At 40.0% G+C, this 288,358-nt stretch overlaps 2 pseudogenes; one reads left to right on the forward strand and one right to left on the reverse strand.

The window, feature by feature from the left end:
* Window positions 1–2,747: 2,747 nt before the first annotated feature.
* On the reverse strand, window positions 2,748–4,877 carry LOC142424039 (glycine N-acyltransferase pseudogene; annotated as a pseudogene).
* A 91,271-nt stretch (window positions 4,878–96,148) lies between these two features.
* Window positions 96,149–97,671, forward strand: LOC142424735 (sphingolipid delta(4)-desaturase DES1-like; annotated as a pseudogene).
* The last annotated feature ends 190,687 nt before the right edge of the window (window positions 97,672–288,358 follow it).

Raw genomic sequence — 288,358 nt, forward strand, 5'->3', positions numbered from 1 at the left:
TCTAGAACTCAGAGACAGCTGTGGCCCACCTCTTTGTCTGGCTCTGCCAGGAGCACAGTGGTAGCATCTAACCAGGAGCTCAAGGGAATAATTAGGCCTGGAAGGTTTTAGGGAGCCCTACTTGTTGTCCTCCAAGTACATTCCTGGCCATCCACTTCACTCTTTGAATTGCAAAGTGAGGTATCCCATAAATTAACATTTCACTCAGCTAAGCATTTGATATAAAGAAAAAAAGAGGAACTGGTCATTTTCTGCAGAATGGATATGTTGTTACAAGGCATGAATTTTTATCTCATACTAACAGCTATAAGAGAGTATATCCCCACCCAAAAAAACAAACAGACAAAAAACAGAAAAAAGCTCCACTGGACAGAGCTCTCCTAGTATGCATTCCTCCTGCTACTCAAGCATGCAACTCCCTGTGAGTTACTGCACCACCCAGTGGTGTCTCCTGGGAAGGTTCTCTATGGTCAGAGTGAATTTTTTCATAAAAGCAGTTTCACAATGAACCTCGTTTTTTGTTGTTGTTGTTGTTTGTTTGTTTGTTTGTTTGTTTTGAAGAACAGCGTGTGGCTGTGAAATTTTATTTCCTGCCCCAGAAAAACACCACAGAAACTCTTGTGATGTTGAACACAACTTACGGGGACAGTGCTATGGGAAAAGCTCCAGTGTATGAGTGGTTTTCTACTTTCGAAAAAGGTGAAACGTCGATTGAAGAAAAATCTCGTTCTGGACATCCATCAACCTCCTGAATGAACCAAAATGTTACAAAATGTGTGCATTTGTACTAGAAGACTGCCAAACGACCTTGAAGAGATGGGGAAGTTATCTGGATTATTTTGGATCACCTGAACTATTTTAGATCCAGTTTCAATGAATTTTGACGGAATATTTGGGAATGAAAAGTGCCACTGGGAAATTTGTGCCTCGAGTTCTGACTGATTAACAAAAAAGAGCTTGGGCTGAAAAGATGCCTTGCTTTGAAAGAACAGCTCTGAAGCGAGCCAGACTTTTTTCCCAAGGTCAGTACTGGAGCCAAGACATCGTGCTATTCTGAAGACTTCAAACATCAATCAAGCCAGTGGGAGTTGCCATTGTCACCTCACCCCAAAAAAGTTCATCAAGTGTAAATCAAAGATCAAGATGATGCTGATTTGCTTTTTTTGATGTGAGGGGGATAATGCTTTTGGAGTTTGTTCCACCAGGTCAGACTGTTAATCAAACAGATTTTTATTTAGAGGTTCTGAAAAGATTGTGTAAAAGCGTGCTACCAAAAAGGCCTGATTTGTAGCAGATGGGAGACTGGTTTTGACACCATGACAATGCACCTGCTCAAACAGCCATCTCAGTGTGCCAGTTTTTTTTGGAACAAAACAGCATGCCTGTCTTGCCACACACACCTTACTCACCCAAACTCACTCCATGTGACAGCGATTTGACAATGTAGAAGAAGTGAATAAAAAATGACGGAGGTACTGGCAGCCATCCAAACAGATGAATTCAAAAAAGTGTTTCCAAGAATGAAATCACAGATTTGACAAATGGATTTAGTGTAAATGGATTTAGTGAGAGTACTTTAAAGGTGATAATGGGTTTTATTGTAAAAAACATTTTAAATACATAGCTTTCAAAAACAGTTTGGGGGGTACCCTCTTCTATGGAAGAAATAGTATTTTTCAGGGAATAGGAGGGGGTTTCTTGGAATTAGGGTGTCTTTTCTTTTTGGCTCTTATTAGTTTTGATCAGCTGTCTGGCTACAGAGGATGTGTGGTATAATATGGTAATAAAGCAAAAGGCATTCTATGTCACTGGTGACCATGAAGATTCCTGCCCTAATCTGGGAACGCCCCTCATCCTAGAGTTTCCTACGTTGTGGTTTTCGCTACTTTTTCTAATTGGTTTGAGACCCTGGACAGGGATTTCTGGAAAGAGTATTCACCTTAGAATGTCCCTGCTCCGTCCCTAACATTCCTTCTTGATAGGGAGTGGACCCTCAAATTACTTTGGGGTAATGTGCAATGACTTGTCCAGCTGCTTCCTGTTGTAGTGGGGCCTTGTGAGTGAGGCTTCTCCCATCTCCTCTCTGGCCCTGGCTTTAGGAGGTGCTAGACTTCACTACCGACCAGACATGCTGTTGAGTATAAGGAGTACAAGAGCTTGCTTCATCCAAGGGGCCCAGGTCAGTGGGAATTAAAGTATATCCGTCTTGGTCTCTTATCACTAGGATTTGATTTCCTGTGTATAGGATGAAGCAAACCTTCCTAGTAAATTGAATAGTCACGTTCCACACATTTGCAGAGAAACTACAGCTGTAAACAGTTCTAATAGGGAGAAATCCATTTATAGAAGGGAAAGCCTTTTTCATAATAAGCCAGACATCATTTGGAACAAGAGTTTGATTATGTTTATGAAGCCATTTTCCTCATTCATAGATATTTCGGATTATTTATTCAACCTCCCCTGAAGGATTAACCTACATACAAGAAGAAACATTTGCAAGGAAACACGCCTTCCTTTATCTGCCATCGAAAAACCTAAAGCCATACAATGGTGTAGAACTATTTGCACCATTTTTCTTTTCAACTTGCCAACAACAAAACATTTCATTATATGAAGATATTACTGCCACCAAAATGTATCCACTAGTTTAACCTCTTATTACAATGTTCTCCTTCTCTCCCTTTATCGGTCTGCTCTTCCAGTCACGTACTCGGGCCCCTTTACACAGCCTGCTCTCAGGGCCAGAGTCACAGAGGCGCACAGTTCCTCTGGCTCCAGTTGCCGAGCATGGGGACATGCTGCCAACTTTCACTCATTTTCTGTATACAGTTGTTGGACCTATCCATCTGGTTATATGTGGGGAAGCCAAGTTTGTCCAGAGCCTGCATATGGGAATAGAGAACATGGGATAGGATGCTCTGTGCCTGGTACTTGGGTACAGTAGCTCCCATTCTCAGTTCTCCAGTCTGGCCCATCCATATCCAGCTCACATGGGCTCCCTCAGGCCCCAACATGCACATGGTGGGGAAGGTCTGGTCTGGATATAGTGCTCAATGAATCTTTGGCTTCTTTCATGGTCACCAAAATGCCAAAATTTATTCACAAAGGCAGCATGGGTGAGGTCCAGGGATGCGTGTTTACACAGCTCTTCATTAATGGGTTTGGGTCTGCTCATTTCAGGGGGTAAGTTTTTGCCTGCAGCAGAGCGGGAACCAAGGTCTTCGCTGTTTTAGGCTTCATATAAAGAATGCATTGTGTTCTCTTGACCTTAATGGATATCGTGGACACAAGACTTTGTATCACTTCATCCAGACTGGACTGTGAACTTCAAATCTGCAAATGCTGTTTCCAGTTGATGACTTCTGAGGTGCCAAGGAATTCCTGGCAGTTCTTGGGATCCTTAGGATAGATTGGGTAAGTGTTGGCGTAGTGATCAAAGTTACATATCACTTCCTGTTCTTCCAGGTGGACAACCACTGCATTGTAATGTGACCATTTGTCCACTAGCGCCTTTACTTTAAAAGGGCTTCTCTGGCTCATGTGGAATATGGTCCCGTGAACCTTTAAGGACTCAGGAAGATCTTCCTCAGTGACTTCTCGAATGTCTGTAACATCTGTGAGTTCTGCAAGGGGAGTCTGTTGGCAGACACCTTAACCTTCACAGTTGAGCGGCTGCCTGGGACGCTGGAATTTTGGAGTTCAGCCCGAGCCTCCTGTTCCTCTGGAGGTAGGTTTAGCTGTGGGGCAGGTCTTCTGGTTTGACTTGGGAAGGGGCCTGGATATGATCTGACCTCTTCCCAGTCACTTCTCACCAGGACGCTGCCTGAGACGTCTGGTAACTTGTTGAGCTGCGGGTCACTACTTATGTTTTTCTCCTGTTGACGTGGTTATTTCCTCAAGAAGCTTGGTTAAGTTGTGGTGGGTGGGGCTTCTCATGGTAACCAAACCCTCTGCGTGCCACCAGTATTCCAAGTACTGTTCCAACTCCTGTCGTAACTTGTCCTAAGGCCCACTTGAAGTGAGTGTGGGCTGGGTCTGGTCATGAAGCTGGCGGGCCCCTACACTCCTTCATGAGACTTTTGGAGTGTTACTGAAATTACTTGTTAGTTACGTATATATTATACATATATCTTCCTTATTATATGCGTAGTATATAATAAGGAAGAGACAAAACCTGACACTGCATTGGGAATCACTGTTATTCATCTGACGTTTCTCTCTTGTTCTTGAATAGAAGCTTTAGATCCTTGTCACTCAGAGGCTGGGCCAGTCTCAGGGTCTTCTGGATTATTAGTTTGGGTGACAGACTTGATCCTAGACACTTGGACCCAGCTTTCACCTCTCTTCAACTTACTCCTATAGGTCTAGCTGCTAGACAGTAATGCTTGGTGAGGCCCCATCTATAATGGTTTGTATTGGGTATGCAGACCCCTTTCCCTCAGAAGCTTTAAAAAGACCTCTCTTCTTGCGGTTGCTGTGTCTAAATCTAGTTAGGACCAGGGAGGATTTGTTGGACAAAGTCCAGCAATGTTTGTTGAAGGGATGTAATAATTATTTGGACCTGAAAGAGGCCCCTGCACATAAATTCTAGGAAACAAAGCCATGCTCCCTTCGAGGGGCTGCCCTTACTCTCCTGACTGTGACTGGAAGAATTTTGGTTTCTTGGCATAGCTTAGCTAAGGTTCATTTTAAGGTTTGGTTGACTCTTTCTACCTTCCCAGATGCTTGAAGTAGATAAATGGTAGTTGATTCCCAAAGCAGTAGCTAAACCTTGTTGTGAAAGCTGGGCCATTATCACTTTGGATGCTCCCTGGCAGCCCACACTTTGATATGATTTTTCTCAAGGATGCTTTACTCACATCCAATGCCTTGCTCATGCCCAGTTCAATACTCCTACTAGGACTTGGTGCTTCCTTATATATTTCTCACAGTAATATCTACCTGCCAATATTCCCTGGAAATCTTCCCCTTTGCTGAACTTGGACTAAAAGGGTGGAAGTTTAAGTCTCCCTTGGAGTTATTCTGAGAACAGAAGACACAAGCTCTGTTTGACTTGTGTGTTAGTCTGGGTAGACTAGAGAAACAAATCCAAGGACGCTCATGTGTATATAGGAAAGAGCTTTATGTGTAAGAGCAACTGAATATTCAGAAAACATCCCAGCCCGGTCCAGATCAAGTCCATAAATTCCATATTAGTCCATATGTGCTATATATATCTATAGTCTTTTTCAGACTCAAAAAACACATGCAATGATGCCAAGTGCAGGAAGATCATAGGCCAGTGGGTGGGAAGTATTGTGGATCCAGTGACATTGTAAGTATCTCAGTACTGGCAGGGATAACTATGTGACATCTCTGGCTCCAGAGATCTGGCTCCATCAGCCTCTCTCCATGTGTCTTCTCCACAGAAGTGAGCAGAGAGAGAGAGAAAGAGAGAGAGAGAGAGAGACTCCTGCCTCCAAGGAGGAAATACAGGCGCTCCTAGAATTCTCAGGAGAAGGCCATGTCCACACAGAGGCCTCATTGACTATCACCTGATTGACAGCCTAGAACCCATGCCCCTTCACTTTGAATCCTCAATTGACACCAGATTATGTAACTACTACAACCTGTTTGACTATTTTTTTTTGCATGTCTTTGATTAAGGCTGCTGTATCCAATAACAAAATTGAAGAGTCCCTTCCAGTATGGAAAGATGGTTGGAAGCTAGAGCTGAATTTCCAAGCTAGTGCTTTAGAAATGTAAGATTTGCTTTTGTTTTCCTCTTTAAATCTGTTGGGTTCCAGTAGGGTTCAAAGTGTGTACTCCTGCTTTGAGCCCTTTCTTCCTCACTTTGAATATTGGAAGGTTTCTCTTGCTCACTCGCTCTCGCTTTTGCTCCCTTTGAAAAAGATTTTTCTTCTGTGTCAAAGTGTAAGTTTGGTACAAGGGTCATTTCTGAGCTAGGATTTCTACAAAATGAACTTCAACTTGTGCTGCCCTTTTGGCTCCTCATCCAGTATTGTTATTACCATTCGCTACTTCCCCTTTCTTCCTCTCTACCACGCAATGCACACTTCTACAGGCAACATGACTGCTTCCGGTAACCTGTCATATCCTCTCCATGTTGAATGGTGAACCCTCATGCAGAGAGCAAGCCTCTCTCTTTCCAAAGGTTTCCATGTACACGTAACATGAGGGAAATAGAGCTGCTCTCTAACGCTCATGGTAGAGCAGTGAGTCCTGCCTTCTAGGCTGAGGTATAGGGAGGCTGACTGCCACTGTAGGTTGGGAGAGAAAGACTATTGCACACCTGGTACTTTAGTGATGGCCAGTCACCAAATAGCCACGTCAGTGTATTGGGTGCTTCTGCACTCTCGAGAGGGGTGTCCTTCAAATCTTGCTTCTGGAGAAGACTCGAGTTATGGATTTACTACAGCTACGTTCAACGTTTTCTTTCAGGCTTTCCTTTTGAAAGGGCATAAGAGTTGCTGGGTTTAATTTTTTGCATGCCTCTAACTTAGCCTCTGGGTATCCTATCAGCAATCGATAGTATTTTCAAAAGTAGCTGTTTGATAGACAAATGGACCTATGCTTAGCTAGAAGAGGGGCCATCGTATAGAGAGCCCTTACACGTACAGGGCCTGAAAGCGTACATTTCTGAGCTTCCTCTACTAGTATTGCCGCCGCTGCCTCCACCCGAAGACAGCATGGCCATGTGGCTGCCACTGCATCAACAGTCTGGGTTTTACCCCTAATTCTTGAACTGGTGCCCCTACTGCCACTTCCGCCTCTACATCTAATGTGCAATGTTTTGGAAAATCTGGGGTACCGAAACCCACATTTGAGTGTTTTTCAATGCTTGATGGGAGGTTTCCTGACCTCTTCTCTTCCCCACTGGAGAGCTTCATGCTCCTGCCCTTCAGGGGAGATTTGACGATTTTACCACACCATGCTAGTCAGATCCTGCAATGGCCAGGGACTCTGTATGTTGTTTCTTCGTGGCAAGGGCAGAAAGAGAGCATACTGAGGGCATGTGCCAAGGACAGTTGTCACTGATGAACCCTAAGCAGGGAATCCCAGCCAAGCCCAGCTGGGCCTAATTTGAAGCAGGATCCATGTTGGTATACTTCCCGGCAGCCTTCTCCAACCTGCTTCTAAAGGCTGCAGGGTTCTCATTCTTCCTCTGCTTTAACTCACTACATTTAGAGAAATGAACCGGCTTCAGTAGAATGGTTTTTGTACCAGCAATTAAACATATGCTCATATGGTTCTGGCTCCTGCACCCCACCACAGTTTGGTACTGTCACCCTGGGTTCAGGAAAGCAGCCGCTGCAGTTCACAAAGTGGAGAGCAGGTTGCCGGGCATGTAGCTGTCCCCATAGACCTGAGCGATGGTCCAAATGTGACCCTTCTCATCTGGAGTATGGCTATGAGAAAGGATGATTGAAAAGTCTCTCCGAGTTAAAAAAGCTTAGTTAAGTGGTAAAACGATTTCATAAACTGGTTAGGGTTCTGGGAAAAGCCTCCTAGCTTGTCCTTAATAGAGGGGAGGTAACTAAGAGGAAAGGGTACCTGAATTCTCACGGTGCCACCAAGTTGGATTGGTGGTCTCCTGCAATGGCAAGATTGCAGGTGCACAGGTATGTGAGGGAGGAGGTGCCATGGGAGAAGTGATTGATAATGTACTACTAGGCACAAGTACCTGGGGCTTTATGATGTAGTATTATCAACTCCTTCAAGGGGAAGGGGATTCTGATCAGTGCTCTGTCCCAAGAGACTCTTCTGCACACATTTCTTTCACATCTGTAGATCCTTTAACTACATAAGGCTCGGACATAAGGGATCTCAGGCTATTTCCCTCTGTAACATAGGAAGATGGTATTATAATTTAGGCTTCCATTAGCAGGCCACTGTTCCTTATCTCCCATGGATGCATTGTTGCAAGACTACTATTTTTCTTGTGCAGTTTGTGAAAGCCAATGAACATCAAGTCTTTGGTAAGTATCCCAGTGGTGAAATGGGGGGAATTGATTACCCTTGACCCATGGCTCCTTGTTCAACAAATAAAGGAAGGGGAGGAGGGAGAGTGAGCTCTCTTAGCTGGTCATCCCCTGGCTAGGGACTACTAAGTTCAGGGTATCCCCTACCACCACCTTCAGAGCTTTCATTGCTTGCCCTGCATCAGGACACACTGCAAGGACCTATGACATATGTTCCCCTATCAGCAGGGTCAATACAGTGATTCCCTGTCAACATCTCCTCCTTAGATCCTGAATTTCATATCTAGGAGCAAGGGCCAATGATGAATCTGCCAAGACTGGGATGTATTTCCCTACTACTATTTACAAAGCCTTCTAACTGATAAGAGGACTCAAACCATAAAGATTTCAAAGGGGAAGTGGATGTAGAACTTAATGCAGGGAGTCCTGATTCGTGAAAGCAGCCAAGAACCAATGTTATATAATCATTTAGGAAACTAACATGGACAAATACTTTGATTTGCCATCAGTGATCTGTGGGCAAGAGCTAAAGATGTCCTCAAAAGATCTCAAGGTGCTGGGATAAGGTAGAAGGGATCCCCCCCCCCCCAAAGGACCTTGAAGTCCAACAGGACAGGACAGGAAGGCATCACAAATCTGTTGGAAAGAAAGCCAAAGCGGCCCCATATTTGAAGCAGCAGCAAAGAGAAAAGTCCAAGCCCTATGCAGCTGAGGACAAACGTTCATAGGAAACTAAGCCTTTTGTTTGCTGCTATCAAAAGTGAGCAGATTTCCAAAAGTCCCAGACTTCTTCTTCTTCTTCTTTTTTTTTTTGCCAGTTTCTGCACCAAGATGTTGTCCTCTGCCTTCCACTCCCTCTGAAGAACTGAAAGGGCAGTAGCTTGAGCTAGACAATGAGATGTGACACAAAGGCTCTCTTTCCCTCAGCTAAGTATTTACTCAAACAAAACCAGAGTACATTGGAAAGGGGATTGGAGCAGAAGCAGTTAGGTTAAAATGTAACACCTTATTGTTTGATTTCCCTTTTTTTGACATTTCAATTTTAAACAGTTTTATTGGCATCTAATTCACACATCATACAATTCAACAGTTTAATCACATGAATAAGAGTTGTACAATCATCTCCACAATAAATTTTTGAACATTTTCTTCTTTTTTGTTCTCATTGTTATCAGCTCCCCATTTTCCCCAACTTCCCTTCTGACCTATTTAAAATTTGTTCTAATTCTTAGTATGTTCTCCTTTCCTTTGGATTGAGTTTTTTCTTTCTTTTATGTTGTTACTGTTGGTGGTGGTACGTGCGTGTGTTTCTATATAGGAAATCTAGGATGGGTATATAGACACAGCTGGGTGGATAATTTCTTAGGGGTATGGCAGAGGATGTTGGTGGGGAGACGGAGGTTTATCCAAATGGTCCTGTTTCCCCTTTCCTGCAATCTTGAATAATTGACAAATTTAAAAGGAATTTCTCCTATTGAAAAGGGAGTTGTTACATCCTGGGCCCCTTACATCAAACCAAATCTCTACAGATCAGATCCCAAACCTCGTGACATTCCAGTGTTCGGCTAACAGCAGGCTAACTTAGCTTGGCTCTCAGTAACAGTTGTGAGAGTCCTGTCTGAGCTTAAGGAGCCCTATTGACACAGTAAGCTGTGCCCTGTGCTGCTACCCCCAAAGCTATCAGTTTTAGTAGAGCACTCTGCTCTGAAGGGGGAAGACGAGGTTTATGGTCTCATGCCTTTCAGTATATGAAGCTCAAGGCTGATGAACCGATAGGGACAGCAAGTAGAAGGGAGACAATGTCAAGGAGTCCAGGAAGAAAAGGAATGGTTAGAAACTGATTGTGATAGCAATTGTACAATTCTGCCTGACATGATGCGATTATGGAATAATACAATAGATGTATTAACTCCAAATGAGTAATAATAACAAATAAATCCCCCCCCCCCAAAAAAGATTGATAGCATCAGAAACCTGAAAGGGCTGTTTTACTCTGTCCTATAGGTTTACTCTATGCCAGAATTGACTCTATGGTGGTTGGGTTTTTAAAAAAATTTTCACGGAACATGCCAACCGGAGAACATGTTCAACTGTGTACCTGTAGTTACAGCTTATTGTTTTCATTTGACTCTGAATTAGAATGTAAAACTTGAGTCACCTAGATAGGATAGGCTGAGAGTAGAAATTTAACTCCATTTTTAAAGTTTGGAATTCCAGTTAAATTAAAAAATTATGTTTTCTAACAGCAGTTTCTCTACCATTTGTTCTGACCTACCCAAATAAGTACAAGGAAATGTGGTCTCTGTGGCTGGGTACATGGAGGATGCCACCATCAATTGCAAGTATATTTCTTCTTCTACGGTCAGATGGATTCAGGATTTACAGAAAGAATTGTGGCTTGTGGAATTAACGATGCCCCACGTAAGGATAAATTCATAAGCTCACTCTACCTGAAGCTGAATAATTCAACTTAACTCAGTTTCCGTTGCACAAACCTGTTCCTAATCAGTCTACTTGCATGGGAAGCATCACCTGTTTGCTCAAATGCAAACATGTCTCTCACCAGCTCCTGCTGGTTGGGTCTGATAATTCCTAGAAGCCATAAAACTAGCAACTAATTTCCTTCACTGGTTAAGTCAGGATATAAAAGCAACAAGGAAGGGAATTTTGACACGTGTCTTTTATAAAAAGTAAACCACAATCCGATGTCTTCAAAACAAAGATGTAATAAGAGGATTGTTTGAAAGGATCTTGAAGCCAGTCTTATCTAAAGTGTTTCACAGCACATAAAAGTTTTTAATTTAACAAGCTGTTTCTGGAAAATAGTATCCAACTTAAATTTATTTGTAAAAAACAAAACAAAGTTAATTCACTGTCATGGAGTCCATGCTGACTCAAAGCGACCCTGTAGGACACAGCAGAACTGCCCTGTGAGCTTCTGAGACTGTAACTCAGGAGCAGAAAGTTCTTCTCTGTCCTGAAACTTGTTTCCACATCCCTGAAAATCTAACTAAAACTGTGCAAGCACTCACAAATGATGTTTTACAATTCCACCTGAAAATGATATAACTGTGATGAGAATTTTCTGTAAGTAATTCTCAAACTCAATCACTGTATTCCCCAATAGATGCTCATTCCTCACTCCTAATTAGCCATCCGCGTGATCACAACTGAAGATTAACCAATCAAATAACTGATATAATTTCTTTTATTCCTGCACTATGTCTTTGGAATTTTTATTCAAAGACATCAGTTCTCACTTGGCAGGGCTGCATACTGATATATCCTTATTATATTTTATTTTTCCAAGTAAATCTTCCTAATCTAATATTAGAGATTGGATGTTTTTTTCCATTACAATACCAGAAATAGACATGCTTGAGAAAGCAGTTTATGCAGAGTGCCAAAAAGTTCAGCCTTTGTTCTGTGACCATCCTATAATTAACTGAAGATCATGCATACTGGCAATTATATCCACATTACTAATCATAGAACTCTGTGTGTATGTTATCCACTGGGTCCTACTCTCAGCTATCCTACCTTAGATGCCGTTAATGGTCTTTCAGCCTATAATGATTTTGTACATCAGTCCCAGCTGTGCTGGTGTGAGACTGCTTGTTTCCATATTGTCAGGTGGAGCGGCCATCTTCACTCTGAACTTGGATGGTTTCCCAGGCTATATTTTCAATAAATCTCTTAATTTTACTTTTTCAAAGAGTCTCTCTTAACTCTAGGGCAAACTAAAACAATTAGCAATACATTACCATCTTACCAAACACCACACGACTCTCTTGTTTTAAAGGCTGACAACACTTTCTAATTTAAGAGTCAAATAAACCTAACATTTATCCAGTTATTAAACAACTCTGCTGCTTAGGCCTTCGTATTTCCCTGTTGAGAATATTTGGAAACCTGGCATTATGAAAAGGTCTGCTCGGTGTTTTGCTTGAATCAACAGAGCACCAGTAATACAAAGACATCGCTGGAGAGACAGTTTCTCACTGCTCTAAGTCCACAGGCTTTCAGATGAAAGACAGAAACAAGAATCTCAATGTAACACTACCCCTAAAAGTATATGTTCAAGGGGCCAGGAGACTCTCCCATTCTGAACCTAAAATGTTTGGATTTATAGTTGAGAAGATTGGAGTGATGGCTTCAGAGGTTTTATTTGCTCTAATAATGTAAGAATTATGTATGAATGTGAGCATAAACTGCACAGTTATTTGTGATCATTTGTAAATATTGAGTAAATTATAATAGGAACATGCAAATTATACTGATGAATATTTTTCTGCTTAACATATACAGAAAAGGACCCTAGATCAATTAAAGCTATTCAAGAACAGAAATGAGCATCCACGTGGCCATTTGTTGTATTTTTAATGGCTTATGAAATGCTATGCAACTGGAAACAATACCTTCAGTATTTTACATGCCAGCATGGTCACCATTGTGTTAGGCTGCGGACATTAGAGAAACATATCCACAGACACTTATATGTATAATAGAGAGTTTTATATAAAGGATAAGTGCCCATCAAGAAAACATCCCTACCCAGTGCTGCCCAAGCTCACAAGTCCAACATTAACCCATATGTCTGACACCAATCCACAAAGTCCTCCTCCATCTCACAAAACAGATGCAATGATGCCAACTGTAGGAGGAAAGCCAAATCAGTGAGCATGTAAGCACCTCAACGCTGGCAGGGATCTCCACACAGGTGCTCCAGCACCCAGGGCTGCATCGGAGTAGGTCCATGTGGCTTCTCCTTGGGGATGTCTTGCAGGAAGTGAGCCTTAAAAACTAAAGCAGGGAACTGGCTAAGGCAGCTACACCCTGGTCCAACTATCAGAAAACAAGAGACCCGTGAACTAAAAAGGCGAGGCTCACCAAGCCATTTATCTCTCAACCCTTCAATTAACCCCACATCTGTTTATCAGCCAGGTTGGCACAATAAACTTTAACTATATCACCCATGCTGGACAAGTTTCAGTGTTACAACCAGGCTAAGACAACCTATGAAGAAGATCTGGTGATCTACTTCCAAAATGTGACCGATGAAAACCATATGGATCAAGGCTGTATACTTTCTAATATTGCATTGGAAGATTAGTCCTCCTTGGTTTGAAGATATTGAAAATGCACAGTGGTCTCCACCATAATTTCAAAAATACCAACTCTCATGAAAATGGTGTAGAACTCTTAGCATTTTGTTCAGTTTTACATGACGTTACCTCAAGTCAGAGCTGGCTCACTGAAAAACAACAAAGAAAAAAACCCAAGGGCTGTCTCATACTGTAGTTAATTAGCTTCAAGACACTAGAATGACTAATTTTCTGTATTTTCTTGTATCTGTTTCTTCTGTTCAGAATGCCATCCTCTGCTTGTCAAATGATATTAAACTCCAGCTTACTGATAGCCTATTTAGGAGAAGCTTCTCAGAATTCCTCTAGCCACTAAATAAATTATGTCCCCTAAAAGATAAAAATGTGAGTTAAAAGGCCAAACTCTATACTTGGGAATGTGACCCTTTCAAGGTGTAATCAGTGAACAGAAGTGCAGGTTGGAATAGAATAGAATGAGTTCTAATCCCAACTGAGTGTTTTCATTTTGTTTTATTTCACATATATTAAAACATATAGAAAGACAGGAGTAGACATAAGAATGTCCATGTGACATCAGATGCACATCCAAGCTAAGAAATGAAAAGGACTATTTTCAGAAGGCCCCAAGAGCAAGGAGAGAAGCAGAGAGGCATAAAACATGTTCATGTTCAGAATTTTCAGAAAGGGACCCCCTTAAAATATTACAAGTGAGCATCTAAACTACAAATATTGATTTCTACTCATCAGGAATATACAGAATAAGAAAATAATCAAAATAACAGAGAAGAAATGATTATACAATTCTGGTAGTCTACATGAGCTACAATCTTATCTACCCTGAGACCAGAAGAACTAAGTGGTCCCTTGCTACTACTACTGACTCTTCTGAGCAAAGTCACCATCGATGGCTGCAGAGAGAATGAAAGAAACATGGAGCGCAAAGCTTAAATTATGTTTTAAAAAGACCAGAGTAAACGAGCAAATTAATATCAGCATACTCCTTGGATTACCATCCTCATACTTCAAGATTTTAATGAACACTCCCTGAAATCACCCTTTAGCAAAATAAATAAATAAATCGGATGTAAGATTGGTGCTCAATTGAGCAAACATATGTGGCAGGCCCAAAGGTCAGCGATCACTCTACAGTGCAAATGAAAAGGAGGCAGAGAAGGGACAGAGTGGGAATTGGAAAAAACTGGACATAAATAAAGAGAATGTTGACACATTGTGAAATGTTACTCATATCAAGGACCAATTTGTGCAGAAATGTTCTAATGAGAACCTCCTTTATAGTGCAAGCCTTCAGCAAAACAAAGCAAAAATTATTTTTAGAAAAGGAGAAGGAGAAGCAGCTAGAAATAATGCATAAAGTCAATCACCAGCAAGAATTAGGTCACCCTTCACTAATTGATGAAGCAGCCTATGATCTAGTACCAGGGCTACTAAAATAAGAAATCCGAACTGAACTGAAGGCACTGGTGGAAAAAACAAAGGCTCCAGGAATCAACATAATTGAGACGCATCTGCAAACAAAAACAGTGCTGGGCTGTCTCCTTTGTTCAGGTTAAGGGATTTAGAAGAGACCTCACTGGTCAATGACAGGATGAGATCTTTAAGCATGCCCCTTCTGGAGGTAAGTGAGCCAAAGGAATGCAAGCCCAATTGAATAATATCATTGACATCACACAGAGGAAATTTTTGCTGAGCATCAGGGTGGGAGTCAGCTGGTTCACACCAGTTCCACAGAACCTAAACCTAATTTTTTGTTCAGTCCAAAGATTTGTTAAAATGGCACCTATAATGAGGGTTCTCTCCATTCATATCCTCATGGATTCCTTAATTAGGAATGAGTGTTGGATGATGTCAAATGCTTTTTCTATGTTTATCAATATTATCATGTGGTTCTTATACTTTTTCTTATCAACATGGTGTATAATATTGATGAATTTTTGAATGTTAAACCATCCCTGCATCCCTGGAATGAATCCTACCTGATCATGGTGGATGATATGTTTTTGTATTCTATTGGCCAATATTTTGTTAAGGATTTTTGCATCTATATTCATTAGATATATTAATCTGTAGCTTTCCATGACTGTGGGGTCTTTTCCCTGTTTGGGTATCAAAGTTATACTGGCTTTATAGAATGAGTTTAGGAGTTCGCGAACCTTTTCTATGCTCTGAAATACTTTGTGGCGGATCGGTGTCAGCTCTCCTCTCAGTGCTTGGTAGAATTTGCCTGTGAAGCTGTCCCAGGGGCTTTTTTTTTTTTTTTTGGTAGCTTTTGGATAACCCGATCTATTTTTTCTTTCCCTATGGGTTTCTTGAACTCTGTCTGGGATGATCTAGAGCGGGACTGTTTCTCCAAGTATTTATCCATGTCGTCCACATTTTAAAATTCATTAGAATACAGTCCTTCATACTACTTTGTGATTATCCTTTTTAATCTCTTTGGAGTCTGTTGTGATTTCCCATTTCCTCCCTCATCCTGGCTATTGATGTTTGTTCCTTCCTTTCATTGGTTAGGTTCATCAGCAGTCTGTCAATTCTGTGGATCTTTTCATAGAACCAACTTTTTGCTACATTAATCTTTTGCATTGTTCTTTTGTCTTCCCACTGGTTTAACTCTGCACTGATTTTTTAAAAATCATTTTATTGGGGCTCTTACAGCTCCTATAACAATCCATACATCAATTGTAAGCATATTTGTATATATGTTGCCATCATTTTCTAGACATTTATTTTTTTTACATTTTATTAGGGGCTCATACAACTCTTATCACAATTCATACATATACATACATCAATTCTACAAAGTACATCCGCACATTCTTTTCCCTAATAATTTTCAAAGCACTTGCTCTCCACTTAAGCCCTTTGCATCGGTCCTCTTTTTTTCTCCTCCCTCCCCTCCCTCCCTTCCCTCATGAGCCCTTGATAATTTATAGATTGTTATTTTGTCATATCTTGCCCTATCCGGAGTCTCCCTTCCCCCCCTTCTCTGTCGTCCGTCTCCCAGGGAGGAGGTCACATGTGGATCCTTGTAATCGGTTCCCCCTTTCCAACCCACTCACCCTCTACTCTCCCAGTATCGCCCCTCACACCCCTGGTCCTGAAGGTATCATCCACCCTGGATTCCCTGCACTGATTTTTATTATTTCTTTTCTTTTGCTATTGGAGGTGTTCTGTTGACTCTGTTCTAGCTGCTGGAGGTTTTGTGATAATGTATCAGTCATAATCATCTCTTCTTTGTCATATATGAATTGATTGATATTAAGCTAACTCTGGTAATAGCCATGACAGTATCCCATAAATTTTGTTTTGTTGTATGCTCATTCTCATCAGTTTTTAGACACTTCCTAACCTCCTCTCTAATCTGATCCTGTACCCATTCATGTCGCAGAAGATTGTTGTTCATCCTCCAATTGTTTGTCCTTGCTTTACTGGTCATCCTTTTATTATCTCCAGCTTTACTATGTGGTGATTCAAGAAAGACGTCTGAATAATCCCTATCTGTTTGAATTTACTTAGGTTTGACTTGTGTCCCCAGCATATGGTTGATTCTCGACAATGAGCTATGTGAAAACCTCTATAAATATCTATCAAGTCCACTTGCCTGATTGTATTATTTAGCTCTGTAGTCTCCTTGCTGAGCTTCCTTCCCAGTGATCTATCTTGCTCTGATAGCAATGTATTAAAGTCACCTACTATGATTGTTGAATCTGTGATTTCTTTTTTCATCTTTTTAATTGTTTGTTTGACAAAAATTTGCCACTCCATTGTTAGGCAAGTAAATAGTCAATATGTTAACTGGTTCCTAGTATACTGATCCTTTGAGCATTATATTGTGACCCTTCTTGTCTCTTTTTATGGTTTGAACCTTGAGGTCAATTCTGTTGGAGTTTAGGATTGCCACCCCTGCTTTTTTAATGTTGCCATTTTCCTGGTATACTTTCCACCAGTCTTTCATGTGGGAAACAGAAGGATTTCTCCAAAGTTGTCTCCCCCAAATATATGCCAAACTTAGCTGCTTGAGAATGACTATACACTTGGAGGTCATCAGAAGTAGGTCAGGGCATTCTCCATTATCAGCCATCTAGACAAAGCAGACACCATTGTTTATTCCACATGTAGGGCCCATTCCTTTCTGATAAGGATAGTAGTTGTCTGTTTCCTTGTAGGAGACTCCAGAGAGGTCAAACCTGCCTAAGGGTGGCCAAGGACAAGCCACCATCATGAATCTAGAGTCTGCCCTTCTTGGCACATGTATACCTCCAGTTCTTCCTCTTCTTACCATGTGTACAGTCCTAGCTCATCCCCTTCCTGCTATGCCTATGCCCATTGTACATTCCCTCCCTCTAATGTGTATGCCTATTGTACTGCCCCTTCCTGTGACGTGTGGTTACCTGCAATCACACCCCCTTAAGGAGATGCAACCCTGGGTTAGCAATTAACGGGCTCCTCCAACCTCCTGCCCGGTACTCAAGCATCCTGCTGGGACCCTGCACTACTATGCCTCAGCCCACGCTGTGCGCGTGGACTGGCTGGTAAGATCATGGCCATCCATGAGGTGAGCACGCTACCATGAAATGACTGACTCCATTATTTGACTCTCTTCTATCTCTCATGCTCTCCATGACTATATATATATATATTTTTTTCAACCGTACAATTGTGCTTACTGAACCCATGATTAGTGGTGGGGGACTGGCTCCCCCCAACTCATAGCACACTTTCATTCTTAGTTTATTTTTGCCTGTATGCTTAAGATGTGTCTCTTGTAGGCAACATATTATTGGGTTATATTTTCTGAGCCAGTCCTCAAGCCTTTTTCTTTTAATGTATTAATCGAGCTCATTGGATTTCAGACTTATTATCACTATCTGTGGATTCGTGGCTCTCATATCGAGTCTTAGGTTTTGGGTGTTTCCTGTCTCCCTTCATAACAGTGTGCTGTGTTTGTACTTGGGACTACTTTCTTGCCTTCTTTTTCCTCTGAGGCCCTATTATCTTGGTAATTGTCATCATCACATTGGCTTCTGGACAGAGTTGGGATATATGGTGGCCTCCTGCTTATGCTTGGGGGATGTTGATCCTCTGGCCAGTGTGAGTCGGCCAGTATCTTCTGCAGGGTTGGTGTCTTACAGTGTATTTGAGTTTTTCCTTGTCCTGGAAGACCCTTGTCTCCCCATGTATGTTAATGGATAATTTGGCAGGGTAAAGGATTCTTGGGTGGGTGTTGTTTCCTTTCTGCTTTTGTAAGATGTTGCTCCACTCTCTCCTCCTCTTCAAGGTTTCTGCTGATAAGGCTGAGCATATTCTTACCTGAGTTCCCTTGTATGTGACTGTCTTCCTTTCTTTTGCTGCTCTTAAAATTTTCTTTTTTTCCTCAAAGTTAGATATTTTTACTAATATATATCTTGGTGAGTTCTTCTTGGGGTTTAGTCTAGTTAGTGTCCTCTCTGCTTCCTGTATGAGTGTCTGATTCTCATTCATTAAGGTGGGAAAGTTTGATTCCAGAAATTCCTTCATCATCGTAGCTTTTGACTCGTATGTTGTGTCCTTCTCAGGTAGACCAATTATTCAAATATTATTCCTCTTCATAGCATCTGTCATTGGTCTCAGGTCATTTTATTTTTCTATCTTACTGTCTTTCTTGTTTGCTGATTTCTGTTTGGGTGTCTTTTGAGATTGCTGATATTCTCTGCCTCCTCAATTATAATAATAAATTCTGTAACCTTGTGTTTGGCTTCTGATACCTCAATCATTAGTACCTATATTTCCTTTTAGTGCATGGCCTTCATCCCCTCAATTGTGCACTTCATCTCTTCTATCACTGCATCCTTATTCTGCATTGCTTCCCTCAACTTCTGTATTACTCCAAGCAGCCTTCTGAAGGCTTCTTTTTGTGGCAGATCCATGTCGGATTCTTCTATGAGCGTCATTAACTCTGCTACTGTGTTTTGTCTCTCTGTTTTGTTGTTGTTGTTGAGAGTGATGTGGTCTGTTAATGCCTCCTTGATCCCTTTGTGGAGGTAGGCGCCATGTTTCTTGGAGACCATATATATGCTTAATAGGCAGCAAGGGTGGGGGAGGCCTTGCTGCGATGGGACAGGGTGCTGATGGGGGCCTGTGGATCCAGAATATGTGTGGAGAATGTATGCTTTTCAGATCAAGGATGCATCCCCCACTCCATTTCCCCCGCCCCCAGGCCTGGGACTTTTAGGGAAGTGCTGAGCCTGGGCAGAAGCAGTGCTGGCGTTAAGTGAACGGTAGTGGCTTGGGCCTGCACAGGTGGGAGTGGGTAGGAATTGTGCAGGCTCAGGCAGGGTGCAGGTGTGGTGCTGGTGAGAGCAGGTGGGAGTGTTCAGAGCTGCTACTGTAGGGAGAACACAGTAGCCACCCACTTAGTGGTGTGGGCTGGTGCCCGCGGGAGTGGATAAGAATGGCGCAGGCTCAGGCAGGGAGCAGGAGTGGTGCCAGCGGAGTGGTGGGAATGCTCAGTACTGCTCCGACAGGGAGTGTGCTGTAGCGCGCTGGAGTGGCGTAGGCCCGTGCCAGTGGGAGTGGGCGGGAACTGAACAGGCTAGGTTGGGGAGTGGGAATGGTGGTCGTGGGGGCAGGCAGGCTTGCAGGGAGCACACAGGCTGGGGGTGGGTGTGGGTAATTCACAAAAACAGTTCTGCACAGTGGAAGCTGGTGGGCAGGCAGGGGCACCGGTGGAGGGGGCCTCAGGCAACAATGGAGGTGGGACGCCCCCAGTGGCAGGTTACCTAACGTGCTACATCTAGACTGCAGTTAAGTTCCCAGGACCCTGGGTGAATGGAAGGAGAGCCCCGGGTGTGGCAGTGGATCGCTGTCACGTGGAGAGAGGGGAACCACAGGAGAAGCTGCTCTCCAAGTAGAGCGTTGTGAGTGGGAAGCTGCAGAAGGGGTCCCGCCACAGCTGCGTGTGTCTCCAAGCAGCTTTTGTCATGGTCACCAGACCTACAGGTGGTATGGGGCAGTCGGAGACCGTGGCTGTGGCTGTGGTGGCGGCAGCGGTGGCCCAGCTCAGACTGATTAGCTAAGTTGTCCTAAGGATCAGATCTCAGGGACTTCAGCTCAGGACATATGCATGGCAGGGGTGGGTTGTTCTAGGGGGTCCTCTCACTCACCAGAATCCTTTCACTAGTCCTCCTGGACACCACACCCGCCGTGCATGAAAACTCTCAGTATGTGCTGCTTACCTAGACGCCATCATGACCTGTGTTCTTGATCCTCTCTGTTTCTCTCCCTCCTCCACCCTCCCACCCTCAGGAACCCTTCATAAATTATAAATTATTATTATTTTCATGTTTCACACTGCTCACTGTCTCCCTCCACCCACATTTCTGTTGTTTGTCCTCCTTGCCGGAAGTGGGTTATATGTTGATCATTGTGATTGGTTCCCCATTTCTCCGCCTTATCCCCGCACCTTCCCCCTACTCTCATGGTATTGTTACTCCCATTTCTGTTCCTGAGGGCTTTATCTGTCCTGGATTCCAGGTGTCCAGAGCTCTTATCTGTACCACTGTACATGCTCTGGTCTAGCCAGATTTGAAAGGTAGAACTGTGGTCATGATAGTGGGGGGAGGAAACATTAAAGAACTACAGGAATGTTGGGTGTTTCCTCAGAGCTGTGCTGCACTCTAGCTGACTCATTCCTTCCTTGTGATCCTTCTGTGAGGGGATGTCCTATTGTCCACGGATGGGATTTGGGTCTCCACTCAGACCTCCATCATTGTCATCAACATAATTGTTTGTTTGGAGTCTTCTGATGCCTGATACCTGATCCCATAGACATCTCATGATCACACAGACTGGTCGGCTTTGTTGCTTCCCTGTTATATGGCTACTTGTTTAACTTCAAGCTTTTATAGCCCAGATGCTATATCTTTTCATAGTCTGGCACCATAAGCTTTCTTCACCACATTTGCTTGTGCACCAATTTTTTTTTTCAGTGTTTGTCTTGGGAAGGTAAGCATCACAGAATGCCAGATTATTAAAATAAAGTGTTCTTGAATTGAGGGAGTATTTGATTAGCGTTCCAATGTCTGTCTGCAACCTTAACACATAGCACATAAATATATGTCCATAGACCTATGTCCCTATCACTATACATTGCTATATTTACATGCCTATTTTTATACCTTTAAAAGTGTCTTTTGCCTCTTACTTCTGTCAGCTGTTTCCTTTAACTTTCCTTCTGCCCCACTATCATTTTTGACCTTCATTTGGCTCTCAGTAATTCCTCTTGGCTATATTACACTTGATCACCCCCCTTCCCCCACTGGCATTCTACACCCTCCTCACCATCGATTTTAGATTTCTTGTTGTTCCTTTGTTCCTGAGTTTGTTGACTCCTCCCTTTCTTTCCCCCACCTTCTCCTCTCCCATGTATTCCCAGAGCTGTCAGCTCTATTGTTTGCTCTCCTGGGGTTTGCTTATCCTGCCCATTTGATATGGATGGATATGGGGGCAGAGGGTGTGTGTGTGAAGAAAAGAAGGCCTATAAATAGTTCCAGATTTTTCTGCTGACCCTTATGAATGTTTTCCAGTCTGGCCTGCTGAGGTGCTCAGCCCTGCCCACTGATCCTGACGTCTATTTTGGAGATTCCACAGGGACTTTTTGCCTTGCTACTCTTGCTTCTCGGTTGTACTCCCTTCATGTTTCTCCCTGGTGCATGGGTATCAGACGGGGTGCACTTCCTGCACTGTGTCTCCAATGTTGTCCCCTGTAGTGCTGTGGGTCAATGAGGGGGTGTCATGTCTCATGACGGGGATGACTCTATGATTCTCTCAGTTCATTGGCTGCTCTGAGGAGGGATGTCATCCTTGAGGCATGGTGGGCCAGGATGTAGTCTACTCTCTCTTTCTCTTTCCCTCTTAATTTGTTCCCATGTTGTCTGTGCAGACCTACGGATACACTAGAAAATGCTTAATCTGTGTTCTATTAACTACATAAAGACTATGTAGAACATAGATTTTCAAACTCACTTGGCAAACTCTCCCCTTTTCAGAAAAAATATAGTGTCCCTTGGCAATTAAAAACTTTGTATGTTTGACCTTAATTCAAGATAAAGTATAGGAATTTGTTTTTGCACTCCTCTGGATCATCAAAGCCTGTCATATGACCAGTTGGCCTTTTATCTGCTTTTGCATCTATGAGTCAAGGTCTTTCTGCTTCATGTTCCAGCTTCTTCGAATGTGAACTCTGGCAGCTTAACATCTGACCCATGGACTTGAACTAGACTGGACTTACCCACATCTATAACTGTTGGGCCACTTGCTAATATAAATTTATATTTATAATATAATATAATTTATTATAATATATGATATAACATATCGTATGATTATATAATATATTATATAATTATATTAATTATAATTATACTATGATGTAATTATACTATAATATAATTTATAATATAATAAAATTTCCCTCTCTCCATTCCCATTCTCTCTCTCTCTCATATATTTATATATATACACACACACACACACATATGTATATATGAATCATCAGGTCAATTCTGACTGATGGCAACTACATAGGATGTGACAGAACTTCCTCTATGGCTTAGAAAGCATCATCTTTCCACCACTATACATACATACTCATACACATAGATATACATACATACATTTGTATGTATAGGTGATTTTAAATTCTTTTAAACACATGCATAAAGTTGGTATGAGTTAGAACTGATTTGACAGCCTCTACTAACATAAGTATTATGAATGGAATTCTAGAACAGAGAAAACATGATATGATGCTAGAAATGGAAGGAAATCTGAATAAATTGTGCATTGTAATAGGAATACGTCAATAATTTTACATTGGTTTTTAACAAACGTACTATAGTAATAGGAGATATTACTAGCACTGGATATAGGAGAACACTCTATGTCATCTTCACATTTTTTATGTCAATAATTGCTCTTAAAATATAGTGGGGGAAAAAAGAAAAAATATATAGTGAAATCCCAAAGGAGGCTAAGTACTACAAAACAAGGAAAAGGATTAGAAAGTGATTGGGGGTGGAATAGCTCTTTGAATGAGGTTGTAAGTAAGACATCTATGAGTAGGTGATGGGAGAGTGAAAAGGAGAGTGACTGAGGAGGAAACATGAACACCTTAGTACTTGTGAGAAGAGCATGTGAGCAAATAGGATTGCAGGTCTAAAGACCCTGAGAATAAATCCTGTTTTGTGTATTGCAAGAGCAGGAGGCAAAGGTAAGTGTGAGTGAAATGCAGGGAGGTAGTGGAGAATATATCACAAAATATGAAGTTGAATATAAACCTAGATTATGTATACATGAAAAATCAAGACCTTTGGGGGAGTTGATTTTTACTTGGGGTAAGGTTAAAGCGAGGGAGTTCAGTTAGCATAGTGGATCATGCATTGAGATACTAGCTGCAAGTTCAGCAGTTTGAACCCACCACCCACTTTGAGGGAGAAAGATGAAGTTGGATGCTCTTATAAAGATTTACATTTCAGAAACACAAAGGAAGCAGCTCTACTCTGTCTTATACAATGGATATGAGTCAAAATACTCACTTCTAGTAAGTAAGAGAGAACAATACAAAGCAATTTGCCCTATCTCTTATGTGTCTACTATATGGACGAGAGACATGAAGGGGAAGAGTGAAAACAGGAGATTTTGACACCTACTGCAGCGGCACAAGGATTTGGTGTAACAAAACAGGTTTATGGCTATAATTGTAAAGACTGGTGCATTTTCACCCAGTAGCACTAATAGATTATAGTCATAAAAACCCAATGGAATAGTTCTAATCTATAACACATGGGAGCAGATCAGAATTGATTAAATGACAAAAATTTTTTGGAAGTGGGTGAACAAGTAAATGTGGTGAAGAAAGCTGATGGTGCCCGGCTATCAAAAGAGATAGTGACTGGGGTCTTAAAGGCTTGAAGATAAGCAAGTGGCCATCTAGCTCAGAAGCAACAAAGCCCACAAGGAAGAGCACACCAGCCTGTGTGATCAAGTAGTCCCGAAAGGATCAGTTATCAGGCATCAAAGAACAAAAAATCAAATCATTGGCTGCACACCTCCATGATAGGATCGCTGAAGACAAATGGGTGCATAAGCAAATGTGGCGAAGAAAGCTGATGGTGCCCGGCTATCAAAAGAGATAGTGTCTGGGGTCTTAAAGGCTTGAAGGTGAACAAGCAGCCATCTAGATCAGAAGCAACAAAGCCCACATGGAAGAAGCACACTATCCAGTGCAATCATGAGGTGGCAAAGGGACCAGGTAAAAAAAAAAAGATATATATATATATATATATATATATATATATGTGTGTGTGTGTGTGTGTGTGTGTGTATACCATGTTGAATGAAGGGGGAAGAGCAGAGTGGAGACCCAAGGCTCAATGTTGGCCACTGGAGATCCCCTTATAGAGGGGTTTAGGAGAGGAGATGGGTCAGTCAGGGTGCAAGGTAGTACTGATGAAGAACACAGCTTTCCCCCAGATCCTGGATGCTTCCTCCTCCCAACTACCATGACCCGAATTCTACCTTGCAGGACTGGATAGGGCAGAGGTTGTACACTGGTGCATATGGGGGTTGGAGGCACAGGGAATCCAGGGTGGATGATACCTTCAGGACCAAGGGTGTGAGGGGCGATGCTGGGAGAGTGGAGGGTGAGTGGGTTGGAAATGGGGAACTGATTACAAGGATCCACATTTGACCTCCTCCCTGGGAGATGGACGGCAGAGAAGGGGGGGGGGGAGGGAGACTCCGGATAGGGTAAGATATGACAAAATAACAATGTATAAATTACCAAGGGCACATGAGGGAGGGGGGAGCGGGGAGGGAGGGGAAAAAAAAGAGGACCTGATGCAAAGGGCTTAAGTGGAGAGCAAATGCTTTGAGACTGATTGGGGCAGGGAATGTGCAGATGTGCTTTATACAATTGTTGTATGTATATGTGTGGATTGTGATAAAAGTTGTATGAGCCCCTAATAAAATGTAAAAAAAAAGAAAAGGAAAAAAATGATTAGGGCAAAGAATGTACAGATGTGCTTTATACAATTGATGTATGTATATGTATGGATTGTGATAAGAGTTGTATGAGCCCCTAATAAAATGTTTAATAAAAAATTTTTTTTGGAGTTGATATATATTGTTGACTTAGATGGTAAGGATGGTAGTGGTGGGGTTTTTGAGAAATAATTTTTTAGGGGCCTGGATCATGTTGGGGGGCTAACTGCAAATCGATGGTTTGAAACAATCAGTGACTTCACGGGAGAAATATTATTTAGTTAGCTACCTTCAAAATATAGAGTCTCAGAAGCCCAAAGAAGCATTTCTACATAGTCCTATAGTATCACTTTGAGTCAGAATTGACTTAATAGCAGTCAGTTTAAGGTCGGATTTAATTTCTTTTGAAGAAATGTGGTATGATAATATATTAGATAAACTGTAGGGGAGAAGGAAAATAAAGGAAGTCTCTAAAATATTTTAATGTCTACCGATCTGTTATGTATAGCTTCAGAACACGGTCATATGCTTACTGAAACCAAAAAAATGGAAGCAGAACCCTGTCAGAGATAGGGCTGGATGATGGGCCTCTTAGTCTGAGAACACGCAAAATGTGACTGAGGAGGAGCTAATTTCTTTCTTTGTTTCTTTCTTCTAATTTTATTGGGCCACTTACAGCTCCTATCACAATCCATCCATCCATCCATTGTGTCAAGCACATTTGTATATATGTTGTCATCATTTTCAAAACTTTTTCTTTCTACTTGCGCCCTTGATATCAACCCTTTCTCTCACCCTCCTTCCCTCATGAACCCTTGATAAATTATACAATTTTTTGTCATGTTTTAAACAGGCCGCAGTCTCCCTTCACCCACTTTTCTGTTATCTGTCCCCCTGGAAGGGGGTTATATGTAGATCACTGTGATCAGTTCCCCCCTTTTCCTCTAACCTTCCCCTTGCCCTTTTGTTATCACTACTCTCATTTTTGGTTCTGAGGGGTTTAATCTGTCCTGGGTTCCCTGTGTTTGAAGCTGTTAACTGTACCAGTGTACATGATCTGGTCTAGCTGGATTTTTAAGGTAGAACTGGGCTCAGGATAGGGTGGGGAAGCATTAAAGAATTAGAGGACAGTTGTATGTTTCATTGGTGCTATACTGCACCCTGACTACATTGTCTCTTCCTTGTGACCCTTCTGTAAAGGGATGCCCAATTGTCTACTGATGGGATTTTGGTCTCCACTCTGCCCTCCCCCTCATTCACATCAATATGATTTTTTGTTCTGGGTCTTTAATACCTGTCCTGATCCCATCAACACCTCATGATCACACAGACTGGTGTACTTCTTCCATGTGGACTTTGTTGCTTCTCAAATAGATGGCCGTTTGTTTATCTTCAAGCCTTAAAGCCCCAGACGTTATATCTTTTGATAGCCGGGCACCAAAAGCTTTCTTCACCACATTTGCTGTGCATCCATTCTGTCTTCAGTGATAGTTTCAGGGAAGTGAGCATCACGGAATGTCAGGTTATTAGAACTAAGTGTTCTTGCATTGAAGGAATACTTGAGTAGAGGCCCAATGTCCATCTTCTACCTTAATGTGTTAGACAGGGTTCTCTAGAGAGACAAAACCAGATTGCTAGTAATTATATATAAATATATTTATAGAGATAGATATATAAACACAAGAAATGAACCATTAAATTATATACAGATAGATAATACAAGAAATTAACAGTTAAATTATAAATTATCAAGCAGTGAGACACTAGCAGTCCTTTAAGTCTTGAGAATCACCAGTTCCTTTTCTGAAAACTGGGGGAAAGTTTATAGTTGTCAAGGATTTTGTCTTGCTTGGATCCACAATCAATTCTTATAGAAGCAAGAGAGTAAAGAGATCAAAAGACAAGTTGCATTAGGTAAATTTGTTACAGCAGACCTCTATAGAGTATACAAAATGAAGGATGCTACTTTGAGGACTAAGATGTACCCGACCAGAGCCATGGTGTTTTCAATCGCCTCATGGGGGATGCATGTGAAAGCTGGATATTGAATAAGGACAACTAGAGAAGAATCGGTTTATCTGAATCATGGTGTTAAAGAAGTGTATTGAAAGTACCATGTAGTTCTAACAGGACAAACCGATCTTTGTTGTAAAGAACGTTGGTGGAGTGCTCCTTAGAGGCGAGGATGAATGACTTTGTCTTACATGCTTTGTACTTGTCAGGACATAACACCTAACAAAACTAAAACAGTTTGACCGACCTGAGCAATTGTGTAGATGGAGTTTCTATTTAATATGTTGGATGGATTTAAAGGAAAGAATTTGAGAGGTACACTAAGGAATTTTGAACCCGCAAAACTTGAAATGCTTATTAGGCCTCCTATCAGAAGTAGATGACTTCAAAGGAGTTACAAGAACTTAGAATCATCAGTTAATATCAATATTATCCAAATTAAAGACATCAATAGATCCACAGAGAGTGATTATAAGTTAGATATAACTGAATTCTTAGGCCTGTAAATTTTCTTCAATCCAAAATGTAGTGGTCAGAAAGAAGCCACCAATGTACAGTGAGAAAGTGGGTGGAGGGGGAGGAGCATAAAGGGTTGTACTCTTTGAGCCAAATGCGGATTAAAAAAATAGTGATTAACCCCAGCATGAAAATGTCTGCAAGATAAAAGCCGAGAACTGGTCACTGGAATCCCTTTCCTGACAAGGTGGCTCAGGTGAATGAAGGCACATTTAAATTGTGTTCCAAAGAAAGCGTCAAGCAGGTGAAGATTGGCACTGCGAGCAAAACTTTCTGTGACTTTTATTCTAAAAATGGGGGTGGGGGTGGGGGTGGTGACAGGGATATGGGACCTAGGGAATTATTTCCTTTTGGGATGGGCATTTATTAAGCATAGTTTCAAGTTGACGAGAACTATCTAGCAGTGAAAGAAGAGTCAGTGGTATTAGAGGAAATGGGAAATTTAGGGGCAGAGCACCTTAGAAGGAGAGAATAAATGAGATCCAAGCCACAAATGGAGGGATTGTCCTAGACAGGGGTCTAAAAAGTTAATTCACTTTCTTCCAAGAACGATGGAATGTAAGAGTACAGATGGAGGTGGGTTAACAGACTAAGTGGCGTGAGATTAATGATGTTCTCCGACGGCACCCATTTCCTCAGAAAATGAGAAGCAACTGAAAATGAAGCGAGAGAGGTCTTTGATATTGTAAAGCGTGAAAAGGGGTGAGAAATAATTGCTTTCTGAAGTAGGAGAGGGACATTACGGAGAAACATAGTAAATTCAGTTCCTGAGAAGGGCTCAGAGCATCAATTTAAAGTGAGTCTCAATAGCATGCACTATGGATTTCTTCACTTTCCATAATATGTAAGCATGTAGCAGAGAATAACAGTTAAATTTATGTGAGGGTGTGGTTGGTTAATAGAATGACCAAGGAAGAATGGATAAAGATATGGGGACCAACCGTATGCCAGGATAATAATGATTGGCCACAGACTTTGAACTACATGACAAAGAAACTGACAAGCTGAGAGAAGACAGAGAATAAAAGAGAGTGGTAAAGGGACTGGCGGTGCTCCTTTGAGAGCCGGGGAGCCTGAGGCTTCCTGGTTCACAGAGGGAGTTCAACTGAGTGCCTTTGGGCAGGAGACTGGCTTGCATTTTGGTTATTTATTGGTATTAGAGAAAATGCAACACCTTATCATTTGAACTCCCTTTGGACCCATTTTAAACTCATTCTGAATTTTAATATTTTCTGCTTTGTTTTTGAATAAGGATTCCTGTGTCTTGTTGTTTGTTGTTATTGTTTTTGGGGGGTTGGTATATTTTTCTGGATATGAAAGTCAGGATAGGCAAAGCTGTAGAGACAGTAACTGGATTAATGGTTTTGTGGGGGGTATGGCAAGGGTGGTTTGGGAGAAATGGGGAGCTGATAACAAGGAATACAAGAAAGAAGAAAATATTCTAAAATGTATTGTGGTAATGATTATATACAACTCTTCTTAAAAAGAACTACTGAATTATATGACATGTGGACTATGTGCCAATAAAATTATTTTTTAAAATAAAAATCAGCAAAGCAGCTTTGTACTTCTTGTCAGTGCAAGGCAGAGGTAAAATGGCTGAGAGACTGAGGATCACAGAGAGACATGCTTACCTGCATGGCTAAGAAGAGATAATGCTGTGGACAAAATGACTGCATCCATAGTGTTTTCTGATCCTGACTTGTGATCCATTAATTCTCTTAATAAATCCCATAATCACACAAAAAAATGAGTTGGTTAAATAGAAGTTTTCGGGGGGTAGGGTGGAAAGGAGAAACCAATTACAAGGATCTACATATACCCTCCTCCCTGGGGGATGGACAGTTTAAAGGTGGGTGAAGGGAGTGAGTAAGATATGACAAAATAATAATAATCTATAAATTATCAAGGGTTCATGAGGGAGGGGGAGGGAGGAAGGGGAAAACAATGAGGAGCTGATACCATGGGCTCAAGCAGAAAGCAAATGTTTTGAGAATGATGATGGCAACAAATGTACAAATGTGCCTGACACAATGGATGGATGGATGAATTGTGATGAGTTGTATGAGATCCCAATAAAATGATTAAACAAAAAAGAAGAAGCAAATGTCCTAAAATTGATTTTGGAACTAATAGCAATGAGAACAAAGATACAGAAAATGTTCTAAAACTGATTGTGGGGATGACTGTACAACTCTTCCTGATGTGACTGAATTGTTTGTATGACATGTGAATTAAATGCCAATAAAACTGTTGGCGGGAAACCCACATATAAAAAAAAGTAATAGAAGTTTTAGAGGAGTCAGGGTGGAAAAATAAGTGCTGCTACCAACATCACTTGATGATGGATGTAGCTTTTATATGTGTTTTAATTATTGATAAAGGAAGGTCTCCTAAATGTAATAAGAAATCTGAGTGGTTGAAAGAAGTAAAATGGGGTATGCTTGCTTTATATTTGCAAAGAGAAAAAGTGACGGTCATCTACAGAACACAGACTGTGTGTCTGGTCCTATGCCCTGAATTAAGGACATGGAGAAAAAATGATACAAATTCCACCTTTAGGGAATTGATAGACTAGCAGTGTTTAGACATTCAACATTTAAACAATTACAGTTCTGTCTGATAAATTATGATCTATAAAGTGGGTGAAGGGAGATATTGGAGAGGGCAAGATATGACAAAATAATAATTTATAAATTATCAAGGGTTCATGAGGGAGGGGGAAAAGGGGAGGGAGGGGGTAAAATGAGGATCTGATGCTGGGGGCTTAAGTGGAGAACAAATATTTGAGAATGATGAGGGCAGTGAATGTACAGATGTGCTTTACACAGTTGATGTATGTATGGATTATGGTAAGAGTTGTATGAGCCCCTAATAAAACGATTAAAAAGAAGAACTAGAAAAAAAATATGATCTATTTCAGATAAGGTGAGATGGAAACCATAATGACAGAGTTAAACTTTGAACTTAATCTTTCAGGAGACACTATCTGAAAGTTATCTAGGTGAAATTATCTAAGTGTTGAATCAATTAATTAATTAATGTATATTGAATAATGTTCCAGAAGGACTAGTGTGCAGATCTCAGAGGACACTCTGCACTTGAATATTTGAGATAAATACCTGAAAAGTAGTATATCAGGGTACAAAACCTAGGGAGGTTAACTAAATTTTACTAAAAAAAGGTGGCTCCAGATAGGTCATGGAATTCTAATTTTCTAGCTTCTTTTCCATTTTATTTTATTCATTTTTTTTACATTTTATTAGGGGCTCATACAACTCTTATCACAATCCATACATATACATACATCAATTGTATAAAGCACATCCGCACATTCCCTGCCCCAATCAGTCTCAAAGCATTTGCTCTACACTTAAGCCCTTTGCATCAGGTCCTCTTTTTTCCCCCCTCCCTCCCCGCTCCCCCCTCCCTCATGAGCCCTTGATAATTTATAGATTGTTATTTTGTCATATCTTGCCCTATCCGGAGTCTCCCTTCCCCCCCTTCTCTGCCGTCCATCTCCCAGGGAGGAGGTCACATGTGGATCCTTGTAATCAGTTCCCCCTTTCCTACCCACTCACCCTCCACTCTCCCAGCCTCGCCCCTCACACCCCTGGTCCTGAAGGTATCATCCACCTTGGATTCCCTGTGCCTCCAGCTCCCATATGCACCAGTGTACAAACTTTGCCCTATCCAGTCCTGCAAGGTAGAATTCAGATCATGGTAGTTGTGAGGAGGAAGCATCCAGGATCTGGGGGGAAGCTGTGTTCTTCATCGGTACTACCTTGCACCCTGACTGACCCATCTCCTCTCCTAAACCCCTCTATGAGGGGATCTCCAGTGGCCGACAAATGGGCCCTGAGTCTCCACTCTGCACTTCCCCCTTCATTCATGATGTCTTATACCTGGTCCCTTTGGCACCTCGTGATCACACAGGCTGGTGTGCTTCTTCCACGTGGGCTTTGTTGTTTTTGAGCTAGATGGCCGCTTGTTCACCTTCAAGCCTTTAAGACCCCAGATACTATCTCTTTTGATAGCCGGGCACCATCAGCTTTCTTCTCCACATTTGCTTATGCACCCGTTTGTCTTTGGCAATCATATCATGGAGGTGTGCAGCCAATGATATGATTTTTTTGTTCTTTGGTGCCTGATAACTTATCCCTTCAGGACCACGCGATCACACAGGCTGGTGTGTTCTTCCATGTGGGCTTTGTTGCTTCTGAGCTTTTCTAGCTTCTTTTAACAACTCCAGATTTCTTAACGAATCTTCAAATAATGCAATCTTCATTAACCGCTTCTATAAACATATAAACCTAGTATGCCAAAGTTGTGCTTTAGCACTTCTGGATACCAGAAGGTGCCAATTTTAAAGTCTTAACTTATTTTAGTTGTGACTTGCTCCAATAAACACAATAATATTACATGGAATTTGATGGAAACTTTGGGCAGTGATTCCTTATTGAATATGTAGGCTCCAATCTCCTCGGAACCCCATAGTACTTAATAAACATTTATTTAACCAGAATTTGTTGAGCACGTTCTACATGCCAGGAACCAAACCGAGTGCTTTACAGCAGTGTATTCCAGATCTCCTTTTGCAAAACACTAAATATTATTCCCTTTTTTCATATAATTTAAAATATCAAAGTTGACTAAAATCAAGAGCAATTCATCCTTTTTAAAAGAAAATAGCACGTTTTAGCTCATGATGAAAATCAGATGGCAAGAATGAATGTTTGCCTGTTACACATTTTCCTAACTTTGGTTTATTTATGTATTGAACAAATATTTATGGAGCATCAGATATGTACTGAGTATTGATCTAGACCCTTATGATGCATAAATGAATCTAACAGACCAGGGTGATTAGGGGAGGATAGGGGGAGAAAGGGGTAATCACAAGGATCAACCTATAACCTCCTCTCTGGGGGACAAACAATGGAAAAGTGGGTGAGCGGCAATGAAGGACAGTGTAAGATATTGAAATAATACTCTAAAACTTATCAAGGGTTCGTGCAGGAGGGTGGATGGAGGAGAGCAGGGGAAGACATGGGGCTCTGATATCAGTGGCTCAAGTGGGAAGAGAATGCTTTGAAAATGTTGATGGCGGCATATGTGCAAATGTGCTTGACACACTGGAAGAATGTATGGATTGTGATAAGAGATGTAAGAGTCTCACTAAAAGTATTTAATAATAATAATAATAATAATAATAAAAACCCTGTTGTTTTCATAGAGCTTTTGCTCTAGGAGCTTATGAAAAACGACATATACAAACATAATGAGCATATACAATAATCTTACTTGATGACTTTAATTAAAGTATAGCCGAGGTGAAGGGATATAAAAAACATTGAAAAGGTTGAAGGACATTTGGAAAATTAGATATTGGTGAAGTTGCATTTTTAAGTAGGGAGCTGAGGATTGGTTTTATGGGGGAAAGTCAAATTTAAACAAAGGCTTAGAAAGGACCAGGGGGTTGACTAGGAGGATGTCTTGAAGGTTGATCTCACACAGAAAATAGTGTAAAAGCCAGAAGATGGAAGCAACCTTTCTGAGCTTGGGGAATAATTCGAAGAGTCACAAGACAGCTAGTGAATTAATGGAAAGCAAGATTCCAAACAAGTCTGGAATGATGGGGATCTGCCAGAGAAAAAAAGGAGGGATCAGAGAGGTTTAGAGGGGGTAGAGGGGAAATTATTTAAATTCTGATGAATATTATTCTAATGAATTTGACTTTCCTTTTCATTAGAGGAAAATAGAGAGGTACTTTAGTGAATGAGGCAAGCAAAGATCATTTCATGAAATTTGGGGTGCTGATTGGGACCTTCCTCGGTGCAATTAATGGGCACAAAGATGAATGTGAAATAATGTAGAATAAAGCAATCAAGCCTTTCAAACTGTCCCCATGGCAATTACAGTTCCATCTGATAAATGATGATCTTGGGCTGGGTTGAACGACTTTCCTTTTCCTCCCATATCCTCCCCCTGCTGCACTCATGGCAGCCTTGTGTGGTCACCTCATTTCCCCAGAGGCATGCACGCCACACAACACACCCCTCAGCCCTCAGCCAGCACATGAGTCATTGTAGGGGACCAGCCACTGTTGTGTGTCATTGATGGGTAAATTAAAGAAACAAAAGACAAGACTTGCAAGTGCTCACCTCTTCAATGGAATCTGGAGCCAGAGAGTGTTTGAATGTGTTCTCTCACAGGTTTATATAATCCGAGGCTAGCAAGCCCCGGTAAGCACATATGTTACAGGTAGGAACTGTGCTAGGGGCATATGTGTAAAAGGAAGGTACATAGGTAACAAGACGGGCAGGATCTGGGTTTAAGAAGGTGGCTTAAATTCGGTCGTCTCTGAGCTGACTTGACCTTCAGTGTCCCTGAGCCCTTCTGCAGAGGAGAAATCTATGATCCTTATCAGAAGGGAGTGGGCCGTACTGAAGTTGGGGTGGTCTGACTGTTCTGGAGGGCAGACATAGTGGCTGCAGCAATGAGCAGAGGTGTGGGACCAATTATAAATATGATTTTAAAGCAATTGCAAAGGACTGTGTGCTGTTTCGTTCTGCTGGGCATTGGGTCGCTATGGGTCGCAACCCACATAACGGCACCTAACAACAGCACCCACTGTCATAGGTTTGGAAGTCATTGGATTTTGGTTCAACCGCTTGTTTTTGAAGTTGCCTAATAATAGTTCGTTCAAAAACACCAAACTGATTGGACCAAAATTAAACAAAAAGCCAAACTCACTGCCAATTAAGTTGATTCCAACTCATAGCGACCCTACAGGATAGGGTAGAACTGTCCCAAGACTACCATATATTTGCTCAATTTATGTTTTCTGAGATTTTTAAGATGTGTACTAGTTTTGCTGACATAATCCTGTCACAGTCCTGACATAATCCTGTACTAGTTCTGTTGACATATTCCTGACTATTATAGAATGTTGTGCCTTTGTATAATCCTGATTGTTCTCTTAAATGGGTTTCAATCACATGTTTTTTTTAAATATGTGTAAGGGAACGTCCTATGTATTTTAATCTAAAAACTTTTATCATATAAGAATAGCCCACTGTGTCATTATTATTTTAATTATATACTAATGGTTAGTTTAAAATTACAATTATTAAAATTGCCAAAGAGCTGATAATGCCACTAAAGTGGAACAAGGATGTATAACTATGGTACACAAATGGATATATGAATGGATTTTGAGCTTGCACTTAACCATAACCCGAAGAGAAAAATAATCAAGTCATGCAATGAGGTCCTGCTTACTGTTACCCTCATGAAGGGATCGCTGAATATATGAGCGCTAGAGTAGTGAAGAAATCATATGGTGCCAATCAGAAAGCATAGCACCTGAGGTCTTTTAACAGTTTGTCTTAAAGCAAGCAACCATCTAAAGAGGTATCAGCTAAGCCCACATGAAAGAAGTATATTAGCATGCATGATTCAAGGATTGTAAATAATGAAACCTCAGCTCAAAGGAGCTGAGTGTATTAGAGCTTAAGTTCTGTGCACTCATTTTGCAGAAGGATATGGAAGACAGTGAAAGATCCATATTATTATATCTCTATTCAATTATCTTTGACCATTGACCAGGGATGTGTAAATCTTTACACCAGACAAACTGCATCGTGAGTTAATACAGATATAGAGAGATTAAGTCTTAACATATTATTATTTCTTTTCCCTTTTGACTAATTTTTAATCTGTTCTAGTTTTTATTATTTTCTGTTTTCGTTTGGACTGAGGTTGTTCTGTGTTTTGTTTCGCTATTGTTGTTGTTGGGGTTGTATGGTTTTCCTTATATGAGGTCCAGGATAGGCAAATCTATAGAGAGAGTAAGTACATTTTTAATTTCTTAGTGGTATGACATTGGAGGGTAAGGAGAAAGGGGGAGCTAATAACAATGAGTGAAAAAAATGAGAAAAAAAAGTTCTAAAATTGTGGTGAAAAGTCCACAACCCTTTAAATACATTCACCCATTGAATTGTATGGTAATTGAATTGTTGTTGTTAGTTGCTATTCAGTGGGTTCCGACCCAAAGAGACCTTATGCACAACTGAAAGAAACATCGCCAGGTCCTGCACCGTCCACACAATTGTTCCCGTGCTGGAGTCCATTGTTGCAGCCACTGTGGCAATCCATCTCATTGCGGGCCTTCTTCTTTTTGCTGCCCCCCCCCACTTTACTAAGCATGATGTCCTCCTCCAGGGACTGATCTCTCCTGACAGCATGTCCAAACTATGTAAGACAAAGTTGTCTCTAATGTTATCTCTAATGAGCGCTCTGACTGTACTTCTTCCAAGACAGATTAATTTGTCCTTTGAACAGTCCATGGTACTTTCAATATTCTTCTCCAGCATCACAATTCAAATGCATCCATCCATCCTTCTTCGGCCATCCTTATTGAAAAGTCTAAAGATCTTGTGCAGCAGACTTACCTAATGCAACTCATATTTTCATCTCCTGACTGCTGTTTCCATGAGCATTGATTGTGGATTCAAGTGAGAAAAATCCTTGACAAATTCAACTTTTTCTTCACTAATCATGATGTTACCTATTGGTTCATTTGTGAGGCTTTGGTCTTCTTTGCCTTGAGCTGTAATTCAGTTTGAAGGCTATGACCCTTGATCGTCATCAGCAGGTGTTTCAAGTTCTCCTCACATTCAGCAAGCAAGGTTGTGTCTTCTGCATATTGAAGGTTGCTAATAAGCCGTTCACCAATCCTGATGTCACAATTTTCTTTGTATAAACCATCTTTTCTGATGATTTTCTCAGTCTGCAGATTGAACAAGAGTAGTGAGAGGATACAATTAGTGGTGGTATTCAAATAATTTACCAGCTGGTTTGCTGCCCTAACAACCATTTTAAGCAAAAGAAAAAGAAATGTCTAAAATAATTTCAGTATTTCATACAGTTAATACTTAAGCAAGAATAATTTACCTAGCCACCCACCCACCTAAAAGAGATCCCTGATTGCAAGTCCCATTTTAACAGTTTGCCAAACTCAACAATAAATAATGGATCCATTTGAAATACCAATGACACAACTTCCAACACCACAATGATTGACGTATGGACCCCATCCCAGGGGAACGGACAGCAGAAAAGTGGGTGACATGAGACAGCAGTGGGTGTAAGAAATGAAAATAATAATTTATAAATTATCAAGGGGGCATGGGGGATAGAAGGGGAGGGAGGGAGGAAAATGAGGAGCTGATGCCAGGGGCTCTAGTAGAGAGAATATGTCTTGAAAAAGATGACAACAACATAAATATATGTTTAACAAAATGTATATGTGTATGGATTGTGATAAGAGCTGTAAGAACCCCCAATAAAATAAATTTTTTTCAAATACTTTTATCAGAGGCTATTATAGCTCTTATCACAATCCATACATTCATTCAGTGTGTCAAGCATATTTCACATATGCTCCCATCATCATTTTCAAAGCATTCTCTCCCCAATTAAGCCCCTGATACCAGCTCCCCATTTCTTCCCGCTCCTTCCCTGCCCACCCACCCACATGAACCATCGATAAGTTATAGATCATTATTTTCATATCTTACATTATCTTCCATTGTGCTTCACCCACTTTTCCATTATTTGTCCCCTTGGGAGGGGGTTATAGATTGAGCCTTATGATCGATTCCCCTTTTTCCTCCTACTCTCCCCTCCCTCCTGGTATCTCTACTCTCCTTGTTGGTTCTAAGAGGGTTATCTATCCTGGATTCCCTGTACTGTGAGCTCTTAACTGTAGCAGTGTGCATGCTCTGGTCTAATATGATTTGTAAGATATAATTGAGGTCATGATAGTGGGGTGAAGGAAGCACCAAACAATTAGAGGAAAGTTGTGTGTTTCATCAGTGCTATACTGCACCCTGACTAGTTAATCTCTTCCCTATGATCCCTCTGTGAGGGGATTTCCAATTGCCTACATATGGGCTTTGGGTCTCAACTCCATTGCTGCCCATTCCCCCTCCCACCAATTCACATTGGGTATGATTTTGTTCTGGGTTTTAGATGCCTGATACCTGATCCTATTGACCCCTCATGATCACATAAGCTGGTGTGCTGCTTCCATGTGGGCTTTGTTGCATCTCATCTAGATGACTGCTTGTTTACCTTCAAGCCTTTAAGACCCCAGGCACTATATCTTTTGATAGCCAGGCACCATCAGCTTTCTTCACCACATTTGCTTAAGCACCCACTTTGTCTTCAAAGATTGTATCGGGAAGATGAGCATCACAAAATATCGGATTGTTAGAACAAAGTGTTCTTGTGTTGAGAAAGTACTTAAATACTATTTTTTTAAAGAAGAAACTATTTTTTAAAAACTTAATAAATCTGTTCAGATGTTTTTGAAAAAAATCTGTGATTTACATATATGACAACACTACCAAGAAGTCAACCCAGAGATAGAAGTCTACAAAGTAAAATAAAACTTCAAAGCTAAAAAGAGGGAACACGTTCTATTAATTTGTATCAAAGACACTTGCAAAACAAAATAAGGAAATAGAATAAAGAACTTCCAAGCGGGAAAAAAAATTTAGTTGGTTTGGAGAACTGGTGTGAAGGGGCAGGCAATCTACAATAAGATGGTGATTAGTAAAGAATATAAAGAATGTTGAAGGTTGGAGAAGACACCGAGAAGAATGAAAGATTAAAAAACAGCAATGGTAAATACACAGTCTTCTGTATTTAGACAATCTTGTGTATCTGCACAATCTTGTGTTAGCAGCAAAGTATGCTGGCCTCAGTGGGTGTGAGAGGAAGAGTGGACATATACTCACACATACATGCATATGTTTGACAGGAGATATTTATACATAGGTTTTTACCTTCCTTGCAACTATACCTACAGATATAGTGGAGTACACAGGGGGCAAAGCTATGAAAACTTCTTGGACGTAGAGAATGTGTTACTATGTCCAGGGGCTCTGAACTATAGTCTTAAGGGACAAGAAAGTCAATTGGCATAGCAGAGTCCACAGAATCCACATCCTTCTTTGGTAAGTAGCAACTGGGATCTTCAAAACTCATAAATGGCCATCTAAGATGCAACTATGTCTCTCCCTGTTTAGAGGAGCGGGGACTGATAAAAATTAGAGACAGATGGAAACAATAGGCTAATGGATCACCTGAACCTGAGACCATGGTGTCTAGCAAACACTAGCACTTGCCCTGAAAAAGACCATCTGGATCTGTCTTGGATAGAAGGGGGAAATAATGTCGAACAAAGCTCAAAATCATGAAGGAAACCAGACTTGCTGGTTTGAAAGTAATTGGTGTTACCCCTGAGATGATGATCCTTGGTCACCTTCAGGTCTCAAACTGAGCTCACCCTGTGCCTTAATTTTCAGTCAAACAGGTCAGTAAAGGAAACAATTGATGTGTGAATAGTTGAGAATCAGCACTCATTTGGGAATAAGTGGACAACATCTCAAGGGCAAATTCTTAAAAATTAGAAAGGAAGAAGAAATGGAGCTAAGAAATACAGGGAGGAGGTGGGATTGGTGATTTTACCCTGACGGGGATTGCAACGAGGGAGATAAAACAGGATGTCTATGTCTATAGCATTGAACGTAGAACTGGCAATCTCCTCTGCAAGCCTTCACCCAATTGGCAATGACATTATAAAAATATATTTGAACATTTCAAAAATCATTTCAAAGCCCTCTTTTACAGAAAGCCACACTCATTATAAAAGCAAACAAAACTTAAGTGCACAATTTATAGTCAAAACATTTTTTTAAGTTGAGACGGGCTCTAGAAATAAATCCACTTGTTATTCAGTCAGTCCTGTCTCATGGTTACTCTGTCTTGGGTTTCCAAGGATGTAAATATTTGTAGGAGCGAATAGCCTCGTCTTTCTCTGAAGGACTGGCTTGTGGGTTTGAACTGTTGCACTTAGAAGTCCAATGTTTAATCAGCAGTGCCAATAAGACCCTGAGTTTAGATCTACAACACATTGAATACATTTTATATTATCATTGGTAACATAAATTCACACAAACTACAAATGCACTGAAATTGACAATGGCTTTGAAAATATATGCCACAAATTAACCAACCCATTGAGCTTATGGAGCTCCTGCCTTGAAATGTAATACTTAGTTAAATCTGTTGTGGGAGCCCACCTGAAGGATATGTGACCTCTGTAATCAGTTCCTCATGTAAATCACTGTTAACTCTTGCGCTCAATTATCCAACAGAAGCCCATTACATGCCCTTCCTTGTGACCTTAACCAAAGACTAATCAAGTAAAAATTGTATTATTTTTCTTTTCTATGGACTATGTGTGTCTTTCTTAGAAGTCTGTTAGTTGTAGTCATCAGTTCTCGTGTGTGTGTGTGTGTGTGTGTGTGTGTGTGTGTGGTGCGGGGGGTGGAGGCGCACTGGAGCCTCCCTGTATTAAATTGCATCTTTATATCCTTATTTGTTTGTTTGTTTTTTTCCCCTCAAGAATAGTTTCTCTTACTCTCATTTTAAGGACTGAGTGGGGTTTTTCTTTTCATTTGGTTTATGCTACAGCAATTACATTGGTTATTAATTTTATGTTAAATACCAATAAAGAACTCTCAGATAATACATAAGAATGTAAACTGGTTACTATTATGAATTTAAAGGAAGTGTACATTAGATAGATAATTTAGATATGTTTTTTAAATCAACAATGACTTCAAAAATTTAAATAACAAAGGCTTAATAATAGATATTGTACTATATAATTCTAAAGGAAATATTTAATAATTCTTTCAAAGTTATGTAAACTTTTATTTCTTTATTTCTAAATAGGCAATAAATCAAAACCCAGTGCCATTGAGTCATTTCGTATAGCAATCCTACAGCACCGAGTAGAATTGCTCCTTAGGGTTTTGAGACTGTGCGTCTTGGCAGGACAAGACAGTCTCAGTTTTCTCCTGCAAAGCAATTGGTGTGTTGGAATTGCTGGCCTTGCAGTTACCAGCCTAATGCATAACCACTGCTCCTTACATCAGGCATGCAGCATTAAAAACAAAAGTTGAGATTCAAATGATTGACTTTTGGGGGTGATGAATAAAATAGAAACCCCAGGTTTGACATTTCATAATTTCACAGCATATCTTTTTCAGAAGTCTCTGTGTTGGTTACCTAGTGCTTATGTTACTGGGAGGGACTGCCGACTTCAAGTCCCTTCTCCCTTGGTTTGCCACATTATCAGGAAGGAATTCAGGTGAGAGGCAGGGCAAAGAAGCAAGTGATTTATCTAAGGGTTATGCTCAAAATGATGATGCAGGGGGGCATCTCACTAATCTGATCGCCCCGCTGGATGGAAATCTACATTTCTGTGCTGCTGGTGGCAGACTTCTGTTGGCTTGCTTTTCATAACTTCCTTGTACAGATGTTCTGTGGTCTGCCGAAAAGTCAGATGGTGTTGTTGGGTTCAGGCTGCAACCTTGGCTGTGGTCTTCCTGCCCATCTCAGCCCATGGTCTTTATAATTTTACCACTCTGTGCCAGGAATCCCTCTTTGAAAACCATTCATAATGGAAACAAGACTTCTGCCCTTCACTTCCCTCTGTGCTGGAAAATCTTTCCATTGTTCCCCTTTCCTCTTTTGCCTGAGTCTGTCCAGCCTACCTAACATTCTCCTCTCAATGATTTCAGAAACTGATATTGAAATGGCCTTTTTGATGATGAATTGCCATACCATTCCTCCTGATGGTAGGTATCATTCCCGGCATGTGGTTAAAAATGGGAAATTTTTCTGGTTAAAAATGGCCAATACCAGTCCTTTTCAGCTCACTAATGCCTATGTTATTGATCTTTATGCATTCCATTTCATTTTGACAACTTCTAATTTTCCTAGATTCATACTTCATATATTTCAAGTTCCAATTATTAATAGACTTTTACAGTTGTTTCTTCTCATTTTGAGTTATGCCCATTCAGTAAATGGAGATGTTGAGTCCTCTCTCCCACAGGCTTTTACCCATTCACATCAGCATGGCTGACTCTACTTTGAGCAAGCAGCTCCTCCTCAGTCACATTTGAGTGCCTTCCAACCTGAGGTCTTTCTTCTGGCACTAGCTCTGTCAATGGTGTGCTTTTATTCTGAGGTGTTCAATATCTGACAACGTTTTAATGCTATGCATCAGGTTTTCAGCAGCTACTTCCTCCCAGATGAGCAGGTGATTCCTTCTTTTTAGTCTCTTCTTAGTCTAGAAGCTCCATTGAAACCTGTTCACTTTGGGTGACCCTGTTGGCATTTGAAATACCAGCGATGTAACTTTCAGTGTCACAGCAACACACAAGCCATCATACCTACACAACCTGACAGACATTGGTGATCAAGCTGCAGGGGCTGATAAATCTGTGACATGTAGGTCTGATAGCAGGCTGCTGACTGTGGAAAGGGATGAGTTCTAGATTGGCAGGTCAGATGGCAGGCTGCTGACTCACAGGTTGCAATGGTCAATAACTCCCAGGATTCATGGGCTCTCTACAGAACCAAGAGAGTTTTTTGCCAAATAATTTTGGAGCACTTCACATCTCTGAGGAAAATTCTTTTCAATTGATTGACCTCTCATGACACATTCAATCATGAAAGTGATTAACTTAGGCTAGATCTCACCATGATTATTGACTATACCATAACACCAAGCTATTGACACTCATGTTCCAGCCAAGTTGACTCACAAACGTTTTACCATCACACTCACATATCTTTCGTCTCTAAGGAGTTGTCAACTAATTGTCTGAGAGAAACTTCAAAACGGTTTTTGATCCATTATCACTTTGACTATTATACCCACAGAGTTGAAAATGGTGAAATTAGAAATGCTGTGTAGGCATTCTCATTTTGCAACATCTATTGGATTTTATGGTTCTGTTGTCCCAATTAACATAAATCAGTAATGTAAAGTTGTCAAGAAATGTGCCACAGTTTTACTCTAATATGTGTTTAAGTAGTTTATTAATGAATACTAATAGCAGCTTGTTATCATGTTTGATAGACTTTGGTGATGCATTTAGATGTTGAGTTAAATGGCTGTGCACCAAATGCAAGGAGCCCTGGTCGTGCAATGGGTTAACTGTTGGAATCTTAACCAAGAGGTCAATGGCTTGAACCCTCTAGCCTTTCTGAGGAAGGAAGATAGTTTGTTTTTATAAAGATCTGCACACTTGGAAACCCTCTAGATCTGTTCTATTTTGTCCTATTGGATTGACATACATCAGAACTGAGCGAGACTGTTGCTGAGTAGATGTTCTGAATGGTGGTGACTTGGGCATTTGAATGTGCTCGAGGTTTGATGGCCAAACTGTTTGGCTCTTAGAAGCTGAAAGCTGGTGTGAATGGCACGCACATGTTTTTGCTTTTTGTTTTATAAATGATTTTATTAGGGGCTCTTACAGCTCTTATAACAATCCACACATCATTTGTATCAAGCACATTTGTACATATGATGCCAACATCATTTTCAAAACATTTGCTTTCTACTTGAGCCCATAGTATCAGCTCATCCTTTTTCCTTTCCAGCACATGTTTACTACTAATGAATTTGTGAAAGATTCAATTCTGCTTTGCAGCAGTAAATGTTCTCCATGAATGCCAAATTAGAAAACACAATTTATTCAGTTTAGAGCTTTGGTATATCATTTGATTAAATATTCGACTAAGAAACACAAGAGTTCCCCAACCTTCCTTCATGATCAGCATTCCTCCCCACTGTTTTCTAGAGTGTTACAAACTACAGAAGCAACAGCTCCATGAGAATCTGGAATTGTAATTTCTTTTCACAGTGAGCTCTCTAGCTTTCCAGTTGTTTCTCTATCTCAGTGTTTTAAAATCTGGAACCTTGCAAGGAAAAGGAGTATTGGAAAAGGCCCGAGTTCAGCAGAAAACACTCCTTATGAATCCACAGAACAACTTATGATAGAAAATAAAAGGGACTAGAGACTTGGCACACCTTCCTGAGTGGTCAACCTTACTGTAAAGAGAAAGAACATGCGAGCCACAGAGCGTGGCATCTGTGTTGTTAAGGATTGAGGCACCATTTACTAGGACAGAATTCCATGTCTTGAGGCTGTGGGAATGGAGGATCAGAAAGGAGGGTTGGTGTGAATTGAGTTCATAGTGTTAAGTTTCCCCTACATTTCTACTTTTGCACTCAACAGTCCAACAAAAGGTTGGGCAGAGATATGACAGCTGCCTTTGGGGAGGAGAAAACATTCAACACTGATTCCTTTTCCTTGAGGTCACGTCCTGGAGAGCTCTGTAACTCTGTGGAAGAATGACATGGATATGCTTTTACAATCATCCCCCAAATTGATCATAACCTGAGATTAGCTCCAAAGAGAAACTACTCGTTATATTGAACATCGTCTTTCTTGGATTTCTTAACTATGGTTTACTTGTTCACACTTGATTACCAGAGGGTCAAACAATGTGCACACAGACTCACAGTGTCTTTATACAATAGCTATAAAACAACCAACACACCTTATTTAAACAAAGAAATTCCCCTGTGAAGAAACTTAGTAAGTTTCTACAGAGAAATTAATTTTCAAAATAAAATTTCAGAGTTGATATTAGTGGAAATGTCCATCAAATATTTGAATATCTTTGGATAAGTAGAAACTAGGAGCAGAGGTGATGTGGACCCTGGAAACACAACACAGCAGAGGGCCATTCCAAATCCTCACACATTCGGTGCTTGAAGTCCAAATAGAATCATAAAGCAATAGCTACCAAGTTTCCCTGAAAACCTTTTCTCTATGAGAGTAATGAGTTTTTTTTAATTTGTAGTTTAAATATGCTGCAAGTTAACTTATCAATTTAGACAAATTTAGAGGGGTCAAAAGGAAATCTTTGTATGTAAGGACTCTTTGTATATACGTCTAGGGAATTTAATTAAATCTGACTGAACAATCCAACATTGGGGCAATTAACTTAATATTTACAAAAGACTTAATAGGAATTTAGCATATAATAAGAGCCATAATAGCAATTTTATCAGCTTCCCAGAATGTGGCCTGGAAACTTATCTCTAACTAGTTCCAAAGAGCTGATCAATAAAGGAAGATGAACTATGAAGTTCCTCAGCTGTGGGTCCAGAAAGCACAGTCAGCTGCTATGGAAACACCAAGCCAAGCAGCCCTTACCTAAAGAATTTGAAGGCAATGGGTTGTCAGCACCTACTGACAATGATTTCAGAAGGGTACAGTAAATTGAAGCCAATATAGTCACAATAAAGTACTGCATTGGTAGTATGTTCTGTCTTCAGCTTCGGTGCTTAGCTTTGATCATAATAGTTGGGTTTTTTATGTTCTTAGATTTTTTTTTAATTTAAAAGTTTTATTGATATATTGTTCACGTATCATATAATTCAATGGTTAAACGTAACAAAAAGATTTGCGTAATCATCACCACAATCAATCTCAGAATATTTTTTTCTTTCTTGTACTCATTATTAATAGCTCCCCATTTCCTCCCTACTTTCTCAGCCTTAATTCTAATCCAGTTACCATCTTTATAGATTTACCTATCCTGGATTTTATATAAAGGAAAACATACAAGTCAAAAAGATCCAAAAGCAAAATTTGACAACCTGGTCAGAGAGTGAAGCAGCAGAGTGTGTGCTTAGACAAGGACCACGAGAGCAGAGATTCCTGACTTCATTGAGGGTTGGTTGTCAAGTTCATTAAAAAAAAAGAAATATATATTATATATATATAATTCCATAGTTATCATATAATATCATATAATTCCATAGTTAATTCTCCTTTTTAAAAAGTTGTATACACATCATACAAATCCCTTCTAGTGCTCCCTCAACACTACAACTTTCAATATTTGTGTGACAGTTCCCTCCACCCTCCCTCTCATTCCCAATAAACCATTGCATCAATTATTGTCTATCCATCCACCCCTTCAGTGCTTCCTAAAATGGGAAAGCTAACAGGAGTAATAAAAAACGTAAAGAAACAGATAAAAGAAAATAATACCACTAATAAAATAAATTTAAAACAAAAATAAAGAATAAGAATGAAAAAACCACCAGCAATATTAAAATAAGCCAGAGATGAAATTTCTGTCACGGAACAAGTGAGAGACACTTAAACCGACAGCAAATTCAGGCTGTGTCAAGAGGGTTGGCTGACGGCACCTTCCTCATTTTCTTCTTCATCTCTTCTACATCGTGAAATCACTGTCCTTTCCTGTCCCTCTTCATTTGTGGAAACAAAAAGAAGTCATATGGACAGTGGTCAGGTGAGTCAGGTCCCTTGGGTAAGGGAAGAAGGTTTTTTTTTTTTTTTTTTTGGCCCCAAACTGGCACACTGACTTGGCTGCAGGAGCAGGTGCATTGTCGTGGTGGCAAAAGCATTCTGCCCTTTGCCACAAATCAGGCTTTTTATGCTGCACACTGCTTTCCAATCTTTTCAGAACCTCTAAAGAGAAAGCTAGATTAAGAGTCAGACCTGAAAGACTGAGCTCCAACTGCCTTATGAGTCGATCGCCATTTTTGTCCATTCAGGAAGCTGACAGAAGTCCAGAAAGAGGTTTGTCTCTAATTGATGTTTCACCTTTTTTGAAACAAGTAAACCCCGCATACACTTGAGTTTTCCCTATAGCGCTGTCCTTGTAAGCTGTGTTCAACTTCAGAACAATTTCTGCAGCATTTTTCTCTTGCAAAAAACAAAAATTCACAGCTGCATGCCATTCTCTGAAATCGGCCATCACAGAAAACGAGGCTCAAGCAAAACTGCTTTTACGAAAAAATTCACAGTGACCATAGAGAACCTTCCAGATGGTGCTACTGGGTGCACTAACTCAGAGCTAGTTGTTTGAAGCTGCCTAGTGGGAAAAATGCGTGCTATGAAAGCTCCGCCCAGCAGAGCTTTATTCTGTTTTGGGGGGTACCCCCGGTAGTCCAGTTGTGAACCGCAATCCATGAATTGCTGCTTTGTGCAGATTGAATTAATACATCATTGAGCTCTGTATATATGGAACAGGGGTGTTGATGTTAAGAGAAGGGGTACATTTTGTTGTTCTTGGGGTCATCAATTCAGCCCTGACTGATAGCTACTTCTTGTGCAAAAGAATGAAATGTTCCTCACCATCCTTAGAACCGTTGCTGTGTTTGAGCCCATTGTTAGATTCATCTCTCTGGGGTCTTCTACTTTTTCTACTTACCAAGTATGAATTCCGTCACAAGTAATTGGTTTCTGCTGATGACAAGTCTATCATAAGCAGTAAGGTATATGAGGCAGTACTTCTTCCAAGCAATCTGACTGTACTTCTTCCTAGAGAGATTCGTTTGTTCTTGTGGTAATCCCTTGTATACTCAATATTGTTAACCAACACCAGGATTCCAATTCTTCTTCTGTCTTTTTTTTTTTTTTTGGTAGAGTTTTCAGATGAGTATGAGGTAATTGAAAATATCACATCAGGTGAATCTGAATCCTTAACATTACAGTTTTGCTTTTAAAACATATTTTCAGTAGATTTATAATATGTTGTTCAACTTCTTGACCACTGCTTCTACAGGATTTTGTTTGTTATTTCAATCATGGCAATTTTAATTTTTGTTATGCTCAGGTGTACTTCATACTCCAAACAAGACTGTTTCACTTGCATATCTGAGATCATTAAGTATTCTAAAATAAGACCAAGTTCTCTACAATCCTGATGTTTTGTTCTTCAAGATGATTATTGGCTAATAGTTTTGCAAGAGTATTACTCCAAGGTGAATGGGCACAGCCTTTTGCTACAGTATGAGGTTGAATTTTATGGAAGGCTCAGTGTGAAAATATACACTATGCACAGTAGCCAATAAGTGCATGCCAACGGTACTGAGAAACAAACTGCAGTCATTTAGAAAGACATTTTGTTAAAATTAGAGACAGTGATAGAATTCCAGACATATAAGGTAAGATTTGCCAAGTATCTAGTCTCAGTAAGATTCTGAAAACTTTGGAAGTGATAAGTAGATATCTCTGGCGCAAATCAAGGTAGAGAGACTTGGATGGTGTAACGGGTTGTGATGAAACAACCTTTGATTCATGGACATGTCACCCAACCACAGCAGATACTCAGTCTGCTCTATCTGGCAAATTCCAGGACTGACCAACGAGTAGGGCAAGATTTACAGTTCGTCTTAATAAATGCTTTTAGTCTTGTGTTTTCCAAAATGGCTTCTTAAACCATTTCTTTGTGTTAAGTAAATTTAAAATAATGCATATGATATTTTCATCTGGTGGATTTATAAAATGTATGAGCATATTTAAGCTAAAAAATATCCTATAGTAAATTTTTTGAATTCTTTTTGTTTAGACCCATGATTTCTAAATTCACTTAATAATAGAGTCCTTGGAAAGTACTTTGTAACGTCCTTCCTTCTATAATTTACCAGACTTGTTTTAGCATCAGAATCTAGACATTTAATCCTGGCACTTTACAACATCTCCCTGCTTCCCTATCCAATCTCTGCATTCAATCTCCTCTACATGCACACCAAGAATAAAGTATGTTTGCTTTCCAGGGAATGAAATGGCCAGACTCTCTTTCCTCTGCTTGGTCATTATGCATACTATTCTTATAACTGTCCCTCACATCAGTCAGTCTAACTAGTATTTCTCCTTTTCGTTAGGTGTCACTAGTTCTAGAAAATGCCATAACTGTCCTTCTGCCCCAATACACCCCCACCAAGTTTGCATAAGAAATGTCTCCTAGATGCTTCCTTGCACACTTTTGTTGCATAGGTATATTTATTGAGCAGGTATATTGTGCCAAGCACTAAGCACTTGGGGACACCAAGAACAAGCCACAAAAGTTCTGGCCTTACTTAGCATCTATCTCACTAATCCCTGTGTATTAGATTGCTTGTTAACTAAATCCATTTTTACTTTCCTTGTCTATCTCTTAAGTTAAATCTAATTCTGTAAGGAGAATACCCACTCGATTATTTTTAAATGCTTATTCCAACGTCCCAGCATAGGTTTTGATATATATCAGATGTTCAATAAATGCTAGCTCGCGGATGTTAAAAGCAGTTGCTCGATTTGTTATTCATTTGATTTTGTGGCTGTTTACACCAGTTTCCTATATCAAAATTGTCTCAGAGAAATTATGCTTATCAGACCAAATAATTTAAGAAGAAAATGACTTTGTGAGATCCAAGTAATAGAAATAGCTTCTGGGACTTTGCCTCGATTCCCTTGACTATTGGACTGTGTTTAGCAGCTAAGTTCTTTACCACTTGAGACCAATATTAGAGTTAGGAAGTTTCTAACACTGCTGAGCAAAATATGTAGCCTGTGTAAATTCAAGACGATGAATTATATTTTGAGACTGTTTTGAGTATATTCAAATAGCCCCTGCTCCCTAAAATTGTCACTCACCTTGTTCTGGGACAAGTGTAGCAGTGGACAGAGTGTGCATTTTGATCAACTTGAATTAAGTCTTGCCTTCATGCAGACTGAATTGTGTGACTTTGGAAAGCTAATTTAACATTCTTGGGACGAAGTCTCTTCATTTCCAAAGCCGGAATGACTATGCTGACCTCATAGAATTGTGTGACTATTCAAAAAGAGAGGAATATACAATAACTCATCCACTCGCATGCCTAATATATAAGAGAAACTTGGTAAATGTTAGCTCCTTTCCCCCCTAAAAGGGTGACTTCCTTTTTTTAAGAAGGAGTGGAGAAAAGAGATAAGCAAATGCCAAATTTTAGTGAGGCTTTTAATGGAGCCATTTTAGCACACACATTTTAGGTCTCCCTCAGCTCTGCCTTAATTATTCAAAGGGCTGAGCAAGAGTAACTGGAGGTAAATGCATCATTTAAAAAAAATTACCTGCTTAATCTATAGAGGCTCTTTCACTTACTCCAGGCCTGTAATTAAGACTTGTCTGAATAAGTACTAGTATTTTAATTGAGGCATAAGAGAGAGAGATGCAATGCAGGGGAGATGAAGCTTCTAGCTTCTTTCTGGGTGAAATATTGCTCACTTTAAAGAACGGAGGGAGCCTTCAAAAAGTGCTTACAATGGGAAAAATGTTAACGGTTCCTTTTAACTACACAAATAACATCATTGTGCTAATTATTCTAAAATGAGCTCGGAATTCGCTGTGTGGTTACACTTTATGAAATACTTGAGCTCCATTACACCGAGATATAAAATGCCGCAAATTCATTTCTGTTAATTCATGCATAATTGAAACATGGGCTGGTACGGCGCCTTCAGAAAAAATGCACATTTCAGTTTCTTTGTTCTCACTGTGCTTGTAGTTAGAGGTTTACAGGAGCCAAAAAGGGGTAAATGTTTTGAATCATAACTTTTAAGAACTGTTTAAATGTATAATGAAAATGATGCAGAAAATTCTCTGATTGTATAAACACATCACTCAATATAGATTGTAAAATATCTTGTTTACTTTTCATATAAACCTTTCAAACAAAACAGAATTCTACCAATATAGCACGCATTTCATGTAGGAGAGAAATTAGATCAAATTTCACTTAAAAATGGCACTGTGTCATGGGGGAATTTTATTACAATTATTATTTTAAATAATTTCATTGGCATAGTCTTCTATCATACTTTTATCGTTCAATCAGATAAAGATTTTTATAATCATCACTACAATCAATATCATAACATTTTCTTCACATAATCATTGTTGTTAGCTCTCATTTCCCCACATTGTTCCTTGCCCTGTCCCTCATCAATTATCAATCCTGTTACTGTCTCCATCGAGCTACCTATTCTGGATTTCCCATACAGAGAATCATATGAACTACAGACAGGAAGCAAGCTAACGAAACACCAACAGCAACAAGGACTGGAAAAAAAGCACAGAACAATTTTAATAAAAGGAAAGCAGAAAATATTTAAAGCTGAAGCAACTTTAGAATGAGTCAAAAAGGAGATCAAATGACCAAATATTACATTTTAACCTGACTACATCTGCTATCATCACTTTACAATGCTCTCTGATACCAAGTCAATTCACTTCCCTGGACTGTGGTCAGAGAGGCTTCACTGGGGGCTTAATCCATGTGTGGATCCTGCAAATGGATTTGGTGCTTCCACATTCATCAACAGCCTTCTGCAAACCAGAATTTAAGCTCTGATACTGTTCCCTCCTCTGGATTTGGATTTTATTGTTTATAATCCTTGGGTCACACAGTCTGGTGTGCTTCTTCCACATGTACTTAGTTGATGCTACACTTAGATGGCTACTTGTTTGAAGACAAGTTTATAAGAAACCAGATCCTATTATTTCTGGTAGCCTGGCTCCACCTGGGTTCTTCCCCACACTTCGCTATATAACCCATATCTCCACTGATCTCATTATAAAGGTGAGCATGGATCCAGGACATATCATAAGCACTGATTGTTCCTAGATTTAGGCTAGAATTGTGTGATCCCAAAGGTTTTTTATTTTCCTTTTTGACTATCTTTTACTTACTTCAGACACATGACTCTGTTAATATTTTGGTGAAAAGTGAATTAGGGGTTTGGCTCTTTATGTTTTTTTAAATACTATTATTGTTATTATGATTAATATATGTATAATATCATTCTCTAGCTCCATCATGTCATACAGAATGGTACAATTGCCGCCATAATCAGTTTCCAAACATTCTTTTCCTACAAGGACCCCTGGATCAGCTCCCCTTCATGCCTCCTCCACCACTGAGTCCCCCCCACCCCCAAAACCTTATTCTGCTTGCTGTCTCTGTAGTTCATATATAGAATATGTATATATATATATATATATATATATATAGTGCATATATAGAACCTGGGTTTCATATATAGAAAAATCCAAAGACATTATAGCACAACTTCAACCGGGTGACCTCCAACGACATGACACCTCTGAGATACACCCTCATATGGACAAGCCAAAACCAAACAGAACAACACAAGCCAAAGACAGGGACAATTTTGGAATTTTTACATTCTTATGCTAAATCCCATTAAATTAATTCCTTTTTGAAAAATCTTGGTCAAATGTTTGAATTTAACATCCATTTAATTCACAACTCTCTTCCCCCTCATCATGGGCATTGTGATTTGTCTCACTAAGAGGATCTGTGTAACATGATGGATAAGAGCATAATGGACATTACCTAATAGTCATACCTGCCATCTATAGTTTCACTTGCCTTATCCTCTATTTGCTCCCCCTTAGACAGGAATCCAGGAGTGAAACTGCCGGTGTGTTCCAGGCACACGGGGAGGGGCTCAAACGCGGGGAACCGTTGAGTGGGTACGTTCACGAGAATAAGGGTTTCACAATCTCCAATCTTCCAGATACTCTAGGTGGCAGTGTTAATTTTGATACCAAGTACAGAGATTCAAGGACTATAAGTAATGTAGTGTCTTTTCAGCAAGTACAAGAAAGAAGGGTCAGGTTCCAAGACAGATCTTTGCCATCTGGCTTTGCAATCTGGTGCTTTGTGTTTGTGTTAGTATGTTTGTTTCCCCCAGCTAGCCACCCATAGACAGCTCCATCCGCCGGAGCAAGCTCATTGGCCTGGATAGTAAGGAAACTCAAAAAGGCACAGCACATTTTCCGTTAGTTCCAGGTTACAATTCTCTTTTGTATAATTCAAAATAACATGTTATGAAACGATTGTAGTTTTCTGAGTTGTGGTCAGTAGCATTCTCATTAGTTGGTGTTTTCCCCAGTAGAGTAATGTCTCGTGTTTGGAATACTAGTTACTGGAGGATGCAAACTGTTAATTCTTATAGGCTAATGTAAGTAGGAATAGGCTCAATTTAATACAATTGAGACTGACAGAGGCTCTATAGATTAATTAACCAAAGATGACTGAAAACATGCCAAGCTACTGACCATAAAGCTCCCCTACAGAGTGAAAATCCAACTTCATTAACCTTCCTTGCTAAATCCTAATGTGTTGAAAGGCAACATTTATAAAGAAAATGATATAAGCTTTGGTGTCAGAAAAACTTACGGTCCAGTTCTAATATGTCTGCTTTTTTTTTTTTTTGTCAATCTGTGTTACTTTGGACCTATTACTGTATTCTTCTCACCTTCTAAAAAATTTGGAAACAACCTAATTATTAGTTTGGTTAGGATATAGAAAGAATCCAAATGAAGTACATGGGTGAAACACTTTTTTTTTTTTACTCTAAAATGTGTGTGTGAATGTGGGGGTTGTATGCACTGGATTCTTGGTTGAATTGAAAGAATTATCATTACTTGAAATTATAGATTACTTTTAGGTTATTAGATGCCATGAAATCCAATTCTACTCATAGTTATCCAACATACAGCAGTAGAAAACATTGCCTGGTCCTGAGTCATCCCTACAACTGTTATGTTTGAGCCCACCATTGAAGCCCATGATTATGCCAGTGCATCTTATTTCTTTTTCCTAGTCCATTCCTTGAAGCTATGGTAGCTTCGAAAAATAAAACAAAAACAAACAAACACATGGGCTAGGAAGAAGTCTGCTGTCCACTTCTGAGGGATTCGCCGTGGAGAACCTTCTGAGAAGAAGCAGAACATTAACTGTCATAGTGCCAGGAGATGAGCCCTAGGCTGGAAGGCACTCAAGCTCCCACTAAAAAGGATGCATATGATAGTTATTGTGTGGGCAAAGACTAGTGGAAGTTTCATGAACGTACCAAAAGTAGAAACCAATTTGTCTTAGAAGAAGTCTCGTCAGAGTGCTCCTTAAAAGCAAGGAAGGTAAGACTTCATCTTCCATACTTCAGGCGAGTTGTCAGGAGAGACCAGTCCTTCTTGAAGGACATCATGCTTGGAACAGCAGAAGGGCAGTGAAAAGAGGTGACCCCTCAAGTAGATGGATTGACACAGTGGCTGCAACCATGGGCTCAAGCACAGAAGTGATTGTGAGGATGAGACAGGACCAGGCAGTGTTTCATTCTGTTGCATGCAGAGTAACTATGGGTTGAACTGACTCGATGGCACCTAACAACAGTTTGCTTTTACTGTGGAAACGCTAATAAAAACTATTCACTATGGGTGACTCTGCGGGTGTTTGAAATCTTGGTGGCACGACTTCCACAGTCTAGCAACATGGAAGGCACCACAGGAAACAGACAAATGAGAACATTATACATTAGAACCATACAATTGATTGAGATGTTTATTTAGTGGAATCATTCATGAGCTGAAAAATTGTAGATTGCATCATTAGTGGTTGTTAGGGTAGTTTCCGTTTCTGTGCCTGGGGCGGAGTATAAGCTTATGGGAAGGATGTTACATGGCTTTGATTTCCTTGCATGGCTTGAGTTCTAACTGATCCTCAATGACAAACGAAAAATAAATAAAATGGGGAATAGAAGCCAGTAACCTCACTTGATGCTCCCAAGACGCTCTCTTCTGGAAGTCTGACTGCACTGGAGGATTTCTTTAAAACATTCTGTAATTAGAAAAGTAGATATAATTTGCAATGCCCTCAGCATATTATGATTTTATTGCTTTTTAAAATTAAAGAACTCCCAACTTTCAACCAATTAATTGATTTATCAATCACAAAGCAGCGCAGACATGGAAATGTAAGAAATCTCCAGAAACTTCCCCCTCCGTTTTTCAAAGGTTATAAAAAAACAACCCAAAACTGTATGTTACTTTTCTCTACTTCAAACGTATATGACAATACTAATAACAATAATTAATTACATTTATAATGCCTTTCCATAAATGTTCTTTATATTAATACAGAGAGAAGTATGTAAGAAAATGGCTAAATATGTATTTCAAGAGAGTCTTCATGATACTAATGTGGTCACCCAATCTTCAAGTCCTTGAAATCCTCTGTTAGCTACATTAAATAAAGTGGGCATTGTGTGAGAGAGAAACAGAAATGGATTTTGTTGCCTGTGCAGAAGACAAGTACAGACCAAAATAGTGGGGACTTTTCCAGTTGGGCGGTACCTTGTCCTTTTATTTCCTTAGACTTGCAGGATTCTGACTTCATCATGCTCTTCCCTAATCCTCTAGCCCACCAGTGTCAAACTGGTGGACTGCGGGCCACAGGCCGCCCTGAGGGAATCTTTGTGGCCCACGATGCTCTGAAATAAAATGTAATGAAGGAGTTGTGTGTATGGTATTGCCTCGATCTCCCCTAAGCGCTACTTTCTTCATAGCAAATTTTTCTATTTTCATTTTATTTCAGAGCACCGTGAGCCACAAAAAATTACCTCAGGGGCCACACGTGGCCCTCGGGCCGCCAGTTTGACCCCCCAGCTCTAACCTGACTCGGTCTCTAAGAGGAAGTCTACATGTTGAGTCATGGTTTCCCAGGTGTCCTCCAGAGCCACAGCTCCTTTTTCAAATGGGTCTTGGGATGATGGTATGATGATGTGTGCTCTGTAATGATTCTTGGATCTGGGTCAGTTGGAAGACATTGATGTACAGCTCATGCATGCCCGCCGACCCTTAGGTTCAAGCTGAAAGAATCTTGCCTGTGGCTATTCTTTGCAGAAGGGATTTGAAAGGGAATATTGAGAACTAGGAATTGCATATTGAAGAATTAGATGGCAGAAGGGTGGGTAATCGGGCGACACATCAAGCAGGGAGTCAAAGAAAAAGGGCCTACTGAGTCACAGGTCATTTGTTTTGTTAGTAAACAAAGGTTGTTAAATCAGCTCCATCCACAGATGAGTCAACAAAAAGGCCTAGTGTTCTACTTAAAAAAAAAGTCAACCACGGAAAACCCTATGGTGAACATGTCTGGTCTGACATAACAAGAGGTAGAAAGACTATAGGACAGCAAATGGGTTTGGCGTGTACACATGACTATGTTGGGAGATGATAATATCATTCAGTTTTGTTTAATGATACTTTAAGGACCATGCATACATAACAGCTATTTTTATTGGCCACATATCACTCTTTGCAAGTGTGTATTACAAGGAGGCCTGGCAGTGTAGTGCTTCAGTGGTTGGCTGCTAACGGAAAGACTAAAGGTTCTTATCCACCAGCTGCTCCCTGGGAGAACATGTGCAATGCTTCCATAAAGATGAAAGACTCAGAAAGAAGGAGGGGAAGGGGAACATTATCAGTCACAGGAAAATTGTGTTGCTTGATGTAGGGGTTATTTTAGTAAAAGTACTCCATTGACACTCCATTAAAACATATAATTTTACTGAAAGATTAATTGCATTTCATATAATAGAGCCCACTTGGCATCTTAAGAGACAATGTACAAATAGCCTCCTTTGCGGTTGCTTTTTATTTGGGAAAAGGCCACAAAAGGGAAGGTTTCACATAAAAGGAAGAAGTGGAGAGGAAGAGGGAAACTTTGAAAAAGATTTGTTAAATCACCATCATTCATAAAAATGCCATTCCCAATCCACTCCCAGTGCTACGGAATTGATTCAGTGACTCCAGAGGACAGAGTAGGCCTTCCCCCACTCAGGCCATAGCAGACTGCCTCATCGCCTTCCCATGGGGCAGCTGGTGGGTTCAAACCGCTGGTCTTTCATTCAGTGTCCCAGTGCTTAAGCTACTGCATGTGGGAGCAACAGGAATCTCTTATCTACTGAAAACAAATGATGAAGCAGAATTTCAAAGGCACTTTTTGTGAACATATTCATGCAGCTGGGTGGGAGTGAGGTATGTCTTGTGATGGAATATAGATCAAGTCAATTCTACTTGGAATTCCGAAATGTAAAACTGATTCATTTGTTTAAGAAGAGAAGGTTGAAGGAACTCTAATCTGAAGCCTTTGAAATGCAAAACATTGTTTACCCAGCAAGGGGAAGTGAATATGGATCAGACAAATTCACTTGGTGATTCAAGGAGCAACTAAAATAACACATTTCCTAACAATAAGCCATTCTCCGTCTAGGTTAGAAATTCTGATCCTTATCTACTTTGTTACTGAAAACATTTACAAGGAAAAGGCTGAATGGATTTCTTTAGAAAGGGAGAAATGAAAATCTTAATTAAAAGTAGAGTTTTGATGTAAATCTAAAGACGCGCCCTTTAGAGATGCAACTCCTCTATTTTTCTAAGGTTCATAACACCAGGAGAACTCAGACAATTATTTTGATTGCTGTAAATAAGTTCAACATCTGTATAAAGTTGAACTGGTAAAAGTTGTGTCACAAATATACTTACAACAATGAGACATACACTGAAGAGCAGCTGTCGAGGGATCTTGTGTGTGACTGAAAAACCTCTCAGGATTTGGTTTCCTGCTTTGGAGGTTTCAGAAGCTAAGTTCATGGAACATCTCTGCTGATTGGCCTAATACTATATTTTTTGCTTCTATTGTAACTCCTAGGAGCCCTGGTGAGGTGATGATTACATGGTGAGCTGGGATCAGCATGGTTAGCAATTCAAAAACATCAGCAGCTCCACGGAAGAAAGACTAGGATTTCTAGTCTAATGAAGAGTCACGTCTCATGTCAGCAACACACAGGGGATTGCTATGAGTCAGCACTGGCTCGATGACAGTGAATATGGTTTGGACAAAGGCATTAGAAGACCGCAAACAAACAAACAAGCAAACAAGCAAAAATATTGTTGAGTCATCTGTAGACAATGGGACTTCACCTCACAGAAGGATGAGTCAACCAGTGTGCAGTATAGCATTAAGGAAACACACCATATTCCTCTGGGGCCTTGAGGCTTCCTCACCCTCCACTATCATGACTCCAGTCCTGCCTTTCACTGTGGGCTAGGCCATAGCAGGTACACAGGTACAGATAAGAAAGAGATAAGAGCTCACAACATATGGAATCCAGGAACAGAAATGGGAGTATCAAGAACAGGAGGACAGGTGGAAGGAGGGGAAAGGAAGGGAGGAAGGAGGAACTGATTGCAATGATTAACCCATACTCCCCACACCCCTTTGCAATGATTAACACATACTCCCCTCTCTCCCCAAGGGACAAACAACAGAAACCATGGGGGAAAGGAGACAGCGGCAGGTATAAAATATGAAAACAATAATAATTTGTAACTTATTAAGGGGGTCACGAGGGTGGGAAGGGGACAGGGAGTGAAAAAAGAGGAGCTGATCCCAAGGGCTCAAATAGAAAGTAAATGTTTACAAAATAGTGATGGCAACATATGTGCAAATATGCTTGATACAATTGATACATGGATTGTTATAAGAGCTGTAAGAGTCTCCAATAAAATGATCTTTAAAAAAAAGAGCTAAATACAAAGGATCCAATTAACAGCAACTCAAAAGATGACACAGGGCAATTTGGGGCAGTGAGTTTATGTCAAGAGGAGAGAAACAACCCAGAAAAGGAGGGTGTCAATTTGAGAGTGAAGGGGTGGAGTCTGGACTATCAATCAAGATGTAATCAATCAGGCTTCTGCGTGGTCATGGCTTTCTCTTGAGAATTCTGGGAACTCCTGTTTTTCCTCCTTGGAGGCAGGAGACATTTCTCTCTGTTCACTCCTTGGGAGATGCTCTACTGATAAGACACCTGAACTATATGGAGAAGACACACGAGACCCCTGCCAGTGTTGAGATACTTACACCACCACTGGATCCACAAGACTGCCCATCCACTGGCCTTTGATCTTCCTGCATTCAGCATTATTTCATGTGTTTTGTGTGTCTGAAGAGGACTTTATAGATTGGTAGCGGACATATGGGCTAATATCGGACCCATGGACTTGATCTGGACTGGGGTGTGATGTTTTCTCAATATACCATTGTTCTTGTATACACATATGAGTGTCTTTCTTTATACACATATGAGTGCCTATGAATTTGTTTCTCTAGTCAATCCGGACTAACACAGAGGGTAGATTGACTCTAAATCTCAAAGAATCTCAGTGAATTGTACGTGTAAAAGCCTTAGAATTGGTGCCTGTTTTGCTGTGTGTATTCTCAACAATACAACAAAAATATTTTTAAAGTAAAAATATTAGTCTTGAAATCTATGAGATAGTTCTATCCTATAAAGTTGCTATAAGTTGGATTTGATAGCAATGGGTTTTGGTTTAATATATCGTGAATTATTTAAAGATTCTTTTTGACATTCATAGAGAATCTATTTTTTTGCTATGTCCAACTATCTTGCACTAGATGTTGTGGTAAATATGTATATCTGTGTGTATGTTCATGAAAAGTACTGTGAGGTTTTTTGAACTGGGTCTACCAGTAAGTCCAGTAGTTGTACATGTGTACAGATTGCTTTTCAATAATACTTGTTTGCTTTCCCTCCCTGCTGGAGTTCCTTCAAGAGTTACAGCTCCAGAAACCCACATGGGAAGTTCTACCCTGTCTGCTAGGGTTGGTATGAGCCAAATTGACACAATAATAATGATTTTGAGTTAATAACACAATACATGGAAATGCCTGAGATCTCTCACCCTTACAAATTCTGCCATACATTTAAAAAAATGATCATACTGACAAATATAAATCGATTAACATTTCCTTATATTTTCATTCTCCTAATATTAATGAACTTGAGTGCATTTATATTATCCTTACTATCAGAAAATAGATTCCCTATAAAGTTAGCTTTCCTCTAACCCAGCAGTTCTCAACCTGTGGGTCACTGCGACCCTTTTGGGGGTCATATGACTCTTTCAAAGGGGTAGCCTAAGACCATTAGAAAACACATAAGTATTCCACAATTTATAATTACATATTGCTTTGTGATTAATCACTATGCTTTAACTATGCTTAATTATGTTCAATTTGTAACAATGAAAACACATCCTATATAGCAGATGTTTACATTGTGATTCATAACAGTAGCAACATTGCAGTTATGAAGCAGCACCGAAAAGAATTTTATGGTTGGGGGTCACCACAACTTGAGGAACTGTATGAAAGGGTCGCGGCATGAGGAAGGTTAGGAACTACAGCTCTAATCCATGCTTGCACTCTATACTTGACCTTCATGCTTCACTCACCTGACTACACGGAGACCTAATATTTCTGGTCATAGATGGGCATTCTTAGGCAGGCTAAGTAAAAAATTATTGCTACCAAATCACAGAAAATTAAACACACTATAAAATGTGAAGCTATTATTTCCAGATATATCATGCCTTTAAGTCTGTACATTTCTGATAGCAGTTTCCATCTCTAAATTTTCTCTGAAGAAATTTCCACTGATGGTACCAGAATGAGACTCAAGGTTATGAGCCTCTCCTTTCTTGGTTCTTGTCCCACACAGAAGAAATCATTCAGGGGAGACATAGCATTCAGACCACAGTTAGACCAAAGTTTTCAACAGAGTGAGTGGGTTTACTGAGAGGGACTTTGTCATGAACACACAAGGCCCCCAGTTAATCTAATGGTTTAGTAGAGTGAAAAGCTAGTGTCCCTCCCCTTTCTGTCAGTGCACTCCTGCAGCCCAGAGTTCATGCTCTGACCTTGGCATCAGTCTCCAAAACCAGAATCTATTCCCTCATTTGGAAAGTAGTGTGAATATCCTGCACCCCCTACCCCACCCCCTACTGCCTAAGCCCTATCTCGGTCCTTTCTATTGATAAAGAAATGTGTTCAACTGCCCTGCACCTTTTGTGCAGGGGCGAGCTGGTGGAAGGGTGCCTCTGCCTTCCATTGTTACCCTTTTCCCTTTTCATTGTCATTTTTTTCTCTTCCTTTGCCCAATTCTGTCTAATTTACAGGACTCAATGACACAACATCAAAACACAATTTCAAGATCTTCAATGGACTCAAATCATGTTCCTGTTAAATGTTATTTGAATTTGGGGAATGATAAGTTGTCTGAGGGGGCAAGATAGGACTAGGTTGTGTGGAGTTAGGTTTCCCCATGAAATGTTCATAAGACAGTTATTGTCACCCTAGAAAATGAGTGGCCACATCTCTATAACGAAAAAGGGAAAAAAAAATCCTTGGTGCAACTTTCTTGGCCTTTTTCTCACCAGTACAGTTTTCCTTGATTCATAAAATTATTCACAATAATCCTGCATGTCTGTGATAGGTAGGTTTGTTGTGCCAACGTGGCCAATGAACACATATGGGATTAATTGAAGGAAGGAGAGATAAATGGCTTGCTGAACCTCGCCTCTCTTGTCTCTTGCTCTTTGATCATCGGACCAGTGTCAGCTGCCTTAGCTGGTTCTGTGCCTCAATTTTCAAGCTACACTACCTGTGGGACACCTAACCAGTGGACTGTGTCACTGTAATTTGAGGTTCTTCAAGACCTGCTTCGCCACACCATTGGAATTTACATCTCTTGATCTGGGAACTGTCGGAACCTGTCATCTGGCTGACTGTTGGTGACCTGCCTTGCTGTTTGCTTCCTGCGGCTGGATAACTTGAATTGCTCTACAGAGGACTACCTTTGGCCCTCAAGACTTGAAGGACTGCCAGTGTCTCACAACTGTCTCATGGAAGTGAGTTGCACTAAGCCATTTGTACTGCTTTATAGATTAATTAACTGTTTATTTCTTATGTTTTATATGTATGCATATAGTGTCGTGGCTTTGTTTCTCTAGAGAACACTGTCTAACATACTGTCCACCAGCTTCTGAAAAAATATCTATAAATATTACACATTTAGAATCCTAAAAGCAGTTGCCATAACCTTCAGAGATAATTTAATCGGCCTGATTGAAGTCAATATCTTAATTAGACCTTTTTGGAAAAAAATCAAATTAGACATATAAGTGTAGTACTAAGACTTGTCTGCAGTCTTGCTTGGCTCACAATGTAAATACATTTTGTTTAGAATATACCAATGCCTGTGTGAACTACAATCCTAATACCTATCCTTCTTGTTCTACCCTCATATGTATAAATATTATATATAAATATCAATAATATACAGCACATATGCACACCTATACCTATGAACTTCCTAGTACAGACTAGCAAGGTTATAGTGATACAGTCCAGGTTTTTGTACTTTTTGGAAAAAAATAATAATTTAAATTAAACCTAGATTTTTTTTAAATTGGGAAAATCTCATTTTAGAATTTCTCAAAATACCCTAAAATAATGAAGACACCCTAAAATTGGATGTTATGATAGTTGTCCAAATACCACTCTCTGAGGCTATTTTGTTGTTGTTTGTAAGTGCCTTTGAGCAGGTTCTGACCAGTACGGCCCTATGTGCACCAGAACAAAGCACTGCTCAGTCCTGCGCCGTCTTCTGTGTGAGCCCATCAACGCAGCACATCTTGCTGAGGGCTTCTACAGTCATCAAGGTCTCTCTGGACAATATGTCCAAAATAGTGAGATGAAGTCTTGCCATCCTTGCTCCTAAGGAGCATCTGGCTGTACTTCTTCCGAGACAGATTTGTTTGATCTTTTTGGCAGTCCACGGTGTTTTCAATATTCTTAAAGAACACCATAATTCAAATGCATTGATTCTTCTTTAATATTCTTATCAACGTGTAACTTTAACGTGCATATGAGGCTAATGAAAATCCCATGGTTTGGGCCAGTTGATCCTTATTCTCAAAGTGACATCCTGACTTTTCAACACCTCAAAGAGGTCCCGGGCAGCAGATTGACGCAATGTAACACATCGTTTGATCTCTTGACTGATGCTTACATGATCATTGATTGCGTATCCAAGCAAGATGAAATCCTTCACAACTTCGTTCTCCTCTTCATTTATGATGGTATTTCCTATTGGCCCAGTGTGAGGAGGGCTGTTTTCTTTACAATGAGTTCCAGTCCATACTGAAGGCTGCAAGCATTGATCTTCATCAGCAGGCACTTGAAGTCTTCCCCACTCTCAGCAAGCAGTGTTGTGTCATTGCATATTCCAGGTTGTTAATAGGCTTCTACACATCCTGATGCCATATTCCTGTTCTTATAATTCAGCTTCTCTGATGATTTGCTTAGTATACAGATTGGACATATATGGTAAGGGGACTTTCCAGTGGTGAGGGATATGACCCTGACACATGCCTGTCCCGATTTTAAATGATGCGGTATTCCATTGTTCTGTTCCCACAACTGCCTCTTGATCCTTATAAATATTCTGCATGAGCACACTGTAGTGTCCGGGGATTCCTATTCTCTAGGCTGTCTATAGTTTGCTGTATTCCACATAGTCAAATGTCTTAGCATAGTCAATAAAAAAAAGCAAGCATTTTTCTGGTATTCTCTGGTTTGAGTCAAGATCTATCTGACACCAGCCAGGATATCCCTTGCTCCCTGTCCTCTTCTGACTACAGTTTGAACCTCTGGCAGCTCCCAGTCAATAGTCTGCTGTAATTGGTACTGGATGATCTGTAGAAAAAAGTGATTTGTTTGTGATAGTAATGATTTTGATCTATAATTTGAGTATTAGGTCACCTTTCTTTGGAATAGGAACAGGTAAGGATCTCTTTCAGTCAGTTGGCCAAGTAACTGTCTTCCAAATTTCCTAGCATAGAGGAATCAGTGTTTCCATTGCTTCTCCAGCTGTTGAAACATTTTAAATGGTGTTGATTCAATTCCTGGACCCTTGTTTTTGGATAATGCTTTCAGTAGAGATTGGGCTTCTTTCAGCACCATTGGTTCTTGCTCATATGCTATCTCTTGAAATGATTGAATGTCGATTATTTCTTTTTGGTATAGTGCTTTGTATATTCTTTCCATCTTCTTTTGATTATTCCTGCATCATTCAATATATTGTCCCTGAAATATTTCTATCTTATAAGTCGAGGCTTGAATTTTTCTTTAGTCGTTTCTGTTTAAGATATGCTGTGTGTACTTTTCTGGTTTTCTAAATCTAAGTAGGTCTTTGCATATCGCACTATAATACTTTACTTTGTTGAGTTGCTTTTTGAAATTTGAGGCTATCAAAACAGAAAGGGGTTGAAAGTCAATGGTAGCATTTCATTTGATTGACTAAGCATAGGACAGTCCCAGGCTTCCCATCAACAAGAAGGCACCCTGAGTCCTGGGCTGATGGTTTTTTATTTTTGTCTTCTAGGGGGTAAACTGGTATCTGAGTGATGTTCATCATAAGATGATCCAGTATAAGATTAGTTTCTGTGCATCCTCAGTAAGTACAAGGCATCACGAATATGGTGTTTCACTCATTCCTGGCATATTGGTCAAGTTGTGGGATTTTGCATTCAGATTTCAAAAAATTAGGTAGAGGACACATTGGTTATATCTTCACAAGATTAGTTATAACCAGATTTACATCTCCAGTCACTTATTTTTATTTACTGTCTCAATTATCTAATGAAGGAACTGAATATTATGATTCGACTGTGAAGTGCCATCTTGTGTATATCTCGGTGCTAACAAAGAAGGCTTATAAGATAAGAGTTAGGTGTCACTGCTTTAAGAAGGTTTAAATGATCTACGTATAATGCCCTCCCAGGGGGATGGACAACAGAACATTGGGTGAAGGGAGAGAGGAGTTGGTATAGACATGAAAAAATTTTATAAATTATCAAGGGCTCCTGAGGGAGGGAGGTTTGGGGAGGGGGAAAGGAGCTGATACTAAGGGCTCAGGTAGAAAGATAATGTTTTGAAAATGATATGGCAGCATATGTACAAATGTGCTTGACACAATGGGTGTATGCATGGATTGAGATGAGCTGTAAGAGCCCCCAATAAAATGATTAGAAAAATAAAAATAAATAAAAAGAGAATTGAAAGTTAAAAACAAGAAATAAAATTACATGATTAACAATGAATACGCAGTAGAAAAATTTCCGAGGGGAGAAAATGACAACCAGATAGGACTCATCCGTCTGGAGCTCCTGCTGCCAGACCAGAAAATTGGGAGGTAAGGTGAAGGAAACGGGGAGGTGGAGTCCTGAAATTAGAACTAGGGTACCATGGTTTCTCCTGAACCCCTTTTTTTGTGTGAGATTTCCACTCACAAAGCAAACTAAGAACGCTTTAAAGCGCCCTAGTTTTGGCGATCCCGCAGGCACTGACTGTGCCATTGCCAGGAGCAGTGATTTCTGCGGGCAGAATTCCAGACAGGAGGGGAACCCTACTCCGGAGCTCTCCGCGTGGTTGGCTGCCTTGAGCCCCCAGCCAGGGAGTGGTGGCAGGTAGCCATAATTTAGAGTAGAAGAAAAAATATATTATTACCTTAGGAAGATCATGGTGTGGGAGAAAATAGGCGGAAAGTCGGGAGTCCAGGGGCAAATGTAGTTCCAATTGGCTGAGAAGGAAAAAACCCCCCTGATAAGCTGGATCTCCCCTCTGGGGGCCAGCCTGACAGCCCCCAAATCGGAGCACATCACAAGCATAATAAGAAAAAAAAGGGTGAAATATATATTATTGGTTTAAAACTCAAACCCAAGTCTGGTTGCTCAGTTCCAAGGAGCACATAGGCGGAGGCCCTTAACATAAAATAATGAATACAAAGAAGGAGAAAATGAAATTGATTTTTGGTAAAGATTATACAACTCTTCTGGTATGATTGAACGATTGAATTGTATAAGGTGTGGATGAAGTGTGAATACAACTGTCAAAAAACCAACAAACAAGATGAACTCGATGCTAGAAATCACACTGAGAGAAAAATGAAAAGAATCTGCTGGCATCAAGTCAGTGTGACTCAGAGCAATCCTGCTGGGCAGGATGAAACTGCAGAAGTGCACCATAGGATTCCCCAGGCTGTGAATCTTCATGGGATCTGACTACTCTATCTGTCTCCCCTCAAAGCCAACTTTTGGTTTCAAACTACTAACATGTTAGTAGTCTAGTGTTTAATCTCCATACCCCCAGGACTTCTAAACTAGTAAGTACTGAGCTCATGGGGATGACTAGAGGTATTGTTTGAGGCTCGCTATTTTCTTTGTTATATCTCCACATTATTATTTTTCATTTCCATTCACTCATTATACTAGATACAAATACTGTGTGCGTGTGTGTGTGTGTGTGCATGTGTGTGTGTTCTAAGCCTTGATGTAATTCACTGTGCTACAAAATATGTGGCTGACTTCCACCCAACAATTGTAATAGGATTACACCCTACAGCAAACCAGAGAACAAAGAAACAGATTACAAACCAAGCTTTGACTTAATTACAAAGCAACATAAAGGAAGAAATTCATGAAGAATGAAGGTCCATGTTTGCAAACAAGTTGACGCGACCAGTTGGAAAATGAAGGCTTTTTCAACGAAGGTGCCAGTGCCCACTGAGCCGAAGGCACCGGGCACCATAATGGAGGGGTTGCTCAGAGCTGAGCAAACGCAGACACTCAAACTGACAATCACCAAAGATGGAAATCCCCCGCCTTCACCACAATGCTCTCTGGCATGGATGGAAATAACCAATCTTATTCCTCTACTATACTTGTGCTTTCAGGCTGCCCTTGCTCTTTCAGATGCCGAGAACAGAACTGCAAATATTAAAAGGGAAAACAATTGTGGCATTTCAAAAAAGCTAAGACGCGAGAGAGAAATGCTGAACATTTTGCAAAATCGTGTCATTGGTCAGTTTTGCAGTTCTCAGAGTCCAGTGTGATTTGAGTCAATCAAGAGATTGCCTTTCTCTGAAATGTATAGTTCCCCCTTTCCCCATGACACCTCCCTTACTGCTTCGTCTTGTCCTGACCCTGCTTTCCTGGAAATATTTTCTGGAAAACACTGCTCCCTCTTGATTACTTTATAAATTTGTTCTTAAAGGATTTAGGTACACTCTGAAGGACAGTAGCAGGCATCTCAGGGATAAGGCGTACACTAAACGGACTACTACAGATGGTTTGTACAGAAAAGTAATGTTTAGGGAAGTAGATTGAGGTCCCAGTACCGCAGTTTGTAATGTTTGGCTACAGATTTTGGAGTTTATTTAATAGGCCATGGGACTTCACATGAAAAACTGATTCTTTGGTGAGATTAATAAGATTAAACACAGAAGGTACATATAGAGAAAGAAGGAGAAGCTGAGGGCAAACCGACTCTTACAAAAAGAAAATTATAAGGTAAAATTGTATTTTAACTAATATAGAAATGGAAATTAGGGGCAGCCTTCAATCAATCAAATGCTATTGAACCTTATGTTCAAAACTATTAAAAAATAAAACAAAAATTGTAAAGATGTATCAGGTACCTTTTTCCCCATCACACCTCTTTAATACTATTCTTTAACATTCACTTTGGGTACAACATGTCTGAGAAAATCTTCTCTAACTCATCCTACCCAGAGATGGGCACATATTCATTTTGGCAGTCCTGGGGGTTTTCACTGTGAAAGTACTTTTTATTCAGCTGTATTTATCTCTTTAAATGTGTATTACTAACTTTGTACCAGAAGCCATGCAATGTAGGGCTTTATAAAGATGTTCTGACAGTCCTGTCCAGTACATGTTGAACTGCTAACTGCAAGGTCAGTGGTTCAAACCCACCAGCCTCACCAGGGAGAAAGCTGAGGCTAGCTGCTCCTGTATAGATTTTCAGCCTTGGAAACTGGACACTGGGTCCCTGCGAGTTGGAATCAACTCAGTGGTAGGAAGATCAGGTGTATGTGTTTGGGTTTGTCTAACCAGACAAGGCATGAACAGAATTGCAAAAGGACAGGTGATCTTTTTTTTTTTTCTTTCTGGGAAGCGATTGATTTTGTTTATTTATTTTGCATATTACATGTGAAGAGTTAATAGGAATCTCACAGAGGTATAGAGCACAAAAGCATAATGAGGTTAAGAAATGGTTTTGTTTTAATTTGGAGAAAAATAGTAGCTATTATCTCTGAAGAAAGGAAAGGTTATAATTGCCATTAAAAAACATCCCAAATGAAATCCCGTGCCACCAAGACTCATTGAAAGTGCCACTTAGGAAGTGGAATATATTGGGCTTCACAGCTCATGTTGGAGACTGAAGCCAAACTTGGAATTCCAAATAGAATGTTTTATGTCATGTTACCCCCGTGACAGGCATGCTTGCTGCTTAAGACGGATGCTACAGGGACTAGGAGAGGTGAATAGGGAGAGATGATATAAATTCTTATAAATATGTTTCAAAGGAACTTGACTTTCATTTGGATTTGAGAAAAATAGAGAAGAGCTTCAGCGAGTGAGATAAGCCAAGATCATTTCATAGCAAACTGGGCCCGTCATCAGTGCAATGAATGGCTTCACATGTCCATGTGAAATAACATGGAACAATGGAATCAAACGTTTAAGAAAGTTTCCCTTGGTGTTCCTAATGAGTTAAATCGGAGTCTCCCCAAAGATCTACCAATCTAGAACCTCGAATTGTGATCTCTGAAAATAAGATCTTTTTCATTATTATCTAAAGTTTTAGAGCAAAACTATAATGAGTTATTTCAGGCCTTAAATCCAATGACTGGTGTCCTTGTAAGAAAAGATCTGGGAAGAGGACCAACAAAAATATATGGTGTCTATCTCCACAGAGAGAGAACTAGAGGTATACAACCACAAGTCAAGAAATATCCAATTTGAAATGTAAACCCTCACCCCTAGTTCACAATAAAAATCATGTAATTAAAAAAAGAAATAGCCGAGGAGCTGGCAAAAAACAGCAATGAGGAGCGAGGACAAGCTGATTTCTCCTCAGTTTCCAGAAAGCAGCAGTTCGGCTGACACCTTGATTGGGGGCAATGTCCTCCCAAACTGGAAGAGAATGCATTTCTGCTTTTCAAACTACACAGACATGGATGCTCATGAGCTAATTACTGGTGCAATCACTGCTCTGCTGGAAGAGGACCACAAAAGTGGAGAAAGGACCGTGGTTGGGATCCTACACATTTCCAGCCTCAAATGGGCTTCAGGCTTCATTCTGGGGCTTCCAAAACCTGGGTAAGTGGCAGTTGGACTATGATTCATGATCATAAAATCTTGTGTCATAGCCACAAGGTGGCTACCCAATAATACTGTGATCTTAGCTTTAACTTAAGCTAGGTAACAAGCATCTGATTGGCTATTCTTGGTAAGTACTCTGGGACGTTCCCTGGTTTGTTGTGTGAGCATCTTTCTGCATTATAATGAACTTCCAGTCACACTCTTTTTGAGGGAAGGTGTGCTTCCTTGGACTTGCCTCAGCAAAGGCACGTTACTGGTTTAATAATCAAGACACCTTTGCAAAGGAACATAAAGAATTCAAATAAGATCTGACTTATGCCCAGACGTCCAGTGGAGTTAGGGCTCCCATTGTGGATGGCAGTCTTCCACAAACAGTACTTCAGAGTGTGAGGACTAATGCTCTATGTCATCTCAGTTCATTTTGGTGAGGTTGCACATGCCATTTTTCCTGGAAATTCACTCACTCTTCTCCCAGAGCTCATGATTCCCACATTGTGAAATACTCACTTTATCCACAAGGATCAAAGAAAAAATCACTACTAGCATTGAAATTCAGTAAAGTTGGGACATGCTCTGAACTAGAGAGAGAAACCAAGATGCAGCCATCCTTTCCTACTACTTACTTGTGTGTCTTTGGGAAATTTTCTTACCATTAGGGTTTGTTTTCTCATTTGTTAAAAGATAATAAATTGAATATCAAATCAATGATATCTCAAGCTATTTCTAATGTTAAAATATGTATGTTTTCTTCATATTTGGTTAAAACATACCTTGTCAGGGTAATACCATCTGGATGATTTTAGTAAATACATGTCACTGTGGTGGCCAGTTGCCATGGAATTGGTCCCTCATTCATAGCAACCTCAGACACTATCAGATAAACTATTTTAATCCATAGGATCTTATTAGCTGAGTTTTGGAACTAAGTAGCCAGGCCTTTCTTTCTAGCCCACCTTAGTATAGAAGCTCAGCTGTAATTTGAGGCTCACTGACCAAGAATCTAACCTATAGTCTATAATGTAAAAAACAAACAAACAAATAAACAAACCCCAAAACAAATCACCACCATCAAATTGAATCTGACTCGTAGAATTTCCCCTGTGACTTTGCAAGAATGTTAATCTTTAAGGAAATAGGAAGTCTCATCTTCCCCCCACTGTGCAGTAAGTGGTTTCAAACTACTGATCCTGGAATTGCAAACCCAATGTGTAACCTACTATGCCACTCACAGAGGTGGCTCCTGGAGTCACTCACAGAGGTGGAGAATTCTACTACTAAATCACCACTATCTTCTAGTTGACTACCTATTAGTGTGTTTAATCTTCAGAAAAACCAAGCAATTCAGCATCCCCTAGTTCTATAGACCTTGCAAACTCTCGAAGAACTGGGGCGGGAGTTGCTTTCCTTGGGCAAATTAAATCAACTTGAGTCAAAAGACCTTTCATTTCCATTTTAAAGTGAGAAAATGCACTAGCAATCATCTAAAAATATAATTACCGGATGAAATAAATAAGACAGAGATAGAATGTGTGTGTATGTATTTGGGTGTATCTTAAATTACCACTTTTAGAATAAATGAATTTAGGAAGTTACTTATGCAGAATTAATTTCTCTACTAGTAAAGATTTTTCCCTCAGATGTGTTCAAGTTTAGGTGCACATAAATAAAAGCTCATTGTCAATGCCATTACAATTGGTAATCAGAGGACAAGAGCAATTCCAGCCATTCTATGCCACACAATGGGTTTGATTGCCGGGAAAAGGAGACAGCTCCAGCAGCTGTGCATCTATTAGCTGTTTCTTTTATGGAAATGATAGCCAACTTTTTAAATGGAAGCCCTGGATTTGTCAGTTCTCCTTGTACTGTACAGAAAATGGCACAAATGCCTTGGTAGTTAATGCCAAATGACTAGGAGAAAAGTTAATCGATGCCTTTCTTACTGGTGAGGAGTACGCAAGGCTCACTTAGCATCTGTTGGTAGGAGTGTGGACAGGCACTTACCCCACTACCATTGAATCAATTCTGACTCATGGTGACCCCCTTGGTCGGGGTAGAGCTGCCTCTGTGTGTTTCTGAGACATAGGGACTCATGACAGAAGTAGAAAGTCTCAGCTTTCTCCTGAGGCTTTGAGCTGCTGACCTTGTGGGTCCCAGTCTAATGTAGAGCCACCATGCCACCAAGGCTCCTGGACAGGCATGTAGGAGGTCACAATGTGCGATGCTTTGTCAAGCTGTAAGCAAGCAGGTGGCTGCAGAGCAAAACCAGTGCTTCCCTGCATCTCTGCTTTACACGAGCACGGACTCTGGAACAAAATGGCAATGTTAAAGACAGGACAAATTATTGAGCACAAGTCTTTTCCTGTCTCATTTGAAAATTAGCAACCAGACCCATACCATTTCAACTCAGAAATGCAGGGGGCTCCCATGGAATTCTTCTTGCAATGTGTATTTGCACCACAGAGATGGTGGTAAACATTCTTAGGAGATGGGAAATGGATGGGGTGGGTCATGTTAGCATTTCCATAGATCGGCTACAGTAATGCCCACTATTTGCATATTTCTGAGAGATATGAAAGCAGACTCCATGAAATTATTGAAAATATAAGAACACACAGTTTATGTGAAAAATCTCCTTGATTTTTCAAGAGTGAAATCACTGAATATCTTAAAAGTTATTACAAACTTCATGCATCCAGAAAACAGGACCAAAAGACTCACTCATTTATTCTGAAAGTGCTTCCTGAATGCCAGGAGCATGGGTATAGCAGAGAAAATAATCTGTAACGTCCTGCTTTTCCAAACTTAATACTCCAGTAGGTAATCATCATTTTGGCATTGGCAGAATCATAATTTTTGACATGTTACGTGAAGTTACATATCTAAATTTACACACACCAAAAAGACTGTTTTCATACAATTTTCAACCTCACTGCCAACTCATAGAAACCCTATAGGATAGAGTAGAATTACCCCCTTTGGATTTCTGAAACTGTAATTATTTACAGGAATGGAAAGTCTCATCTTTTTCCCTTGGATTGCAGGTGGCTTTGAACTGCTCCTCTAGAGGTTATTAACCCAATGCTTAAACCATTCTATCACAAAGGATCCCTTGGATCCAACAGACTTCTTAAGAGCATTCAAGATAAATTGGCTACTTTTTATGCTGTGAAAACTTACAGAATATCAAACTAGTTGCTGTCTACTCAATTTCAACTACTCAATTTATATAGTACAATTTATGCAAATTATAGTACAATTTACTCAATTTATATAGCCCAGAGTAGAACTGTACTATGTAAAGTTTTCAGTGGCTAATGTGTTTCAAAGTAGAAAGTACAAAGCCCAATTATTCCCCGCCCCACCCAACCTGCCTAAGGCAAAAGGCAAAGTAGAAATCCCAATTTTAAAATAAAAATGCTAAAGGCCATTTGGATCTTTCTAGCATTTTAGTGCGCCATACAAAATGATCACCTTAAAAATTGCTTATTGTAGCTGGTCAAACATTGAATTAATGCACCCTAATGTGGTCGCTGGACTGCCTCTCTTTGGGGAGGTGGGTGATGTTATCTGATAATTACAGTTTCAAAGGCCTTATGTGGCCTATGGGCTGGATGTTCTCCATTTCTCTAAAGGTAACTCTGGGTGGACTCAAGTCCCCAATCTTTGTGTTACCAGCTAAATTCTTAACACTTTGTGCCACCCAGTAACTCAAATGGAGTATTCAACAGCTTGTAAACTTGTGAAGAAGGCTGGGGACACAGGCAGGAATAAAAGAAACAAGACCAACCACCTGCAGCAGACCCGACGTAAAGACAGCGCCTCTATGAGAACTGAGCCACAGATGCTGCCAGTTCTAGTCCCATAGACTGGAAACCTTGACCCATTGTGCCTGGGGTCTCCAACTTATATCCAGAGTACACCAGATCAATCTCACCATCCTTGTTTCCAAGGAGCACTCCGGCTATACTTCCAAAAAAGATGCTGCGACTCCCAGTCCCACTGGAAATCTTGATCCATTGTGCCTGGGATCTCAAAGCCACCGAGTCTGCTGTCCTTGTTTTTCAGGTCACAGCTAAGGGTCCAAGTGCCAGGGCAAAGTGTTCAGCAAAAAATGGTCACAGTAACTCAACATTGATTCCTAGTGAAACACAGCAAACCTTAGTCTCAAAGTCAACACACTCTCAAATAAGTAGCTGGTTCCTGAGACTGGAGAGAAGATTTGTGAGATCAAACCTCTTTCATTTTCATTCTGCCCTCTCAGTTCCTCTCACAAAGCCAATAAGGTTCTAATAGTGGCTAATTACCTTTAAGAATGAAATCATTATTAGATATGGGCATGAGATGCATTCACACATTTTGAAACTCGCTCTCAGGTTGGTGTCAACTTCTGTTGGAAAAAGTGAATTTTTTTTACAGAGGTTTATGAAGTCAATAGAAAGGGCTCAGCTATTGGTCTCTTCCCCAGCAAATGGAGACAGGGAACAACAGGGATTGTGTAAGGGATATCGAAGGGAATGTTCCTAAGGAGCATTTTGACCCTGAATACGTGGTGCTCGTCGTTGGTTCCAGGTGTCATGGGGTTGGTTTGAACTCATAGTGACCCTCTGGGTGAGAGAAGGAAACACCCCCTGGCCTGCACTGTTCTCATAGTTGTGTTATTTTTTAATCTATCATGTGGCCATGTTTAATTCACATTGTTGAGGGTCTTCCTCTACAAAGCATGTTATCTTTAAAAAGGGACTAGTTTCTCCCGATAACATATATGCAAAGCACGCTCGACAAAATCTCACCATCCTTGCTTCCAAGTGGTTCTTTGGGCAGCCCATGGGGCTTCTCATATCTTCTCCAGCACCATAAATCAAATGCATAGACTTTCCTCCTGTCTTCCCTTTTCCATGTCCAAATTTCATAGGTATATGAGGCAATGGGAAATGCCATGGCTTGGGTCAGGGGCACCTTAGTCCTCAAAGTAATATCCTTACTTGTCAACATTTTTAAAAGGTCTTGTGAAAAATATTTGTTCAATGGAAGGCATCATTTGATCTCTTGACTACTGCTTCCATGAGCACTGATTCTATATCTAAGCAAGATGAAATCTTTGACTTCAATCTTTTCTCCATTTATTTGTACAGGTGTAAGGCTTTTTGTTTTCTTTTCTAGTTTTATTGGCATACAATTCACATATCACACAATTCCACAGCACAATTATATTGAGAAGAGTTGTATAATCATTACCACGATCAGCGTTAGAACATTTTCCTCATTCTTCTACTCATCGTTATTAGCTCTCTATTTCCCCCCAACCTCCCCTGACACACCCTCACGGAACCAGTAATCCAATTATTGTCTCTATAGATTACTTATCATAGATTTCATATACCAAAAAAATAAATAAATCTAGCAAGAATAACAAAGATTTTTGCTTTCTGTGCATTGAATTATAATCCATTCTGAAAGTTGCAATCCTTGATCTTCCTCGGCAAGTGCTTCCATCCTTTCTCATTCTCAGTAAGCAAGGCTGTCATTGGCACATCACAGATTGTTAAAAACTTTTCCTCCAATGCTGATACTGCATTCTTCTTTGTGTAATACAGCTTCCCTGGTTATTTGCTCAGCATACAGACAGGCTGAACAAGAATGGTGAAGGATCTAACTCTGACACACACCTTTCTTGATTGAAATCATGCAGTATTCCCTTGTTCTATTTGCATAAGTGCCTATTATTCCATGTACAGCTCCACGCAAGCACCATTGATGGTTCTGACATTCCCATTCTTCTTAAGGCTATAGATAGTTTATCACACTCCATACAGTCAAATATGTTTGCATCGTCACTGAAATACGCATAAGCTGCATTCTTCATTCTGCTTTCAGTCAAGATGCATCTGATAGCAGCAATGATCTGCATCCTCTTCTGAATCTGGCCTGAATTTCTGACAGCACCTATCAATATGCTGTGCAACCATTGTTGGATGATCTTCAGCAAAATTTTACTTTCACGTGAAATTACTGAGCTTGTTCTAAATAAAAGATGCACATTCTGTGGGGTCACCTTTCTTTGGAATGAGTACAATTTGGATCTCTTCCTGTCAGCCAAACAAGGCGCATACAGAATATGAAGCAGAGAAAGCTGTATTTGCTGGTTGTCTGAGCACCAGGGATAACACACATGTTCTGTTCTTGTGTGAGGATAAGAAATACCATCCTGTGCACTCTTTTTGGTAACAATTGAGTAACAATGAGATATGCTGCCCAGGAAAAGTCACCTTGTAATGCAGGTTGGGGGAGACAAGAATGAAGCGGCATTAGTGTGCCATCCTTCAGGAGACGTGGTCTTGGAAGGCTCATTATTCAAAGCAGACATTTAATCAGACGAGTTGGGTGACAAGTTAAAACTCCTGAGGAGAACCAATGTGAGAAGACTCTTCTTCGTACAAGGTGATTTCGTGAGTGCCATCCATCTTGCAAAGCTAAAAAGAGGACAGGATTTGTTAGATATAAAGCTTAGCAGTAGTCTCATATTCATCAAGGCACTTTTCCTTCGTTGCTATAAAAGAAAACAAATAGTTCACAACTCTAATCACCATGAATATGACCTGGAAGAAACTAAAGCACAAACAAAGGCCATAAAGCACAGTTTACATTTCTGAACAACAGAATACTATCATCCTGTTACACAAAGCTATTTCTCCCAATTTTCCAAATATAACACAACATCCATTCTCTGATTCAGACGGGCATTCCCATGGCACTCTCTCCTCTTCCTGGTTCTGTAATTCATTGCATTGGCCACACAGAACTCACAGACAATGCTTATGGGGCTTATTATGGACATTAACAATTCAAGTACAACATAATCAGAAAACACTTGTTCAATCAAAACATGTTATAAAGTGCTTTGGGGGCTGATAATACTTGCCCAAAGGGTGTGCCATTCCACTGTAAGCCACAGCTGCTAGTATGCACTCAGATCCAGCTCTGTAGATCAGCAAACCCAGTTCACCTAATTCAGTGCCCAGGCACACCCCACTCCACACACCAACTTACTACCCAAGAGCACTCGGGTTTACTTGTTCTGTGATTGAGAAGCCGAGAGCTCGGTTTCAGGCTGTGGATTCGACTTCTCCTTCTGCTCTTCTGTCACTTCTCTGGGTCAAAGCTTGCTCCTGGATCAAGGAGGCTCCCTGCACACACAGCTCAGGATACAGACAGTGCACCCCACTCCTTCCTTTTTTTGGGTATATCGACTCATGGCTTCTGAGGTGACTCATTTTATACCCAGCAGGATGGAAATAATTATCAGCTGAATCATATAATACAAAGTTCAGAGGAATAGGAGGAAGGATCATCATGTTTTCCAGCCTGTTGGTTTTGAGTTGATCCTGACTTATGATGAACCTCTGTGTGGTAGAGAGCTCCACAGGATTTTCAATAGATGGTGTTGTCCAAATAGACCACCAGGCCTTTCTTCCAAGACTCACTTGGACAGATTTGAATATTCAACTTTCTAGTTACTGAGAGCTTCAATAGGTAAGCCATTGATGAAGCACCTTCAATGCCAGAAACGGTGAAAGTGAGTTTTGCTTGCTTGCGCATTTATCACAACACAGTTCCTAGTTATGTACTAACACTATGATTATTTTTACTTCACAGAAAACACAGCGAGGTTCAATGAAGTTATGTAAGCTTCACAAGTTAATGCACCTAGTAAATGTCAGAATCAAGATTTGAACCACTGTCTACAAGGACCAGTATGTTCTGTCATTTGATATCCACGACTTTGACACACATACATCTACTAGAGCAAAATTTAAAAAATAATAATAATAATAAAAGAAGTGGGGGGAAAGTGGGAAGATGCCATTATATTTTAATTCATTTTTTCTACACTTTGAAAAAATCCCCTCATATTATACTTAACCCTAAATAATACATTGTTTAATGGTATTTTTAAAGTAATATATTCCATCTATGTAAAAAAAAGAAAGTCACAAAGGTGACTTGAAAGCTAAACCATGAATATGCTTTATTTATTAAAAAGGTTTATGTGGGAAAAAAAAGAAAGAAAATGTTTTCAAACAGACTGAGGTAGCAATTGTACAATACTGTTTTATGTGATTGATGGAATGTTATGATATATGTAAGAGCTCCCAATAAATTATTTTTTTAAAAAAGAAAGAAAAAGAAAAAAAGAAATGGCATTTGTGTGATTATTTACTGGGTACTCTTCAGTATCCTGTGCTTGAAGAGCCTTTACAAACTTGAAAGAGATAGACGAGGGGTAAGTAGGGATTTACACAAACTAGCTATGTAATTGCAGCCATGTTTCCCAATGAGAGGATGTACCTTCCAATTGTCATATTCAGCTGATTTTGATTGCAGACTCTCCTTCGTCAAAGGCGGATTGCTTCCGTCCTTCTTGGGAATTTCCCCCACACTTCTCGTTTGGAAGTGTGCCATATCATCCTGTCAGTGTGTACGTACTCATCGGCCACTTTTGGGTTTCAAAAGATCTGGATGAAAAATGAACAAACAAGACTTGAAGCTTCAGACTTTACTCTTCAGACACCGTCACTTGGGTCCCCTGTCCCAGCCATGGAGTCCAATTCCTGTGTAGACGAAGCAAAAAGTGGAAAAGCGATCTGCATGTCACCACACATGTACAGAGGCAAAACTGGTCCTGCAGGTGGTGCAAAAGCTAGAATATTGGAATTCTCCCTCACCTCAAATACGTATTTCTTTGAAAAAGGATAATACAAGTCTTGTCCCAATGAGGTATAGATTAAAGATGACCCAAATGTTTGACTTTTCTAAAATGTTCTACCACTTAATTATCTCTGACATAAACTGCCTCTCCTCCCATTAGTATATTCCCAAATGTCCCAAACTCAAAACCAACCACTCACTTCTACGGAGTCAATCCCAGCTCACAGCAGCACAACAACTGCCCCTTTTGGTTCCTGCTTCCTTCTATTTTTACCAAGTACACAGCCACCCATTCTTCTGTAGAGAGAATGTGTAAGACAGGGTTCTCTAGAGAAACAAAACCAGAATGCTTATAATTGTATAAATATTTATACAGATAGATAGATATTCAACATAAGAAATAACCAGTTAATTAAATTAGAAAGCAGTACAAATGGCTTAGTGTGACTCACTCCCGTGAGACAGTTGTGAGACACTGGCAGTCCTTCAAGTCTTGAGGGCTGCTGGGTAGTCCTCTGTAGAGCAATTCAGGCTATCCGGGCACAGCCAGCAAACAGCAAGGCAGGTCCCCAACAGTATGCTAGATGACAGAGTCTGACAGTTCCCAGCTCAAGAGATGTAAATTCCAATGGTGTGGTGAAGCAGGTCTTGAAGGAACCCCAAATTACAGTGACACAGTCCATGGGTTAGGTGTCCCACAGGTAGTGTAGCTTGCAAATTGAGGCACATAACAAGCAAGGCAGCCAGCCGCACACTGGTGCGATGATCAAAGAGCGAAAAACAAGAAAGGCAATGCTCACTCAGCCATTTATCTCTCCACCCTTCAATTAATCCCACGTTTCTTTATCAACCAGGCTGGCACAATAAACTAACTACCTCAGAGACTGTTGGATTCAAACCTTGAATCTTGTGGTTAGCAGCTTAGTCCATGGCTCACTATGACTAGGTCCCTCCCTGAGCTCTGGGGTTCTGAAATTTGCCTCACCATCTCACAGAACTCTCAAACTGTTAAGGAAATCTCGCATCAGGGGATGGATGATCCTCCTTATCTCCAGGGCTGTGGAAGCTGGTAAGTCAGTTCAGGTGCAACTCAAGTCCTAAGAGCCAAAAGTCAGAAAAAAATAAGCCAGAAGCAAGATAAACATAGAGCAAAACATCTGAAAGGTAAAACAGATTTTGCTTGTTTAACTAAGCCAAAATACCCACTGGGACTCAGGCCAAGAGGGCAACCTCATTCCAGGGAAGCAGCCATCTGGAGCAATAGTAACTGGTATTAGGTTGGTCTTCCTTACCAACACTTAGCACTAGTTGTCTGCACATGCTCAGTTGGAAAGTAGAAACCACAAAGATAGCATCTTGCCCACTTCCAGAACTTTGATGGAGGTGTGGTGTTTGATTACAGAAGACCAAACCACCAAAGAAAAAAAGGGTGTTGACTTCCGTCATAACCTCATAAACAACAGCAAGCATTTATTAATATTTGGAACCTGAAATCTATCTATCTATCTATCGATCTATCTATCTATATATGAATGTAGGAAAATTGGAAGTCTTCAAAAATGAAATGGAATCTATTAAGATTTACATCCTAGGTGTTTAGTGAGTTAAACTGGACTAAGATTGGCTATATTGAACTAGATAGTCTTTTACACTGGGAGTGACAGATTTTAGGAGACTGGTATTATATTCATTGTCAAAAATTACATTTCAAGATCTATCTTGAAGAACAATGATATCTGATGATAATATCTGTGGTAGTCGCATGATCTGTTATTAATTTGAGAGCATTAAGAGTGAAGGGGTGGAGTCTTGCCTGTCAATCATGTCATAGCCTGATGGCCTCATTTGAAGCCACTAAGGAGATAAATACCTCATGGGAGGCGGGACACACACTCACTCCGTGTGAGGCATTTCTGACAAGAAGCCACATGAAGCTACCCTGGTGCAGTCAGAGTCCTTAGAGCTGGATGAGCCACATGGAGACCCCTGCCAGTGCTGAGATGCTTACAATGTCACTGGATCCACAAGACTTCCCACCTCCTGGCCTGTGATCTTCCGGCATTCCACATCATTGTATGTGTTTTGTGAGTCTGAAGAGGAATTCATAGATGAGTATAGGATATATGGGCTAATTTCAGACCTATGGACTTGATCTGGACTGGGCTGGGATGTTCTCTCAATATTCAACTGCTCTTGTATATAAAGCCATTTCCTATACACATATGAGTGTCTATGAACTTATTTCTCTAGTCTACCTAGACTAACACAGTATCTAGCCACAAAAAAGGAAATCTTGTAAATACAACTATTATTCAAATTTACGCCTCAACCACTAAAGTTAGTGATGCAGAAATGGAAGAATTTTACCAATGTCTTCAGTCTGAAATTGATCAAACATGTTATCAGGATGCAGTGATAATTATTAGAGATTGGATGGAAAAATTGGAAACAAAGGGGAAAGATCAGAAGTTGGAAAATATGACCTTGCTACTGGAAACTAAGTTGGAGGTTGCATGTTAAAATTTTGTAATACTGATAATTTATTAACAGCTAAAACAAGGCCAAGGGCTGAATGTGGTACAGACTATCAATTGCTCCTATATAACTTCAGGTTGAAGCTGAAGAAAATTAACACATACCATGAGAGTCAAAATACAACTTTGAGTACACTCCGCTTGAATTTTAAGAACAGGTTGTCACAATGAACACTAATGACAGAAAACATAAAATCTGTGAGATGACATCAAGAATATCATTCAGAAGCAGATGGACTTTGGGTCTCTACTTAAATATTACCTCGGTACAAGAATGGTTTGTTCTAGTAATGCGGCAATGTCTGATACCGTCCTGACGTGATCACTGAAGAAAAATGGGAGTTTAAACAAATGTGAAGAAAGTTGAGGGAGCCCGTCTATTAAAAGATGCAGTGTCTGGGGTCTTAAAGGCTTGAAGTCAAACAAGCAGTCATCTAGCAGGGAAGCAACAAATCCCACATGGAAGAAGCACACCAGCCTGTATGATCGTGAATTGTCAATGGGTAGTATCAGAAATTCAAAAACAAGCAACCAGATCAATATGAAGAAGTGTGGATGTAGTGGTGACTCAAAATCCTCCTGTAAGACAATTGAACAGTCAGAAGGGCCACATGGAAGGGATGGTAAATCCAGGGTATGGTGTGGCACTGATGGACCACATGACTATTCTCTAGGTTTTTTTTTACATTTATTCCCCTTATTATTATGACTTTTATTGGTTTTAACTCATTAATCATGCTAAATTGTATGTTAATTTGTGTATTAAGATCATTCGGTACATGAAAGTCAAAATAGATGACCCTTCAGAACAGAAATAGCATTAATAGTTACTTGAGGGTAAGGGGAAGGTGGGTGCAAGGGGGGAAGATTGGGGAGCTGGTAGCATTGATGACTGCATAACCGCACTTCATAGGATCAAACAGCAGAATTGTATGTAAGTAGATATATTGGATTGTGTAAGATATGGCAACAACACAGAAACTATTATATTAAAAAAATGGAATAAGTGTTCCTAGGGGTAGGGCGGGGGTGGGAGGGAATAAGGAGGAGCTGATATCAAGGAGTTCAAGAAGAAAGAAAATGTTTTGAAACTGCTTGTGGTAGCAATTTTACAAAACTGCTTGATGTGATTGAACTATGGAATGTTATGCTATCTGTAAGAGCTTCCAGTAAAGTGATTAAAAAAGAAAAGAATATCATTCATGAAGAAAGAAAAAGCTCAATCAAAAGGAAAGAAAGAAAGGTCCAAGTGGATGTCAGAAGAGACTCTGAAATCTGCCCTTAATCGTAGAGTAGCTAAGGGAAATGGAAGACAATGTGACGTCAATGAGTTGAGCAGAAAACTTCAAAGAGAAGCTCCAGAGGCAAAGTAAAATATTATAACTAAGTGTCCAAAGAATGAGGGTTAAAAAAAGAAACAGGAGTAACATGCCCACCATGTTTTAAATCAAAAGATCTAGAGAAAAAAAAATTTTAACCTTGAGCTCCAATATTGAAAGATTCCATGGACAAAATATTGAACGATGCCAAAACCATCCAAAGAAGATGGAAAAAAAATAAATGGAGTGATGGCCCCCCAAAAGAAAGCCCACCATTCAAGCCCCTTGAGGAGAGAGCATGAGCAAGGACCAATGGCACCGAAGGAAAAAGGAATCAAATAAAAGTCAGCCTCCAGGAATTGCTTCAATACCAATGGAAATTTTTCAAGAAGCTAATGAAGAACTAGAAATGCTCTCTTGTCTGTGCCAAGGAATTTGGAAGACATCTACTCAGCCAACTGACTGGAAGTGATCCATTCGTACTCATTCCTGAAGAATGGTGAACCCCAGTCTTCCCAAATTATTGAGCAATATCATTAATAGCACGTACAAGTAAAATTATGTTACAGATGATCCAACAAGAGCACCAGTTCATTTACAGGGACCTGCCAGAGGTTCAGGCCAGGTTCAGGAGGGGACTTGGAACAAAGGATATCATTGCTATTGTTAGATGGATTTTAATTGAAAATAGAAATACCAGAACGATGTTTACTTGGGTCTGCTGACTATTCAGAACCATTTGACTGTGTGGACCATAATAAACGATGGATAACCTTGCGACTCACCACCTGTCTGTCAGTTTGTAGGACTGTGGTGGCGTCTGTGTTGCTGTGATATTGGCAACTATGTTGATGGTAGTTCAAATCCTGCAGGGCCAGCCAATGTGAATAGCTCTCAGCAGAGCTTCCAGGCTAAGAACAGACGGCACAGAACGGATAGCCTGTTCACTTCAGAGGAGCTAGCACCCGAAAAACTTATGAGTAGTTCTCACAACATAGTCACACTGAAGGCCTGATGAATAGAAGCAGAAGATTGTCATAGATGCTGCCAGAAGATGAGAGAAGGCACTCATGTGAGAAGGCACTCAAAATATGACTGAGGAAGGGCAGCCTTCTCCAAGTAGAGGCAATCAAGATGACATGAGTGGAGAAAAGCCTGTGGGAGGAAAGCCTTTTGAACCTTCAATTGGTGATTGGGCATGACTCAAAATGAGCAGAAACAGCTGCACACATCTACTAATAATGGGAACTTGGTATGTACGATGTGTGAATGTAGAAAAATTGGAAGCCCTCAAAAATGAAATGGAACGCATACAGATTGGTATCCTTTGCAGGGCTGAGCTGAAATACGCTGTTACTGGCAATTTTAAATCAGAAACTCATAAGATTTACTATGCTGGAGGATTCTTGTTGGTGTGGGGGTTACATATGGGGCAACTAACCAAAAGATCCGCAGTTTGACCTCATCAGCCACTCCCCGGGAGACAGATGAGGCTGTCTACTCCTGTAAACAGCTACAGCCTCAGAATCCCACAGGGACAGTTATACCCTGTCCTGTAGGGTTACCATGAGTCAGCATTGACCATATGGCAGTGAAAAACAATGGTGGACATGAAACAATCAGCAGGGATGACACTGCATGCATTTTCAAAAAGGATATTTCAAGATCTATCTATATATTTTTGCTTGTAATATTTATTTATTCATTTTATAAGATTGTTATATGTTTGATGACATACCATATTTTATTTTTTTCCCTCTTACTTTTATTGGGGGCTCTTACATCTCTTATCACAATCCATACATTCATCCAGGGTGTCAACAAGCACATTTGCACATATGCTGCCATCATCATTTGCAAAGTGTCCTCTTCCCACGTCAGTCCCTGATATCAGCTCCACATTTCTTCCCTTTCCCTCCCCCACTTACCCTCCCTCACAAGCCCTTGATAAATTATAGATTATTATTTTTATATCTTACATCGTTCTCTATCACCCCTCATCCACTTTTCCATTTTTTGTTCCTCTGGGAAGGGATTATAGGTTGATCCTTGTGACCAATTTCCCCTTTGTACAATGGTGCCTGTGACAAGATAATATCTATAGCCTTTCAAAATATGCAATTAATGGAACTATTATTTAAATTTATGCAACAACCAAAGCATGTGTTGCAGAAATTGAAGAATTGTACAAAAATCGTCATTCTGAATTTTATGAAACATGCAATCAAGATGTATTAAAATTATTGACTATCAAAATTGAAAAGTTGGAAACAGAGGAAGAGTTGTTAGGAAATGGTCTTTTAGATAGAAATTAAACTGGAGATCACATGATCAGTTTTGGCAGACCAACAACTTGTTCATAGCAGATATCTTTTATTCAGGAATACAAACAGTGACCATACATATGGACTTAATCCAGATGGAATGCACAGAAATAATATTGATTACATCTCTGGGAAGAAATGACACAGAAGCTCAATATCAGAAGCTAAACCTAACCTGGGGCTGCTGTGGAATACATCATCAATTGCTCATAAGTAAACTCAGATTGAAGCTGAAGAAAATTTAAACAAGTTTCTTAAAGCCAAAATAAGAGTTTATCCCTCTTGAATTTCTAGAGCATCTCATGAATAGATTTGCTTCATTTAACATGAATGACAGAAAACCAGATGAGCTGTGGGAGGAAATCAAGAAACATTACCCACGAAGAAAGCAAATGGATGCATGCTGGAACGGATCTGGTTTACAACATTTTCTGTATTTGTGTTTTATTTTTGTTTGTTCATATTAGGGTGTACCTCAGCTCCTCTGAGGTACCTCTGAGGTCATTGGGGGTCACCTTATTGGAGTTGTGCTATATGTTATTCAGTGTATGAAGCCCAGGACTGATGAACTTATAGGGACAGCAAGCAGGACACAGTCAACAAAAAGTCAGGAAATCAAGAAAAGATCAAAGTGGATGTCAGAAAAGACTCTGACCCTTGGTCTTAATCCTAGAGTAACTAAGACAAACAGAACAAATGATGAAGCTAAAGAGCTGAACAGAGAATTTCAAAGTGCAGTGGAAGAAGATGCAAAGACCTAGTGTTAAAAATCTAAGAGGAAGAACACATGCAACATGTCTTAGAAAGAAATAAGGAAAAACATTCAAGCATTAAAATGTAATTCTGGAGGATTATATGGTCAAAATATTGTAAGATGCAGGAAGCATCAAAAGAATAGAGAGCCACTGTATGAAAAATAAATAGTTGATCTTCCAGCATTGCAGGTGGTAGCATATGAGCAAGAACCAATGGTAATGAAGGAAAAAAGTTGAAGCTACACTTAAAGCATTAGCTACAAACAAGACTCCAGGATTTGGCTCAATGCCAATAGAGATCTTTCAACAAGCTGATGAAGCGATGGAAGTACTCACTTGTCTGTACCTAGAAATTTGAAAGAAGCTACTTGACCAACTGACTGGAAGAGATCCATATTTGTGCCCATTCCAAAGAAAGGTCATCCAACAGAATGCTCAAATTACAGGACAAGATCATAAATATCACATGTAAGTAAAATTTTGCTGAATATCATCCAAGACTGGTTGAAGCAGTACATTGACATTGAGCTTCCAGTGCAGGGGTCCTCAAACTTTTTAAACAGGGGGCTAGTTCACTGTCCCTCAGACCCATTGGAGGGCCAGACTATAGTTTAAAAAAAACCTATGAACAAATTCCTATGCACACTGCACATATCTTATTTTGAAGTGAAAAAACAGATGGGGCAAAAACACCCAGTGGGCCAGATAAATATCCTCAGCGGGCCGCATGTGGTGCCCGGGCCGTAGTTCAAGGACCCCTGTTCCAGATGTTCAGACCAGATTCAGAAGAAGATGAGGAACAAATGATATCATGGATGATGTCAGGTGGATCTTGGATGCAAGTATAGAATACCAAAAAGAGATTTACTTGCGTTTTATTGACTAAAAAGGCATTCGATTTCGTGGATCATAGTAAAGTACGGATAGCATTGAGTAAATGGGACTTTTAGAATACGTCACTGTGCTCATTCAGAAAGAGCACAAGGATGGAGAGGTAGTGATGGGAACAAAACAGTGAAATGCAGCCTGGTTTAAAATCAGGGAGTGTGTATTTCAGAGTTGTAGTCTCTCACCAACGTGGGCACTGAGCAAATAATCACAGCAACTGGATGGTATGAAGAACATTGTGGCAGCAAAATGGATGGAAGACTTTTTAACAACCTGCAACATGCAGATGACACAACCTTGCTTGCTGAAGGTGGGTGTGTTAGACTGATGACTAGAGAAACAAATGCAGGAATACTCATATGTGTGTGAGAGAGAGCTTTAGATCAAAGAGCAATTTTATATTGGGAGAACATCCCAGCCCAGTCCAGATCAAGTCCATAATTCTGATATTAGCCCATATGTCCAATACAAGTCCATAAATTCTTCTTTAAACTCACACATAATATGCAATGATGGTGAATGCAGGAAGATCACAGGCCAGTGGGTCGAAAGTCTTGTGGATCCAATAACAGTGGAAGCATCTCCAGGTTCTGGCTGCCATCAACATGACTCCATGTGGCTTGTCAAAAGGAATATGTAACAGCAAGAGAGAGTTCCCAGGATCCTCATGAGAAGGCCACTCCCTCAAGGAGGGATCATCAGGCTGTGACCAGCTTGACAGGTCAGACTCCACGCCTTCATTCTTTTATCAAGTTAATAGTTGAGGCAGTTAGTTTATTGTACCAACCTGGCTGATGAACACATGTGGGATTAATTAAAGGGCTGAGAGATAAATATCTTGGCAAGCCTCGCCTTTCTTGTCTCTTCTTCTTTGATCATCTGACCAGTGTGTGGCTGCCTTGCTTGTTCTGTGCCTCAATTTGCAAGCTACACTATCTGTGGGACACCTAACCCATGGAGTGTATCAATATAATTTGAGGTTCCTTCAAGACCTGCTTCACCACACCATTGAAATTTGCACCTCTTGAGCTGGGGACTGTCAGACCCTGTCATTTGGCTGACTGTTGGTGACCTGCCTTGCTGTTTGCTGCCTATGTCCACATAGCCTGAATTGCCCACAGAGGACTGACTACTCCACAGCTCTCAAGGCTTGAAGGACTGCTAGTGTCTTACATCTGTCTCACAGGTGGGAGTGAGTTGCACTGAGCCATTTGCGCTGCCTTATAATTGAATTAACTGTTTATTTCTTATTTTATACATCTATCTATCTGTATAAATATTTATATAATTAATACTGTTCTGGTTGGTTTTTTTCTCTCTAGAGAACCAGTCTAACACAACAGGATATTGCGTAACTACCACATTGAGGAGGACTTAATAGCACGTGATGATGAAGATCAAGGATTGCAGTCTTCAGTATGGATTACAACTCAGGGTAAAAATAAAAACCCAAGCCTCACATCTGGACCAATAGGCAACATCATTGAAGACGTTAAGAATTTTGACTTACTTGGATCTACAATCAATGCTCATAGAAGCAGCAGGCAAGAGATCAAATAATGCATTGCATTAGGTTAATCTTCTGAACAAGACAACTTTTGAATGTTGAAAAGCAAGGACTTAGGCCCCAAGTCAGAGTATTTTCAATAGTCTCATAGGCATGTGAAAGTTGGGCGCGTGAAAAAGAAGACAGAAGAATTGAGATGTTTGAATTATCGTGCTGGTGACAAAAATGGAAAGTTCCATGGACTGCCAACAAACAAACAAACAAAACAAACAAATCTGTCTGGTAAGAAGTATGGCCAGAATTCTCCTTAGAGCCAAAGATACTGAGACTTCCTTTGATGTATTTTGGACATATTGACAAGAGAGACCCGTCCCCAAACAATGACATTGCGCTTGGTAATCCAGAGGAGCAACGGAAATGAGGAAGCCCCTCGATAAGATGCACTGACACAGAGGGTGCAAAAATGGGCTCAAACCCTGGAACAGTCTTGGGGATGACGCAGGATCTGAGGTATTGCGTTCTGTTTTACGTAGGGTCACGATGAGGTGGAACTGACTCAATAGCACCTAAAACAGTGCAGTGTAAAGGGCTTTTGTGGGTATGCAAAAACTAGAAAGAATGGGGGACAAGTGAGTCTCCACCCAGGATGAGCCACAGGAGACAGTGTGTGGGATGTGTCAAAGTCCTGCCTTTGAGTAGGTGGCAGGAGGCAGTGGTGGCTCTAGAGTGAATCAGTAGACATCAAGAAATCCCTAAACACCATTGTCACTACTCCCATTCCCATGGGTTCCTTGGTAGTATGGAACACATGTGGAAGGAGAACCCGCTATATCACCCTCCATGAGCATTGGGTACCCAAAGGCCAGGCAACAGCCAGGTTGAGGACACCAGAGTGTAGTGCAATGTGGGCTTTTGATTCTTTCGTAGCTCATATTTTGCATAACATCTTTGTCTTTCAAACCTAATCATATGGATAAGTGAGAAGTAGCTGTTGAAAATAAGTTTCTTAAACTGATAAAGCATAATTTTTCATAATTTATAGAGCTCTAATTCTTTTAGGCAAAACCCTCTAGGGACATCTATCTTTATCTTGTGTAACCAGAAAGGAACAAAAGAGCAGAATAGAAATCTCAGAAATAAATTCACCCACCTACAGAAAACTGATCTTCGACAAAGGAGCAATAAACACTAAGTGGGGAAGATACACTCACTTCAATTTTTTTTAATAAAAATAAAATGGGACCCATACCTCACCCCATGCTTTAAAAAAAATGAACTCAAGATGGACCTAAATGTAAATCCTTGAGCTATAAAGATCATCAGTGAGAAAGTAGGGGTATATGTAACGGCCCTATTTCATGGCAGAGATAAACTATCAAACATAATGAAGGAGCACAAACAATGGAAGACAAAATAGATGACTTACACCTAGTAAAAATGAGACACGAATGTGCATTAAAAGACTTCATCAAAAGAGTAGGAAGGGAGTCCAGGAACTAGAGAAAGCATGTTCATTAATTACACTTATTAAGAAAAATAGAAGCAGAAGAAAAAATTGTGTTGTGTTTTGTTTTTTCCATTTCTAAGATGTCTAGCACATGCCACCATGTCTGGGTGAAAAGTAAAATCATCAGTGATATATCTGGGTAAGATGTCAAAGACGAGGACAATTGAAAAATAGAGAGATAAACTAGGAAAATGTTAACCTTTTATCTATTTGTTTCATAATATGCCACTCTAAAATTCTTTGCATCTGAAATTAAAATCATGAATATCTAAATAAAATAGCACTTCTAATATGTTTCACTGGAGAAAATGTATTTATGAGAGATGGAACAAAACTTTGCTTTCTATTTAGAGGTGTTTTTCATTTGGTCACTCCTGACTAATAAAATAGGAATATAATGGACTGGATAATCCTGACGTAAATTGGCAAGGCTTACTGCACATCACCAGGTGGATTCCACTTAGAAACTCTATTTTCTTATACAAAGAAATAGGAATGAGCTAGATTTTGCGGCTATTAATTAAAGAATATAGGGGTTGATTTTTAGGAATGTAGTAAATTTTTGAATTTCAGTTTTAGCACAATGTCTGTGAGGACTAAAAGCCAAGAATTGTAACTAGCAGCTGCATGTCAACTTCAGGATGTGTCAGAAAACACAAGTGTCATCAGCTCAGAAATGCATCTCATGGGAAAATGGGAAACTTTCAGACACCAAGAATCCAGGGTAACAGAAAGCCTTTGGTTAACACCACAGGTTTGTACAGGCAGGGTGTTCAATCTAGGTAGATCAATGAGTGCAGAGATGGAAAAATAGTTTCTTGGATAATTCTGGCAGGATATAAGGCCTACAATTTAGGAAGTCAGGGAAAGCTAAAGGGCACTTCCAAATTATGTGAGTGGACAGAATTGGATACTGCCTTAAGGGAAAAAAAATATATGTTCTTTGTGTGACAACTAATGTTAGGTGTAACCATGGCCAGGCTATTATTCTCAGTGGTTTGAAAGATGGATCTTTTATAGCACAGTATAATGTAATCACCTCCATGATGTGATCCCATATGATCATTTAATAAATTGAAAGGGAGTTCCCCTGGGATTGTGGCTTCTCTTCAGAATATAGCTGGATGTTCTGGCATAGCTCTTCCTATCTGCCTTTGTCCCTCCCTCTCTCACCCCGCAGCTATTCTTTATTGCCTGACCCCCGTAGCAGAGACATCAGGCTGCAGCAGATTTTGAGTTTGTCAGCTCCTGCAGTCACATGAATCATTAAGATTATCTGTCTGCTGAGTCATTTTCTTGAAGTACATTTCTCTCTCTCTTTCTCTCTCTCTCTCTCTCACTCTCTCTCTATATATGAATACTATCATGTATACATATATATGAATACTATCATAAAATATGCCAATGAAGGCTTTTTTCCCCTCCCTTCCTTGCCATCCCACCCTCATGAACCCTTAAGAACTTATAAATTATTTTTATTCTCATATTTTACACCATCTGCTGTCTCCCTTTACTGACATTTCTGTTGTTCATCCCCTCGGTGGGGGGCACAGGGGGTTGTATGTACATCAATCATTGCGATCAGCTCCCCTACTCCACCTTCTCCCCTCACCTTCCCCCACCCTCATGGTATTGCTATTCTCATTGTGGGTCCTGAGGGCTTTATCTGTTCTAGATGCCATGTGTCGAGAGCTCTTATCTGTACCAGTGTATGTGCTCTAGTCTAGCCAGATTTGTAAGGTAGAACTGGGGTCATGATAGTGTGGGTGTGGGGGTGGCGGGGAGGGCAACATTAAAGAACTAGAGGAATATTGTCTGTTTCGTTAGTGCTATTCTGCACCATGACTGACCTGCCCTTTCCTTGTGACCTTCTGTGAGGGGATGTTCAATTGTCTACAGAGGGCTTTGGGTCTCCATTCAAACCCCCCCTCACATCAAAATGGTTGTTTTGGCTCTTCTGATGCCTGGTACTTGATCCAGCCAACACCTCATGATCACACAGGTTAGTGTGTTCTTCCATGTGGGATTTGTTGCTTTCTTCTAGATGGCCATTTATTTAACTTCAAGACTTTAAAACCCCAGATTCTATATTTTATAATAGCCAGGCATCATCAGCTTTCGTACCCACATTAACTTATGCACCCATTTTGTCTTCAGCGATCATGTCAGAAAGGTGAGCATCCCAGCATGCCCTATTATTAGAACAAAGTGCTCTTGCATTGGGAGGACTTGATTAAAGGCGCGATGTCTGTCTTCTGCCTTAATATGTAACATTTAAATATACGTACATAGACCTATATCCCAATTGTTATATATTAATATAGTTACCTATGAGCATGCCCATATTTATACCTCTATAAATGTCTTTACCGCTGGTTATTTCCTCTGTTTCTTTTAGTTTCCTCCTCTCCCACTCTCATGTTTGACCTTCATTTGGCTCTCTGTACTTCATCTCGGCTACATTGCACTTGATACCCCCACCCACCCACCACAGTCATTATATGCCTTCCTGACCATCCATCTCAGATCTCTAATTGCTCCCTTTTCCCTGGATTTGGCGACTCCTCCCTTCTTCCCCTACCTCCTCTGTCCCCCTGGCACTGTCAGTCCCATTTTTTCCTCCTCGGGATTTTTTATCTTGCCTATCTTATATAGATAGACATGAAAAAAACAAAAAACAAACCACTATGAATACTTCCGGGTTTGCCTGCTGACCCTTATGGATGTTTTCCAATCAGGTCTGAGGTGGTGCCAAGCTATTATTTCTGAGTCCAAATTCTACTTTCAGAACTACCCAGAGACTTTGTTGCTTTGCTCCCATTGCTGCTCTGCTAAACTCCCTTCTTGTTCTGCCCTTGTGTGAGTGGGTCAAACAGGGCACACTTCCTGCCCTGTGTCTCTGGTGCTGCCCTCCATAGTGTGGTAAGTCAGTAAGGGGATGCTGTGTCTTGTTTTAGCACTGCCCCTACAGTCCTCTCTGTTCATTGGCTGCTGTGAGCAGGAATGCCATCCTGGAAGTTTGGTGGGCCAGGATGCTGTTCTCCCTCCACCCCTGCCTACACCCTTAGTTTGCTCCTGTGTAGTCTGGGAAGAACCACCACTCTCCCCGGGCTGTATCTTCACTGCTATCCTCTGTAGTGCTTTCTTCTGGAGAAGGGCTGTGGGAAACAGAACGATTTCTCCCAAATTGTCTCCCCAAATGTATGCCAAACTTAGCTGCTTGCTACACATGGAAAACAACTATATACTCTGAGGTCACTAAAAGCGGGTCAGAGGTTATTTTCCCTATGAGTTATCATCTAGAGCAATCAGACTATATAGTCTGCCCCACCCTATGTAGGGCCCACTCCCTTCTGATAAGGATAGTAGTGGATTGTTTCCCTGAAGGAGAACCCAGGGAGGTCAAGCCCTCTCAAGGGTGACCAAGATTAGATTACCATATTGAGTCTAGGGTACGCCCTTCTTGTCACATGTGTACCCCTAGTCACTCCCTTCCGATTACTTGTACACCCCTATCTCATCCCCTTCTGTCACACTTATGCCTATTGTGCAGCCCCTTCCTGTGACGTGTGTTGTTACCTGTAATCACACCCCTAAGTATATATGGGCCTTGAGCAAGAAATAAAGGGAGGCTGTTGAGATCATGACCATCCAGGAGGTGAGCATGCTGCTATGAAATGTGTCTGACTTCTTCATTTCACTCGCTCTCCTATTTCTATTATTCTCTATGACTTTATTATATATATATATATATATGTATGTATGTATATATATATATATATATATATATATATATATATTTTAAACTGCACAATTTCACCAATCGAACCCGTGAATAGTTGCAGGGGCTGGCTTACCCCACAAATGGCACCCATTGCGTGGCAGTAGGAAAAGAACTCTTGTGAGTTAAACCCCGTGGAACAATTGTACAGCCTCGCCGGAATGTAGAGTGAATGGAAAATTGTGTGAAATAAGGATCTGGATGGGGGATTGGCAGATAAGTAGTGGAAGTAGTGAATGTGTGTTTTAAAGAGGACAATGGGGCAAGGTAAAAGTAAACCTGAAACTTATGGTACTACACTCAGCCACTTACTGAAAAGACACGGTGTAAAAAAAACAAAGAAAAAGATACAATGTCTCCTAAAAGTAATAAAAAAGCACAATCCATGGTTCCCAGAGGAAGGAAGTTTCCATCTAGAGACCTGGGAGAAAGTCGTTGTAAAGTCAAAGGAAGCACACAAATAGGGGGAGAATACTCCATGGAGACATGGTCTCCCTGGACTCGAGTTGAGATGATTTTAAAACTTTTGCAGGAGGAAGAGAAAGAGGATTATCAGTCTAGTGAGAAGTCTTGTGTCTATTCAAATCTAGAAAAGCCAGCTAAAGTCTCTGTGAATGCCAACCTCATGGCAGCCTCTTTAGCCAAATACAGTGGCCATAAAGGAAAGTGTTTTAGTTATAGAAAGATAGGTCATCTTCAAAGAGAGTATAGAACGCACAGGCCAATCAGCTGGCCACCAAAAGTGAGCTGTGGCCTGCACCAGAGCATGGACCAGGACCACCCAGCTCAGGTGTAAAAGTACCCAGGCTTTGCCCCTGCTGTAGGAAGGGAAGCATTGGGTGAGTTAATGTCACTCAAGATTCACCAGAGGGTTTCCATTAACATAAACTTCCCAGCAGGAAAGTAGAGAAAAGAGCTTGATCTAAGCCCTGCCCAATGGGGCACAGAAGGCAAAGCCTGGCCTAGCAAAGACAATTGTAGAAAGAAATCAGAGCCGGAGACCAGACTTGACCAAATTTGTAAAAGCCCAGCCTCTGTTCTCACTACAGAAAGCTTGACTAACGAAGAAAAGGCTCAAGAGCCCTTCTTGCAGCAACCTGTTGGTCCCCAAAAGCAGGAGTTTCTGCTTGAATGAGTAATACAGTTTTTACCAGGGAGATTTACCTACGTACTCAAGGAATTCAAATTGATACTGGAGTTATTCAAAATTTTGAAGGAAAGCTAAAAGCTGTCAGCAAACCAAAAATGATTAAGAGTGGCACTTGGGACCCACTACCTAAAAGAACTATAGGATGTTTATTAGGAAAGTCCAACCTAAATTCGCAAGGTGTTGCTGGAGCTACTGATCAGGATCATGAAGAAATTAAGGCAGCGATAAAATCTGTTATACCATGTGTTATACAGAAGGAAGATGACTTCTTAAGCCAATTTTTGCTTCCTTGCATTTCTAGACTTAAAATTTATACCTATCGGAAAAGAGTACTTGAGGCCTCTGACCCCTATATATCAAGGGGTGTTTTAGAATGCTGTTGTAACAACAGCGCCCCCACGTGGAATTTCACTCGTCTCTTTCTCTCTCTCTTTTTCTCTATGATATTACAAATGTTTACTTATTATCACTGTACAATTGTGCCTACCGGGCCTGTGATGATTTGTTAGGGGCTGGCTCCCCTAAGAAGGGGTTTGACGTTAGCTGGAATAGGGGCCAGCCTGGAAAAGACTATTTCCAGTCTTGTATTGCCTCAAAAAACTTCTAATCATCTTGGTTGCCTTGTTCTGCTCTGAGATGAAAAGATGGTGCATTTTAAGAGGTTTAAGTTTCAGTTTTATCAACCAATGTGAGGAAAATATTGGAAACATTTATACAAGGGAAATGACATTGATACTCCATTTTCTCTACATTATCACTTATGGAGGGACATGTCAAGTTTTAAATATATATCAAACTGACTCAGTGTTTGCTATATAGTTATTGTTGTATCTGTTATTAAATCAGTCCTAATTCACAGTTGGATGCAATGATACCTCCAAACCAAATCTCTTTGTCACTGAGTTGGTTCGATATAACGACCCTATAGGACAGAGTAGAATTGTTCCTAGAGGTGTCTGAGATTAATTTTTTTTTTGTGATATTTTCTCCCTTGAAGCACATGACTGATTCACATGGTCTGACTTAGCATTTAGCAGCTCAAGTGTCATGCTCATGGTTGCTGATTGGACCATTGTGGTCGATAGGCTTGTCACTGGCTGATTTCCAGAAGGAGACCTCCACGTGTTTCTTCTTAGTCTGTCTCACTCTGATGCCCCCGGGACCCATTCCGCCTCGTAGCGATTTACAAGCATGCACTGGTAGGTGCCTTGACAGGGAATCAAACTTTGGAAGAATTCCACCATTGAATTATGAATGTACTCATGACACCGAATTCTATAAATATGGAATGAATGAATGTCCACCTATAGAATTAATTTTATAACTAATTTTATAGGACCCCTTGTGGTTATGAGGTGGGAGGGGGTGGGCAAGGATGGCAGTTCAATATCACCAGCCACTGTGAAGGTTAACTAAAAATCTTTCTACTCCTATAAAGAGTTACAGTTTCCAAAACCCAAAGGGCACTTCTACCTGGTCCTATAGGGGTGCTATGAGTCAGTGAATTTAATTGTCTGGGAATCTCTCTCTGTCTCTGTTTTTCTCTCTTTTTTCTCTCCTTACCTCTTCCTCCTCTCTTTTTAAAAATTTTTCACAATATTTCCTAGAGACATAGACTGAAAGGGTAAAAGAGATAATGTTCCCAACAAAATAATTAAAAGCCTATTAAGTGATCAACCCTTTGGGCAACCCATCAGACCACTTTTGCTTGTCATGTTATCTACAGCCTTGAAACACGCCTCAGGTTCCTCTTCGCCTTTACGTTCACCGTCCATCCTTCTTTCTCTTTTCCCTTTTCCTTCTCTCTTTTTCTCATATTATACGGCGGACTCATCCTTTGTATTCTCTTAGCTGCTATTCTGGGAGTTTTAACTTCTATTGCAACCTGATTATTGGTTTTTTTTTTTCTTTCTTAAAGAACTTACAAAGTAGACTTCTGATGCAGCTACTATTTTATTATAAATTTAATAATTTTATTGGGAGCTCTTACAGGTATCATAACACTCCCTAGTTCAATCACATCAAGCAGTATTATACAATTGCTACCACGATTTTTAAGAAACATTTTCTTTCTTCTTGAACTCCATGATATCAGCTCCCCTTGCCACCCCTCTTCCCAAACACTCAAGGAATCGTAACTTCTGCTACTGTTTCTGAAGAGTTATTTATCTTGGTTTTCATGTATTGAATGATCATAATTATACACGTGAAAATACACAAGTCTAATATGATTAATGAGGTAAAACAAATAAAAACTACACTAGTAAGTGAAGGAAATATTAAAGAACTAGAGGACATTCATGTGTTTCATTAGTGCTATCCCACACCCTGGCTTTATCATCCCTTCCATGTGACCATTCTGAGAGAGACTGCCCAATTGTCCTATATGGAGGCTTTGGGTCTCTACTACATCTACCATCAATTCACATCAATTTGGTTGCTTATTTTTGAACTTCTGATACCTCTTTCTATCCACACCTCACGATCACACAGGCTGGTATACTTGTTGCTGCCCTGCAAGAGGGTCGCGTGTTTAACTACCAGCCTTTAAGACCCCATGGGCTATGTCTTTTAAAAGCCATGGACCATCAGCTTTCTTCACCACATTTGCTTGTGTACCCACTTTGACTTCAGTGTTCACGTCGAGAAGGATCATACAGTGCCACATTATTAGAACAAAAGGTTCTTATACTGAGCTAAGATTTAAGTAGAGGTCCAAAGTCCATGTGCTTCCTTATTGTATTTATATATATCTACATATGTAAACAAATACACCTATATTTATATATACTTACCTATATACATATCTATCTATATCTGTACATACCTATATCATTTTCCTTTCTTCTTTCCTCTATTTCTTTTTTTCTTTCCTTCTGTTCCACTATCATGTTTGCCCATCATTCGCCTCACAGTAATTCCTTTCAGACACAATTCAATCGATCAAACCTGACCAGAGAAGTTACACCCTCCTTGCCCATAATATCTTGGTAACATTTAGTCTTTTTTTTACTTCAAATGAACCACAGGGATTTTTTTGGTTTGTTGTTATTTTAATCATATTAATACATAATTGCATGGTGTGAATGTTTTATAATACCTAGACCACTGACTTCAGAAGGTAAATGTAGTGCTTGTGCAATACTTTTGTAATTCTATATTTCTACTTCTGTTGTTTATACACTCTCATAAACAATGTTTTTGCTTCTCAGCCACCCCATTGGCTGGCAGCTGACATGAGCCAGAGAGCAGCTGCTGCCTCAGCCTCCCAGGGGACAAAGCCCTAGGAGCGCAGGCCAGGGGCTGGGCCTGTAGACCACCACTATGGGGAGCCCCGTTTCTCCAGGTAACTTCAGGTGTGTCTACAGCAACCATCCATATGCTAATTGACACCAGGAGACCCCGGGGTGAAGTACCCTGAGATACCATCATGAATGAAACCAGACTCCCACCTGATGTGGCTCACAGCCATGATGGTCTTCACTTGACTGCATTTCCCTTAGTCACAGACTTGGACTGGAACTGGGTCATGTCTAGGGCATATGTTTTTAGCAGCTGCATTAACCACTCAGCGACTTTGACAATTCATAAAGTTCCCCACATTAGTGCCTTGGGCAGCTGCAAGGCTTTGTGGAATTGCTGATTTGGGATCTTTGTGAATGGTCCTATTGGCACTCCAGATTCTTCTTTTTTTTTTTTTATTAAGCGACACCCCCAGGACCATCATAGATGCTTTGGTGGCAATGGCATCGCTGTGGACATTCCTACTGATATTTAGGGCACCACTTTCCAAAAAGTTCATATGGAAATGTTCTTTCTTCAACCTCTTTCTCTCTTTTAAAAAAAAGTCATTTTATTGGGGGCTCATATAATTCTTATCACAATCCATCCATACATCAATTGTGTAAAGAACATTTGTACATTTGTACATTTGTTGCCATCATCATTCTCAAAACATTTTCTTCTACTTGAGTCCTTCGTATCAGCTCCTCTTTTTTCCCCTCTCTCCCCACTCCCCACACCCTCATGAACCCTTGATAATTTATAAATTATTATTTTGTCATATCTTACACTGTCTGACATCTCCCTTCACCCACTTTCCTCTTGTCCATCTCCCAGGGAGGAGGTTATATGTAGATCCTTGTAATCACTTCCGCCTTTCTACCCCACCTTTCCTCCACCCTGCCAGTATCGCCACTCTCACCACTGGTCCTGAAGGGATCATCTGTCCTGGATTCCCTGTGTGTCCAGTTCCTATCTGTATCGATGTACATGCTCTGGTCTCGTCAGATTTGTAAGGCAGAATTGGGATCATGATAGCGGGGAGCAGTGGGAGGTGGGGAGAGGAAGGGAGCATTTAGGAATTAGAGGAAAGTTGTATGTTTCATTTTCTTCAAGCTCTTTTTTATGCTTTCCAGCCTCAGTTCACCAACCCCACATCTATTTCTTATCTGCAGAATATTGTTGTGGCATCCCAGATTAGTTTTGAGATTATACTTTAGTATTTTTTGAGAATTAAAAGTCTCTGGTGTATCTGTTGGCAGCATCCTTATTTAGTCTGGACTTGCGCTCAGTTTCTGGAAATTTTAAAGCCAAACATTACATGTTCTCAAGAGGACATGAACTGTTCTCCTATTCTGGGTTTCTGAATTTACTGACCTTCCATGTGGGTTATCACAGTGAGCATCATGATTTTACCAACATTCCTTGCAAAGGCTTTCCCCTGATGAGGAAATTAGCTGCCCCACTATAATTCCTGGATCAAAGTAGTGTCTGATTTAGTGGTGGATGATACGATAAATACCTACTTGAGAATAAATACATGTCAAATAGGACAGGTAGAATAAGACTGGGTGTCATTGCAGCCAAGTAATTCTTCTCTGAAACTCTGAAATACTTGGGGGAAAATGGAACTCTTGAAATATAAATTTCAGGTCTGTAGTGTTTAGAAGTTACACTGGTATAGCTTCAAAACAGGCTCCTGAGGGGCTTCAGAAGCAAACAGGGTTCACTCCATCAAACTGCCCACAGTGTCCCTGTTATTCATCACTCGGATTATCATTGTTCAGGACATTTTCCCCAACTCTGTCAGCTTGTAAGCCTATCATAAAGCTTTTAGAAAGCTATCCCTACCATTCTTTTCTCAATAAGCTTTCACTTTTTGAAAACAACTAACAAAATGAGCTGTTAATCACACACACACACACACACACACACACACACACACACAAAAGTTCTTAATAAGGTCCTAGGTGTGAATCCATTATATATAGGTTAGGAATTTTTCCCTAGTTGAAAGCAAGTGACTACCATGGGGTCTGGGGACAAGAATTAGCAGTATGTGTAGGAAGTCCCTATCTGGAATCACAGAGGTGACTTGCAGGGGGGGAGGAAAAGATGGAGAGCCTGAAGGGTATCAACTGCCTGAGAACTGTTATCTAGGATCTTGCACATGGATATGAGTCGGTGATAGCTGAGTCCTCTGTAGAGCAATTCAGGCTATCCGGCCACAGGCAGCAAACAGAAAGGCAGGTCAACTACAGTCAGCAAGATGACAGGATTGGATAGTCCACAGCTCAAGTGATGTATATTCCAGTAATGTAGCGAAGCAGGTCTTTAAGGAACCTCAAGCTACAGCAACACAGTCCATGGGTTAGGTGTCCCACAGGTAGTCTAGCTTGCAAATTGAGCAGAGAATAAGTTAAGGCAGTTACACACTGGTCCGATGATTAAAGAGGGAGTAAACAAAAGGTGAGGCTCGCCAAGCCATTTATCTCTCCGCCCTTCAATTAATCCCACATGTGTTTATCGGTCAGGTTGGTACAATAAACCTACCTATCACAAGCAGAAAAATCCACTGCCATCAGGTTGGTTCTGAATCATACCTGGAAATCTTCACGGGAGCTGATGGCTGTGGATTTAAACTACAGGCTTTGAGGTTAGCAACTCATTGCTAACCCACAGCACCCTTGGGCAGAATAGACAGACCCCCTGCTGCTCTGGCAGGAACAGAGGGTGAAGGAAACTAAAAAATATATAACAAGTTAGCAGTTCTGAAGTCTGCAGAAAAAAATTAGCAGATATATCAGCAGTTCTGGGAGAAGACAAAAAATGAACTCAATATGCTTATTTGATGTCCAGAGAGAGGAGACTTGAAATCCTGAAACATGAGAATATAAAACTAAGTCCCCAACAGACTGGGTTTTCAGACTAGCTCATCTGCTTACTCATCCCCTGTGCCAAATATATTCCCTTTTCCCAGTATAAAACTGACTTGCTTGGCTGTGAACCAAGGAAGGAGAAGTAACAAATAAGGGAGTAACATCACCACCAATGCTCCTTGAGCACAGGCTGGAACAGAGGAGTGATAAGGCATCAACTGATAGAAAGTAGTTCCTGAGTGTTGTGTATTGGGCTGGGTTGACTAGAGAAACAAATACAGAGGCACTCACATGTGTATAAGACCTGCATATCAAGAAGTAATCACGCATAAAGAAAATATCCCAACTGAAGTCCACAAGTCTGCCACTCATCCGTAAGTCCTTCTTCAGATTCCTGCAGCCACGGGTAATGATACAGAATGCAGGAAGGTCACAAGTCAGTGGGTGAAAAGTCTTGCGGTTTCAATGCCTGTGGAAGCATCACAGGGTTCCTGCAGGTTTCAGTGTGGCGCACAGGCATGAAGGTAAGGGCAGGGGCGAGGGGGAGTGTTCCAGGACCCTTCTGATGAGAAGGTCATGCCCACAAGGAGGCATCATCAGGCTGCGACCTGCTTGACAGGCTAGACTCCACTTTTACATTTTTAAGATGACATGAAATTATGAAATCATGTAACTACCACAGGTAGGAATAAATGGGAATTTTCCTTGTGTTAGAAGGAAATTTTAAGAAGGTAGAGAAACAAGGAAGTTGTTACTGTTGCTGCTGCTGCTGCTGTTAGGTGCCATTGACTTGGTTTCAACAGCAGGAAACATTGTTCTGGCCTCTGCCATTCTCAGAATTGTTGTGGTTGAGCCTATTGTTAAGCAAGATGAAATCCTTAACGACTTCTATCTTTTCTCCAACAAAACAAGATAATCTCAATAATTTGTTTCCTGAATGCTTGGTAAGGTTATTGATTACATAAACAGCCTGCAGAATTTTGCACGGATTTGAAAACCGATCTGAGCGGGCCAGAGAGCAGCATCTGACACTTGTCAAGGTTTGACAAGATAGGCTAGAGTCAAAGTCTACTACAAAGCTTAGGGATACTGTGTCATGAATTAAATCAGCAGGAAGGAAAATAAGTGGAGAATATTTCTGAGCCATGGCCGAGTGAAGGAACATTTATTGCCAACTGGACATGCTATCAAAAGGGACCAATTCCCAGAGAAGGACATCACATTTGGTAAAATAAAGGATCATCAAAAAAAGAGAAAGATATCCAACACGATAGATTGACACGGGCTGGGATGAAACAATGACTGTGGACTGGCACTGGTTTTCTCTGCATTACATACGGTAGCTATGAGCCACCAGCGACTGTATAGTACGTAACCAGGACAGCCAATCCACAGTCATCTTTTGAAGGAAGGAGAGGGCCCTGGTAGCACTGTAATAAAAGTTGCATTTTGATTATGAAATGTTTGCTTTCCTAAAGGCTACATGGTCACTGTGAATTAGAATAGACTATACGGAACAAGAATGGAGAGATGTGTAGGCAGTAAGTATAACAGGGTGTTAGATATATTTTAAAATGCTATATAAGTTTATTAGAAATAGAGTTATTATATCTATAAGGGCTCTGAGTAAAAGGAAAACTGATTTGGCTTCTAGCTGAAGAATTCTAGCTGTTTTCATTTTACGCTATCTTCCTCCCCCACGATTTCTTCTTCATAACAATGCATCATTTTCTAGTTTGCAGACAATATCCTGTGTGTTTTTAAACTTTAGTGGTCATTGGTAAACTAGGGTTGATGGGAAATTCTAAAGGCACACTGGCCCTCACACATATTTGTTTCTACATTCATCAAAGATTATTTTCTCTCGTGATCTTTCCTTCTTGTGGTTCCTTGGGGCAGGGAGCCCCACCTCTTCTCTCAGTGTGGTGTGCGCTATTTTTGCTATGAACCAATAGGCCGCTGGGCAAACACGGGCTCACTTCCAACATGATGACCGCATCTCATAAGTACTTTGCTCCTGCCAGTTTAGGAAAGAGGAGCAGAAACAAGGAAGACCCTTAAGGAGATGAAGTGAATCGGTACAAAAATGACCTCAAATATAAAATCAACACAGAGCAGTACTGGCTCAAATACTAAAATAATCTGAAAGGATGGTTCAAGATGGGGCAATGTTTTATTCTGTTGTATATAGGGTTTCTATGATTCAGAACCGACTTGACAGCACCTAATGACAACATTGATACACATGACATTGAATTCCTGGACGGTGCAAATAACGACTGTTTTCTGGTTAACTAGAGATTTTAGGCTTCAGTCCACTTCTCCAAAAATTAATCAATTAAAACCTCATGGAGTATAATTTTACTCTAATGCACATAAGGGTATGTTGAGACAGAATTGAGTCCTTAACATCTGGCTTTAGATAAGGCATTATTCAAAACCTCACTGTCTTTGAGTGGCTTCTGACTCACCGGAAACCTACAAGATTGGGCATAATTGCCCCTGTGAGATTCTGAGACTGTGACTAGGGGAGTAGAAATCTCCGTCTTTTTCCTGTAGGATATAATTATATCCTACTATAGAAACTTAGATGAGGTTTATAAGTCAGGTCACCAGGTAACACTCAGCTCATGTTGAATTTGAAAGTAAGAATGATTTTCTAAGTGTACATATATCACAAATACTCTATGACAGATGCCAGATCCACTGCTGGCCAGTTTAGTCTGACCCATAAACATGAGTAGAGCAGGGAGTCCAGAGAGGTTCTAGGACGGTAACCCCCTAGACAGCAACCGCTTCGTCTCTCTCTGCTGCAAAATGACTATTGTGGTCAAACAGTCGGAGGCTTTAGCTACTGCACTGCACCACCAATTCTTTGCCTACCATACAAGATTTAAGACAGAAATATCCTGTCTGAAAGTAGAGAAGGTAGTTTCCAACATCTTTTATAAATGATGATGCAGACTAATAAAAGATCCAGTTAAACTTGAATTTAAGATGAATATATATGTGTATATATGTACACAAACACACATATATCTATATACACTCTGAAATACAAGGGAGAATTATGGGGCTTTCTACTCTAGCAAAGATTTACAGTCTCAGAAATCCACAGGGACAGTTCTCCTCTGTCCTATAGGGTTGCTGTGAGTTAGCATGGACTTGGCAGCAGTGAGTTTACTCACTTATATACATGATCTGTGTGTGTGTCCTTTATAAAGACGTGTCTTTAGTAAAGCAGCATACTGTGAAAGTCTCAATAAGATGCTGTAACGTTTCATCGACGTTCACATGCCGTATGGGAAACAACCAAAGTAGAAAAGCTTTACCAGGAGCCCCTTAACAGTTGTGTGACACACCATACTTTCACGTTAAGGCGAAGCTGCAAAGCCTGCAAGGGGCATGTGTGTCTTCGACAAATGGGAAGCTGCCAACATTTGGACACACCTGAAAAGAACAAAACAGCCTTAAAAAGACAGGTGCCAGGAGAGGAAAACAACTCTTACAGGTTGCCGTCTATATTGAACCAGATTTTAAGAATGGAAAGCGTCTCTATGTTGGAATGACGAACATGAAAATCATTCAGAAAAATCTGTTATCTTTCCTTAAGATAGATTGTTTTCTAAAATTAAAAAAAGATAAAAATGTTTCTGGCCCACTGTATTAGAAAAATTACCATAGGAAATATCATTCAGTAAAATTTGATGAAAAACATTTCCCTTCAGCTATAAACACCTACATAAGCCATTGTAAACATGAGAAGATATTGAAATTTCCTGTGGGTTCATAATAAATTCGTTCTGGCTGAATATAAATATGTTTTCTGAAGCTTTATTAAAAAGTAAAAGTTTCATATAAAATATTTTTCAGATCCCTTAACTTTTGTATTTTCATGATGTCTGCTATCTCGAGATATTTTATGATTAAGATTAAAATACTATGTGTGTGCCATAGGATTAATAAGAAAATCAAATTTTCCATATGCAGCTACTATCAGTTAAATGAAATGCTGAAGCTCAGACTACTGACTGTAAATTGGTTTTATGTATAAATATACATAATTTTGATATTTGTTTAATTTTGACATCTAGCTTTTAGTTTGGAATGCAGTGAAACCTGAAGAAAACCTCAATTATTACAACTGCATGTACTGACAATATCATAATAAAAATGGGGAAGGTCAAAATTATTAAAGATTTTATTTTGCTGGAATCTACAATCAGAAATTGAGAATTTAAATAACATATTTCACTTGTCCCATCTTCTTCCCCAGACTTCTTTGTTTTTTTCTATCAGTCTTCTTTAAAGGGTAAAACACCAAGAATATCTTTAAAGTATTGGAAAGATCTTTAAAGTATTGGAAAGCAAAGATATTACCTTGAGGAATAAGGTGCACCAGATCCAAGCAATGCCAATTTTATTTGCTTTGTATGCATATAGATGTAGGACAGTGAATAAGGGAGACTTAAGAATTGATGCATTTGAATTATGGTTTTTGTAAAGAATACTGAAAAATTTCAAACTTCCAGAACAAACAATTCTGTCTTGGAATAAGAACTTACAAAATAATCCTTAGGCCAAGAATACTGAGACTTCATCTCACGTACTTTGAACAATTTCTCAGGACAGACCAATCCCTGGAAAAAAAGGACATAAAGGATAAAGTCAGTGAAAAGCAGAAAAACCTTCTAGGAGATAAATTAGCACAGAGGCTATAGCAATGGGCATAAATAGGACAATTGTCAGGACAGTGCAGGCCTATGCAGTGTTTCGCTCTGTTGTTCATAGGATCCTTCTGAGTTGAATCAGTCTGATAGCCCCTAATAAAAGCTGATGATTCTAGTAGTCCCTCATGTCACAAACGATTGATGCACTTAGTTGATAACTAAAAGGTTGAAGATTACAATCCATATGAAGGCAAATTCAACAAATAGCCTGGTAATCTATTTCCCAAAAGTCAGCCATTGAAAGTATCATGTAGTGCTGCTCTATTCTAACCCACACGAATCACCCTGAGTTTGAGCCAGCCCCAGAGTGACTGCATTTTTGTTGCTACTTTGCTTTTTCAGTGAAAATCACACTTGTTTGGTTGGGTTCTCGGGAAAGCAAAATAAGTGATTCAATGTTTGTGGCTTTGCTGTTGCTGCTAGGTGTTGTCCGGTCATCTCTGACCCACAGCAACAATATGCACAACCACACAAAACATTGCCCAGTTCTGTGCCATCCTCACAATTGTTCCTGGACTTGAGCCCATTGTTGCCATCGCTGTGTCCATCCATCCATCTCATTGACGGCCTTCCTTCTTTTCACTTTACCAAGCACTGTGTCCTTCTCCAGGGACTGATCTCTCCAGGCAACTTATCCAAAGTTTGTCACACCAAACCTTGCCATCCTTACCTCTAAGGAGCACTCTGGCTGCACTTCTTCCAGGAGATTTGTTTGTCCATTTAGCAGTCCATGGTAATTTCTATATTGTTTGCTAATACCACAATTTAAATGCATAGATTCTTCTTTAGTGTCCCTTATTCAATGTTGAACTATCACATGCATTTTGGGCAATTGAAAATATTATAGCTTGGGTCAGGAAGACCAGAGTCCTCATAGTAACTTCCTTGTTATTCAATACTTCAAAGAGGGCTTGTGCAACAGAATTTACCTAATGCAAAACATCTTTTGAACTCTGAAATCACCCTTCCATGAGCATTGATTATGATCCAAGAAAGACAAAATCCTTGACAACTTCAACATTTTCTCAATTTATCATGATGTTATCATTGGTCCGGTTGTGAGGATTTGGGTCTGTTTTACATTCAGGTATAATGCATAGTGAAGATTGCAATCCTTGATCTTCAGCAATCAAAATTGTATTATCTGCATATCGCAGGTTGTTAGAAATCCTTACTCCAAGCTTGATGTCACATTCTTCTTCATATGAGCCAGTTTTTTTCCCAAATAATGCTGATGATTTGCTCAGTATCCAGGTTGAAAAATAGTAGTGAAAGAATACAACCATGACACACACGTTTCTGATTTTAAAACATGTAGTACTACTTTATTCTGTAAGCACAACTCCCTCGTCTACCAAGTACAAGTGCCACATGAACAAAATGAGGCATTCTGGAATTCCCATTCTGTTCAAGGTTATCCAACGTCTGTTACTATCCACACTGTGGAATAACGTGGCATAGTCAATAAAACATAAATAAGCATCTTTCTGGTATGCTCTGATACGCGTCAAGATTCAACTGATAGCAATGAATCCTTTGTTTTACATCCTCTTCTGAATCCAGCCTGGACCTCTGGCAGCTCCCTGTCAATCAATATACTGCTGCAACCATAGTTTTGCATGATTTTCAGTTAATTTTACTTGTATGGGATATTAATAATGCTGTTCTATAACTTGAGTATTCAGTTGGTTCACCTTTCTTGCAATGGGTGCAAACATGGATCTCTGTCAGGCAAGCAGCTGTAGCTGTGGCCAATAGCTGTCTTCCAAATTTCCTGAAATAGATGAGTGAGTGCTTCCAGTGCTTCATTAGATTGTTGTAGCGTTTCAATTGGGATTCCATCAGTTCCTGGAGCCTTGTTTTGGCCAATGCTTTCAGTACAAGCACTATTGGTCCTTCCTCACACACTCCCACATGAAATGGTGAACGGTTGGCCAGTAATTTTGTCACAGGGAATCTGTGTCTTCTTTTCATGTTCTTTTGATACTTCTTGCGTAATTAAATATTTTTCCACTGAATCTTTCAGTATTGCAAATCGAGACTTGAGTTGTTTCTTGAGTCTTTTCAGCTTAAGGTATGCTGAGCATGTACTTCTTTTTGGATTTTCTAAGTCTTTCTACATTCCACAAGGCTATTCTACTTTGTCTTCTAAAGATACGCTTTGGAATGTTCTATTCAGCTCTTTGACTTCATAATTTCATTTGCCTTAGCCACACTACAATTAAGAGCACGTTTCAGAGTTTCTTCTGACACCCACTCTGATCTATTCTCGCTTTCTTGTCTTTTTAGTGAACTTGTCTTTCTTCATGAATGCTGTTCTTGAAATCCTTCCACAGCTGATTAGGTCTTCTGTCATTAGTGTTCAATGCAGCAAATCTGTCCTTGAGATTTGATTCCTGTGGCTTCCATCTGGAGAAGCCCACTTGTACAGTTTCCATTTGCATTCTTGAGAATAAGCATTTGCTGTGAAGAAGTTGTTGTTTTTTTCTATATTTTATCATGCAATCTCCAGCTTCATTTCTATCACCAACTCCATATTTTCCACAATGCTTCCTTACTCTTTGTTTCCATCTTTTGCATTCCAATGTTTACTAATTATCAATGTATCTTGTTTGCATGTTTGATCATTTTCCAACTTAAGACATCCATAGAATTCTTCAATATCTTCACCATTGGCTTTTATAATTGGTACATAAATTGAATAGTAGTTGCATTGATTGGATTTCTTTCATAGCTGATAGGTATAATCTTTTCCCAGAGAGCATTGCACTTCAAGATAGAGCTTTCCATGTACTTTTGGACAATTATTTCACTTATATTCTTCTTGATTGTATCATTCTACCCATGCTAAACCATACAATAGCTGATAGCAGTCTATTTCATCTCATTAATGCCTAGGATATTTATCTTTAAGCATTCCATTTCATGGCTGGTCACATCCAATATCCCTAGATTCATACTTCGCACATTCTAAGTGCCAATATCTATTAGATGCGTACAACTCTTTCTTCACCCTTTGGGGTTCTGTTCTATCAGCAGATGAATACCCTAAAGACTTTACTGCTATAGGATTTATATTATTCTTGTCACCAAGGTTGACTCTATTTTGAGAAAGCAGCTCCTCCTCAATCACATTTTGAGTGCCTTCCGACCGGAAGTCCATTCTCAGGCACTATCTCTGACAATGCCCTGCTTCCTTTCATTAGAACTTCAGGACCTGACAAAGTTTCCATGCTATGCATACATTTTCAGTGGCTATGTCCTCTGTACAGGCAGCCAAGTTCCTTCTTCTCATCTTCTCTTTGTCTGGAAGCTCTGCTGCAATCTGGTGGAAGACAAACTAAAATATTATAATGAAATGAGCAAAATCCTAGAATTAGAAAAACCAAAAAGAAGAACATGCCCATTCACAGAATTCAATGGTGCCAGGTGGCGAGCAGATGCCTGGACTCAGAGCAGCAGGTTCGTTAGGAAAAGGTGTGCGGGTTCCTCTACAGAAGCCTTAGGAAATATGTGTCTGTGGAAATCGGACTGCGGGGAACAGAACTGGGAAGTGTGTGTGCACAAACTCTCAACATGCATGTGTTAAGGATTGTGGGAGACCAGGCCTCTGGGAGGGAAATTTCATGTTTGTGGATTGGACATGTATCCCCCTCACATTCTCCTAAGTAAAAGTCAATCCCTTCAATGCCCCTCCATAATAATGCCAAATTTAAAATGCTGTTTGGAAACACTTGTTTGCTTACTATACTCTGGAAGTTCAACTACTTGAAGGCTATATGCGTGAAGGTTGTCTTCCAACAAAAGCAACCAGACTCTATTGTCTGTCCCACCCTAAGTAGGGCCCACTCCCTTCTGATAAAGACCATAGATTGTTCCCCTAAGAAGATCTTAGACAGCCAAGGTCAAGCCAACTCAGAGACAACCAAGGTTAGGCTGCCATCTTGACTCCAGAGCATGCCCTTTTGTTATGGTCACATGTATGCCTCCTGTACAACCCCTTCCTGTTACATATGTGCTTACCGTGGCTTGCTTCCTGAGAGTAGATAAGTCTGTGAGTCAATAAAGTGCTGTCTCATTCTGGTTCCGGCTATCATGGAAGAAGGTGAGTCCTTGCATAGTATATCTCCTCTGATGTCTCTTAAATGTACCCCTCAATTACACAACCACCCCTTGGACCCATTCGGTTGGGGTGAGGCTGGTCCACCACATCTTGTATAATGTGGAATCATGTGCCAAATTGACCTATATTTAAAGTAGCTAAAATATGGATTTTTTAAAAGATTGAAAATACTATAAAAATACTAAATAAACTAAAGAAAACCAGTTTCTGAGTGGAGTTATCCCAAAGGAATGCCAATTTGTGACTTATAAAGGAGTCTTTCATATTATTTTATCATTCTCCAAAAACTTTTCTGGAGTTCTATTCCAAGAAACTTCATCATTTTTGGAACTGTGACAGCACTATCCACCATGCCAAAAGCGTGCACACACACACACACACGCACACACGCGCGCGCACACACACACTGCCATTGAGTTGATGCCTATTCAGAGGGATCCTATTCACCAGCAACTCATGAAAGCATAATATGAAAGCATTCTATATTCCTAGTTGGATACTCAGTATCAGTAGATACTCTGCCATTAGATCACTAAGTTGAGACATAGGTGTTAGTTCATATGCTATATACAAAACATCCAAATCAAAATTTGTCAGTACTTGTGAAGTCACAGTGAGATAATTAGAGATTTTTTCACTTCCTACTGAGCAGGATAGCTTGACAACAAGCTTTTCTTAGTAGATGGTGTACTAGAAAGAACAGTGTCAAACACCAAAGTAAAAGGAGGTTCCTAGTCTCCCCACACGTCCACCGAGTACTAATGAGCTAACTTTTCCTTATATTCAAAACTAGCAGGAGATAGACTAAAAATAAGTGTTAGAAATTTTCAATTGGAGAGATTTTATTTTACCTCTAAATATAAAGTGAAAAAGTGGGTCAATAAGTACTTACTGAGACTATTTTAGTTCAACTGGAGAAAATGCACTGTATTTTAGAAATAAGGAACACTTGGAAATGTTACTCTCTTTATTTTATATGGAAATGGAAAAGAGTCATTTAATTAGAAATAAACATATTCTTGCTGTGGAAATTTCTCTTTCCTGTTCTCACTCTCTATCATACCCATATGCAATAAGGATTCCAAGCATGACTCCAAATACCTGTTGACTAGGCATTAATCTCTTTATGCTTCCATTCTTTCTTCATTCTGACTAGCATGACATTCCCATGTGTGGATTCAAGTCCTTTGCTGGAGCAAGTATACAAGAAAGGGGTGGATGCACTTTTCAGAATCATATGAGAAATCATGAAAGGATAAGTGTAACTCCTCGGCAGGCTCACTTGGATGATGGGTAGGACCTCTACATTGGATAGTACTGCAGGAGGGAGAGAATTATTTATCCAGGAAGGGAATATACCAATGTGTACATACCATTTCCTGTTCTCAGTGATCAAGAGTTATTTAAAGGGTCCTTGATTCACCCACATAATTATCAGTTGGACTTTCCTGCCACAAAACTCACAGTAAAAACATTTTTTTCAAGAACACAGAAGGTAACTATACACACGGATTTCCACACATGGACTTCCACAGAAATCAAATTGACTACATCTTGGGAAAGAGCCTGGAGAAGTTCAATATTAGCAGCTAAAACCCAGCCTGGGTGTGACTGTGGAAGAGATCATCAATTACTCACATGTAATTTAAGGGAAAAAATTGAAGAAAATCAAAACAAATCCAAGAGAGCCCAAATGCGACCTATAGTATCACACCTGCATCTGGAGAACATCTCAAGAATGGATTTGATTGAGTGAACCCTAATGACAGAAATCCTGCTGAGCAGTGGGATGACATAAAGAACATCATTCATGAGGAAAGAATAGGACATTAAGAAGAGAGGAAAGAAATAAAGGACCAGAGTAGATGTCAGAAGAGACTTTGAAACTTGCTATTCATCTTAAAGTATCGAAAGCCAATGGAAGAGCTGATGAAGTAAAAGAACTGGACAGAAGAAGTGAAAGATCAGCTTGAGAAGATGAAGTAAATTTTATAATGCGATGGGCAAAGACGTAGAAGTAAAAAATAAAAAGGGAAGGACACACAGCAGATCTGAAACCAAAAGAACTCAAGAAAAAATTCAATCTTTGAATTGTAATATTGTAAAATTCTATGGGGAACATACTCAATGGTGTTGGACGCATTAAAAGAAGATGGAAAGAATGTACAGAATCACTGTACCTAAAAAACGAGCTGACATTTCACCCTTTCAGGAGATAGCATATAAGGAAGAAGCAAAGTTGCTCAAGGAAGAAGTTCAACCTGTTCTGAAAGAATTATGCAAAAACCAAGGTTCCAGATATTGATGGGCTACCAAGTGAAATGGTTCAACAAGCTAATGAAGCACTGGAAGCACTTACTCATCTATACCAGGAAATTTGGAAGGCAGTAAATAAGCCAACTGAGTTGAAGAGATTCATATTTGTACCCATTCCAAAGGAAGGTGATCCAACAGAATGATTAAATTGTAGAACAATATCATTGCTATCACATGCAAGTAAAATATTGCTGAAGATTATTCAACAGTAATTGTAGCACTGTATTGACAGAGAGCTGCCAGAGGTTCATTACCTATTCAGAAGAGGATGTAGAACAAGGACTATCATTGCTGATGTCAGAGGAATCTTGGCTCAAAGCAGATGATACCAGAAAGATTAACTTCTGTTTATTGTCTGTGCCAAAGCATTAGACTGTGTTAATCATAACAACTATGGATAACTTTGAACACCATTGTGCCCATGCAGGATATGTACATATCTACATGGATCAAGAGGCAGTTGTGCAAACAGAACAAGGGAATTCTGTATGGTTTAAAATCAGGAAATGTGTGCAATAGGGTTGCATACACTCACCACATTTATTCAATCCGTATGCTGAGAAAATAATCTGAAGAGCTGAGTTATATGAAGAAGAATGTGTTATTAGGGTTGGAGGAAGGTTTTCTAATGATCTGCAATATGCATATGCTACAACTTTGCTTGCTGAAAGTGAGGAGGACTTGAGACACTTGCTGATGAAGATCGAAGAGTGCAGCCTTCAGGAAGGATTGTGACTCTAAAGAAGACCAAAATCCTCGCAACTGGACCCAGAGGTAACAACAAGATAAAGGAGAAAGTGTTGAAGTTGTCAAGGATTTTGTCTTTCTTGGATCCACAACTCATGCTCATGGAAGCAGCAGTCAAGAGATCAAAAGATGCGTTGCATTCAGCAAATCGTGCTGCACAAGACCTCTTTTGAGTGTTGAAAGGCAAGGATGTGGACTAAGTTATGTCTGACCCAAGCCACTGCATTTTCAATTGCTTCATGTTGTTGTTAGGTACCATCAAGTCAGCTCTGACCCACAGTGACCCTATGCACAACAGAACAAAAAAACTGCACAGCCGTGGACCATTCTCACAATTGTTCCTGTTCCTGAGCCCATTGATGCAGCCAGTGTCAATCCATCTTGTTGAGGACCTTCCTCTTTCATGCTGCCCCTCCACTTTACCAAACATGATGTCATTCTACAGGAACTGGCTTCTCCTGACAATATGGCCAAAATATGTAGGACAAAAAGTCCTGTCATTTTTGCCTCTAAGGAGCACTCTCACCTTGCTTCCTCCAATGCCAATTGCTTTGTCCTTTGAGCAGTCCATGGTACTTTCAATATTCTTCTCCAGCACCACAATACGAATGCACCAATTCTTCTTTGCTCTTCCTTATTCAACCTCCAGCTTTCATGCGCATATGATGCAATAGAGAATACCATGACTTGGGCCAGGCACACATTAGCCCTCTTAGTAACATCCTTGCTTTTCAATAATTAAAAGAGGTCTTGTGCAGCAGATTTGCCTAATGCAATTTGTCTTTTGATCTCCTGATTGCTGATCTCAAGAGCATTGGTTGTGAACCCTACTAAGACAAAATCCTTAACAACTCTGACATGATCGCCACGATTATTCATCATGTTACCTTTCAGGTCCAGTGGTGAGGATTTTGGTCCTCTTTACATGGAATTGTAATATATACTGAAACCTACAATACTTGATCTTCATCAAGTGCTTCAGTTCCTCCTCACTTTCTGTAAGCAAGGTGTGTCATTTGCACACCGCAGGTTGTTAATGAATATTCTTCCAATCCTGATCCCACTTTTTCTTCATAAAATGCAGCTTCTCTGATGATTGGCTCAACGGATAGACTCAACAAATATGGTAAGAGGATAAAACGATGGCACACACTTTTTCTGATTTTAAACCATGCAGTGTTCTATTTTTCCTGTTTGCACAACGGCTTCTTGGTCCATGTACAAGTTCTAAATGAACACAGTACAATGCTTCAGAATTCCTATTTTTCTCAAATATACCCACAGTGTATTATGCTCCCCACAGTCGAATGTCTTTGCATAGTCAATGAAATGCCAGTAAACATCTTTCTAGTATTCTCTGCTTTGTGCCAAGACCCATCTCGCATCAGAAATACGATACCTTTTCCACATCCTCTTCTGACCTGAACTTCTGGCAGTTTTGCCATGTGCTCCTTTGACCGTTGTTGAATGATCGTAAGTAAAATTTTACTTGTGTGTGCTATATCAATGATATCATTCTCAAGTTTGAATATTCTGTTGGGTTATCTTCCCTTGGAATGTGTACACATATGGATTTCTTCCAGTCAGCTGGCCAGGTAGTTTTTCACATGTCCATTTGAAAGTTGGCCATTGAGCAAGGGAGACAGATAGAATTGATGTACTTGAATTGTGGTGCTGAAGAAGAATATTGAAGTACCGTAGACTGCTAAATCTAACAAATTTGTCTTGGAAGAAGTATGGCCAGAATGCTCCTAAGAGGCAAGGAAGGTGAGACTTATATTTTCAGGAGAGATAAATCTCTGTAGAAGGACATACTATATGGTAAAAATGTACAGGCAGCAAAAAGAGGAAGGTCCACAAGGAGGTGGATGGACACTGTGCTGCAACATTGGAGTCAAGCCTAGGAACGATTGTGAGGATGGCCCAGGACTGTACAATCTTTCTTTCTGTTGAGCATTGGGTTGCTATAGGTCAGAACTGACTCAATAGCATCTAGCAACAACAACAGGGCAACATTACAAAGCCGTTCTTCCTTCAAGTTCAAAACTGGTATGAGGATCTAGAACAGCAGTTCTTAACTTGTGGGTTGTGACCATTTTGAGGGTCAAGCGACCCTTGCACAGGGGTTGCCTAAGACCATCGGAAAACACATATTTCCCATGGTCTTAGGAACGGAGACACTGCTCCTCTATCCGTCTCCAGGCAGGTCTGCCCACAGGCAGATATGCCCACATACAAGTACTTGGAGTTAGGACATCATTGCACCACCCACATCACATGCACCCCATACAAATACAGGTGTATTTGACAGGGTTGGTACTATATTGTACTTATGCTGATCAGTCACACATGTGTAGAAAGCAGTTATTGTATAGAAAGCAGCTGCTGTGTTGAAAGCAGTTACTTTGTTAAAAGCAGCTACTGTGTTGAAAGCAGCAGTATTGGAGGTAAAATGACACTTCATGAATTATAATTACTGGGTAAATGTAAAATCATGTATTGTAAAATCATCAACTACTGAAAAAAAATATCCCATGGGAACTTAATCTAGATGCTGACCAGTCTTTTTATATTCAGCTGTGTTTATGTTCAATTTGTAACAATGAAAATACATCCTGCATATCAGATACTTATATGACATTTCATTACAGTAGCAAAATTACAGTTATGACATAGCAATGAAATGATTTTATGGATGGGGGTCACCACAACATGAGGAACTATATTAAAGGGTCGTGGCATTCGGAAGATTGACAAGCACTGATCTAGATTCTCTGAGCATGCTACAATTGAGCAGAGTCAGAACTATTTACCCATAAAGATCAGTTATTCACCATCATGATCACAGGTGATACAAAGCAAATAGATGAATTTCTCTGTTGCAGGTGAGCCAAGGAGAAGTATTAGAGGGAAAACAAACCAAAAAACAAAAAGAAAAACCCCCAAAAGACATCAAGGAACCATTTTTAGAACTAAAAATATAAGAATTTTTAATAAAGTTTATGCTTAACATCAAGTTCCTCACATGAGGCCCATCACAGAAAATTATCGGTCTTAAATAAGCAATAATATTTATGTTTACTAGAAGAAATGTCTTTGCTCAAGGGCTACATACCTTTTCTCATGATAATTTTTATGACTTCAATGAATTCTAATGATCTTTTCTTTGCCAAATTCTTTTAAAATGCATTTTACTGTTCATTTGATTTCATTACTATTGTGTTGACCCAGAAATCCTGTTGCTTTCTGCAACTATACCTTAAAATTCAAAGAAAATAATTTTGAAAGAAGAATGTAGAATTCTTGTCCAGGTCTGTCTGATAGAAATACAGAAGCAGCAACTGTGAAGCCACATGTGACATTGTCAGTGTTTAGTAGCTACTTTAAGAATATGAAGTGCCTGGGTAGTAAGTGGTTAAAGACTCTACTATGAACGTGAAGGTCCATAGATCAAATCTATTTAAAGCATCTGGTAAGACAGACTGATTCCCAAAGGCCATAGACTTGAAAACTTTTTGAAATGTAGTTCTATACTGTAATGAAAACACCCGAGTTGGAATTGATTTTGTAAAAAATAGTTTGCTTACAATTATAAATGTAAAATTAATCATTAAAGAAAAAAGTGAAACCTTCATTAGGCAGCACGTGGTAACCCTGATTAGAGATTCCAAGGCTTTAAGGAGCAACCACCCTCATCTTGTTGCTGGTGGGTTTAAACTGCCAACCACGCAATCAGCAGTCCGATGCTCTTGAAAGCAGAATAAGAGGTAACTTAATATATTTTAAAAATGTATTTGTTTTTCAAAAACATCAATTCAATATCATTTCAATAGGGAAAATCCAGACCAAAATTTTCATACCAAAAGAAACAGACTTTGATGTTTACCAGGGGTGGGAAAGAATGGAAGGGAAGGGGAGTCAGCTAAAGCAGGGCTTCCCAAAGCAGGCAACATTCTCACCAATGGGCCCCTGGAAAGATCCAGCGGGGCCGCATAAGTAACACGGACAGTTTACGTTGGATTACAGTGATATTTAAAAAGATTTTAATTGCCAGGGTAATTTATTTTTTGCTTGTTTTTCTGAATAGGGGATTGTAGGACAAATAAGTTTGGGGACCCACAGGCTAGAGGGTAGACAGATGTTAACTTGGGTAATAGGGAAGAAAGTGTTTTCCATGAGAAATTTTTTTAAAGCAGGGTGGGGGGTGAGGGTGGGCTGGGCAAGCTTTTGGGAGACAATAAATTATTTAAACTCTTGAACACAAAATTGGTACCCTAAAATGTAAACCCCCATATAAGTCATAGCAAATTCCATTTTAAAAAGGTAGAATTAAGATAGCTTTAACGGATGTTGCTACAAAACATATTTCTTGAAGTATGCAAAACTAAGATAATTCTGACCTTGTAAGACTCTTCTTACAATGAACTTAGGTAATAAAATAAAATACTATTTTTCAATTAGCAGATATTTTATATAATTTTTACATACAGTCTCATTACATAGATTTTATCCCCCAAATTAAAAAAAAATCCATTTTAAAAAGTAGAATAAAGTATTTCCTATGTCCTCTTTTATCCTTGTGAGTAGCACCCATTATAAATGGTGAGTACGGTCCTGGGGGCATAGTGGGTTCTGTGTTAGTTTAGCAATTTGAAAATTTCAGCTATCGCAGGGGAGAAAAATGAAGCTTTTTGCTCCCTTAAAGATCTAAGCAGGAGTCCTCAGACTTTTTAAACAGGGGGCCAGTTCACTGTCCCTCAGACTTGTTGAAGGGCCGGACTATAGCTTAAAAAGAAACATGAACAAATTCCTATGCACACTGCACATACCTTATTTTGAAGTAAAAAAACAAATGGGGTAAAAACACCCGGCGGGTTGGATAAATGTCCTCGGCGGGCCACATGTGGTCCACAGGCTGCAGTTTGAGGGTGCCTGATTATCTCCAACCCACAAGAGCAGTTGCACCCTAATCGATAAGGTTGCTAGAACCAGAATCGACTCTATGGCAGTGAACTTGGAGTTTGACTTGAGCATTGCTATTATGCAAATAGCATGAGACATAAGTTTAGAAATGTAGTAGGCCAAATTTACCAGCATAACTTGCTGTGGCAAAGCAGGTGAATGGGAAAGGAGAGAGGGTTGATCACTAAAGCTAGTACGCTTCCAAAAGCTGGTCTTCTTTCAACCCTCAAAAGGCCCTCTCATCCCCTGGTGACTCTTACCACTTGTCATTCCAAACACCAACTTTTTAAATTTCTATATTTGCCTGATATTAACCATTGCCAGAGAGGAGATTACTTGCACCACCCCCAAGAAGAAACATGTACTATGAAGGCATACACGTGAAGTTAAGATGTTAATATTATTCAGCAAACAACTTAGAATTTATTGAAGGAACCATGGTACTGTCATAGTTAAATGCCTATCTGCTAACTGCAAGTTTGACCACTGGAGCTCAACAGCCTCTCTGTGGAAGAAAGATGTGGCTGTTTGCTTACATAAATATTTAGAGCTTTGAAAACCTTGTGGAGCATTTCCACTGTCTCCTTCAGGGCCTCCTGAGTCGGAATTGATGCAGCCATTTGCATATTTCTGGTTATGAAAGATGCAGAGAAACCCTGATTAAGGGATCAAGGACCATAGTTAAGGGCTCAGCTGCTAAAGCAAAGTTTGACATTTGAAAACCACCCAGAGGCACTTCGGACAAAAGCTATTGTTTCTACAGTGCCAAGGCATTGAAACTCTCTGCTTCCTTTCTACTCCGCACACTGGGGTCCTTCAGGGTGGTTTGAGCTTTAACCCCAGGTTTATCATAGTCTAACTGCTTGTGTAAGTCAGAGTTTCTCCTTCAAAATAATGGGAAGAGAAAAGATAACTTCTTCTACAAGAAGAATTATGAAGATGAAAATAAGATAATGTACATGTAAATCTGAGATGTGTCCTTTAGGTATAGTCGACAGATCCCAAACTAAGGACAATATGTAAGTTCTGATTCAAAACATACACTGAGTGCTATTATTTATAATTTATAGAACAGCATGTAGTGGTTGACTGTTAAAACATTTTCCTTAGTCAACACAAATAGCAGGTATGAACCAATATATGTCATGGCTTTTTTTTTTTACATATTATGAGACTCGAGATTGATAAAAGGCATTCACTACACACAGCAGATCAGTACTGATAACCTATAGAGACTTTGGGAGCCAGACAGAATCTAGATAGCTGTATTGGGGGTGGGGGTGGGAAGGGGTGCATGGCAGGGAGGAGATAAAAGCTTTAGAGTATCATTCAGATCAAGTAGGAAATTCATCTCTTTGGTTGCACTGGACTAATTCTTGTACAAATAATTACTCAAATCCTCATAGCAAATTTATTTTAATAAAAACCTTAATGACAGTTCAATATTCTTCTGAAATGAGCAGCTTTCTTGACAAGCAACAGCCTGCAGTTAACGCAGCACTCATGTGAAGCTAAATAGTTAAGGCTACTCAGACATCTGGCCCAAATAAAACAGCTGGAAAAGCACAGCTATTAACCTTTTGTTTGTAGTAAGAGGATTTCCTACAGATGCTAAAATGTTATTTTAGGCTCTGAAATGTGTCATAATAGCTCAGACAACGTTCATAATTGCAAATGGTTGCACCGTGTCTTTCTTTGCTCATCATTTTGGAGGAAAACCCTGAACAGCTTTCATATTGTATGTCTGTCACTTGTGTGCTGTTGCTAAATGCCACCAAGTTGTCAGCTCCAAGGCATAGCTACCAAGGTGAATCAGAATGAAATCTTGCTGGGCCACGGACAAATTCAGGCTCTCCAGATTCAGTGTGTCTCTAGTTGAGAGAACTGAAGAATAAAAGTCAGTCCTCAATTGCAATATTAAAGGTTCAATGGGATATATATATATTTCCAATGGGTAAAATATTGAATGACACAGTAAACATAAAAAGAAGACAGAACTAATACACAGTCACTGTACCAAAAGGAATTGGCCAATAGTCAATCATTTCAAGAGGTGTAATCAAGAGCCATCAATATGGAAGATAGGAGTCCACATCTGCACTGAGTGTAATAGTGAACACTATGACTCCAGGAACTGATGAAATACCAAGTGAAATGTAGCAAGACATTTGGAAGACCTGGCTAGACGACTAGAAGAGATACACATTCCTGCTCATTACGAAAATGGTGATCCAAAAGAATTCATACATTATCGAAAGTATTACTATTATCATATTCAACTAAAATATTACTGATGATAATTTTTAAAATGTTTGCAGTTGTACAGCAACAGAAAACTGTCAGAAATTAAAGTAAATTTTAAAGGAAGTCATGAAATCAGGGCAGATAGCAGGTAGAACTTGGTTAAAAGCAGAGAATGCCAGAAAGGTGTTTACTTGTGTTCTACCAGCTATCCAAAGATATTTGATTGTGTAGATTATAACAAACTATGGGTAACATTGAGAAGAATGGGAATTACAAAACTCTTAATTTTGCTCATGTCAAATCAGGAAAGAGATGTGTGGCTGGGGCATGTGGCAATGACCCACCCAAGGGGAGGGGATTGTTTGGGTCTCCACAGGGAAAGAGGGACCAGACTTCAATCCAGTGTTCCGTGATGGGAATGCAGCATGCAGGCATGCAGAGGGGGGCCAGTGGAGGGGGCTGTGGGTTCGGCCCCTATACCAGCTACTTGGGCAACTGACCCTCCCCCAGAAGAATTTCCTATAGAGGACAGCACTGAAGCTGCAGCTAGGGGAGAGGGACAATGGCTGATCAGAACACACGGGAGCAAATGAATGGGAAAGAAGAGAGAGTGGAGCACATCCTGGCCCACCAGGCAAGGAGGATGATATCCCCACTCTGAAAAGCCAATGCACAGAGTGGACCATATGGCTAATTCCACTGTGAGACATGACATCCCTCGCTAAGTGATGACCCCACAGGGGACAACACCGGAGACTCAGTGTCAGGATTGGCCTGGACTGAAGCTGCGACATTGAAGCAAAACACTAAGGGAGAAGCAGAGAAGGGAGCTCCCGAGGGAATGCAAAGGATAGACTCTGGGGCCAGAGTGTGGCACCCCATCGGACTTGACTGGAGGAAATGGCTAGAGGTCAAAAATCAGACCTTGATCTATTTCCAGGGTTTTCTTTCTTTTTAAAATTAAAAAAAAAGTTTTTCTTAAAAAAATTAATTTATTCTTTTATGGGTCATTAGTTTTCTTTTTTATTGTCATCACTGTGATCTTATCCATTACCAGTCTTTCTATGCCTTGTTTTTTGCTGCATATTATTATCTCTGCAAATCTATCTAGATCATATAAGCTGGATGAGCAGTCTGGAGGAGAAAACTGCAGGACCGATGGTTCCAGGAGACATAGGAGAGGGGAAAGCAGGGGTAAGGAGGTGGTGTTGACCAATCCAGGGGCAGGGGAGCAACAAATAATTCAAAATTGGTGGCAAGGAGGGTGTGAGAGGCCTGGCAGGGATTCAGCCAGGGAAATGTAACTGAGAGAAATTACTGAAACCCAAATGCAGGCTGAGCATGATGGTGGGACAAGAGGAAAGTAAAAGGAAATAGAGGAAAGAACTAGGAGACAAAGGGTATTTATAGAGGTCTAAATACAGGCATGTACATATGTAAATATAGTTATATAGGAGGGTGGAGAAATAGATCTACATACATACATTTATAGGTTTAGTATCAAGGCAGCAGATGTACCTCCACTCAATTACTTCCTTAATGTAAGAAAACACGTTGTTCTATTAAATTGGCATTCCATGTTGTGCATCTTCCCAACATGATCGCTGAAGACAAATGTGTGCATAAGCCAATGTGATAAAGAAAGCTGCCTGGCTATCAAAAGATATAGCACCTGGGGTCTTAAAAGCTTGAAGATAAACAAGCGGCCATCTAGATCAGAAGCAACAAAGCCCACATGGAAGAAGCACAACAACCTGTGTGACCAGGAGGTGTTGAAGGGATCAGGTATCAATCATCAAAGAACCAGAACAAAAAATCAAATCGTTGTAAATGAGGGTGAGTGCAGAGTAGAGACCCAAAGCCAAACTGTAGGCAACTGGACACCTTCTTACAGAAGGGTTGTGGGGAAGAGATGAGCAAGTCAGGTGTGCAGGGTAGCAACGATGAAACACACAACTTTCCTCTAGTTCTTAAATTCTTCCTCCCCCCACTATCATGATCCCAATTCTATCTTACAAATCTGGGTAGACCAGAAGATGTACATTGGTACAGATAAGAATTGGAAACACAAGGAATCTAGGACAGATGATCCCTTCAGGACCAGTGGTGAGAGTGGTAATACCTGGAGGGTGGACGCAAGGTGGGCTAAAATTGGGGAACCAATTACAAGGATTTACATATAACCTCCTCCCTGGGAGATGGACAACAGAAAAGTGGGTGAAGGGAGATGTCGGACAGTGTAAGATATGACAAAATAATAATTTATAAATTATGAAGTGTTCATGAGGGAGGTGGAGCTGGGAGGGAGGGGAAAAATGAGGAGTTGATATTAAGGGCTCAAGTAGTAAGCAGATGTTTTGAGAATGATGATGGCAACAAATGTACAAATATGTTGGCACAATTGATGTATGTATGTATTGTGATAAGAATGGTATGAGCCCCCGATACAATGATTTAATAAAAAAAGAGGCAGTTTTTCAATAAAACAGCAGGATACTGAGTAGTTTTAAATTAAATATGTATGATAGGGCTGTATCATTTCACCGTATTCATTCAATGTATATATGCTGACAAAATCATCTTAGGAAGTGGACTACATGAAGAAAATTGTGGCATCAGAATTAGAGAGAGGGTCAATAACAATGTGTTATATGTACATAATAGTACTTTGATTTCTGAAAACCAAAAGGACTGGAAGCTCTTCTTGGTGAGGATCAAAGACCTTTGATATGGACTACAACTCGGTGTAAAGAAATAAAAATTTCAGCACTGATCCAATAGGCAGCAGCATGGAAAATGTGGAAATATTTCAAGTTGTAGGTATGGGCATGTCTTGAATAGTTTCTACCTGTGGTTGTTGCATAATTTCATGTGAACTTGATAAGTAAATGTCTGTGAATTTGTTTCTTTAGTCAACATGCCAAACACACTACCTATTGAATTATCTCAAAATATTGTTTGTTCAGTATGTCTAGTAAGGTTTGGGGTGGAAGATATAAGCAAGCAAGAAAATAATTGTCTTATTTCTCAGGCAGATACAATCTAGGATCTTAGTCAACCAAAGCTCATTGTCCTTGAGTCAATTACAGCATATAGTTGGAATAGTGAAGGTAAAAATCTAGCTTCAACCATAATATCTATCACTTACCAAGCAGTAGACTTTAGGTAAGTAACTTTTCTACACTCACCTCTAAAACAAAAATAGGAGAGGATGGCAACCATCTAGCAAACACTGATGGAGCCCTTCTTCCCCGAAAATCCAGAACTCAGGAAAACAGTCGGAACTTTTCTATCTCCTAGCCCACCCCAAGCCCCTCCCCCAACCCCCCAGGAAAAACCAACACATATTTGGTGAGCTCAGCTCCCTTTCTTCTTATCATGAAACTTGTCTTAGCTAGTCCACCTATTCATCCTGCATCTCTGACCCTCAAGAACACACTCTCCAACACCCTTTGCTAATATAAACACAAATTTGAATAGGAACAGAAGGGAAATCCCTCAACATAATAAAGGCCATATATGAAAACCATCACCCAATGTCACACTCAAGGAGGAAAAATGGAAACATTGCAGATGATGTGATTTTATATGGACACAACCCTAATGTCTTCACTAAAAGACTGTTGGAAACAAGGGATTTAGTAAAGTAGCAGATTACAAGATTAACAAGCAGAAATCAACTGGATTTCTATATTTCAGTGAGGAGACATGCTAAAAAGATACCAACAAAACAATATCATTCAGAATAGCCATACAAAAGATTAAATACCTAGGAATAAACCTAACCAACAAAACAAATGACCCGTAGGAAGAAAACTACAGAACACTATTAGAAAACAAAACAAAACAAAAAAACCAAGAGAGACCTACACAAATGGAAGAATATCCTGTGTCATTGGCAGGAAGATGTAATATTATGAAAATGTCAATACTACCTAAAGGAATCTGCAAATACACCACAATCACAGCCCAAATCCCAACATCATTCGTTAAAGAAGTGTAAAAACTAATGACCAACTTCACATGGAGACAGAAGAGACCCAAGAGAAGCAAAGAACATCTCAAAAGGAAGTATATATATATATATATATATTTTAATTTTAACAATTTATTAGGGGCTCATACAATTCTTATCACAGTTCATACATATACATACATCAATTGTATAAAGCACATCTGTACAGTCTTTGCCGTAATCATTTTTTTCTCTTTTCTTTTTTTACATTTTATTAGAGACTCATACAACTCTTATCACCATCCATACATATACATACATCAATTGTATAAAGCACATCCATACATTCCCTGTCCCAATCATTCTCAAGGCATTTGCTCTCCACTTAAGCCCCTTGCATCAGGTCCTCTTTTTTTTTCCCCTCCCTCCCCTTTCCCCCCTCCCTCATGTGCCCTTGGTAATTTATACATCGTTATTTTGTCATATCTTGCCCTATCCAGAGTCTCCCTTCCCCCCTTCTCTGCTGTCCCTCTCCCAGGGAAGGGGTCACATATGAATCCTTGTACTCAGTTCCCCCTTTCCAACCCACTCACCCTCCACTCTCCCAGCATCGTGCCTCACATCCTTGGTCCTGAAGGTATCATCCACCCTGGATTCCCTGTACCTCCAGCCCTCATATGTACCAGTGTACAACCTCTGTCCTATCCAGCCCTGCAAGGTAGAATTCGGATCATGGTAGCATCCAGGATCTGGGGGAAAGCTGTGTTCTTCATCGGTACTACCTTGCACCCTAATTAACCCATCTCCTCTCCTAAACGCCTCTATGAGGGGATCTCCATTGGCCGACACTTGGGCCTTGGGTCTCCACTCTGCACTTCCCCCTTCATTTAATATGGTATATATATATACATATACATATACACATATATACACATACATACACACACTTATATCTTTTTTTTTTTTTGCATGATGCCTTATACCTGGTCCCTTGGCACCTCGTGATCGCACTGTCTGGTGTGCTTCTTCCATGTGCGCTTTTTTGCTTCTGAGCTTGATGGCCGCTTGTTCACCTTCAAGTCTTTAAAACCCCAGACACTATCTCTTTTGATAGCCGGGCACCATCAGCTTTCTTCACCACATTTGCTTATGCACCCATTTGTCTTCAGTGATCCTATCATGGAGGTGTGCAGTCAATGATATGATTTTTTGTTCTTTGATGCCTGGTAACTGATCCCTTTGGGACCACTCAATCACACAGGCTGGTGTGTTCTTCTTTGTGGACTTTGTTGCTTCTGAGCTAGATGGCCGCTTGTTTATCTTCAAGCCTTTAAGACCCCAGTCACTATCTCTTTTGATAGCCGGGCACCATCAGCTTTCTTCACCACATTTACTTGTTCACACACTTTGGCTCTAGCCGTTGTGTCGGGAGAGTGAGCATCATAGAGTTCCAATTTAATAAAAGAAGGTATTCATGCATTGAGGGAGTGTTTGAGTAGAGGCCCAAGGTCCTTCCGCCACCTTAATACTTGACCTATAAATATAGACACATAGATCTATTTCCCCATCCTCCTATATATATTTGCATGTACATGTCTTTGTCTAGACCTCCATGAATGCCCTTTGACTCCTAGCTCTTTCCTCCATCTCCCTTGACTTTCCTCCTGCCCTACCACCATGATTCGTCACCACCTGGGCTAGAGTATACCTCTTCTCTAAGCAACCTTACCCTTGATCATTTCCCACCATGCCTGCCACTCCCCCTTCTCTACCATTTGGGGTCCCATGTTTTTCCCTTGTCCCTGTGTTTGTTAACACCAAAAAGGAAGTATATTTTGATGAGTCTACAACTGTGAGATCAAACACATGATGAAGGCAGGCCACTGTTCCCAGGGCATGTGTTCTTCTAATCCCGTCGCCCTAACAAATGAGGTAGAAAGCTTGCCTCGCATCTGTGAGTCATCTTCTACCCCCTCTAAGTGTACATCTAAAAACACTTGGACAGCGGCGACCTCCTCTCAGCTGGGGCTAATTTTTAGATGTGGGAAAAGGAAGAATACTCAGGTGCTGCCACAGCAAACTATGCTAAAGTCGCCCTAATGCAACAGACACTCCCAGCAAAGGGACAAGGAAATCATCCTGAAAATTCAAGTCATGATGTGGGGAGGAGGGCATATACGTCTCAAAGAAGGCAAATGCATCTCTGTTGATAGGAAAACAGAGGAAATAGCTCTCATAGGGGGGAAAAGTGCTTAACAATGCTTATGTGGAACTCAAGGAGAATATATACCTGGTACTAGGATCCTAATTAGATACCTTTGAACTAGTTTCAGTGCAAGCCTTTATGACCCAGTCCTTGTGCTATATAGATTATTGGGACTTTAGACTCCGCCCTTCTGAGGCTCACAACATCCTTCATAGGCCAAACTAGAAGGAGTCAATGTGGAAACCCCATCTAACTGAACTTGGCTTTACCTAAAACTCACCTGTAGCCACTGGACTTAAGGCTGAAACTTCCTAGTGAGAGAGGAAGCAGATAACTACTAGATCAAGGGCATGGAAATGGCAGACATTAGATGTTTGAATATCTTTCCTTGATGGTACCCCAATAATTGGTAGCCCAGAACTACCATATTTTTACTATTTTAGTGTCCTCCTTGCTTCATTATGGTATGCATTAACCTAGTAGACATGGTTCTATATTGTGAGTGGATATTATTGGATGATTTGAGCATTACTGGACACTATTTACAAAAGTCACTTATGAACTCAGTCTGTATATGTCAATGATTCATGTACTGTGGCTCATACCTTGTCTATACTCATATAATTTCATTTTCTCAACAATTTTAATTTCCATACCACGGGCTAAATTAATGGCACTATCAATGTATGGTGGTTACAAATTGGGATATTAACTGCAAGATCAGTAGTTCAAAACCACCAGTCATCTATTCAGGGGAAGGATGAAGCTTTCCAGTTGTGAAGATTTGCAGACTCAGAGATTCACAGGGGTAGTTCTGCCCTCCCTTATAGGGTTGCTATTAGTCAGCATGGACTTGATGGCAGTGAAAGTGATGCTCCATGGGGATGATTGATAATGTTATCAAACTTACAATGACAGTAATGTCCCTAAGACGAACCAGAGACATAAATGAACCATAGATGCTTGGAATTAATTCTAGCCAAAATGTAAGAACAATTAGTTCTTAGAACGTGGCATTTCTTGATACTCACCCTCATGAAGTCATGGCTGAAGTTGTCGATGCTATCTCAAAGTGTGGTAGAGAAACTAGATGGTGCCTGACTAGCAGAAGGAACAGCATCTAAGGCCTTAAAGGCTTGTTTCCACACAAGCAGCCATCTAAGTCAGATGTCACTTAAGTCCACATGAAGAAGCATATCAGCCTGTATGATCCAAGGATTGTAAATAATATAATCCAAGATGAAAGAAGGGAATGACAGCAGAGCTTAAAATGTGGATATCTGGTTTGCAGAAGGCTATGGATGACAGTGAATGCCCCCAAATCTATTTATAAGGTGCACACAGGGATTCAGCCTCTGGTGACTCTGTCTGGTCATAGTTGAGGGATGTGAATAGCCTGTTTTAAGACAGAGAGCATTGCAAAGTCTGTTATGGAGATATAATTAGGTTCAAATGCAAGATCTTATCATTTGATTTACCTTTTGACTCACTTTAAAGCTGTTTCCACTAAAAAAAAACAACAGAAAAAGAAGGGTAAATACAGGTGGATTAAGCCTCTGCTGAATTCCCTGTGACCATAGACTAGGGAGATGGATACACTTGCTTATATGGAGAATACATTGGAAAGTGAATGGTTGTACAGGCAGTTTGATTAATATTTAGTACTATATTATTTGATCTCCCTTATGATCCATTTAAACTTGTTCTAGTCTGTAATATTTTCTGCTTTCTTTTTGATTGAGTTTTTTATCTGTTTTACATCATTATTATTGTTCATTTTTTCATAATGTTTTTCTGCATATGAAATCCAGGATGGGTAAATCTATAAATCCAGTACTGAATGCATGGTTCCTTGAAGGCGTGGCAGAGAGAGTTGGTGGGAAACGGGGAGTCAAAAACAGCGAGTACAAGAATAAAGAAAATATTCTTAAACTGATTGTGGTGATGATTGTGGAAATCTTCTTGATGTAATCAAACTATTAAATTATATGATATATGAGTTCTATGCCAATAAAACTGTTAAAAGACAGAAAAGTAACAATATGGAAATCTTTTAAATAACATTTCTACTGTTTTTATTCAGGGGTAATATTTTTCATTAATATTTTTCAACTCTTTCTTATAACATAATCTAGTTTTGTATACTTATTTTTATTGCTCTTATTTAAATATTAAATATATGAAATAATTAACTACCTTTTGGTTAAAAAAATAAGAGGAACAACAGCAACAACAAAGTAGGAGGTCTGGCACTACCCGACCCCCAAACCCATTATGAGACACAGTAGTCACAACAGCCTGGTACTGTTGGCATAATGATAGATGTATAGTCCAATGGAACTAGATAGAAAATGCAGAAATAAAAGCATCCACCTACAGACAATTGATTTTTGCCAAGGACCAATAAACATTTGAGGGAGATAGACCAGCAATCCCGCATCAAGCTGCATCTGAAATGAGGCGTGCGGATAAAAGGAAAACAAAGATACATGTACAAAGTATGGGATTGGGAGGACAGTAGTCGATGGACTGAAGCACCCGAGTTTATTCTACACACTCCTTATATCCATGCAGAAACAACCCGGGGTTAATTATCTCATTGTTAAGCAAGCACATTTGATATACAGAGCAACTCTGTCTTCTGCCAAGCCAGACATCCTTGAGAAAATTAAACAACCTGCTTTTCCCAGACCTTGCTTGCTTTCTTGTCCTTGACAGTCTGTTCAAAGCATAAAGTCACAGAAGAAATCAGCAAACACTTAGGTCATGAGACTTCTCAGCCGTTTCAAGGCTGAGTCTTAATGGCCTTCAACGAACATTAAATGGGAAAGAGGCCCCCACTTTAACAAATGGTGCTGGAAAATTGGAATTTCTATCTGTAGACCTATAGCTTACCCTATACACCCAATGAACTCAAGATGGATTAGAGGCCTAAAAGTAAACTTTAGAACTATCAGGATCATCAGTGAGAAAATTGGGAGAAATTTAAAGGCCTTATTGCAGGCAATACATGGACTTCCAGATACAACACAGGAAACAAGCACATGCAGTGGAAGACAAAATAGATGACTGGGACCTATTAAAAAGAAAGCACGTGCATGCATCAAAATAATTGATCAAAGAGTGAAACTAGATCCCATAGATTAAGAAAACATCTTTAACAATGATATAATGGACAAAAGACTATAGAAGTCTGCAATACCTCAATAAGAAACAAGTAACTAATCCATGTACAAGATGGCTAAAGGACCTCAGTAGACAATTCACATAGGATGGCACAAATGGCTAACACACGCGGAAAAAAATGCTTTTGTTTACTAGCCATCCTAAAGCTTCAAATTAAAGCAATGATGAGATAACATCTTATACCCACAACCCAACGAAAAAGGGAGAGAACAGCAAATGCTGAAGAAAGTGCAAAAGGATTCAAATCCTATACAATTCTGGTGGGTTTGTAAATACATACAACCATTGTGGAAAATGATACCTAAAACATCAACCTACAGAAATTCCACAGGACCCTGCAATACTTTTGCTGGGCATACACCACAAAGAAATAATAAAAAGAAAACGTATGTATGGATTGTGATCAGAGTTGTATGAGTCCCCAATAAAATTTTAGAAACAGCCCAATTACCCATCTGTTGAATGGATTAAAAAACAAAACAAAAATAACACAACCTGGTGCATACACAAAATGACTCCGTATCTTTAAAAAACAATAGAGCCATGGAATGCCTCCTGACATAGAGGGACCTGGAAACCATTATGCTAACTGAAGTTAGTCAATCACAAAGGCAAATACCGTATGAGTTCACTATTATACGGAAAAACACCAAAAGGAAGGCAGACTTCTGCTCCCACAGCACGCACCTTGCTAACTCCGTCTGCCAAGCAGCACCGTAGACAGATTAGCTAGCCCATGAAGCACACAGGGTGCCTTCTATATGTATGTCTTTAAAAAACAAAACAGGAGAGGTGCTATTGTATTGGGGGAGTATGCATGAGGAGGCCCAATGTCCATCTGCTACCCTACTACTGAACCTATAAATATATGCACATAGGTCTATTTCCCCCATAATCATATATTTACATATGTACATGTCTGTATTTAGGCTTCTCTGTATGCACTTTGCCTCCTACTCCTTTCCTCTATTTCCTTTTGCTTTCCTCCCGTCCCACTACCATGTTCAGCCTTCATTCTGGTTTCAGTAATTCCTCTCAGTTACCTTGACCTTGGTCACTCCCTACCAGTCCTCCCCTCCCCTCCCTCCTCTGGTTTTGAACCACTTACTGTTCCCTTGTCCCTGTGTTGGGTGACACCTCCTCCCTTCCCCTACCTCCCACGCTCTCGTGTCCCTCCAGGACCATCGGTCCCGTTGTTTTCTTCTCTCATTGTTTGTCCAGCCTATCTTGTCTAGGTGGACCTGAAGATATTGTAATATGTGCATACAAATTCATATGATTTTGATCGCGCCCAAGTGGCGCATATGAACATGGCTTCGACAGCAGCAACACCGACACGCTGATAAGCAGAAAAGTCACTAACATACAAAATTTACAAGGTAAAAAAAAAGACAAAACAAAAAGATAGCAAAGAATAAAAGAAAAATTGCTAGTAATTCAAGGTCACTTGGGTGCCATGCCAGTGGATGAGGCATTCTGTAAGTCCATGAATGGTAGTTTTGGCAGAAGCATGGCGTGCAGGGAAGGCAAATCCATATTCAGAGTCGGTGTCTATTCCAGCAAGAACAAAACGCTGTCCCCTCCATGATAGAAGTGGTCCTATGTAATCAACCTGCCACCAAGTTGCTGGTTGATCTCCCTGAGGAATTGTCCCATAGCTTGGACTTAATGTTGGTTTCTGTTGCTGGCAAATGGGACACTCAGCAGTGGCAGTGGCCAAGTCAGCCTTGGTGAGTGGAAGTCCACGTTGCTGTGCCCATGCATAACCTCCATCCCTGCTGCCATGTCCAGTTTGTTCATGTGCCCATTGGGCGATAACAGGGGTGGCAGAGGAAAGATGAGGACCAGTCTCCACAGCACGTGTCATCTTATCCACTTGATTATTAAGGTCCTCCTCTTCAGAGGTAATCCTTTGGTGAGCATTCACGTGAGATACAATTACCTTTACTTTCTTGGCCCATTCAGAGGGGAAGGGAATTACAGGTCAGATGCTGCCATACAATATTGTGCTAAGGTTCCCCAAATCAACAGACACTCCTACCAGAGTAAGAAGAGAGTCTGACTGGAAATTAAGGAAAGATGGGAGGAAGGGGATCATGTGCGTCTTAGAGAAGACAAGTAGATTTCTATTGGTAGGAAAACTGGGAGAACCAAACTTCCAACAGGGAAAAAATGCTTAACAGTACTTATATCTATCCCAAGGGTAGAGTATGCCTGGTATTATGCTCATAATTAGACATTTTTGACCCAGTTTCTCTCCAAGCCCTAGTGATCCAGTCCATGAATTATAGACCACTGGGATGTTAGACTTTGTTTTTTTTTCTAGACGTACAACAGTCTGGCCACACTAGCAGACCTCAAGGTAGAAAGCTCACTCTGTGAACTGGGTTCTACCCCAAACTCATCTATCGCCTTTGGACTTCAGGCAGAAACTACACTGTGAGAAGAAACAAATGATTGCTTTACAAAGGGTATAAAACTGGCTGTCATCAGCTTACCATCTACTTACCTGTGTTAGTCTGGGTACTTTAGAGCAACAAGTCCACAGAAACTCATATGTATAAGAGAGAAGTTTATATAAAATGTAAGTGCACATCCAGAAAACATCCCAAATCAGTGCTGCCCAAGCTCCCAAGTCCTCCTCCATCTTATAAAACAATCTCACAAAACACACAATGATGCCAACTGCAGGAGGAAAGCCGAGGCAGTGAATGTGTGAGCATTCCAGCACCCAGGGCTGCATCGGGTTTCTCCATGTGGTTTCTCCTCAGGGATGTCTTGCAGGAAGTGAGCATTATCAGCTGAAGCAGGGAACTGGCTCAGGCCCCTGCACCCTGGTCCGACCATCACAAAGCAAGAGACCCGAGAACTAGAAAGGTGAGGCGAACCGAGCCATTTGTCCCTTTGCCCTTCAATTAAACCCACATGTGTTTATTGGCCAGGTTGGCACAATAAACTAACTACCTCAACTACCTTTCTTGCTTTAGTAAAGTTTGTATTAATCTGGTAGGTCTAATACTACCACTATCAGTGAAAATTATTGAAAGTTTTGCTTTATTGCAAACCCTCATTGTGTAATGTCTAGTCACTTAAGAATTTAATTTGTATGAGTCAATAATACATATATTGTGGTGCATAGCTAGCCTAAACTTGCATAATCTTTTCTCAACTGTGTTTTAAATTCTTTGCCATTGGCTAAATTAATGGCACCATCAATGGTGTCATTATGCGCCAGGGAGATGATTGATAATATTCTCTAACATAAGATGAAACAGAGATGTACATAAACCATAGAGGCATGAATGAATTTGGGGCTTGCATTTAATTCTAGATCCAATCTAGGAAAAAACAGGTCCTGCTAGATACCCTCATGAAGAGAACACTGAAGATATAGTGCTACTGCAAAATGTGGTGAAGAAGCTAGATTGTGTCTGGTTATCAGAAAGAGTAGCACGTGGGTCTCAAACACTTGTCTCCAAACAAACAGCCATTAAGTGAGAAATCAACTAAGTCCACATGGAAGAATACACTAGCCCGTGTGATCCAAGCACTGTCAAGAATATTGTATAAGTCAAAAGGAGGGAATGGTATCTGATTTTAAATTGTGAGCGCCTGGTTACAGAAAGCAATGGTTGACAGTGGAAGCCCAAAATCCATTTGTAAAATCCACACATAGATTAAGCCTCTAGTGAGTTTCCTCTGATCATAGTTGAGGGATGTGAACAGCCTTGTTATCAAACAGAGACAGTCGGTTATAGGAGATACAGCCAAATTGAAATGTGACACCTGATTCGATTCATTTTTGACTCATTTAAAAGTTATATCAGTTTAAATTTTTTTAAAGTGAAGGAGAAACATATGCAGACTAAGCCCCTGGAGGATCCTCTCCAAACACAGACTAGGGATTTGAATAGCTTACTATCATGGAGAGTGATCTGGAAAGCGGATGTTGGCAGATGTAGTTATTTTAAAACCTAACGCCTTATCATTGATCTCTCTTTTGACTCACTTTAAAAGTTGCTATAGTTTTTAATATTTTCTATTTTCTTTTCAACTGGAGTTTTTCTTTCTTTATTTTTATTGATTTTGGCTTTCTTTGACTAATTTTTGTTTGGGGTATATGAAATTCAGGATGGGTGAATCAATAGAGACAATAAGTGGATTAATGGTTTCTTGGGGGTATAGCAGGGGAGATTGGGGGGATATGATGAGCTAATAATAAGGAATACAAAAAAGAAGAAAATATTCAAAAATTGATTGTGGCAATGATTGTACAACTCCTTTTGATAAGATTGATCTGCAGAACTATTAAATTGTGTAATATAGATTATGTCCCAATCAAACTGTTTATAATGTTTGAGATAGTTAAGATTTATTGTACCAGGCTGGCCAGTAAACACACATGGGATTAATTGAAGGGCCAAGAGATAAATGGCTTGGTGAGGATCACCTTTCGAGTTCTCGGGTCTCTTGCTCTTTGATGGTCAGACCAGGGTGCAGCTGCCTCAGCTGGCAAGGCTCACTTCCTGCAAGACATCCCCGAGAAGAGACCACACGTACCTACCCTGATGCAGCCCTGGGTGCTGGAGCACTCGTATGGAGAGCCCTGCCAGAGCTGAGATGCTTCCACATTCACTGACTCGGCTTTCCTCCTGCAGTCGGCATCATTGCGTGTGTGTTGTGAGATGGAGGAGGACTTTGTAGATCGGTAGCGGACGTATGGGCTCATGTGGGACTTATGGGTTTGCACAGCACTGGGTTGGGATGCTTTCTTAATGTACACTTACCCTTTATATAAAACTTTGTCTTATATACATATGAGTTTCTGTGGATTTGTTTCTCTAGTCTACTCAGACTAACACAACATTTTTTATTAAAGTAAACAAATAAGAAAATCAAAATAGGGTCCCTACATTATGTGTAGATATAGTGTGTTTTTGTGGGTTTCAAATATTTTTCTTCGTCAGTCTATGGGCTGGTGTGGAATGGAAGGAGATATGGTTTGGCTTACATATGTCAAATTAAATCAAAGTATTTCCCTGTTGGATAGGTATGTCTATATTAATATAACTGTATTGGAAAGAAATTGTAGGAATCCAGGTGAGGGGTACCAGAGAAATCAGTGATGTTTAGGGGAAAGAATGCAGGGTTTGAATGCATCCAACTTGATGTGAATCTAAGTTAATGTTTCACTTTTGGGGAGTTCTTCTCATTTTCTAATTTCTGATCTGTATCACGGTCCTAATCATTTGACTTCCCATGGCGTTTGAGTCTGTGGCACTCAGAGAACATGATGTTTTCAGAAATCATAGCCTTTAATATGCAGAAGTTTATTCTATTCTCCATTTCCTGGTGTTCAATTACTGAGTAGAAGCTGATTTTCCCATGCAACATCATACAATCCCATGCACAGCTTTGAACTCAGTTCTGGGTACTGTATAAAGCCAGGAATGCATCCAGTTTAAAACTTGTACCTCCACCATTGGCTTACAGGGAAAATCTGAGGAAAAGAAAAAAGAAAAAGAAAAAAAGAAAAAAAACTGGGCCTGTCCCAGGGCTATCACATCCCTGTCTCATCCTTTTCTGGATCTTGCTCAGTCATTTTTGGGAAAGGGATGCAGTGTAATGAGGTAGTCGTATAATATGCACAGACATCAGGTATGTGGGGCAGGTGATGCTTCCCCTTATTTTACCCTAATAGACGAAGCCTTCGCAATGTGCCTATGCCCAGGAAGGTGGTGGGCAATGGTTACTCAGAGCTGTATTGAAATTTACCCAGCATACTTCTCACTAAAATCCGCCATTAGAGGTTACATGCATCCTTCCAGTGGATACCCCCATCAAGATCCCACACCGCAACATCATGTGTTCAGATGGAGCTATGAAGCCCATTTAAGTCCTCTTGCATGTCTTTGGAACTTTGGATATCTGGGATCAGGAGGGCTGTAAATGTTCCTGTCCTTTTTAAAAAATTAGCGTCATCCTTTCTAGAGCTGCTCTTGAATACCTTCCCATTTCAGAAACAGGCAATTGCTGTTGTTGACCTTCTTATGAAACCCAGGTCTAGTGCCCCAAAACTCTATCGCTGTGCAGTGCCTGGAGGAAGCATTAGAATCACTCTGCAAATTTGTAACTCTGAGCATCCATCTGAGCAATGACATTCCAGCCTCTCTTTCTTGCAGGTACTCCACCACCACAGGTGAGTTGCTGGAAATCCACTGCTAACTTGCCCTGGGTTCAAGGGTGTGGTGGGGCACTGAATCACAGAACAAGGAGAGATCCATTTCTTTTGTTCAGTGAATATTTACTTTCTAAAAGACTGGAGACGTTAAATAATTTATCCTTACCTTTTCTACTTTAAATTTCCTCAGTCATCCATTATATATTCTGGCTTGACAAGCTATCCTGCGGTAAGTGACTGCTCTAGAAACGGTTCTGTCCCCCTCCTGTAGGCTCAGGATTGATGAAGGTGACCTCATTTGTCGGTGACTGTTGCTTAAATACTGGCCTTAACTGCCCATTACAAAGCATCTGGAAGTATTTCACTCCACATCTTACTACTGAAGCGATTATTGTTAAGAGTCAGAATAGGTGCTCCTTGGTTCACACTAAACTGTTAGCCACCGATTTTTCTCCTTCATGGCCTTCATATGAGGTATATGCTCTCGATGGTGGCATAGTGGGTCATAAATAGTACCGCTACAACTTCCTCCCGCATAGATTTTCAATAGAAACTCTTTTACAATCACTTTATGGTTTTAAAAATAGCTCCCATACCTTCCTCAAGATCTTATTTCAGAAAGAGTTATTGGGTTTCCTGGTACCGAGAAAAATTAATTCCGCTAACAAAGTAGGGACTGCTTCCCGGGTGTGCTTGCCCTGGGTTCATTTGGGGGGAAGCCAGGCAAGGCACTGCCACAGGGCTGTGCTGGGACCTGCAGCTACTGCTTTCCTCTTCCCACGAGGCCACCTCCCATAGTTTCCAGTCAAGTAGGTTTGCTGAGTACCCTCCAGGAAAATCCAGAGCCAACACAATTCTGGGTTTAGTGGAAGACCTGTATTTGTACTCGCTGCCAGATGGCTTACTATGTAATACCATCTTGGCATGCTCTGCTTTCTAACCATCGGTTTTATTTCTTGGTGTTGTTGAAATTATACACAGCAGAATGTTCACCAATTCAACTATTTTTACATGTACAGTTCAGTGACATTGATTATGTTCTTCAAGTTGTAAAACTGTTTATTCTTACCCTTATTTCTCTCATTAGCATAAACCTCGCCCTCTAAATTTCTTGTCTAACATTTCAAGTTATGGTTGCTAACTTGACACCATATAGATAGATTTTAAAAGAGCGCAATGTAAAATGCAGACAGTCTTTACTAAGCTAAACAATTATTTGGCTTCCAAATACATGTCAGGAAGTATGTGTTGGTTTGAACTTTAAGGTTATCCCAGTTCATACTAGTTTTGTGGTTCTCAGTCAGCCTGTGGGTTGTGACCCCTTTGGGGGTTGAACGAACCTTTCATACGCATCCCCTAAGACCATCGGAAAAAAACTACTCTATCCGTCAATAGAAATAGATATTTCACAATATAGAATTACATATTGTTTTGTGATTAATCACTATGCTTTAATTATGTTCAATTTGTAACAGTGAAAATACATCTTGCATATCAGTTATTTACATGACAATTCATAACAGTAGCAAAATGACAGTTATGAAGTAGCAACAAAAGTAATGTTATGGTTGGGGGGTCACCACAGCATGTGGAACTGTATTAAAGGGTCATGGTATTAGGAAGGTTGAGAACTACTGTCCTAGCCTGACTTAAACACAAGGTGTTGGTTATTTCTTAATTAGCGCCTTGAAGGTCTTACAGTAAGTCCTTTCGATAGGCCTGTGGTAGGTCAACTCACTTGTAGTCCTCTGAGACCAAATGGAACATAAGGTGGCCTTGGACAGGATCATTAATTTTACATAGTTTTCTTTAACCTAACGTTTTATTAAATACATACAGAGGTTGTCACAGTAGGCTCCTCTTTGATTATTTTTATTATTCATATACAGTAAATCCTCTCCATTTTTTCCCAGGCTCAGCACACAAAAAAAACTCCACTTGGGTAGGAGACTCAGGACAAGTGAAACTGAGTGAACACTTTTGGGCTGAGGCAGAGAAGGTGTGTTTGCGTGGCTGCAAGGCCCGCATGGAGCTTTGAGGTCAAAGCATCTCTTCAGTCAAGTCTCCTGCCATCTCAGTTGCTAAATGGCCAGTCTTTCTCTAATTCTTCTGCTCCTGCCCAGGTCCCCAACTCCTCACTACTTTTCTGAAATCTCTTTCTCTTGATTTATTAATTTGCCTGATAGAGTCTTTCCCTTCTGCCCCAGATTCTGTTTCTATTTTGCTTCCCACTCCTCAGTTTATTAATTTTTGAGAACAGCAATGTCTTTATTTGAGGATGAAGATTTTTGTTTTCAGCAAAGAGGGTATCATTTGGTTCACCTCCTTTCAAAGCAGTGCATTAAACCAGGGCTTCAAATCAGCTCAATCATTGATGATGCAATGAAATTGGAATAGGTAGGACATTGGATTATGGAGGTATACTAAATGATAACCACAAACAGAAAAAACTGTACATCAAATCCCTGAAGTGGGAAACAATTCTTTCTTGTCAGCAGGAACCTAATGCAGGAGATGGGATTCATACCAAGGTTGGGGCGGGAAGCAAACAGTCAAAATGGCCTGGGCCACACTCCTCTTTGAGTAGGGCCGTGATTTCCCTGCCTTTGCTCGCTGGAATGGCCTCGACTGCTCTCCTGAAAGAAGACTGTTATTCTTTCTTGATATAATGATCTTTCTTATGCATATTGGAGTATTGCTGGTTTTATTTCTCTAGAAAACTGAGCCCAACCCACAGCACTACATAATTTTTCATACCACTTTGTAGATACTTTGAGCACATGAATTGTGTTACTTTCAACATTTACTTAATGTATTGCTCTTGATTTTATGATATGATTTGAATTCCTGGTTTGGGACCTAATAACACTATCAGGATTTCAATTTGTTACACGATACAAACAAGACTTAAATTATCAAATAAAATTTAAGGAGCACACTTATTAAGTATTAAAGATGACAAAGACAAGACAAGGATACATCATCTGCATGAGAGACTACTAGCACATGGACATATTGCACCTGTGTTTAAGAGAACCAAGACTTAAAGAAGACATAGTAAGGCAAAGGAACTAACATAAAATATGCCTGGCAGCAGATCAGTACATCACAGTAATAAGTGGAATTACAGAAGTGGGAATGGGATCATGATTGGGACACATATATTATGCTAGACAAGAGAGCCTATAAAATTAGTGCAGTGCCTTCTGACCAAGGCAGTGTGACTCATGATTATGGGACCCCCAAGTATGGCAATTTCCATTGAGGAAAGGGGTGCCAGGGAAGCCCCAAGGGAGAGTGCCCCTCCCTGGTTTGCCCACCCTTTCTAATACACTGTTCACTGACTAATGCTAAAACGTCATTCAATGAAGGTTCAATTCATAAGGGGACTCTGCAAAAAGGATTTGGCGCTTTAATTGTTATATAGGTTGTTGTTGTTGTTGTAATGTACTCTCAAGTCAATTCTGACTCATAGCAACACCGGGTGCAACAGAATGAAATACCTCCTGGCCCTGTGCCATCCTCACAATTGTCCTTATGTCTGATCCCATAGACACAGCCACTATCATCTATAGCCCTCGGAAAATCAAGTGTTCAGAATTGAAGCTCTAACACAATCACCTCCACTGATCATGAATTTTATTATTATTGACAGTCATTTGATCACACTAGCTGGATTGCGTCTTTCATTCAGATTTAGCTGACACCTCACTGAAATGGCTGCTTGTGTTAATGTAAGTCTTTAAGATCCCAGATACTTTTTTCTTTCTTTCTGACCGTCAGGGACCATCTTTTTCTATAGTGCCCATATCTTCAGTGACCAGCGTATGAAAACAAGTATTGAGCAGGGGCATATCCTAAGAACTAGCTGTTCTCAGATTGGGGCTTACAATTAAGTGCAAGGAAAAATCCATCCATACATCTAAGGTTTGCATGTATCTGTAGTCCACTTCATAGACAGCATATCAGTTTCTTCATAAGTAGCCTCTGTGAGACACATAGTGATTCCAATAGTATTATTGGTCTAGCCCATGGTATAGAATTTAAAATACAAATGAGTCATGGAAGGGGCTCTAGTGGCATAGAGGGCTATGAGTTAGGCTGCTAAACAAAAGATCAGGGGCTCGAAAACACCAATCCCTCCTTGGGTGGAAATGAGGCTTTCTGCCTCTGTAACGAGTTAAAGTCTGAGAAACTCAAAGGGTCAGTTCCAGCTTGTCCTTGAGAAGTGCTATGAGTCAGCATCGATTCTACGGGCATGACGGAGTGCGAGGGAGAGAAGGAAAATATATGTTGGGAAGCATTTTGCTTGAGGAAGCAAGGAGAGATACAAGGCAACAATGTCAATAACACTCATGCACTAGGGTGACTCTTTGGAAGAACTGAGATATGTCACTGTAAATGAAGAAAATGTGACATTAGCAAATATCTGGTAGTCTAAAAGGGCCAATTATTGGGAACCTTCAAAGCAATAAACATTTAAACATCATCCAATGACTTTATCTCACATTATAGCATCCCAGCTTTAAGTTCAACATAGAACTTCAGTGTCTTTAATCAGCAATCAGTGTGTTTTGGAAGAAGCTCAGTTCACGTAGTGGGGTTTCCAAACTGAGTCCTTTTGATGTGACCAAAGAAGAATGCTGCGCAAGGACATTTAAAATCCAGGCATCCTGGAGCATATGACCTGGATTGCCAAAGGCTGAAAAGAAATCTGGCTAAAAATGCATGATTAACAACATAATACAGGGTGGATTCTCCCACTGGGGGATCTATAAATGTTTTCCCTAAGGACAGGCTGTCCTTCCCTATGTTACCCGCCAACAGAGTGAAATTACCTTGTCAGAAAGAGATATATACTTCTCTTCCATGGTCATGAGTTTCCATTCAAGTTCACTGAACTCCATTTTAGAAGTGTCTATTAAATTAGGGTGGATGTGGGGCAATACTATATAGCAGTCCTCCCCCATGCCTTCCAAACGAAAATCCCACCCTAGCTGAGCTGCGGCCTCCTCTGAAGAACTGGTGTTTAAGACGGGCAAAGAAAGGAGTAATGAATAGATGCTTAACACTACAACATTGCTTGAAGAGCAGTTGAAATGATTACTGACCTGCCATATACCCAAATAATTACTCTGGTGATCTTGTTTCAGAATCCGTTCCTCTAAATAGGCTAAATTCCTCAGGAAAGCATAGTGTTTAGAGTGCAATGATCTACTGGTTTAGCCTAGGCCATTGTTCAAATTAAAAACGGCTTTTAAGCACCAGCTGTTGTTTGTTTTATTTTAAGCTTCACAATTTAAAAAAGAATATCCAGGGGAAAATCATTTGTGTGAGTTATCCCAAGTACCATGAAACTCATAGATAGTACAGAACTATTAACAGGAATATTAGGCCAAATATTTGAAAATAACTTCTATAGCTAAGACCTAAACATCCCCATTTCAAGAGCAACAAATGCTATGAGATATTTGTCTATATCTAAATAATATCATGAGCAGCTATATTCTATATATCAACATATTTGTATATGAATAAGAACAAGAATACGAAACTAAAATGTTCATCTATTAAGACACCTTTCTGAATCTTAGCAGGAAATCTTATTGTTATTCTATATACAACCCATTCCTCAAATCCCATTAGTTTCTCTAGTAATGACTTTTATGAATTTGTTCAATTTGTTAATAGAAGCTTTTAATATGAGTAATGATATTTAAAGCACTTGGGAAAATGAGAATAGTAGTTATTAAGACACAGAGTATACCCTTATGATGAGTCCAGCGATACTCTGTTGGAGGGTAAGCTGGAAAAGGCATCCTGACATTGGTTAAAATGCTCAACATTGAGTACTACATAGATCCCCATTGGGAGAATAAACCCAGCATCATGTTCCTAACTGGACACTTTTGACCTAGTTTTATTCATCCTTTGGTGTTCTATTTGGTGTACTCTAGACAAGCAGGATTTTAGACTGTCGTTTCCAGGTGCACATCCTTTGTAGGTCACACCAGAAAACTATGTTAGGTAGCCTGGGAGGGGATTGTTCCACTCCATGCCCAGGGTCCCCCTTACAGGATGTTGGAAGCAGCTCAAGGCTAGAAGGAAGGCATGCTCCAAATTCAGGCTCTGAGCCAGGAAGGGGCGGTAACCTAGGTGGATGGTACACCTGGATTGGCCCCATCTAGGCCAGGTGGGCTTAATTTTACTGTTGACCATGCCTCACAATGGGGAGGGTGTCATGAAAAGTCAGACACTTTGAGACCACCGCTTTCTCTCCCGGGGGCTCCTGCACAGTTCAGGGAGGCTGGGCTGCTGTCCGGGGCAGCTGTGCCACCGTTTCCTTTTTTCCAGCTGCTCCTGGGCTGGGCTGCGGGGTTTTTCTGGTCTCAGATTTCCACATGTGGGTGTGAAGTGTCCCGAGGTTGCCTGTGTAAAGCCTGAAATTTCTTCTATCCATTATAAAACCCACTTGGATCACAAATTCTTTCTCCTGCGAAGCCAGGGACTGAGGTATTTCTCACCCAAGAAATTTAACAAATCCCTTTACAACTCTCACTAAGCCAGTGGTTCTTAACCTTCCTAATGCTGCAACCCTTTAATACAGTCCTCATGTTGTGGTGACCCGCAGCCATACAATTATTTTCTTGCTACTTCATAACTGTAAGTTTGCTACTGTTATGAATGCTAATGTAAATATCTGATATGCAGGCTATGTTAGGTGACCCCTGTGAAACCCACAGGTTGAAAACCATTGCACTAAGCGAACATACCTCCTTCAACAAACCTGTACTATATTAAAGGAACTGAAATACTCCCCTGGCTTAATTTAAGGTGAAATGCCCTCGTGTTGGAAGAAGCAGATAATTACTAATCCCAAGGCTATAGATGTAGCCATCATTGGACGTTGGTTCAAAGTAAAGGGTACTCAATAAATTGTCATTCAAAACTTCTATACATTTGCTATTTTCATACTTTGTTTGCCTTTTTATGACATGCCTTTGTCCAGTAGGCATAATTTTGACTTTGTGAAGGAGTGTTATTGAATGTTTTGCCTATGTCCACCTCTCATTCTTTGTGTAGTGTCTAGTCACCTGTATTGTTAATCTCTACAAATCAACAATCTATATACTCAGATCTAAAACTAAAACATACATGAATAGTTTTCTTTAGAATGTTTTAACTTCTTTACTATTGGCTAAATAAATGATCAAATGATAATATCAATAGAAGTAATATAGTCCATGGAGATGATTCATAATGTTCTCCAATTTGTCATACCCAGTGAGGTAGTTACATAATCTGGTGTCAATTTGGGACTTGAGAGGATTAAGAGTTTCGGGGTGGAGTCTAGCCTGCCAATCAGGATATAGCCAAGGAGGTCTCTGAGTGGGCATGGCCCTCTCCTGAGGATTATTGGCAACTCCTGTCTTACTCCCTGGCAGTGAGAGACACACACTCTCTCTAGGCTCACTCCCTTAGAGATTCTCAGCTGACAAGACACATGGAACTATGCTGGTGTCCCAAGGTGGAGAAGCTGCTTGGAGACTTCTGTCAGTACTGAGATGCTTACACTGCCACTGGATCCACAAGAATTCCCACCCACTGGCTTGTGATCTTCCTGCATTTGGCATCATTGCACATGTTTTGTGAGTCCGAAGAGGACTTTAGAGATTGGTATCAGACATAGGGGCTAATATCGGACTTATGGGCTTGATCTGTACTGGGTTAGGATGCTTTCTCAATATTCATTTACTCTTATATATAAAGTTCTTTTTTATATACATATGTGCCTATGAATTTGTTTTTCTAGTCTACCCAGACTAACATACCCAGCATAGTAAACCATAATTGTCTGATTTAAAGTGGCCAACGGTCCATTTCAGCTCACTAATGCCTAGGTTTAATCCATCTTTACATGTTCCATTTCATTTTTATTACAATTTTGCCGAGATTCGGGCTGTGTGCCTTCCAAGTCTAATTTATTAATAGGTGTTGCAGCTATTTTGTCTAGTTTTGAGTTGTGTCCCATTAGCAAATGTAGGTCCCCAAAGCTTTACTCCATCGACGTCGCTGTTGGTCAACTCTACCTTGAGGGTGGGTTCCTCTTCAGTCATGATTTTAGTGCTTTCCTGCCGGGGGGACTCATCTTCTGGAACTGCAGCTCACAATGTACTGCTGCTTCTGCTGTTCATGAGGCTTTCAGTGTCTGACAATATTCCACTGCTATTCAGAAGGTTTACCGTGGCAAATTCCTCAGAAGTGGACAGCCCATTCCTTCTCTGTATTCTGTCCTTAGTCTGAAAGTGCTGATGAAACCTAGTCACCTTGAGTGATAGGATTGGTAATTTGAAATACCAGTGACAAAGCTTCTAGCCGCGCTGCAACACACACACCATTGCAGTAGGGCAAGCTGACAGATAAGTTGTGGATTCAAGAGAGTAATTATACCCAAGAAAGTGAGTATATTTATTTCCCAAATGTGCTTGCCCATGACCCTTATTGGAATAGGTTTACCTCGAAAACTTTAGAACCCGTTTTTTAAAATTACTCTATTTAACACAGGTATGACCTCCAGAGGTGTTTGTCCTCTCTAGATTGAAATCTGTCCGACTTCCTGGTACTTCAAAAGGATCCCCACCTCCTTCTAGAGAGGCAAGGTGCCAACGGAAGACTGTCTCAAACATTTGAGGAGAGGAAAATACAGGAGAGTTGTAATTAGGCATCCAATCAAGGAAATTTGCTTTAACCTGATACATAATGAAAGGATAGAATAATCCTCTATAAAATATAATGTATAACCATTTTTCACTCCTCATAAACATGAGTTTCCCTAGGGTAAAGTCCACACACGAGGGATGCATGTTAGATTCTCTGGAAAATGTTTCAGACGAGCACTCATTCGGCCTCTGGTTAACATTCTTCGTGTGGTCTGTTAGGACCAACAGTAGAAAGAAATCACCACTCAGCTCAATGCTGGTCATGTTCATTTTTAGCTTTAAGCTTCACAGTTTTTTTTTGTTCTATTTGTCAGACATTCAAAGAGAGAAAAAAACGCAAAAATAGAGGCAAGAATCAATTACCATCTTAATGTAGGATGCATAATGGAACACCATTTTAAAATTTTTTTTCTGAAATACAGCTTGTTTGTTGCTGTCATTTCGGTTTCCATGGGTTTTGAGAGGTCTTCCTATGTGCCCTGGACATTGCATTTCTTCTCTGGTATTTTCTAGCCCGTGCTTCTAATACACGGTTTTAACAGCTGCAGCTCTGCAAAGTCTCATTGCATCAAATATTAATTTTCATTATGGGAGACCATTTTGGATGGTCCTTTATTAGATTCCTAAGGCCCCAGTCACAAGTTGGTGACTTAACACAACTCCAATGTATTTTCTGACTGCTTTGGAGGTCAGAATACTTATAGTCAAGGTGTGGTCTATTGAAAGCTTTGGGAGGAAATCAGTTTCCTTGCATTTTCTAGATATTAAAAGAGACAGCCCTCATGGGAGCCTGACCTCTTACTCCTTCTTCAAAGCCAGACCTGTAGCCCTCCAATATCTGCAAGCGTCTCTGCCCTCGGTTTCCATTATCCTTTCTTCTTTCTTTTTTTTCCCCCAGCCCTCTTATGCCCTCCTGCTCTTCTTTTATTCTCTCTTTTAAGGACCTTTGAAATTACACAAATCTTGTCCAGAGTAATCTCTCCACTTCAATACCTTTTATTCAATTGCATCTGAAAAATCCCCTTTGTCGTGTAAGTTAACAAATTCAAAACTCCCAGAGTTTAAGACACGGGCATCTTTAAAAGAGTATTATGCAACCAACCATAGCAACTCTAACTTTGAAACTGGGGTTTGCATTAGAGTTTAAATTATACAGCATTTGGTTTGTGGAAGGGTGGCCTGTAGCAGAGGTCCAAATTCAAGATGCAAAATTTTGATTCTGGACTTCAGTTCAGATGTCATTTTAGTGCTTTTTGTGTTTGTTTTTTGAGGTAGGTGTAGTGTATCATCACCCTGGCGATATGTATAGAAATGTCTCTATCTATTCCATATTAAAGGCGAAGAAGCTCTTTCAAATAGAGATGCTGGACTTGAGCCTGTGAGTTACTCACAGGCAAAGGCAGCAACCTCGGTTCTTCAGGTTTGACGGATTCAGTTCTTTCAGAAACAATTCTTCTACCAACAGCCAGACACAAACGTTATTCTATGGAAAATTTTTAATTGTAACAAGAAAAATAAAAGAGGTAAAATTTGATTGGAATCCATCAATGCTACACCTGTCTAAAAACATATTAAAAGCACAGATTATTTTGTTTTTCTCTTCTGCTTCATGGTTAGAAATTTTTAAAATTTAGCTTTATTATAAAAATGGTCAGGAAGGAGAAACTCCTTTTTCTTACATGTTCCAGTTCTGAGGACACTTTTAGACCACACTTTCTAATTTGCGTGTGTCTGTTCCTGTGTTTCTGTGTGCACATTACTTTTTCTGTAAACACACTAGTTCTTTTAGCTGTTTCTAGGATTTGCCTGGCTACTTGTGAAATCTAGTCGTATGAATAATATGTGCATAGATAGAATATTGAAGATGGATTTTGGACTGACTCAAGGTATAGGATGAGAACAGAACTCTGTGTGCAGGCTGTGGTTTCCTGCAGAAAAAAAATCCTTTGGGCATTTATTTCTCTTGATCAGATGTCGAAGAAAGCACACTGATAGTTAAGCTGGGAGTTTAAGGTGGTGGCCATAGAAGGCCTCTGAAACACAGTTTTTGTATTCCACTGGATACCATCTGTCTGTCTTCACCAAGAAAATTATACCATCGATCAGAACTTCTGTTCATCACTGTCTTAGGTTGGGTAGACTAGAGAAACAAATTCATAGAGTCACTCATATGTGTATAAGAAAGATCTTTATATACAAGAGCAATTGATTACTGAGAAAACATCCCAGCCCAGTCCAGATCAAGTCCATAAGTCTGGTAGTAGCCATATGTTCAATACCAATCTATAAAGTCCTTTTCAGATTCACGAAACACATGCAATGACACCAAATGGAGGAAGATCACAGGCCAGTTGGTGGGAAGTCTTGTTGATCCAGTGACATTGTAAGCATCTGAGCCCTGGCAGGGGTCTCCACAAGGCTTCTCCAGCTCAGGACACTAGCATTTTGTCAGCTGCAATGACTCCAAGGGAGTGAGCGAGTGTCCAGCCTCCAGTGAGCTATTTCTATCTCCTTAGCATCTCCAAATGAGGTCATCAACTTGTGACCCGATTGACAGATAAACTCCTGAGGGTTGTGACCCCTGTGGGGGGGGGGGGGGTCGAATGACCCTTTCACAGGGGTTGGCTGATTCATAACAGAAGCAAAATTACAGGTCTGAAGTAACAATGAAAATAATTTTATGGTTGGGGGTCACCACAACATGAGGAACCGTGTTACAGAGTCGCAGCATGAGGAAGGTTGAGAGCCACTAATAAGCCCTTGTTTTTCCTTTATTACGTGTGAGGCATCAGTGAAAGATAAAACTATGAGTGAGAGGCAGACAGAATTATTACTATCCTTTGTAAAGCTGATGACCTCATTTGTCTATCCATGATGACAGCCACTAAAGTGTGCCTGGTGTCTGGAGGACTCTTACAGTGTATTATGTGGTCTCTGGTCTAATTTCGTGTATTCCTTCTTCTATCTCCCCTGTATTATCTACCTGTGTCCAACAAGGAGTGAGGGGTACTATGTAGATTGATTTGTTGGACCAATAACAATCAAGCTCAAAGCTGTCGGCATCTGGGGTGCTCTGGACCCAGAGTTTAAGCACTGATGCTGTGCTCCTATCCTGCTCAGTGACTGATACATTTTATAAAGGTGGTTTTCATTTAACTGTCACTAGTGATTATAAATGTTTTTACAGATGACCCGCCCTAACATGAGTGTTGGGCTGAGGTTTACTTCACATTCTCATTTTGCAACATGCAATTGCTGCAGCTTCAAATCTTGTTACAACTTCTTGGCACCACTTGCTTAAATCTTCAGGAACGTTTGGGTAAAATATCACAAAACATCTATTTCCCCTGGAAGGCAAGTTCAGATACTTTTTTGGGCAACTGTCTGCCACAAAAGTATTCATTTAACTAGGCTTCAAATGAGATTACAAGGTACTACTAGAAGTAGCCCAGTTAACTTAAAAGGAGATCCATAAATTAACTTAATTACATGAAGTAAAAGCATGAAGTTTGAAGTGAGAAGTAGAACCAAACAAAAATTAAAACAGTGTTTTCTTGTGTGTGGTATATTTAACACTACATTAAATTACCAGCACTTGCTATGGATTTTGACAGTTCAACAGAAGCATTCTTAATCTAAACATGTAGATCCTTAAGAGGTGGAAGATAATTAGACAGGTGAGGTAGCTAGTTTATTGTGCCAACCTGGTTGATAAACACATGTGGGGTTAATTGAAGGGCAGCGAGATAAATGGCTCGGTGAGCCTCACCTTTCTAGTTCTCGGGCCACTTACTTTCTGATGGTTGGACCAGGGTGCAGCTGCCTGAGCAGGTCCCTGCTTCAGCTGGCAACGCTCACTTCCTGCAAGACATCCCCAAGGAGAAGCCACATGGACCGACCCCATTCAGCCCTGGGTGCTGGAACAGCCATGTGGAGACCCCTGCCAGCGCTGAGTTGCTTACACCTTCACTGACTCGGCTTTCCTCCTGCAGTCAGCAACATTGCGTGTGTTTTGTGAGATGGAGGAGGACTTTGGGGATTGGTTTCAGACATATGGGTTAATGTTGGACTTGTGGGTTTGGGCAGCACTGGGTTGGGATGTTTTCTTGATGCGCACTTAACCTTCATATAAAACTCTCTCTTATGCACGAGTTTCTGTGGATTTGTTTCTCTACAGTACCTAGACTAACACAACAGGTAATCAACATAATTTCAGATGGAAAGATATAAAATATAGCATATGTGGGGATAGTTTAATTGTAGTTGAAGGTGAGTCACCCATCAGAAGGGAGGCTGATTAATGGTCAAATAAGGAAGGTACATAATTTCTAGGTCCAATCTACTAGCTGATGTGTTTGGATATTAAGTCAGGTACTTGGTCTTCTTTAGGTATCCAAGATTTTATGCCTGGTAATTTTACAGCATTTAGACCTTTTTTTTTTTCTTTGCACTTGTCCACTGAGGCAAATGTGACCTGTAAGAACAAGGCACAAAATGATAAATATTATCACATGTGACAAATATATGATAGACCTAAACTGACAGTCAAGATGTTTGGTTTCTGGGATGGTTTGCCATCACTGAACAAATTCACACGGCAGAAGCAGTTTTGTAAATTTAAGTAACTTTTATGAAGGAAAGGGAAGTTTCAGGTATTACAATCTCAGATAGCACACACTATCCCTGGAAAGCATGTCGGCCCTATGGCAGGGGCGTGGGAAAGTCCGTGACTGAAAATGGCCCCATCAGGGAAATCTCGGGAGGGATTGACACTGGATGGACAGGCATAGGCTGCAAGCTTACTTTAAACACAGGGAGTACGCCATAGCATGTATTAACTTAAAGGCCACTGCGAATTTACGGTAAGGTTCTCCGCAGGGTACTTATCTGTCTCAGGGTGCCCTTGAAACACCATCTTAAGGCCATCTACTTGTTTACATAAGTACTTATCCTGCTCCATTTGATTGGCACCTGAGGGAGTTGGTCCTAGTGGGTGCCACAGTTTCACCTGTGAAAAGTGGCTCCATGCACTCTGTCCTGGAACTTTAACAATAGTGGGGCTAGAGAGAGTTAATAGGAAGGGACCTTTCCCAGATCATCTGGAGCTGGGAATTAGGGGACCCGTCCTTCCAGGTTTTCATAAGAACTTGGTCTCCAGGAAGGCCCAAGGGGCAGTTGTTTTAAGTGTCGGTGAATTCTCTCTACTTGACCTGGGGATTGCTGTCTCCGGGCACAGGGAAGCTGATAAGCTATTCTGAAATGTCAAGCTACTGCTTGGAGTCTGAGGAAGGAGGTCAGGAGAGAGTAGGCAGCACCAAACAAGAAAAAGAATGTACTGGCTTACCTGCCAACATCCACGCACAGCCAAGCTTCCAAGCCAGTGACAGCAATCCCTTGCTGCTGGGCTGCCTGCCTGGGCGTCTCAGTCCAGTTAGCAGTGGCACACTCATCAGGAGATCACTCTCCTCTTGGGTGTCCCCCATTGGCAGAGAGCCGTCAGTGGCCAGTTTGTTTGCTGCGATCACATGTCCCCCGTGGAGGCCTATTTCACTTAGGGCCATCCTTTGCCCAGTGTCCCTAATGATGATACACATGGAACTTTGAACCCTGTGCAGGGGTCTTTAGAGCCAGGGAGACACTACATTTGCATCGATTAGTTATGGGGGCCTTGCATGCCCAGCGTCTTTCCTTCTCCCGGGCCTCTTCTCCCTGTCAGTATTGTAAAAAAATTGCATGGACACTAGTTAAACATCTGGAAGTTACTTTGCTTCCTTTAATACTCGTACTTTCATATAGTCTATCATATTCTGTCCTAGAATTAACTTTACATCCTTCCAAGCCAAGTCATACGACAGTGAGGTGCAGAAAGGTATCTATGTACTGTTTTGGATTGTCTGAGTAACTACCTAGGTTGCTCTTAATCTGCTTGAGTTCAATTAGGGTGAAAAGCTTGTGGACCATCTGAGGAACAGATTCTCCAGCTGCCTCTACCAAGGGAGTTTTGATGGGGCCCTCTACCTTCTCAGGCTCTATAGGTTCAGTGACAGAGGGCTGTGTAGTTGGGCTAGAGGCTGAGGCCCTCAGCCCCAGGCACTAGGCCCTTTATAGGGTCTTTGGGGCATTGAGAACAAAGGTTTTTACTGTTTCTCAAGAGGAAAGGTGCCCAAATATAAGGTATTTCATCCTACGTACCTATCCCCTTGCAGAAAAGTGCTAAGTGAATCAAAATAAGGAGATAGTGTGTGCCATTTCTCAAGGAGGATTTTCCATCACCTAGAATGTACTGGGTCAGATGGAATCGCAGAAGAAATCTAGTTTTTGCTTCCTTAGCATTTGTGGGTCAACTCTAGGCCAAGTAGACAAGCTGCAGTACAACGGTGCTCCCCTGTGAAAAGACTCCTGGCTTCCTATTTAGAAAACACACAGCAAATGGTCAGTGTCCAGCATCCCAAAGTCTTTAATTAGAGGTTTGAGTCCTCTGGTATCTGAAAGCTTCAGACAGATTTCTCCATCATTGGTGGGGTCTAGATTCAGCCTTAATCATTGGCCAGGCCTGACACATTTTTGAGACAGCAAACCAGGCATTATAAGGCCACCACTTGGTGACCTCAGTACCTATCTAAGGCAGAGTGGAGACCCAAAGCCCATTTGTCGGCCACTGGAGATCCCCTCACAGAGGGGTCTAGGGGAGGAGATGAGTCAGTCAGGGTACGACATAGCACCGATGAAGAATACAGCTTTCCTCCAGTTCCTAAATGCTTTCTCCTCCCCCCGCCCCCGCCCGACTCCAACTACCATGACCCGAATTCTACCTTGCAAGTCTGGATAATAGAGCAGAGGTTGTACACTGGTGCATATAGGAGCTGGAGGCACAGGGAATCCAGGGTGGATGATCCCTTAAGGACCAGGGGTGTGAGGGGCGATACTAGGAGAGTAGAGGGTGAGTGGGTTGGAAAGGGGGAACGGATTACAAGGATCTACATGTGACTTCCTCCCTGGGGGATGGACAACAGAAAAGGAGGTGAAGGGAGATGCCAGATAGGGCAAGATATTACAAAATAATAATTTATAAATTATCAAGGGCTCATGAGGGAGTGGGTAGTGGGGAGGGAGGGGAAAAAAGAGGACCTGATGCAAAGTGCTTAAGTGGAGAGCAAATGCTTTGAAAATGATTAGGGCAAAGAATGTACAGATGTGCTTTATATAATTGATGTATGTATATGTATGGATTGTGATAAGAGTTGTATGAGCCCCTAATTAAAAAAAAAAACTCTAGAAAATTGGGATCCTTGACTGGGTATTCATTAACCAACAGTCTTGTACTAGGGATATAAAGTGTGGAGGCAGGAGGCACAGCTGTGCTTAAAAAAACCTAAGTGGTATTAGAAATGACCAGATTAACAGTTATTTAGTGACTTTACTTCCAAATGGCTTTTGCTAAAGCTTGACAAAACAAAACAAAACAGACAGGAAAACAAAGACCAAACACCCATAACAAACAGAGCTAAACTCAAGAGAACTAGGCATTTCTTTGTACCTGGTTTATCTGTAAACTGGAGGAAGAGTGCTTGGAGGAACCAGGAAAGGACCCGAGGATGCACGGGAAATGGAGGGGGAAAGAGACAAACTGGGAGTATGGGAGGGACCGCTGGGAATCAGAACCACGGTAACCGGAAGTCCAGCCGCCAGAAACATGGTTGGACCAGTGGGTGGAGCAAGAGATGCCATCTTGGGACGCCATCATGGCAAGGAGTCAGCAGAGGATTACATGTTCATCTCTTCTGAAAAGTGGCGGGAAAGTCAGGGGAGAGAAGTGGGGTGTCCTGCGGAGAGAGCAACTGATCAAACAGCTCAGGTGAGCAGCAGTTTGGGAGTTACCTGGAAAGCAGGTAACGGAGTGAGGTGTGCCAGCAAAGCAAGGGCAGGAGGAAGGGGGCTTCTGGGGAACAGAGTGCAGGGCCTGCAGTCAGCAGTCTTCTGGTGGCATCACGGGAAGGGAGGCACAGAGAGCACCACATGGAAGCAGGACTCACATAGGAGAGTAGAGAGGCAGACACCCTGGAGGGGGTTATGGTGGGGTAGAGGGGTTCAGCAGCCATCTTGTCAAGAGCATATAGTTTCCAACATTTACATGTGACCCCGGGCAAGCTGAGCTGAAAATCAGCTCCCACTGGCAGCAGATCCTAAGGTCAAGGTTGAATCACAAAGTCTGCTGCAGAGTCTGAGAGAAGGACCCATCACCTTCCTATGAAGGACGGTGGGATTAGAGTGCCAGCCTTGTAGTTTAAGTCAGATGCTTAGAAAGTTCGACTCAGTGGCCAGAGCCTCTCAGCTTCGAGCCAGTTGGTGAGAGTGGACGTCCACAAGGAAGGGTGCGTGGAAAGAGTGAGGCAGCGAGGCAGAGATTCCTGCCAGACTTCAGGGACAGAAAGTTTTGTCCGAGCCCGGTTAGCTCGAATGCGGAGTCCAGGGGTTTCGCCCTAGTCACGTGCACCATCTATGATACGTTTCTGGTATACCTCGGTTCTTGCTTCGCAACACTGAGAGAATTCATGTAGCAGAAGCATTTTCATAAATCCAATTGATTTTTAGGAGGGAAAGGCCTTTCCGGACTTACAGTCTCAAAAAAGACCTCTATTTCTGGAAAGCATACAAGGTCACGCAGACTGCGTGGGAGCTCAGGACTGAAGATGGGCACTTCCGGAGAGCACAGAAAACGTGGGGAAAGAATACGGGAACAGGAGACGGGCGACATCACGCATTCCGAACCAAGAGCAGGAAGTCCCCTGAGGCCAAGAGACGGAGTGGGCTTGCAAGCTGGCCTGCACATGGGGGAGACTCCCACCCTCCGCCGTAGAGCACCCAGGAACAAGAGAGAGAGAAGGGGGCCCGGGCTTGATTTTTCCCCTCTGCCTGGGGAGGCGTGTTTGAGGAGATTGGCTGAATTTAGGCGCACCTGGGTGATGTCATGTGGCTGGTGTCTAGTGCCCAGGTGCACCTTCCTAGGTGGCTTGGGTCTGAGCATGCCCAGCTCTGGATTTTCCCATAGTTGTCTATAATTAGTGTTCCTGATTTCTTTCCACCCACTTTATTGTGGCCCTGTCAGACAATTTCCGATAGGGCGGCCATTCGCTCTACCTCTAATCTAGCCACTGTCATGGCCAGCAGTGCATCTTGAGATGCAAATAGGCTTGCTCTGAGATCCACTGACTTCTAGTGTTATTAAAAATCCTTAAAAGTAAAAGATTTTCATTGTTTTAAACTGCTTTCACGGTAACCCTTTAAGCATTAAAAAAATGAACAGACTATGTAGGAGATGACTTTGAGGTCTTGATCATAAAATTGTTATAAACCAGTTTGATTCATAATCATGCACGTGTTATCAAATCAAAGTTAAGCTTTTAAGTAAACAAATCCATATGCACTTCATCTAATTATCATCCAGAAGTACTGAAATACCCTGATGTTTATTAATTAACCAACTGAATTTAGCATCTGTATTTTCCTGCTTACTCTTAACTACGTTTGTGTTGTTTTTTCCCTGGTCGAGGTGACTGATTTTAAAATCATTAATGGCGGGGCCGTAGATCCACAGCGTAACAGCTGCATACTTGGATTGATGTATCCTAAGGCACACGTGCTAACCTGCTGACTCGCCTTCTGTATTTTTCCATTGCTTAAGCTTGCTATTTCTGCATTGGTTTTCCTACCCGGAGCCACCAGATTCAAAATTTTGGCAGGCTGCTGCTGCCCACATCCATAAAAGGTCCCGGCAAGAAGTTCCTTGACTGGTTCATCCTCCAAAGTCAGCTAGTTCAGTTGGATTGGAGGTGAAAAGTTACCCTGCCTACTCCCGGTTTGTTGCTTTACAAGCCGAAGTTTGAGTAGCGCTTGGGCTCGGGAGATAGGGAGCGCTAGCTGACTCGGATATAGCTTTTTATTTGATCCTTTTTGGTATGGTCCTGATTAATCTCAAAACTCAGATATAACAGTACAACTTATATTTTACCAGCATTTTGTTTGAGAAGGTCTTTTACCAATTAAAATAAATAGGGCACTCTTTGTTTATTTTCAGATAAGGAGGAATCTGATTTCCATAGTGGAGACTGAGCAAGTTTTCCATGTATGATATCTTGGGTAGTTAAAGTCCAATTTATTATTATTATTATTATAAATTAAGCAAATTGCTTTCAATGCCTGTTTTCCCTACACTTAAGAATCCAGTCAATTGATCCATTTTACACACTCCAATGTTCTCTATTTCACTTCAGCTTCACAACATTTTTAATATAGGACAAAATAATAGAGAAAATTCAGAACTCTTATGAGAATACGGATTATACAATATTAGGTCATACACTAAAAGCCAGTCATGCACACCAAAGTAGATTCATCCTAACCAGACAGACCTTACAGAGGCTGGTTAGGGGAACTTTTAGTCAGATCCTCCCACCCCCCAACCCCACCCACCAACACCACCCCCCACCCACCCCCCAACCAAGCAGAAAGCAGCGAGAGACACGCACACAGAGAATTCCCTAAGCATTTCACTCACCTGAGGAAGCAGGCTGGACTCGCAGAGAATGAGTGTGCGTTGGGTCCGTTCTCATCTCCTTCCCTGGTTAAGACTCAGTCAGATTCACAGTGATGACGAACAGTGCTGGTCCGACAGCAGCCCCACTCTGCCTGTGGCTCAGCTCACCATGAATGTGACCTGAGTGTCAGGTGCTTGCCTTCCCAAATAACCATTTACTCTGAGGGGGACAGAATGGAGTTTTCACAAAGAGACATTTCATTAAGCATCTCTCAGGGGAGAGAAAGAGAAATCACGACACCATCCTGCATGCCTGGCTCTTCGGTATTTCTCCCTGCCATTTTAGTTCTTAGTGTAATTTCACAGTGCTTGTTGACCACTCAGCCAGCAGTATGGTCATGCATATATCAGTCTGGGGTAAGTCCAAGGATCCACAATTTTCCCTCCCGACGAAAGTGGTTAAAAGTGTATTGATCGGTTTGCCGAAAGTACTCACACAGAGAACTAGGTAACTGACCTAGGCATTTAGACTCAGTTATCTACTCCAAGTTAAAAGTTGGTGTCCGGTATGCTTTGGAAAGTAGATGGCTATAGATGCACTCGGGTAAAAAAAAATTAGTCCCCTATCACCTATCGTTCCATCTTCCTTATGCTCCATTTACATGTATTCTAGTTTTAATATTTTCTGCTTTCTTTTCAATTGAGGTTTTTATCGGTTTTGTTTGTTTTTCTGTATATGAAATCCAAGTTAGGTAAATGTAGAGCCAGTACCTGGATTAATGGTTTCTTGGGGGTGTGGTGGGGGTTGGGGGAACTGGGGTGCTAATACTAATGAGTACAAGAGGAAAGAAAATGTTTTCAAACCTGTTGTAGTGATGATTGTACAAGTCTTCTTGATGTGATTGGCTGGTTGAATTGTGTGATATGTGAATTATATGCCAATAAAATTGTTGGGAAAGAAAAGAGAAAACCCAGTCGGTTCCCGGTGCCTTTGACTGTGGGTCTTCTGATTCCGAATCATACCTTGACCACCAAGAAGGAGGCAACCCTGACCCTGGAACCATGTGTACTCTGGATCTGTACTGATGCCTGCTCCCCGCTCAGTTATTTCCTCTATTCCGTAGTCCCGCCTGTCAATAGTGATGCATTGACCTGGCAATTCTCTCTTCAGTCTTCTGCTGAGTTTTGCTGTTTTCTATCGTGACAATGAAACTCTGGTTGTGAATGGTAGACTCCACTGGGCTTTGTAGTGTGTGTGTGCTGCCAGTTTCAGTCATTGGGACAATTTTTTAATTTTAGTCCTCTAAAAGGATCTATGCAGAACATGTTTGAATCTGGGAGCATTTTTCGAACTAGTTTTATTTGTTTCCTTATTACTATTGATGTTCTTGAAGAAATTCTTACTACATTAGTGGCTAACTAACACTCCAGCATCTGGACCATAAAGTCATATGCAATTAAATGTTTTAGAAATTTATCAGCCATGAAATTAGAAGCCTTGGGTGCCATTTTAGAAAATTTTCCAAAAGGTGGCTTGAAAATTAAGGCTAAACTGAGTTGTATTAAAACAATCAATAGTAAAGGGTGGGCCATTTTTAATGCTCCCCAGGATATCCTCTATTGATTTTAGAAACCGATTCTCCCTCAATTTCAATCTTCTTTAATGCATAATAAAGCACAGTCACCTTTTTAAATTGCAAAATGAGGCATATTTTCATTTATCTTAATTGGATCCTTTTGGGGGTTCAAAAAGTAAAAGTTCCCAGGCACCAGCCAGGGGAGGCACAAAGAAGGACACGTTCCGGTAACCGAGAAGGGATTTCACAGCTTTGCTCATGGCTATCCCTGAAGGATATCTGATAAAAGGGATTAATGGTATTTGAGAGAAGAGAAAGATAACTTAGAAAAAGAAATGGCTCTAAAGACAGTCTTCTCATATTGTAAGAGAAATCTTCACACGTGTCCAGATTTCATTGAAAAGAATTAATATTCCTAGAAAATGCTAACAGAAAAATCAGATATATGCGTCTACCCTTTCCTCACTGGTCTCGCAGCCATGTCAGGGGGAAAGCTTTGCTTTAACCTGCTTAACTAGATTCTCACAGAATTCTAGGTATTAATTTTAGAAATGGATTACCCCTTAATTTGAACATTCCCCAAAGACCGAAAGATACAAAGCACAGTCACGCTGACTTTTAAATTGCAAAATGAGTGTGTTTTCATTTCTCTTAATTGGATCCTTTTTGGGTTCAACCATTAACCTGGGAGACAGATGTATGTCTGCGAGATCAGAGTGAGAAAGCTGATGGGAAAAGGTCAACATTATGCACATACACAGGACACGTGGGTCGCAGACTAGCTTTCCTGCCCAAACATGAGACAAGGCGGAAACACTGTGCTCCTTGGAGGATGGATGATGGCGAGGCACTAATAGGGAACTCAATAGTTGTAGCCTTATTTTTTCCTCCTAGATATTTGAAACCCTACAGTTCAGCACAGACACCTGCAAGGTGAAGACCAGGAGTTGGAAATAGAGAGGCGAGTCACAGAATTGCAATACCTTATTTCAGAATGCAGTGCATACTTGATTTTGAATCTAGAAAATACCATTACATTGAGGACAACATGAATGCTATTTCAGTTTCTATCCCTTTACCTATAAAGAACAGAGATAACATGAGAAATAAGTGAAACTGTGCATGCAAATCCTTGATTAGAAGAAAGGGCTCTCTCTTCGTTTCCTGCTCAACTGCTTGCGAGGCCATTTCTCTGTCTTTGGGGGGATTTTATTTTCATATATTCCCTCTCATTTGCTCTCAGTGGAATATCTTACTTATTAATAAAATGATATTTATGGAAAGTTCCACGTTTAAATAGGAATTAAATAGAAATAAGCTTAACCAGTGCCTCCTCTGCTTTGATCCTGGGTCAAGGAGGCTGGTGACCGGCCGGTAAGTTTCTTCCTTTCCTACTTCCTTTACGAGGGCATCTTGAGGAATAATGAATCGTGGCAGTTTTGCCTGTCCTCACAAGCTGAGCATCTCTCACGAGGTGCGGGCTACCTTTAATTATTTGGTTGCATACTTATTGACTTCAAAGTTCAAAAACACCGTATGTCTCCCTACCCTAATAGGAAGTTGATGCAAACTGCTCTCTCCCCCAGACTTTAGATACCTCTGTGTGTTCTTCTAGTCGCACTTGTTGTGGCTTATAACTTATGTGCCCAGTGCCCTTTTAAATATAATTATTTACAACAGATGAGACTAAATATACAATGACTGTATGTTCAGTGGTTCTTTCCAGGCACAGTGAAACTCCCCTCATGAAGTCACATTACCCCGGGTCATATTCTATTACCAAACATTAGTGTCTCAAAGGAGGAAGGCGGGGCTGCCCCTGTGCTCCACAGGAGAGACCTCTGTGCCTGCCCCTGTGACATTTCCCCCCAGGGGAGCTGGACATCTCTGCCGCTGGTGTAGTTTGTAAAGGGCCAGAGATAAGCCATGGGATAAGCCACGCCCCCTCACGCACATGCTGCAAGTTAAGCCAGAGTTTATTTAAGCACAGGAGGACTTCAAAATAAATGAAGCATGTCCCCCTGAAGAGGTGAGAAGGGCACCTCCAAGAGCGGAGACCGAAAGAGGTCCCCTTCAGCAAGGTGAGAGAGGAGGAAGATTTTTGTCCAGGCAAACACTTCTTGTTTTTAAAGGGCACATTGAAAGTGGAGGGGGGACTTTGGTGCTCCCAATGGTTAGGCCCTTTCTAATTAGGTACTAAGTTCGTTCTTGGGCCTCTTACAGATTTCTTTCTAACTTATCTCAGGTGACAATTATGTGCGAGGATGTCTCAAATCTCATCTTGGGCTATAAAACTGGGTGAAATGTTTCAGGATGCCCACCAGGCTGACCTCAGAGTTGAGACATTTCCCAGGCTCATTATCTCTAGCCCTACTGTTCATTTTCCTAGCAGGAGGAATGCTCAAAGAGAATATTCATTTATAGCAAGCAGAGAGTCCATTCCCTTGGCAGGCAGGAGCCCCTGTTCTGTCGCTGTCAGAAGGCATCCTTCCTTTCTCAGAGAAACACAAGTGCCCAAGGCATCAATTAAAAATATTTTAATGAATACTCCCTCTGATAATACATTCAGAATTCAACCACGTGTCATCGTCATCCTCGCTGACACAGACCCTTGACTTGAGAAACATTCTCTTTCAGGAAGTGTCCCAGTGCCATTCTCACTGGTCTTTGAGTTCCCTACCAGGCGCTTCCCTCTCCCTTCTCAATGTAGTAGTCTGTTTTAGTGTGCAAAAGAGGCCTCAAATCTCAAATAGAATTTAAAGGGAATATTGATTAGATCTTAAACAGGAAAAGACAAAGACATCATCCAGATGAGGAGGACAATTAGTACAAGGTCATAATATCTTACAAGGGTTGACAGAGAACTAGAGATTTGAGTATGACATGGGAGGGCAAAGGAAATTTGCACAAAGGTATCATAGGCAGCAGATGAAGACATTACAGTTGCAAGCAGGATCAGAATGGGACTGTGATTGGGACGCACACATTATGCAACACAGAGCACCTTGTGAGACTGGCCCAGGTCAGTCAGGATGCGACTTGTGTCCACTTGATCTTAGTGCCACAGAGTTTCATCAGAGGCTGAGTCCAGGCAAGGCCCTAAAACCACCTTGGGGTGTGTTGGAAATCCACTTTTTAAGGTAGTCAGCATGAGAGCAAAGCTTTTCATATTAATAGTTAATGGTCAGAAGGAATTCAATGGATAATTAATTTATATGGAAATGCACAGATGTATCAAGAGTTTCCACTGTAAACCATAGCCTCTCACAAACTCAGGCCTCAGAAATTTAAGCTGTGATATTGTCAAACAAACTTTATCAGGCTTGACAGTCTTTTATTCCAGATTCTATCATTATTTCTAGTCTTCCAGAATAACAGCCTGAGTTCTTATTGACAATAATACCCAAGTTAATCGAGCCCCTTACCCCAGCTACAAGTCCTTCTTTGACATTTCTGCTCATTATATTTGAATCTAGTTACCTCCTTTTGATCCCCCCAAACACACAGTACCTGGTTTTCAGAAACTATAGATGATGATGAAAGTCCAAAATCCATTTACAGAGTTGTATTAGAGCTCAAATTCTGGCCTTCCATTTTGCAAGAGGCTCTGGATGGCAATGACAGCCCCAAATCCATTTGCAGGTCCCCACATAGATTAAACCTTCACTGAATTCCTTCTAACCCATAACCAAGGATGTAGATAATCTTGCCCTCACTCCTGTCCAGCCAGCACAGGGAGGGGAAGTTTCTCTGAGGGGCTTGCTTGTTTGTGTCCAGATGGAGACCACCTTACTGGGGGCAGTATTGGGAGTCACGTAGTGTACCCTGACTTCTTTGGTCAGAAAGCCTCAAACCAATACATGTCCCAATCACGGTCCTATTCCTGCTTCTATTGTCCCACCTACAAATGTGAGATATTGATCTGTCACCCATCATGAAATTATGACTATTGTTTTTATCCCATGCCTTGTCTAAGTAGCACCCAGTCTCTGAATCCTTGGAGGGCACTTTGGCCTCATTCTACTGCCCTCCTCCACCCGGATGATGTGCCTGTGTGCTGCGCTGTCTTTGTTTCTTTTAAAATTTAATTACTCTCCTCCTTAACTTATATCTGACTTCAGGGTCTCATTTGTGCCCTAAAACAGAGTCTTCACATGGATTAAGGCCCACAGGTTGAGAACAGGTTGAGATTACAATAATCGGATAGTATAATCATGAGTTATGCCAACCGCTTTGTTTGACATTCCGTGGACCACTCTTGTGAGCTCTTCTTTCTAACATATGTGCGTGTCTCAATCATAGTCCTGTTCCCACTTACATGTATGAATCTGCTGCCAATCATGCTTCCATGAGTGTTTCTAGCCCTGTTGGTATAGTGTTCACATGTGGCTTGTGATCCCGAGGGTCCAGCAGTTATGCAGGAGAAATAAGGGGATTTCTACTCCTGTAAACAGGCATAGTTTCAGAAACCCATGGTGGGGGCGGGGGTGGGGAGGTGTCACCACGTGTCAGCATCAACTCCGTGTCAGTGCATTTGGCTTTTGTTTTGGAGTGAGTGAATATGACCCTTCCAACTGTAATTCCCTATGTAATGTATTATCATTCTGGACTCCATGGCTGTGGCTATGACCTCATTTTGAGTGGCGTTTTCTGTTGAAGGATTAAGGTGGGGGTAAGTACTGACCTTAATATAGAGTCTGAACCAATTCCCACCTTGGTTTCCCTGGGGGGCATCTTCCTAGAGAGTATGACTTAAGACATCTTCCTTCCTTTTACTTAAGGGTTTGGTCTGCTGAAAGATAAAAAATACACCTCCAGGAGAATGTATCCTCGATGTAGCAGAGCCTTCTGGGACACAGACAGAAGGAACATCCAAGATCTCAGAAGTGCCAGAGGCTGCCAAGACCCAGAGACTGTATCCTACAGACTCAGAGGAGCAGTGCCAAGATCACCAGGTGCTCTCTCTTCATCTGTACTGAGCCTACAGAGCTGCCAGACCGAGTGACAGGTGGGCTGGCTCCCTGACACAAGCAGATAGAAGCCAGGAGACCATGTGGGTGAGAGGCTGAGGACCAGAGAAGACTTAGTTGCTGGCTGAGGAGAGGTGCTGCTGCAGACCAGTGACTGCCTCCTTACTGTTTACCGATCCTGACTTGTGGTAGCCTGTTAACTGCCCTAGTCAACTCCCTGAATTGTGAGTGTTGTCCAAATTCTGCTGGGCCCAATGAATGAACCCAGCAGAGAAGTAGAGAGCTGTTGGAAAGAAAAGTTGGTGTGAGAAGAGGGTAAAGAAGGCATGAGTGTGAAGAAAACATGTCTGACTCTTTCCTCGAGGCAATTGCAAAGTCAGAGGTGGCCAGATAGGGTATTCCTTGCTCTCCCAAATTTAAGTTCTTTGCCCTCCCATGTTTAAGTTCCTGAACTTCAGCAGACACTTGGGCCCCATAATGACCTCATGCTAATGGTCTCTTGTACAAAGTGTCTTTGTATTTGCCTTGTCCTCTTGTGTTTGTTCTCTTTCTGATTTATCAAATGTTATATTTTGATTCTGTTTGAGATTCTGTGTCTCTTTTATACTCTACAACAACTGTAAACTAGATTGGAAACAAACACAAAAAAGCACTTGCATCAGTTTTTTCCATTTCAAAAATTTATTTTTATTTAGTTCTTTCCATTTTTTATTGATTATCTAGACATAATTAATTTTATTAATTTTTATAGAAATATTAACTGTTCCCAGTTCCAAAGAAAGTCCACATATGCAGAAACATCTATTTGCTTTGGTGCTATTTTATATCAAGCAAATCCATTTTCAGAAGATATCTTACCTCAAAGTAAAATATATAAAATAGGCAAAGAAGAGTTATTCTGGTTAAAGCTGTTATTATAATAAGAACTAAAATATATTATACACATTCTTCAATCATTTACCTTCATAACAACCTAATTAATGCTCCTATTGTTTCCCTATTGTATAAATACAAACTTGAGGCACAGAGAGGTTAGCATTCTTTCCCAGTTTCACAAAACCTACGAAGCCTCCATTGATCCTGGAAGGCTTGGACAGCATGATGATGTCCTAGGTACCTACAGATCACAAAGAATCACAGGATTTCATTTTGATAAGCATCCATTTATAGGCTAGGGAGCCACTGTAGTGTAGGGGAACACACAGTTGGTGGTTTGAAGCCCACAGTTGCAACAATGGAGAAAGATGAGGCTTTCTGGTGCTGTAAAGTTTACAGCGTAGAAAATGAGCAGAGGTAGTCCTCTTCTGTCCAAAAGGGTCAGCATCACTCCAGGTAGTGAGTTTGGAGTTAAGTTTTCATAAACTTAAGCTGTGAAGGCACAGCTTGTGAATGAGGCCTGAAAGGGCCTTAGTGATTTAGCCCAAACTAAGATCCTGATGTTGTCACCTGTTCTGGGGAAAATTTACCACAATGTTAAAGAACCGAAGAAAAGTGATTTCATTTGCCATGTGCAGGAAACATATCAGAGAGGTGGGGAGCGCATAGATCTGCTATCCGAAAATGCCTGAGTATGGAGAATTTTACAAAACCAACAATATACACAAAAATTAAAACATGTGATAAGAAAATTCATTTGATAAAATCCCACATCCATTCCTGATAAAAACATTCACTGATGATGAGAAATAGGAATTTTATAGATCTTCAATTATTAAAAAAGGTAGAGGATTTCTTTGCAAATATTTAAAATGCATGCAATATTAAGTGCTTTCAGACGTGCCTATCTGTTGTTACTGCTTAAGGCAAACCTGTGCTTTCTAGTTTAATATAATGATCTCTCATCACTATTGATATTTAATATATATTTCTTGACTGAGTAATATAGATATATTATAGACTAATAGAGATGTAATATAGACTAATATTGCTATAAGGATAAGTCAAAAATATTGTAACAAAATCACAGAAACCTTTATTAAGCAAAAATATCAAGATGTGAAGCCACTGTTTCGCAACAGTCTCCGTTTAGATCTATGCACTTCCATCTCCTTGGCTTTCCCCCGAAGCATCCCGTACTCTGATTTACACCTATCAGAATGGCAGCTTTGATATCCTCAAGGGACTCGGCTCGCGCTCCTCTTAAGTGATCTTTGCGTTGAGGAACAAAAAGAAAAGTAAAGGGAGATCAGGGCCAGAAGGTGGATGATAGAAGTTTTGTAGCAAATGTCTCAGACGACAGCCCTTGTTACATTCAAAGAATGAACGGGTACACGGTCATGATGACAAAGACAAAAAAGGGTTTTGGTGCCGCTTTCTTGACCTTTTCCCACCAATGCAATTTTCACTTTTTCTTAAAATGCCTTTCTCAAAAGCCCCTCTGATCAACCCGTATACTTCTTTGGAATCCCAATGTACTGTCACCATAACCTTCTAAGCTGATGCATTTTTCTTTAATTTAACTGGCCCAGTAGATAAATAGCCTGACTCTCTACCAAGCATCATGTTCTTTTCCAAAGCACGTGGCAGGAGGGCTCACCATTCTCATTTCAAAGGAGCATTCCGGCAGGGTCTGGAAGTCTGTGTTCTTCTGCAACAACATAATTAAAATGCACCAATTATTCTGCAGTCCTTCGTAGTCATTGTCTGGCTTTCAAATACATATGAGGCAATTGGAAATACTGTGTTAGGTCAGACACCTGTTGGTCCTTAAGGTGACATCTTTGCTCTTTAACCCTTTAGAGAGGTCTCAGAAGCAGGCTGGCTCCACGCATTGTGTCATTTGATTTCCTCACTGCTGCTTCCATGAGAAGCAGGAAAGGGGATTACTTCTTGCAGCCATCCCCTGATCACAGAAAGATGTTTCAGCACGTTTTGTTTGGAGTAAGCATGTATATGTATAAACTAGAGCTCTAATAACAATGTTTCTTAAATTGCTTTGTACAAACGTTGGATGATTTGTATGGCAAATGAAAAATATTACGGATTAAAATTTATGTAAAAGAGAATTGTATTAGCCCCAAACAAAGCAAAAATCAATTGAACTAGGGAACTGTTAGTGTACACTGGGTAAAACATCTCACAGAGCTACTCAATCAGTCATGGATTATCTAATTCCCAGTTTCAGAAGTAAGTAAATTTAAGAAAGAGTCTGACTGGTTATTCATTTATATACCAATGTTAAAAGTGGGATAACAAAAGAAAGATATGTGTAATGATTATTTTCTAATTTTTGTTGACTAGTGTTTCAGTTATCTAGTGCTACTATAAGAGAAATAACAAAAGTGGATGCCTTTAGGAAAAATACATTTACTTTCTCACACTTTATTAAGAGAGAAGTTCAAGTTCAGAACTGTAGCCCTAGGGGAAGTTTTTCTCTGTTGGCCTGGAGGAAAACTATTCTCTCTTTTATCACATCCTTTGTCTGGAGCAAGAGGGTTGGCAAACTGCGGCTCTCGCAGTAGGTGCACATGGCTCTGGTGGAAAATTGGAAATGAAACTTAAACTGTCAAAAGTTTCATTTCAGATAATGGTGATTTCATTTGTTCAACAAAATATATTTAAGGCTCTCAAATAATTTGCAATTTTTGTAAGGGACATGATTGGCTCTTGTCTCAAAAGTTGCAAACCCCTGGTCTAGAGTACTTTCAGCAGAGGGACTTCAGGGTTAGAAAACATGTTGTGTGTGTGTGTGTGTGTGTGTGTGTGTGTGTGTGTGTGTGTGAGAGAGAGAGAGAGAGAGACAGAGAGAGAGAGAGAAATCTGTGGGTATGATACACAGACAGCTCTCCCTCTGCTTGTTTTTTTTTCTTTTATCTCTAATAAGATAAAAGGTGATGCAGGTCACACTCTAGAGCAGTGGTTCTCAACCTTCCTAATGCTGTGACCCTTTAATACAGTTCCTGATGTTGTGGTGACCCCCCAATCATAACATTATTTTCATTCCAGCTTCATAATTGTATTTTGCAGCTGTCAGAAATCCAGCAACCACTGTGAAAGGGTTCTTCGACCTCCAAAGGGGTCGCAGCCCACAGGTTGAGAAGGCTGCTCTATAGGACCTTCCTTATATCAAAGCATTACTCTCACCTGGGAAAGAGAGTTGCATCCTTGCCATTAGTTGGCTGAAAACTCCAGATTACATCCTGAGAAATGGCTGTTACAGGTGGTCACAGGCTGGTTCTAATCCTTGGTTCTTAGCCTGCTTGGGAAAAAGAATATGGCCAAGAAATTCAGCGTACAGCAGAGCATGGGGCAGTTTTATTGAACGTGAACACACAGAGGTCCAGCAAAGCATAGGAAAGTTCTGGCATACTTGACACATGCTCAAGAGGGCAAGTCTGGACAGGGTTGAGGGCCACTACGTGGGTTTCCCATTTATGGTCCTTCTTCTTGCCTTAAACCCCTCAATGGGTGGGGAGTCATCTTCTTTGGGCTTGTCTTCCTGCTCAGTTTCTCAGTCCCAGTATTGAATTCCTTTTTCTCAATCCGCTCTGGCTCTAACTATCTAACATGATTACATCATCTCATTAGTAATAGCCTAATTATAAAATACAGATTATATAAAACCAAAATGACACATACATAGGCAGCTACAGGACTATAAATATGGAGGCTTCCTAAAGGGCCTTGGGAGCAAACTTCAACCTCTGTTCTTGGGTAGGGTACAAAGAACTCACCCTCTTGGATACTAGATAACAAGAAAGAACTGCCTTTCCCCATTGTAATCAGTAACACGCTCAGTGTTCTGCCTTTACAAGTTTTGTATATAAAATGGATTCAGGCCTTAGACCCCATCCTAGCTTCTTTACTCTGGTTAGGCACTTCTTACAAGTTTCAGAGCCTCCATATCTCATGGCAAATAGCTAGCCATGTGACCTTTTCTAAAAGTGTAAATTTGTCATACTATTTCAAGTTTACTTACCATCTTTTGTGTAGTACTTTACATTGTGATTCTCCAGAGTCAGTGTCAATGAAGATAGAAATGGACACCAGGAAGGAACACAAACAAGGCCAGATTTGGATGTTGACTTATATTGTTCTTTTCCAACCAATCTTTGAGAGTAAAAATATTGTGAGGAAGTATTGTGTTCACATATTTTCATTCTTTTGATTTTTCTTAAAAAAGCTGTTTAAAACTAGAACAATTTCTTCTAATTGTTCTGATTTAGAATTGCAACACCAAAATGGAATATGATTAAATGCTTTACTTATAAATTATATCATTAGTTGTCTGTCAAAATATGTCATGACATAACTTCAAAACCACGGATAAGTATCTGAAGATATTTGTAAGAAGAAACAGATGTAATCATTTTCACATTATTACCTGAAAAATAGTAAAAAATAAAATTTACTTTGCAATGAATCATACAAGGGGGCTGCTAAAGGTTTGTGGGAAAATGAAAATAAAAACAGAAATGAAACGTTTCCATGAAGTATTTGAATCACTCACATATTTAACACATATAACATCATTCACATGAGGGAGTAAACTAAATAAATTTTGAGAAAACAGTCCAATACATAATATGCATAGATCTGTGGATAGTCCTCAATGTTAAAATTAAAACCTACTGAGAGGAGCACACAATCCCATGGAACTTTGAGAGAAGAGGCCATTTATTTAACCCGTGTCCTTGTGGTGTTAAGTGCAGCTGTCATTCTCCATGCTGTCATTCTCCAGGGATCGGTCTCTTCTGACAACATGCCCAAAGTATCTCATACAAAACTCTCACTATTTCAACCTCTAATGTGTTGTGTTACTCTGGGTAGACTAGAGAATCAGATTCATAGACACTCATAGGTATATAGGGAAATGCTTATATACAAGACCAATTGAATATTGAGAAAACATCCCAGCCCAGTCCAAATCAAATCCCTAACTCTGATATTAGCCATTTGTCTGATATCAATCTGTAAAGTCCTCTTCAGAGTCATGAAACACATGTAATAATGCAGGAAGATCACAGGCCAGTGGGTGGGAAGTCTTGTGGATCCAGTGCATTATAAGCATCTCAGCACTGGCAGGAGTCCCCCACATGGTTTCTCCAGCTCCCAGGACTCTGGCTGCATCAGGGTAGCTTCATGTGACTTCTTGTTAGAAATGTCTCACAGGGAGTGAGCAGGTCCCACCGCCAGAGAGCTATTTATCTCCTTAGTGCCTCCAAGTGAGGTCATCAAGCTGCCACCTGATCCACAGGCTAAACTCCACAACTTCACTCATTAGTCTAAACTGACAACAGATTATGTAACTATCACATAAGTGTTCCAAGGAAGATAGATTTGTTTGTTCTTTTGCTGTTTTCAATATTCTTTGCAAAGACCTTAACTCTCATGCACCAATTCTTTGAAAATCTTTATTAATTGTCCAATTCACATGCATGTAAACCAGTTGGGAAAACTATGGCTTCTGTAGGTGTACTTAAGTCCTCAAAGTGACATCATTCATTTCTAACATTTTAGAGGTGTTTTGCCATAGATCAGCACAAAGCAATAAATGAATTGATTTCTTTATTAATTCTTTGATTGTGAATTGTCAATCCAAGGAAAATGAAAGCCTTAATAACTTAACTTTTCCCCCTTTTATCATGATTTCTAAGGACAGCCCAAGAAGACAAAGCCAAATATAATAATGGAATCTGAAAAGACCTAGAATGACAAAAACTAAAAGGGAAGAAAATACCATATCTTAAATTAAAGGACTCAAGAAAAAAATTCAAATTAAAAAAATTCAATTGTGATCTTGAAAGATTCTAGGGACAAAATATTGAATGATGCAGGAAGCATCCAAATAAGATGGAAAAATATTCTGAAGCACTCTACCAAAAAGAACTATTCAACATTCCACCATTTCAAGAGGTAGCATATGAACAAGAACTGACGGTGTTGAAGGAAAAAAGTTCCCAGTTTCCCTAAAAGCATTAAGCAAAACAAAGCTCCAGGATTGATGGAATTCCAATTGAAATGTTTAAACACACTGGAAGCACTCACTCATCTATGCCAGGAAATTTGGAAGACGGCTTCATGACCAACTAACTGCAAGAGGTCTAGATTTGCACCCACTCTAAAAAAAAAAGGTGACCCAACAGAATGCTCAAACTATAGAACAGTATCACCGTTCTCACATGCAAGTTATATTTTGCTGATGATCATCCAACAATGGTTGCAGCAGTACATTGACAGGGATCTGCCAGAGGTTCGGCCAGATTCAGAATTGAACCTAGACCAAGGGATATCATTGCTGATCTCAGCTACACCTTGACTGAAAACAGAAAATTCCATAAAGCTGCTAACTTGTGTTTCTTTAACTATGAAAAGCCTTTTAATTGCATAGACCATAACAAACTATGGATATCCTTGAAAAGACTAGGAATTCCGGAACACTTTGGTGTGTTCATGTGGCACTTGTACATGGATCAAGAGGCCATTGTGTGAATGGCTCAAAGGAATATTACATGGTTTAAGATCAGGAAATGTGTACAACAGTGTTGTGTCCTTGTACCAGGCTTATTAAATCTATATGCAGAGCAAATAATCAGGAAACTTGGATTATATTCATCATTAGGATTGAAAGAATGCTGATTAACAACCTACAATAGGAAAATGACACAACCTTCCTTTCTAAAAGTGAGGAGGACTTGAAGTACTTGTTAATGAAATTCAAGAATTGAAGCCTTCAGTATAGATTGCAACTCAATACAAAGAAGACCAAAGTCCTTACTAATGGATTAATAGGTAACATCAGGTTAAATGGAGAAAAGGTTGAAGTTGTCAAGGATTTTGTCTTGTTTGGATCCATAATTAATGCTCATGGAAGCAGTGGTCAAGAGATAAAATGTTGAGTTGTGTTATGTAAATCTGTTGCACACGACCTCTTTAGAGTATTGAAAAGCAAAAATGTTACCTTGAGGACTAAGATGTTACTGACCCAAGCTGTGGCATTTTTAATCGCCTCATATGCATGAGAAAGTTGGACATTGAATAAGGAAGACCAAAGAAGAATTGATGCATATGAACTGTGGTGTTCAACTGTAGATAATATTAAAAGTGGAGAATGGTCTTCTAAAAGGACAAACCAATTTTCTTGAAAGAAGGACCACCGGAGTGCTCTTTAGCAGCAGGCACAGAGAGACACAGTCTTAAATACCTTGGACATGTTGTCAGCAGAGACCAGTTCCCGGAGAAGGGCCTATTTGTTAAATAGAGAGGCATCAGAATTGAGAAAATTAGGAAGGCCTTCAACGAGATTGATTGACTCCCTGGGTGCATTAATGGGCTCAAACACAGGAATTTGTGAGGATTACAAAAGACCAGGTAGTGTTTCACTTTGTTGTAAGGTCACTATGGGTTAACTGACTCGATGGCACCTAACAACTACAACAACACCTTGACATTGTTTATTGGTTCCATTATGAGGCTTTTGCTGTCTTTACTTTGATGTGTAATCCACATTCAAAGTGCTGGTCTTCATAAGTGTTTCAAGTCTTCTTCAAGCCAGGTTGCAGGCCATTTATAAGATATCCTGCCATTCTGATGCCATCCCTTTCATATTGTCAATCTTCCCTGACTATTTGATCAGCATGCAGATTGAATAAGTATGAAAATGATACAACTTTGGTCAAGAAATTTTCTAATCACTGTGTCAAAATGAATTAGTCTATGTTTGAAGTCATTCACCAACCTGCTAAACCCTGGGCAGCATTGTAAATCCTACAGCTTTCCCAAGGACCCTGCCCTTAGGATATTAGATGTTAACACAATATGTTAGAATATATAAAACTCATATGTTGCCCATAATTAATTCATTCTTTCCTTTCTCATAATCTACCTCTTTGAAATCTTTCCCTCCCTGAAAATAATCACAGACCAGCAAGGGAATAGAAGTTATTGCTGGACCTAGCCCATGGAACACACACTTCTTGTAAGGATAGCCACCACTTTCATGTCACCTTGGAATCAAAGCACTTTGGTAAAGGAACTGAAAGTCGCTGAAAACCTGTCACCAGATCAATTTGGAAAGCATTGGAAATTGAGAGGTTCTATAAAAATATATCTTGTCCAGAATCATAGCGTCTCCCTGTTGCATATTCATGACCATTTCTGTGAAATCAATTATACATTCCTAGCCTCAGTTAGCTTCCTAGTATACATACATAAAGCCACAAAGCCCTCTTTTTATGAAACTTGCCTTGGTGCCTCTAGTCCTAACACCCTCATTGCTTGATCAACAAAAATAACTTTTTTTCTTTCACTTTCATTCAGTCTCTATCTCTGTTTCTCATATGAACAAAGACAATGATATTTTAAGAAGGCCAAACTGCAATGAACACATTGGCCAAAAGCAAGGCTCCAGAAATTTCCAGAATACTATTTGAAATGTTTCCACAAATTGATACAGCTCTAGAGGCACTCATTCATCTATGTTAAGAAATTTGAAAGACAATTGTCTAGTCAACCAACCAGAAGTGATCCATATTTATGCTCATTCAAGATAAAGTGACCCTAGAATTACCAAATAGTAACATTAGTATAATATAATCATTAAATTTTGCTGAAGGTAATTAAAAAAAAACAGTTGTAGCAGTTCATTGAAAAGTAGCAGCCATCAGTTTAAACTACATTCAGAAGAGTGTGTCGAACATGAGACATCAATGCTGATATCAAATCAATCTCAGCTAAAAGCAGAGAATACAAGAAAGATGTTTGCCTGTGTTTTATTAGCGATGCAAAGGTGTTCAACTGTGTGGATTAGAGTAATCCTGGACAACATTGTCAATAAGAATCCCAGAGCACTTCGTTTTGCTTCTCTGGAACCTACAGATAGACCAGTAGACAATCATTCAAACAGAACAAGGGAATATTGAGCCATTTAGCACCAGGAAGTCTTCCTTTCTAGTACCAAATAAATGCTGCTATGTAATAGACACTCCATTCAATTAAAAATTATGGATCAAATATTATACTAAAAAATGTTCTAAGCACTGGGAATAAATCAACAGAATGAGTAGATAAATGCTTCACTTTCTGACTTATAATCTGGTAGATAGATAGGTGACATCAAGTTGCATCCCACTCATAGCGACCATGTGTTTGGTAAACAAAAGGTTTCACTGCCCTGTATCATACTCAGGTATGCCTGAGCCCATGATTTCAGTTATTGTTACCAGAGGGTCCAATCCAGTTACCATGCCACTATTTCATCTATCTCCCATATATACACATACATATATATGAAAGAAATTTATACCAAGAAAGTAATCCAGCCCAATTCAACTCAAGTCCATAGGTCCAATGCTAGTCAGAACTTTCTTCAGACTCGCACAGCTTCCCCTGGATGAAGCAGGTGGTGAAGTGGGAAGCTGGAAATTCCCAAACTAGTGGGTGCAGAGCCAGCCATGTATTTCTACTTCTGAAAGAACAAGGCAGAACTCCATAGGTCCCATGTTCCACAGGCCACATGGGCTTCCAATCCTGGTGCTACTATCAGGATAGTAGGAAGGCAAAGAGGGAGAAAAGCTCCCAGGATGTCTCTTATAAAAACGCCACACTCCCAGAAGACGCATCATCAGGCTGTGCCATGATTGATAGGCCACATGCCACCCTTATCCCCACACAGGTACTATCAAATTAAGAAATTTCTAATCACCACACTCACCAGACATGCTGTTCTCCTGTACTGATGCATCCAACGCAGATACATCAGATACTGCTCTATTTTGATCTATGAGATTTTCTTAGGACAATTTTCAAAGTAGATTGTTAGACCTTTCTGCTTACTCTTTCCTATTCAGGAAGTCCCTTGGAAACCTGTCTAGTAAGATTTATCACTATAGCTTCCAATGTCATAGTCACATGAAAGCCACCATAGTAAACAAACTGACAAGCAAATGGTGGTGCATTATGGTAGAGAGACAGAAGTCTTTAAAACTTCAAATGTCATATATATGTTGTGGTTAGTGGCCACTGAGCCAGCTCCAACTCAGAGTGACCTGATGTACAACAGCATGAAACACTCCCTGGCCCTGAGGCATCCTCACAATTATTGTTACGTTGGAGCCCATTGTGGCAGTACCGATCCATCTCATTAAGGCCCTTGCTCTCTTTCCTTGTCCTACTAATTTACCAAGCATAGTGTCCCTTTCCAGGGACTTATCTCTCCTGAAAAATCCAAAATACATGAAGTAAAGTCTCGCCATCCTTGTCTCCAAGGAGCATTCTGGCTGTCCTTCCACGGCAGGGTTGTTTGTCCTTTGAGCAGTCCATGGTACTTTCAATATTCGTCATCAGCACCATGATTCTAAAGCATTGATCATTCTTTCTGTCTTTATTCAATGTCCAACTTTCAGATACATGTGAGGTGACTGAAATCTACCATGAATATACCATGGTTGTGTAAGCCCTCAAAGTTACCTCCTGGCTTTCAAAATTTAAAAGATGTCTGTGCAGCAGATTTACCCAGTGGAATGCCTCATTTGAACTTTTGTCTGCTGCTTCCATGAGTATGGATTTCGAATCCAAGCAACAGAAAACCCTTGACAACTTCACTCTCTTGCTCTCTGTATATCGTGTGTGTGTGTGTGTTTCCATTCAGATAATGATAAGATGGTGCAGTAGAAAAGCAGTAAGGTATTGTCATGTGTGTGTACAAGGGGGTACCCCCTCCAATAATTTTTTTCAAGTCTATGTACTTAATTTTTTTTATTTTTTACAAAACAACCTTATCACCTTCAAAGTACTCTCCATTAATGCATTTGTCGAATCTGGGATTCCACTCTTGGAAACATTTTTCAAACTCATCTGTTTGGATGGCTGATAACACCTCCTCATTTTTTTCACTCTTCTATGGTGAAAAATCGCTGCCCTTTTATGTCCTCTTCATTTTTAGAAGCAAAAAGAAGTAACATGGAGAGAGGTCAGGTGAGTAAGGTACACTTGGCAAGAGAGGCATGTTGTTTTCTGTCAAACTCTGGTGCACTGAGATGGCTGTGTGAGCAGGTGCATTGTCATGGTGGCAAAACCAAACCTGCGGCTGCCACAAATTAGGCCTTTTTTGTTGCACACTGTTATTCAATCTTTTCAGAACCTCTAAATATAAAAATTGATTAATAGTCTGACCTGGGGGAACGGCCTTCAAATGCATGATGAGTGGACACTTTCGTCCATTCGGTAAGTTGACATCGGAAACAAAGGTTGTCATTAATCAATATTTCATCTTTTTGAAATGAGAAAACAACTCATACACTTGAGTTTTTCCCATAGAAATGTCCTTGTTAGCTGTGTTCAACATCACAACACTTTCTGCAGTGTTTTTCCTGAGCAGGAAACAAAATTTCACAGCTACATGCTGTTCTCTGAAATCGATAATCACAAAATATGAGGTTTAAGTGTAGATGCTTTTTTATTTCTCTGTAAAGCTTGTTGTGTGCTATTTCCTTGCTTCTAATTTTTATTCTTTAAAAAAATCATTTTATTGGGGTCTCATATGTTTATCACAATCCATACATACATAAATTGTGTAAAGCACATTTGTACGTTCGTTGCCCTCATCATTCTCAAAACTTTTGCTCTCCACCAAAGCCCTGAAATCGGGTCCTCATTTTCCCCCTCCCTCCCCATTCTCCCCTCCCTTGTGAACCCTTGATAATTTATAAATTATTATTATTTTGTCGTGTCTTACACTGTCCAACGTCTCCCTTCACCCACTTTTCTGTTGTCTGTTCCCCAGGGAGAAGGTTATATGTAGATACTTGTAATCGGTTCCCTCTTTCCACCCTACCCTCTCTCCATCCTCTTGGTATTGCTACTCTCGGCACTGGTCCTGAAAGGATCATCTGTCCTGGATTCCCTATGCTTCCACTTTCTATCTGTACCAGTGTACATCCACTGGTCTAGCCAGATTTGTAAGGTAGAATTGGGATCATGATAGTTGGGCAGCAGGTGAGGAATCATTTAGGAACTAGAGGAAAGTTGTATGTTTCATCGTTGCTACATCACACCCTGGCTAGCTCTTCTCCTCCTCGCAACCCTTCCATCAGGGGATGTCCAGTTGCCTACAGATTGGTCTTGGGTCCCCTATCTGCTCTTCCCCTCATTCACAATGATTTGATTTTTTTGATGCCTGATAACTGATCCCGTCAGCACCTTGTGATCACACAGGCTGGTGTGCTTCTTCCATGTGGGCTTTGTTGCTTCTGAACTAGATGGCCGCTTGTTTACCTTCAAGCCGTTAAGACCCCAGACATGATATCTTTTGATAGCCGTGCACCATCAGCTTTCTTCACCACATTTGCTTATGCACCTATTTGTCTTCAGTGATCGTGTAGGGAAGGTGAGCATCATGGAATGCCAGTATAATAGAACAAAGTATTCTTGCGTTGAGGGAGTACTTGAGTGGAGGCTGAATGTCCATCTACTACCTTAATACTAAACCTATAAATATATGCACATAGATCTATTTCTCCATCCTCATATATAAACATATTTACATATGTACAAGGCTTTATTTAGACCTCTATAAATGCCCTTTGCCTCTAGCTCTTTCCGCTTTTTCCTTTTCCTTTTCTTTTTTCCCACTATCATGCTCAGCCTTCATTTGGATTTCAGTAATTCCTTTCAGTTACATTACCCTTGATCACGCTCTACCAGGCCTGAAGCCGCTTTTACAAAAAAAAAAAATTACTATGACCAAAGAGAGCCTTTCCATGTGACACCACTGGGTGCGCTAACTCAGAGTGATTTGCTTGATGTTCACCTAGTGGGGAAAATGCATACTATGATAGCTCCCCTCTGACCAGCTCAATTCCCTTTTTGGGGGGTTCCACCCTCGTATTTATGTTAGAGGTGCTTGGACCTTTTGTTTAGGCTTGTGAGGGGATTTTATGTTTAAAGTGAATTTTAGGAAGATTTTGTATGAGAATATTAAGTGCCAAGAGATTAGCACATACAAGCCAAGAATTGTGCTCGGAGAGTTTTCAGATGAGAGACGTGAGAATATCAGGGGAGCAGAAATACAGTGGGAGTGAGAGGGTATAGGGCCTTGTAGACCATGCTACAGAATGTGAATGTTTCTTACAGTGAAAAGATGCATCAAGTGAGGGTAGTAAGAATAGCAATGGCATGAGAGCAATTAAGTCTGAAAGGCAAGAGATTAAGAGTAGATTTTAGAGTCATGTGTGTAGGGGTGGGGTGGGGGAGTGATGTTAATGTCTGAGGATCTACTGAAGTGTCTCTCGTGGTAATCCAGAGAGAGAGAGAGAGAGAGAGAGAGAGAGAGAGAGAGAGAGAGAGAGAGAGAGAGAGAGAGAGAGAGGATAGCATGGAAAAATCTCAGTTTCAAACTGTTTTATAGAGTGAAATATGTGTTTATTTTGACTATGGGCTGTGAGCAATGATTTTTAGGAGTACTGGGAAACATAAAGTTGCCATTAGAAATAATTTGGAATGGGGAAAATCTCAGTAGTTGGGTATAAGACTGGTCAAGTTTGAAATGACTACTAGCAGCCGAATGGAGGCGATGTGCTTTAGTTAATTCCACCCATGAGCACCAAGCAAAGAAGAGAAGAAACAAAGGGGAGAAATGAGAGGAAACAGAAAGGTGATACCAAAAGGCTAAAATGTTAAATATAACTGAAAGAGTCAAGGCATCTTTTCTCAGTGAATATTTTTAGTTCTGTGGGCTAATTAGAAATGTAAGTATGAAATTAGCAGGAGTGAAAAGTGTGTGCATTTCCTCTGCAGTGACATCTGTTTCTTAATTTTTTTTCAGGGCTATTTTGGTAGTTCCACTGTATTCTCCTTATTTGGCATGTAGCTGGGATTCTTTATTTGGCTGACATGATTTATGCTCTTATGATTTTTTTAATTAATGTATTCTATGTGTATTTGAGTAAAATTATATTTGAATTAAAATATGTTAAACATAATCAATGTTATTTAATAACTATGTACCTGCAATTCTTTTTAAACAGATAGTGATCAAAATACTCTACAACTATTAAATATACATATGGACCAATCAGATTGGATGGTGAAGAGGATGACTCATCTGGATTATGGGACTAGAGGATCTTGGGTAAGAAATAAGGGGCCAGGGATAGGCAAGGTTGACCAAAGGGGACAAGAGATAATTGCTAGACATTATGGTCACATTTTAAGACTGTCTGGTATTACTGTGTGATAAGTATTTGGCTGCTAATTGTGAGGTCTGAGGCTCAAATCCATCAACAACTCACTGGGCTATCTGTTCCTGCAAAGATTTACAGAGTCTTGGTGTCATTGTGGGTTACATATCGGGCTACTAACCACAAGGTCATCAGTTCAAAACCACCAGCCGCTCTGTGGAAGAAAGTTTAGGCTTTCTAGATCTGTAAAGAGTTCCAGCCTCGGAAGCCTACAGAGGTAGTTCTAACTTGTTCTGTAGGGTTGCTTTGAGTTAGAATCAACTCAATTGTGGGGATAGTGGGGGGCAGTCAGAAATGACTCAATAGCAGTGCGATGTTAATGGCTCAGTGGTTAAAACACTTAGCTGCTATATTAAATTTTGGAGGATTTGTAGTGAACTGAGAGACTAAATGAGAGTGTAATGCAGCTAAGTCCTCTATGCTCCTAATTATAGGCCTGAAAAGCCAACTCTGTTGGTGGAAGACCCCCCCCATGGTTATGTGACATAAATAATTTCTGATATACATTTTCATGACTGAACACAGTCCTTCCAATAACCCCTCCCCCCCAAATAAGCTAACATAAAAGATGTCTCATACTTGCATATACATAATGGTGCCAGCTGGCACCCCAATGTGGAACCTCAAGGAAAGAATTACATAAAGGGGAGAATCCAAATCCCTGCACAACAAATGACTTTTCAATCCCACTGAGGATAAGTGAGAATTGGGAAATTATTTTGAATCAAGAATTCGGTTGAGGGATTAAGAAACACAGAACAGGGTAATGGGGCAAAGTAAGAGGAAGTCTGAAGGTTGCAGTATAATGTTCACAGATATGTTAAAACACCAGGGAATAGCAATAAGGAAGAGAAAAAAATGAAAGAATTGCTACAAGTAGTGAAAAAGTCCAATCTGTGGTTCCTCGGGGAAGGAATTTTAGATCTAGGGACATGGGGACAGGTCATTACAAGTGTAAAGAAAGCGCACAAAGAAGGGGAGAATATCCCCGATAAAACCTGGTCCCTGTGGATAAGAATTAAGACAGTTTTAGAACCTTTTCAAACCCAGGAAGAGAAGGAACTAGAATATCAGGTTCAGTGGAGTGAGAAGTGTGTTACACAGGGTTCTCTAGAGAAACAAATCCGGGAAACTTATGAATAGATGATAGATAGACAGACACAAAGAATATAACAGCTAATTAGTCCACACAGCAGCACAGAGGGCTCAGTTCAACTCACTTCTGCACAACAGTTAATATTCTGAAAGTCTTTCAACTCACAGAGCTGCTGGGTCCAAGGTCAAGGAAGCAGACAGCTGAGTCTTCCCTAGGCAAAGCAGGCAGTCTGGCCACAGGCAGCAAACAGCAGGAGTAGAGAAGCAGGCCGAGATGGGATATCAAACTCCAGGAATGCAAGATGACAGGTTCTAGCAGCCTTAAGCTCAAGCGGTGTATACACCAGCAGTGTAGCGAAGCAGGTCTCCAAGGAACCTCAAGCTCTAGCAACATGATCCATGAGTTGGCTGTCCTACAGATAATGTAGCCCACAAGTTGAGGCAGAGAACTAGCTAAGCAGCCCATTGCTGGTCTGATCACCAGAGAGCAAGAGAGAGGGGAGGGGCTTGCCAAGCCATCTATCTCTTTGCCTTCTAATCAAAGGGCGACCTTATTAATCCCATATTAATCCCACATATTCTTATTGGCCAGGTTGGCAAAATAAACCTACCTATCACAAGAAGCATTGTGCGAACAGTCCAGGTTTAAAAAGCAGACTAAGAGTCCTTTGAATGACTGATAAAGTGTTAGAAGAAAGAAACTCAAAGAAGGTTTTCTTTCTTTCTTTTTTATTAAATATTTTTATTGGGGGCTCTTACATCTCTTATCACAATCCATACATTCAATCACTGGGTCAAGCACATTTGTACATAGGTTGCCATAATCATTTTCAAAGCATTTTCTTTCTACTTGAACCCTTGATATCAGCTCCTCATTTTGCCCCTCCCTCCCCAACCTCCTTCGGTCACGGACTCTTGATAAGTTGTAGATTATTAATTTCATATCTTACATCATCCTCAGTTTCCCTTCACCCACTTTTCTGTTATTCATGCCCCTGGGAAGAGGTTATATATAAATCCTTGTGATTGATTCTTCTTTATCCCCCCACCTTCCCCCAATCCTCCTGGTATCTCTGTTCTCCTTGTCGGCCCCGAGGATTCCCTATGTCATGGGCTCTTATCTGTAGCAGTGTACATGCTCTGGTCTAATCTGATTTGTAAGGTAGAACTGAAGTCATGCTAGTGTAGGAGAGAAGCATTGAAGAACTAGAGGAAAGTTATATGTTTCATTGGTGCTATACTGAACCCTGACTGGCTTGTCTCTTCCTTCAGACCCTTCTGTAAGGGAAAGTGCAGTTGTCTGAAGATGGGGTTTAGGTCTCCACTCCATGCCCCTACACCCCCAGCACCCCACCACCATTCACTTTGGTGTGATTTTGTTCTGGGTCTTAGATGCCTGATCCCTGATCCCATCAACACTTTGTGATCACATAAGGGAAGCCAGTCTGATCACACAGAAGAGTAGTTTCAACACAAAGACAAACCTCCTTGCAAAGCCGCATTGCCCCCAAGCAAGTATCCCACCTGGGAACCAAGAGTCAATAAAGCTTTTAGAAGAAGCTGGAGATAAGAATCAGGCTACAGAACAGAGCTGAACAACACCTGTACTTTCAAGGATAGAGAAGGGAGTTTCAGAACAAGGGGATCTGGAGACCAGAGTTGAATTCCTTGTCTGAGTGGTAGAACCCCCCCCCCCCCCCGCTCCCCCATGCTAAAAACACACAGGAGAAGAGGAATGCCAGTAAAATGCTTTCCCTTTCAACGTATTAAAAGAGATCAAAGAAACAGTTAAAAACTAAGGAGTAGAATCTAATTTTGTAACTGGCATGATCAGGTCCATGAAGGCCGCTGAATGTTTCCTGCCTGCTGATTAGAAATCATTAGTTAAAGCTTGTCTTTCTCCATCGGATTACTTACAACACAGAACTTGGTGGAGTGAAGGCTCTGAAGCACAGGGTCACAGGAATATAGAAAGGGGCATACCTATAGGGGTGAAGCAGTTATTAGGGAATGGGGATGTTATTACCAGGGAAACCCAATTGCAAATTACTGAGCAAGGACTTTCACAGATATGTGATATTTGCTTGCAAGCTTGGGAACAGATAGTGTTTTCTGCAGAAAAGGGGCCCAGTGACACTGCAATAAAGCAGTATAATGATAAGCCCTATGTAGAATTTGCATCTCATCTACAGGAAGCAGTCCATAAAAGCATGATCCGTAAAGAAGCGGTGGAAAACCTGCTGCAAACTTTAGCTTATGATAATGCCAGACATGATGGTAAAGCTGCGATCGATGTGAACAGGGAGCAGGGCACAGACTTCAAGTGCATGACGATTTGCAGAGGGATCGGGTCTGAAGGTATAAGGCAGATCTTCTGGCTGCTGCTATGGCAAGTGATGCCAAGCCAAAGGGAAACTGTTTTAACTGCAGGAAGGCTGACATTTCCAGAGAGAGTGCTGACAAGGCTGCTCATGGAGCTCAACAGCTCAGAATGGCCCAGGGCTGCCAAGTTGTCAATAACCTGAACTCTGACCCTACTGTGAAAAGGGGAACCACTGAGCAAGCAAGTGTCCTTCCCAGCAAAGGGGTTGCACTAGGGAATGCTGCCCTGCTCTGAAATGAGAAGTGGGGTGTGTTTCGAGCTCCGCCCAAACAAACCCAGAGAGTGCACATCCAGTCCAACTGGACGGACAATCTTATCCATTGGCCTCATCACTTGGTCCTGCCACCAGGAGAAATGCAGCAGTAGATCTAACCAGCCAAGAAGCTGAACTGGTCCCCGGAGGGGACCCCCAGACACTGTTGAGACTGGCGTCTGGGGACACCAACCAGAAGGAACAGGGGGGGTGTTGTTAGAAAAATATAACCTAAATTCTCCAGGTGTTCAAATTGTTACTGGAGTTATTAATCAAGATTATGAAGGAGAACTCAGCACTGAAATCAAATCCAATATCTCTTGGGTAAAAAAAGGTGGAGATAACCTAGGCCAGCTACCTTTATTCCATTATACTTCTATGGACAAAACATACATTTTTCAGGAGGGAGTATCCCATGGATCAGACTTGCCCAGATCGTAGAGTATTTTGGAATGCTATCATGGATCAACAAAAATGCCTCTATAAGGAATTAATAATGAAGGAAAAAGTCTTTAAGACCTTTAAAATAAAGAGCTGCCATCACTAGTTGTTAATAATTGCTCAAGGCAAGGGCGCTAGCTGCTTCTTGTTTCCATGTGGGGGAAATAAAACAGTTAGTCAACCAAAAGTATGGCAAAGTGAAAAAATCCTACAGTGTATAACGTCTAGAGAGTGGGACAGTTTAATTAAGCCTGTAGTCACACTTAACCCTATAAGCTTATGGGAAAGAGATTGGTTACATAAATTTATTCAGAAAAAGAAACTAAAGTGCTCAAACCTCTCAATTCTTGGACTTATCCTGTGTGTATCATTGTCAAGGTTGAACAATGCCATTTTGTGTCAGCTTTTTATGGACTAACGCAACAAGTACTGAGTTTGGTCATTTCTCAGAGAGTTGAGCTTTTGGATTTGTACAATAATGTAAACTCTCTAAGCACTGCAACTGGTTTTTACAACAAACAAACTAATTATTCACAGCATTTTAAAATCTTAAATACTAAAACAGAATGGGGAGACACAGGGGGAGACTACACATGACAAATTTCATTCCGTTTTATTACCCCCCCCCCCAATTTTTCCCTCTAACAAACATTTTTAAAATATCTAGAGAAAAAGGAGACTTTTCCACCCATTTTGGTCCTTGCAGCTGCTTGCTATTTCTGCAGAAAGTTTTGGCATGTGGAAGAATGTCAGACTGCCTATGTAGCTCTTTATAATTTAATACACAACACAAAAGGGGGTATTGTGATAAACTGAGGACTTGAAAGAGGATAGAAAGTAATTAGCCTTATTTCTATGCTCACAACCACGGGCATAGAAAAGTACCCCTATTTTGAGAAAGATATCCATAGTTCTGAGACAAAAATTGTTAGGTAGTTTAGGTTAGAGACTGGGGCATCCATTATGCATAACCAGAGGTCCGAGTTACTGGCCCATGAAGGAGTGGTACACTGCGCATGCTTAGAGGTTCAGGTTTCTGGCCAAGAAGGGGAGGTACACCTGGGTGGGTGCTGCACCTGGATTGGCCCACTTAGGTCAGGTGAATTCAATTCAGCGAATGGGGTCAACCAGAGTCATCCACCATGCCTCCCCATGGAATAATTGAAAAAGGCAGGAGCCCAGAGCGAACCACGTGACTTTCCAAGCAGCTTCTAGGGAGGCTGCATGGGGTGAGGGGCCCTGCGGGTGCTTGTGTAAAGCTGAAACTTCTTTTAACTCTCATAAAACTCACTTGGATCACAAACCAGGTTTTGGTGTGAATTCTTTCTTGCCTGGAGCCAAGGACCAAGGTATATCTCTATCCTGAGAGAGCTAACAAAATGTTTTCAAGTGCACATACTCCAAGCTAACTAATGTGTAATAGCCCTCCACGAAGGAGCAGTTAGGAGCTACAATAGAGGAATCATTGCTGTGTCTGGCTCCTTCACTATTCCTGAGGGTTATCAAGAGGCAAGAGGAATCAGGTTCTATAGCCAACCCACCGCAAAATGTAGAAAAATCTGTTTTGACATCTCGTGCCGATACTGATCAGTGATTACTATACAAGGGGAGGCCTCAAGGGGTTCGAGGTCAACTAGCACTAGGTCACGAGGCTGCCTCACCTCCTTTCTTGTTTATTAAGCTATTATAACATAATAAACTTATGATATAACCCGTTGATCATGTATATGTTAGCTATATGATATGCATGCTTATTCACATCCAGAAAGAAATATCAACATCTGCATATTACAAGTTGTTAAGGCATCTTCTTTGACTCCTATGCTGCAGTTTTCATTAGTTTCTTGGCATCTTTGCTCAGCATACCAATTGAGTATGCATGTGAAAGAACCAGGAGGCTGATACACACCTCGTCTGATTTTAAATCACACAAGATATTATTCCCTTTTCTGTTTAAAGAACTTTTTATTTCTGTATTGTTTCCATGTGAGTGCAATTATGAAGTATTAGGGATACTAATTCTTCCCCCCCAACAGTTTTGACACATAATTTATATATATTACAATGCAATAGTTCAATCATTCAATCATATCAAGGAGAATCGTACGATCATTACCACACCCCCACCCCCACCCCACTGGCCATCGTTAAATCGCCTTTACAGTGAGTTGTGCAATCACAATCCATTCTTGTGCTCGCTCCCTTTCCTGCCGTCATCATTTATTCCTGAAATCTGCCTTCCCTCCCTCTGACCCACCCTCTACTCCTGCATCTTTATCAACCCATGTTTCAGTTATCATCACTATGTATCCACACCTTGACAAACTGGGAAACCCACCAGAAACAATAAAAGACAAAATTGAAATAAGGTGGTAAGAATACAATGATAATATAAAACAAAAATAAAATAATGAGTCAGAGAGAAAAGACCCCCATCAAAAAAGCCGGAGAAGACATTTCTGTCATGGGACAAGTAAAAGATATTTGCACCCAGAACAAGTTCAGGTAAGGTCTATAGGGAGGTGGACTGGCCCAAGTATCAAGTTCAATCCAGCATAATCAAGATTACAACGGTCCCTGCATGAAAGTAAGGCTGGTCAGGACTCTTGCCTATGGCTAGTATGTATCTGCCAGCAACCCAGTCTGATCTTGCACTCTGCAGATGGGTTTTGGAATCCCACTTTCCTCCAAAGCCTTCTACAATGTAAAAACAGATAAAAACCTCAATTAAAATAAAAGGAAAAAAAATTAAAAACTAGAATTTCAGTGGGCTTTAAGGGCCATCAAATGATAGGGTACTCAATTTTCACCTAGCTGTTTCTGCAACAATCCACTTTCCAATGCTTTCTGCATATTAGCAAGCCTATTCACATCCCTGGTCCATGATTAGAGAGAATTTAGCAGGGACTTAATCTAGATATATTTCCCCTTCAGTATAAAAAAAAAAAAGAAAGAAAAGATGAAACAGCTTTTAAATGGGTCAAAAGAGATCCAATGATGAGCTATTTCATTTCAGCCTAACTATCTCTGCCTTAATACTTTGAGATATTTCCTCTCTGATAACAGGACTATTCATATCCCTCAACTACAATAGAAGGAGGTCTACTGGAGGCCTAATCCATGTGTGGACCCTGAAAATGGATTTGGGGCTCCCACTGTCCTCTTTAGGCTTTAAGAAATAATCTTATATCAAGAATGCTGTCCAACCCAGCCCAGCCCAGCCCAACTCAAGTCTGACGCAAGCCCGACTCACATAGCTTGAAGTCATTGATGCAAAAAGGGAAACTGGGATGCAGGAGTATCACAGACCAGTGGGTGCATTAAATACAGACTCACATGGGTACAAAGTTGGTGCAAACATGGCAGGGTGCCAACAGATCTCCAGGTTGGACCACCCAACTGGGGCCACCCCTGGAGGCAGGCAGAGCCCCAGAAAGCAGGAAGGCAAGGGGCAGAGAGAGAGAGGGAGAAATTCCAAATGACTCCCTTATATAATGGTCACTCCTAGGAGGCACTATTACGGTGCAAATGGATCGATAGGTTAGAATCCATATCAATCATTCTGTGTTGTTTTGCTTGCACCCAGGAAGGGCGTGTGGGTCTGTCACTACTGGTTACCCGGGGGTGACAACGAGTTCAGACAAGCACTTCTTCAGCCAGAAAGGACAGGCATCTTGAGACTTGCCCACCGCTCCTACAGTGCCCCTGTTTGGCCCATGCAGAATGATGGTGGATTATGGAATTAAGTGACTCCTCCACTGCTTGCAAGGGTGTCTTTGATCTTACACAGAATGGATAAACTACCTCTCACCCTGGGAGGGTGTCACTCTGTTGTGGATTTAGCCCGTGGTTTTCTCTCTATTGCCCTCACTCTGGAGAGCCAAGAACAATCTCCTTTCCTTGGAAAAGCCATCAATGCACTTCCATTTTGTTGCCCCCAAGGATATGTCCACAGCCTTATTTTATGCGATGGGCTAGTGGCACAAGACCTGGTCTCCTGGTCCTGACCTGATTCAATAGCACTGTTCCTTTATATTGATGGCGATAACTTCTGATTCTCTTGCTGGTTTAGAAGCAGTCAGAACCTCCGACGGGACTTATGAGAATTAGGATAGGCTATCAACAAAAGCAGATTTCAAGGCCCTGGATTATTGGTCTAATTCTTGGGAGTTGTCTGGTTGAGTAAGAGAGTCATTCCTGATGCTGTGATAGAGAAAATGCAGGCCTATCTGCACCCTGCAATGACTAGGCAATTGTAAACTTTCGTTAGGCTGCTGGGGTACTGGAGGATTTTCATACTTCATTTGGCTCCATTATTGCACCCCTTATTCTAGCTGTGCTGGAAAGGAGCCCCTTGGGATTTGGGGGGACGATCGCTGTGGAGTTTGCCTTTAATCAGGTTAAACGATCCTTAGCTCAAACAGAGGCTTTGTAGGTAGTGGCCTGCAGCAGCCTTTGCAGCTGGATGTGCTGCTCACTGCTGATGTGTTCAGATGGGGGCTTTGGCAAGCCATAGGGCGGAGGATGGTTCCCATAGTTTTCAGAGGCCAATTGTGGACATGAGTTGAAGTTAGATACTCACCGATAGAAAAACAGCTAGCTGCAGTATGTGTCACTTTACAGGCATGTGAATCAATCACACAAAGCAGAGAGGGACAGGTATGGACAACATACCATAGCAGGGTGTGTGTGGACGTGGATGACTGGCCCCCAAACTGAGGTGGCCCAAACACCCACACTCACAAAATGTGGAGTGTATCTGTAACAAAGAGCAGAACTGAGCACTAGCCTGGTGGCCCAGGAGCTGCATCAGGTGTGAGGACTATTAACCTTTAGCATCAGACCAAATGGGGATCCTTCTGGGGTCCATCTAGAGAGGGGTGGCTGCCTCTGCCTTTGGACGCCTGGTACACTGATGGATCGTGTCAAGGAAATCCCAGTCCTTGGACTGCATTAGCTGCTCAGTTACATACAGGGGCCCCATTCTATGGGCACATATGTAACCATGTTATCACCCTCTGTAGTGTGTTGCCACAATGTCTCTTTTTTTTCTGTTGATGCTTCATATAAAGCCAGTTTGGGAAGCCCCTAGAGAGTCAGCCTCCTGAATAAAATATGTCTAATCTACTGTCCACTGTCAGTGTGTTCTTTCAACTACTGGCTTCTAGAGCTCTGCCAGCCCTGGACCCGGAGTTGCAGTGTAACAATTTATTATTTAGTGATCATTTCCGATGTGTAGAATATCTTTGTATTGCCAATGGTGAAAGTAAGTGTTCAGTTGCGAACTGAAAGGTTAGAGGTCTGAGTCCCCCCAGGAGCAATTCAGAAGAAAGACTAACCATTGAATGCCCTATGGACCATACACTTCTACCCTCACGCACGGGTCACCTGGTGCGAGAGTAGACTCGCTGGCTATTGGTGTAGCTCTGTAGAAGCTAAGCACTAAGACCTCAGTAAGAAACAAGTACTTGGTGGATGGTCCCCCATGGGGGTAAAAAAAAAAAAAAAGAAACAAGTAGTTAAGATTTTATCATCCTCACTTTGTTCGCATCTCTGTTAGAATCTGTTTTCTTTTCCTAGATTTTTACCTGTTGCAGCTCTTCTGTAGTTATAATCTCTTGTTATCTGTTCACTCGTGCCTCGGGGGTGTAATAAGCTATGTAATAACTCAAGGTTGGCAGTTTGAAACTGACAGTTACTTTGTGGGCGAAAGAGCTGTCTACTACCATGAAGAGCTCCAGTCTTGGAAACTCACAGGGGCAGTTCTACCCTGTCTTAACGAGTCACGGTAAGTTGGCATCCACTCGATGGAAGAGCGTTTGTTTTTTGGTTTATGCCTTTTTACCTGGACTTCTAGATTAAGCCCTGCTGGAACTTAAAAAAAATTCCATTGTAAATTAAGTAGGAAGTTAAATTTCATAACACCCATTTTATATTCAACAGTTTAATCTGCTTATCAAACTCCTGAATAATTTACCCTTCCCCTGCTCCCTGATTACCATTTCACCCAAGTAACACCTGTTAACAGTCTAGTCCACAGTCTCCCTTCCCTTCCTTCTCCTCCTTGGCAAACTCCAACGTCTGTTCCTTTTGCCTTTTTTCTTTTAACAGCTGCCTCATACAATGTTTTCCTTTTGTTATTGGATAATTTCATTCATAACGATTTCATGGATCAATCATGCCAGGAAGTGCTGTGTGCTGTCATCATGGTATTTTATTGACGCATAACATTCCATTGTTTCTAAGAACCAGTGTCTGTATCCATTCTTGTACTGATAGGAATTTAAGTTGCTTCAATCTCTTTGCTCTTGTGAACAGTGCTGTGATGAACATGGTTGTGCATAGGCCTATTTGTGTTATGACTCTTAACCTCTTGAGGATATATACCTAGGAGCAGTATTGCTAAATCAGATAGAATTTCTATTCCCAGGTGTGTTAGGTCAGGTTGTCTTGAGGAGAAAATCCATTGAGACTCATATACATATAAAAATAGTTTTCTATCAAGAAGTACTTATATATTAAGGAGCCAGCCCCGTCCAACTCAAGCCAATAAATCCAATGCTATTCCCTTTTCAGACTCATACATGCCAATGACGCAGAATGGTGCAGTGGAAAGCAGCCGATGTCAGGTCACTGACAGATCTCAGGGTCAGGTACACCACATGGGGTCACCCCTGGAGGCAGACACAGAGTCCCAGTGAAGAAGAAGGCAAAGTGGCAAAGAGAACATTTTCTATGTTCACCTTGCACCTTTACAAAAGGTTTATGACATCAAGAAGGTGGCGTCATCAGGCTGAGAGATTGGCAGGACTGAGTCAGGACTGAGTAGTTTGACATAATCCCTAACTACCACACCAGCCGTTTAAGTTAATATTATATCACTTTCCAAAGTGGATGCATATAAGAACAGCAGTGTATAACAATTTCTCTGCCCTGTCTTTGGATGTCGTTGTCAGTGTCGGTGGTATGGCATCTTTGCTTTCATTTTCTTCTCCAGGATGGCTAGTGATCTTGAGCATTTCTTCATGGCCCTTTGGGTGTAATCTTGGGTGAATTGTCTGTTCATGTCCTTTTCCTAATTTTTAGTTGGGTTATTCATCTCTTTCTTATTGAGATGTTCCAGTTTTCTAAAGATTTTAAAAATTAACACCTTGTCCATTGTGTCATTATCAATTTTTTTCACACCATGGGTTCTCTTTTGATCAACAATTTTAATGCATGGAAATGTCTTATTTGTAGGTCCCAGTCCATAATTCTGTCATCTAATATGGTTGCTTCCCTTGTTATATTTGTGGGTCCACATCCTACAATAAAGGCCTTAAGTGTGTCCCTGTTTTCTTATTGGTTATCTTTATAATTCTGGAATTTACATTTAGGTTTTTGTGTTAGTTTGGGTACATTAAAGGAACAAATCCACAGAAACTCATATGTATAAGAGAGAGTTTTATATAAAGGGTAAGTGCTCATCAAGAAAACATCCCAACCCAGTGCTGCCCAAGCCCACAAGTCCAACATTAACCCATATGTCTGACACCAACCCACAAAGTCCTCCTCCATCTCACAAAATATACGCAATGATGCTGACTGCAGGAGGAAAGCCGAATCAGTGAGTGTGTAAGCATCTCAGTGCTGGCAGGGGTCTCTACACAGCTGCTCTAGCACCCAGGGCTGCACTGGGGTAGGTCCATGTGGCTTCTCCTCAGGGATGTCTTGCAGGAAGTGAGCCTAGCCAGCTGAAGCAGGGCACTGTCAAAGGCAGCTGCACCCTGGTCCAACCATCAGAAATCAACAGACCCAAGAACCAGAAAGATGAGTCTCATGGAACCATTTATCCCTCTGCCCTTCAGTTAACCCCACCTGTGTTTATCGGCCAGGTTGGCACAATAAACTTTAACTATCTCAGTCTTTGATGCATCGTTAGTTCAGTTTTGTACATGGGTGAGGTATGGGTACTGCTTCATTCTTCTAATAATAGAGATAATTATTCCAATACTATTTATTGAAGACATGGCCTCTGTCTCATTTAATGATTTTTGGAATGTTCTTGAAAATCAATTCTTTGTAGGTACTTAGATTTATTTCTAGATTCAGTATTTTGTTCCTTTGGTCTATGTATCTATCTTTGTACTAATATGAGGCTATTTTAACTTTCATATCTGTGTATGTTTGTAAAACAGGAAGTGAGAGACCTCTAACTTTGTTCTTCTTTTTGAGAAGTTTTTATTACCTTTAGTCCCCTCCTTCTCCATGTGAAGTTAATAACTAGTTTTCCATTTCTTTAAAGAACTAAGTTGTCGTCTATATTGGAACTATGTTGCACTTATATATTGCTTTGGCTAGTATTTCCATTTTCAAAATGTTAAGCCTTCCTATCTATGAACATGGCGAGTGTAGTGGTTACAAGGCCAACTGAAATCTACATGATCGGCAGTTCAAAATCACCAGCAGTTCCAAGGGAGAAATGTTGAGCAATCTACTGCTGTAAACAGTTATACTCTCAGAAACACACAGGGGGTTGCTATAAGCCAGCATTGACTCTGTGGAAGTGGTTTTCATTTGGAACCATAAACATGGGCTATTCTTCCATTTATGCCAGGCTGATTGGGCTCTCACCTTAAGGATCATCTCCACCAACTTCTGACTGACACAATTAAGATCTTCCCAGGCCTCAACTCTTCGGCAGCAACAGAATTCCTAGTCTTCACAGTGAGATCCAACAGGTAGCTCGGGCAGGTGTGAGCACTTTGGATCTACTGCAGCTGTCAAAGACTAACTGTTAGTATGAGCAATCTGTACTTTCTCCTAGTGAAGGACATAGTCATATCATATAGTGCCTGCAGATGACCACTTACCTTTATGGCATCAATAATACTAATGCAATTATTAAAAGTGAAAGAAACTGGAATAATCTAACACTTTATATTAACCTCTAAGAGTGTCTGCTAGATGAGAACTAATTTAACAATATGATAAAAAGACTATCAACAAGAATAAATTTATTGTTGCATGACAGTTACATGATCTCCTGTCAACTTGCAAAGGGGTGAAGTCTAGCCTGTCAAACAGGTTGCAGCTTAATGACCTCATTTTGAGGCACAAAGGAGATAAATTGCTCACTGTAAGCCAGAAGCACTCACTCTCTGCGGCACATTCCTGCATTGACAGGACACATGGAGCTATGCTGATGGCAGCCAGAGCCTTGGAGCTGGAGGTGCTATCCTGATGGCAGCTAGAGTCTTGGAGCTGGAGGAGCCATGTGGAGATCCACACCAGCACTAAGATGCTCCCACTGCCACTGGATACACAAGACTTTCCACCCACTGGCCTTTGATCTTCCTGCACTCGGTGTCATTGCATGTACAGACTGGTATCAGACATATGGGCTACTGTCAAACTTAGGGATTTTATTGGCCTGGGATGGGATGTTTTCTTACTATACAATTTCTCTTTTATATAAAGTTCTCTATTACACATATATGAGTGTCTCTGGATTTGTTTCTTTAGTCCACCTGGACTAACATGTTGTTATCTCTGAATTACTTTTAAAATGAACATTTAAGTTAAATTTTATGCAATTTCAAGTCCTCATATGGCTAATATCAATAATTACCCTTTCTAGCCCGATGTTCTTGAAAACTACTTAATGCACTCAGTTTTTGAAGATTACCAACATTTGGAGCCAAATAAATAAATAAAATATATTTTCCTTGAAACCAATTAAAAAGAAGCATGGACACAATTGTATATTTTGAAACCAGTTTTTCTTAGTACGGTTTCAAATCTTAAGAAAATAAAATAACATTTATGAATGTTATATTTCTATTACACAGAGAAAACTGTGAGGTGGATGCTTTAGTTGTAATTTTATCTTTTAGCTCCTTAAGATTTCTGTGCAATAGTGTGTTTATTTAAAGTTCTTTTATGTTGAGGATAACCCTTTTAAACTCTATTCAAACACCTTTAAAAATGTTATTTTAAACCTCATAAATGTTCACATTATTTTCTTTTATCCCTTTAATGAATTTTTCCTGGCTCAAAAGGTGTCACTTTTTCAAAAGCTTCCCTTTAACTACATGGACAAACCTCAGGCCACAAAGGGCAGGAGTCATGTTCTTTTCTGAGTCCCGTAAAGAAAAAAATTGGCGATATTAAATAATTATATATGTTTAAATTCATCTAAGAATTTATGAAAGACAGGTTCCTATAATCACTCAGATTATTTAAAAGAATAACATATTTTCTTCCTTATTTGTTTCTTTTATTAATCTCTTGGTAAACAGTTTTGTCTTCTAAAATTTCCATGTAACTTCTTTCTGTCTTACTTTCCATAGGTTTCCAACACTGATATTAAAACCAGGCAAAGACCCCATTAATACCCAAAACTACAGACCGATATCCCACATGCACATAGATGCAATAATTCATAACAACAAAATTTTGGCCAATAAAATCCAATAACATATAAAAAATACACCATGATCAAGTGGATTTATACCAGAAACACAAGGATGGTTCAACATTAGAAAACAATCAATCTAATCCACCAGATAAACAAGACAAAGAATAAGAACCATATAGTCATATCCATGAATATAGAAAAGGCATTTGACAATATTGAATATCTATTTCTGATAAAAAATTCAACAAAATAGGAATAGAAAGGAAACTTCTCAATATAATAAAAGTCATATATGAAAAAATCAAAGGCCAATATCATGCTTCAGGGAAAACATCTACCCTGAGATATGGAACTAGACAAAGATGCTGCCTATCAGCACTATCATTCAATATTATATTTGAAGTATTGGCCAGAATCATTACAGAAGAAAACAAATAAATCAAGGGAATATAATTGGGCAAAGAAGAAGTGAAAATCTTACTATTTTCTGATGACATGACTTAATATATTAAAATAATCTAAAGACTATTGCGTTAGTTAGAGTTTATTGTGCCAACCTGGCCGATAAACACAGATGGGGTTAATTGAAGGGTGAAAGATAAATGTCTCAGTGACCCTCACCTCTCCAGTTCTAGTCTCTTGCTTTGTGATGGTTGGACCAGGGTGCACCTGCCTTAGCCAGTTCCCTGCTTCAGCTGTCAAGGCTCACTTTTTGCAGGACATCCCTGAGGAGAAACCTCATGGACCTACCCCAATGCAGCCCTGGGTGCTGGAGCAGCCGTGTGGAGACCCAGCGCTGAGATGTTTACATGCCCACTAATTAGGCTTTTCCCCCTGCAGGCGGCATCGTTGTGTGTGTTTTATGAGATGGAGGAGGACTTTGTGGATTGGTGTCAGACATATGGGTTAATGTTTTTTGATGTGCACTTAACCTTTATATAAAACTGTCTCTTATACATGAGTTTTTGTGGTTTTGTTTCTCTAAAATGCCCAGACTAATACGACTATACAAAAAGATTGTTGGAAACAAGTGAGGGATTTGATTACACAAGATTATGAGCTGAACACAAGATTATAAGCCGAAATCCATAAGATTCCTATGTCCCAGTGAAGAAAGCTCTAAAAGGATTAGAAAAAATACCTTTTACAATAGCTGCACAAAGATGAGCTACTTGGTGTGTTAGTCCAAGTAGACTAGAGAAACAAATCCCGAGACACTCATAAGTGTATAAGAAAGAATTTTATATCAAAGAGGAATTGTATATTAAGAAAACATCCCAGCCCATTCGAGATCAAGTCCATAATTCTAATATTAGCCCATATGTCTGAGACCAGTCTATAAATTCCTTTTTAGACTCATACAACACATGCAATGATGCCAAATGCAAGAAGATCACAGGCCAGAGGGTAGAAATTCTTATGGATCCAGTGGTGGTGAAGCATCTCTGTGCTGGCATGGGTTTCTATGTGGCTCGTCCAGCTCCAAGGCTCTGGTTCCAGCAGTGTAGCCCCATATGTCTTATCAGCAGGAAGATGAAGCAGAGCGAGAGTGCATCTGGTCTCTAGTGAGCTATTTATCTCTATTGTGCCTCCAAATGAGCTCACTAATCTGAGATCTGATTGACAGGCTAGACTTCACCTCTTCCTCGAGTTGACTGTAGATTATGTAACTGCCACACTTAGGAATAAACCTAGCCAATGAAACAAAAGACCTGTACTAAGAAAAGTACAGAACATTATTATAAGAAATCAAAAGAGACTAACAGAGATGCAATGCAATTCTAATCCAAATGGCAAGTTTATTCTTAAGAAAAATGGAAAAACTTATTATCAAGTTCATATGGAGAAAGAAGGTACCTAGGATAAGGAAAGCAGTCCTTTAAAAAGTGAACAAATTAGGAAGCGTACTACTATATTTCCATATCACAGGACTCAAAGCAGCCTAGCAGATGGTAGCTATAGAGTACAATGAAAAAGCATAGAAAAACCCAGAACAATAATCCATCTAACTAAATGCATCTGATCTCCACAAAGAGCCACTGCATAGTAAAGGGGAAATAGCTTCTTTAACAAATGATGCTGGATTTGGATCTTCAATTGCAGGAGAATGAAACAGGACCCATACCTCATATGAAAACAAAACAAAACAGTTGAAGATGGATCAGACACTTAAATATAAACCCCAGAGCTATCAGGATAATTAATGAGAAAATAAGGACAAATTTAAGTGCCTATTGCAGGGCATGCACCTACTACCAAATAGAATAAAGGAATCACATACAGTGGAAGATGAAATAGATGATTGGGACCTACTAAAAATAAGACATTTAGCACATCAAAAGAGTAAATCAAAAGAATAAAAAGAGACTCCACAGATTGGGGGAAAAAATCTTTACAATGACAAAGCAGACAAGGGACTAATTTCTAAAATCTATAAAATTCTTAAACAGCACAATAGAGCATGTGGCGAGATTGAAACCCATACATGGGCTTGTAAACCATTGTGGAAAGCAATGCAGCACTGCATAAAACAACTTGGAACAGAAATCCCACACGACCCTGCAATACCTCTGCTGGGTATATACCCTAAAGAAGTAAGAGACACGACACAAATAGCCACACACTTCCCTGTGTTCCTCGCAGCACAGTTCACAAAAGCAAGAAACAAAAAACAGCCTCAAATCATATCCGTAGGAGAACAGTACACACACACAATGAAATACTATGTTTCCTTTAAAACCAATGATGAAACCACAAAGCACCTCATTACATGAATAGACCTGGGAACCATTCATTATGCTGAGTGAAGTTAGCCAATCACAAAAGGAAAAAAATAGAAGACAAAGGCAATCATATGTTCTCAGGTCATATAATCTAATTCAGTCTCCCAAATAAGGAGGTAGGGTGCCTATTTTCATAATATTAATTGTACCTCTTATGCTTGTTCACCTCCCTTATTTGTACATCTTAAAATCTTCTTCAGTAGAGGCAGCCTCACCTCAGCCGGGGTCCATTTCTCATGTTGTGGGGAGCGGGAAAAGACCAATCATTTCCTGCCACATAACATTGTTCCACGGTCACTCCACCAAACCAATAGACACTCCTGCAAGGGCGCTCACTAGACCTTAATGGAAATTCCAATCAAGAGGCAGTGGCATGGAACATGTCTGTCTCAGAGAAGGCGATCTCATTTCTGTTGGTGGGAAAACAGAGAAGGGAAACCTGCCATTCTAAAATATGTTTCATATTCGTTTTTTAATCCCCGTGAGAGAACATGTCAAGTACTATGTTCCTAATCAGACACTTGGCGTGGAGCTTCTACCCAGCCCTTTTGACCCAGGCCGCATGCTATAAAAAAAACAGGTGCACAACATAGATCATATTTAGAACCCCTAAATATAACTGGACTTTAGCTTAAACATATCTGTAGCAGATGAAAGGAACTGAAATAACCTTGGATTTAAGACGGAAACACCACTGTGAGAAGAGCAGGTGGTGACTATCTCAGGGCTATGGATTTGGAAGTCCTTGGTTCAACTCTCTTGTTTTGAATGTGCCTACTAAATGGCAGTACAATATATATATATATATATATATATATATATATATATATATATATATATATATATATATATATATATATATATATATTCATACTCTTTGCTTTTTAACATGACTTATTCCAGCAGGCAAAGTTGTTCCTTAGTGAATGAACTTTATTAAGAGTTTTCCCCTCCAACTTTCAATCCGTGGGTAAATAGTGTGCAGACACTTAAGTTTTCAGTACTTACATAGCCATAATCCAGGAATTTCAGCCTAAAAAGTAGTCCTCTATATGTATATTTTATTCTTTTTTAATAGTATTTTAAATTATATACTATTAGCTAAATTAATGATATTTTCAGTATAATTACTGTATACTACATGGGGATTGTTTATTATATCCCCAAATAATAATAATGTCTCTAAGGGTACATATATAAATCATAGATACATGTATGGATTTTGAATTGTCCCTTAATTTTAGACTGAATCTAAGAACAATGGGTTCTTATAACATGGTCCTACTCAATAGTTGTCCTCATCAGGTCAATCAATATATATGTGCTATAGCAAAGTGTGATGAAGAAACGAGATGGTGCCCCGCTATCAGAAATAATAGAAGCACAGTCTAAAAGGTTTGTCTTGAAACAAGCAGGCATCTAAGTGAGATGTCAGTTCAGTCTACATGTAAGAAGCACACCAGCCTGTGTGACCCACATATTGCAAAAATTAAAATTCAAGATTGGTGCAGGGAACTGTATTAGAGCGTCAATTCTGAGCACTTGGTTTGCAGAAGGCTATGGGTAACAACGACAGCCTGAAATCCATTTGTAAGGTTCCAAAGAATCCCCTCTGATCAGTACACAGAGAGATGAATAGCCTCGGCCTCTAACAGAGTGTATGGGAAGTGGATTATTGCAGATGTAGTTAGACTACAATTTAGCACCTTATCACGTTTTTGCTTTCTTTGACTCATTGTAAAATTGTTCCAACGACAACTCACTGACGTCAAGACCAAGCCAACTCATGGCAACCTTATAGACCCGGATAAAACTATGAGTTTCTGAGAGCAACCTGGTGGTATAGTGGTTACATTTTGGGTTGTTGTCTACTTGGTGGACAGTTTGAAACCAGCAGTTTCTCGGGACAGACTGGGTTTTCCACTCATGTAAACCATTAAAGTCTTGGGAACCCAGAGATTCACTATGAATCAGCATTAACGCAACAGTGATGAGTTTTAACTCTTCATGGGAGTGGAAAATGCTGTCTTTCTCTGACGAAGCTGCTGGTGATTTTGAAATGCTGATTGTAGCCCAATGTGTAATCACTGTGCCACCAGGGCTCCTGGCTTACATTTTTCTGCCTTCTTTTAAATTGAGGTTTTTTTCTGTTTTATTCTGCTATTGTTGTTGAGTGTTTTGGTTTGTTCATTTATTTTTTTTATTTTATATGTTTTTCCTTTATATGAAATTCAGGGGATCTAAATCAATAGGGACAATAACTTAATAGTTTCTAGGAGTTGAGGCAGAGTAGTTTGGGGGAGATGAGAGCTAAGAATGAGTACAAAAAATTTAAAAAAATGTTTGAAACTTGTTTTTGCTGACAATTGCACTCTTTTTAATATGTTTAAAACATTGTATTTTATTGTATGTGAATCATATATCAATTACTCTTTAAAAACATTTTTAAATTATGTAAGAAATACCCAAAGATATTTGTTAAAAAATGCTCAACACTCATCAATTTAAGAGGTAGCACTGAGCATATGAAAGGAGACATGGTGACATCGTGATTACACATTTGGCTGAAAACACCATCCTCTTTGCAGGAGAAAGACAGAAATTTCTACTCTGGTAATGAATTACAGTCTCAGAAACTCATAAGATCTGTTCTCCCCTGTCTTATAGAGTCATTATGGGTCAGAATAGATTGATAGCGCTGAGGGCCTTTTTTTGTTTTCTGTTTTTTGAGTTGTATTTATATGAGCCCAAACCAGTGGGAATGAAAGGAGATGTTCCAGATGAACTGGAGGCATTAGAGAAAAAGAAGACGCATCTCTGACAGAAAAGCAACTGAAAGGTTTCAACAACCTGACGCGGCACTGGAAGTAGTCCTGAATCCATGGCAATGAATTTGAAACACCTGACCAACCAACAGGAAGGGAGACATGTTCACGCCATTCTAAAGAAAAGTGACCCAAAAGAGACATTAATATCACATGTAAGTAAATTTTTGTTTAAGATAATTTTAAAAACAAATGCATCAGTCTGGCTACAGAAAGCTGTTAGCAGTTCACGACAGTTCCTTGTAGATGGACTGATGCATTCATGTGGTGTATGGATATCATTTCTGATGGCAGGTATAATTTGGATAAAGGCAGAGAACACCAAAAAGAAACCTGCTATTGTTTTATTGGCTATGAAAAGATGTTTTATTGTGTGGATCAAAACTAGCTATGTATAACATTGCAAAGAGTCGGAGTTCCAGATCACTTGATCGTGCTCTTATGAAATTGGTAATGAGACAGAGGAAGCCTTTCAGCAGAACAATGAGATATTGCATAGTTTAAAATCAGGAAAGATTTGTTTCAGGGTTGTATCCTTTCACCATACTTTTAAAATATGTGGTAAGCAAATAATCCAAAATGCTAGACTATATGAAGAAGAGTGATTTATCAGAATTGGAAGAATGCTCATTATTACTTGCTCTATGTAAATACCTCTCTTTCTCTTTTAATTTGTCTCACTGAGTTGGCTTGCGTATTGCTGTGATGTCACCCATATTTCAAATACAGGCAGGATTACTCCAGGAAACTGGTTTTAGGGGAGAATCCAGGCTAAGAAAAGATTAGAAAGGATGTATAGACTGTCTATTTCAGAGGTTTTAGCCACTGAAAAGTTAAGGAACAGTAGTGTGCTAGGCTGGATTGTCTAGAAAAACAAATCCAGTGATACGCATATGTATATGAAAGAGCTACCTATCAAGAGTACTTATATATCAAGCGGACATCCCAGCCCAGTCCAAGTCAAGTCCAAAAGTTCGATGCTAGTCCAGAAGTCCCCTTTCTCACTCCTGAAGCCACAGGCAGTGATGCAGAAGAGTCAACCAGGGAGCACAAGGTCAGAGGCCAGTGAGTGCAGGGCTGAGTGGATCCAAAGGTTAGCAGAAGCATGGCAGAGCTCTGACCAACCTTGGGGTTGGGTTGCCCACCTGAGGTGAACCCTGAAAGGAGACACAGAGTCCCAGGGATGTGCCAGTAGGGAGGAGGACAAAGTGGCAGAGAGAGAGAGAGAGACAGAGAGAGAGATCATCTCTGCACACTTTACTTTTACCCCCAAGACTTATGCCATCAAGGAGCATCATTAATTGATACCTTACACTGCACCCCTCAGCAGGCCAGTCTAGTTGATAGATGGTGATCCCACCCAACACTCAAGTCGGGACACTTTGTCAGACATAGTGATGGAAGAAGAGCTCCTCAGATTTGAAGATATTCAAAATATGACTGGGTCAGAGGTTGCCTCATAAGAATTGCAAAATAGTTTCTCAAATAACTAAACAACATACAGAATTAGGACGTCAAAGACCTGCTGTTTATACCCACATAACCACTGCTGACACTTCTCTGGATCCGCCTCTATGTTCCTAACCGCCAGGAAACTCATTTTGTGAACTTTCTTTGCGCCCTAAGGAATCTACTTAAGATATAAAGTCTGAATGTCCAAAATCCAGTCTGGAAAGGTTTTTTAAGAGCCATCACATGGAATTGGAGTTAGTATCAGAGAAAATGCAAAGAACTGCATTATTCCTTTAAAAACACACATTGCCATTGAGTTGGTGCCAGCTCTTAGGACCCTATAGGAATGGCTCGAACTGCTTCTGTGAGATGGTGACACTCCGCTGTTTCTGGGCATCAAGCCCTCTTTCTCTCTCAGAGCGACTGGTGGTTTTGAAGCGCAGGCCCTGCAGACTACAGTTCAATGCGTAACCACTGTGCAACCAACCTTCTTCCAGTTATTAAAAATAACAGGGGGAAAACCAACCAGAATCCCCTGCATGGCAAAGCTGGCTAGGTACTAGACAAAATATTGGAAATGTGAATATATCCAAAGGTGATTCCGAAGAAAATCTTGAGTTTGTGTTTGAAAGGTCGCAGCCTTGAAAATCCTGTGAAGCAGTTTTGCTGTGCACTTAAATGGTCTCTGTGAATCAGAACTGATGCAGGACATCTACAAACTGCACCCTCCTCCATGAAAGGCCATACAATTATGCTCATGTGATGATTATAACATGCCAGTCACTGGTCTAAACGGATTTTTTTAAAACTCATTGCCATTTTATGAAGCATGTTTCAAAAATATGGAAACAGAGACTGAAATTTAGTAATTTTGTCAACTACCATCAGCTGTGTTTTCTCCCATTTCAGACTAAAGGATTCTGTCTGTGGAGTTGACTGTCAAAACCACTTCTTGTAACTGCTTGTCATGTGATGATTGACATCATAGGGTGCATTTATTCCTTCACTCATCAGGCAAAGATATACGGACCTCCCACTCAGGGTTGTATCTGTACTGATTTCTAAGGATTGCAGGCACGTAAGTGACCCCTTCTTTATTTATAGTATTCATAGTCTAATGAGTAATACATATGCATCAACAATCGCATGCTAAAGAAGGATATGATGGATCACAAAAGGCTGCGCAGTGACATTGATGACTAATTCCATGCCTGCAACATGACAGACAGTATGAGAGATCAACAAAGTTAAGGCATTATTTGTCTTTCAAAAGTTACCAACGTGTAGTAGAAGGTGCATAAGGTTTACAGTAGGTGGAATCAATCGGCTTATGAAACTCAATTTTGAATATTGGCAATTTCATTTGTTTAATCCTAATATTCATTCTAAAGATGGTCTTCAAATATTACTCAATTTTTATCAGCATAATTTCTATCTCATTTAGTTTCAATTTTATTGTCTGAAAGAAAAGACAATTATGTTATTTTCAGCTTAGCAGTTCGATGGACTAGGCCAATCTGAGAAAGCAAAATTTTAAATGAAAGCTCCAAATGGTGAAATATGTATACAATATCACTCTGAACACACACACACACACACACACACAACTTAATGCCATTGAGTCAATGCCAACTCATAGTGATCATTTAGGACAGGGTAGAAGTGTCTCTATGAGGTTCCAAGACTACAACTTTTAACAGCAAAGAAAGCCCCATCTTTCTCCAATGGGGAGGCTGGTGGTTTCAAACAGCTGACCTTGTGGATTGCAGTCCTACTTGTAACAACTTTGCCACTACAGCTTCTACAGGGCAGAGTAACACGTTCTTTAGGGTTTATGAAACTGTGAATCTTTATGGGAGCACATAGTCCCTTCTTCCTCCTGAATTACTATTAAAGAAGTATAAATAAGGCATAATTCTATGTGGCATTCTCTGCTAGAGAATAATTTGAAAGAATTGGCTAGTTAAAGATGAACACAGAAGCATTGTTGCATTTACTTCTCCACTCTCAATATTTATTTCTTTTTAAATTGTCAGAGTTAGCGTTTATTTTTAATAATCAATTATTACTTAGGGACTTCAATTTCCATGAGCATCTTATATGTTATGTATAGACAAGCACTTTGAAACCTGATAAGACAGAGATTCCAATCAGGCAAGAGGTGGCAGGACTCTCTTAAGAGTGCAGTACAGAAATTGCATTAGTTCAGCACATGGATAGAGAACAAAGTTAATAGTGCTTATGGGATGGGGAGTGGTGAGAGGAGCCTTGAGTGCCAGCGCATTTTCATTTGAACAGAAATGCAGACCCACCCAGAACTGCTGTGTGATGAGAAACTTGAACAGGGACTGGCTTTTTGAAGTGCAATGAATTAAAGCAGTTGCCACTAGAGGAGCATAAATGGGAAAGGCCTCTGCCCTTTTGCAAACACTCCTTCCAGGGCTGAAAATTAAAGAGGACCTGTGGCAGCTTGGTAGGCTTGAGAGGTGACCACCTGGATTCACTTGTTGAGTGGAAGTGGGAAAACTAAGCAATGAAGAGAAAGGTTGAGCTTGGCCGTGATCACGAGAGAGGAGAGATGAGGAAAGGGTAGCTGATCTGAGGGTAAAATTGAGTTGTGCAGAACGTAAGTGTATAGTATGACCTAGCCCGCAGGAGCTAAAGTTGAGGAGAATATGTGAAGGAGCCCTTGATCTGCAGTGCAATGATGTGCGAACTCCCAAGCTTACTACTAGTGCCCATTGGTCTAGCTTGGGATGAGTAGGACTGAGTTGACCATCACCCAAGTGAATGAACCAAGGAGATGTTGACCCTGTGAGTTTGTGTTCATTGCTGCAGTCCTGAAGGATGGCCTACTCTATACTTGACTTTGCTGATGGATGCAGATATTCATATTCCCAATGTGACGATTCTTCACATTGAAGAGCAAACTTGTCTCCTCAGGGCAATCAATGGACTGATAGGAATAGGTGATTTAGAACTTGGAGATCTGTGATGCTTATATTTTATGTTAAATTGCACTTGCGAAAGTAGGGTAATACCCATCCTATGAATTATGTCACAGCCTGTTGATGCTTTCGTTGGGGTGTGGCCTTTTTAATGAAACAATGATAACTTTTCTTCCTCTTATCCCTCTTCATCGTCTTGCTTACATGGATTGTATGTCCAATTCTGGTGTTGGTACCCCGTTTGGCTGACATATAGTACATCACTATGTACCTGTGAACTTTGGATCCATGTAAATCTGCACATACCAGTCTGTGACCTACAACCTTCTTGCTTTGACTTCTTGCTTCACCTACTGACAGCTGTATGATTCTGAAGAGGGATGCATCTAATATCGGACCCAAGGATTTGAACTGGGCTATGCTGGATGGTATTCTTGATACAAAAGTCTTTCTAACACATACATGAATAAGACTAGTTTTGTTTCTCTAGAAAACACAGTAAACATGGGAAGACAAAGGCATGGGGTGGCTGGCTTATGAAATTTCATGGTGTTTTAGTCTCATATAAGTGCAATAGGGACGGATTCCCACAGAATAATTTTCTCTTTTCCTAATGCGTCTGTGAATAGAGGGTGGTAGAAGATGATGATTAGACTACAGGACTTAAATATAGGTGATTATTCACAGAATTGAAATTGTTAGGCATCAAATAGTTTTGTTTATTCACTTATAAAATATGAGATGTAAATGGTACTGGTGAATTTTCAATTGTATGCATGTTACTTCTTTTCTGTTAGGCACAAGTATGATTTTATTATTGTCTTTTTTTTTGCAGATTATATGGTTAAAGAGTTGTGTACAAATTCCCACGTGACAAGGGGTGCACTGTAATAGTTAGGCTTTGTGACAACTTTGGTATACCTGTGGCATGGTATGGATGGAGCCTAACTTCTCAATCAGGATGTTTACTTGAGGGTGTGGCCTATATATAAGAGATAATGTGTAGAAATGGCCTCTCTCTTGCCCCTCTCCTTCTTCCTGCTTGATTGATACTGTGTCTAGCATATGGGGTCAGCAGCCCACATGGCCTGTCAACTTGGGGGTTGTTGATGGCCTGCCATATTTCTGTTGCCCTTTGATCCACATGACACTGCATCCACTGCACTGTGATCTCTCTGATTCCTGCTTCATTAGCCACAGCTGCCTGAGTCTGTAAGTGCCTCCAGCTAGCAGCTTACCCATGAACTTGAGTTGGCGTGGGCTAGGCCACTTCCTTGATATAAACTTATTTGTTGAGATAAATTTCTTTCTTACACATAGCCAGTTTTACTTCTTTAAAACTATCTAGCCTAACATAGGAATATTTAATGTCTATCATGTTGGACCAGTCTTGCATTAATCTTTCTGGAAGAAATTTTCTTTTCACGCTCCCACCAGCAAATGACAGGAATTTTAATGTTTCCACGTACTCCTCAACATTTGTCATTTACTAATTTTCTTTATGTATCAATCTGAGTGGTTGTGAATTGGCATTTCATTGTGGTTTGGAGCTGTAGTTCCCTAATGACTAATGACTTTGAACATTTTTTCAAGTGCTTATTTACTATTTGCATTTTCTTCTTCAGAAATGCCTACTCATTAGGCCTTTTGCTTATTTTTTTGAGCTGAATATTTTTTTTAGAGAGGGAAAACACAGTGTTTTATTGAGAGGTAGAGATTTGCAAGTCAGGAGATGGCATCACCCAGAGTGTGCTGTAGCAGTTCCAAAAGAATGGACATTTTTATCAGGTGGGTGAAGCAAAGGGCTATATTCTTACACGTATGAGGGGGTCACAAAACACAAAGTTACAAGGGGTTTGTTGAACTAAAATTCTTGACGTTATCATTTTTTTAATTAAAAGATCATTTTATTGCAGACTCTTACAATGCTTACTATAATCCATACATCAATTGTATCAGGCATATTTGTACATATATTGCCATTGTTCTTTTTTAGACATTTACTTTCTTTTGAGCCTTTGTTATCATCTCCTCTTCTTTTTCCTCCCTAATCCCACTACGTTCCTGGCCCCTTGATTATAAACTATTAACATTTTCATATCTCACATTGACCGCTGTCTCCCTTCCCCCATAGTTTCTATTGTTCTTTCCCCAGAGGGGTGCATGTGCTTATATGTCAACCATTATGATCAGTTCTCCCTTCCTCTCCTCCTCTCTCCCCTTACCTCTACCCTTCTGGTATCACTATTCCCATTCCTGTCTTGGATTCCATGTGTTGTGAGATTTTATCTATTATCTATACTTGTATACATGCTCCGGTCCAGTCCAGAGTGAGAAGCAGCACTGGGGCCATGATAGTGCGGAATGAGGAAGCCTCAAAGTACCAGAAGAATATTGTGTGTTCCATTGGAGCTTTACTGCAGCTGGGTTGACTCATCCCTTCCCTGTGACCTCTCGGTAGGGGGATGTTCCATTGTCTACAGATGGGCTTTGGGTCTGTGCTCTGCCCCCTGCCCCCTTGTTCTTAACAATATGTTTTTGTTTGCTTGATTGTTATGGATCTTCTGATGCCTGTTACCTGGTTCCAATGACACCTCATGATCACACAGGCTGGTGTGCTTCTTCCATGTGAGCTTGTTGTTTCAATGCTGGATGGCTGCATTTCAAGCCTTTAAGACCCTCCCTAGATGCTATATGTTTTAATAGCTGGGCACCATCTGCTTTCTTCAACACATTTGGTTATGCACCCATTTTGTCTTCAGTGATTATGCCAAGAGTGAGGTGGGGTGGGGGTAAATGTCAGTTTATTAGAACAAAATGTTCTTGTTTTGAGGGAGGGTATGAGCTAAGGCCTAAAGTCTGTCCACAACCTCAGTGTATTGCCATATAAATATATGTACATAGGCCAATAGCTCTATTTGTTATGGATTAATGTATTTACGCATGAACATACCTATGCTTAAACCTCGATCCATAGCTTTGCTTCCTAGATCCTTCCTCTGTTTCCTTTTGCCTTCCTCCTTCTACACCATCATGCTCCCCCTACTTCCACCTCTTAATAATTCCTCTCAGCTAGGTTGTTGTTGCTCCAACACCTACAGGATCTCTATATCCTCCTTGTTGTTGGTTTTAGTTCCCTAGTTGTTCCCCTGTCTATACGTTGTTTGCTCACCACACCTTTCTCCCCCAAGACCCCATCTCCTTCACACACACACACACCCAAGATCCTCTGGGACCATCAGCTCTGTTGTTTTCTACCCAAGCTTACTTCCCATGCCTGTCTTATACACATATTCAAACCAACAATGACATAGACCAAACAATAAGAAAACAGAAGATTAAAAATAGAACTGGAAGAAAAACAGAAGAAAACATGCATAATTCCAGATCTGTCCTCTGACCTTTATGACTATTCCCCACTTGGTCCTAGGGGAATTCCAGGAGCTGTCCATCCAGCCTGAAGTCTATTTTGGGGACTCTTTAGGGGTCTTTGTGAGTTTGTTTTGTTCTAGGTGCTGATCTGTTATTGCTCCCTTCTTGGTTTGCCCTGCTGTGAGGGGTTCAGATGACACTACCTCCCCATTCTGTGTCCCCATTATTGTCCTCCGTTGAATTACACACCAGTAAGGGGACAACATGTCATAAACTGTTGTGAGCTCTACAGTCCTCTCTGTGCCTTAGCAGCTCTGTGCAGGGACATCGTCCTCTGGGCTTGGTTGCCAACATGGGGTCTAGGTTGACTGTCCCTTTCTCTTTTTCCTTCTTGGTTTGCTTCCATGTGGGCATGACATGTTGGCCCCCTTTCCCAACCTGAAAGTTTAGTGTTGTTCTCTGTAGTACGTACTTCTAGGGAGGGGCTCAGTTTGGCTCTGGTTGGGGCTGGCCCTGTAGCCCAATCTTTTCATGCATTCCTCCAAGTGGTTATGTTGCCCTCATGGTTTGATGTGCCATGGTGGGTGCTTCTGCATGTATTCTTCCAATTCTGTGGAGACATAACCAATACTGTCCCCTTGGGTTGGTTAGTGCCCTGCTCCCCCTGCCATCACCTCCGTTTCTCCCCAACTTTCCTCCCTCCCTCCGCCTCCCCACCTTTCTCATTATTTAAGTTGGATTCTTATGTACCTTCTTGGACTTTATCTGACCTCAACCCAACTGCCAGTACCTCAACTCATATATTGTCAGGTAAGTGACTTTTCTTCTATACTTACTGTGCTGATTATACGTACTTCAGGGGACTCCTATTGTACTTGTCCTTTTGTGACTTTCTGACCACATTTACCCCAATTTCCTCTAGCTCTTCCCAAGAAATAATGTGTTTCATGTAATCATGGGTGCTTTTTAGCATAGTACTTCATTGTGTGTTTGTGCCAGAGTTTACTAATCTACTCTCTATGGATGGAACTTTAGGTTGTTTCCAACTCTTTGTGATTGCAAATTGTGATGCAATAAACATTGGAGAGAAGACAACTGGCCATGTTTTATTTCTTACGTCGTCTGGGCCTATGTCCAGTAGAGGGATTATTGGGCCATAAGGTAGATTAACTTCCATTTTCTTTACATATCTTCAGATCACGTTCCACAGGGGCTGTATACATATCTACATGACAACCAACAGTGGAGGAGAGTTCCTATCTCACCACATCCCCTCTAATATTTGCTGTTTTCTGATTTTCTGATCTGGGCTCATCTCAATGGTATTAGATTATATCTCGTGATTGTTTTAATTTATATTTCTCTGATGGCTAATGATCAGGAGTGTTTTCTCATATGTTTATTGGCCATACAGGTTTCCTCCCAAGTGAAACTTCCTTTCAGTTCTTTTTCCAACTTCCTTAGGGGTTAACTGTTTTCCTCTTTTTACATGCCACGAGGGTATTGTAGAGTTTAGTAATAAACCCATTGTCTGTCGTGTCATTGCTAGAAATCCTCCTCCAGTCTGTGTGTTACCTTGTTACCCCCTTGGTGAAGTCTTTTGAAACACAGAGGTGTTTTATTTTCAGTAAATCCCAATTGTTGATTTCAGGTTCACTTGTAGGTGCACCTTTTCCTATTGCAGTTAGCCTATGTATTTACTGGGCCAACGTTTTAGGTTTGTCCTGATTCCTTCATTGGTTGATGGTCCTGATAGTTTTGGGTTTCACTTCTAGGTCTGTGATTCTCCTTGAGTTTGTTCTTGTGCATGGTATGAGGTTAACACCTTGTTTCATTTTTCTCCATGTGGACTTCCATTTTTTCCAGTACTATTTGTTAAAGAGGGCATCTGCCTCCCACGTGATGCTTTTGGGGCCCTTATCAAAGATCAGTTGTCTATGTGCTGATGGTTTTATTTATGGGTTTTCTGTTCTTTTCCATTGATCTGAGTATCTTTCCTTATGTCACTTCCAAGATGTTTTGACCACTGTGGTTGTGTAATAGGTGTTAAAATCAGGTAAAACATGGCCTCCAACTTTGTCCTTCTTCGTGAGAGGTTCTCTGCTAATTCTGGGCTTCTTCCCTCTTCATAGGAAACTGGTGGTCATATTTTCTAGTTCTTTGAAGAAGGTTGTTGGTATTTGTATCTGAATAGCATTAAACTTAGAAAGTGCCTTGGATAAGACTGACTTCTTTACTATGTTGAGTCTTCTATTCCATGAGCATGTGATATATTTCCATTTTTGGAGGTTGCTTTTGGTTTTGTTGTTGAGTTATTTCAATTTCTTATATAATCTAGATATGAAACTCCTATGCAATATATGATTCCTGAAAGCATTCTCTCATTGCAGATTTTCTCTCTATTTTATTGTGGTTTTGTCATTGATGTTTGATTAATTTAAATAAGTCCAATTTATCCATTTTTTAACAGGAATAGAAAAGGTGAGAAAATAGAATTTGTTCTATTTAGATTTTGTTCTAAAATTTCTTCACCATGGTTTTTAAAGTGAAGTTCAAAGAGAATATGTGAATTTCAAATGTAATTTCGGTGTGATTTAATGAGTATAAGAATTGAATTGATGACTATTTATGAAACTACTAAAGGAAATAGTACAGAGATTTTTTTAAAAGCTGAATATTTTTATTTGGGTTCTATCCTTATTTCACATCAGAAAGTATAGGCAGTTGTCATCAAAGCACACATATTATTACTTTTTAATAAAATATGCATGAAATACATTTTCTCGGGGGTTTAGTGAATTTTAATCAAGGTCAAAATCTCATTTTAAAATGATTATTTAAGATTATTAAAATGATTCCTTACTTTCCTCATGATATGAATATTAATTACCTACTCTCCTGTATCCAAAGGCATTTCTGGTCCTTTCTGAAATGGATTTGTTTGAAACTCTTCGGGATTAGAAGGATTGAATCTCTATTTGTGGTCTATGGTACATTGTCACAAATATTAGATGAGTCCTTTTAAGCAGCTCTCTTCTCAAGGAGCAAGTCAGATAGCATGCTCTGTATAAGATAACCTAAAGTACAGTCTATGACATCAAAATACATAAGTATTAGGGATCATCTATAGAAGAAAAGGGAAATGGTGATGAATTAAAAATATTCATGAATTGAAATTAAAAAAGAGAGAGAGAAATTAAAGAAGGAAAAGATAAACAATACTTGGGGTATATATCTACTAATCCTGTGTGTCTGCTTTGGACCCTGCTATAAACCGTGCAACTTAATAAATCTTTATAGAGAAAACTTTGTATTTTATTTAACATATGATTCTATTAAATTACCTTTAAGACTTCTTATGTATGTTCTGATAGTGATTTTGCAGTTGAATTTTTAAGGCAAACACCTCTTAGTATTATAGAAGCATATGCTATCTACAGAATAGATTATATATGGGGTTGGGGTGATTAAAATAATAGATTCAGAGTGGTTAAAAACAATTTTCCACTGAGAAATTTTGAAATTGTATAATGGATGCATAACATTTATAAAATGCTTTCTATCTCCAGTGACTTCCACATGTTTGTTTGAAAGCTCCACAGTTTAATGCATATAGTGCTTAGCAGGTCAGGCAGGAGAAGAAATAGAAAAGAGACATATAATACAGTAGTAAATAGTGAAGTCCATTAAAAGTGAAGACTTTAAGTACCAGTTTCCACACAACTGAAAATGAGGTTTGTTGTTTCAAAGATTGTGTGGATCGAAAGTATATGATGATTACTGAACATGCCAACACACTCAAAACCTTTGAACTCAAAATAGAGAAAACAAAATCCAAAATCTCACTAGAGCCAAAGTCCAAAAGAGCTGTTTCCTTTGAAGCTTGTGAAACAGTGTTCTTTTTGTTGTAAATGGAACTGTTGAAGCTTGAAGTTCATGGAAAAAGAGAGACCTATGTGCAGTTGTTAAGAGGTGAAATCAGAGCAATACCATCAACAATGGGATGAATGCATGAGGAGCAAGGAACTCGGAGACGAAGGCAAGTTTTCATGCTGGTAACTAATTCCAAAATCCCTAGGAATTCCTAAAGCTTGGAATTGCCTATGTGGTATAAGTAGATACTTAAAGCCACCACACAGCTTGGACATATGGCCCTAATTAGCCTGCAACAAGACGGCTTCCTCTCTTGGGAATTAATGATTAATTGTACAGCAAAACTTTGCAACTGTGAAATTGAGTGCCATTCTGGAAATGTTGATTATCTGCATGGCTAATAAAATGCAGTACATGTAGATGGGTCCTAAGAGTTCACTCCCAGATGGAGAACTTCAATGTATAGTTTCTTGGGGAATAATAGAATACACTTTTGTGAGGTGCTATTTTGGGAAACCTTTTTTTTAAAAAAACTATTTATTGATCCTATTTGTTACTCACTAAAAACATTTTTCTTCTGTTCCATGAGATGGAGTAACTCAGTATTTTGGAAGTCACTGAATATATATATGTATATTTACTGCTGGAACACAGAGTGTTGCTGATATGTGAAGTGAATATATAGAATGCACAACTTGAGGTGATGAGGAAACATGGCCAACATATAACAAACAAAGGAAGATCTCCTCAGTAAGTACCAGAGGGGAAGTAGATATTCTCTACTTCCTTTCATAATGAAAATCATCTTAAAAGTTAAGAGGACCAAAACAAAGAAAAAGAAAAGTTATGATGAGTTAGTTTGTTGTACCAACCTGGCCAATAAACACATGTGGGGTTAATTGAAGGTAGTGAGATAAATGGCTCGACGAGCCTTGCCTTCTATTTCTTGAGTCTCTTGCTTTGTCATGGTCAGATGAGGGGGCAGCTGCCTTAGCCAGTTCCCTGCTTCCACTGGCAAGGCTCACTTCCTGCAAGACATCCCTGAGGAGAAGTCACATGGACCTACCCCAATGCAGCCCTGGGTGCGGGAGCAGCCGGTGGAGACCCATGCCAGTGCTGAGATGCTTATACATTCACTGATTTGACTTTCCTCCAGTAGTTGGTGTCATAATGTGTGTTTTGGGAGATGTAGGAGGGCTTTGTGGATTGGTGTCAGGCATACAGGCTAATGTTGGACTTGTGGGTTTTGGCAGCACTGGGTTGGGATGTTCTCTTGATGTGTACTTACACTTTATATAAAACTCTCTCTTATACATATGTTTCTGTGAATTTGTTTCTCTAAATTACCCAGGCTAACACATAATAAAATGATTAAAAATAATAAAATAAGACACACACACACACGAAAAGAAGACCAAAGTTCTTAAAACGGGAAAGCAACAATGCTGACCGACCCACTCTTTAGCACTGACCAGTGAAACACGCTTCTTCTGGGTACCCCAGTCATCACAAGCACAACGACACTTTTACCAGTGCCCATGACAACAGAGATTGCTAAAAGTATTACCCTGCTGCCCTCTGGGGACTCTGTATGGATGACAGATCACATGGGTAGCCATTCTCAGTACCCAAACTATACTTTCCACCGTTTTAATGTATTATGATTTTTCCCTTACTCCGTCTTTAAAAATTTATGTCGTCTTATATTTCCTCCTCTTTCCTGCTTTTTTCTGGGGTGGCCTCCCACCAACATGTGCCCCATGCCCACACAGGCCACCTGTTTCTTTGGAATCACACTGGCAGAGAAACCGAAATTCCCACCCACAAATAGGTTTTATTTTCACTTGATTTAATTTGATTTTTGTACTTTGTCCTATTATATTTTCTTTCTTTTTTGGGTTTCCTCCCACTTCCTCTTCCAGGGCCACTTCATCCGCTTGACAATATGTGTTTCTCCTATGCAAAAACAAGCAGGTCTTAGGTTCTGGCACACCCACTCAAGCAAGGGTCCCTCTGTCCCCCAAATGGAGGCACAGAACCATCCAAGGTCATGCTGCCATAGCAACAGAATGCCACCACACATCCAAGCCCTACTGGAGTCTCCTCTTCTGTTTCCTGCACTTCCTTCCATTACCCTTTTCTGCTTTCTCTTTTTCCATTTGAAATATATTTCCACAAAGCCTATTAATTCAGATTACCTCTCTTAAAGCATATTTCCCATTATTTTTTACAAATCTGTGAGACTATCCAGATAGGTACTTATTATTACTATCATAATTTTAATATTATTTTTTCTCTAGTGCCCCAACCCCACTTTCTGTTCTCTCTTCACTTTTTCCTATTTCACAACTGTTTGATTTCTGGCTCTTATTAGACTTCTCCAATGTCGCTATACAGAGACAACCACCGTACATGACCTGGTAGGTCACACACCACTAATACACTACACCAGGATGCTGAGGAAACAACAGTGAACCAGAGTAAAACTGAAAATAAAGAGGGAAATCCCCCCACAAACAACCAATAATCACCTAAACTCGGCGGAAGACACTCAAAATGTGTCCCTGGAACTAGTAATAGTCATACAGAATAATGATATTTAGGTTCCTTCAAGAGATGTGGGGAACAACAGAAGAAAATTAAAAACTAAAATAATTAAACTAAATGAATCCCAGAAAATGAAAGAGATAAAAGATTTAGGCAACCTAGTAAAGTGTCTGAAGAATAGAATGGAAGAAAAGGAAAATCAAGTCAGTCAGCCTAAAGACAATCACTCTGGTTACATCGACAAGAAAACAATTAAAAAATTAAAAAGTGAATGACTCAGAAGAAGTCTGAGAATGATGTGGAACAGCATTCAAGTGAAACTATGTCTCTTCAGAATCCAAGAGCAAAAAGAAACCAAAGAAAATATAAGATAAATTAATACCAGAAAACATAGAAGAAAATTTTCTAACATTTCAGAAGGGGAGAAAATAATATTCAAGGAGATGAGATAACCATAAATTAGAGAGACACCCCCCAAAAAATCTCAGTCTAAGTGTACATTTTTTAAAATGTAGAGAGTCTTGAGGATAATTAGAGAAGAATGGACAATCACTCACAAAAATAAATAGATAAGGACACATCGGACTTCTTAGCAGAAACCACACAGGCACAAAGACAATCGATCAACATATATAATATTCTGAAATATAAAACTGTCCACCAGAAATCCTATATTCGGAAAAATTATCCCTTTAATATGAAAACAAAATAAAGGTATTTCCAGACACATAAGAACTAAAGAAATTTGTAATAAAAAGACAGGAATTAAAAAAAAACAAAATTAATTTGATCACTATAAGCAGAGAAACAAAAACAACAGAAAATTTGGGGAGCATCACAAAGTTCAACACCACCTAGGGACCAAAGCAATAAAAGCAGCACTCAAAATAATCAAGAAATGGCGACACTAATAAAATCACACACCCAAGAGGGCCAGTGTTGGGAAACAGTTTTCTCATAAATATTTGTCCTCTTGGTCCATCCTTGTTATGAGGTACTTTGTGCTTAGTCATTGCTTTCTCGTGTGTACCCATCTTTTTGTCCATTCTCCTACTGCTGGGCATTTAGGTTGTTTCCAGCTTTTTACTGTTGTGAACTGTGCTTTGAGGAACATGGGCATGACTATGTTCGTGTTATGGCTTTTACTTTTTTGGAGTATGTGCCCAGCAGAGATGTTGCTCAATCACATGAGATTTCTAATCCCAGTTAGTCCCATATTATTTTCTACAATGGTTGGACATGTGGCAAGGTAGCTTGTAAAAAATGTAGTACCTATCAATTGAGGTAGAACAAATGAGGAATATTCATGTTGTAAATTCATACATTTGGAAGACTATGCACTGCACTTATGCATTCTCTTTTATATATTAATTTAAAATGTTTTAATGTTAATATTAATTTTTATTTTTCTATGGAAAAAGAAGTTCCAGCCTTCTCATAGCTTTCCAAACAAATAAGGATATATGAGCAAATAGTACTAAGTTGAAAGATTAATGCTTAGAGATCACAATGGAATTTTGTCAAATGGATTTCTGGAAACTGAGGCCCCTATGTTAGAATGGACTCAAAATGCAGTGATGGTGCCATCCCTTCGAACATGCCATGCTCATTCAGATGGGAAAGGACAGGCCAATGGTTTGTTCTGTTGTACATGGAATCACAATGGTCAGAACTGACTGGAAATCAATTAAAAACAACAACACAATAGTATTATGTAACAAGATTATATCACGCAATTATCTTAGACACAAATAAACACACCTATATGGAAACATGTTTATATGCATACACACCCACAAAGGAGATCTGCTTCTGCAGGGGGTAAGTATTCAGTTACTAACCAAAATGTCAATGGCTCCAGACTTAACTGCCATTTTTTTTTAAGACAAGTAACTCTGAAAAAGACACATTTGCTATATAAGTTTACATAGAAGCTATTGGCATATTCACAGGACTGGAGAACTTCAACGCTAGTCTTCTTCACAGATCTGCATAGTTGAAAACAAAGATACTCTGGGGGATGGACAATGGAAGGGTGGGTGAAGGGAGACATTGGACAGTGTAAGACATGGGAAAATAATACTTTATAAATTATTAAGAGTTCATGAAGGAGTGGGGGGAGTGGGGAGGAATGGGAAAAATGAGGAGCTGATACCAAGGGGTCAAGTATAAAGCAAAATGTTTTTAGAATGATGATGGCAACAAACGTACAAATATGCTTGACACAATGGATGGATCTGTGGATTATGATAAGCATTCTACAAGCCCCCAATAAAATGATTTTAAATCAAAACAAAGATAGTTGAGGAAAAGCTGGCTAACATCCGAAAAAGTGTTCAATAAAGCTCTGTGTGAAGCATAACATTGGGGCAGCTCTAAAAAATAATTGGAAAATGTGCTGCAATTTTTATTTCAGTCATATTTCAAAGGTATTACTAGATCAATGTGCATTATGTGTGATATAAAACAACAAAAATCAGCGCATGACACAGAAAGAAAGAAATATTGAGAAAACAGATTCTCAATCCAAAGATTTATCTGTGCTCCAAACTGAGGTTAAAACCATTATGCTGACAGTTTCACTGCCAATGCTCTTGTAAGGTTCATGAACAACAGAACTAAACACTTCCCAGTCCCGAGCCTTGCTCACGATTGTTATATCTGAGGCCATTGTTGCAGACCTGGTGACAAACCACATTGTCAAGAGCATTCCTCTTTGTGGCTGCTCCTCCGCTTTACCAAACATGAGATCCCTTTCCAGGAGCCACTGTCTCCTGATAACATCTTCCAACAAACCACGCAGACAAAAACTCACCCTTCTTGCTTCTAGGGAGCATTCTGGTAGTATGTCCTCCAAGAGAGACCTGATTGGTGTTGGCAGTCAAAGGCATTTTTAACATTCCTTACCCAAACCAAAAGGCATTGTTTATTCTCTTTATACAATGTAGAACTTTCACATGCATATGAGCTGTTTAAAAATACCATGGCTTCTTGCATCAACACACTTTAGTCCTCAAAGTGAGATCTTTCTTTTTAAGAATTTAAGGAGGTCTATGGAGCTGATTTACCGAGGCACAGAGTCATTCCATCTCACAACGTCTGCTTCTTTGAGAATTGACTGTGGATCCACGCAAGGTGAAATCTTGACAATTCCAATCTTTTCTCTGTTTAGCATGATATTACCTCATGGTCCAATTATGAGGCTTTGGGGCTTATTTTCATTGAGTTGTAATCCACCCTGAAGGCTGTAATCCTTTATTTTTATCAGTAATTCCAACTTGCTTTCGGCAAACAAGGTTATTGTCTGCATATCGAGAGTTATTAATAAATCCTCTTTTAATCCCGGTGCTATGTTCGTCATACATTCTAATTTCTCTGATTATTTGCTCAGCCTACAGATTTAATATGTATAGTGACAGGATACTACCTCGATGCACCCCTTTCCTGATTTTAAAGCAGACAATATTCCCTCGTTCTGTGCACACAGTTGGCTCGTGGGCTGCAGGTGAGAACAGTGAAGTGTCCTGCAATTCTCATTCTTCTCAAGGCTGTCCATATTAGGTTATAACCCACACAGTCAAATGCCTTTGTATAATTAATAAAACACAAGTAAATATTTTTCTGGTATTCCTGCTAGGAGTCAAGATCCATCTGATATCAGGAATGATATCCCTTTTTTCATGTCTGCTTCGGGAATCCAGTTCAAAATTTTGACAGCTCCCTGTCAATACACAGCTGCAGCAACATTTAATTTGCAATGCTACATTAGTGATATTATTTGTTAATTTCCAAATGCTGTCAGGTCATCTGTTTGGGGATTTATACCCATAAATCAGGAAGCTATTGTTTAAACTTCTTAGATTAGATGAGTGTTAGCAGTATTTCTTCAGCCTGTTAAAATATTTTAATTGGTATTGTGTTAATTCCTGAAGCCTCGTTTTGAGCTAATTTATTGCAGCTTGGACTTCCTCCTTCAGGAACATTGGTTCTTAATCATGTGCTATGCTATCTCTTGAAATGGTTTAATATCAACTAGTGGATTTTTTGATGTAGTAATTTTGTATTCCTTCCATCTTCTTTTGATGTTTCCTGCATTATTTGATCTTTTACCCAGAGAAATGCTTAATATTACAACTTGAAGCTTGATTTTGTTCTTCAAATATTTCAGTTTGATATCCTTCCTGTTTTATAACTCCAGGTCTTTGCACATTTCATTATAATGCTTTGTCTTCTTGACATGCTCTGAAATTTTCTGTTCATCTCTTTGATTGTTATTATTTCTTCTATTTTCTTTAGTTACTCTATGATTAACAGCAAGTTTGAGAGTCATTTCTTAGATCCACTTTGAACTTTTCTTTCTTGCCTTTTCTTTTCTTTTCTTTTCTTTAAAATCTTTTTATTGGGGCTCATAAGGCTCTTATCACAATCTGTACCTACATCAATTGAGCAAAGCACCCTTATACATTCGTTGCACTCGTCACTCTCATAATTCACCTTCTACTTGGGTTCCTGGAATCAGCTCAGTTTCCCTTTTTTCCCCCATCCCCCTCCCTCCCCGATCCCACCCCTGGTCCCTTGATAGTTTATAAATAATTATTATATCTTATCTTACACTCCCCGGCGTCTCCCCTCACCCGCCTCCCCATTGCCCATCTCCCAGAGAGGAGGTTACACATAGATCTCCGAGATCAGTTCTCCCTTTCTACACGCCCTTCCCTCCTGGTGTCGCCACTCCCACCGCTGGTGTTGAGGGGTTCGTCTGTCCTAGATTCCCTGTGCCTCCAGATCCCCACTGCACCGCTGTACATCCTCTGGTATAACCAGGTCCGCAAGGCAAGGTAGAATTGGGGTCATGATGATTGGGAGGGGAGGAAGCGTTCAGGAACTAGAGGAAGGTTTTGAGTTTCATTGTTGCTACACTGAACCCTGAGTGGCCCATCTCCTCCTCACTACCCCTCTGGAAGGGGTGTCCAGCTGTCTACAGGTGGGCATTGGGTCTCCATCATGCACTCCCCCTCTTTCACGGTGATGTGATTCTCACCACCACCCCACCTTTGTTGTTGGAGACCTGGTCTCCTCTGTCCTTCATGGTCAACTATGTTGGTGTGCTGCTTCCGTGTGGGCTCGGTTGGTTCTGGGCTAGATGGCCGCTTGTTTGCTTTCAAGCCTTTAAGTCCCCAGACGCTATATCTCTCAGTAGCCGGGCACCATCCGCCTTCTTCACCACACTTGCTTATGCACACTTTTGTCTTCAGCCATTATGTGAGGAAGGTGATCACACAATGATTGTTTTTGTTCCTTTGTATCTGCTACATGGTCCATTCAACACCTTGTATTCGCTTAGGCCATGTGCTTCTTCTCTGTGGGCTTTGTTGCTTCTGAGCTAGATGGCCGCTTATTTGCCTTCAAGCCTTTAAAACCCCAGATGCTATATCTTTTTGATAGCCGGGCACCATCAGCTTTCTTCACCACATTTGCTTACACACACGTCTGTCTTCAGTGATCATGTCGGGAAGATGGGTATCCTGCAAAGGCTGTTTAGCAGGGCGAGGTGCTATTGTATTGGGGGATTATGCATGAGGAGGCCCAATGTCCATCTGCTACCCTACTTCTGAACCTATAAATATATGCATATAAATCTATTGCCCCCATAATCATAAATATATTTACATATGTACATGTCTGTATTTAGGCTTCTCTGTATGCACTTTGCCTCCTACTCCTTTCCTCTATTTCCTTTCGCTTTCCTCCCGACCCATTACCATGTTTAGTCTTCATTCTGGATTCAGTAATTCCTCTCAGTTACCTTGCTCTTGGTCACTCCCTTCCAGTCCTCCCCTTCCCTCCCTCCTCTGGTTTTGAACCACTCGCTGTTCCCTTGTCCCTGTGTTGGGCGACACCTCCTCCCTTCCCCTACCTCTCACGCTCTCATGTCCCTCCAGGACCGTTAGTCCTGTTGTTTTCTTCTCTCATTATTTGTCCAGCCTATCTTGTCTAGGTGGACCTGCTGACATAGTAATATGTGCATACAAATGGATATGACTTTGACTGCGCTCAAGTGGCCCATAAGAACATGGCTTTGACAGAAGCAACATCGACACGCTGATAAGCAGAAAAGCCACTAACATACAAAATTTACAAGGTTAAAAAACAAAACAAATTTAAAAAAGACTAAACAAAAAGATAGCAAATATTAAAAGAAAAATTGCTAGTAGTTCAAGGTCAGTTCGTTGGCCTTTAGGAGTGTTTTCTAGGTGTAGCTTGTGAGGCGCCACATCCTGGCCCGGAAGACCATCCTTTATACTCCCTCGGGATCCCTTTGCTCTGCTTCTTCCACTGCTCCATTGCACGTCCCCAGTGTTTGCCTCAGTGTGGCGGGGTCAGCTCAGTCGCCCATCCCCCATTGTGTCTCAGGTGCTGTCCCGTGTAGGGCCATGTGTTGGTGCAGGATGTCGCATCTCGTAGTGTGGTCAGCTGAATGGTCCTCCCTGTATGATGGGCCCTTCTAGCTGGTCTATCGACTTTGGGCTTGGTGGACCCAGGTGTACTCCACTACGTCCTTTCTCCTTCTTTTGTTTCAGCTTCCTTCTGGATGTGGTGTCCTGCCTTTTCAATGACATTTTCCTTTCTTCCTGCATCATGTTCTTGTTGCCATTCCGCAGCTTGTCAGATCTTCTATCATTAGTGCTCAACGAGTCAAATCTATTCTTGAGACATTTTCCACTTCAGATGGTATAATCTTCAAGGTCATATTTTGGCTTTCATGGACCTGTCTTTATTTTCTTCAACATGAACACATAGGAGCAACTGATGGTGTGTCCCGCCTGCACCTGGTATTGTTTAACTGCTGATATTAAGCTTCTCCTTTGTCTCTTCCCTTTGATGTAGCCAATTTTATTTGTGGGTATTTTATATGGCGAAAATCCACTTGGATAGTTTGAAAAATGTTTTCACAATGAAGTAGTAGTAGGTCTTGCAAAATTGTATCATACAATTTCTAACTTCCTTCCGGTCACCAAGGCCATACTTTTCAATTCCTGTTCCTCTTTGTTTCCACTCACCAATAATTATCAATTAATCTTAATTGCATGTTTTATCAAGGTCAGACTGAAGACCCTGTAAAATTCTTAAATTTCTGCATAGCTTAGCTTTAGTGGTTGGTGTATACATTTGAATAATAGTTGAATTGACTGGATATTTTTCTGCATGAAGATACATATTAACAGCATTGTATTTAAAGATAGATCTTGCAATGTCCTTTGGATGATGAATGTGATCCTGTTCCTCTTGTATTTGCCATTCCAATCATAATATTAACACTGTATATACTCGTGTATAAGCTGAGGTTTTCAGCACATTTTTAATGCAGTTTTTTGTGGTAAAATTAGGTGCCACAGCTGATATTCAGGTCGGCTTATACTCAAGTATATATGATACATAATTCAAAATGACCAATACTAGTCCATTTGAGCTCACTAATGCCTTGTACACTGTTCTTTATGGAATCCATTTCATTTTGATAACTTCTGATTTTCCTAGTATTATACTGCCTGCGTTCTGCATTCTAATCATTAAAGGATGTTTACAGCTGGTTCTTTTCATTTTGTGTCATGCTTTATCAGCAAATGAACATTCCCAAAGTTTTATTCCATTCACGTCATTCGAGTCAACTCCAATTCGAATATATTACTCTTCCTCACTCAGACTTGGAGTACTTCTGACGAGAGGCTCACCTTCTGGCACCGTATCTGACAGTGGCAATTGCTAATCATGAGGCTTTCGTGTCTGAAATGCCCTGCTGCTCCTCAGTGGTTTTCAGTGGCTAACTCCCCAGCAGAAGGCAGCCTATCCCTTCTTTGGCTGGGGGCTCTGTGGAAACCTGTTCACTTTGGGCGAAACACCAGTGGCAGAGCCTCCAGCATCATAGCAACCTGAAAGCAACTCATTATGACAAGTTAATCAACAGGTGGTGGTTATCATCAATAGAAGGTATGAATGTGTGCACACACCTACATGCATAGAACGGAAAGAGAATTGTCTTGCAGTGTGTAATATTAAGTTCAAAAGCCACTGCTATGAAATTGATTATAACTTACAGAAACTCTATAGGACAGGGAAAATCGCTCCATAAGGATTGTGAGGCTGTATATCTTTAAGGAAGCAGTGCGACTCATCTTCCTCTTACAGGGAAGTTGGTGGGTTCGGATTATGGGCATTTGGGTCTTCGGCCCTATGCTTAACTCACTAACCCAGGATATCACCAGGATTCCTATTTACTGTATGATATTGTTTGTGGGTGCTGAGAAGTCACATTGACGTTTGTTAGACTCTCACAGTTGTTTGTATGTTTGAGTCCATTGTGTCACTGTGTCAAAACATCTTGTCGATGCTCTTCTTCGTCATTTACCCTCTATTTTGACAAGTAGGGTATCCTACTCCAGTAGCAGCTCTCCTGACACCATGTTCCAGATTCATGACATGGAGTGGCGCCATTATTTCCTCTAAGGAGCATTCTGGCTCTACTTCTTCCAAGGCACAATCATTGGTTCTTTTGGTAGTCTTTCAATATTCTTTTCCAACACCATTTATCCAATGGCCTAAGGTTTTTTCAGTCTTCTGAATTCAATGCCCAACATTCACATGCATGTGAGGCAATTGAAGAGACCATGGCTTGTGTTAGGCACATCATAGTCCTCAATGTAACATCCATGCTTTGTAAAAGAGGTCTGGTAAAGCAGATTTCCCCAGGGCAATGCACCTCCTGTCTGCTGCTTTTGTGAGCATTGCTTGTGGATGTCAATAAAGTGAAATCCTGACAGCTTCAATCTTTTCTCCATTTATCATGATGTCACCTGTTTGTCCAGTTGTGAGGATTTGGGTTTCTTTATATTGAATTGTAAACCATACTAAAGGCTGCAATGCTTGATTTCCATCAAACCGCTCAAGTTAGCCTCACTTTCAAAAAGAAAGATTGTGTTATTTACATATCAAAAGTTCTTAATATCTTCATCTAAACCATATATTACATTTTTCTTCATATATCCAGCATCTCTGACTGATCAGCATACCAGTTTGAATGATTTTGTGAGAGGATACAACACTGATGCACCCCTTCCCTGATTTTAAATCATGCAATGTCCTGTTGTTCTAATGTGTCAACAGATGACAAATTAATTACACTGTCACTCAATGCAAATAGTGCATTTTTCCTTAATAAATTTTATATTTTTAAAGTACCTTTAGCTGATTGACAGAGAGGAAATTTCATTTAGTGAAATCTGTTTCATTTTTTGTCCAAACTAGTACCGTATATACTCGTATATAAGCCAGGCTTTGTCAGCACATTGTTAATGCAGTTTTTGTGGTAAAATTAGGTGTTTGAGTATATATGGTAATTCAACGAATCCTTCAGATAATGCTTCATTTTAGAGGCACTTGTATCATTCCCTTAGAGTCTGCCTTTTCCCTACATGCTGTGCTCATCTGGCATTTTATGGATACAGTGGAAATGGCCCCACTGTTTGCCATTTTGATGGTGCCACCTGCTGACATATTGCATAAAGCAGTCGTGGCCCTCTCTGTCTAAGCTCAGCCACAGCCAGTCTCTTCTTTTTGCAAAGATCCTCTTAGATCTTGCTTCCTTCGCGTAGACCTCATACTTTTGTTTCCTTAGATGGTAAGCCTCTCCCTGAAGTCTGAATGTTATTGCCTTTGCTATAGCAGTCCATGATGTAGCATTGAAATTAATTCCTATATTTTTGCTGTTATTTTTCTTTAGTTGCTGTAACATCAATTTCAATGTCTGTTGACTCTTTCTGTGTAGACTACATCTGCTCCATAAGATCTTCATGGCTATGCTCTGACATTTCAGAGAATGATTAACAAGACTGTTTTCCATGGAATCTCTGGATGAATTGGAAATTCCAAACTTTTTTCCAACAAGTCGTACTATCTCAATGCCATCTAATTAATTCTAACTGACACGGATCCTATAAGACAGTAGAGAACTACTGCGGTGAGTTTCTGAGAATGTGTATATATACTGGGGCTTTCTACTCCCCAAAAAGGAGTTGCACTCTCGCAAACTCTCAGGAGAAGTTCTGTCCTATCCTATAGCTTCACTATGAGTTGGTGTAGACTGAGAGAGAGAGAGAGAGAGAGAGAGAGAGAGAGAGAGAGAGAGAGAGAGAGAGAGACTTCGATCAAGAGAATGACTCACACAGTTGTAAGAGCTGGCGATTTCAAGTCCTAAAAGGTTTCAAATCCATGGGTCAGATGTTAGGCTGAAGGTTTTTCATAACTCAACACTCGAGCTGATGAATTTAAAATCAGCGGAAAGACCTCAGGCCATTGGATTCAGAGGCAAATGAATTCAATGAAAGCTACACAGGCTTGTGGATGTGAAGGAAAGTAAATCTAAGGTCAGCAAGGAAGATGGCAGGTGGTTGATGACTCCCAAGTTGGCTCACATTCAAACAACTAGATGTTGATTATCCAGATGCACCAATCTTTAAGTCTTGAACCTAAACTACCTCGTGAAACCTTCATTCAATGAAACAGCCATTTAGTCTAATTAATATGCTTGCCTCCAACATAGTACTTTTATAAAGGCTTATGTGTGCAAACTCACAACACAGATTAGCACAGATGAGGACTTTAAAGGACAGAGAACCTAAGATAGCAGTTATGAAGTAATAAAGGCATTGATAGTGAGAATAATGAACCAATGTGAATTGTGTGACCAATGTAACTGAACTATTCACATAGAGATTGTGAATGGATGTATGATTGTATAAATTGCCACCAAATATAAATAAAAAATTTTCAAGGGACAAAAAGCAAACAGCTTTTCTTTTCTATCGCACCCACTTATATTGGGAGTAGGCAAGACCCCAAGAAAAATGTCTTTCAGGTGCTTGCATCATCACTGTGATTTGGTCTCGCGTGCCACTTATAATCTTCTTACCACTGACTGGCTGCAATTATATTGAGTTAGGTCAGGTCATAGAGTTCCTGGCTCAGGCACGTTGACACAAAATTCAGCTTTCACAATCACTAACAACCTTATGAGGAACAGAAAAACATTGTTACATAGAATATGTGAGTCTGTGTCCTTCTGTTGGAAGGCACCCAAAATATGATTGGCAATGGGTTGCCTCCTCCAAGTAGAATAGGCCTTAATGATGTAGATGGAATAACCATTCCAGGACCTCCATTTGCTGATGAAATAGCTCCAAAACTGAGATAAATAGCTGAAAAATTTTAATAATTCAAATATGGGTTTTAACAGTATAATCTAGAAAAATTGGAAATTGTCAAAAACAAAATGGAAGGCATACAAATCAATATTCTAGGCATTAGTGAGCTGAAATGAACTGGCATTGACTATTTTGGTGTAAGCAATGACAAAATGAAGTGGGATGGCATCAAACTCATCTATAATCTGAATTATTCAGGATCTATCTTGAAATACAATGTCATCTTGATAAGATAATACGATAATATCTATATGCCATTAGAATACCACTAGAACCATTTATTTTATAAAATTCAGAATCTTACCAACCTTTTCAGTCTACAATTGATAAGACATGCCATCAAGATTCATTGATAATTCTCAGTGATTGCAATGTAAAGTTGTAAACAAGGAGGAAGGACCCATATTTTAAAAACATGGTCTTTGTGATGGAAGCAAAGCTGGAGATCACATGATAAAACGTAGCTAAACCAATGACTTCTTCATTGAAAATATCTTTTTTCAATAGTGTAGAAAGAGCTGACTATGGCACATAGGCTTTACTAGATGAAAGCTACAGAACCAAATTGATTACATCTGTGAAAAGGAACAGTGGAGAAACTCAATATCATCAAGGCCAACTGAAGAGCAGTTGATCGATTTCTCATATGCAAGTTGAGAATGAAAATGAAAAATATTAAAACAATTTATGACAATCAAAATACATCCTTGAATATATCCCACCTAAATTTATGGAACAGCCCTCAAAGAAATTTGACATATTGAACACTAATTGTAAAAGACCCCGCAAGTTGTGGGATTACATTCAGAACAGCATGTACGATAAAGTTAAATGGTTATTAAAAACACAAAGAAAAAAAGAAAAGATCAAAGTGGAAGATGTCAGATAAGACTCTGAAACTTCTCTTTAACAAATAATAGCTAAAGTATATGAAAAATCTGATGAAGTAAAGGGGCTAAACAGAAAATCTCAAAGGGGAGGTTGAGAAGACAAAGGAAAGGATTATTAAGGAATATGCCAAAGCGTGGGCTTACACAACCAAAATAAAGAACATGATCAGCATACCCCAAGCTTAGAGGGATAAAGAGAAAATTCAAGCCTTGAGTTGCAATATTGGAGAATTGTATGAGCAAAATATTGAAGGACTCAGGACATATCAAAAGACAATAGATTACTTTTCTGAGGCTGCTGCTTAGGTTCTGAAAGCCATCTCAGGAATCAGGAGCTCTCCTGCCCCCTTACCCCACTATTTCCATCAATAAAGACTTTGAGTCACAACAACAATAATAATAGTAATAAAATAATAATACAATATAATAATAAATGATCTAATATTAGAATAGGGTTCCTTGGGGGTAGGGTGGAGTTGGGAGGGGATAAAGGGAAGCAGATATCAAAGAGTTCAAGAAGAAAGAAAATGTTTGGAAAATTATGGTGAAAACAATTGTACAATTTTGTTTGATCTAATTAAATTATAGATTTTATAATATCTGTAAGAGCTCCTAATTAAAAGATTTTTAAAATGATAATAGATTGGATGAACAGAGTCATTGTACCAAAAGTAATTGGTCAACATTCAACCACATCAAAAGTTAGTGTATAACTTTGTTCTAATAACCTGGCATTGTGTGATGCTCACCTTCCTAACATGATCGCTGAAGACAAAATGGGTGCACGAGCAAATATGACAAAAGCTGATGGTGCCTGGCTATTAAAAGATATAGTGTTTTGGATCTTAAAGGCTTGAAGATAAACAAGCAGTCATCCAGCTGGGAAGCAACAAAGTCCACATGGAAGAAGCACACCAGCCAGTGTGATCTTGAGGTGTCGACAGGATCAGGTATCAGGCATCAGAAGACCCAAAACAATCTCATTGATGTGGATGAGGGGGTTGGAGTGGAGACCCAAGCCCATCTGTAGACAATTGGACATTCCCTCACATAATGGTCACAAGGAAGGACAAGTCACCCAGAGTGCACTATAGCACCGATGAAACACATGACATTCCTCTAGTTCTTTAATGCTGCCCCCATCACTCCCCCACTATTATGACTCCACTTCTACCTTACAAATCTGGCTTGACCAGAGCATGTACACTGGTACAGATAAGAGTTCTGAACACACAGAACCCAGGAGAGATAAACCCCCTAGGAACAGTAATAGTAGTGATACGATGAGTACAGGGAAAGTGGTGGGGGGAGGGGGAACCAATCATATTGACCGATGTATAACCCCTCCCCAGGGTGATGAACAACATACATATGAGCGAAGGGAAACAGTGGATGGTGTAAGAGATGAAGATAATAACAATTTTATAAATTTATCAAGGGTCCATGAGACTGGGAGCGTCAGGGAGGGAGGGAAAAAAGAGGAGCTAATACCAAGGACTCAAATAGAAAGAAAATATTTTGAAAAGGTTGATGGCAACATATGTACAAGTGTGCTTGATATACTTGTATAGGTATCTATGTATTGTTATAAGAGTTGTAAGATCCCCAATAAAATGATTTATTCAAATTTTTAAAATTTAGTGTAAGATCAAATACTATGGTATTGAAGAAAGAAGTACAACTACACTGAAGCAATTAACAAAAAATTTAAAAGAAAAAAAAGGACTCTAGGAATCAATGAAATGCCAATTGCAATGCTTCAATAAGCGGAGGGAGCCCTGGATGTAATCACTAATCTACACCAACAGGAAGATTTTTATATTTGTGCCCATTTTAAAGAAAGTGATTGAAGAAGATGTGAAAATTATATAAAACAGTGTTATTAATGCAAGATAAATTTTGATGTAGGTTATTTTTTATTAAATAAATCTTTTTATTGGGGCTCATACAACTCTTATCACAATCCATACATACATCAATTGAGTAAAGCACCCTTATACATTCGTTGTCCTCGTCATTCTCAAAATTCGCCTTCCACTTGGGTTCCTGGAATCAGCTCATTTTCCTTTTTTTCCCTCCCCCTCTCCCTCCCTCCCCACTCCCCCTGATCCCTTACTACTTTATAAATAATTATTTTATCTTATCTTACACTGCCCGGCATCTCCTATCATCCACCTTCCCAGCAGCCACACATAGATGTAGAACTGACAGAAATCTAAGCAGGATTCCAAAGAGGATGTAGAATAAGGGATATTATTGTGGACATCAGCTAAATCCTTGCTGAAGGCAGAGAATACGAGAAAGATATTTCTTTGTGTATTTCTTGACTATGGACAGGCATTCAACTACATGGATCACAGCAAGCTACAGACAACATTGTAAATAATGAGACTTCCAGGTCACTTAATTGTGCTCAGGTAGAAGCCATGCATGGACAAAGAGGCTGCTGTATGAATAGAGCAAGGGACTACGGCCTAGTTTAAAGCATGTAAGCAGAAAATACTGTGAGACGCTGGACTCTATAAAGAAGCACATACGAGAACCAGGATTGGAGAAAGGCTCATTTAAAACCTTCAAAGATGGTGAGATTTTATCTATTTTGGACATGTTGTCAGACATCATGCATGGTTTGTGTTCGTGAAAACATGGAAGGCCCTCAGTTGGATTGAGCAACAGAGAGGCTGCAACGATGGGCTCAAAAGTGATTGTGAGCCTGGGACTGGCAGGGCTTTACTGTGCTGCACATGGAGTTGCTTTGAGTCACATCCAATTCCAGGGCACCCATCAACAATCACAAAAACATATTCACGTATTTCAGAAGAGGCTTTCTGAATAACATTTAAAATTAAACAAAGACTGAAATAAAAAACTCCACTATCATAGAATAGCTTAACAATAATTTTATTGTTACTTAATTTTTCCATAGACACATACTTTTATTGATATAATCAGAAAAAGGGTATTTTATAGTTTTCATTGTTCTTAACTACTAAGCCAAAGTTATCATATTATTATATAATCTTTATAATATTTTAATTGCTTCATATACAGAAACAAAATCATTCGTCTTTCTGATATTGTAATTTTTATTCCTTGATTTTGACACTGCAAATTATATTATTTTTATTGGCATATATTTATTTGAAAATACTTCACATATTAAGAAGATATGTGTAATCATCACCACAATCAATTTCAGAACACTTTCTTCTCATACTCATTGTTAGCCCACATTTCCCCACATCCTCCCCTGCCATACTCTTAAGTAATTATTAACCCAGTTACTACTGCTATAGATTGACCTGTTGTGGATTTCATATACAGAAAACCATACAAACCGCAAGCAGGAAGCAAGCAAAAAACAGCAACAAGATGGCTAGTGAAAACATAGGTAAACATCAATTAAAAAAAGCAAAAAACATTAAAAATTGAAACCACTTTAAAATAGGTACAGAGGGAAATCAAACAATAAGGTGTTATATTTTAACCTACATACATCTGCCATCAGCGCTGGCAGGGGTCCCCACACAGCTGCTCCAGCACCCAGGGCTGCATTGGGGTGGGTCCATGTGGCTTCTCCTCAGGGATGCCTTGGAGGAAGTGAGCCTTGCCAGCTGAATCAGGAACTGGCTAAAGCAGCTGCACCTGGTCCAACCATCACAAAGCAAGAGACCTTAGAACTTGAAAGGCAAGACTCACTGAGCCATTTATCCCTCTGCCCATCAATTAACCCTACCTGTGTTTATCGGCCAGGTTGGCACAATCAACTAACTACCTCACAAGGCTATTCACATCCCTGGACAATTTCAGAGGGGATTCACCAGAGGCTGAACCCCTGCAAATGAGGAACCTGTGGGACCGTGTGAATGGATTGTGGGCTCCTATTGCTAACCATAGCCTTCTGCAAACCAGGTGTTCACAGTTTCGTCTCTGATGTTATTCCCTTCTTTGAATTTGAATTTTACTCTTTACAATCCTTGCATCACACCGGCTGGTGCTCTTCAATATGGACTTAGTTGACATCTCATTCAGATGGCTGCTTATTTGCAGACAAGGTTTTAAGATCCCACATGCTATTCTTTCTGATAGCCTGCCATCATCTGGTTCCTTCACTATATTTTCAAATTATTTTGATAAGGCTCAACAAAGCAGCTTTGAGTCTGTCACATGCATACACGCTTGCATATACACCCATGCATAAACATTTTCTCTTCTAAATATTTCCTGTGCACACACGCATTGCTGTTGAAAGGTTTATGGAACGCGTGACTATGTACCGATACCTCTGCGTCCCTAATATTCTTTCTATATACATGCTGCCTAATTCTCTGAATACTTCTCATATTCCAATGCATACTTCCGATGTACACCAAAGTTGCAATAGCAATGAGTACTAATGCCAAACTTCACCACTGTGTGTAGACAATAGCTGAACCTTTCCCTCTTTAGTAGTCCTGTCTCTGCATGCGCAATCTTTCCAGCCTCTCTGATTACGCAGGGGTGAGAATGAAGGGTCCTGGGAGAAGGGGTGGGACTGAGCTAAATTACCACCTCTAATTCTGTGGAAGCCACCATTTTGAGCTGTAGAAAGAAATTGATGCAGTTACCACAAGGGGTTATAGAATCACATGCCTCCTCACTTCTGAGATCCAGTTCATGACACTCTCAATTGGATGCAAAAATTCTGGGATTTGCCTGCAAGGCCTCCGACACCTGCTCATTAGGAAGAAGAGATGACCAGCCAGGCAGCTGGACCACGCCTGCAGCTGGCATAATTAGCACTCCTAGGTAAGGGCTGTCATTTTGCTAAAGACAATTCATCTCCTCCTAAATGTCAGGAGTGGGGAGATTACAGGGACCTTTAGGCAACAAGCTAAGGAAGGTATTTATCTCATGTAGTTATATAGAAAATAGTGGTAATTTCTTATAAATTGGGCAGGAATATCAAGACGGATTATTTTTTCAATAGAGGTGAGCTAAAACCTTTAGGATAATACAAAGGCATGCCATTCCCACAACATTTTACTTAAAATGATCCTGGAAAGATTCTAAGAAGAGTTTCAAATAGAAAAAAATACTTGTTCTAAGAAATAGCATCTAATATTAATAATATAAAATAACACTTTGTTATCCTTAAATAGAGTGAGCTCCTACGCATAGTGGCAACCCTATGCATGGCAGAACCAAACGCTGGTCCTGCCACGTCCTCACCACACTAGCGACATCTGGTCTGTGATTCAAACCCAATAGCCCCTCACAGTCTCAAAACTCTAAGGAGCCGCTAGCAACGAGAATCAAAGTGATGGCTGTAACTTTGCTTTTTCTTGTTTGATTTACAGATTGTTGAGTAGAGGTCATGATACCTATCCATACTTGAGAATATAAAAGAGGCAGCTGATGTCGTGGTCTGGAGGGATGTGGACACCTTCAAACAAAATCATCAATGAGAATTGCAACTGAGGTGTGAAGTAGTTACAGTCTGTGGCTCAGTACGAAGAAGTCAAGGAACTCGAAAATGGATAATAACAAAGAAAATTTGGAAGGTGAGACAGGGATTTTCTGAAGGTGAGGCTTCTGCATTATTTTATCATGAGTCTGACTGAGCTCAAGTGGTCCACTGAAAGTGGCCAGAAGGAATGGCAATGTGTACAGACCAATGCCAATGTGAACCAGTGATCGTCAATATTGTGTGACAATGATATGCGGCTTCTCTTCAAAAAATCCTAATTGGAGGGTTATTTTGTACAGTTGTTTTAGTAACAAAATGAATGCTTCAGGGATACATTTACAAAGAGTTTAATTTCAAAAATAGAATAAAGGTTTGCTCTGAAAAACAGGTTTCAATTGTCTATGACATAGCCCGGTGACTGTTGTCTTCCATGGGCACAGAAGAGTTTGTATCTCTGGAAGTTCTGATTGCAACTCCGTCATCTACAACTTGGGCAGGATATGGAATATTTCTAATCTAAAGTAGCCCAGACGTTGATAGTCACAGCATACACAGAGGCACTTCCGAAGACAGGCAGGCCTGGCGATCTGTTTCTGAACGAGCACAGCTTTGAAAACACGGTGGTAGCATTCTCCGCAGACCCGGATGTGCCATGAGTCATAAACAATCTGGCAGGAAAGGGTATTTGTTTTCTCTTTTATTTTTATTTTTTATTTTCCTTCTTTACCAAGCATGGGGGTGAGATGAATGACTAGTCTGCACTCCTGGATGGAAGAGATGTGCAAAGGCAATGTGGTCCTTATATAATTGTCCATTTAAGTCTTAGGCGTGTAGGGATAGAGTCTAGCCTGTCGATCAGGTCATAGCCAACGAGGCTTCTGTGTGGGCAGAGCCTTCTACTAAGGACTCTAGGAATTCCGGAATTTTCCTCCTTGGAGGTGGGAGACTCTCTGCTCACACCCGGGAGACATAGCAACTGACAAGACACATGGACCCACCCTGATGCAGTCCTGGGTGCTGGAGAAACCATGCAGAGACCGCTGCCACTGCTGAGATGTTTCCAATGCCACTGGATCCAAAGACTTTCGACCCACTGGCCTGTGATGTTCTACATTCGGCACCATTGCATTTGTTTTGTGAGTCTGAAGAGGTATAGATCTCTGTTGGACATATTGGCTAATATCAGATTTATGGACTTGACCTGGACTGTACTGGGATGTTTTCTCAATGTTAAATTGCTCTTGTATATAAATCTCTTTCTTATACACATATGTGTGACCATGAATTTGTTTCTCTAGTCTGCCCAGACTAACGCAGGCAATGATAGGAATGATATGGTTAATACTTTATGAAAAGTAATAGGTGTCCAGCTTTACGGGGTATGAATGAACAAGTTCTAACTTTGCATTGTGAAGTCGGAGTATAGATGACTGAGCTGAGCTCCTATGTCCTGTGGTCTAGACAGTCAAGGGCAAGGAATGGACTGGAAACATGGCTTGTAGTTTACTCTCATTCCAGTCTCCTTATTACCAGCAGCTTCTTTATATCCTAGGAGACTTAGTACAGTGGGATGCACTGACCAAGGGGGGGGGGGGGTTCCTGAATGGCACACAGTTAAGCATTTGACTAAAACCAGAAGGGCTGGCAGTTCAAACCCACCCAATAGGCATCTCAGAATGCAGGATTGGCGATTGTTTTCTGAAGGATCACAGCCTTGGAAACGCCAGGGAGCAGATCTACTGTGCCTATGGATCTCCATGTGTAGAAATGGATTCAATAGCAACTCAGTACAACCATCCCAACCAGGGGCATCAGCATGGTTGGCTAATCTTGACAAGGGGTGAACATGGAAGGTGGACCGGTTTCTTACCCTGCTCAACCTCGGCTAAAAATTCAGTTTAGAGTAGATTGAGATTTGCTTGCATGGAAAATGCTTTCTAAATGCTGCATCTTAAGTATTCCAGATAAATCAATATTATATTGAAATAAAATAAAAGTATATTGAAGAGTCTTTGAGTACTATAAATGTTTTCGTGTATTTAGAAACCATTTATGGCATTTATAAGTTTATTTTGGTTGAAAAACGAGTTCAATAATTAAAGAGACACATGACTCATTTATTTTGTTACAGTCCCAGAGGAGAGTATTTCAGATACATTCTCTGCCGTGCAGCAAGAAAATACACTCTTCTTGCTTCGTCTGCGATGTGATTTATTTGTTCATATCATGAATCTTAAACCATATAGGTTTGTTCAAAACCCGTCCAAGAACAAAAATGGAACTTCAGATTTCTTTCATCTTACAAATAGATTTTTCAAAGCAAAAAAAAAGCAAAACTAATAAAGATCTGATAATGAGCTACTCAAACCCTGATGCTCAGAGGATAACAGTAGTTTGTTTTGGGGGCAATAGAATTTTCCTGCAATTTCTTATCATTCCTATTAAGTTTACTTTTCACTTTTCTATTTGCCATTTTATAATGTAAATTTGTGCTATAAATGGACTTTATTCAAAGGGAAAATTGGCTTTTATTTTTATTATTCTGAAGATTATTGATAGTGCTGTTTCTCTACCACCAAATGCACACTTTTTGTTATATTTTATAAAAGCTATAGTTATAATACATTTAAACATCAATAATTATTTCAAGATAAGGATAAGTTGCATTTAATATTACCGAATGGTGAATGAGTATCACATAAGTGAAATTTAATCATCTAAACAGTGTAAAAAGTGATAATAGCAGTGGGCAGCATTTTCTATGTAGGGCTGGGAAGGATTTGGTCTAGGAATCATAAGATCTGGGGAAGTCAGCGAGCCCATATCTTGTATCTTCCCCTGTATGGAACTCATCTTATTCAGCTACTACATTAATTTTCATGTTCTATTCACAAGAACTGTGTTAGTCTGGGTTGTCTAGAGGAACAAATGTAGTGACACTCATATATGTATAAGAAAGAGCTTGATATAAGAAGTAATTATATACAAGAAAGTGCCCCCAGCTCAGTACAACTCAAGTCCAATACTAGTCCATAAATCTCTCTTCAGGCTCATGCAGCGCCTGCAGTGATGCAGACTGCAGGAAGATCGCAGGCTGGCGGGTGCAGAGCAGTGTGGATCCCAAGTCAGTGGAAGCATGGCAGCTCTCAGGGTCAATGGCCAAAAGAGGTGGGTGTTCCCAGGGCCCTCCTTATGAGAAGGCCACAGTCCCAAAGAGACAGCATCAGACTGTGACCTGATTGACAGGTGGGATTCCAACCCGACACTTTCACATGTCTTCGAGTTAATGTAAAATTATCTAACTACCACAAGAACCCCACTGTTTCTGGAATTTCCTCAGGGTACCCCATAGGCAGAGAACTCTACAGGTGAAAATTCAGTCTGACTGCAAAATATGTAACTCTATTTTGCACTGTCTCAAATCTATTTTCTGTACCTCATATTTTAAACAAATGGTCCTGAGATTTATGAAGTTTGAAAAACAAAGTGATAGAATTTTTTTAAAAGATGTTTAATGTCATGGGGCAATAGTATCTGGCAATGTTGAATATTTTGGAGGGTGTTCTATGAATATAACATTAATTCTCAATCAAAATCCAGTTTCATTACCATATAACAGAAGATTTTTTGAGGATTTATTTTAGTTTTGTCTTTTTGCTTTTCTTAATTTCTTACTGGGAGGAAAGACTCCAGTCCATGACTATTGATTAATTCTATTCATCAGCAGCCCCGCCTTTTTCATGTCCTTTCAGCTTTCCTCCAGCTGTCTTCTGAGAGTATGGTCGATACCCATTGTCTTCCATAGGTGCCTGAGCGCAGACTCCTGAAGCAATGAAACAAGAACCGAACAACTGTTTTTGAGTCCTTATGATTCCATTGGGTCACATGGGCTAAACTGGCATTTCAGGAATATTTGGAAAGAAAAATAATTTTACATGTATAAAATGTGTCCTTGAAAACCAAAGACACATTAGAACTTACAATTCAATATATATTTTGATTGTATTTTCAAATTCACACAGAGAGAGCAAATGTGACTAGCTACCTACTATATGGGACACAAAGAGTTCAAAACTGTATTAAAATAAATTCAAAGAGCCTCTGAATTTCTAAATTCATAAATCTCATAAAAATCAAAGCACCTGTATTTGACAAAGTATAAGGTAGAAATTTCAAATATACTTTATAATTTAAACTCAAACCACACAAACATAAAATATAATAGTAATTTAAAATAATTTAGTGCCCTAAATTTAAAGACCAATAATAACTATGATGTGAGAAGTTAAACATTAACTAGAAATCACCACAAATTGACTTTACAAGGTTACATAAAATGGGAAAACTATCAGGACTGTATTAACTGTCTTAGTTAATTAATTTGTTTCCACGCCCTTTATTTTTGTCATTATTCTCTTCAGTGCGCTCTACTTTACCAAACATGATGTCATTTTCCAGGAACTTGTTTATTCTGATCACATGTCCGAAGCACATGAGATGACATTCTCTCCATCCTCGCCTCTAAGGAGCATTGTGGTTGTACTTTTTCCAAGACAGATGTGGTTCTTCTTTTGTCAGGCTGTGGCACTTTCAATATCCATCACCAGCACCATAGTTCAAATGCATCAGCTCATACCACTGAGAACCCTGGCCCATTCCAGTTGACTGAAAATCTATCGTAGTTACCCTCAAGTCAATTCTGGTTCTACCACAATATTCATTTACTGAGCAACAGAGAGGCATTGAGATGTTTTACCCTCTCGTATATTCACACTGAAGTAGATTAACTCATTGCTATTGAGTAGATTCTGACACATAGTGAACCTGTGGGGTAGAGTAGAATTGCTCCAGCTGGTTTCCAATACTGTAAATATTTATGGGCGCTTAAAATTTTATTTTTCTCCTACACAGCAGCAGGTGGATTTGAACTACTGACTTTGCAATTAGCAGCCTAATACTTAACCCATTATGTCTTCAGGACTCTGATGAAGTATATAGCACATATTGTGTAATAAAATGATGTAGTTTAGTTTTTGCAAAAGAGATAGTAGATTTAGAGGGTTGTTGTATAGTTACGGGGTTATAACAAATATAAAAGAATGTTTTTTAATAATGAAGTCTGCTTGTCATAATGAGGAAAATGATATAAAAAATATTGAACGAACTAAAATTTTCCTGACTTTTTCATTTCCAAAGGGATTTAAAGTCATTTGATTGTGATGAAGAAGAGCAGTGTAGGAGAAGTCTCTAATAAGTAGGTGAAGGGCCAATGTCATCTCAGTTCATCCTGATGTGACTCCTTCTATTGAACATCACTAAAAAAAATGATACTGAAAGAGAGAAAAGAGGAAGACATGCCCCAGTCTGTATGATTACACTACAGGATTTAGATAATTTAACTTGTTACAAAGTTATTTATATTGCAGCATAATGCCAGAATAAATATATAAGAATCAAGTAGTTTGAAGGTGGTGATCTTTAAGAAATTTTATTCTTTGAAAAACAGACATATTTCTGGTTTGGTTTTGTTATGATTTTTCATTTTAGTGCAAGTATACATAGATGAAGTACAAGCAATTCTACTTGTTTACTTCAGTGACATTTCTGTGACCCCCTAGGAGTTGTCAGGGACCTGTCATCTGACCATGGATTCATTCTACTCTACAGCCATCTGTCTTCTTGCTAATCTTGGGTTCATCAGCCCCCAGCTATGCAATTCAGGAGAAGCCTTCACCTTACCTTCTGACCCATAGACTTGGCACCTACCCAGCCTGAGATTTGCCTGCTTCTACCATTGTGTGGACCATTTTCTTAATATAAAGTTATATATACACACACACACACACACACACACAATGGGCTTTGTTTCTCTAGAGAATTCATCTTAAGACAGTAACTCACAACAGCAGCATTTTGGCTCCGCATATTCTCCCAGATATCAGCAAGCTTCTCTTTTTGCACCTGTTTCTAAAATTATTTACCTTGTTCTTTTATTCTGACATTTTCCCAAAATAGACTTCCTGGCTACACATTTGAGACTGTGTGGGTGGCTACAGGTATAAATGAAATAAATATATACACTATGATCCCTCCAGGGAAATATGTAGCACATAAAAACCAAACCACGTGAAAAGCTTTAATTCCTATCTAAGATGAATGTATAGGTATTGATGGAGAACGTACCTAAATGTGGATCTTATGAATGCGGTGTAAATCGTTACAAGAATAACGTTTGCACTGGGTTCCTTTCGAGGCAGCTATAGGTGAAGAAGCACTCTGGTGCGACAGGGGTGACGATGGTTACAGTTAAACAGGTGGTTCGTCCAAACCCACCAGCCTTCCCACAAAAGAAAAATGTTGCTGTCTGCTTAACGAAAGATTACAGCCTTGGGAACATTTGGGAGAAATTTTACTCTTAACTATAGTGTCAGTATGAGTTGCAAGCCTCACATTACCTATCCAATTCTTGTTCCCAACAGTCCTTTAGCTGTCGTTCCAAACGAGACCATTCTCTGCGCCCTGGATGACTGCTTGCAAGCTTCTAAGACAGCAGGCATTATGCAACAAACTAGGAAGAGACCAGAGCACTAAGCATGTTAGCAACCGGAGGATTAGAATACCTCATGAAACACTTTAATGTACAAATCAGAGCTAGGACCTTTGGCTGTACCTAGGCAATTGTATAAAACTCCTCTACTCTGCTTATTGTTTTTGTTGTAACTATATCTTGTACACAGCTTTTGATAATTTAACTTTTTACTTGTGTACAACTTACTGACAGCAATGACAATAATTGACTATGCAATTATACCCGTAAAAAATTCCATCACTACTAACCTCCATCTCCCCCTTCCTCTCATTCTTGGCAACCTCTCATAAAGTGGGGTCTATTTGCCTGTCTTTCCTTTTCATTTAAGTGAGGTCATATAGTATGTGTCTTTTTATGATGGACTTATTTCATTTAGGATACTATTATCAGCTTCCGCATGTGTCAATACTGGCTGAGTCGTATTTCATTGGGTGGATGTACCATATGCAATTTCATCTGTTGTTTCTGCCTTTTGAATCTTGTAAAGAGTGCTTCTATTAACACGAGTGTACAAGTCTCCTTTTCTATATCTGCTTTCAAGTCCTTTGAGCATCCACCTAACTCTTTTCCACATTACGCATCCCCACCAGCAATAGCTAAGGGTCTCACTTACTCCATATGCTCACCAACATTTGTTATATTGTTTCACTTAAAAAACAAACAAATTAAAAAAACTTACAATACTATTAAGAGTGTAATGGTGACACTGTGGTTTTATTTGCATCTCTTGATGACCAATGATGTTGAGTATCTTTTCATGCATTTGGTGACCATTTGAATGTCCCTTAATAAAATATCTATTACTTTGTTCATTTTATGATTGAGTTGTTTGTCTTTTTTTCTAAGTGGTTTGGGTTTAAAAATATTTTGTTTATTAGATTTATTTTCAACCTGTTTTCTTTATGTGTTATTATCTCCCAACTGGTTTTCACTACATCCATCATTTTTGGCTATCTTTTAAAAGTCTAATGCTTTAACTTTCACCTAAGTTAGCATTTGTCTACCTGTAATCAATAACTTCCATTCCCTTCTTCTACCACCTAAGTAACAATCAAATAATGTTTCTTTTAGGGTGAATGCCTTTTCTTGAGTTTTAGCAATACAATGCAACAATACAATTATTTGTCATTTTGTGATTGACTAATTTCACTCAAATTAATGTCCACAAGTTTCACCCATGTTAAATATATGCTTTTTGTTAAATATATGGTTTCTGAAGATATTCTCCTATTTGGTAGCTTATCTTTTCATCAAATTATCATTTGATGTGAAGTTTTATAGTCAGGGTTTTATGTGATGTGATAGTGAGGTTGACATCAACTTGTTCCATTCAGTAGCAGGACCACCCCATCATCATAACTAAATGATTCCCCATTGGGGGTGTGGTATGTCTCATACAGGTTTAAGTAGATGCTCTGAGACATGTTCACTCTCTTTTCTTGTTGATGTGGGCTCTACATCAATCACTGCTCACTGCTCTCTGCCACTTTCCCTGCCAGAGGTCTGCCATAGCTACCGTGTGAGCTGCTGTATGAACCACAGCCAAATTACTGTCGCCACAGCTGCCACCACCACCTGGCCTTGTCCGTCTGCTTCCTACACCTTCCTAGGCTCTCTGTCCTAGCGAACGAGTGAGTTGGGAAGAGCCTGCAGCCCAGCATCTCATCCATGGCTGTGAGCTGTACAGTGTTAGCCTCTCAGCAGTTTGGTGAGCCAAGTTCTTGATATACATTTCCTTCTCAATATAAATGCCTCTCTTTATATATGTATATAAGTGTCTTGGTTTTGCTTCTCTAGAGAACCCAGCCTAACACACTAGTACTGTGCATAGCTCTAGTGACACACGCTTGTTTTAAATGAGTTTTTAAAATAGGTTACTAAGTCTGAGTAGGTTAAAGGTTACAGGAACTCAAGCTGCCTCTGTCTCCTCTAGTATGGATACGTATGCCATTAATAGTAAAGAAGCCACTGTTAATCTATGGCATGAGGAGGCCATATTAATATCCGAAAAATCACCACCAATAAATGAAGTGTAGTGAGAAGTGAGGCTCTGGGTGATTGTGTGCTGGGTATTTTTCACCAAATTTGTCCTGACGAGAAGTACAGACAGACTGGTGTCCTGGTGCTCTTTGCAACAGACAAAGTAAGACACAACAGTGATGTGCTTGGAGCTTTGGAAGCACACCTTAAGTGTCATGTAAAACACATGAAAGCCTCCATTTGTGCCATGGATGAAAACCCCCTCTCTTCCAGCACCCGGGCTGAACTGCTTGCTGAAAAACAAAACCAGGGTCTTATCATATGCAATTTCAATGCCAGTGGAATTCACAATTTAGGATTTTGATTGATATTGAAGTGAGGGTATTGACTGGAAAGAAAGGGGCCCCTGAAACTTGGGATAGGAAAATATGGGCTAAGAGTTGGGAAGATGGAGACATTCAACCACCAGATTCCATTGAGCACCTCAGCTGATAGCACCATTCCTTTCACCTGAGAAAATTAGTCCACTATCAGTAAAACCACCCACATTTGAAGGGATTAATCCACCTGTGCCTTCTGAGAACACATGTGAGACTGTGCCTGGAGCATTGCCAGAGTCTGGTGTCTTACCAGATATTGATTAAAGAACCCAGGAGGCAATAGGGTTATGATCCAATTAAGTGGGATCTCAAAATCAATTCATATAGCCATGGTCTAAATGAGGGGGTACCACCCCCAAAATGGAATATTTTCTTGAAAGCTATGTATTTAAATTTTTACATAACAACCTTATCATCTTCAAAGCACTCTCCATTATACTTAATGCGCTTATCAAATCTGCTATTCCATTCTTGGAAACATTTTTCAAACTCATCTGTGTTGATCACTGATAGCACTTCCCTCATTTTTTTCTGAACCTCTTCTGGTTGTCAAATCGCTGTCCTTTCATGTCCCTCTGCATTCACAGAAACAAAAATAAGTCACATGGAGTGAGGTCAGGTGAATATGGTACATGGAACAAGAGAGACAAGTTGGCTTAGTTTTCGTTTTGTTTTTGCCCCAAAGTGGCACACCGCGATGGCTGAGTGAGCAGGTGCATTGCCATGGTGTCAAACCAGTCCCCTGACAGCCACAAATCAGACCTATTTTGTCTCGTACTGTTTATCCTGTCTTTTCAGAACCAATAAGAAAGCTTGATTAACAGTCTGAGCAGATGGAATGAACTCTAAATGCACTATCCACCTCACATAAAAAAACAAAAATAAATGAGCATCAATTTTTTGGATATCCCCTTTTATGTATACATACATATATATTTCAAAAAGCTCATGGAAAATTCATAATTATTTAATTCCATTTTCACATAAATTTCTTGAAGACCCCTTAGTGTCAGTGTGTGTGTATCATTCCCTACCTCAGAATGTTCTTTTAGCACTTGCAGTTTTTAACATGTTTGTCCATATATTGCCTCATTTAATCCAATACACTAGACTTTAAGAGAAGTCTTTAAAAAAAGGTAAGTAATAAATATCAGAAAGAATATGGACTTAGTAATTTTATTCAGACAAGCATTTTCTTGTATTAAGTTATATACTCCTTTGTCCTCTGTCCTTAGGAAGTTTGACCTCACTGGTAGTGGGTAGGGAAACTAGATTATCCACAAATTGGTGTTACGGGAGCATAGAAAGCGGGGAAAGAGTTGGAGTTAAGTAATTAAATGGGATTTGGGAGTAGATAACTTGGGTTCAAATCCTCAGCCTAACATCTAAAAACTATATGGACCCTCAACATTTGTTGTCCCTTTTATGTGCTTGAATTTATTCACCTGAAAAAAAAGCATAGCTATGAAATTATTTGTAAGGTTGCTGTATGAATTAAGCATGTGAACATGGCTAAAGTTCTTAGCATACAGTTATTATTTTAATATTATTTTGGAAAAAAATTAACTGATACCTTTCTACTATTTGCATTGACATCTTAAGATGGTATTTATTGTCTGTATTCAAGCCATTTGTATCTGTGGTCTCTTTATTAACTCAGGGGAGGAATGCATCCACCACTTCGGAAGCCTATTACAAGGCTATTTTAGGCATCTTATGATATTCAAAAAGGGAAGTAGAAATGGGGCCTATGGGAAATTGGGGTTTATAGCAGAGTGCAGTGGAGCATGTCCTTTGAAATCCTCATCTAATTTTTAAAGAAACAACTAAAAAATCAGCACTATTGAAATGTTTATGGGTTGATCACTGATCCCTTCAAAATGAAGTGTTATAGCATACAAATATCAAACATGTGGGCTAGTGGAGAGGTTATTTAAAGTCAAAAAGACATAGCAATATTGCAGAAGTGCTTACCAATTTATAATGCGTTTAGGTCATTGTCAAAACTGATTCACCTCTACTCTGAAGATCTTTACATTTCACAGTATGGAATAGCTCCCTTTTCTCTGTTTCCTTTATATATTTATAGGCATGTAATATATATAAAATGATATTTCATATTGTGTACATGGGGATTATATAGATATAATCTCTCTCTATATATAGATGGATTTCTGATGGTACGGTTGGATAAGCATTGGATTGCTAACCAGAAAGTCAGGGGTTCAACCCTACTAATCTCTCTGCAGGAGGAAGATGAAACCACCTACTCCCCCAAAGATTTGCAAATGTTGGAAATGTACAGAGGGTCACTATGAGCCCAAATCTACTTAATGGTAGTCTGGTTGGTTTGGTACACACACACTCACACACACACATTTTAAGACAAAATTATTCAATCATATGGAGCCATGTGTAAAATGGTCATTGCATCCTGATTCAAGGGGTTTAAGTGTGCAAGGACAGTTTTTCATTGAAAAATAAAATTAAGTTAATATTCAATTATAATTTCAATTAATATTGAATGAGTATAATTTTCACTAGCTAGCACAAGTTTAAATAATCTAAAATTAGGCTACATTGACACTTTTACTGCTTTAAAAATAATTTCAAATATTTGAGGATTAGCCACAATCATTTATGTAGCGGATGCTTGTGTAGCTTTACCTTTTGTGTTGGAGGCAGCTGAACAGTTTTTGTAGTCTGGGGCAGGCTCCACTGACTTTCTGAAGCCCAGAGTCAGGAATCACAAAGTCTTGCTACTTTTGTTGACAGAAGCCAATCATTATCCCAACCTTGATTCAAGGTGTGCGTAAATAGAGCAGCATCAATGGAAGGATAAAATAATTCTGGTAGCTTTGGAAATTTCCACATGAAATTTTGTCAGTAAGCACATAGCTATTCCAGAAAATACACTGTATAAAAAATACAATTTATTTTCTTATATTCATATATCTTTCTTTATTTGTATAAGAAAATGCAAATATATTTGGAATTTGAAAAACTACCGAAGGAATTTCCTCTTCTGGGAGCAAGGAATCTAATTAATTTCCCCATTTCCTTCCAGACAACAGGAAAATCTACAAATACTTTGAAACTGAAAACATATGTCTACATCTCTATGAGACTTAGAGAAGGTCACAAGGGAAATAGAAATTACATAAATCTCAATATATGTGAAAATGGTACTTTTCATATGTTGCGGGACATAATTAAAGCAATGTCTACAGGGGGATTTATTGCATTAAATACATTCATTAGAAAAGGCAAAACACATCTTCAGTAAACAATTTTACCTCCTAATTTAAGAAGGTTAAAAGATCAAAATAATCAAAATGCAAACATAAGGAAGAAAAGAATTAATGTATGAGTAGAAGTTAATAACACTGAAAACAAAACAACCATACATATACTAGAGGAAATAAATTAAATAAAAAATTCTCTTTGCTTCTTAAAATGGATAAATAATTAGCAAGCCTGGGGAAAAAGAGAGAAATGATTAAATTACTAATCCCAGGAGTGAAACAAAGACTATCACTACAAATTTGTTGTTGTCGGCTGTTGAGTTGGGTCCAACCCAAGCAAGCCCATAGACAACAGAACAAAGCACTGCCCAGTCCTGGCCCATTCTCCCCATTGTTGCTGTGCTTGAGCCCGCGGTTTCAGTCACTGTGCCGGAGCAGCTGTGTGGAGACCCCTGCCAGCACTGAGATGTTCACACATTCACTGACTCAGCTTACCTCCTGCAGTCGGTGTCATTGAGTGTGTTTTGTGAGATGGAGAAGGACTTTTTGGATTGGTGTGAGACATATGGGCTAATGTTGGACTTGTGGGCTTGGGCACCACTGGGTTGGAATGCTTTCTTAATGTGCACTTACCTTTTATATAAAAATCTCTCTTATACATATGAGATGTTGTGGATTTGTTTCTCTCAATGTACCCAGACTAACATAGTATGTAAGACAAAATCTGTCGATCATTGCCTCTAAGGAGCACCTGATCCTACTTCTTCCAAGACAGATTTGTTTGTTCTATGGGCAGTCCATGGTACTTTCAATATTCCTCACCAGTACAATTCAAATGCTTTGATTCTTCTTTGATCTCCCTTGTTTGATGCCTAAATTTCACATGCATATGAGTACAACAAGCTGACAGAAAAGTGTATTATCCAGGCGGATGTTAAAAGGGCGTTATATAATTTCTCCAAATATAAATTTGTGGACTGAGATAAGAGACCAATTTCTCCCAAAACATAAATTACCACAATCCAGCCAATATGGTCAATCATTTGAATTTAAGTGTAACAAAGCAGTAGAAGTTTTTGCAGTTTATTAGAGAAAAATAAATGAGTGAATGAATGACTAAAATACATACAGTTAACAAAGGAAGAAAGAAAACTCACATATGACGTTTGTCTACATAGACAATCCGAAAGAATTTACAAACATACACAACCAGACTAGCGAGTTCAGTAAGGTTTAAGATACACGGCAAGTATAAATCAATACATCTATATATTATCAATGAACATATAAAAACTAAAATTTAGGGGGGGAAAAGAGGACTTGATGCAAAATGCTTTGGAAATGATGAGGGCAAAGCATGTACAGATGTGATTTATACAACTGGTCTATGTATGGATTGTGATAAGAGTTGTATGAGTTCCTAATAAAATGTTTTTTAAAAGCTAAAATTTAAGCTATATAACCTTTTACAGTTGCTCAAAAATAAGTAGAATTTGCATGCTTAAAACTGCAGAACTGGTGGTGGGAGTGATACTATATTTATGTACTGGAATATTCTTCTTCGAAAAAGATGTCAAGTCTCACTATTTTTAGGTGTGTCTATTTGTTTCTGATTCTGATTGACCTGATATGTAACAGAGCGAACCATTGCCCAGTCCTGAGCTGTCCTCCCAATTGTTGTCATGTTAGAACAGAGTGTTAGAATCACTATGACAGATTGTCTCATCAAAGGTATCTTATTCTCTCTGATCCTCTAGTTTGACAAGCATGCTATCCTTCTCCAGAGATTGGTCTCTTCTGATGGTATGTGCAAAGTAAGAGAGTCAGCCTTGCCTTTTCGAAGGAACCAAGGAGCATTCTGACTGCACTTATCCCGTGACAGTTTTGTTTCTCTCTCTGACAGTCCATGGTTTATTCAGTATTCTTCATAAACACCATATTCAAAAGCATAAACTCTTCTCTGGTCTTACTTATCCAACATGTGAAAATGGCTTGAGTTGGACACACCTTTGTTCTCACAATTTATCTTTGGTTTTTAACATTTGCCTATTTTGATTTATCATCGAGTTTCTTGATTGGTGCTTGTGTGGGCACTGGTTCGTGTAAATAAAATACTTAACAAATTCATCATTTTCATAGTTTACCATAAAGTTTCTTTTTGATCTAATTGTGAGGATTTCTGTTTTCTTCATATTTGGTTGCAATCCATATGATTGCAATCCATATGAACGCACTAACTACTTCCAGTGCATTCCCTTTCCACAAGCAAGAATGTGTCATCTGCATGTTATAGAATATTAGTGAGTCTTCCTCCAAACCTGAAACTGTATTTTTCTCCATATAATATAGCTTTTCTAAGTATTTTCTCAGCATACAGATTTTATAAGTATTCTGAACATATAACCTTAATGAATATGCTTTCTTATTTTAAACTGAGCAATATCTGAATATCCTGTTTGAAATCTTAGTCTATGACCAGGTTGGTAATGACCACAATTAAGTGTTCTAGGATTAATGTTCTTTACAACATACAGGTTTATTCAATTTCTATCAAAATTCCAGCAATAAAATAGTAGTTATAGACTATGTCATTCTAAAGTTATATAGACAATAGCTACAGAAATTTTGGAAAGGAAAAATGTGGGAGGAATTGTGTATCCAATACCAAGACATTTCCTAGGCTCAGAAACCATATAGAGTGGTATCATGCTAAGGAGCCCTGGTGACATACAGTTTATGGGATGTGCTGCCATTTGCAAGTGTGGAAGTTCAAAACCACCAGCAACGCTGAGAGAGAAAGATGGGGCTTTCTACGTCCATAAAGAGTTACAGTCTAGGAGCCTTACAGGGACAGCTATATTCTGCCCTATAGGGTCATGATAAGTTGACATTGGCTCAATGTCAGTGAGAGTGAGAGTATCAAAAAGTAATTCTGCAAAATCATAGAATCCTTTATTAAATTAAAAAATCAAAATGTGGAGCTATTATTATGAGGCATGTCCTCCATGCACGTCAATAGTAAGGGACACTAGTTATTCAATAGGTAATTGCTGGAATGCTAACCAAAATATCAGCGGCTTATAGTCATTAATTGCTCACGATGAGGCTCCCCACTCTGTAAATGTGGGTAGCATTGGGGATTTAATAGCATAGTACTGCTCTGTCCTGTGAGTTGGAATTGACTAGATGGCATTGGACTTGGCCTGTTTTATTAATTCTGAACACTTCTGAAAGCCATTTTTCCACCTCTCCAACCCTTATCAGAAGACTTATGCACTTTATATGTATATATACCATGACAAAACAGAACATACCGTGTTCCTTTTAAATGAACTTTGAGCTTGGAGAACCAAAAACAAATGTCTTTTGGGGAGAGATCAAGGCTACAGTGTGGGTGAATGAGATTTCCCAAGGAAATTCTGATAGACCAGTCCCTGCTACCCCTGTGTTGGGGGGAAATTACCAAGGATCTCTTTCCCAATCTTTTTCTCACCAGTGCGGTTTTCAGTTTTCTTAAAACATTTTCATAATAAGCCTCTGTAATTGCCTTAAATCCTTCCAAAAATCAATTAAAATGACCCCTTTGGAATTCCAAAATACCCTTGCCATAACTTCTGCAGCTCATCTTTCTGCTGGAATTAAACAAACCCAGAAAACTCCCTTGGAAGTTACTGTTTTTATTGGATTTGTTTATAGAAATGAGACTGGCGATCAATGATAAAAGTTTTGCAAAATCAATGACTTCATCACTAATGCCCTTTTGTTTTCTTCTCCCAGAAACATAAAAGGAAACTGCATGTGGGCTTCTCCAGATTGAAAACACAGAAGTTAAATTGATGACATCTGTGGGAAGAAATGATGGAGTAACTCAATATTAGCAAATAAAACGAGGCCAGCGGCCAATTGTGCAATAGACTATCAATCACTCATATGTAAATTCGGGTTGAAGCTGAAGAAAATGAAAACAAGTACACGAGAACCAAAATACTACCTTGAGTCTAACCCCCTAAATCTCAAGAATATCTAAGAACAGATTTGACACCTTGCACACTAATGACCGAAGACCTGATGAGCTGTGGGAGCAACATTCATGATGAAAGGCAACGGTCATGAAAAAGACACGAAGGGGGAAAAAAGTAGATGTCAGCAGGGACTCTGAAATTAGCTCTTAATCTTAGAGTATCTAAAGCAAATTATATAAATGATGAAGTAAAAGAACTGAATGGAAAAATTCAAAGCAAACTTCAAGAAGATAAAGTAAAATAGTATAAGGCAATGTGCAAAGCATAATGTTAGCAAACCCAAAAGGAAACCTCTTTCTTCTTTATGGACTGTTCTTCGTGAGGAAACTCTGTGGAAAACTGTTCACTTTGGGTAGCTCACTTGTATTTGAAGTAGCAGTGACATAGCTTCCAGTATCACAGCATACAAACCACCACAATCCAAAAAAACTGAAAGAAAAGTGATGGATCCTGATTCAAAACAGAGAGTACCAAAAAGATGTACTTATATTTTATATACTATTCCAAGGAATTCAGCTGTGTGGATCATAATAGACTATGCACAACATTGAGAAGAATGGGGACTCCATAGCCCTTCGTTGTGATTGTTCAGAATTGTGCACGGATCAAGAAGCAGTTGGGCAAGTATAAGGGAAAGCCGCATAGTTTAACATTATGAAAGGTATATCTTCTCACTATACTTAATCTGTATACTGGGTTATATGAGGAAGAATGCAGCCTCAGAATTGGAGGAAGGCTTATTAACAACTGCAATATGCACATGACACAACCTTGCTTACTTGCTGAAATCGAGGAGGACTTGAGGCACTTGCTTATCAAAATCCAGGATTGCAGCCTTCAGTATGGATTGTGAGTCAATGGAAGGAAGACCGAAACTGTCACAACTGCACTCATATGTGACAGCATGATAAATGGAGAAGAGATTGAAATTGTCAAGGGTTTTGTCTTGCTTGGATATACAATCAAAGCTTATGAAGCAGCAGACAAGAGATCAAAAGCTCCGTTGCATTCGGTAAATCTGATGCACAAGACCTCTTCAGGGTGTTGAAAACAAGGATGTTGCTTTGAGGACCAAGGTGTGCCTGACTCAAGCAATGATATTTTCAATTGTCTGATATGCAGATGAAAGTTGTATATTGAATAAAGACGATAGAAGAAGAATCGTCGCATTTGAATTGTGGTCCTGGCAAAGATATTGAAAGTACTATGGACTGCTATTAAATTCAAACAAAACAAAACAAAAAACCTATCTGACTCAAGGCAAGGAGGATGAGACTTTGACTTACATATTTTGGACATGTTGTCAGGAGAAGCTCGTCCCTGGTAAAGATCATTATGCTTGGTAAAGTAGAGGGGTAGTCAAAAGGAGAAGGGCGTTCAAGTGATGGATTGACACAGTGGCTTCAACAATGGGTTCTAGCATAGCCGTATTTGTGAGGATGGTGTGGGCCTGAGCAATGCTTTGTTCTGTTGTGCAAATGGTCACTATGGATCAGAACCGACTAGATGGCACCTTGCAACAATTGCAATGGAAATACCACTGAATGATCTTCGGAAAAATTGTTCAAGTAACTCAGTGGAGTAAGATCAGTCTTTCTGAAAAAGAGAATGGGAGCCATGACATAGTCATAAAGAAAAGAGAATAGCAAAAACTAATTCTTACAAGTCATTCGATATTATTTTGAAGTTTAGAATAGAGCTACCACGCCCCCACCCCAAAATAAACGGACTTTTTGACAAAGCTATGTACCTATATACTCAAATATAAACCGACGCGAATATTAGCAGAGGCACATAATTTTACCACAAAAATTGCATTAAATATCTGGAGGAAAAACAATGGGACCGACAGTTCCGGGGGGACTTGGGGTGCGGGGGTAGAGGGGGTAAGGAAGCGGTGTTAACAAACCCAGGGACAAGGGAAAAACATGGGACCCCAAATGGTAGAGAAGGGGGAGTGGCAGGCCTGGTGGGAAACGATCAAGGGTAAGGTTGCTTAGAGAAGAGGTATGCTCTAGCCCAGGTGGCGACGAAGCATGGTAGTAGGGCAGGAGGAAAGTCAAGGGAGATGGAGGAAAGAGCTAGGAGTCAAAGGGCATTCTTGGAGGTCTAGATAAATACATGTACATGCAAATATATATAGGAGGATGGGGAAATAGATCTATGTGTCTATATTTATAGGTCAAGTATTAAGGTGGCGGAAGGACCTTGGGCCTCTACTCAAACACTCCCTCAATGCATGAATACCTTCTTTTATTAAATTGGAACTCTATGATGCTCACTCTCCCGACACAACGGCTGGAGCCAAAGTGGGTGAACAAGTAAATGTGGTGAAGAAAGCTGATGGTGCCCGGCTATCAAAAGAGATAGTGACTGGGGTCTTAAAGGCTTGAAGAGAAACAAGCGGCCATCTAGCTCAGAAGCAACAAAGTCCACATGGAAGAACACACCAGCCTGTGTGATCGAGTGGTCCCAAAGGGATCAGTTACCAGGCATCAAAGAACAAAAAATCATATCATTGACTGCACACCTCCATGATAGGATCGCTGAAGACAAATGGGTGCATAAGCAAATGTGGTGAAGAAAGCTGATGGTGCCCGGCTATCAAAAGAGATAGTGTCTGGGGTTTTAAAGGCTTGAAGGTGAACAAGCGGCCATCAAGCTCAGAAGCAAAAAAGCCCACATGGAAGAAGCACACCGGCCAGTGCGATCACAAGGCGCCAAGGGACCAGGTATAAGGCATCATGCAAAAAAAAAAACAAAAAATGATATAAGTGTGTGTATGTATGTGTATATATGTGTATATGTATATGTATATATATACCATATTAAATGAAGGGGGAAGTGCAGAGGGGAGACCCAAGGCCCAAGTGTCGGCCAATGGAGATCCCCTCATAGAGGGGTTTAGGCGAGGAGATGGGTTAATTAGGGTGTGAGGTAGTACCGATGAAGAACACAGCTTTCCCCCAGATCCTGGATGCTTCCTCCCCCCAACTACCATGATCCGAATTCTACCTTGCAGGGCTGGATAGGACAGAGGCTGTACACTGGTACATATGAAGGCTAGAGGTACAGGGAATCCAGGGTGGATGATACCTTCAGGACCAAGGGTGTGAGGGATGATGCTGGGAGAGTGGAGGGTGAGTGGGTTGGAAAGGGGGAACCGATTACAGGGATCCACATGTGACCTCTTCCCTGGGAGAGGGACAGCAGAGAAGGGGGGAAGGGAGACTCCGGATAGGACAAGATATGACAAAATAACGATGTATAAATTACCAAGGGCACATGAGGGAGGGGGGAAAGGGGAGGGAGGGGGAAAAAAAAGAGGACCTGATGCAAGGGGCTTAAGTGGAGAGCAAATGCCTTGAGAATGATTGGGGCAGGGAATGTATGGATGTGCTTTATACAATTGATGTATGTATATGTATGGATGGTGATAAGAGTTGTATGAGTCCCTAATAAAATGTAAAAAAAGAAAAGAGGAGAAAAAAATGATTAGGGCAAAGACTGTACAGATGTGCTTTATACAATTGATGTATGTATTAGTATGAACTGTGATAAGAATTGTGTGAGCCCCAATACATTGTTTAAAAATTTTTAAAAAAATTTTGAAAGCAAAAAAAAAATTGCATTAAAATGTGCTGAAATTTTTGGCTTATACACACGTATATACAGGATTAACTTTTTTTTTAAACAAAACACCTGTGTCCCCTTCAAAGTACTCTTCATTATACTTAATACATTTGTCAAATCTGTGGTTCCATTCTTGGAAACATTTTCCAAACTTATCTGTTTGGAAGTCTGATCATACCTCCTTCGTTTTTTTCTTCATTTATTTTAGGTCATTGAGTCACCATCCTTTCATACCCCTCTTCATTTGTGGAACCAAAAGAAGTTGCCCAGAGTGAAGCCAGGTGAGCATGGTGCATGGGGCAAGAAAGGCACACTGCTTTTTTTGCCCAAAACTGGCACACTGAGATGGCTGCATGAGCAAGTGCATTGTGATAGTGGCAAAGCAGCCCCCTGCCTGCCACAAATCAGGCATTTTTGTCACACACTGTTAGGCAATCTTTTCAGAACCTCTAAGTACAAGAAACCTTGATTAGCAGTCTGACTTGGTGGAATGAACTCCAAATACACTAAGACAACATTTTTGTCTGTTCAGGAAGTTGATGGATGTCCAGAACAAGGTTTGTTATCAATTGAAATTTCACCTGTTTTGAAATGAGAAAACCACTTGTATACTTGAGTTTTTTCTTTAACGCTGTCCTTGTAATCTGTATTCAGCATCGCAACATTTTTTTGGCATTTTTCCCAAACAGAAAACAAAATTTCACAGCCTCATGCTATTCTCTTAAATAGGCCATCACAAAAAATGAAGTTCATGCAAAACTGCTTTTATGAAAAAATTCATTGTGACCAAAGAGAACCTTCCCAGGTGATGCCATTGGGTGTACTAACTCAGAGCAAGTTGCTTGATGCTCGCCTAACCAGAAAAAATGGGTAATTTTTTGTATCCCCACATATATTTAAAGTAGAAATCTATTAAAAGAATTAGGATAGAAATCAGAGAATATTTTTAAGTTAAGGCTAGACAAAATTCTTATGTTTTACACTAAAAGCAAAATCTATCAAAGGAAATGTTGAGTATTTGCTTTTGGTTAGTTGGTTAAGACTCATGATGACATTAAGCATAAAAGAACGAACACTGTGTGATTTTTGGCATGCCTAAGTGCATCAAACATCAGTTAACAATTGATATTAAATGTTGATTATTCTAGCAATTACAATCTGATCATTTAACCCTAATTAAAATCTCAAGGAGGAAAAGATAATCTGCAAATCAGGATATCTATTGACCACATAGCGGGCAAGGGACCTGTTGTTATGTGCTGTTGATCAATTCCAACAGATGGTGACACTGCACAAAAGAGCCCAACTCTCCGTGTGTGTGTGTGTGTGTGTGTGTGTGTGTCCTATGCTGTACTTGTTTATGAGAGCAGATTGCCAGTTCTTTGAGCCCACAGAGCAACTGATGTGTTTGAACGACTGACCTATCAGTTTGCAGCTTAATTTTGAACCATTGCATAACAAGGATTCCTTGACAAAGGGCTAGTGTTTAGAATACACTAGGGGGAATAAAAAAAAGTTGTGAAAGTGGAATTAAATAATAAAGGAGATTTCTTGCCAGATTTTTGAAAACTCCTGCATAATAAACTCTCAAACAGAAAAGTGTAACACAGACAACCCACTGAGAGGAAGGCCAAAATGCATTTGGAAGCATTTCATCATGATAATGGAAACCCAGAATCTACTTGCAGGGTTCTTAAGTGGATTGATTACATCCCAGTGGATGCCCACTGCCCACACACTAGCAATGTGAACAGTCCAACTATCAGACAAAGAACATTGCAAAGTAGTTCTTAGCAACTGTACTTAAGAGTGGAATGGGATGCCTTCCTGTTAGATCTCCCTTTGGATTCATTTCAACTTATCCTTAATTTTTAATATTCTGCTTTTACTTAGATGGAGCTCTTTCACTGTTTTCCCTGATCATTGTTGTTGGCTCCCTTTCCCCCCTATTCTTTGTCCTTGTTGCATGTGTTTTTCTAGATAATGAAGCCAGGATTTATGAAGACAGCAACTGAAATAACAATTCCCTAGGAGCACACAAGGGGAGGGTGTTGGAAATGGGAACTCAGCACCAATGGGTACAAGAAGGAGGAAAATATTCCACTTGATTGTGGTGGTGATTGCACAGCTCTTCTTAATATTATTGAACTATTGTATTGTGTGATGTGTTAATTATAGCTCTATATAACTATATTTTTCAAGAGGCTATTAAATGTGCACATGAAATATGTTTAGTGACATTAGCTATTAAGGAAATGGAAGCTAAGCTATGGAGGAAATGGAAATTTAAATCACAATGACAGGACTACACACCTATCTTAATTTCTAAAATTAAAAAAGAATGATGATAACTTTCTTTTGTCTGGCCAAGATGCACTAAAATTGGATCAATCGTGTGTTACTGATGTAATATGGTGGTGCCAATTTAAAAACCAACTTGGCAGTTTCTGAAAAAGATAACTATGCCCTGCCATGCAGTGTTAAAGTGTTGAAGAGCATGGATGCTCTTTCAAGGACTAAAGTGTACCTGACCCAACCATTATCAATTGCCTCATATGTGGCTGTGAATGTTGGCTATCGAATAAGAAAGGCCAAAGACACACAAACACATTTGAATTATGGTGCTGATGAAGAACATGGAAGTTACCAGGGCCAGCCAAAAGAGCAGACAAATCTGCCGCAGAAGAATGTCTCTTAGCAAGGATGGGGAGGCTTTGTCTCACATACTTTGGATAAGATATTAAAACTACTCTGGATTACCGGGGAACAACATTTCTATCTTGGAGAGAGTGTAAACACAATGTTCTTTGGAAGGGAGGATGTCCAATGTTATCAGGAGAGACCAAGCCCTGTGAAAGGACATCATCTATTAAAGTGAGTACATGAATTCCCCAGTCACACGTAAAGCTAACAAATGTGGGCCAGAGCTCTCTGCCAGTTGGACCTTCAGAGTTCCTCTAGGTGGACGGGAGTGGCCTGGAGGACACCACTGGGTTGTGAAAGGAAAGAGAGGGAGAGAACAAGAAAAAGAGAGAAAGAAGAAAACAAAGACTGGAGCAACAATGCCAAGCAAACTAACACCCATTCACATACACACAAATAAAAAGCACAGAAAAAAAGTGAAAACAGTAAAACAAAAGAAAACATCAAGGAAGTTAAGGGGAAATGGCGACCCGATAGGCCTCACCCATCCGGAGCTCCTGCTGCCAGACCAGAAAATTGGGAGGTAAGGCAAAGGAAACAGGCAAGTAGAGTCCTGAAATTAGAACTAGGGTACCAGGGTCTCCTAAACCCCTTTATGCATGTGATTTCCACTCACATAGCAAACCAAAAACGTTCTAGCTTTGGCAAGTCTGTGGGCGCTGGTGGCAGCGATTTCTGCAGGTGGATGCCCAAGAGGGGACAGAATCCCAGACACGAGGGGAACCCCACGCCGGAGCTGTCTGCACAGTTGGCTGCCTTGAGCTCACAGCCTGGGAAGTGGTGGTGGCGGGTAGCCATAATTTAAATGAGAAGAAAAGGTAGATTTTTATCTCAGGTAGATCGCAGTGTGGGAGAAAATAGGTGGAAAGTCGGGAGTCCAGAGAGTGAATTTAGTTCCAATTGGCCAAGAAGGAAACAACCTCCCTGATAAGCTGGACCTCCCGCTCTGGGGGTCATCCTGACAGCCCCATATTGGAGCACATCACAAGCATAATAAAAAAGGGTGAAATATATATTATTGATTTAAAACTCAAACCCAACTCTGGTTGCTCAGCTCCAAGGGGCACATAAGCTGAGGGGGTTTGGGGGGGGGGGTTAACATAAATCAGCATACGAAGAAACCTAGCTAAAGAATTCCAGAACTCAACTACAGGGCCTGGCAGCGTTTTGCATAACAAAGACCCACTGTAGCAAGGGTCAGTTTTAAACAGCACTGAGCTATAGCCATGAGACTATGGGAGACAATTTTATTTCATTTCACCCAACTGGCCAGGGGAATAAAAAAATAAGATCCTCTGATCTAGTAAGCACTGGCAAACTAGATAGGACAATAAGCCCAGCTTCCCTCTCAGTGATTCTACACAGAGCTGTGGAGGCGCTGTCCTGGGGCCCTAGAAGGGGCTGTGGGAACACTCTAGCCCCCGCCCCTGCTGCAGTGCTACATACACCACAAAGCAGCTACACCAGTGAACGCCAGCACTCAACTGATGCCTGGCCACAGGTGCAATCTTGTCTTTGAAGTAATCCAACACAGCATCTGTGGAACATGACATCAAATGGGTACACCACCCCGCTACCTTGAGGAAGAGTTGGAACTCCTCCAGCCTCATGGACAGGTGATCAAGTCTCAGTTATCTCCTTACCTATTACTATATTTCTTCTCACTCTATTCACTAGCCCTTCTATCTTTCCCAACACAGTCAATCTCAACAAACTCGGGTTTGTGTTGTTTTTTTTAATCTCTTTTTCTTCTTTTTCTCTCTTTCTACTCTTCTCTCACACTCTCTCTTAGCATATGGTACTACTGGCTTCCAGGTCACTACTCTCCGCTTAGGGCAAATAAACCCAAATGGCAGGAGGAGCTCCAGCCTGCCTTTTGTGGTGGGAATGTTGGTCACCACACAAGGCAGCTGGGACAAACATCTACACTGCGCTGCACTGCACAGGAAACCTCCATCAGACATCTAAGTCGATCTCATCAACTAGGGCAATTCTGCCCAGCACCACCGGGTCCCAGCATTAAAAGGGCACACCAACCTGTCATTGTGCAGCAGGGTCGAAACACCTCTGGGCCCACACTCATGCAACCAGGGATCACCTATACCTTTATTCTTTATTCCCCCCCTCACACTCCTCCCTCTTTACCATCACAGTCAATATTAGTGAACACAATTGGGTTTTCCCCCCCTTCTTTCTTTTTATTCTCTGTTTCTTTCTATGTTCTCTTCGCTTCTCTCTCTATGTCTATGATTCTCTTATCTCCCTCTCATTCCTTTTCCATACCACTGCTGGTTCCCAGACTCCTACACTCTGCCTAGGGCAGCCCTGTCCTCCCAGTGGGCAGCCTGACCTCTAAGACAGTGCTGCACACAGGACGAGTCAGTGCTACACACAGCACAGGGTCAGCTATTTCTTTAACTATTTTTAAAATCCCTTCTCCTTCCTTTTCTCTTCTCTTTCTCTTTCTTTGTGTTCTTCATTCGCGTTTTCTTCTTTTCTCCCATTCTTCTCATTTTCTCTATTTCCTAACATAGCCTCAGCAGATTTAGTTCTCTTTCTTAGTTGCTTTCTTTTCTTTCTTTCTTTCTTTCTTTCTTTTCTTTCTTTCTTTCTTTCTTTCTTTCTTTCTTTCTTTCTTTCTTTCTTTGTTTTACTGTTTACACTTTTGTTTACTCTGTGCATTTTAGTTGTGTGTGTATGAGTGGGTGTCAGTTTGATTGGCATTACAGCTCTGGTCTGTGTCTTCCTTTCTTTCTTTTCCCCCTCCTTTCACTCTCTTTCCTGTCACCAGCCACTAGCAGACTCCAGGCTGCTCCCCTCTGCCTAGGGCACTCTGAAGGCCCAATGGGGGGAGCTCCCACCCACATTTATTGGCTTGGAAAGCAGCTGCAGAATCCACGCTGGTCCTCTTCCACACACCAAGTAGCAGCAGTTCTCCCCTACAAAAAGTGGGGACATCCCCAGCCTAAATCCTGAGGCCCTACAAGTGACTGGGGGAAATGCCTGACCACCACTGGTGGGGCTCTACGCTACTGCAGGAACATTCATCCAACCTCCAAGGTGACCTCTCTGTCTACGGGAATTACCCTGCCAGCTACAGAACTCTACACCAAGGAGGGTATACCCACATGCCCTCCTCAGCAGTACAGCTGCAGAGAAAAACACCACAGGCCAGCCAAGGTGTTACAAGAACTGTGAAACTGACTTAGAGATCAGCCAGAGAAGTGACACCATCATGGGCCCACAACAACCCGACCAGTGTCACATGAGAGGAATATCCAACACATAGTCCAAGTAATGGAATACTGAACGGTAAGGATAAGAGTCTAACCACACGAAGATATAGCGAGAGCCTGACCCTCAGTACAGCTACTGGCAGGTAGTTCATAGAAGTACTCATAAGAATCCCCCAAGAGAGAGCCCAGGGCTTTTCGACTCAGGAAGATGGCTCCATGCTCCTCAAAAACAACACATAAAAAGCAAGCAATTTCTAACAGCTTCAATGAAAAAGCAGGAGAAGCAGAAGACAATGTCCGAAGAAGTCATGAACCTAATGATGGAGATAGAAGAAACAGATATTGACCGACCACAAAAAGAAATTTTCAAAATGCTGCTTGAAGTCATAAAGAATATGAAGGAAGCAATTTAGAAAAAAGATGAAATGATAGAGGAGCTAAAGGCAACACACCAAAGGGAAATGCAAGAGTTAAGGGATGAAATAATAAAATCCAGTGCAAATTGACAAACCTTTCCAATAGGCTTGAGGAGGCAGAGAATCACACCAGTGACCCTGAGGATAACAAAGTAGACCTCAGCAAATGGGAAAAGCAGTTAAATAAGACAATCAAAGAAGCTGAAGAAAACTTGAGAGCCATGTCTGATGCTATGAAATGAAACAATATTAGAATAATTCGACTACTGGAACAAGACAAAACAAAGAAGTCAACAGTGAAAATAGCAAGGGAATTCTTAAAGGGAAACTTCCCCAGCATAATAAATTAAAATCAGGTAACCACTAAAGAGGCTGAAAGAACACCAGCCAGCCTGAATCCCAAGAAGTCACCAACACACATAATTGTCAAACTCTCCAACTATGAGGAAAAGGAGAAAATCATACAAGCATCTATGGAAAAGCAAACAGTCACTTATAAAGGTACTTCAATAAGAGTATATTCAGATCTATCAGCAGAAACGATGAAGAAGAGGAGGGAATGGAGGAACATATTCTAAAAATTGAAGGAAAACAATGCAAACCCAAGAATCCTTTACCCAGCCAAATTATATATTAAGATAGATGGAGACGTAAGAGTATTCCCAGAGAGGTACAACCATAAAGAATACATGAAAAGAAACCCAGCCATATAAAAGATCCTTGCTGATCCAGTATAGATAGAAGTACAACACACAATGAGGGTAAACAAGAGACCATCACATTGAACAAATCCACCCATAAGACATCAAAGAGGAAACAGCCCCCAGGATAGCATCAGCTCAATAGTGGAAAGAAAGCAAGCATAAACCACTCACAGAAAAAAAGCGGAGAAGATAGGTAGATAGAAAAATATCCATCACAAAATGTACAATATGACATCACAGCGTCCACAAGTAGGTATAAAAGCACTGAATATAAATGGCCTGAACTCAGGCATTAAAAGGCAGAGGCTAACAGACTAACTCAGAAAACATAACCCTTCGATCTGCTGCCTCCAGGAGACTCATATCAAACTTACAGACAAAAGCAGTTTGAGAATTAAAGGCTGGAGAAAAATATACCAAGCAAACTGTAATGCAAAAAAAGCAGGGGTAGCTAGCTTAATATCTGACCAAATTGACCTCAAGATGCAGGCCATAACAAGAGATCAAGAGGAGCACTCTATAATGTTTAAGGGAATAATAGACCAAGAACCAGTGAGAATAATAAACATATATGCACCTAATGAGAGACCTGTAAATCAAACACTCCAAAAGATGACAAAAGAGATCACAGGCTCAACAATTTTAGTTGGTGACTTTAATACACCACTATCTGATAAAGACAGATTATTGGGAAAGAAACTCAAGGAGGTTATAGATCTAAATAGTACAATTGGACAACTTGACTTGATAGATTTTTCAGAGCTTTCCACCCACATGCAAAAAATTCACATTCATTTAATCTCACATGGTCCATATTGGAAAATAAATCTCATGCTGGGACAGAAGTCGAACTTGAGTAAATTCAAGCACATAGAGGTCATACAGACATCTCTCTCCATTCATTGCCCCATAAAGCTCAAAATTAACAGAAGGACAGTGAAGAAAACAAGGACAAACAATTGGAGGATGAACAATTTCCTATTGCAAAGGGAGTGGGTATTGATCCAGATGAGAGATGAAATCAGGAAGTTTCTAGAAACCAATGAGAATGAAAATACAACGTACCAAGTCCTGTGGGATACAGCAAAGGTATTTATCAGAGGAAGGCTGATAGCAATAAATGCACACATTAAAAAAGAAGAGACTCATGGATGATATGCTGACATAAAACTTACACTAATTAGAGCAGAGTCAACAGAACAACCCTACTAATAGCAAGAGGATAGATATAATAAAAATCAGAGCCAAGATTCAGGAGAGGGAAAACAAACAAAAAAAAAACTATGGAAAAAATGAATGCCCTATCAAGTTGGTTCTTTGAAAGAATTAAAAGAATTGATAGACCTCTGGAAAACCTAAACAAAGAAAGGAAGGAACAAACAACATTTGCAAGGATGAGCGATGAAACAGGGGACATTACATTGGACCCTAATGAAATCAAAAGGACACAGTACTATGAAGGTCTATATTGTAATGAATTCAACAATTTGGAAGACATGGACAAATATTTGGAAACACAATACCTCCATAGATTATCCCAGATGGATGTCAACAACCTCAACAGACCCATAACAAAGGAAGAAATAGACAAGGTAATCAAAGGATTACCAACGAAAAATCTCCTGGGCCAGATGGCTTCACAAGAAAATTCTACCAGGCATTCAGGGATGAACTGATACCAAACCTATATAAATTCTTCCAGAACATAGAAAAAGATGGAAACCCCCCAAATTCTTTCTATGAAGCTAGTATAATTTTGATACCTAAAACGGGCAAAGATGCCACAAGAATAAAGAACTATAGGCCAATATCCCTAATGAACATTGATGCAAATATCCTTATCAAAATACTGGCCAATAGAATACAAAAGCATATTAAAAAATAATTCACCACGATGAAGTGGGATTCATAGCAGGGATGCAGGGATGGTTCAACATACGAAAGATCATCAGCATTATTCACTGCATTGGCAGGAAAAAAAGATAAGAACCACATGATAATATCAATAGACATGGAAAAAGCATTCGACAACATCTAACACACATTCCTGTTTAAGACACTTAAGAAGATAAAAATAGAAGGAAAATTCATCAATTTTATACAAGCCATGTATGAAAAACTAACAGCTAATGTGGTAGTTAACGGAGAAAAGACAAAACCAATTCCACTGAAAAAGGGGACCAGACAAGGATGGATGCCCCTTGTCTCCACTCCTACTAATGATCATACTGGAGGTCCTAGCTAACAAGATAAGACAAAGGAAATATATTAAAGGTATTCAGCTGGGGAAGGAAGAGGCAAAATTATCGTTATTCACAGATTATATGATTCTATATATTGAAGATTCCTTAAACTCCACAAGCAGAGTGTTGGAGGCAATAGAGGAATATGGCAGAGTGGCAGGATACAAAATCAACAAACAGGAGTCTATTGGACTGCTGTACACATCAGACAAGACCACAGAAGAGACGATTATACCCTGTATAATTGCCAAGCACAAATTGAAATACCTGACTAAAAAAAATGAAAGATGAGTATGAAGAAAATTATAAAACACTACTTCAAGAAATCAAGAGCAACTCAACAAATGGAAGAATATCCCATGCTCATGGATTGGCACACTGAATATAGTAAAGATGTCATTTCTGCTCAAAGCACTATATAAGTTCAATGCTATCCCGATACAAATAAAACCATCCTTCTTTAAAGAATTGGAAAAAGAGAATATCAACTTCATATAGAGATGGAAGAAACCCAGAATTAGCAGAGAACTCAAGAAGGACAAATGGGAGGGATTGCTCTACCTGATTTTAGCATGTACTATACAGGCACAGTAGTCAAAACAGTGTGGTGCTGGCATAATGACAGATATTCAGACCAATGGAAAAGAGCTGAAGACCCAGAAACAAAAATATCAGCATATAGGCAACTGATCTTTGATAGGGGCTCAAAAGATATTAAATTGGAAGCAGATGCTATCTTCATGAAATGGTGCTGGAGAAAATGGATATATAACTGCAGAAAAATGAAATGAGACCCTTACCTCACTCCATGCACAAGAATAAACTCAAGGTGGATCACAAACGTTGAGATAAAACCCAAACCATTAGGACCATCAGTGAAGGAATTGGGACAAACATGAGAACCTTGGCACAGGGAATACATAGGTTATCAGAATTAGGGAAAGATACAAATGCAAAGGAGTCACAAATAGACAAGTGGGATATACTGAAGACAAGACACCTGTGTACATTGAAAGACCTCACCAAGAGAATAATAAGAGAGTCCACAGACAGGGAAAACATCTTTAGTAATGACACATCTGACAAAGACCTTATTACTAAAATCTACAATACTTTGTAAGCTTACAATAACAGAAAAACTAATTGCCCACTGGGGAGGTGGGCAAAGGACCTGAACAGAAGTTTCACAGAATCTGAAATCCAAATGGCCAATAAACATATGAGAAAATGTTCCCGATCATTAGCCATAACAGAAATGCATATCAAAACAACTATGAGATACCACCTAACACCCTCAAAATAGCTCAATTCAAAAAACCAGAAAGCAACAAGTGTTGGAGGGGCTGTGGTGAGATAGGAACTCCCATCCACTGCTGGTGGACCTGTAGGTATGTACAGCCACAATGGAAATCAATTTGGCAATTTCTCAAACAGATGGAAATTGAGTTACCATATGACCCTACTATCCCCCTACTGGGCATATACCCAGAAGAGTCAAGAAACAAACCACAGCCAGACATCTGTGCTCCAATGTTCATTGCGGCACAGTTCACAATTGCAAGGAGTTAGAAACAACCCAAATTTCCATCAACAGACAAATGGATTAAAAAACTGGTGGACATACATACAATGGAGTACTATGCATCACTAAAAAGCAGTGATGAACACATGAAGCATATCACCACATGGGAAGAATGGAGGAAATTGTGCTAAGTGAAGTAAGCCAAGCACAAAAGGACAAGTGTAACATGAGTCTGCTGAGGTAAGTTAGTTATATATATATGTCAGAACAGAAAGGTAAGTGGGAAAAAGGGCACAGGGAAAAAGCTACTGTACACAAACACTCCAGGGGTGAGGTACAGGTAGCATGGCAGGGGCCAGAGCAAATCCAGGGATACCTATGGTAGTCAACTAAAAAAGGGGGTGGAGGGAGGAAAGGGGAAAGAAGAAAAAAGTGTGATGGGGGAATAGGGCACTGACCCACCTAAGTGGAAGGTATCGTTTGTGTCTCCACAGGGAAAGAGGGACCAGATATAAAGCCAGTGCCAGATGAATGCAGCATGCTGGCAAGGAGTGAGGAGCCAGTGGAGGGGCCTGAGAGCTCGATCCGCATACCAGCTACACGGACAACTGCCAGAAAAAATTTACTTGAGAAGATGGCACTGAAGCTGCAGCTAGGGGAGAGGGGCATGTCTGATCAGAGCAAATGGGAGCAAATGAAGGGGGAGCAATAGAGAGTGGTGCACATCCTGGCCTATCAGGCCTGGAGGATGATATCCCTGCTCTGAACAGCCAATGCACTGGTGGACAATATGGATGATCCCATTATGAGACACACCATCCCTTGATGGCCCAGGGTCCTAAGGGGGACAACACTGAAGACTCAGTGTTGGGACTGGCCCAGACTGACCCTGTGACACCGAGGCAAACCACTAAAAGCGTGCGGCAGAGCAACCATGGGAGCAGAGCAGGGAGTCCCTAAAGGAGTACAAAGGACAGACTCTGGGACCAAAGCAAGGTACCTCATTGGACCTAACTGAAGGACATGCCTAGAGATCAAAAGTCAGACCTTGATCTATTTACAGGTTTTTCTTTCTTTAAATTTTTTTTCTTTTAATTAATTTATTCTTCTATGGGTAATTGGTTTCCTTTTTTGTTATCATTGCTGTGTTCTCACTCATCGCCTATCTTGCTTTGGCTTGTTTTTCAGTGCATATTATTATCTCTACAGATCTATCTAGATAAGATAGACTGGATGAATAGTCTGGAGGAGAAACAATGGGACCAATGATTCCGGGGAGACACGGGAGAAGGGGAGGAGGGAGTAAGGGGGTGGTCCTGACCAACCCAGGGACAAGGGAACAACAAGTGATCCAAAATCAGTGGCAAGGAGGGTGTGAGGGGCCTGGTAGGGATTCAGCAAAGGCAAGGTAACCGAGAGAAATTACTGAAACCCATATGAAAGCTGAGCATGATAGTGGGACAAGAGGAAAGTAAAAGGAAATAGAGGAAAGAACTAGGTGACAAAGGGTTTTTCTAGAGGTCTAAAGACTGGAAAGTACATATGTAAATATATTTATGTAAGAGTATGGGGAAACAGATCTATGTGCGTATATTTATATTAAGGTATTAAGGCAGCAGAGGGACATTGGGCCTCCACTCAAGCACTTACTCAATGCAAGGACATGTTGTTCTATTAAATTGGCATTCCAGGATGCACACCTTCCCTACATGATTGCTGAAGATAAATACATGCATAAGCAAATGTGGTGAAGAAGCTGAAGGTGCCCGTATATCGAAAGATATAGCGTCTAGGGTCTTAAAGGCTTGAAGATAAAGAAGCAGCCATCCAACTGAGAATAAAAGCCCACATGGAAGAAGCACACCAGCCTGTCTGACCACGAGGTGCAGAAGGGATCATTTATTAGATATGAAAGAACTAAAAATCATATCAGTGGGTGCCCACCAGGTATGACTTCAAAGAACTAAAAATCATATTAGTTTTTGCCCACCTTCCTGATAAGATCGCTGAAGACAAACGTGTGCATAAGCAAATGTGGTGAGAAAGCTGATCATGCCCGGCTATCAAAAGATGTAGTGTCTGGGGTCTTCGAGGCTCGAAAATAAACAAGTGGCCATCTAGTTCAGAAGCAACAAAGCCCACATGGAAGACACAAACCAGCCTGTGTGATCACGATCTGTTGAAAGAATCAGGTATCAAGCATCAATGAACAAAAAATCATATCATTGTAAATGTGGGTGAGTGCAGAATGGAGACTCAAATCCCATCGGTAGCCAACCAGACACCCCCTTACTGAAGGGTCGTGGGGAGATGAACCACTCAGGGTGCAGGGTAGCAATGATCAAACATATAACTTTCCTCTAGTTCTTAAGTGCTTCCTCCCCCACACTATCATGATCCCAATTCTACCTTAAAAATCTGGCTAGACCAGATGATGTACATTGGTACAGATAGCAACTTGAAAAACAGGGAATCCAGGACAGATGACTCTTTCAGGACCAGTGGTGAGAGTGGTGATGCCTGGAGGGTGGAGGGAATGTGGGATAGAAAGGGAGAATTGATTACAAGAATCGACGAATAGCCCCCTCCCTGGGGGAGGGACAGCAGAGAAGAAGGTGGGGGGAGATATTGGACAGTGTCACATATGACAAAATAATAATACTTCATGAATTATGAAGGGTTTTTGAGGCAGGGGGGTGTGGGGAGGGAGGGAAAAATGAGCCGCCGATATTAAGGGCTCAAGAAGAAGGCAAATGTTTTGAGAATGATGGTGGCAAGAAATGTACATATGTGCTTGACACAATGGATGTATGTATGTATTGTGATAAGGATTGTTTGAGCACCCAATAAAATGATTTTTAAAAAAAGAAAACATCAAAAAAGAGAACTGAATCTGCTGAGATTGTGGAAGGAAAGAGAGATGAGACAGAGGAAGAGGAAAAAAGAAGACAAAGCGAATGAAGAACCAAAAGAAAGAAAAAAAGAAAGTGAATGAGAGAAAATTAAAAAATAAAGAGATATGTGAACCCCATGCATGCCATGTGTAACACTGTCTCATGCTGTGTGCATCACTGTCTTAGGGGTCAGGCTGTATGTAGTTCCTCCCACTAGGTGGACAGAGTTGGCCTAGAGAGAGGGTAGGGGTCTGGAAACTAGCAGTGGCAGGTGGAAAGAAAGAGAGGGAGGGGAGAGAATCATAAAAAAGGCAGAGAGAGAGGAGAAGAGAAAAAAGAAAGAGAGAAGAAAGAAAGGATAAGAGAAGATAATGAAGGGGGAAAAACTCAATGGTACTCACTAAGATTGGCTGTCATGGTAAAGAGGAAAGAAATAGAGAAGCAGGAAATAAAGAATTAAGCCATAGCTGATCCCTGATTGCCTGAATGTGGGGCCAGATGGGTTTAAATAAAAAATCCTATCACTGGGTGCCCACCTTCCAGATATGATCACTGAAGACAAATGTGTGCATAGCAAATGTGGTGAAGAAAGCTGATGGTTCCCGGCTATCAAAGGATATAGCGTCTGGGATCTTAAAGGCTTGAAGATAAACAAGTGGCCATATAGCTCAGAAGAACAAAGCCTACATGGAAGAAGCACAACAGCCTGTGTGACCACGAGGTGTCGGAAGGATCAGGTATCAGGCATCAAAGAACAAAAAAAAAAATCATATCATTGTAAATGAGGACGAGTGCAGAGTGGAGACCCAAAGCCCATCTGTATGCAACTGGACACCCTCTTCCAAAAGGGTCGTGGGGAGGAGATAACCCAGTCGGGTGGTGGGTAGCAAGAATGAAACATACAACTTTCTTCTAGTTTTAAATGTTTCCTCCCCCACTATCATGATCCCCATTCTACCTTACAAATCTGGGTAGCCCAGAGGATGTACATTGGTACTGATAGGAACTGAAAACACAGGGAATCCAGGACAGATGATCCCTGCAGAACCAGTGGTGAGAGTGGTGATACCTGGAGAGTGGGGGAAGGGTGGGGTAGAAAGGGGGAACCAATTACAAGGATCTAAATATAACCTCCTCCCTGGGGGATGGACAGCACAAAAGTAGGTGAAGGCAGACGTTGGATAGTGTAAGATATGACAAAATAATAATAATTTATAAATTTTCAAGGGTTTGTGAGGGAGGGGGGTGCCAGGAGGGAGGTGAGAAAATGAGGAGCTGATATCAAGGGCTTAAGTGGAGAGCAAATTTTTTGAGAATGATGATGGCAACAAATGTACAAATGTGCTGGACACAATGTATGGATTGTGATAAGAATTGAACTAGCTCCCAATAAAATGATTTTTTTTAAAAGTAAGGGCAGTGAAAACAAGGAAGACCCTTGCCAAGATGGATCGAGACCATGGCTGCAATAAGGGGCTATAAGACAATAATAATTGTGAGGATGACCCAGGACTGATCGGTGTTTTGTTTGTAATGATATAGAGTTTCTGTGAGTTGAAATGGACTACACAGCACCTAAAAGCCATTACAACCATGCAGACTAGCAAGTATCCTTTCTGGATATTTATCCTAAAGGAAGAAAACTTGTGCCTACAGGAAAGCCTGTAAACACATGAACATACACTTCCAAAACAGGAGAGCAATTCGGCTGTCTTCAATGAGTGGTCATATAAACAAGGCTATGCACTTACCCAAGTCCCTTAGTAGCACAAATAGGCTGGATTGAGTGCAAACCAGCAATGTTATGGAAAAAAAGCCTGACAATCTGCTTTTATAAAATCAGAGCCAAGAAAATACTATGGCAGAGTTCTGATTTAATACATGGAAGGTGAAATTGACTTGACAGCAAGTCTCTTTTAATTAAAAAACTCTTTATTATTGAATAATATTCAGTGATAACAATAATAATCCATTGATACCTTCAATAGTTTGGATGAATTTGTTGAGAATTATGCATAGTAAGAATCAGCAAACCCCCCAAAATAATATATTATATAACTGATGACATGCATGTAACATTTTTAGGATTGAAGATCAAATGAGTGAGTGATTGTTTAAGTTGACTGTGGAGGAGAGGGTCATGGGATGGTATTGAGGATGCTGGAATTGAGCCACATGAATTATCCCTGGGTTGATGGAGTTACTTTGTAACTTGAATATATCAATGTCATTATCTTGGTTGTGATATTGTACTATAGAGCTGGATTCATGTTCCTATTGAGGGAACCTGGTAAAAAACTACAGATCATTTCTCTCTATTATTTCTTATAATTGCATGATAATCTATAATTATCTCAAAATTATCATAAATCTTCCGTGAAAACATGTCTGACGCACTCACTCACTGTCTCACTCACTCACTCACTCACTCACTCACTCACTCACTCACTCACTCACTCACTCACTCACTGTCTCGCCCACTTACTGTCTCACCCACTCACTGTCCCACCCACTGTCTTACTCACTGTCTCACTCACTAAAGAAAAGAAAAAAAGAAAAACAAGAAAAAAAAAGAAAACATATCTGACAAAGAATTTAGACTCAGAATACATAAACACTTCTGTGTTAGTCTGGGTAGACAGGAGAAATGAATTCATAGATACTCATATGTGTACATCGCAGCCCAGTCCAGATCAAGTCCATCAGACACATAGCAGCCCATATGTCCAATGCCAAATTCCTCTTCAGACTCATGGGCACATGCAATAATGCCGAGTGCAGGAAGATTACAGGCCAGTGGGTGGAAAGTCTTGTGGATCCAGTGGTGGTGAAAGCATCTCAGTGCTGGGGTGGGTCTCTGTGTGGCTCCTCCAGCTTCTGGGCTCTAGTTCCATCAGCATAGCTCCATGTGGTTTGTAAGCAAGAAGACAAAGCAGAGAAAAAGTGTCTCCCGCCTCCAGGCATGGAAACAAGAGTTCCCAGAATCCTCAGGAGAAGGCCATGCCTGCACAGAGGCCTCATTAGCCATGGTCTGATTGACAGCCTCGACTCCACCCCTTTGCAAGTTGACAGTGGATTATATAACTGCCACAACTTCCAACATATCACTAAGAAAATTAGAGACTATACCATTAATATGAAGTAAAGATTATGCAAAAACTTGGCTGAAAAGAGCAAAAAATGATTCCAAATGAATCCTCTTCAGGAAATTGAAATTCCTAAGAGCACAATTCTATCTTAGATTCCAGCTCACAGGAAAACTAAACTGAAAATGTCATAAAATGCTAAGTATCCATTAGGATGTAAAGCAATCACCAAAATTCAAACCAATTGTCATCCAGTCAATTCTTTCTTATAATGACTGGCCCTATAGGGCAGAGTAGAACTGTTCTTGGGTTTCGGAGAGTGTTAATCATTACAGGAGCAAGTATCTTCATCTTTATTCTATGGAGTAGATTCAGACAGCTGACTTTGCAGCCTTTACCTAATTTGCGCATACTAGGCCACCAGAGCTCCTTAAAAATGGCACAAACTCACTGTTACTGATCGATTCTGACTTATAGGGACCCTGTCCATAAGATTTTCTAGATTGTAAAGTTTTACATGAGCACACAGCTTCATTTTTCTCCCATGGAGTGGTTGATGGGTTTTAACTTTAGATCTTGAATAGATCCGCCTAATGCCTATTCATATCATAGGGCTGTTTGTTATTGAGCTGTATAATATCCCCAACAGGAAACTACCATATTTCCATCAGTAGCAAATGAAACAAAGCAACTGGAATAAAAATCCAAAATTCACTGCCATTGAGTTGATTCCAATTCAATAGCAAAGCCCGTACATAAATTATGACAAATTCACACCACTGAACACTTTGAGTTGGCAGGATCTATATTTACAAAAAAAACCTTTTAGATATACTACACAAACATAATGTAGATGAGACATGCAGGTAGAACAGCAACATCAAACAAGGAATATGCTATGTGTTTCCATTTTTAAAACCTTCAAAGCTTATTTTAATATCATATGGCGCTATTAGGCAGAGTACTCTTTCACGTCAATTGCCTCTTTTGCTTAATCGAACCACACTCTGTTCTATTCTCAGTAACACAAACAACACACACTGGTATTTACATTTTGAAAATTGATTTTAATAATTAAAAGAAATTTGTGAAATGATTAAAAGAAGTACTTCACACATAGTATGTGCTGTGTAAATTTTATTTACTTATGTGACAAAACGTGCCTCTCTGATAAATCATTAACCTCACCTCCTGCTAATTTTGACTCAGCCTACTTTGCAGAGTTTGATTGAACAGCATTTCAAACTTAATATTAAAAATGGACAACTACCCATGAAGAAGAACAAGGTGTCAAAATTGGAGGAAGTCTTATTAACAAGCTGAGGATATGCTAAGAACAAATTTGCTTGCTAAAAGTGAGGATTTGAAGTGTTGCTGAAGAAAACCGAGGACTAAAGAGGGAGAACTTGAGAATGAGTTCCAATTTAATATAGAGAAAATTAAAAATCTCCTACCTGAATAAATAGCAACATGATGACAAATGGATAAAATAGTGACGTTGCCAAGGATTTTATTTTACTTGGACCATAATCAATAATAATGGATGCAGCAGGCAAGAGATCAAGTGACATATCGCATCAGGCAAATCTGCTGCAGCACAAGGTCTGTGAAGCTTTGGTGAGCAAGGATGTCACTTTGAGGACTCAGGTGCCCTTGACTCACCGCATGTATTTCAATTGCTCCCTATGCACATGACAAAGGATAGACAATGGATAATGAAGACCAAAGGAGAATTAAAATGACGGCGTTGGAGAAGAATATCGCAACTACAATGGACTGCCAGAAAAGCAACAAATCTCTCTTAGAAGAAGTACAGCTGGATGCTTGCAAGAGGAAAGGATGGTGAGACGTCATCACACAATTTGGAAATGCTATCAGGAGAGACCAGTCCTTGGAAAAGGATATCTTGTTTGGTAAAGTAGAGGGTCAACAACAACAAAACTCAAATCAAAACAAAAGGAAGACCCTAAACAAAGTGCACTGGCCCAGTTGCGGAAACAATAGGCTCAAAAATAATTCTGCTGATGATAGCCAAAGGCAGGCAGTGTTTCAATCCATGGTGCGTGGGGTCACTGCGAGCAGGAATTGACTAGATGACATCTAACAAGAGCAGCCGCCCTCATCGCCCAGCTTATTAGATCTACTGTGTGTGATGGCTTGCCAGTTGCTGTAATAAAGGAAGCTCTGTCACAGGCATTTAAATACCAATAGGGCTTCCCAGGGTGGACAGGCTTCAGCAGAATTTTAAACTAAGTCTGGGTAGAAAGACTTGGAGGTGTTCTTAGAAAAATCAGCCAAGAAAATTCTGAATCCCTTTAGCAAATTATCCTTGGAAGATGAGCCCCGTAGGATGAAAAGCACTCGAAACACAGTCTTCAACCATAGATTTGAACACACTAACAATTGTGAAGATGTCACAAGACCAAGCAAGATTTTGTTTTATTGCACACAGGGTCATCATCAATGGCTGCTGACTTAACAGTAGCAATAACAATAATGATAACTATGTATACGTATATATGCGAATAAAATGTGTAACATTTGAAAAGTTATGAATATTAAAAGGCCTGCCATTCTCAACCTCTTATTTTTATTTCATTTTGATGCTTTGATATAGCTTTCCTTGCACTTGTACATAAAATAATTTCATATTCATAAAATATTTCATATTGCACATATACAAAATGCATTGCTTTATAATATTAACTAATATGCTTGTTAATTATAAATAATTGGAAGCTTTATTTTATAAAAGGGAATAATTAAATTACCTATTTATATATTTATTTCTACACTTATTTATAGTATGCCATATAAATTATTTTATAACATGCAATACAATAATAATTTAGAAATATTCATTGCACAATATGTTATGTGTTATGTGCTAAAGCTAACAGTCAAAGAAAAAATTAAACATTCCTTCAGCAATTCAAGTGATGAATTCCACAACTGCAGTATAGACAGAAAATAATGATTGTGTACAGATAAGCCCACATTGAACAATGAAGCAAAGGGAAATGCTTTCTAAAAGATGTCTTATTTAAGTGGACTTTTGGGTAGTTTACTACAATTCCTTGAAGAATTACTTGTAACTGCAAATCTGTGTTAAAAGTAACAGAAATGGAATGAGGAGAATTCTATAGAGAAGAGATAATAAGCAGCCAAGTGCCAGATGTTACTACAGTTTACAGTGTCTGGGGATTATTTTCTTATCTTCAGGGTAAGGAGCTGTATGCTTCTCAAAGGACTTTAGGTCCGTAACTTTGGCAAAAATGACAATTTCACAATCTTCTAAGATATAGAGTGGGAAAGTACCTGAACTAAGGTATTGGCAATGAAAATGTGGAGAAGAAAAATAAAATGTATTTTAAGATTCCTAAGACTATAGAATTTGTCTGTTTGTTGCATTGTGGGAGAAGAAATAATATATGACATTTAGATTTTAGTCCGATATATGTTTTTGGCATCATTCTATTTAGGGCCATGTACAGATGTCAAGGAATAAGGAATATCATTGCAGATGTCAAATGGATCTTGGCTCAAATCAGAGACTACCAGAAAGTTTCATTGACTAGGCAAAGGCATTTGACTGTGCAGACAATAATAAACTGTGTATAACCTTGAGAAGAATGGGAATTCCAGAACTCATTATAATGCTTGTGAAGAACTTGTACATGGATCAAGAGGCAGCTGTATAAACAGAAAAAGGGAACACTGCATGGTTTAGAACCAGGAAAGGTGTGCATCAGGGTTGGATGCTCTCTCCATACCAGGGTTGTATGGTCTCTCCATACCAGGGTTGGATGGTCTCTCCGTACCAGGGTTGGATGGTCTCTCCATACCATGGTTGTATGGTCTCTCCATACCACTTCAATATGTATGCTGAACAAATCACTAGAGAAACTGGATTATGTGAAGAACAATGTGGCGTCAGAGTTGGAGGAAGTCTTAATGACCTACAGAATATCGCTGACACAACCGAATTTTCTAAAATTAAGGAGGAATTGAAACACTAAATGATAAAGATCAAAGATTGTAGCCTTAAGTATGGATTAATACTCAATGTAAGGAAAACCAAAATCCTCACAGCTGGACGTAACCAATAGGTAACATCATGACAAATGGAGAAAAGGTTGAAATTGTCAAGGATTTTCTTACGTGGGTCCACAATCAATACACATGAAAGCAGCAGTCAAGAGATGAAAAGATGTGTTGCATTAGGCAAATCTGCTGCACAAGACCTCTTGAGAGTATTGAAGAGCAAGACCATTACTTTGAGGATTAAGGTGTAGCTGACTCAAACCACGGTATTCGCTGCGTCATATGCATGCGGAAGGTACACGTTGAAGAAGGCAAATCGTGGAAGAATGGATGCACGTGGATTGTGGTGCTGATGAAGAATATCGAAAGTACCGTGGACTGCTAGAGGGACGAACAGATCTGTGTTAGATAAAGTAAGGCCAGAGTGCTTCAGAGAGGAAAGGATGGCAAGACTTTTTCTTACATCTTTTGGACAGATTGCAGGAAGGATCAGTCCCTAGAGAAGGACATCGTGTTTGATAAAGTGAAGGGGTCGTGCAAAAAGAGGACGGCCTTTCATGAGCTGGATTGACACAGTGACTTCACTGGAATAATTGTAAGGATTATTCCTCACACATGAAACACATGAAAAAGCAAACCCCCAAATAAGGCCCAAGGAAGTGGAGTTTTCAAGAGAAAAAGGAGGCAACCAAAGAGAATGAAAAGCATTATTTAGAGCATACAAAAATGTAATATGCCAATTAGAAAAAGAAATATCAGAGTACAGTGTGAAAGATAACAGAAATATGGGGTAAAATGAGAATTCAAGAGCAAGTATGAGAAGGTAAAGTAGAAGCGATTGATGTTCTTGATTAGATCAAATTCACTGAGCATTGGGAAATATTGAAGATCGCACAATCAGTATAATTTGAGAAATATTCCAATCAAATATTCCAATCAATATAAATTGGAAATATTGAAGATCGCACAATCAGTATAATTGGAGAGAGGGAGAGCAAGCTTCATAATGTTAAATCTATATGTATCGGTGTAATTTTTTTGAAAAAAGTGCCTTTTGTACTTTTCCTGGAAGTTTGTGAAAATATTTTTTGATTGGGAAACTATTTTTGTTTACTTGGAAACTGAAGAATGCTTGATGTTGGTTGAGAGTAGCTCCCAAGGCCATTTTGGAAATGCTCAAAGGCATCTGGATTTTAAATTCTGAACTGAGACCAAGAGGCTTCTTAGTGATAGAAAGTGCAGGCTGAGCCCCCATGAAATTCCACCCTTCGGTTGCCAAGGTCATATGAAAAAGCAAACATTCGACTTTTGTGTACTTTGGAAGAAGTGATTTCTTGTAGTATTATAGACACCTCATTTCCATTCCAACTGGGAAGTTCAGAAAAACGTGTCTTATGCCAATTGAATTAAATTTTAATTTCTCTTCATATAATTTTTATTTTGGATAAGCTTTTATTTTTATAATTCCCTTTTCAATATTGAAGGATTTATGGGAAGGCTGGGTTAATGACAATGAAGATTTATGTACCACATATTTTATTTTAAAAGCAATATAAAAGTGTCACTCACCATTTTATATTAAATTAGAAGATAAAAATACCAAATTCTGAACATCCGAAAATGTCCAGGTACTTCTCATGAACATATAGTGGACAGTTTTCTTTTAATATAAATAGCATTCTGTTCTCTATATGGAATAAATAATGATAGTGGTGCTAAGTCATCTTTAACATTGCACTCAACATGTTTTCATGAGGAAAATATGAATAATTATGCTATTATACTGAATTAAAACATTAGAATTTAAAAGTGATTTCTGATGTTTATGTTGTTTAAATTTTGCCTCTCAATTTTAACAAAACAAACACCCGTTTTTTCACAGATGAGAGGTTTACTATTACCACAAAGATGATTCCTTAATTTTATAAAGGAAAAAGTGAGCCTGAGAGTCCAAGTTCCAAAGGGCATATGAATAATTAAAAACTTAAAATTCAAAGTTCTACTTCCTGATCAAAGGTTCATTCATCCATGAAGCACTCCCTTGGGCATTTATTTTAATCATCTTTTTACCAGAATAATGTCTTTCTTCTCCTAATTTACTGCTGGGAGAAATTAGGGGTAGAGACAAGGTAAGTAAGACAGAAAGAGAATTAAGTAATTTTCTAATTTGATAATCAGCCTCTTCATAGTAAAGAGATGATTAAATTAAGAATCCTGCTAATCTGCTCACAAAGGCTTTACTTTATTTTCATTACCTGGACCGTGGCTGTTGTTGATAGGTGCCATTGAGTTAATTCCAAAAGCGACCTTATGTACAATGGAAGGAAACACCAACCAGGCCTGGCATATCCTCATAATTGTTCTTGTGTTTTGAGTCCTTAGCTGCCAGCAGGAGGGATTTTCTTTTCTTTTTTTTTTTAACAGCTGCTTTCCTATACCAAACACACTGCCCTTCTTTAAGGACTGGTAGGTTTCTCCTGATAACATGCCCAAAGTACGGGACATAAGTCTCCCAATCCTTGCCTCTAAGGACCATTTGATGGTACTTCTTCCAAGAGAGACCTGTTTGTCTATGATACTTTTGATGTTCTTTACCATTGTCATAGTTCAAATGTATAGCTTTCTCTTTGATCTTCCTTATTCAATGTCCAACTTTCACAGGCATATGAGGCGACTGAAAATACAATGGCTTGCATCAGGTGTACCTTAATCCTCAAAGTAACATCATTGCTTTTTAACACTTAGAGAGGGCTTGTGAAGCAGATTGACCTAATTCAATGCTTCATTGGATCTCTTGACTGTTAGTTCCATGAGCATTGATAGTGCATACACATAAGATAAAAATCCTTGCCAACTTCAATCTTTTCCCCTGTTTATCATGATGTTAATTATTGGTCTTGTGAAAATTTGGGTTTTCTTTACAGAGTTGTAATCCATACTGAAACTGTAAACCTTGATCTTCATTAACAAATTCTTCATATTTGTATTTGTTATATAACAGAAACCCTGATATTTTAGAAGGATGTGAGTGGAGCCTTAATAATATGCCAAATTAAATGAAAAGACAGTTGAAATGCACACAGTTGTTTCGACGATCCCTAAGTGAATTTCAGAAGTAGGTTATGATGGTGAAAGAAATTGAAATGATGAAAGTGCATATTAGCGGCCTCATTCCTATAAGTCAAGGGTCAGCTGTGAATATCCTGCCCTTAGTATCTAGAGGGAATATCCTAAATGTCCATTTCATTCCATGGCATTGTTCATAGTTGCCACAGAATGTGTCTTTGACAACTCCATTCAAAAGAAAGCACTCTTCAGTCCTGCACTGTCCCCAGGGATAGTGCTTTTATTGACTGATTACCAGAAGTGGATCGCAAAACATTTTTTCCTAGTTCATCTTAGTAGTGAAACTCTGTTGAAACCTGCTTAGCATAATAGCAACACACAAGACTTTGGAAACCTACAAGTGATTGCTTGGTATGAGGTGTGCCAGCTAGTCCTTCTTCATAAAAGATGAAAATTCTACCCCTCAATACCTCCTTCTTCTGGTGTAGGTACTTCTAAAACAGATCAATCCAAAACATCCAAAAATATGAAAAGAATACATAGAGTCATTGGACCATCAGGAATGAGTCGACATACCACCATTTTAAGAAGTAGAATATGAGCAAGAAGGTCAAGCTACACTGAAATAATTGGCCAAAAACAAGGCTCTAGGAATTTATAAAATATCAATTGATGTGTTTCAACAAGGTGAAGAATCACTGGAAGCACACATTCATCTACACCAAGATTTTGGGAAGATAGCCACTCAGCCTGTTGACTGCAAGAGACCTATGGTTGTGCCCATTTCAATGAACGGTGACCAAATGGAATGCTCAAACTATAGAACAATGTCATATGCAGGTAAAATTTCCTGAACATCATCCTACACTGGTGCAGCAGTACATTGACAGGTAGCTGCCAGAGGTTCAGGCTGTATTCACAAGAGGATGTGGGAAAAGGGATGTCATTGCTGATGCCAGATGGCTCTTGGGTTAAAGCACACAGTATCAAAAAGATGTTTACTTGTGTTTTATTGACTATGTCTTAAATTTGACTACACATTTGACTGTGTAGATCATAAAAAACTATGACTAACTTTAAGAAGAATGGGATTTCCAGAACATGTTTTTGTGCTGATGCACAACTTGTACGTGGATTAAGAGGCTGTTGTGCCTCTTAACCAGGGAATAGTACAGGGTATAAAATCAGGAAAACTGTGCTTCATGGTTGTATCCTCTTACCATAAAACCAACTAAAGAACTGGCTTATATGAAGAATGTAGTATTGGAGGAAAGCTTATTAATAACTGAGTTAGTTAGTTTATTGTGCCAACCTGGCCAATAAACACATGTGGGATTAATTGAAGGGAGGGGGGATAAATGGCTCATTGAGCCTCACCTTTCTAGTTCTCGGGTCTCTTGCTTTGAGATGGTTGGACCAGGGTGCAGCTATCTTAGCAGTTCCCTGCTTCAGCTTCCAAGGCTGATTTCCTGCAAGACATCCCCAAGGAGAGGCCACATGGACCTACCCTGATGCAACCCTAGGTGCTGGAGGAGCCATGTGGAGGCCCCTGCCAGAGCTGAGATGCTTATACATTCACTGACTCAGCTTTCCTCCTGCAGTCAGCATCATTGCCTCTGTTTTGTGAGATGGAGGAGGACTTTGTGGATTGGTGTTGGGCATATGGGTTAATGTTAGAGTTGTGGGCTTGGGCAGTATTGGGTTGGGATGTTTTCTTGATGCACACTTAATCTTTACATAAAACTCTCTCTTATACATGAGTTTCTGTGGATTTGTTTCTTTAAAGTACCAAGGCTAATACAACAACTTGCAATATACATGTAAGAAAGTGGGGAGGACTTTAATCACTTGTTGATGAAGATCAAGGGTTGCAGTCTTCAACATGGGTTACAACTCAATGTGAAGAAGACCAAAATCCTCACAAGTGGGCCGATGGGTAACATCAAGATAAATGTAGAAAAAATTGAAATTATTAAGGATTATGTCTTGCTTAAATCCACAATCAATGTTAATGGAAACAGCAGTCTAGAGATCAAAAGGCATGTTGCACTTGGGAAAGCTTCTGCACAAGACATCTTTAGAGTACTGAAAAGCAAGGATGCTTCTTTGAGGACTAAGTTGCACCTGACCTAAGCCATGGTGTTTTCAATTGCTTTATATACAGGTAAAAGTTAAATAAGGAATACTGATGAAGAATCTATGCATGTGAATTGTGGGGGTGGTGAAGAACAGTGAAAGTACCATGGCCTGCTGAAAGGACAAGCTGACCTGTATTGGAAGAAGTAAGACCCAAGTGCTGCTTAGAGGAAAGGATGGTAAGACTTCATCTTAAATACATTGGGAATGTTTCCAGGAGACATCAGTCCCCGGGGAAGGACATCGTGCTTAAGAGAGTGGAAAGGCAGCAAACAGAGGGAGACCCTCATGGAGATGGACTGAAACAGTCTCTGCAAAATGGGCTCAAGCACAGGAACAATTGTGATGACGATGCAGGACTGACGGGGCAGGGTTTCATTTGGTTTGCATATGAGTCTGTTGGAATTGACTCGATGGCACTTAACAACAACAACAACAACAACAACAACATAATTATTTTTGCTCACATCTGTGTACATCATTTCTGGAATATTTGCCTTATAATTGCTGTTTCTGCTTTAAAATATTATTATCTTGTAACTCGAACCAAAACCAAGCTCCCTGCCTTAGAGTCAATTCTAACACATAGAAATGCTATAGGACAAAGTAGAACCACTCTTATTGGCTTCCAGGACTGCCGATCTTTACAGGAACTAAAGCCCCATCTTTCTCCTGCAGAACTGGCCACCGTCATCCAACTGGTCACCCATGACATCACCAGGGCTCCATATCTTGTCACTGATGGCTTCCAAAATAAGTTCACCATTTTATGTGTGTTACTCTCTGGAGAGCCCCTGTGGTATAGTGCTTATGAGTTGGGCTGCAATCCACATGGCTGGCAGTTCAAAACCACTAGCAGATCTGAGGGAGGAAGACTGGGTTTTTCTATTCCCCTGAACAGGCACAGTGTTGGAAACCCACAGGGGGTGCTCATGAGTCACTATTGATTTGATGGCAGTGAGTGGTGAATGAGTGCTCTCCTGCACCATGCTGCCACAGTTGTTCACTCAATGCCAGCTAACACAGCAAACACAGCCTGAAGATCTTTCTGGACAGCAGACTTCTCAGAAGCCTTTGAATCATGGAGGAATTTATATTACTCTAATACAAATATATGTCACCATTTCACCTTGAATACCAGATAATGGGATTGCTAAGGTTCTCCACAAGTTTTCCACGTTGTTCCTTTCTCAATGTCTTCTCTAACTTTGCTTTCGACTTCTAGTCTATAGTTTCGTACCTTTGCTAAAGCAGAACAACTCAGCTATTTCATCCCTACCTTGGCTTTTTTCTTGTCAATATATCAACCATCTACTTTAGCATTAAGTTAATTCTGTAAGGAAAAAGAATCTCTAACACTAATAGGAATTTTGATGATTACTATAAAATAGTTATATATTATCACTGAAATTACTACTATAGGACTGTTAAACATTGGTTACCATAAATAATTTTTACTCCATTAAATGTACCTTCATTGTCCTCCGAAGTCACTTGAAAAGAGGTTAAAATATGAATGGTAATGATTTAATTTGAAATTTGGTTTATTAAAGATTTAAAGAAAGAGTTTTCTCTCATAACATCTTCTTGAAACCCAGATACGTGGGACTTGAGATCCATAAACCTTCTTACACTCGACTCATTGTGACCTGACAGGCAGGGCAGAATGGTCTCTGCAGGTTTCTGAAACTGAAAATTTAATTTTTCCCAGTATGGAAATCTTCGTGCTTCTCTGCAGAGGAGCTCGTGTTTTCAAACTGCGGACCGTGCAGTTCATGGCCCGACACACAATCCCTGTCACCAGGGCTGCTATAAAACATCTGGAGGGAAAATAATGAGTGAATGAAAACAAAAAAATCTAGCAGCATGTTAATTATCTAGTGATGTAATAAACAGTAATATGACAGTGTATGGCTTTGACAACCAGGACCTTCTTTTTACCCAATTTTGGAGAAATTCTGAATTCAGAATCCCAGCTTTAGCGGAAGGTTTTCTCTTCCTGTTGGCTTTGAAGAAAGCCTGGAACAGACTCAATGACACCTGGCAACAAGAACTCCCAGCTCTTTACGTCTTTCCCCTAAGTCTGTGGGACACAATGTTAATGACTTAGAGCAGCGCCATCCAACAGGGCAGCGTGTCTATTTTTTTCATTTCTTTCTTTATTGCCCCCTAATTTATTCCTCTATTTCTTCTTCCTTTTAAAACCATTTTGGGGGGTTCTTACAGCTCTTATAACAACCCATACATCAGTTGTATCAAGCACATTGGTACATTTGTTGCCATTATTATCAACACATTTTCTTTCTACTTGATCCTTGATATCAGCTCCTCTTTTTCCCTTCCTTGCCCACACTCCCACCCTTGTGGACCCTTGATAAATTATTATTATTTTCATATCTTTCGCTGTCTGCTGTCACTCTGCACTCACATTTCTGTTCGTAACCTTGGGTGGAAGGTATAAGCCAATCATTGCAATTCGTGCCTCCTTTGTCCCCCTTCTCTCCCCATCTTCCTCCTACCCTCATGGTATCACTACCCCCATTACTCTTCCTGAGAAGTGTATCAGTCCTGGACTTTCGTGTGTTGAGACTTATTATCAACACCAGTGCACCTGCTCCGGTATAGCTAGATTTGTGAGGTAGAGCTGGGGTTGTGATAGCGGTGGGAGGAAGCCTTAATGAACTAAAGGAATGTTGCCTGTTTTGTTGGTACTATCCTGCACCCTGGTTGACTTGTCCCTTCCTTGTGACCCTTCTATGAGGGGATGTCCAATTGTCTATAGGTGGGCTTTGGGTCTCCATTCTGGCCCCCTCATTTGCATGGATATGATTATTTGGTTTGGGTCTTCTGATGCCTGGCACTTGATCCTGTTGACACTTTGTGATCATACAGGTTGGTGTGATTCTTCCATGTGGCTTGGTTGCTTCCCTGCTAGATGGTTACTTGTTTAACTTCAAGTCTTTGAGACCCTAGAGGCTATATCTTTTAGTAGCCAGGCAACATCAGCTCTCTTCACCACATTTGCTTATGCATCCAGTTTATCTTCAGAGATTGTGTCAGGAAGGTGAGCATCAAAGAATGCCAAATTATTAGAACAAAGAGTTCTTGCATAGAGACAGGGCTTGAGTTAGATGCCCTGAATCCATCTGCTTCCTTAATACTTAACATATATGTACACAGACCTATATTCTATTGTTATATAAAAATGTATTTACATATGTACATGCATATATATATATATATATATATATATATATATATATATAAATGTCCTTTGTCTCCTAGTTCTTTCCTCTGTTTCCATTTATTTTCCTCCTGTCCCACTATCATGTTCAACCTTCATTCGACTCTCAGTAACTGCTCTGAGCTACATTGCATTCAATAAAACCCCACCAGGCATTCTACGCCCTCCTCACCATCAATTTTAAATCTCTTGCTGTTCCTCTGTCATTAGGCTTGTTGGGTCCCCACTCCCTTTTCCCCTTCTCCTTCTCCCCCTCCTCCTCTCCCATGTCTCCTGGAACTGTTGGTCCTGTTGTTTTCTCCTTGAGATTATAAACTACTCTGCCTATATTATATAGCTAGACATACCCCCTTCTCCTCAAACAACAATGACAAACACCCTATAAGTAGTCCAGGTCTGCCTGCTGACCCTCATGAAAGTTTTCTGATTGGGTCTGATGAGGTGCAGCTCTGTCCCCCAAGTCAGAAGTCTTTTTGTGATTCCATGGGAACTTCATTGCTATGCTCCCCTTGCTACTCCGTTGTCCTGTCTTCATGTTTTACCCTGGTGTGGGGGGGTCCGACTGGGCACATTCCCGCACTGGATCTCCAGTGCTGTCTCCACAGTGCTGTGGATCAATGAGGGCCATCTTGCCTTGAGGTGGGGCCAGCCATAAGGTCCTCTATGTGCATTGACTGCTCTAAGCAGAATGTCTTCCTCCAGGCTTGCTGGGCCAGGTATGGTTCACTCTCTCTTTCCCTCTTAGTTTGCTCCTGTGTGGTCTGGGCAGACCCTCCACTCACTGGGTGATATGTTTCACGCTATCCTCTGTAGTGCATTATACTGGGGAGGGGGTTAACATAGCTGGGCTTGGGGCCAGCCCACAGGTCTATCTGTTAGTTCACTGCTCCTTGCTGGTGTGTTGGCCTCAAGGCTTAGAGCACCAGGATGAGGTCTGGTCTTCACTCCCTTTCCTGTGGAGACATAAACAATACCCTCCCTGTGTGTGAGTTATTGCCCTGTTTCCCCACTACCCTAGTCTTTTTTTTAATCTCTTCCTTTTTAGTTGGCTGCCATATGAAGCCCTGGGTTGGGTCTGACACCTGCCAGAGTGCCTGAATGGAATGCGATGTACAATAGCTTCTAATGGCATGAAATCTCCAATTTTGTAAGCTACTTCATTCCATTAATGGAGTGCTAACTCTGTGTATATATACATTTTTTTTCTATTGAGTGAGCTATGGTCACATTTTTTTTTAGCTCTTATCCTTAGTAACCAAAAAGAAACAGCACCTTTCATTTGTTTGGGGTCATCACATCTCCTTAAACAGGTTAATTTCTCCTAGCTCAGTATGAAGCACCATTTTCTTTCTTTTCCCCCCGATGTGCATCCTATTATCTTTTATTATTATTATTATTAATCATTTTATTGGGGCGGCTCTTACAAATCTTATAACAATCCATCATTTAATTGTGTTAAGCACACTTGTACAAGTGTTGCCATTAAGATTTCCAAGACATTTTCTTTCTACTTGAGCCTTGGGTATCAACTCCTCTTTTTCTCCTCCCTCACCCCCGTCCCACTCTCATGTTCTTGTGAGTTCTTGGTCAATTATACATTATTATTGTTATTTCATGTCTCACTCTTTTCATTGTCTCCTTTCACCCACATTTCTCTTATCCATCCCCCAGGCCTAGATATCCAACCTGTGGTGGGTGTCCCCTTTCTCCCCCTACACACCTGCCCACCCCCTGCCCTCATGATATCCTAGCCCCACCACGTGTGTGAAGAGCTCTTATCTGTAATAATGTATGCACTCTGGTCTAGCTGGATTTGTAAGGTAGAACTGGGTCTTGGTAGTGATGGGAAAGAAGCATTCAGGAACCAGAGGAAAGATGTGTGTTTCATTGGTGCGATACTGCACCTTGATGAATTGTCCCTTCTGTGGGGAGATGTCTAATTGTCTACAGATGGGCTTTGAGTCTCCACTCCAGCCCTCCCCACCACCACCCTGCCCCAATTCACATTGATGCACTCATTTGTGTTGGATCTTTTGATACCTGATAACTGATCACATCTACGTTTCATGATCACACAGGCTGGTGCGATTCTCCCATGTCGGCTTATTTGCTTCCTTGCTAGATGGCTGCTTGTTTAACTTCAAGCTTTTAAAACCAGAGATATTCTCTCTTTTGATAGCTGAGCACCATTCGCTTTATTCACCACATTTGATTATGCACCCATTTTGTCTTCAGTGATTGTGTCAGAAAGGTGAGTATCAAAGAGTGTCAGGTAATGAGAACAAAGTGTTCTTGTGTTTAGGGAGGCCTTGAGTAGAGGCCCAAAGTCCATCTGCTCTCTTAATACTTGACATATAAATATATGTACATTGGCTTCTATCCCTCTCATTAGAAATTAATATATTTACATATATACATGCCTATAGTTACACCTCTATAGATAACCTTTGCCTCCTACTTCTTTCCTCTACTTCCTTTCACCTTCTTCCTGTCTCACTATCATACTCACCCTCAATTTGACTCTCAGGAATTCCTCCTTGATACATTGCCTTTGACCAAATCCCACCAGGCAACACACACCCCTCCTTGTCATCAATTTTAGATCTATTTTTGTTCCCTTATCCCTGAGTTTGTTGGCTCCCCACTTCACCTCTTCACCCCCTTCTCTCCCATGCCCACCCCCACCCCCCACCAGGACTGCTGTTCCCTTTTTCTCCGTGGGATTGTTTTTTTCTGCCTATATTATGTACGTAGATATAGGGTGAGAGGGGAATAAAAGATAGATAATTGCAGGTCTGTCTACTGACCCTTATGTATGTTTTCCAATTGGGTCCAATGAGGTGCCAGCCCTGTTCCCCAAGTCTATTTTCAGAATTCCTTAGGGACTTGATTACTTTGGTCTCCTTGAATCCCTGTTACATTCCCTTCGCATTTTACCCTGCTGTGTGGGAGGCAGACCAGGCACACTTTCTGTACAGTGTCTCCAGTGCTGTCCCCCATAGTGCTATGGGTCAGTGAGGTAATGTCATGTCTTGTGGTGGGGCCAGCCCTATGGTCATCTCTGTGCATTGGGCTGCTCCAAGAAGCAATATCATCCCCAGTGCTTGATGGGCCATGATGAGGTTCTCTCTCTCCCTCTTGCACCCGTGGGCTCTGGACAGACCTGCCCCTCTCCCCGGGCTATATCTTCAGTGCGGTCCTCTGTATTACACTCTTCTGAGGAGGGGCCAACATAACTCAGCTAGGCCCGGCCCTGTTGCTCGCTGCTTCATGGCAGTACAGAGCACCATTTTCTTTGCCATATACCATGGTGGGTTTTTCTATACAAGCTTATCCATGGCCCTCAAAGAACAAACCAAGATGTTTCCAATTCAATCATTCCCTTCTGGGTAAGTTGTATAAGAATCCCTTTTATTTTTGAGATTATATTCCTCTCATAGTCATCTGGCAGTTGTAGCACCATTTTAAATATTTTATTTATTTACTTTCTTTCCTATTGCCACTGTATTCAGATTTACATTTCTTGCTCTGGTTTTTATGTCTCTTGTTTCTTCTTTTCTGTTGTGATAAAGCAATTATATGTATAGGCATATATATGTGTGTATATATATGTATATATATATAAATATAATGAAATATTTGACTCTTTAACAATCTTCATACCTGTAAAATTCAGAGACATTAATGGTGGTGATCATGTTGCTCAACCAACACCACTTCCTATCTTGGCTCCCCTAGTCCTTCACCCCCTCAGAGATCCTCATTTCTTAAAAACATTACTAAAATTTCTCTCCTCTCAGTTAATGTAGATGTGCGATTGCTCGGTTATCTCCTCTGCTCTCCTTTCTCTTGCACGAGTCTGAATTTTCTTTTGTTGTTTGTTAATAACTCTTAGAAATGACATTTCATTAGAAATTACACTAACCATTTTAATATTAAATATAATAATCTTTATGTACATTCCCCACATGAGATGCTTTCCCTCCTCTGAGTCAGTTGTGTCTTCATCAATCCTATGTATGTACAATTTCATAATTCATTATTAATATATAATATTTGTTTTTCTCCTGTAACATATTTGACACTTTATTTTCTAGTCTAGATATTTCTTACTGTTCTACTGGGATTTTATGTGACTGTAACTAATTTGAAATAGTACATTGACAATCATGTTTCTAAGTACTTCCCCTTAAAGATGGTTCTATTTGGCTTCACACTTGAACGTATTTTTGTTTAGATACATAATTATACATAAGAGTATTTTACTGTGTAACTTTTAGGTAATACTCCATTTGTCTTAACATGAAATATGTCTACAAGCATTGAAATTTTACCTCAATATATTTTTTAATATTTTTATCCAATATACTTGGTACAGTATAGATATATTCACTGTGACATCCTTCATTTTAAATGATGTGAAATTATTATTATTTTGATTTCTAGCTTTTTTAAACCCTTCTTTTCAGCAGAAACACTGGCTATTTCTTGGCTGGATTCATTTTCCAGCTTTCCTTTCATATGAGTGTAGCTGGGCTTCTAAGTTCTCCCCAGAGAAAGGGAAATGAGAGCCTCAGATGTGTCCATCTCTCATCAGGCCTCGGACACACAAACACCAGCATCCACCCTTTAGTGGTGTCCTTCTTGAGAACAGTGATCCTGATGCTGAAGGAGATCTTGTCACAGCAGAGCATCTGTTAGCATGGGCCACAGAATGGCCACACCAAGAACCCTCCATCCTTGCCACTCAGAACATCACACGCTCTGAGATCTGGGCAATAAATAAACTGCTGTATGAAGTCATTAAAGGGTTGCTATATGTTTGTCCCCATATATGAGTCTTCTATAGCAATACATCCTTTGTGATAAATAGTGAAACCTCTCGCATTTTCCTTTAAATCCCTTTGTGTATGTTTTAGTTCAAGAAGTTTACTTCTTTAAACTTATGCCAAGAAGTTCTTGAGAAAATCTCCCTACTTAGCACATTGCAGATGTGTTCTTTCTGTTCAATAGTGATTATTTTCATTTTCAAGTGTTTTCATTTATTTTCCCCAAATATTTTTTTCTTGTTAATAGAATGGGATATTTTACTTTATCACTCTAGAGGCATTAGTTAAATTGTAAAGACTTCTTCTTTTCTTTTTTAAAAATAGTTTTATTATGGGCTCATGCAACTCTTATCACAATCCACACATACATCAGTTGTGCAAAGCATATTTGTACATTGATTGCCCTCATCATTCTCAAAATGCTTGCTCTCCACCTAAGCCCCTGGCATCAGTTCCTCATTTTCCCCTCCCTTCCCGCTCCCTGATACCCCATGAACCCTTGATAATTTATAAATTATTATTTAGTCATATCTTGCCTTGTCCGATGTCTCCCTTCACTTACTTTCTTTTCAATAGTAATTATATTCTCATTTTTTGGTGCATTGGTTCATATTTTCATTGACACTGCTTTTTAAAAAATAAATTCACAAGTGTGTGTATATGTTCTCATGTTTTGAGAATCCTGACAATCAATCATGGATAGTCAATCATGGACGGATGCAATTACTGCTTGTTAGAGGTTTCGTCTATGGATTCTGTGGGAATATCTGGCAGTGGCTCTCCCAGATTTGGAAAATTTTACTCAGTTTTCGGAACATGTTCCTGTTAATCTGCCCAAGGCATTAACAGTAGCTCCTGCAGTCATCAGGTAATCACTTCTGATAATCCTTTCTTGGTATAACTAGAGAAGGACAAAGCATCAGATAGGACCAGTCTAGTCTGTGAAAAGTAAAGCGTATCCATATCCAATGCCAAAGTGATTGCTCCAGCTCCACCTAATGGTCAAATGCCAACTATGACTTAGTATACCATACTTTTAACGACCTTGTAATTATAACAAAGTTTGTTATCTACTGAGGGCATGCGATCTTGTTTTTATTATGATTTAAGGCATTTAATTCTTACATAATATTTTCCAAAAATTCTGGAAATTGCTGTGATATATTGACTTCTGCTCAGCCTGTCTTCTCTATCCAATTTTCTTTATGACACATTTCTACGTTAATGTCAGGTAGCAACCATCCCAAGCAATCCTTGCTCTTCCTTTATAACTAATCATAATTTACCACTCATCAGAAACTAAAGGAGCAAACCCAGATTTATCGACGGCACTAGGGAAAAGGGCATTGAAAATGAAAGTCAGTCTCCTATGAAATAAGACATAAACTCGTATAATCATCCAGAAGATATTTGTATGTGCTGAAAACATGATCATGTGTACAGAAGAGAAATGAGGTTTTAAACAAATCTTCTCTAAAACATCTCCTGAAGGTGTTAAAAAACAAAGATGTCAGTGGAGGGAAAGGTGGGCATGACTGAAGCCATGGTAGACTCAATCACCTCATATGCCTGTGAAAGCTGGGCAACAAATCAGGAAGACTAGGATTTGTCTTTGAAATATATTTGATGCCAAAATATTAATTCTACCATGGACTGCTAGAAGAAAAATCAAATTGATCTTGGTGTAAATACAGTCAGAATGATCCTTAGACGTGAGCATGCAGAGCTTTCCTGTTATATTGAGCCTGTTTTCAGAGACATCAGTGTGGTGGAGTAGAAGGGTGAACGCGAGTTAGACCATCAAAGAGATGAAGGGACATGGTGGTTTCAACAGTGAATTAAGCCCTGGAAGAATAGTTAGGGTGGATCCAGACTGGGCAGTGTTTTGCTTTGTTGTACATAAGTCCCCACCAGTCAGATATGACCTGACAGCACTTAAATCTGACCTGATGGAATCATGGGTTGTCAACTACAAGGTTAGCAGCTCAAACCTACCAGTTCCTTCTTATAAGAAATCAGGCCCTTTACTCTTGTAAAGATTTACAGCCTCAGAGATCCACAGGGCGTTTCTCATCTCTTCTGCACAGTTGCTGTGGCTTGGAGTAGAAGTGACGGCAGTGAGTAGACCTTTTTAGAATGATCCTGACCAGCTATAGAATATAATAGAGTATAGAAGGGCGATGCGTTTAAAGCTTCATAGCCATCATCAAATGATTTGAGGGAATGATATACCAAGATTGGGGGCTTAGGACCATCCTCTTTAAGGATATCTAGGTAAATTAGCATGACAAAATTCACAAATAAATCAGTCTACATTGAAGTGTAGTGAGTGGCAAGTAGGGTTTTAAATGTTTGTAAGCAGGCCTCTATGATGAAAATCTTGGTCTACCCTGTCTGAGGAATGACACATGTGAAAATGAAAGACTCAAATAAGCAATGAGTCCATATGACGAATGGACCACACAAATCTTGCTCTCCACTGCCCTCCATCCAAAAGAACTAGTTGGTACCCAGTTACTACTACCAATTTGTCTTAGAAGAAGTTCAGCCAGAATGCTCCTAGAGGCCAGGATGGCAAGTCTTCACCTCCTGTACTTTGGACATGTTGTCCGGAGCACTAGTCCCTGGGGAAGTGCATCATGCTGGGTGAAATAAAGGAGCAGTGGAAAAGAGGAAGGCCCTCAACACGATGGATTGATACAGTAGCTGTTACAATGGACTTAAACATAGTACAATGGTGAGGACGGCGGAGCACTGGGCAATGCTTTCTTGCACATAAGTTTGCCATGAGGAGGAACTGATTTGCTGGAAATCAACAACAACAATAACACTACTGTGAACAACTCTGATCAGGACCACAGTAAAAATTATGGGAGTGAGAGAAAAATATGAAATACACTCAAAATGATAAAAATCACCCAATTTATTGGTCGTATCAAGACTAGTGGAACCCCCACTACTTTGATCCTTAGACACTCTTTAAGCTTGGCACTGATTCCACCCCTGGGGTTACCTTTCAGCCAAACAATGGGTGGAATAAAGTGAACAACACCTGGGAGGAAATTAATCTGCAGATAAATCAATTGTCTGAAAACAAAAGGGCAGCATTTGCCCTATAATAAATCTTACTTGGCAGAAAGTGACAAAATAGAAAGATAAATGGAAATAGGGGTACCCAGGGAGGAAGTGTGCAGGATACTGTTACACTGAAGGAATTACAAGTAATACCAGAAAACAAATGTGTATAAATTGTTGAGTGATAAGCTAATTTGCTCAGTAAACATTTACCCAAACCACAATAAAAAGGAAATCTTTCCAAATAAATTTCCAGGTGGTAGGAGGTAATGTCAATAAATCATTCAACCAACATCAGCTCTGGTACTTCATTGTGCCTTCATTCCAACAGATGGGTGATTGGTTACATCTTAGGCTATGATCTGCATGGTTGGCAGTTCAAACCCACCAGCAACACCTTTGCAGAAAGACTGGGCTTTCTATTCCTGTAAACAGTTACTGCCTTGGACACCCACAGAGGGTCTCTATGAGTCAGCATGGACTCAATGGCAGGAAGTTTAGTTTGGTAACTCTGGCAGATGAGAGAATTTTTGTGGATTTCAGAAGTTTCTGGAATTATACTGAGGGCTTGGAGCATACAGTATTTCAGGCACAAGGACATTTTTTCACTTACAACTGCATTTTGTTCCATTATGCATAGGGTCATCATGAGTCGGAAGACAACTAACAGCAACAACAACAACATATGCTTCATACCCAAAGGGCTTGGTTGTCAACAATCAACAAAATACCAATTTGTACTCAGCATGTAATTGGCAAGGACTTGCAGTGAAAGAAGAATCTCCAAAGATCCCATCCCCACCCAAAGCATAATCCTTACTGCTGAAATTTTTGGATAATTTTCTACTTTATTACCTTTCATCACATAGATATACAATATTTTAAATTAGAATTTATGCAATAAACATACGTATTTTCTCATAGTCTTGGCCAATAATAACATCCAGGTGTGCATATTGTTTGAGCCATATGTTTTAAGATATCTTTAAGTGAACCAATTGAGTGTGTGTTTATTTTAAATGAAAGAAATTAGATTTAAAGCATATTTTCTAGTTATTTCAAAAGATTTTGTGGCTAGCAGAAAATTTAGACAAAGGCAATAATTGAATAATGCGTGACATGTTTGAATTGTGTAGTCTTTGGAACTTATCCATTTTGACAATAATTGAATAATGCGTGACATGTTTGAATTGTGTAGTCTTTGGAACTTATCCATTTTGACAATTCAGTAGCCCCCCCTCTGCTGCTTCCTGTTTTAACTGAGTTTCAATGTTTTGGAGAAGAGGACAAAGGGACAGATTGTAGGTTGAGATCATAAGCTCATAATCATCTACTGTATCCCATAATTTTCCTAAGCACAGAAAAATGATATTTCTTAAGTCACATAATTATGGTTTGTGTAATCTCCTTCATATTTCTATTTTTGTGATTTTCAATTCCAGACTGCCTGTCATTTGCTTCTATAACTGTAATGTAAAACCAATTGAAGGATAATATGAGATTATCATTGTTACCACATTAGCTATGTATACATATGTATTGAATACATACACCGCCTTTTTGAATTCAAGTATTTCTGGCAACATTTAATATTAAGGTACAGGTGATCTTAATGGTATAGTCAGAAATAGTCCAACCACAAGGTATGCTGTGGGGTCCTAGAAGCTTTACAGTACAAGAAAAATATAGTATATGAAAAATCACTTCCTACAGAGTTACAAATAGACTTGCAGTAGACTGCACAATATGAACTAGTTCCTTAACATCATGCAATCAGACAGCCGCTATGAGAATGCAGACTCTCTAGAGGGCACTAGAAGGTATCAGTTGAGAAACAATGTGATTATTCTTTTTTTAATTGAAAATATACACAGCAACATATGTTACCATTGAATATATTCTGCACATATTATTCAGCATGATTGGTTATCTTCTTCACATTGGGTCAGCGTTCTCACTTTCTGCTCTAGTAATTTCCCTCTCATTGATGTAGCTAGACCCACTGCCCTTAAACTTCTCATTTGGGCTTTAGAGTTGCTGTAATCCCTTTGGTCTCATGAGATGTGTTTTCTCCTTGAATACACTTCTTGAGGATGATGGTCTTCAGTGTTTAGGCTAAATTATTCCATTGCTCTTGTTTGCTTTTTAGTCATGTCTTTGCTGGATAGTTCAACTTGGAGGTTATAAGGGTATTCTGTGACATTAGTCTTGGGGTTCTTCAGCCTCAATGTGCCCAGGAAATCTAGATTCTCTGAGAATTTGAAGTTCTGTTCCACCTTTTCCCCCTTTCTAGCAGGATGCATTTCTGATATCTCAGATTGAAATCTCCAGTGAAGGTCGCGGGTGCCACCATTTCTTCGGATCTCATGCCGGAGAAAGAAGTAGTCAATGGGAGATACTCTGATGCATGGAATTCCATCTGCCTCTATTGCTCTAGAAAAATTGCTATATTATTTGTGGCCACTTACAAGCATTTAGGACCCCCGCAGTTTACTCAACAACTTGCAGGTTTAATTATTCACAAAGATCATGACCCCGATCCTTCAAGCCAAGTAAACTACTCCAGGGATGTGTTTACTTTAGTCTGAATAGTATCAGCAGCTGTCACCCTCACTTTGGGCTATTGTTCAAAAATTCTGTACAACATAATATCTTCCCATTTATCTTTTTCCCTCATGCACAGTATATTGATGTCACATTAGTTGTATGGTATAAATTTCACCCATATTTGTTCTTTCTCATCACTATAAACACAATTTCCCTGCTACCTCAAGAATTAATTTCAATTTCACCTCACTCCATACCTGATAACTATTAAAAATAATTGATCTTTATATACTTATCTATTCTTATAATTTAATAAAATAAAAATTAAATAATATTTTAATACTTGACTGACTTAATTTGACTGACTTATTTCATTCAGAGGAGCTATATGATATGAAGAAGAAGGCATCATCAAGATCCAAGGAAGGCTTATTAACAACCTGTAGTATGTAGATGACTCGAACTTGCTTGCTGAAAATGAGGAGGAACTGAAACATTTGCTGATAAAGATCAAGGACTGTAGCCTTCAGTATGGGTTACAACTCAATGTAAAAAGAGCCAAATCCTCACAACTGGGCAAAAGGTAACATCATGATAAATGGAGAAAAGGCGGAAGTTGTCAAGGATCGCATCTTGTTTGGATCCACTGTCAATGCGCATAGAAGCAGTAGTTAAGAGACCAACAGATGTATTGCATTAGGTAATTCTGTTGTAAAAGACTTCTTTAGAGCATTGAAGAGCAAGATGTTATTTTGATGAGTAAGATGGGCCTGCCCCAAGCCATGGTACTCTTTATCACATCATATAGATATGAGTTGCACATTGAATACAGAAGATTGTAAAACAGTGATTCTCAACTTGTGGGCCGTGACCCCTTTGGGGGTCAAAAGACCCTTTCACAGAGGTCGCCTAAGACCATCGGGAAACACATATTTCCGATGGTCTTAGGAACAGAGACACCGCTCCTCTATCCGTCTTCAGGCGGGTCCGCCCACATGCAGTTACGCCCACATATGACTGGCCAGCATGAAGGCTGTTACCCATGCTACACCATGCTTCAAGACAAAATTTCATTTATTTGTAATCAGAAATAGATATTTCACAATATATAATTACATATTATTTTAGTGATTAATCACTATGCTTTAATTGTGTTCAATTGTAACAATGAAAATACATCCTGCATATCAGATATATACATTATGATTCATAACAGTAGCAAAATTATTATTATGAAGTAGCAATGAAAATAAATTTATGGTTGGGCGTCACCACAACATGAGGAAGTGTATGAAAGGGTCACGGCATTAGGACGGTTGAGAACCACTGCTGTAGAAGATTTGATGCCTTTGAATTGTGGTACTGGAAAAGAACACTGAACCCATGCACCTCTAAAAGGACAAACTCATCTTTATCGGAACAAGTAAGGCCAGAGTGCTCCTTAGAGGCAAAGATGACAAGACTTTGCCTGGAGAGACCAGTCTCTGGAGATGGTCATCAAGTTTATTAAAGTGAAGGGGTGGCCCCAAAGAGGAAGGCCCTCAACGAGATGTATTAACACAGAGGCTGCAGCAAGGGGCTCAAGCACGGGAACAATTGTGAGGATGGCTCAGGACCATGCGGTGTTTTTCCTTCTGTTGGGCTTAGGGTCTGAGCTGACTCTATGGAAACATCATGGGTGTGAGCTGACTCTATGGCATCTAACAACAAGAATATTTAATTCAGCCTAATATCTTCAAGAATTTTATATGTTATGGCAGAAACCATTTTAATTTATTGTGTGTATCACTTTTACTGAGTCTATGTATTTAACTGTGTATATGTATATTTCATTTGTCTGTTCATCTTTTGATAGACTTTTAGATTGTTTCCAGGTTTTTTGCCATTATGTTTTAAAACTGTAGGTGTGAACATGCCTGCTCATGTTACTACCGTTAAGTCTCAGGTGTGCATAAATAGAATAGCCACCCGGTGTCATATTGTTGAATCTAGGTTTGGACTCACAGGTGCTCTGTGTGTGACAGAAGGAAACCCTGCAGTCCTGTGCCAGCCCCACTACTGGTGTTATGGTTGAGCCCAGAGTGTGAGGTATTGTATCAATCCATCTCATTGATGGTTTCGCTGTTTTTGCTGGTCTTTTACTTACCATGGACCATGTAAGTTTTCAGGGCGTGGTTCTCTCTG

This window comes from Tenrec ecaudatus, chromosome 13 (genome assembly GCF_050624435.1).
Source record: "Tenrec ecaudatus isolate mTenEca1 chromosome 13, mTenEca1.hap1, whole genome shotgun sequence".
NCBI lineage: Eukaryota > Metazoa > Chordata > Mammalia > Afrosoricida > Tenrecidae > Tenrec > Tenrec ecaudatus.